General features: G+C 41.0%; 2 protein-coding genes across 7 annotated transcripts; one reads left to right on the forward strand and one right to left on the reverse strand.

The window, feature by feature from the left end:
* The first annotated feature begins 872 nt into the window (after window positions 1-872).
* Window positions 873-56,136, forward strand: PRIMA1 (proline rich membrane anchor 1). 2 transcript variants are annotated; one of them, XM_075753672.1, is made up of 4 exons: window positions 873-1,189; window positions 7,708-7,858; window positions 31,509-31,638; window positions 48,544-48,680. In XM_075753672.1, exons 1-4 carry the CDS (start codon window positions 1,097-1,099, stop codon window positions 48,557-48,559), a joined length of 390 nt encoding a protein of 129 aa, XP_075609787.1. In that variant the 5' UTR covers window positions 873-1,096; the 3' UTR covers window positions 48,560-48,680. The 2 variants fall into 2 exon arrangements, with proteins under 2 accessions (XP_075609787.1, XP_075609786.1); XM_075753671.1 differs by lacking the exon at window positions 48,544-48,680 and adding an exon at window positions 51,689-56,136 and having other exon boundaries at window positions 881-1,189.
* A 30,802-nt stretch (window positions 56,137-86,938) lies between these two features.
* On the reverse strand, window positions 86,939-199,593 carry UNC79 (unc-79 subunit of NALCN channel complex). Of its 5 annotated transcripts, none has more exons than XM_075753644.1 (52): window positions 199,444-199,593; window positions 194,454-194,574; window positions 188,431-188,576; window positions 184,904-185,074; window positions 181,852-181,944; window positions 180,500-180,555; window positions 179,727-179,856; window positions 178,114-178,178; window positions 176,189-176,277; window positions 174,941-174,981; window positions 173,647-173,675; window positions 172,362-172,591; window positions 171,862-172,033; window positions 169,488-169,718; window positions 167,391-167,581; window positions 166,372-166,495; window positions 165,001-165,141; window positions 163,681-163,899; window positions 162,873-163,100; window positions 161,327-161,468; window positions 160,836-160,915; window positions 160,607-160,755; window positions 159,840-159,997; window positions 159,319-159,500; window positions 157,832-158,033; window positions 156,020-156,199; window positions 154,898-154,963; window positions 150,372-150,658; window positions 145,741-145,923; window positions 144,756-144,918; window positions 141,702-141,854; window positions 139,002-140,222; window positions 136,283-136,390; window positions 132,130-132,246; window positions 130,084-130,167; window positions 127,616-127,718; window positions 125,969-126,109; window positions 121,975-122,013; window positions 120,884-120,996; window positions 120,712-120,797; window positions 119,612-119,785; window positions 117,999-118,067; window positions 117,281-117,391; window positions 112,005-112,109; window positions 107,259-107,336; window positions 104,625-104,714; window positions 99,637-99,812; window positions 97,804-97,990; window positions 96,195-96,392; window positions 93,902-93,979; window positions 89,071-89,112; window positions 86,939-88,359 (listed from the first exon to the last, which is right to left on the reverse strand). In XM_075753644.1, exons 1-52 carry the CDS (start codon window positions 199,463-199,465, stop codon window positions 88,159-88,161), a joined length of 7,965 nt encoding a protein of 2,654 aa, XP_075609759.1. In that variant the 5' UTR covers window positions 199,466-199,593; the 3' UTR covers window positions 86,939-88,158. The 5 variants fall into 5 exon arrangements, with proteins under 5 accessions (XP_075609759.1, XP_075609757.1, XP_075609758.1 ...); XM_075753642.1 differs by having other exon boundaries at window positions 188,431-188,735; XM_075753643.1 differs by lacking the exon at window positions 132,130-132,246 and having other exon boundaries at window positions 188,431-188,735.
* Between the last annotated feature and the right edge of the window lie 29,608 nt (window positions 199,594-229,201).

Below are 229,201 nucleotides of genomic sequence, written 5' to 3' on the forward strand. Positions count from 1 at the left end.
CCTTTTTATTAGAGGATCCTTTATCCACTTCCCCACAAGCGCTGTTAAACATTTCCGCATGCTTTGTTATTACACAGAAACACAAATGCCACGAAGTGTCTTCCTTATCACATCTCACAGCCGTCAGGCTGGGGACGCAGAGCCGGCAACTCCGGCCTGTCACAGCACAAGCCCTCGCGTCACCCTGGGGCAAATAAAAAGCAACCAAAACCACCAACTCAAAACCCAGCTGGCTGCGATTTGGGATGAGGCTCCTCCAGGACACGGGGGTGCCGGTTGATCCCTCGCTTGCCCCTTGGCTTGGCCCCGCTCCCGGCTGCCGGGACGGCTCGGGGGGGCGGGTGCGGCGCCTCCCGGACCCTCCGGAGCTCCCCGAGCCGCCCCGGGGGCCGCCCCCGCTCTGCGCCAGCCTCGCCGAGGCCGAGCGGAGGGAAGCGGCCGTCGGGAAGAGCCCGGGCGGGGAGGGAGAGCCGAGGGGAGCCGAGCGCGCAAGGGACTGCCTCGATGGGCTTGAAAAATCACTGCAGCAGCGGCGGGCAGGGGGGAGATGCAATCCCCGGGCTGCGCCGCCACGCCGCTCTCCCCGCCTCTCCCCGCCGGCTCCGGCAGCGCCCCCGGCAGCGCCCGTCCCTTCTACCCCCGCGCCCGGCTCCAAACTTTTTCCGCCACCCGCCCGCCCCCACCCCCCACCCCCCGGGGTGTGAGGGAGCCCCGGGCTCAGCGGTGAGCGCCGGCCGGGGAGCCCCCGGTGCGGGCAGGCGGCCGGCGGAGCATCCCGGGGAGGGGGAGCCGGCGGGGCGGGCAGGGAGGGAGGCGGGCAGGGCGGGGGTGGAGGCATGTCTCCCGGCTGAGGGAGCCGGGACTTGCAGAGTGCTGGGTTTTCCCGACCACCCTTTCCCCTCCCCACCCGCCCATCTCCCTGCCTCCCCCCCCCCCCCCCCCCTTCCCTCCCTTCTTCCCTCCCTCCCCTCCAGAATTAAAGTTGGGACAGTCGCGCTCCGGGGATGGGTGCGAGCCAACGCCTCTGCTGCCGGCTCGCTCTGCTCCCTCCCCAGGTCGCCCGGAGCCCGCGCCCCCGCCCGCCCGCCCAGGAGGGATGCTGCTCCGGGAGCTGCTGGGGCTGCTCCGCTGCTGCTGGCCCTCCCTGCTGCTGCACTGTGCCCTCCACCCGCTCTGGGGCTCCGTCCAGGTAGGGCCGCCCGAGCCTGCCCGGAGCTGCGCCGCGCCCGCACGCCCGCATGCAGGGAGCGGGGGGCGGCGGGGCCGGGGCGGGGGGCCCGGGGGCGGCAGGCAGAGCCCCCCGGCCGACACCCCCGGCAGTGCGGGGAGGGGGCTGGTGCAGGCGGGTGGTGGCGGGGCGGTGGTCGCGCAGGCGGCCCCCCCGGGGCAGGGAGAGCTGTTGCTCTTCTCGGCGCGGTCCCCCCCCCCTGTCGGCTGCTGCGGGACGGCGTGTGTAAGGGATGGGCGGCCGGCTCCGCTCCCCCGGGAGCGCTGAACTCGATGTGGTCTGTCTGAGCAAGATGTAGTTGACTTTCTTTGGCGCGCCGGCAGCCAGAGGGTTTGTAAGCGCATTTTGCTGTAGGTGGCAAGATGCACAGAAAGAAGCAATGCACGGAGCGATGCACAGGCTGTTTAATTTTGGTAATGTTTTGCTCTGGGGTTTCGATGCTGATTGCGAATTGGGGATTCTCAGGGTAAAGGGCTGAATCAGCTTTTGCCAACTCCGACGCTGTGATGTTGTGTGACCTTGATTGTAATGTGGGGTGACCAGCAAGATGGACTGAAAGAAATTGGTATACAGTGAGGGAGAGCGCTCATCCAGTTCGGAGAATCAGAACGGCAGCAAAGCTCGCCTCAAATGCATCACTTTGATATTTTAAAGTTTATTTATAATATATGTCTTCAGAGGAGTGATTGATGAGCCAGCCAAGTGCTGTTCAAGAACAGAACAATTGCAGTTTCTTTCTTAGAGAAAACACAGTGGAGACTCCAGATCTTTTACTCCCTGTTCTAAACTTAGTGACTCCCAAGAGATTAAACAGGGATGTTGTTTGTTTTAGCATGTTGGCTCTTGCCGTGAACGACAAAGAGGATTTGTGCTCCTTACAGGTTAAAATGAACAGAAATACAACAAAAACAACCTCCTTGAAACCAGTGCCCTCATCATAAAAATCTCTGCCACCACTACCTTCCCGCTGTCCTGCTCAAGTATTCAGGTAGCTAAGAATAAGTTAAAACTGTAACTGCATTTTTCAAGGGAAACACAGTTGTGTGAAAAGAGGAGCCTTCTGAAACCTCTCTCCTGTAATCAGTCAGTCAGTCAAGCACACACACAAAAAAACCAAACTTGCATAAACATTTTTCTGGCAAACTGCTCAGGTGATCTAAGCCAATCTTTCAAAAATAATTATGTCTATAAGAATTGAAACAGGCTCTGAGAAATGCAAAAGCCGAGGGGCCCAGCCTTTCCTTGCAATAATTTCTAAGTTTTATTATCCCATTCTTCATCTATACTTGTGCTATTACCTGCTGTTCGGTGTAAGGACAATCAATAAATCTGCTCATACTCAAGCTTTTTTCCAGCTCTCCCAAAACTAGGATGTATTTAAGGCTCCCATTGGCAGGCACCAATGGGAAGGACAAGTGTGGAGCGCTCACTGGCATGCCAGCCTTCCTGTGACCGAAACTCCCTCATCTTTGAATCTCTCCCATGACTCCTTTCCCCATGTTGAGTCATAATCCTTGCTCTTATCTTCAAAGTCTCACAAGCCATACTGCTCGACTAATCCACTAATGTCCCATCATGTCGCTCCCCTGCCCCTGCTCCATCTAAGGCAGCCATCATGTTTTCTCACATCTCTTCTCCCAGCCCTTCTTGACCCGATCATCCATGTGATGACTTATGGGTGGCATGGCCTTCCCTCCCATATCCTTGCATTCCCTCCTCAGGGCCTGCCTTGAGGCACTTAGGAGAATCAGTCAGATGCTAATCAGAGGAGAAGCATTTATTTTATTAAAAAAAAACCCAGACTAAAACCCGCTTATTAGCATCGTAGCCAGCACTGTGACAAGAAGGAAGGGATGATTCTGTCTGAGGCTTTTGACATAATTAAAGAAAAGAACAGTAAGTGTCATGAAAAATAGCAGGGTCACGTTTTCTCTGGTTTCGTAAACATGGATCTGGATTAACTCTGATGTGAATTATGCAGAGCCGTCCTGGGATTTACGCAGTGGCATTGAGATCTCATATCTGTAGACTGCTTCCAAGAGACAAAGCTCTTGCCACATCAGCAGGCTTTTAGAGGCCTCTGTGCCTTTTCAGTCAACTGTGCTTTTCTTTTCAAGCTTTCCTCCTTTTACCTGATTCAAAAAGTCACAAGAGGGCCACCCTCCGGGGACTGTATTAATCCTCTTTTCCCATCCCACTCTGTAGAGCATGCTCATGGACTGCTGCAACCCCATGGGACTCTACAGAAATACTAAACAGCTCTGACCACATGCAGATTTGTTCTTCCACTCTATGCAAAGCAGAACTAGGACCACTGTTTCTGAAGGAAATCTCGGATTGAAAAGAAATACGTCACAGGCACAAACTTCAACAGAGAGACTGTGAAAGAAAACCACCAGTTACCACTTTCTGTTTGCTTTTCCCTGGACATTTGTGGATCAGATTTTAATTTCCATTACTATTTAAAAGCATTTGTCCTTTTTTGCAAAGCATCTTCATATGAAATGCACATATCCATAAAGTCAACTCTTTATGTCTTTTCAGAGCAGGGCAAAAAATGCATCAGCTTGAAAGTCCAGGCAACGTATATGTCCAAACTGGCCAACTGCTGAGTGTGTTAAGAAAACATCATGCCAAACAAGCAACCAAGGTTTAGGCAGGCTGAGGAGATACACGTTCATGGCACCTTCAGTACCTGGAGGAATGGCTGGAAGGTGCAGAAGTAACAACTAGGGAGCAAGCCCTATGTGGTCCATCTCCGGTGATGACCCCTTGCCAAGGCAACCTCTGTGCTATGAACTGCCTGGCAGCCTGGCGGGTGTCTGGTTAGTCATTACCTGCAAAGTGCTTCCAAAGCCATTCTGGGGCCATGGTTGTGCCTGGCATAACAAACAAGCAGTAAAGTTTGAGGCTGGACTCAAATTAGCAGACCTGGCCAGAGAAGGATTAGGCTCTTTCAACATGCCTTTTTGTTCCTGACATCTCCTGTAAAGGCAGCTTACCTTGAATTGCAGACAGTAAGAAAGAAACATGGAGTAATTTATTTCATCATCCTTTGCCAGAGCAAGATTGTTCCCTAAAGCATATTTTCTAGTGATTTGTTCTGCTTACCTTTAGAAGACACAAGTAATAGCCTTCATTCCTTTCATAAGACGACTAATAGACATCAACAGCGGGATTTTTTTTTTTTTCTTGGAAAGGAGCCAAATGTCTTTTCTTTTTTTCTTAATTCTATCTTGTTACTGTTAGTTAATCTTCTTGCAGCAGTCCTTGACTATTTCTCTCCTCCTCGAGGCCCTCAACCTCAATTCATGTCTTTCCTTTTCCTGCCAGATTTCAGCCAACTTAAGATATCTTTGTTATTTTAAACTAACCCTCTAAGACAACCCCCTGGCAAGGTAACATCTGTGTTCCTACAGGTATCTTCTAACAACCAGACATTTTACTGAGTGACAAGAGACAGGAAAGGTGATAAAGCCCATGGTTTTGAATGTCAGTTATTTCCCGACCATTTAAAAATGATCATGGGGAATTTTGATAAAGGTTCAGACTAAGGTATTGAGAGACAAAGCAACTTTTTTTTTTTTTTCCCCCAGAAATAGTATTTTAAAAGTACCCAGGAGCAGGGAGTGGCTGGGCATGTATAGGGTTAATGTTGTCTGCAAAGTAGTTGAGAAAAATATCCACTGGTTTCTGAGGACACTCTATTACCAGCCTAAGGTAGGAGGACCTCCAGGGGTTTAAAGCAGTCAATAGTTCTAAAAAAAGACAGAGAAAGCCTTTGGTTCTGGTTGATATTAAGTTAGAGCAATAAGTCAATGTAGCTTTTCCATACCAGCACCGTCTTCAGACTTAGATACACAAAGCTGCTTCTGGTCTGCAAATGGAGCTGGCTCCAGGTCTGCTCAATGTTATTCTGCCCTGTCTCTATCCCTCTCTCATTGCACTGGCTCCCGCAAGGGAGCAGCGAGCCGTAGGATTCAGCAACCAGGGAACTAGGTAGGCAATGGTCATTGTAGCTAGGAGTTCATAGTTTCTTCCTAATCAGCTGCCAAGGCCAGAGGAGAGATGCTGCCCTACCTCCTCTGTTAGCACAGTACATGATGTCACACCAGTACAACTAGGAGGTGCCCCAGGTGTGCCACTGCCACCGCATGGAGTGGGTGCTCTTCCTACGGGGCTTCTCTTGGGAGATACCCTAACACCCATGTGAATAGCATTGGAAGAGCTGAAGCAGTATGGAGGATATGCTGCTGCCCATGATCACTTAATTTAAAAATAAATAAGCCTGCTTAGCAGACAGATTTATTACCAGCCATAAGGGATTACAAAGCCGAGTCACTTTGATTCATTAGAGCATTCAGAGAGTTTGTGTAAGTTCCTGGAAGCTGTCTGGGATGGTCTTTAACCATCCTCTTACTGTTACCTGATGGTGAAGGGGAAAGTTGGAAAGCACTTGTGCTGGATTTGTTTTTCCCTATGTTTGGTAATAGATTTTGACAAGCTGTTTAAAGAACTGAGCCTTCTGACTTGTGCTGTGCCGAGCCATCCTTCCAACTCAGCTACGCATAGTCTCTTCTATTCTTTCCTCCATCTCTATAATATTTAATCAACAAAGCCCTACCTCCATTTCCCTGAGGCCAGAGTAATGCATCTTTCTGCATTTAGAAACCTCCTACGCATGTGAACATGTCCTTTGTGCAGTGATGTTGTTTTAATTAGCCACATCTCTCTTTTTGGCCAGAAATACATGAAATGACTGTGTGCAGCTTTCCTGCAGCCAAGAGGCAGCACAGCACCCTTAGTGCCCAGCTGTGGGTGGTGGGAGAGGCTCTCTGGCGATGCCGTGGGCTGGGGGCAAGGGTTGAAAGGAGAGAGGAGACAGACTGTGTGCCTGTAGCTGGCAGGGGAAGGGAAGCAAAGCTTGGGCAGGAGAGAGGAGGGGGAAGGCGGCAACCCTGGGTGACCCTGGGGATAGGCAGGGAGGCAGAAGAGGCCTGCCTAAAACAGGTCGGAAAGCATGGCATGAGACATCCTCTTTGTAATGACCAACACGTCCTGGAAAAGAGCTAATTAAAGAAGATGATGTTAGGCCAAAACTATAAGGACAATAACGTGCCCAAGACCCCACTGGACAAGGCAACAGTTGAATGCTAGCATAACTATCCTTAGCTTCAGAAAGACACAAGCCTGTCCCAGGTGGTCTCCTAATCTTAATCATAGTATCACAAAATAGTTTGGGTTGGAAGGAGCCTTAAAGCCCATCTAGTTCCAGCCCCCCTGCTATGGGCAGGGACACCCTCCACTAGACCAGGTTGCCCAAAACCTCATCCAGCCTGGCCTTGAACACTTCCAGGGAGGGGCCCTCCATAACCTCTCTCAGGGCAACCTGTTCCAGTGCTTCAACAAGCACATTTAATCTTACATTCAAAGTGCTTGTTACATAACATGCTTATTCATCGTTTAGGCTTTGTATCCTTAAAATTGTATCCAGTATTTTCCATCTGAGTATCAGTCCATTCAGAAAGAGCTGGCTTAGAGACCTCTGAAGTTAACACCTCTCAGAAGCTCCTGCGATGTTCGGCAAATTTCCTTTTCATTAGAGACTTACTCCTCTTCATTTTATAGCATTAGATTAGGAATTTTACTGATTATTCCTTAAATCTCTAGTCATGTAACTATTCCTGATGGTAAGAAAAATATGCTGTTAATAAATGGTCCTTGTCATGACTAGATCAAGCTATTGAATATATTGTATATCAATACTGGCTAAATCATTCTTCATCACCAAGCGATGCCAACACTTGGGTTCTGCAATGGCTCATCTTCAGCTTTTTTACTAGCCCACATTGCAGATTACGGAGTCTACAAGTCACAGTTTGTGGCATTTCCATTTTGACCGTGTCGTGGCTGTAGTCCACAGATGAGTAAAATATGGGCTCCCACTCCTCTTGGTGGGAAGTGAAACACTCCATGAAATGCTCTCTGAACATCAAAGCAAGGCTGGCAAAGCAGAGGAGAGATCTCCTCCGGCTTTCAGTTCTGATATAAGGAAAATGAACATAATCCTGACCCTAACTGTCTTGTAATTTTTATTAGCTCTTTGGCTTGCAGCAATGACCCTGTGAATAATGCATGCTGCTAGATGGCTTTCCTAAGGAAAGAAGGCTTACGCAATCATGTTGTCTGCCACTACCCACCTTCTCCTTACCCCATAATAACTCAGAAACCAGCCAGCCAATTTCAACTGAATCTGACAGAGGGAAAGAGGTTTTGAAGATGTTAAGTAAAAAAAAAAAAAAAACAAAAATGGGAACCATGTAGAGAAGAGACCTCCTTGAAGTGGCCTTAAGTGAGGAACATGAGCTCAGTTCTCACTACAGGTCTGAGGTGCCAGTTGGGTACTCAAGTCCAAGAAACACATTCATGGAAAGTTTTCCCTGTTTCTGCTGCTCATGCAATGACTTGTTTCTTCACAGATCACTCAGGGTGAGCCCCAGAAGTCATGCTCCAAGCCTGTAGCAGACAAAGTCACAGAGAGCTGCCAGCAAATTTGCCAGTGCAGGCCACCTCCGCTGTTACCACCGCCTCCTCCACCTCCACCGCCCCCGAGGTTGCTAGTGGTGCCAAGTAAGTAGCCGTTGGTATGGTTGTGGTGTGCTGAGGGAGGGCAAAGCAATGGGGACACCTGGACAGATGGAAGGAGAAAGGATGTGGGAGAGGGCACAGCTAGCTCATTTGTCATTTTCCACTTAGCAATTGGAGGAAAAAATGTTCTCAGTAGAGATGGAGATCTGTTTTCTGATCAATGAATAATGCTTGGCTTTTGGAGGAAAGCCAGAGAAATTCCCTCCTTTCATTGTATTATATATGATTCCCTAGCTTTAAATGGTTCCCTAATACCCTAGCCATGGAAAATGCTTTACTACAGAGACATAGCACTGTGCTTCCCCTTGAGTTATGTGACCTCCGGTTTCACCAGGTGTGCACCTTGGAGGTCTAGGTGCTCCAAGACAAATTAATTTGTAAGCAGGCAAAAATTCAAACACTCTGCCTAGACCATCCTGCAGGTTTGATTGACTTCAAGACACCATAGCTCTACTGGTTTACCATAGCAGTGAGGTCAGGCTCACTGGTTTTAAATTGCTTACAACTGTAACAAAAGGCAGAGGCATGTCAGGAGTCAATGGCAAGCAAGCAGTTTTCCCACTAAAACACGTACAGGCTAAGGCTCATCTATTTCTCTTCATCCAAATCAGTGCTCCCAAACCTCATGCAGCCCATCCAAGCTCCTCGTAATTTCCAGCTGTGCACCCCCATGTCCAGCACACCTACTGCCCACAGTTCCTGCTGGCTAGCTCAGCCAGCTTCCTTCCACATCAGTGTTCCTGTGATCCCTGACGCACAGATCATTTCTGGAGGCTGAGAGCTGTGCCGGTGGTCCCCGGGGGAGAGGCAGTCCTGCTGCAGTGGGACGGACCTCGCCGGCGCTACTTGTGCTGGCTGTGGGTGCAGGGACGTGGGCTGGACCCTGCGCAGCCACTTTTAGGTCCCAGGTACTTGATATCCCAGCAAATCTCCTTAATGCTTCTATATTTTTGCAAATTTGTCTCTTCCTAAAAGGCTGCCTATTAATTCTTCTCCCTGCTTAGATAAACTCCCCTGGGAACAGTGTTGCAAAGTATATCTGTTATTCTTCTCAGTATTTCCCCCAAGGGAAAAGAAATCATTAGGTAGCATCATTTGGCTGTTTGTCTTTATCAGCGCCATCCCCAGATGTGCAGAAGACACAAAGAATGCTTCTGTACAGCTTTTAGCCGGACAGAGGACAGGCAGAATTTTGCAGTGTGTTTTCTGCCAGGAGCGTGCTTTGTATTTGTGCCACACTGCAGAAATTTAAGGCAAAGGCAGGAAAAAAACCTAGTGAAACACTTGGGAAAGGAAATACAAAGACAGCTTGGAAAACAGAGATGAAGTTTTTTCAATAGCAGGAAAAATCTCTTTCAATGTTCAGGAAAATGTCATGGACAGTAATATTGAAAATTCCCTTGATCTTTGTCTCACAGCCAGAAAATAAAGCACTTTTTGCCACTTTGCTTTCTTGTACCTGGGGTACCCTGTTGCCCTGAGGGAGCTGCTCTTACCCACAGGAGAAGTGGCAGAGCAGTGTCCGCACAGGGACCAGCCTGGCTGCTCAGCTGCACCGAGAGGAGAGCTCCGCTGCCAGGCTGCTTCCCCTCCCCGGGCTGCTGTCAGGCAGCTGGTCTGAGTGCGTGGATTTGTCTCCCATGAAGTGGGAAGGAAATCATATCAGGACAAAAAAAAAGAAGTCTGCCACACATTGCAAAAAGAGGAAAGAGAAATTAAAAGGGCCTGTGGCTGGGATAGCCTGATGCTTACTCAGGCTGGATTGCCAGGTGCTAACCCAGTTCTAAAAATGAGCTATATAAATCCAGATGACTAATATTTAAACAAGCTGTTTCATTTCAAATGCAATAAAAAAAATAGATTACACATTTCTTTCACCAATAAGCTTTAGAGTAGCAATCAAGTGCCTCATCTTGAAAGATGCTTTCATTATTATCAGCTGTCTAGGCACTGTGATTTAGCCCACGTGTACAGCAATCCCCATCCTTGTGAGAATGAGCAAGCCTCGTGGTTAAATATTGATGTTATAGACACCACTTTTAAACAGCATTCAGAAGAGAGGGCAGTAGAGGGCCAAGACAAGCTATTATTAAGTGGTTGATGCTAGACTTGCACTTTGCACTTTCTAAGTGATTAAAGTTAAGTACCGGAAAGACCTCTACAAAAAAACAGCAGCCCAGGAGCTGCAAGTTTTTTACCTTTACAAGGTACAGTGTCTGCACTGTGAGGCACTTCATAAAGATGCTGGCATTGCTCCCAGAGCTTTGTGAGCTACCAAAGGCTGCAGCCTGCTAGGCACTGTCCTTAAAAGCTCTTTTTGCAATCAAACTGAACGTTGTTGGAGGTTTAGATCATCTCTACATCCTCCTAAAGCAGCTATTGTGGTTTGAGCCTGATGATTAAAGCAAATAGGTACAAAATTCCTGTCCATCCAGTTACTACAGACACTGACAGCTCAGTTACCTGCTAAATGAAGTCATCTAGTGCTCTTTTGACATCTCCTGTCTGGTTTGCAGCTGCTGCTGTGGAAAAGCAGAAAACCCTCTTTGTGTCCTCTCCATCAATCCTACCTGAATGTTTTGCAAATCTTGGAATCATTTTGCTTGGAAAAGACTTTTAAGATCATTGAGTCCAACCATTAGCCTAACACTACCAAGTCCACCACTAAACCACGTCCCTAAGCACCATGTCTACATGTCTTTTAAATCCCTACTTGAAAGTATGGCACTGGGTAACTGTTTGTGAGCAGCTGAATCACTCCCTGCAAGGTTTTTATTGTGGTTGAGGACAACTGAGGACTTTCAGGAACAATTACAGGGCATTTAGTGTCTCTTAATACATTTCAATATTGACAGGGTACAGATAGATTTACATAAAATCTCTTAAATATTGGGACTTCAAGAATTCACATATAAACACTGGTAAATGTGTTGACTCTGAGCTAATTCCCTCCACAGAAAATGAGTAGAATCACACACAATTAGCAGTCAGTCTAAATACATGAGCGATGGAAGAAGCACCAACTTTCCAGGGTTTAGGAGGCACCTCACTATTATAGTCACATATTTACTACAGGAATGTGTGGCGTGTGTTTCAGTGCACCAGGAGGAAGTATATCATTCGTTCAACAATATGAATACGGGAAATAAAATTAGATCATGTAGCCCATGTATTTTCAAACATGGATAACAAAATTATGGACTGGTGAATTCAGGGAATAATTCTGTCACCTGAACTCCAGGCCCCAGGGAAGGAAACACAGGCTGCTTTTGCCCTCCTTCAGCCATCACTCCAGGCCTCCTCTCCCATGTTTCTAACTCCTACACAGACCACTGGTATTTCCCATGTCCCATCCAACCTCTGTTCTTGCCTTTACTCATCCCCTCTGCAGCTGTCACAGGACATTTCCCCACAGCAGCATATCCACGTGCCTCCCCCTCGCTACGGAGGACTCCTGGTCTGGCCCAGTGAATCCGTCTGCTTTACGGTATCTAAGCGAAGGCTAGGATCAGCCATGCTGGTCCCTGTGGATGCTGGTTCTCTCAGTATTGCTAGTTCAGCCTTGTCTCTTTCTGTAAAGTGGGACATGTGGATCTTCCTCAGGAGCATTTCAGTTTTGAGTTTCCTGAGCTTCATTCCAGGTGCAGTTTGTTGGCATCCTACTGAGATACTGCTGCCTTATTCAGTATAGACATGTACCTTACTGAGGGTCTTCAAGAAAAGGCGCTCCAGCCTGTGTTAGAAGTAACTGGGATGGTGGGGACTGTCAGGAGACATGGTCACTGAGCCAGTAGCAGCTCTTCCAGACGGTCTGGCATATTGATGTTTCCACAGTAAATCCCCTTATGCAAGCAGCAGCCTGCTCTTTAACCCATGCCTAGAAAACTGCTAGTTGATGAAGTGAAAGGGAGGCTCACGAGTCTCTGAAGGGCCTAAGGCCAACAAAGCTTAGATGCTGATGGCAAAGAACGAAGGAACTTTCAGTGAAATTGAGTGTGTTCCCTAGATATGGCTGCAATGACCTAAAGGAGATAGAGATGCTCAGACCTGGCCTTTAATTAAGTGTTTCTTTTTTTCCCCCATCTGCTTTCCTCCTTGTCTCTGGATTTCAGCCAGGACTAAGACAAGGTGGATAGAGTACTTGTTTAGGCAGCATTTCTAACCCAGCTTCACAGACCCATGAGATTAAGCTAGTTCAAATGATGTTGACCCTTCAAACTCTAAAATACTGCTGTTGTCAACCCTTAAATACTTTGTGAGCACGCAGGTTTCTCCAGGGGCATTGCAAAGAAGAAAGGACTTTGGAAGTAGAAGCTAGGTTTTCAAAAGAGGAAAAGGTTAAAGCTAGACATACACTGCAGTGAGTATCAGTTTTAACCTGTGTGAGGTTTGAGGATAAATCATTTCAGAAGTGACTTCTGCAAAATGATACAAGGAAGAGAAAGGTTGTTCAGCGTGAACTCCTCACTTGCTGGTTAGCAACATTTGCTATCTCTGCTCTACCCATCTCCCGTGTTGGACAAGGAGTCCATGGTACTGCCAGCCCCTCTCTGGATGATGGAAGTGTCCAGTCAAACATTGCTTCAGTAAAAATTTAGAAGAGGAAACTTATATAAAAGTTTTTATCTGAGATCATTACAAGCTGTACTAGTACAGCTGAGTCTGGATATGTGAACCAACCTCTCACTCGGTGGATGCTTGCACATAGGAACACAGGGAGGTCTTTACAGCTCCTGACCTCAGTGAAAGTTTGCCCTGAGCTATCAGTTGAGATAAAGCACAATCAAGGCAGTGCAACGCCGAAGTGAATGACATCACTGCAGAGGACTCTCATCTCCAGGCTGTAATTGTATGATTTTGTTTTTCAAGGTGAAATCATTTCCTTTATCTTTGGTGATAGTGCATCTAATTAACTAATTATTTGGGCTGGTGAAAATGCCAAAATAAAAATGACCAACTGCAGGAAAGGCACAACTTTTTGGCAACTATAGGAGCACAGATGTATAGCTTAATTTCAGAAAGTGTGCAGGGTCCCTTCAGTGCAAGTAGGAAAACTAAGGACATTCAGATCTTTCAGGACAGATGGTCACAATGTGTGTATATAGGCAGGAGTCTGAGGTACAGGAACAGTCTGGAACTTCTCAAACTTTCAGTAAGTTTTAAAGCAACTAAAATTTGCACATTTGGCTTGCTGGCTGTTAACAACGTAGCCTTTTGCAGCAGGAACTTGTTGTAGAAATAAAAAATGTATGGCTCTGGGACATAAAAGAATAAGAAAATGGTTTTTCCTAAGGTTTTTCTACAACCTAAATGCTGGCAGTAGAAAGGACAGGGCGACCCAGTGTGGATCCAGAGGATGAGTTTGAGCCTCATGCTGAGCAGTGTCTCCACATGACCATTCAAGCAGGAGATCTGAGCGTGGTGCTGATGCTCACCACATCGCTTCCTGTACTACATGGGTACAGATGTAGATGTGCTTGCCTACACAATGCCAAAAGGACCTTTGTCCTTGGCAGAGGTCTATGATTGTCCTCCAGGAATTGAGGGGAGGTTGTGATTGCAAAACTGAATTGAAATCCTCCTGGAGGCCACCACATGTTTTAAAACATGAGGTGCCAAAGAATTTGCTGCAAGCAGTCTGATGTTGCTCCTGCGATACGGGCTGAGCATCTCAGAGAGCTCTGGTGTTGTTTCTCTTTGGGTAGACCTTCTGTCTTGTGAGTGCTTTGCACCTTTCCGAAAAGGTGCCACCAATGCAATTTTGACCCGAAGGACTCAGCTGGCAGGACCAGCCCTTACCTACAGCCCTTCTGCCAGAAGGACTGGTTCTGAGTAGTTCTGAGGTATTTGGGCAGGAGTCTCAGATTAATTTATCCTCAGTGCTGATGCCCAAAGGATTTGTTAGCAAACATATGGGGGTGGTTTTGTTCTACAATACGGGGAAGGTGTTTTCATCCATACTTCATACAACACAGCGACTACAAAAAACTGAGTGGTGATGGAAGAGAACTACAGTAGCACCAAAAGAGGAGGGGGCACATCGACTCCTACATCAAGACATTTATGGTAATGACAGCTACTGTGAGGGAATATTGTTTTACCACAAGTCTGGTCTAGACAGTGATTTTTTTTAATGCATGCAGAATGCTGAAACAGGGAAGCCCTTTCAGTTTTGGTAACACAGCTGTCATACTGTGAATTACAGTCTTGTGTGAGAGCATTGTTTATAATTTACAAAGCAAACCCAAAATTCAGTTCTTGTCTTCTCCCAGCTACACTTTCATTTTGCTGGAGAATTGTGAATCTAAGAACTGGCAGTATGATTTTGCGGCTTTCCAATCTAAATTGAAATCGAGCCCCACAGCCTGGAGTCAGGGATGATGGCACATCAGAGTCTAGTCTAGGTCCCCATCGTGTTGTTTTCACATCACAGACACTGCCTTCTCTGTTAGCATAGTGAACCAAATCATTAAGCATCCAAGATGGGATTTAGGCAGAATTCACCCACCTAAATCAGAAATGCAATGATTAGATTTCCTGCCTCCAATTGCAGGCACTTGTGTTTTTATCACTAAAGACATAAAGACTTCAAAATCCTAATATTTTTTTGCATTTAGCACAGTTATTTCTGGCGTAGAAATAAAAGTTGCAAGTCCTCACCTCCCAGTTACAATGAGAAAATTATTTAGAGTGAGGAGCAATCAAATGCAAAGTTTGAAATAGTCTGGACATCCAGGATGTTATGTTAAGTCTGAAGAGCTGGATTAGTGACTAGAAAGCAGGTAAGACTGGAAAGGTTCATGCTAATACTTTCATGATAGGATTCTGCTATCATTCATGCACCTAACATCTCCTCATATTGTGTTCTTGTAAACTCTCTATTTTTGTAAAACACTGGTTAGATCAGGCTGTCAGTCACGGCTTCCATTGCTTTCCCAATTCGGAGTTTTTCACCACAGTAAGTTCTGAAATGTTTTGTCAAGTCTAATTTTTATTTAGGCAAGGGATGAATCTTTCCTCTGCTCTGGGACCTTGCAGATTTGTTTTGAATTTTTCATGCAGTAATAAATCCATATTATGGAAAAATCCGCTCTCTTGAAAATGCACTCGTTCATACATTTTGAAGTATTTAAAAGTAAGAGCCTCAGGCTAGCTTTGCAGTACAGAAATCAGTGGGAGTTCTGTTATCTATAGATTAGAAGTATTGTCTAATTTTGAAAAAGGAAGCATTAGATATTAAACTGATTCTGCAGTAGAACAGTCCTTTCTACTCTGAGATGCATATTCCAGTAGTCTGATTTATTTATTTTTTAAGCAAAAGGAGTTGGCTAAGCTGAAGACATTAATTCCCTGCATGGATGGCAGTCCATTTGTACATGCCAACCATTTCACTGATTAAGAAGATAACAAATCTTCAGTGAAGTTACTGATGAGTCAGAGGCTGCTGATTTACAAGTAATTGTAGGTTCCCCTGCCCCTGGTGGAAGGAGTTGTGCCTCATCTCGACGAGTCAGAAGTAAACTCTTAATTGGCACAAGCTGTTCTAGCAGGAAGGCTAAGCAGCCGACCTTGCTCAAGTAGTCCCATAGAAATGTATGTTCTTGTAATGGTTTTGTGTATTGTCTTTGTTGCAAACGTGACATAAAGGTGTTGCGCTGCCCATGTAATTGCAACGTATGAGTAGGTTTTTTAAGCTGACATAGCAGATCAAGGAAACAGCAGTCTGGACATTTGGGATGTTAACCCAAAGTGAGTACACAGTGTCCATTAATATAGTACAAACATAGGTTAATAACTGATGCCACTGCTAGAAACTGTCATTAATAATTATGTAAGTTAATTTAGCACTTCCACTGGTAAATCATGTCACATTATAACCACATATATACAGTAGCAAATTGTTAATTCCTAATTGTTATTAAAATGAATTGTTTTATCATTTTGAAGTATCTTTTAAATGGAGCTGGTATTTCATCAGTTCATTGGTTAGAAATATTTTACACAAAAATCTGTTCCTTGACAAATGCTGTTATTAAACTGGACTTTTACCAGGAGCACTGCTGCTATTAAACTGGACTTTTACCAATGGAGCAGATTCTAAATGATTCATCCCTGGACATTTTCCTTTCCTTTTGGAAGCAGTGCTTAATCTTATTTCATAGCCACTATCAAAGGAAATGACTATTAATGGAGCAAAGGGAGGGTTAGGTTTAACCCTGGGTTTGATTTGGCAGGCTGCAGGTGCTCTACCTCAGCCTCATGGAGCATCATTCTGCAGCGCTGGCTGTATAGTGCTGTAGGCTTCAGTAGGGAGTGATGGTGAGCAGGATCTCTGCTACATCTCCCCTACCTGTGCAGGTCCAAACCTCCGTGTAAAGCCTGAGGAAAGTGCAGACAGCAACCAGTAACCAATTTGCTTGCTTTTGTGACTGTAAGGTAGCCTGTGCCTTGTCTTTTAGCTTTCAGAGAGTTACCAATGTACTCTGAGTGGTGACAGAGGACTTTGTGTTGGGCGTTTGGCATGGTGAAGCTACTTGATCTGTTAACATGATGTAATTGCCATTTTAAGTATTCTGTGTTTTATGGACACTGCATGAAAATTTATCAGTTGATGCATGGTGGGTCATCAATTTTATTTCCCTTAAGTTGAACCTGAATACATTTTGGGAAAAGAACTTGGCTGCACTAGGTATGGAAATTATTAATTGGTCTCCTCAGGGACATTTTTAAGTGATAACCCTTACTTCCAGCAACAACTGAGCCATTGAAGTGATACAAGGAATAAATTCTGTAATATCAAACAGGAGGATTATGTTTATATAGATGCCATACACTAACAGAAGTATCTGCTACATAGCCAGCTGTTCCCTAAAACTCAGACATATGACTTGCAATATGGCTTTCTTTGTAAAGTGAACTCTCTAAAGCCATCTGTACTTACCATTCTAAAGTATATGCCTGTTATAGTCACTGTCTCCATGGAATATCTGCCCAACAGGCAAACCATTAATTTTTCAGAGATGGACACAAACTGGTGCCTTAGACACTGCCACCACTAACACATTAGGAAAATATTCCAAGTCTTTCCAAGTCTGCCACAATCTGTGTTAGGAAATTCAGTCTGCAGTTGGCTGAAGCTGGTTTTGTATCTATCTGCCTTCCCTGAAGAGGAACTAATTTTGAGAAAGTTTCAGCTACAAGCTGTGAGACTTGTCCAATCTTTGTTTTTATCTGGAGGTTCCTGAGCTCTTTTAAAAGCCACTAAAGGGTCTAAGAGATAATATCTTAATGATACCAGTAGCACAGAATTTTACTTATATTTCATAGCCTGTGACTTTTATGGGACCTCTCATGTGAATATTGTGCAGCCTGAAGAAGTTGTGCAGATCTGGACCTTAATTTGATCTATATATAGAACATTATACCAAGAAAATCTGTCATCTTTCTGTGGGATTAAATCTGCCAACCCTGAGATATCTTATTAATCATTCTCTGGCAAAAGACTGGTCATTAATGTAGGAGCTTAGACTTCCGAAATCATATTTCAGCTGTTTGAATTTCAGTCTGTATCATCCCTCCTTTGAAGGCCTGTTCACTGCAGGAGCTGAAAGATGGATAAGCTTTCAGCAGACTTGATGGTGACATACTGTGACTCCCACAAAGGAGGCATCTTGCCCACCCTGCAGGGAACGGCGAAAAGAGAGTCCAGGATGCTGCTTCTCCCTCTGCCACTGACCTGCTGGGAAATCCCAAGAGAGTCAACTGAAATGGAGATATTTTTTCGCCTCTTAAACTTTGGATTTGAGACTAGTGGATATCAAGCACTGAAGATTATTGTTATTTTTAGGCTCAAAAGTGAACAGCAATTACTACAGAATTGATGTTATGTCCTGTCATACGACTCATTGAAGAGGAGGCTGCACCACCACACAGCAAGGAGGACATGGTGTTCACCATGCCAGGAGCAAGAGGCAGAGCCTATGGCCACGCCGTCATTGCATGGTAGTGAAAGAAAGGAGGCAGCCTGAGGGGCTGGACAAGAACCCACAGTGCAAAACGTCACTACGTCATGTCTCTGTCAGTGATGATACAGCTTCAGCAAACCTCTGGCAAAGGACCATGTATCAGCTGATATGGCAGTTAACATCCTGAAAAGCATATCACTATAGTTAAAGTGTCCATGTGGGTGCCAATACCATAGTACCTTAACAGACGCAGCTGTACCTGCCTTCACAGTGCTTGCTTGGATTTCATCCAAGGGTTCCTGAGGCTCAGCAAAATCAAGGGCTAGCTTTTTAAGGGCTTTTATCACCTAAAAATGCAGATAGGGGTCGAATGATCTCTCCAAACCACTTAAGTCCCAGCAAGTGTCCTAAGCCATGGCCCACTCCACCTTATTATGGAGAGGATGGATGCTTTCTATGTGCCGTTTACTAAGCACTTCCTTGCTGCTGACCTGAGGCAGGTGGTGGCCAGCAGGTCACGAGGGAGGACACAGGGAGGATAAGGCCAATTTTCTACTCATGTCTTTGCTCTTTGGCAGTCACTTCTTCATGAGATGTCCTCTGCAACTGCACTGCCCCATGCAGGAGCCCGTCTCTCCCTGAAAGACATGGTAGCTGGTGATGAGCCCATTTTCTGCCCCAAAATAGCCTCTGAAACAGCCTGAAAGAAAGCCAGTTTGACCGGAGGAGGCGACTGTCCAGAAAACTAATTTCTTTTCATACCTATCTGACTGTGGTGGATCTGAGAGGTGATGTTGGCTATGTGATGGAGGAGGAAAGCTCTGTGGGAAAAATGCATCTCCTGTCGCCAGCGATTTCCAGTTTGGACGTGGTCCTTACTACTGTCATATACCCCAGGGCCCAGTGCTGTAAGCCTGCAAAGAAAGGTAGCCCTTTTCCCAAGAAGCTTGAAAAGGTCTCCACATTTGATGCATAGCAACAAACCTCCTCTTGCCCATGCTGAAGTTGCTCACTGAGCTCTGTGGGTTTCAGTGGACCGGGGTCCCACCATGGCAAACACCAAAAGAGAAGCTTCTGATTTTTTTCAACCTTGTTAGGAGACACAGCGAGGAAGCCAAAGGCTCACAACATGGGGTGGCCAACCAGCTTCTCACAGAAGTGGCTGCAGGGCAGGTGTACCTGGGACACACTGGCAGGGGATGGACTGCAGTACCCACTTGGTCTGCAAGGCTGATGGTTTGACACTTACTACAGGTGTTAAGTTCATCCTTAAAAGTCTTGAGAGTTCACTCATCCCTGTGTATTATACTCATTTTTAGGTCCTCTCTAGGAAATCTGCACCAGCCAAAGCAGAATGGAGGACAGACATATATAGATATCTGTATGTATGTGTATATGTGCATGTGCTTATTGAATACTGGTGGAAATACGCTACTATGCTTTCAGGTATCAGAGCGCTGAAATGGCGAAGGCAGACTTAGCATGGATGTTCAGTGTTTTCAGGCCTCTTTTCTGCTGGATGTTCTTTTCACTGCTGTAACGTGATGGGGTCCCACAGTTTGCTGGGCCAAGCAGATGATCCTTAGCACTGATTTTCCCTGCTGAAGAATAGCCCATGCTTTCTGCGTGCATCACTCGCCGCTGGAGAGCCAGACTGTGTGTTTGTGCAATGAAGTGGATGGTACTGTGCTGGCACATCTCTGTGCCTCTCAGTGGTGCCTCTGTTCAAAAGAACTGAGAATTACTGTCCCCAGGTCAGTGCCGTGCTGCTGCTGTTCTGCTCTAGACCTTGGCCTTGCTGCTGTGGTTGCTTGAATAGGTAGTTGATGGGAAGGTCAGGGAAATAAGCTGGTTCTTGTGGAAACATAGATGAAGTACTTACAAATTTCCCTACTTAGCCTATTAAAGAATTGGGAAAGAGTAACAACACTGCTGGCATCCAGCCTTATGTTGCACATTTTATCCCTACATCTTGCAACAGTATGGAAAGCTGGGACTACTGTCCCCATCCTGGAGAAGGAGAATCAGAGGCTGGGGATGAAGATCTTTCCAGTATCACCCAACAAACAAGGGGGAGGGCTGAGGCTGGAACCCACATCCTGAGAGGAATTTCCTGTCCTCTACCCACCATTGCACTCTACCTAAAGAGAGGTTAAAGCCTATATCATAAAACTGAGAAGATTAAACTTAAGGTTGTATATCTACATTCAAGCACCCTGGCTCTCTGAGTGCTCAGCACCTCTGGAAATCAGGTCACCTTCTAAAATAAATTCAACGGTACTAATTTATCAGCTAATTTTCAGGCAGTTGTGACCTGTTTCTTAGAGGCACCAAATACCCACTAACCTGATCAACGACTCCTGTGTTTCGGAAGGCAGACCACCCAAGTACAGCAGGGTTCACCTGAACGACAGCTCTCACGGGGAGGCAGCGCTTAGGACTATCTGGGGGTGTCACTAGGACTATCTCGGTGCTGCCCAGCCTGGTGCTGATCCACGTTGTGGAGAGCAGGGAAATGTGATGGTGCCCATGAGGGTCTCCAGGATGACTGCGTTGCTGCGAGGAGGAGGCTGCCTTGCAAGGCACAGGCTTCAATTCTCATTTGCTCAGGTCAGAAACTGATAGTGTGTGATTTAATTGGGGTAAAAACAATTCCGGCCTTTTTGCTGAGGAAGAATCAGATGGAGAGGGAGAAACGGCGTCTCATCAGGAGACTGCTGGTTAAAAAAACATGTGACAAAGTCAGATCAGAGGGCAGTGGCTGACGTGAGCGTCCATTGTAAAGATAAATGCCAGAGCCAAGCATTAACACAGAAGCTAGCTATGATGTAATCTCCTTAAAAGCCTTTTTCTCCAAGGCCTTTAAATGCTACTGCTTCTCCAGATCATGCTTTAGAGAACAGACTCTCCCTCTGTGCTCGCTAACCCCACTCTCCTCCAAAAGACCTTGGCGGCTGAAACCATATTTTACTCCTATTTGTGGTGCAGTACCTCAGTTCTGGCAGGTCCCATCAGCTTCACCGACAACCTAATAGGATTAAGGCTGGCAGATCTGGCCCTCAGCCTGCCAATTGTTTGGAGCACAGACTCTCCCTCCCTACTTTTTTGGATAGTGCTTTGACTGTTCTGCTGTCTGCACCATCATCATCCTTCCATAAGCATGTAGGACTCTCAACTGAAATACTATTCTTCCTCTGCAGCTGTGCCAAAACCAACAAGTTATCCTACAAGCTTAGCGTCAGCCCTTCCTGGGCACCCTACAGGATCCCACCTCGTGCCTGTCCATAGGTCTCAGCTGCACAGAGCTCCTGTGGACGGCATCAGCGTGCCAGTTTGGGGCAGAAATCTGGAGCCTGCCCAGGAAGTCAACAAGGCAGTTTGCTGCTGCCACCCTGTCATGTAGTTATGGCCAAATCCAGTGTTTGCGTCTGACTCCCAAGGAGGAGGCAACACGGTCCAGAGGGTAGGACTGGCCAGGAGTCAAAAGACATTTTGTTTCCTGGCTTTTTCACTGAGCTGCGGCAACTTTGCGCAAGCCGCTTCGTTTATGCCTGGGTGACCGGTACTTTAATCTGGGTTTTGGGGTTTTTTGGTCCTAATGATATGTTGCTTTTCCAAAGGACTCTCAAATCTGCCACGGAAAAGCAGCTGCACGAGACCTACCAAGACAGCACAGCAACATGGGGCGTTAGTGAAATCCACTGCAAAACCCAAACCTAAATGTGTGTGGGTTCAATAACCTTTCAAGCTTAGATCTTAAGCACCACACTCAAAACTCCCCCATCTAGTGCCTCTCTTTCCCACTGGCTGTATCCAGGCTGAGGTTTTTTCATCAGCAGTTCCAGTTCTGTTTCTTGCAATGAGCCATGCACTCCTCTATTGCCCGTGACCTTCAGAAAATTCCTGCAGAACTGCCCCTTTCCTCCACCTCCTGCAAACTCCAGCCTCCAAAATTAAGCACACAACTGAGCATGTTTCTTGTTTCAGAACAGAAGTATTTTTAGAAAGGGGGAGAAAACTAAGGAGATGGGGGAACCGAGAGTGTAGAATAACAGCGTCTACAGTGTAAAAGCTGCGGGGGAGGGAATTTCTCCAGCATCATCCCACACATGTTTTTATTATAGCAGAAGTTCCCGCTGTGTAGTGATTGCAGTACTCCCCTTAAAAGGGTAGTAGAAACATATGCACAGAGCAGCTGCATGGTACAAACTCGTCTGCAACATAATGTGATAAATAGAAGTATCATCTGCTACAGGAATAGCTGATTTCCACTAGTATTATTTAACCTACCTACTCCAGGGAGGCAGTAAATCAGGACAGGCTTTCTGCTGAGCACACCACTATTGCCTGGTAGTAGTTGTTTACCTAACTAGTTCATGGCACTCTGGAAATGGCTCTAAGTTTACAAGCAACAGGAAGGGCACAGATCTATAAGGAAGTAAAAAAATGAAAGAAAACCAACATAGACTTTTTTTCTGGATCAAAATTTGCTCCAAAATTAGGTGATTCTTATTTTCCTTAAGCCAGTCTATTGCACATCCTGTGCAGGTACAGCCATGCTCCAGAGATGAGGGTGATGGAATAGGATATTGCTGGTCAAAAGCAGTTCTTTGGTCTTTCCTCACTGGGTAGCATCTTCCTCCTGTGCCTGTTCTCTGCGGCAGGATCTCAGGGAACGGGTCCAGCAGAGCAGCTTTCTGGGTCACTGCCCTTTGGGGACTGTGATAATCCAAATCCTTTCCATCATGTTCGGATTTACTGGAGATGAACTTGCCCCAAGTGGACTTCATCTCTTACTGAAGCTGTCATCCATTCCTGCTTTACATTCCTGCTGCATTGGCCCAGTCCCTCGAGTTAATGATGGCTGTTAATACATCTGGCTTTCTGTGCTGCCCATCCTGCACCCTTTTTCCTCCCAACTCTCTAAACAAGTAACGATGTGTCCATCACATGGAGCAGAATAGCCCTGGGAAGGCCCGATGCTGTGGGAATCTCGTATTTTATTGTATTTAATGGATTTAATCTACTCGACATTGCTTTAGCATTTGGAGCTCTCCTTTGGAGCTTGCTTTGTTTCTGTTTCTCAGGGGGAAGCAAGGGTGAAGCGGCAGCAGGGCTGGGGCCGCATCCTGAGCTGCCAAAGCACCTCCATGCCGGATGTTTAAACATCACAGAATCCCAGAATGGTTTGGGTCAGAAGGGACCTGCTCCAGCCAGCAGCTAGATGGGTTTGGTTATCACCATGGCTCAATATGGGGCAGAGAAGTTTCCCCACTGCAGATGTTTTTCTTTCTTAAGGTTTAATTGTGCATACACACCACTGGGAGCAGCACCTGGTGCCGCCACCAGCTCATGTGGTTGAGGCAGGACTTCACCAGACTCCTGTCTTGGATCCACGGTAGCTGAAGTCTGGGAATGCCTCTACCTTCCCCTCCCTGAGCCTGCGTTTGCTGTGCAGTCTGGAGGAGTGCAGAGGAGGATTGTGGCCTCTTGCAGGCTGTCTCCAAGTCCGTGCTGGCCAGTTGGGGAGGGGGGCTGACCCAGCCCCTGGGGCTCCTGTTGGTACCAGCATTGCCTTTGGCATTTGATTTGATGTGCTCCTGCATCTCCCCTTCAGTAGTTCAGGCATGGCCGGGTGTTTTGTCTGCAGGCAACAACTGTGAAGGGAGGTTGATGAGGTGATTTTTGGACCTGCCAGGGAGACAGCGAAGTGCATCCATTCATATAGGTCCTTTATCTTCAAAATGAATAATTTCAGACACATGCAGAGGTGCCCCAAATGCGAATGTTTGCCGTTACATGTTCAGCCAATGTAAGGAATCTCAAGTGCAGGGAAGAGGGAGAAGAAAAAAGGAGTTGGTAGAGTTTCTCACATATTCAGTTACAAACACTTACTAATTAATCCCGAGGAGCCACTCAGAATGCAAAGACATTTAACAAAAGTATTGGCAGCAGTTTCATTTATATGGATGCATATATATACCCCTTTATATACATACATTAAATATATCTATCATATATATCCTTTCTATGTATATATGTGTGTTTATATACATATATACATGTAGGTGTATGCATATATGTACATATATAGATGCATATATGGGGGGGGTATATATGCATATATATATATACACACACAAACACCAGGGAGTTCCTCTCACAGCACACAGAAACTTGACACACTTAGAGAAGTCTCTTCATCTGTCAGTGGAAAATGGCAATCCTTCCCTCTGTGAGCCCATCTTTGTACACGATCACCAGCCTGTGCATTGCGTTCTGCAGGCAGCTGTGGTTGCAGCGTGAACATCAGCTCAGGTTTCCCTCTGGCCACGCACAAACCCCAGGGCTGTGCGCCAGGGAGGTGTGAGGCTGGGGCGAGCGGAGGAGCCGCTGCATGGCACACAGGCATGCATGGCTTTCTGCCTCAGGAGGAGGCACCAAGGCCCCTCATGTCCTGGTCAGCCTCCTCTCCCCCATCCTCCCAGGAAATTTTCCCCTCGAATTCAAAAGTGTCACTGGATATGGTTTGAAGGAAACGCATACTTTGCCTATTTCTGAAGTGCCTTTTAGAATAACAGTTGAAGCTCTATATTTGTATCAAGGTCTAGCAGTAACACAAACTTCATTAGAAGACTCTTTTGAAGGATTTGTTTTTCCCATGCCAGCTGCCTCTCGCTGTACATGCTGGGTATACACAGCGTGTTCCTACCATGCGGATTATCCAACTCATCTGTAGTGGTTCCTATGTGACGAAATACAGCAAACAAACAGGGCACACTTGAGCTGACACGGATTCAGGTCTCTCCACGTCTCCCTGGGGTTAGGTAACAAAACCTGCACCCGGAGAGCCCACAGCCTTCAAGGCTCTGGGGACTGAGCTCCTGACCTTCGGCAAAATTTGGAGCAGCACTTAAGAGCATCATCATGCAGATGCTGGGACAAGGTCCTCAGCTGGCACCAGTCTCACAACTGAATGGACTTTTACTAGTCTCATAGAATCACAGAATAGTTTGGGTTGGAAGGAACCTTTAAAGGTCATCTAGTCCAACCCCCCCCTGCAATGAGCAGGGACAGGTTCTAGTTTACATCACTTGAGCTCTTGGCCCTTTTTGTTAGCTGCCCAAGGCTTCATTCTGATGGACAATTAAGTTAATCAGCGTTAAGTTAATCAGCACTCACTTTGGGGTGAACTTACTTACACTGCTGGGGGGAATTAAGGGCCTTACATGAAAGTAGACAAGAGACCTCAGGCTCGGCAATGAAATCAGCTTCCTCAAAAAAGATGTGGGCATGTGATGGAGGCTCTCCTCACATTTCATCTTTACAGAACACAGTGCTTATAGAGTAAGTGTCCGAGCCTTGCTGTCTCTGTTCCTCTGTAGGGTTTCTCCCAGAAACCCAAGTTATTTCACATTAATCAGGGGATTCATTGAACTCCTCTATTCCACAGGGGGTTGGATGAGACACCTTGATGTGAAGAGGCACAAGCTGCAACAGATTCAAAATCTCTCTCCATACTTAACTGGGAATGGAGTGTCCTGGGAGTCTTTTCATATACTTTGACATCTGAAATCACATCTAAACCTCTCCATGTTTTCTGGGCTTGTTCCTGCATCCCAGTGTGATAACAGCTGTAGGAACTAGTGGCTTCTCTCTGTCTTGCAAGTGGAGATGCCAATGTGCAAATTATGTGAATATATCAAAATAAGGCAAATAAGAGTGAAGACGAGACTAGAACCCAAAGCCCTGCCTTAGCCAGCAGATCAACAGGTCTCTAAAATATGTGACGTACATAGAGGTTGCTAGAAACACATTTCTTGCATCTCCAATTGCTTTTAAGTTCCAACCAAGACTGATAAAATACTTGAGGCCCTTGGAATATGAGCCTGCCTTCAAAATAAAATCCAATCTTGCTTCCTAGCATGCTAATTAAAAGTGCATGGCTGATTCAGGCAGCCCTACAATAACAAGAGGAGTGCTGCAGGCATAGAAATGGCAGAGTTTAGCCTGTTGCGAGTATACAATATTAAAAACAGGCAGATGTCTCACAAAGATGGTTATGCCAGCACTCTTGACCTTTCTGCAAGAACAGGAATAAAAGCAGGAAGAAAAACAATAATCAGTTTTGATGTATCTTGAAAGTGCTCTTCCTTTTTTAGGCATGAAGTTACTGTTATTGTAAAGAGGTGAGGGGGGTCACTGTCACCCTTCACCTCACATTATTGCACACTCACCTGCTGCTTGGGACCAACTCTGTAAGCAGATCGACACACTCAGACCTCAGCCAGAAACACCTCCCCTAGGATCGCACATGGGAGCATGGGTCACTGCCTCCCTTAGCTATCTTCCAGCTCAGCCCTGTGTTTTGTTTTATTTTGTTTTGCTTTGCTTTGTTGAGCTGCCTGATGGGCGAGCGCCAGTGGAAAGGGATGCCTGGATGCAGGCTCCCTGCCTCGGCACCACTGCTGAGGGCTGCGCAGAGGCAACGACTCAACCCAGCGTAATCCCCATGATGGAGCACTTACTCTCTTCTGACAGACTTGGTGGTGGTCCTTTCCAATGTTCTGACATTCCCACACGAAGAGCAATTAGCCTACAACCCATACCGCAATGGAAAGTAATAACCCTAATCAAAATAAATAACAGAAGTACTAGATTTCCACAATCTTAGCTTTATAAAGTACAGCCATGTCCAGTAAAGATAGCCTGTGGGCGTATCCAAGGATTCCAAGTCCTGTTTCTATATTCTGTTGCAGGCAGTACAAGTATGTGTGACTTTTACAACATACACAAAACCATTTAATGCTTAATCCAGAAGATTAAAACAGCTTCATCAATGTTTTTTGGTTTTAGTAGCTCAGGGCAATTTTCAGAGGGACCTACTCTGAGATTTGCTAAAATGTAATCAGAGACTTCTTTGTGATTTTATGGAAACTTCCTTTCCAGTGACACAAATTCTATTTTTGTGCCTGGACATTGAGGGAAACCCTCTGTAGCTGGGCTAATCTTTCCTGGTATGCACATTTCTGGCTAGACCCATGTGTATACAGATACCTGCTAACATTAGAACTGGAGCTGTGTCTTTATGCTGAGCCTTCAAAATAAATTTAGTCAAAGAGAACAAGTGTGTGAGATTTGTGTGGTGCTTAAATAGTTTGCAGGATGCCGTTGCTCCAAAAGTACTATTTCATGAATTTGTTTTCAATAAGTTGGATCCAGCCACTCACTGTAGGGCTGAAGTTGGTCTTTTTATTCATTGTATTTATTTGGACCTGGTGATGTTAGGAATAGTTGAAGGTGTTGGCCCTCTAAATGTAAACCTAACCAACATTTGTACTTCATAAATTTTAAATCCAAGAAAAAAAAGGCATTGTGCTCATGTGGCCTTTCCAGAGACGGAGTATTTTCTTTACATAATTCTTATCCTGAGTCTGATCTCTTTAGCTGAATTTAGACTTCTTTCTTTCAGGAAAAGTGAAAAGACTACCTTAAGCTAAATTTTTCAATGAAATACTCCACCAGAGCTGATGATAAACTATCGTAACGGCTAATTGCCCTTAATGATAATAATTACTCTACTTCTAATCTAAATATGCTTAGTCTCCACTTGTAGTGGAGTACATTTCTGAGTCATTTACAAACTCTACCAGTATCCATCACCCTATTTTGCGGGGAAGGGGGGAGTCACTGTTAAAAAACACATTCTCTCAGCAGTGACTTTCCATTTATAGTGAGATTTTGAGACATACCAGTTCTCTGGCTTTTAACTCTATTTATGTGTGCCACGCTTACTGTGTAGCTTTAAAGTTTTGTAACCCCAACATCACGTGGAATTAAGTCGAATGTCATACCAAAGTCTAAAGCTATCACACCAGCACTAATACATCTGTTTACCAAACCAGTATCTCCTCAGAAAATATCTAGTTAGTTTGACAAGATGTGTTTTCCTAAACCTATGGCATTTAGCATCAATTATTTATTTTAATATTTTATTAATCAAATGAGATTTTCATTATTTTGGCAGGATTTCTGTCAGGATGGCAGGCTGCGATTGCTTAGTTCACTCTGCTTATCTTCTTTAAAATGTCATCACTTTCCTACCACTTTCCACCCAACAGTATGTTCATTGTGCAGACCACCACTTTGGGGCTTAGGAGAAAAAGCACATTTTCATCAAGTTGTTTTGCACTGTGAAAATCATATTCCCCTTTCAGCTGATTTTGAGACCAGTGAAGAGCACCCAGGAAAGAGTCAAACCAGGAGGCAGTCATGCTCTGAGCAACTGAAACCACTCACATGAGACCAGCAAAGGGTGCCAAGGGAGCAACCACCATGGCTGGGCTTGCCAGCCCTCAGCTCTCAGTAGCCCTGCGGTGATGATGAAGGGACTCCCTGCGCCCAGAGATGCCCTTCATTCCCCAAATACACTGCTGTGAATGACAGCAGTACATGGCTTGTTTCTTTATGTGACAAGGGAAAGGATGCTGAAAGAAAGATTCTGATTTTGGGGAGTTTATAGTGGATTTGAAAGAGGTGGTACAAAGGAGACAACCATGAGAATTCAAGTGTTTTCCTGCATTTCATCAAAGCTTTTGCAAGACAATGAAATGAACGGACATTGTCTTTGGTATAGGTAGTGTTGGACGACAGCTGCTCAGTGTTTACTAGAATAATTTCAGTATTAGAGCAGGGTTTGAGACTCGTGTCTTCCCTCTTCCACAGAGTGCCGAAGAAATGCATTGCTGTTCCATGCAAAGTGGCACAGTTGCAAGAAGGTGCTATGAGTGTCTTCAGCCCAGCATAATTTCTGATCATTAAGTGCATGACACATGCAGGCTCAGCCCCTTACAGGTGCAACCTGTTTCTTCTACACTGTGGGTGATGAGCTGGCAGGTAGGACCCAGGCACAGGAGCATGGAGAGCCTCCCCAGCCCCGGGCTGCCCCAGGGAGCAGATCCATGAGCCCCATCCCAGGGGGACGGAGACATCAACACTCCCCTAACATCAAAAGCTCAGTGCGGAACTCACCAAGAGGCACCTCTCTGAGGACATGGCACTTCCCAGGCACCTTGCTGGTTCTTTGGGAAGTTGCTCTCTCAGCTAACTTTCCCAGCCGCTGCTCATAGGCATGAAGCACGGCAGGCACAGGGAGGCATCCATGTGGGCCAGGGTTGGGCTTCCCAGCAGCACAAGGGGATTAAAAGCAGTTCTGCTCTTCCTCAGAGGATAATTGTGAGGAGAAATGCATTAAGGCCATATAAATGTCACGGTAATGAAAGCTATGTGAATGCCTACTGAGAAAGGCAGAAAATAGCACGCAACTAGAAGCTTATTGGAAAAAGAGTGGACATTTTTTAAGGAAAACAAGATTACCTAGCACTGCAATAATAAGGGGTAGAAATAGAAAATACTTTCTAAAGCTGTATAAACCCACCAGCCACTAAGAAACAGGTTTTGATAGCTTCCAGTGTGATTTCTTGTGCTTCTTTCTGGGTTCCTGGTCTGGACCAGTGGGGAAGAGAACTGAGCCAGGTGGATTAGGGGTCGCCTCCGCATCAGCAATTCTTATTTTCCTGTCATTAATAACTACATATAGGCTGTTAGGAATCATATTCACTATTCAGTCCCACATATATCTGTTTATTCTCCATGTAAAAATACTGTGATAAACCATCAAGGAGCATGTGGTGCACAGGCATGTGACAAGCCTTGCTTTATACCCTGTCTCTGCCATACGTCAGTCTCGTGTTGTGCCAAGGAGCGACCTCGTCTCACCATCTCGGTTTGCTTTACAAATAGTTTGGTTGATCCCGCCTTGCAAGGACAAAATAAGGATGGCCTCCTTGCCCCATTTTTTTATGATCGCATCTAATTTTACATGGCATCTGCTGATGCATATGTTTCTTCTGATTTCACTGCAACCTATTGTGTTTGTCAGGGCAACACCAGGAGGGTGGAGTTGGCCCTGAGACTGCCTGCTCCTTCATACAAATATTTTGTCATTCCCTCTGTTCTGGAATCTTAGAAAATAACAATACTGAAAACTTCCAGGGAATATTAAAAACATTAGCTTTATCACAACACAATAAATAGTTCCATCACCCACTGAAAACTGAATTCTGCATCTGACATAGTAATAAAGTAGAAAATCAGTTGCCGAGGTAGTCTGGGAGTGGACACATTGTCAAAAGAGGAGCCAGGAACAATTAGTTTTTCAAATCACTTAATTTTCCAGCTTTATTTTTCTCTCCCATAGGAAAACAGACACACACAAAACCCCACCACCACCCTTCAGTCAATATATGTACAATAAATTGAAGGCAATATTTGCTAGACAAGTATAATCAGAGTGATAGCATGCTCACTGCATGAGCTATCTGCTCCTGCAGATTTCTCTGGGTGAATGTTGCCAATTCTTCTACAGATCATGCAACTGGAAAAAAAAATCTTTTCTCAGTAATTACGTACTTCAGGATTTTACCTGAGAAGTGTTAAACCTAAGAGTATGTCTATGTCTTTTCCTAATCAAACACAGGAGGCACAGGAGATGTCAGCTCACAGTAAATGATGCAGATGACATATTTTAATTTGTGCACCTATTTGTGATGTGTATAACATGAAGTTCAGAATTTAGGATATATCAGATCAAATAATTAGACTCAAAATGCGCCTTTTGCTATATTTAGTTCTCTCCCATACTTAATTGAAAATATAGATTTAGATAGTCCCATTGACTTATTCTTTATTAAACTTAATTTAGGGTGACTTAAACTCTCATGGAGTTTATGTGGTTGCATACACTGAGTTAAGGGTCTCTTCCCCCTCTGCAATGCACTGGCAGTGGTCATGCCATTGTCTGTCGCTCACCATCCTTCAGGAAATGTGTCCCCTCAAAGCCTGGGGAAAGGAATATGGCCCTGAAGGAAAATATTGGAACTAAATGCCACCAGTATTACTCTTGATGCAAAATAGTGCCTGTTTTGAGTGATACTTACATAGGCAAGCCTAGCCCTAAATTGAATAAGAAAAATGTAACAATAATTGGTTATATTTTCACAGGTTAACATTTGTTAATGTTGACGTTTCTTACCTGTTGGACATACAATTCAAAGGCAGGGTAGGGAAAGAAGCTTGTCAACTATAGTCCTCTAAAAGCAGTTAATAAATGTAATAAAATTCCTCTTCTTTTAAAACAAATCCCCCTTCCTTGCTCCAAGGTTACAACGATAGCAGCTGCAATACTGATTGGTAGGCACTGCTGCAGCTCCCTGATAAACCTCCTCTAATGGGGTTTGAAAGCCTGTCCTTATCAGTGTAACATCTCTCTCTCAAACTAAATCTGATGCAGCAGGAGATGGCAAATGCAGAGGGAGGAGAGGTTTCCCACGGGTAGCAGAATGGAGCCTTTCTCCTTTGTGCTGAGCATGTGGACAGCACTGACAAAGAGAACCTGGTCATCTGGGAACCACGATAAGAAATACCTAGTACCAAACTAGTTGATTGCTTGGGGAAAAAAAAAAAAAAAAGGGTCCTAAATGGGAAATATCCTCTTTGCATGTATCTGTGGCCCTGGCATAGTGCTATTGCATGGGTGACTGAAGCATATCTGATTATACGCTGCTTATTTCAGAGAACTCATGTATTTTTCCACACTCCTTTTACAGCTCCCAAGTCCACCTTTTGTCCCACTGAAGAGACCTGGTGGCCAGGCCTGGTTATTATCATCGCAGTATGCTGCGCCACACTAGTGTTCCTCTTCGTAGTTGTCATCATTTGCTACAAAGCCATAAAAAGGTAAGATTCTAGATGCTTTTACTGTGCTTAGGGCAATGTAACCCCACAAAGGTTGGCCCAAGACTGGGTTGATACCTTGTTTTGTTTAAAGGCATCCTAAAGGCAAAATGCATCCTGTAGTCGATGTGTGTTTTCATTGGAAAGTCACTGTATGTACTGTATCCTGCCTGTGTAAAGGATGAAGTGTAATGCACAGTCATGGGCATGAGGAGGAGAAAAACTAGAAATGGGACAGGGCCACAGTGTTCAGACTAATATGAACTCCCCAAAGTCAGATTGCGGCGGGTTGCTGGGGAATGTCAATAGCTTTGGCTTGGCCAAGTGTAGCGGCAGGAAACACCATGCTATTCAGTTCTGGTAGTATTCAAAATTTACATGTGGGATGTGAGATTCTTGGCCCGGGCCCGTCACTACTTTCGGATTGATGCAAGCCCTTGTAACCCAAAATCTAGGGTAATTTGTGTAGTTTTTCATTTGGAGACTCTACTTCTAATTTATTCTTACTTCAAAATTATCACCTACAGAATCGATTTCAAAACATGTCTCTTTTAATTTAAAAACCTATGTGAAGCCTACGTACAGCACGATGTGTAGTGACCGTTTCAGCTCCCCTACCACTGTCTTTGCAATAGATGTGCTTGCATAGGCCTCCGGTAGTTAGAAATTATTGAGTTTACTTACATAGAAAAATGGGAGTGGGAATAATTTCTTCACCTAAATAATATTTCATATTTTGAGGGGAAAAGTAAAAATCTGTAACTCTCATGAGATACTGCAGTGACACCTGAATCACAGTTTGGATTAAATGATGTTTATTCAGCTTTGGGATTTTTTGAGGGGGAAAAATGTTATCTGCATGCAAAGGAACTGTAAGATTTTTGATGAGACTCAGCAGGGATATCACAATGGTGGAGCATTGCACATGCTTTGTGATTGTCTGAAAAATTTATGCCAGATTTGAAGGATAGTATATCTATCTGAGAGCATCAAAAAGGGAGTATTCAAACAAGAAGACAGAAGTCTGTATCTAATTTCTTATTAAATTTACATAAGTATCTTTGCTATTCCAGTTTAGCTAAAATGAATGCTTATTAGTTTTGAGGAGTTGGAAGGCTTTCACTCTTATCTACTGAACTTCTTAAAAATCATCTGTGGAGGACTGAAATTGGACTTGAATTGGACTGGTAATGCAGTGCAAAATTTCTTACTTATAGTTCCTAATCTAGCATTGGCTGTTCATAGGGGATTGGTGTAATTCCATGTGGAAAGTTGTATTTGTTTCAAAAACCACTATTGTATTTGTGTGCCTGGTGCCAAATTGTGAATTATTTCTGCCAAGGCTGCAAAATATACCTACAGGAGCAGTAACTCTCCAAGGCAACTTGTGCCTAGCAAGGAATTGCTCTTAAAATCTGCTCTGATGCTGGTAGATGGGAGGTGCAGAAAAGGAATTTAAACAGACAAATTTAGAACTCCCTTGAAAAGACTGTGGGAATTCACATAACAAAGTCTTAAGCTTCATGTCAGTGAAGAATAATACAGATACTTGATGAAGACATGCATTATTTGTCAACAGTGTGAATATCAACGTACAAGTCAGCTGCTTGAACAGGCATTAGGCTCAGAGAAAAGTGAAAATTCCTCTTAGATCTTCTTAGTGTTGACATTCACACTGCTGACAAATGCTAAGCTGAAAACTGCTCAGATGTGGGACAGACAGCTATAAAAGAAAATCTTATTAATTATATTTTTACAGAGTAACTAGAGCGTTTCTTTTCATCAATGAGTCCTTCCTAAAACAGCTCTGTTAAAAGGATGCCCTAAAGTACCTGGCAGCATTCCTCAGTAGTTCAGGTTCCTTGATACACTCTAAAAGATATCTATTGATAAACTCTAGGAAATAAGATAAGACACTTCACAAGAGAAGCATCTCTGCCTTTGACACAGACTATTATCCCATACTGTTTAGCTGAATTTATTTTAGCTAGTGTGATAAATCCTTCACTCTATTTTTTACTGAGAGGTAGAGGTGGCTAGAGAAGGAGTGAGGGGATTAATCTGGGTGATGCTGAAGCTGAGAGTCCCTCCAGTGTGCTCCCAGCCTCCAGCTCCATAACCGTGCTCTGCCCCGTCCTTTCTCACACCTCCATCCCACCAGCTCTCCTCTGTGGTCCTCCTGGGCCCTTATTCCTGTGCATCTCCTGGAATTGGGACCTCTGTCATTGCATCTCCAAGAAATCTGTCTCCCACCTCCAAGGCTGCTTATTTATAATATACCCATCTCCTTTAGATGCGAATGCCACCCACTCATCCTCCAGCTGGATCTAGGCTGGGTTGTAACCTCAATATGGCACAACCCTCTTCATCCAAGGAAAGGCACACGCTGATTGCCTTGATGTAGAAACCAGAACCCAGCCTGAAGGCCCAACCTGTGCCTGCCCCGACTCTTTCTTAGCCCCGGGTGAGGATAGCCATGTGTCTCACACTGAGCGGCATCCTTCCCTTCTTGCACCATGTCAGCATGTCTGCAGGTTTCAGATGTGTCCCAGCCTCGGTCCCCTGCTGTCATGTGGCTGGTCACTGCGGGGGGGACCAGGAAAGTGGCAAAGTTTGCTGAGGACGGGACTGTTCACAGTGCCCATCACAAACTGATCTTCAAAGCCCTCTTCTGCTCAGTTTCCTTTCCTTGAAACAGATATCAAAGCATTTGCCTACATTTCAGGGGGGGTCACTGAGGTTCATCACCTACTTTCTGATGAACAGTAAATGTGAAAGTGGTGAGAATCATTATTCAAACATACACTCCCTACAACCTTGCATGAGACTGTCACCATCCAGCATTTTTAGACAGAATTTTTTTACCACTTCCTGGGGGAGCAGAGGAAGGAGATCCACATCTTCACATTTGCAAACCTCATTCTGATGATAGCCTGGGGTGTTCAACAAAAACTGGAAGCACCAGTAAGCATGGAAACTGGCTTGGCAGCAGCAGATGGCTTATATCTTTTTTTGGTGCAACAGGAAACACATTTAAAAATTCTCACCAGCCCATTCAGCTAAAAAAGTTGTAAACCAAAATAAAAATACCAAGTACCTACTGAACATGAGTTCAGATTGGATGATAGTACCAGTTTTATCCATGGATAGATGTATCCTATGTATACATCTCTATATATCCTATGTATCCTATCTATAGTAGATCCTATGTATCTACTATAGTAGACATATATGGTTGGTATATATTTCCCAGTCCATAAGTATTACAGGAGAGTATTGCAAAAGCCTAACTGGAATAACTTGATTTCTCTGCTTATTAGTCTTCCAAATGAAGTGGGATTTACATCCTGACCATCAATGTTATCTATTTCCTATTTAGCCTAAAGCATACGGCTCAGCTTAATTAGCAGTGTAAGCACTGAAGAGATGCTGAAAAGTGAAATAACATCAATCATCTGGTTGTAGGTTGTAGCAAGAGTTAAATGTTTTAGTAGGAAAGTGCAGGAAGAGATTTATTTGCACAGAGCTTGGATCTGTTGTATTAATCCCTCACTTTCATAGGAATCAAATTTGAAGTAGAAAGAAAAAGAAAAATCCTATTGTGCTTAAGTTAAAATCTCATTTACTGGTTTCCAAGGGCCAGACCCAATCAAACTCTCTCATGTCTGCTTTTCTGTAGCAGGAAGAGAGGGAACGACTGTCCTCAAGGTATCGTAACTCAACTATATTTTTATTCAATCTGTATAAAACACGTTTCTCCTGGGGTGGTTTGCTTTCCCTAGTAAAAGCTAAAACTTTAGCATATCGCCAATTTTAGGCACTAAAGCTTTTTTTGATAAAATACAGCTTAGTGAATTGGTGCTTCTTCGTATGAAATAACTACTAGAACCAAGCCAGCATGCTGCTACCCCCATCCCTGCATCTCTCCTGGAAATACTCGGCTTCTCCCGATATGAAATGATCATAAGAAATACTGAAATCCATTCCAGTGGATGGATTTTACCTCTCTGATCCATGTTGGAACCAATACCAAAATATGTCAATCAATCAACTTCACTACTCAGAGAACTGCTAGACAGGTTAAACTCCTGGGAAGATACATATGGGGCAGTTCTTCGAAGGTTCTTAAAGCAGCCTCCGAATTTCCTATGTGTGATACTGGGCACTGCATGGCCAGGTACAGGTGTGCACTACTGCATAGATCAAGCACCAGAGGAGATCTCATGTGATAATTGTGAGGTGCTGCAGCATGGTTACACACACAGTGATAGCACCCTCAGTTTGGCAATGGGGGAACAGCTGTTTTCTCTGGTCTTGGTGACAGATGGGTATTTCCTCTTTTAAAAAATGTGAATTTTCTCTTAAGAAACTTTTCCATGGCACATCAGAAAAAAAATTAAGGATTGGCACTTAGCGCCAGCAGCACTCACAGTTTGTAAGATCTGTAGATTTCTAGGACAGGCTTAATCACTCCTTGGCCAGGGCTCAGGCCCACTGTAAGCAGTGAGACTTCACTGCTCATTTTGTGAGCTGTGACAACCAGCGATTTCTGTAACACGTAGCAAGAGCAGACGAATGACTGTTCAAAATCTGGAATACCTCCAGGTATTTCTCTGCCATGTCTCTGTCTGTCACCAAGAAGTAAAAGCAGGAGGTCCAAGGACAATTCATAAACCCGTACAGGCTGGAGGAAGCTGGATCGTTTCAGTATTACATGGTTTATGGACTGGACTGGGGCAAGTGCACTGTGAATGCCAGCAGTTCCAACAGCTCTCCATCTGGTGTAAATCGGTGCGGAGTCAAAAACAATCAGTGGAGCTCGATTCATTTTAATCAGCTCTGGAGGTGGCTGTCTTTTAAGCTTTTTTTACCATCGCCAAGCACCTGAATAATAGTAAGAAAGACAGTAAGACTGGAGGGAAGTGGGAAGTAAATACAGTGAAGAGGATTAACAAGAGTGGTTTGGTAAATAAGCAACTGAGATGGGGGAGAGAGGGACCTGCAGTATGTAATCCTATTTCTGCAGCTCACTGGTGTGTCAGTGTCTGTGAAGGGAGTAAGATATTTACATAAAAGGGAAAAATAAATCCCTGGCTCCCTGTATAAAATTAAGATACTGGAGCCATTTCTAAAACCTCGAAGGGGAAAGCAAAGCTGAGTGTCCAAGTCTCCATGCCAGCTGATGAAACCTGGCAGGAAGTGTTTCGATGGTTTGCCAACATGTGAAAAACCTGTACTTACTATCTCCAGAACATCCATATGGTCTGAGATGACCCATGAGCAGCCCATTGTGCCTACGGATGTGACTCCTTGGCTTTGCTGGATTTTAGGTAGGATAGATACCTCTGCTCTCAGATGTACCACAGGGTCTGCTGCCAAAGAGAGCCCTCTTGCTAAGTCAGCACAGAAAGCAGGCTGATGATAGCAAAGTTTTACATGATATAACTTTTAGTCCTCTAACTTTGTCAATCCACTGTTTTGTATGTATGTGTCCCATAGCCTGAGAGAAAGGTACCATAAATGCCTACATACGCACTTCCTTAAATAGGCACTGAGTTCACCTTCAAATAATTAAATGGAAGAAAACATTGTACTGAAATAAAATGACAGGTCATATTTAAACTGTCTTAAAATTCATTGCTCAGGTATTTTCTAGGGTATTCAGCATTAGTGTATGATTTATGGACCCTGTACACTGCAAGGTCTAGTTTCAGTAGTGGGAGCAAGGTTCGGAAAGTTGGGTTTGTTTGACAAAATGAGGCAGGTGCTTGCAAGGGAAAAACAGGGAGGCTTGTTTAAGGAGGGTAAAAAGTAGGATTTGGGGCTGTGGTGAGCTCCTGTGTGTGTGGAAGAGTGTGTCCCGTGCAGGGGTGTACATCCTGCTCAACAGGCCCCACACCTCTTGCCCAGCCTGTTTTTTACCACTCACTCCTCTAAAGAGCAAGCACTGTGTAGGTGGCCACACGGCCATCTCCCATGAGAAGTACTGAGGCTGAGCACAATCAAGTCCAAAATCATTACTAATTGCAACAAAACAATGCTTTTCCATGTGAGGAGAGAAGACAGAACAGTGTCCTAAACTTAATTGCTTTGAAATGGATATTCATGGCATGGCTGATGGCAGACAGATCAAGGTACATTGAGATTGTTAATCTCTTCTGTTCTCCCTGACACATTAGAAGGGTTTGTACTGAAATGGTGCCTTAATTCTCAGCAGATGACTGGAAAGATAGTAATTACTCAGAAGATAAAGTGAGATAGTTGGTGGAAAAGCTGAGTTAAAAAGTACCATTTGAGTGGGGGGACACTCAAAGGGAAGAAGAAAGTCTATGGGGGCATGGTCTCTATGTGTCCTTGATGCAATTCCCTGACATCAAACCAGTTCAGCACTGCAAAAGGGGTCAACCCCTAAGAAGTGCCACTCACAAGGGAATATGGTCTTCCTCTGGAAGAGCCGGGACTGTTACTGAGGGCAGTTGAAAGACAAACTTCAAAGTTTTGGAAGAGCACAGAAAAGACAGTCACACTGTAGCCTGATTATCTTTTCCACAGGCTGAATGTTGATGCTTATCAACAACAGGATTGGCATCTACTGCTGAGCACCACTGTCCAGGTCTTCTGCCACCTCTAACCAAAGCCCAGCATCCTCATCTGTTGCTTAGCCTCTCTGCCTAATCATCTCCCAGTGGTGAATTTACTCCCATCCTTGGAATGAGGTTATAGATGATCTACTGATGACAATTTAAATACCCTGAGCAACCAGTATTTCTGCAGGAGATCCCATTTTTTAACGATCAAGAAATGAGTTCATAGAATCACAGAATGGTTGAGGCTGGAAGGGACGACTTGACATCATCTACTCCAAACTCGTGCTGTAGCAGAGTCAGCTAGAGTAGGTTGCCCAGGACTGTGTCCAGCTGGGTTTTGAGTATCTCCGCAAATGGAGAGGCCACAACCTATCTGAGCACTTGTTGGTTTTCTTGTGTTCTTTCAAAGTTATCACTATTTATTAAACTAAATGTAGCTCTGCTTGATGAAAACTTGCTAGTACAAGGAAAATAAGTTGTTCTTCTAAACAGTATTGAAGTCTGGATGTTGGTTGTGCAACTATTTCCAGGGTGGTATATATGAGACAAACTGTTGAACAGCTTTACAGCTTGACCCAAGCCCACTGGAGACACCAGAGCTCTGCTGTATTCATTCTGCTGATTCAGTGGCATCATTGGGGATTTTGGATGGGGGACTAACAGCTGGTGCTGCCCAATGTTTTTTGGCTGCATCAAGACAAAAAAGGGTTGGCCTAATTTTTAAAGCAGAATAGCAAAAGTATTGCCACTACTTATTAGCAGGTTCATTTGACTGATCAAGCGCTGATGAGTAAAGTACCTAAAATTGTCCTTCATCAGAGAGATAGCATAACTATTATAGGACAGGATTTCTCTGTCTCTTTTAAGTTATACCAAAGTCACATATTGCTAGGGAGAAAGTTTGCTGTCATAAGTGGATAAAATGCCCCACTGTTTCTCATAGCCAGGAACACTATCAGCCTTCAGGAGGCTTTAGTCTTTAGCATAAAACAAGTGGTCCAAGTGTTTCACAGAATACCGTCCTTGTTCACTCCTGATTTGTGATGTACTGACAATGATACCAACAGAAATCTGTAGAGCATTATGGTCTATCCTGTGATCAATTAACCTTTCACTGTGACCAGAAACAAACTTGCCATGTTTCTGTTTTCTACTGCAGATGAGGGTAACACATCGAATGGGCCAAAGTCTTGCAATAGAATCAAGTATTGTACATTCACTGCCTCAGTGCAACTCTGTGAGAGCCATGGGTGGCTTTTACAGGCTCGTGCCAGAACACAATGCTCATCCTGGTCTAATTGTGTTGGTTGAAATATTCCTGATTTACCCCAGCACAATTAGAAGATACAAGTGGATACTAGAGCTTTGAAACATATACGAAAGTTGCCAGGTTTACCATCAGTTTTTATTACATTTTTTCCTGAAGCCATAACTTCTGAAGTAATCTGGATAAATATGAGATCAGGATTCTCTTCACCTACTTGTCTAAAAACTGACTTTCCAATTTAAGACCCTTAGATATTCAAAATCCTGCAAGGCAAACAAATAATGTTTTCTTAGAAATTCATTTAATTTTTAAGCAAATCATAGTCTTTACCAGCTGACACAAGAACACTTGTGGCTGACACTGCTGGTGAAAAGCCACAGCTGTGGCTGAGGTGTACCAGGCACAGTGTGTAGGGATACTTGAAGAAAGTTTTGGGCTTGATTATCTGGGATATCTGAGCTCAGGACTGTGTTTGTTACAGCCTGCAAGAACCCAGCAGCACCCTGGGGTGACTGCAACAACCTTTTTTATGACTCAGAGGAAATTGTACCCATGGTAATGGGGTGGGACTGTAGATCTATTACTCCAGCTCTGTCTCACCCAGAAATTCCCTCTACACACCGAGAATCCCACAGGAACCTCCTGGGTGCTTTTATTGCCCCCTTTTCCTTTCCACAAAGGATTTGCAGTGCATCTGGAGTAAAAGCAGTAGAGCCTGATTTCTCCAGTGGCCGAACAACTGCAGCTCCCGGTGGGTTCAGCAAACACAGTGGATTTGCAGGAGCTCTAAAACCCAAAAAGTTAGAACAAGAAAGCCAGAAATGTGTGGAAATTGCCCAACAGTTCCCACACGTGCCCCAGGCAGGCTCTGCCTGGACTCAACTCTGCTCTGCCTCAGGGTGACAAGAAGCCAGACCTTACCATGGAGCAGCTAAGCACCAGCCGGTCCCCTAACCATCACACGCATCAGACCATCTTCAAGATGCTCGGGCTGTTCAGCACACCTCTCAGTCCTGTGTGCATGCCCCGTTCCCCTCCAGTCTCTGCCCTTTCTTGTTTACTGCAGAGCCTTGCTTCCTGCATCACCCCCACGTTGCTCCAGATTTCACCACACAGAAGATGCCCCCTTCCTGCCTGACCTTTCAGCACGCTTCTGGCCAGCAGCCTTGGTTTGGGGCCACCCTTGGCTCCTCTAATTCATGACTTCTGCTGGCTTTGAGTTTGATGCCTGGCTCTAACCTGGAGTTCTTTGTGCAGAGACCCTGGGGAAAGGTAGAGCTCAGGGAACGGCAGAAGCTGCGCTCGGACGTGCTTCCTCCTGTGCAAGGAATCACAGGCAGAGGTAACGAGGCATCTGACCACAGCAGCATTATTTCACACTGTAATTTATGTGCATTAGTTTCACACCTTTGTCTAATTAGTCACAACTTGGTGTCCAAACAAGATCTCAACTTTTCCATGCTTTAGCTGAGAGCAGGTGTTGATGAAGGTAGGCTCAGGGGTGCTTGTCCCCACCAGCTGGTTTCAGGGGTCTCTGCTGCTCTGAAGGGAGGTCACATCACACAGACCTCTGCCTTGCTGTGCTGTTTGCTGCCATGCAGCCACGCTGCCCGAGGCACAAAGGGTGCACACGGGGTTCCCCTGTGCAGAGCTGCGACGCTCCTCGGGCACACATCGATCGCTCATAGCCACCCTCAAGCCCCTCACAGCTGTGCTGCCACCACTTGTGTCCATGTGATTTCTGCTACCTCTGTCCTTCCTTCTCTGCACCCCTCATACTTACTGCTAAATATTTATAATGCTCCTGGGTTGCTAAGCAGCGCACAGCTCCCCGCTCGGGAGAGCCTTGCCGTGAAGGCAAGACACGCAGTAGGTCAGCGTGGGCAGAGCTGCAGGTGGGAGAAGATGGCATCTGCTGTGGTGGTCCTGCTCTGACACACACTTAGCTCACTCTGACTTCAGTGTCCCCTCCATTGGCAGGCATGTGGCCACCCTCTCCAGTATGTCTGGGCTGGAGAACAATGCTTCTGGTTTGTCCATCTCAGAGACTTGGCTAAATAGCCATGTCAGAGGGCATTTGTGGAGATGAGGATCACAGCATCCATTCCCCAAGCTAATGCCAGGTGTTGGAGTGAAGCACTAACAGGGTGTCTGATGTAAAAGGTCTGATCCCAGATGTGTGCAAGGCACGAGTGGGAAAATAGGGTCATTCCTCACTCTGGCCTTTGAAACGAAGTCTCAAGTGGAGAAATAGTGCCTCTTTTGGTGTCTGCTTTTTGAGTCAGTAGCATGAAATCTTACAAAAGATGTTAATACTCCCAAGCAGCAGTAACTTCAGGCTAACCTGGCTCTTCCTTTCAGTTGCTCTGAGCCCTGAGAAGCCAGTGTGGAGACTGGCTGACCTCAAATCCTTTCTCAGAAATTGTCCCTGGTTACAATTGTCTAATGCCACTGAGCTCCCAAACTGCACAAAAGCAAGTTCTCTGTGTAGACATTAAGGTGTGCAGGACTTGCTGGTTGCTCCACCTCTGTATGAACTTACCCCATCGCACACCTAGAGTACAGGAAGGCTGGGACCACCCTGTGCAGTCCACTTACAGTGGGTTTGCAGTTATCCTGCAAAGAGCAGGGTCTGGCTCTGCAGACTGTTTGTTGTGAGTGGAGAAAGTCAGAAGCAGCTGCTTGGAGATCAGTGGTCTTACTCTAGTTGGTGGCAGAGACAGATTGCCTCAAATGCAAAGTGATCTAGATAGTTGCAAAGGTCAGTTCATTTTACAAGTTTTAATTTTCTTCTCAGCTCCTTGCATTTATTTGTGTTACAGACACTCTTCTATTAAAGACATTTCTATAACAGAAAATCTGCAGAGAATTTTGGTTCATCTGCACAGAAATTAATCATTAATATTTAAATAATTTTGTAAATTCTGTTTAAATGAGTCTGTGAAATAGCAGTAGCCTTGTTCTTCTGTATGGATCAAGTTCATCATTAAAGTTGTTGCTTATGTTTGCAAGGGATCAAATAGCAAGGCAGTTATCTACATTCAGCAAAAATCTGGGCACAAAGTAGCACAGAAGATCAACTTTGTTTTGGGGATGGAAAAGTCCAGCGCCTAAAATGGCAATATCTACAGTCACTTGTCTGGTGAGAGACATACTGTCCTTCAGATAGGGCGGGAGAGCAGTGAGGAGCAGCCCTTGCTCATCTCCTCTCTCTGCCACCATGTTTCCTAATTAATGTTCGTTAAGCACTTTGAAGCTAGAAAGCATTGGATCATGATAGGTGGTGTTTAATCTGTTCCAGAAAGAGTGGAGAATTTTAAAGTACTAAGAGAAAGATCTCAGTTTGGGCTTCCACTGGTGTTTTTGTATTACTGAGTGGCAGATAAGCAGAGGAGTGTTTGTTGCCTTCATGCCAGCACCTGTGAGAACGTGCATGTCTCAGTTTTGTGTGGGTCATGGAGGGCTGTCACAGATGTGTGCAGAAATGAAGGACCAAACCTGCATGTGCATTCAGCTTGTGGGCACAAAATCCCAGAGAGTGTGCACAGTCCAGTTTGGGGGCAGCCTTAAATTTTTGTCTATGATTACACAAGCTCCCTGACTTTGATTTTAGTGAGACAGCAGCATAGTGGCACTACTGCAGTAATGCATCCAGTCTGCACTAGTCTGGAGGACATTGACAGGAGGACTCCAGGAAATGTTACTCTCTTCCCCCTTCCAATCTGCATGAAATAGGAAAAACAAAAAAAAGCAAAGTAGGAGAGTGTGCTGCCTTCATTATCCAGCTGTTACCTATCCCCAGCCATTGCCCAGACCTGGTGCCGTAGTAGAGCAGTGCACCCCATGGCCAGCTCTGACTGTAGGTATTGACGTGATCACTGAGAATCAACCCCAGGGAAGCTGAGGCTGCACCTGAAGTTCGGTGAAATGGTTTCTCCTGTTACATTGGTTATTTCAGTTCCCTGAAGCAGTCCGTATTCCTTCTTTGATTCTTCAGGGTGGCAGCCTAGACATCTTAGTAACATGGGACTGGAACAAGACCCTTGGGTCACCCTGTCTGTCTCCAGTATTGTGGGCACTGTGGTATTTGATCCTTTTCATAAACATACCAGTCGTCTTTGAGCTGTTTAGTGTTCCCTCTCTCACTTCTACGTCCTCCAGCAATCCAAATTCAAACTGTTACTCTTCTGAGAGTAGAAGAACCTTGTTTGCATCTCCAGCCTAAATTTACCCATGTCTACTTCCCATTTCTTCCATTCAAGCGCCCTTTTCCTTTCCTGGTGCTCCCTGAGACCAATCCCATCCTCTCTTTCTTTTCATTAGACCAGATTGTTCAAGCTTGTTTATTGTCTTCCATAAGAAATTAGGACAGAAATTTGAGCTGGCTTCTCTCTAAATTATAGACTTGTTAGGGCAGATCCTGCCTAATGCAATAGACTTACATATATAATCCTGGTTATCTGGGAGCTACATATACATTGAGAATCCCACGCTGTTTCTGCACTGCTTGGCAGAGCGTCGTGCGCCATGAACTGGGCTCCATGAACATACCTTAGCTGCCTGCAGTGCTCTGTGGCAGGACAGGCCTTTGAGGAGCAGGAGCATGCCCAGCTCATATCCAAAGGGCACTGCCAGTGCATAGCACACTGTCAGGCATGACCGTGGCTATCCTCCAGACATGTTTTGGCTTCGTTGAAAGCAGTGTGCCTTCATTCCATGCATTTAATATCTTCTTTTTTGTCTTTTTTTTTTTTTTCCCATTTAGTGGCTTTTTGCCAGGCTGAAAGGCTGGCGACATGAGCTCATTTTTTTACATTAGGCCCATTCATTTTTTTCCTTTTGTCATGAAAACATATCAATGATGTATTCTGCACTGAGAACATCCAATGGATAACGTCAGCTGTAATATTCCTCCAGTCAATAAAACCTTTTAAAGATCATTACAGGGAATGCAAAGAATGGGTTGTAAGGTAAGAGGTCATTGAAAGTACTTTTATCAATTATGTCAGTGAATCATCCAGTATGCTAATAATAAAGCTGCTTCTCTTCCTTAAAATCAGTTTTGTGTAGGAGTGTAACTCTGAAGTTAGCTTAATTGAAGACCTAGTAGGAAATGTGATGGCATCACCTTAGTCTCCCAGGAACAGATCTTCCTCTCTAACATCAGAACAAATTCTCCTCAAGTCCACCAAAGTCTGTGGAATTGCTCTGACTTTGCAGTGCTGAAAATAAATGAAGACTAAACTCCACTTCTTAAATTTCACATGTGGCTCAGCAATCTATTGCAATTACTTGCAATCTGAACAGGCCAAATCCTGCCTTCAGATATACCCAGAGCGACTGGCTGGGATAGATGCACTTCTGCAGAAAGAGATCTGCCCACCACATTTTGCAGCCCAAGTGCACCAGCTCAGGGAACCTCTAAGTGCCGATGAATGGCTGCAGAGTGGCTCCATATGGATTTATTTTTTTCCCTGACAGAAGCACTCAGCAAAGGCTAAATCTTCAATCTGTGCACAGTGAGGGGGATTTGATTATCACAGGGGACTGTGAAACATCCCCAAACAGAAATCGCCCACATGCCTGCAGGGCTTGCTTAAATATACTCCAGAAACTGGTCAGCTAAAAATGGCTGTGAGGGAAAGCTGAATTAGCCGTAAATTGCAGGCTTGAAAATGCTCATGTGAACAGCCAGAAAGGAAGAAACTCTCCTTAGGAGATGGTATCTTGGGGCTAGATCAAAGTCTATTGGTGTGACATGACTTGCAGTGCTGTGAAAGAGCATTTTGCATAATGGTCCTAGCACTGTGCATTTGTACAGATCTTCTCCACTTCTTCATCTGTGAGAGACAGAAAAGGTCTGAAGATGTTCAAAATTGTATGCTTACTTTCTCCCGTAAATCTTATTTATCAGCTGACCACTAGTTTTGTTTGGCTAAGACTGAAGTACTCAAAGGTCTCTAGGGAAAGAATGGCCTTTTCTGATTAACCAAAGACACTTCTCTTCTTTTCATGAAGAGCAAAGGGGCAATGCACCTTGAGGAAGGAGACGTCCATCAAATGTCCAAAACTGAAAGTAACCCAATATACATAGTCCTTCCAAAGAGTGCAAGTAATATCATCCAGGTTACCTATAAGACTTGAAGAGTAAGTAAAAAAACATCACATATTGGGATAATAAGTAATAAACACTGGGACAAGACAGTTTGTTTGCCTTTTAAATGCTGGACTATCTAACTTACCAGTCCAAAGATGGAAATACAAGGAATATGTGTAAAAGCCTTGGGAGATTGAGAGTATTTAACATTGGTCCTTGACAAACATTGAGCAGTAATGAGTGCATTCCTGAAAGTTGTCCAGATGGAGCTGCTTTTTATTATAACTGCAAAACATTCACTTTGTATGTGGGAGGTAGTTGAGCCAGTAACCTCTTCCTATGAGGAACGAATAGTATGCTTGTTGTTTTCTGGATGGATAGATGGTCCACATACAGCTGTTAATTAATTTAATGGAGAAAAACTAAGGTTTCAGAGAATTTTCATCATTAGGGTTTCTTCTTTGATTTCTATCTTTACATTGTCAAATAAAAAATATCCAGATTTAATTTTTCTGGTCCCTCTGAGATGGTCAAAGGGAGAAGTCAGAATGCGACTCTCTTTCCATGACTTAGAAAACTAACTCCAGAGAAGTGTCCTTCTTTAACATGAGTCCCACATGGCAGGGCCATAGCACCAGGCTGGCCAGCCCAGGTTTGTCATTAGGCAAGGCTCATGGTGGGCAGCTGCACACAAATTCCATGACCATGCCCCAGAAAGCAACTGTTGTCAATGCACTGAGCCCCTGTAGCAGGGGTCCTGTTCACAAACCAGTCGTAGAAAGCAAGTTCTTTTCTCCCACCACTTGCTATCATGGGAACTGATTTACCTCTGATTGCTGATGGCCAGCATGAATCAAACAGCTGTTTGATGAATGTCCCCAGTACTGAGATGTAAACAGCCTCCATTCATGTTCTTTATCATCTTACAAACAGTCAAATTACTGGGAGAGATGGTTCAGTATTTGAATAACATTACAAAACTTTTTCTTCCATTCCTATCCTGTATCTGCTAAATAAGGATATTTCTGAAGAGTGACTGTAGCCCACACATCGTCTTGTCTAGGCTTCCAGCAGTGAAGTCTAGCCAAGAGCTTTAAACATAGCTGCTACAGGTACTGCTAGCATCCTAACCCAGGAAGATGGTGCTGCTGTTGGATCTCTACTGGTATACAGGTAGCTTTGATATTTCTGCTGTGCACTGGAGGCACATCAGGATAGACCAAGCCTATGAAGTAAATGGGTGTGTTGTATGAGACCCAGTTTTATTGAAAATCATTAATTTTTATGTGTTGATAGCTAATGAAATATTCATTGGTATGGAGAAGAGCTTTGAACTCATCGTATGTATAAGCGATACATCTTCAGCTCTCTGATTTGTCTCTTCCCTTCTGACGCTCTGCCCCGGGGATCGACAGACACACATGCGACCTGGCACATGTCACCGCCAACGCAGGAGGGGCAGGCGAGCCGCAGTGAAGCTCGTCGGTAGGGCAGCTTGCCGGCTGCTTATCTTTGCCCATAGTACATAGTGTTCTGGGACATGCAAAAGTGGGGCTGCCCACAGAGCTTGGTAGCAGCTTCACTCATGGTAGGAGCCACCTTGAGGTGAAACTGAGAGGAGGGACAAGCTCTTTATGCATTACTGAAAGCACCTTCATGAGAGGAACTGAAAACATGAAACAATTTTTGGCATAGGTACCTTGTACATTGGCACAGGTACAGCTGTGCAGAGGCAGTAGACTGTTGGTAAATTCTTTTATCAGTTGATACTGATACCCATACAATGAAATCTTTTTTTAGATATATTTTTGCAGGTGCCTTTTAACTACAATTTACAATTTTGTACCAATGTTGAGGAGAGAGTGGAGTTGCACCGTGGTCTTCTGAGCACTGGGCATCTCCTCCAACAACACGCAGCGGGGAGGGCAAAGTGGCCTTTCCTCCTCTGTCTGCATTTTAGGAGAAGAATGGCATGCTATTCCTGTTTTCTAAGAAAGAGGGTAGGTGTTTCCCTCAGAGGATAATCCAGGGCAGCAAATCCCATGTGGAGGCAGTCATCTCCTGGCAGTGCTGAGTCAGCTATGGGATCCCTAGGAGGAAGGGAATTTAAGATCCCTTCACTTCTCTGCTGCCTGCCCAAGGCCACCCCCTCCTAGCTTGGCTGGTTTTCCCCAGGGCCCAACCCTCCCAGATGCTGGCCGTGGTGCACTGGCACTCAACAGAAACATGGCTGTGGAGGTAACAGTAGGAAACAGGTTTGTAATGCTCAGGCTCGTCTTATGAAATCAGGTTTTATCCTTAACTCTCATCCTTTCCAAGCACAAAGCACCTTGAAAAGTATGAGCATGTGGATTGTGTTGTGTCTTTTAAACTCTGTTGCATTTTAGTCTTCTGGACAAAACTTCTCCCCATTTCTAGGTGGTCTTCTTCTCCTCAAAGGTTCAATAAGCCTATAAGTAACAAGGCATAATAACGTCCTGATAAAATGAACAGTCTGCTCAGCTTTTGCTTGATTTTGTCTGAAAAGTCATATATAGAGATTTTCTTAAGTGTGTACAAGTGAGACACGAGGTGAAGCACTCCCCTAGTACTCTACCGCACAACTGCCTTATAGACAGTAGGTCTATGCCAAATTTACACCAGTAGCCATAGCTGGCAGAGATGGTTTTGTCAAATATGCCAACTGAGTTTTGTGACTAGACATGATCAAGGGCCAAAAACTGTGTCTCCTCTAAGAAATTTTCAAGACAGAACATACAAATTATGTTTGACTGTGCATCGTTAACATTGACCTTTACACAGGACTCTGCAGAGAACTGGTACAAGCCAATATGACAAACCAATATGAATTTCTTTGATAAATAAGATTTAGAATGTGATCAGAACATCATCTGAAATTGAAGCTTGACATGTGAAATACACTATTAAATGGCTCTTTGATGCTTTCTTGATTTTAGGACTCATGCAAATTAATGCATGCGTGGCGGAGAGGTCATTACGGACCCTGATGCGTCATTTCAGGCGTGTACTAAGCTGTACAGAGTTGCATGTACCTTTCATTCACAGATGTTTGGCATGAAGAGTGCATCAATTTGTTTGCTAAACATCAAAGCACAATGTGTAGCAAATCATACTGTAAAGCAATGCAAACCATTTGTTAGCAAACAGCCCGTTTCGCCTGCCGCCAAGTGAGTATGTCACGGATACGAACAGTTCCCTCTTCATTCCCTCACTAATTTGAAACATCACTTTCACCAATGAAGAGCAATCCTGGAAAGGAAATGCCTAAATAAATACACACATATGTATTTATGTGGCATAAATACAGGGCCACAGCACTTCAGCTGAAAGGGGGCTTGGAGTATTACACATAGGAAGATCATGCATAACCTAGCTTATCAGGCAGAAAATAGGATAAAAGGAATCCCCTTGGTGCGTAAGAGGAAAACTTGCATGTTTGGATCTCAACAGCGTATGAAATTTGAAGTAAAAAAGAGCTAGTGACACGCAGAGCTAGTGGCACAAAAAGAACTAGTGCCCTAATGCAAAAGGGCAGTTGAAAAATCGCAACAGGGCAAAATGACTTTGCATATCGAAATACATAGGTCAATTTTAGTCTGTCAAGACAGTCATTTAAATGGTGTAACTGAGGCAAGTTTGACTCTGAATCCACGACCCCAAATCCATGCCTGACATGCATTTGGAAAGAAATCGAGTGAAGGAGTTAAACAGAGCATTCTCCAAGCCTGAACATTTATGTCTGCCATAAAAAATAAATAAATAAATAGATAAATAAAAAAATAAATAAATGCCTCAAATAGCCATTTCATGGAGATCCAAGGAAGTAGTTGCTCTGTTTTGCTAGCATTAACCCTACACAGTTGATAAGGCAGAAGCAGAACCCTGATAAAATCTCCATTCCACTATTTGTAGGCTCTGAAAAAATACACTTCCCATGCATGCTAGTGCCAGTGGTGTAACATCACCGACAACCTCTCCAGCAGTGTCTCCAGAGAGGTCTCGCCATCAGAGGAGAGTTTCCAAACCTCCCAGGTCTGTGCTGGGAGCCTGGCCTGGGGAGTGGAAAGAGCAAACCGCTGCTCTCGGGAAGAGAAACCAAAGCAAAGCAAAGGGAGACGAAAGAAAAAAGAGTTTCAGGAGGACTGAAGAAGTTGGTCTTGAAATCACTTCTAGAAAAAAGAAAAATGTAGATAAAAATGAAAGGAAGACATTTTTTAAAGAAGAGAAAGGCTAGACAGGGAAAGAAAATGGAACTGGAGAGGTGCAGAAACACATAAGAGACCTAAATAAAGAAAGAAGGGGTGATGAGGAGACAAACAGCAAGTAGAAGTGGCCAAAATGTCTTCATTTTTTGACTATTCATAGAGCTGACTGTCAGGGTTGGAACTGGGGAGGCAGCGGGTAGGGAGGAGGAAAAAAAAGGAATTTTTGAAAGCAGCAGAGAAGTTTAGACAACCACACCATTTTTCCTGCCCAGGAAAAAATTAGAGACGTATAGCCATCAGATTTTCCATTCCTCTTGTCAGAGATGTGGCAGGGTGGATGGGTGCTTTACAATGTCACGGAAGACAGAGCCGCAGAAGCTCGTGTCAGATACAGACAGGCACGGCATGCTAATGGCTGAAAAAGGGTTCAACAAAGCTCGTAGTCTCCCCTTCCCTTCCATTTCTGTTCTCTAACAGCTGGAATCGCGGCTCATATTAACAAGCCTTAACTCTTACCAGCTAAAGAGCAGCTCACAATCAGAAGTGAGATTTTCTTTGAGATTACAAGCAAAACAAATTTATCTTCCTGTAATAATGCTCCATAAATCTTTCACTAATACTTTGCTGAAATTCAATGTCATTAACTATTTTTTATTAATTGTTGTTTGTTCTGTTAAATGAGGTCAAGAACAGCGCAGACTGTTGTATTACATTTGTTTATCTGGTCCTCTTTTTGCTCTTAGAAGCACCTTAAACCCAAAGTATTAATGTGTGAAATATACCTGTGTGGAAAGCACAAAGCTTTTTCCTCCTGCTGTGTGCACAGCTTGAGCTTTAAATACATGTCACATCGCTTTTGAGGAGAGAAGTTGTGGGAGAAACACATGATGTAACATGGTCTGTTACAGGACTTACGCTCAGGTCTCCCTTCTGAGTCACTTTAAAATCCCAAATAAGATTTTGTTCTGTGATGTGCAGACGCTTGTTAGATTTCTGCACTTGCCAGGCATTTCCTGAATTGCCTCACAATTAGCACTAGTGGTCCTGGCCTGTGTTACCAAATGGTGCCAGTGGCCACCAAACAAAATAAAAAGGGGATGCTTCAGTGATTGCTGCTGGGGCACTGGTAGATCACAGCAGGCACTATGTTTCAGTCACTAACTCAGACACCTAGAACATGGACATCTGTGTCAGGGCTCGTAAACTAGCCTTCCTTCACAGACAATGCAGAGAAACACAAATGCCTTGGGCACAAAGCATCTGACTTATTTCAGGTATCCACTTTAAGCTGTTCTGAACTGTGTTTTAAAAGTACCTGTTTCTCTCCATTGACTGTGAATGTAGTCTGGGGTGGTCACCACAGATGTACATATCTAAACTGGTCAGACTCCTCTCCAAACATGATGACTGGTGAGCCAGTTGGGTCCTCAGTGGACACGACTGGCCATCATCGCAGTTTGAATGATGTTGCACTTCAGAAAGAAAGGCCCAGGACTACCCCAAGGCAGAGCCTGACCCAGCGCCCAAGCATCCATTCCAGGCACGAAGGTGGTGGTGGAGGCCTCTCCTTCCAGCAGCCTTTGGCTTATGCAAAATACACACCTTATGTAAAATACACAGGATAGCACAGGGGGACTGACAGCCCATCAACAGGGCTTAGGACTAGACCCTTCATCTTCCAGGTGGATCATGAGGCTTGACAAAACTCGTAGTTTGACCTGTGTTCACAAAGGGAAAATACAGGGGAAAAGTTCAGTGTTGTGATGCACCTTACATGTCCTTGCTTTCAAACTGTATTCACAAAGAAGATGTTTATCTCTGTCCTTTCTTCTCCCCCCACCCTGCCTGTACATTGCTGAACCTGGGATCACCCAAGGAAACCAATGAGAAAAGAAGAGAACGGAACCAGTCGGGCTGAATATGCAATGACCTCCTCCCAAAACAACAAAACAGTTGATAACAATGCGGTCGTATAATCCTCAAAACCCCGCCGAGGCGCAGGAGGTGGTAAACTTTCAAAGCACACACACAGAGTATGCAAGGTGGGTGAAATAAGGCAACGAAAGGAGCTCTGTGGCCAAGGACTTCATTTCAGAAATAATGCACGCATCAGTGATTCAGAAGAGAAAGCAGGCTGCTCTTCAGGCTTGCCACTTCTCCAAGGGAGGATAAACTCACCCACCCGGGCTGCCCGGAGAAAAGGCCTCACAAAGGCATAAGCATTGTATGCTGCATCTCATGAAAGCGATGTCGTGATGCCTCCTGCTTCTTCTTCTTCCTCTCTTCCCCCCTTACTTTTCAGTTTGAATTGAGTGTCCACAAACAGCTGCTTAAATAGGATCTTTTGAGGAGAAGGTGATCTGCCACAGTGGCAGCAGCTGATTATAAGTGGGTTTGAAGGTCACGGCTGGGAGCACCTACATGCTTCTCCAGCCCGTGCAGTTTTGTATGCTTATCCTTCATTCTTATCATTCATATTATTTCATTATTAAAAAGGGAAAAAAGGTTTCTGTTAAGCCATCAAGCAACCAAAAATTGCATGAATTTGTGACTTAACCCAGGAAATTCATCTGCAGTCTGGTGACTATGCAATTTCCATGGCTGAAGACTTTTCAGGCAAAAGAAATCAAAATGTCAGATTTTAGCAATTAGCATTGCTATTGAAAGAGAAATATTATTAAGAGGTGCTTTGAACATTATTACTTCATAATCGGCCTCCTTTTTTGCATCACACTTTACCTTTTAATCTTTAAAAAGTTCTTCCTTTGTGTAATTCTACATGTTTCTCTGCATTTGCATCACACTGGTTCTCCTGGGAAACCCCTACCGGAAAGACGTTGTTTACATCTTGGCGTGAGTATTTGGGCGGGATTGTGTTGAAAGGACTAGCAGCCCTTTGAAGTCCTCTTCTTTCACTGATTAGTGTTGTTTCCTGAAAATGTCGAGTCTCCTGAACTGACCCACCAAGGACATTGTAGGTCTGGCATGGAGGACCACTTTTGAGGGTCTGGTAAGCTGGTTATGACCACATTAATTCAGTCTCTGCCTCTCCTGGGCAAAGACTGCCAATCGTGCCAAATTCAGCATAATAGCTTGGTGTTGTACCTTCTGTGGCGTGGATTGCAGACTACTTAAAGCAAAGCCGAATCCACCCAAATTCATTTCACGTAGGATCTCAGGTTAGACTCAGTAAGTAACCCTTAGGATAAAGGTGATGAGATTAGCCGAGATGCTGGTCCTTCCCCACCACCTGAAAACTTTCCTTTGTGTCGCACCTCCACGTGTATGTCTCCATGTACCTCTGCGCTGAAAGTAGTGATGCAGTGAAAGATGCATTTCCACCCTGGCTTCTTGTCTGGACGTCAAGCTTCGATACCACTCGGTCTCCGTGTCTGTGAGTAACTCCCAGGTGCCGACCCAGTCTCACTCTGGGACGTGGCTGCGCCCCCGGCCGTCGCATCCCTCGGTACTCCAACACACCGATGCTTTCAGTTTTATATAAGGATGTGCCTGAACTGCAGAAATCAGACCTTGATTTTGAACGCATTCCTGTCTGCAGTTGGTCTATTGCCAGGATGTAGAATTTGGGCTGATGGTAGAGGAAGACGACGTTCTGCAGACCTTCCCCGAAAAAGCTCCGGGACGTTCAAATCAGCAGTTTCAGCTCAGGCCCATCTCTAGTTTTCTATTACCTATTGAACAATAGGGTGTATGTAAATATAAGTATCTTTTCAATGATAAAATGAAATGCTGCTATATACTGCTGTTGAGGAATTTATGGAGTTATTAATTTAGCTTTTTAGCCTGTCATTACTATGTAGAGGTTTAGCTACATAAAATTATTTTTTAAAGGCTAGACTTTCTTGAGAAGTGAATGCAATTACAAAAGTGAAAGGGAATAAGTAACCCTTTGCCCAAGAGTACGATCATTCCTTGCCATATTCATGTTGTGTGCTTGCACAAGACACAGTGATATGTTCTTAGATCCAAAGTGGGATTAAAACGGCAGAATTTACACTTTGAGTCTAGTATCCCAAATGTTGATTGCCTAAAGCACTTAGCCCCTAAATACTATAATAAAAATGTTGCAAGTATATTTCTAGAATATTTTTTAAGCTATAACATTTATTTTGATGTAGTTAACTATGTTTGCCTTTCTTTTTTTACTCCAATTGTTTCTGCCAAAGTGTGGCATAGTTTGAATCTGGTTGCATGTTTAGCTGAGAGTATAAAGTATGAATGCAGATGAGTTTAGCATGATACGGGCTCAGGATTAGCACTTTCTCCTAAAGGTTGTTGATTTTATTTATTTCCTAATACAGCTTTAAAGGCATGTTCTGTAAAGCCAAAATCACAAAAGGGATTTGTAGCTCATTATGTCCATCCAAATCTGTCTGGTTTTGCAAGAAAAAGTCTAAAGAGATGGTCACAGGACACTGTCTGCTTTTCAGTGATGTCAGTGGTAAAACTCTCTCTTCTCACTGAGAGAAAACCCTGGTTCGTGACATAACCCACAAGCAAACCCACCCCGGGCCCCCTGAGGTCTCCTCAGTGGAACATAAGCATTAAAAACTTCATGGAGAGCGGGGAGGCAGGACACTTCAAGGAGCAGCATGCAGGGACTGGGATCGACTCTGCCACTGATCTGCTGTTTACTAGCAAGTAATTTTGCTTCTGTGCCTCAATTTACCCACCTGTATAATCAAGTTAAAAATACTTACCAGCTCTGTGGCAGCATTTTCAGAGATATAGAGGTATTTGCCTAAGCAGATTTACACTATCATTATATCCAACATGCTGTTATTGAATAAACGCATTTGGGCACATCATCGCCATAATATTCATAAACAAACATTCCCCAGTGTGCTTTTTTAGTCCGTTGGCCACGGAAGAGCAGCAGCAGGCAGGCTGAGAGCTGCTCCTCTGCTTGTCCAGAGCCTTTGCTCTCAGCACTCGCACAGCTCCATGGCGGGGAGAGACGGGAAATCCTGCACCGGGTAATTTTGCCTTGAGATTCCTGCCTACGTACAGCTGACTATATTGCACCAAAATCTAAGGTGATCTTCAGAAAGGCGCTTGGAAAAGTATACTGGATGCAGATGTAAGTCTTCAGAAAAGAGGCTAGAAAGGCAGTATCACCAAGGAAAGATTTTTAAAGTTTGCTGATGTGGTTTAACACTCTACAGACTACTTGCAAAGCTTTTATAAAAGAGGCTTCTGTGTTTCCTTATTGTACTATAATTAAATACAAAGGGAAAGGAACAGGCTTGATGGATAAGGGCTTCACTAAGCAGTGACCCTGGATCTGGGGAACTGGTAATCCAAAATACAGCTTTACAAGCATTTTGAGTTTATTTTTAGCCAGCAAAAGATCAGGCTAGAAAGGTCCTGCATAGCTCCATTGACAAAATAGCCAGATCCCCAGCAGATGAAAAGGTGGCCAGTTTCTACGCAGAAATTAACTGCTCTGCTCTGACCCCTCCTGACCACCACCAGACTCAGAAAACTGCTGTGTTCAGTCTGAGGAGGGGCATCAACTCAAAATTTCTTCTCAAGGATCACCACTAGCAGGCACAAGCAGGGAATGCACTTTAAGGGCCTGAGCTGCAAAGTGTTGAGTTTCCTCAGTCCTCAGCAGCGCCAGGAAGGTGGAGCTGAAGCCCCAGCCTTGCCGCCCTTCCTGGCTCAGACCCGACACAGCGGTTGTGACCAGGAAAGCATCTCTACCTTGGATAGATGCTGCAAAAACAGACATGGAAGGAAAAAGGAGAGTTCTACTAAGTATAAGATATAAATATATTGATATATATCTATACAGAGACCTAATTGTCCAGTCTTGCATGCCATATGGTCACAGCATGTGAAGCGAGTGTGGGCCTCCTGCTCCAACCAGGTCATGACCATAGATGCTGCCAAGCAATGGAGAATCAGGCCTATGGTAGATATGTATTTATAATACTCCCTGCACTTGTACAAACAAAAATATATTATTTTAAACTGCAAAATAGTGTGTTTAAATCAATGCATGAATGTAAATATTCTAAGATCTGCCTTCTTGACTGTGTACCACATGTACAGATGAAAACAAATATTGTTTATAGGGAATCTGTATCAGTGGTTAAATGACTAAAGAGAAAAAATATCAGAATTAATGTTGTCATGTTTCTCAAACAAGCCATTAATGTATATTTAGTATTTAAGGATATTGCTCAATAAATATGTTCCGTACCAAAAACTGTGTTGCATATACAGATTGTGCAGTACCCTATTTTAAAAAGGCACCATAATTAATTTTTATTTTAAATAAAAATGTACTTGTAAAAATTTTCCTGTGTCCTGTTAGTTATGTAGCTGAGAACAGACTCTACATGTTGAACAGAAATGCTGAAGGGAGGAATGGCTGCAGTGCCTCTTCAGGCACTCCTCTTACTGCCCAAATTAACCCTGCTTGCTTGAACACTTTCTGTTCGGTTTTGGAGAAGCTCATGGCTGCTGCTCACACCTGTGTCTGGCTGGGTTCTGGGTCTGTCGCCTAACGCTGCAGTTTTAGTCCCAGATATGTGCACTGCTGGGGCTTCATAAACAAAGGAATTACACTTGTACATTCCTGCTGCCCCCCAACGCTCAAGAAACCCATTCTCTTTATGCCGAAGGTGCTGCATGTTTCCCTAACAACATACTCTATTTTTAGAGTGATTTATTTATCTTTCACATAATACTCTGTACCTTTGTTTATTTTGGTGCAAGAGATAATGTTCACCATTTTATATTCTAACCCACTGTGTGGACTTACCCTACCTTTTCTGTACAAGAACAAAAGCAAATTACAGACCTGTCCTTCAGCAGATCAGCACAGACCTACAGTTGCTAAACCTGGATCCTTTGGGCAGGATTCCCCCCTCACAGTTTTATGCCTTTACCAGACGGGGGTGAAGAGCACAGTCTGTGTGAGGTCCTCTGAAGCCAAGGGGCCATCACAGCCTGAACCCCCCTTCACACTGGGGCTTTTCCCTCCCCAGCCACAGAAGGAGCCTAAAGTAACTCCCCAGGGACTGCCAGGTGCCTAAGGGAGGTCTGCTGAATACTAGCCGGGGGTGGGAGGACTGTATTTTAAAATGGGGAGGCATCTTGGTTGCATTTAATTCCTAAGACAGTAGTCCCTAACAGTTTTCATTGGTTCCTTGGGAACGATTTCATATCCCAGTTTAAAGAAGCCCTTAAATAGGACAGACCAACACGAATGCAAAGTGGTCAGGTGGCAGATTAATGAATTACAGCAATAACCATTATGCCACATATTATGCTATCCAGCAGACTTAAATATCAGACATGCTTTGCAAAAGAAAATTTTTATGGTAAAATCGCCCTGTGACCACTGAGAAAGAAAATACCTCTGGAAGGCAACAGCCCCTGCTTCAGGCACCAAAGCTGCCGTGCCAACATCAGTACCTCCCGTCTGCAGCAGAGGAAGAAGGACGTCGCTTTGAAGAGGAGACTGCCATGACTGAGAAGAGCCCTCTGGGAAACCAGTCAGCAGAAAAAGGTAGGGCACAGCCCTGGTGAAATTCTGGTGAGGTCCCTTAAGTCCTACTAACAGTAAAAATACCCACCCGGAATTCACTGCCATTTGGATGAGCTCTCGTCATGCTTTAGTCATGGTGAGATGGTCACAGGAACCAGTGCATGAGCATGTTAAAAAATGACCCAAGTACCGGTGCTGTTCAGCAAACAGTGCAAGTATTGAGTGCAAATCTGATTAGAGCACAGCAGAAAGCTCCTAAAGCCGAGGTTATGTCTTAAGCATAGCTGAAAACATTGCTAAATAATATGAGATACAGCAACTTGCCATGCTGAAGAGCCTGGTGTTGCCTGATGCACTCTTCCTCCTCTGCCCCATCACTGGGAACCAGCGGTATGATACCAAGAGAGAAATTAGATTACTAGGGTTTAATATTATTTGGAGAGGGAGCAAGAGATTTGTAATGAGAGAGATGCAGTGTATTATGTGATTTTGGTAATATACAATCATTATAAAGTGCATTTCACTGGTTTCATCTGGACACAGGCATTGCCAAGGTCTACATCATTTTAATAGGTGTCCAGGACAATTAGTTTCAAATTACAGCTTCCTCCATTTCTGAAAGATGCTCTGATTTGGGCATGCTTGATTCATGCAGGTGTAATCTTTGCCCCCAAAACAATCAGATGTTTTAAAAAACCCACAACTGATGTTTTAGTACATATTAGTCTTCAGTTACTGAAGTCTTAACATTCTTAACATTAATAGATAGTTCTTTTCTATTCAAAAATAGCCCTTCAGAGCTGATCTTCCATTTAATAAAGATTTTATCTAAGCCATTTCCTTAAGGTTCTTTCGTAACTATTATGTCTTCAACCATTTTTATAGCACAGAAACAACTGTCTAATTGCAAGCTAACAGAGAAGTTGCCCTTGAAAGTGGCCTGAATCTAATTAATTTTTTTAGTGTTCAGGAAAAAATACTGGGAATATTAATACCAAGATTCCTGGCATGTTCTGAACTTGTTTTATTTTTGGTTCTAGTTGAAACAGAAGCACTCACTGTCACATTTAAACACTTGTCCTGCTGGTCCTGTCTTGCATCGTGGCATGGATAGGTATATCCATGGGGATTAGCAATTATCCTGATAAGACTGAGAATCTGAGCAGTGCCTGTGCCATGCTGGTGCCCTCCTGGCCCAGCCTGTCCCGGGGTGAGCATCCATGCAGTGCTGTGAGACCTGGCAAGGGCTCCTTACCTGAGCAGCTAACATGTAGCACATGGGATGCCCTGGCAGCCACGGAGGGAGGCACCAATGCCTGGATGAAGTGTGCAGCCCTTGAAGGGGCATTTTCTGGGGAGAGGGAGGGATGGGGCAGCTGCTGGGCACAGGATGCGGCACCAACACCCACTTTGTGCCCCTGGTACAAGAGTCACCGAACAAGTTAAGGTATAGCAGCAAAACACTGGAGGCTGGGGGTAGGTGGTTGAACCCTTATCATATATTATAAAATGCCATAAAAATATTGTACCTATGAAAGAAGCATTATTGCACTGACCAGAGTTTCTGATCAGCCTCCAGTGCTGCTGGGGAGGGGGCTGGACAGGGCGAATGCGATGCATGGAGACCCAGCTCTGCCTCCCTTAACAACTTATAAAAGAATCCTACAGGCTTTAATTTCCACCTCACTGTATAAATGGCAAGGCTTTAAGACGCTGATTTTATCATGAGCACTGGCTAGATACATCAAATCTTCTTTCTGGCTTGTTGGTTTCCTTAATCTGTGAGCTCTCATTTAAAAAAAATCAACCAAAAAACACCAGTTAAATGGTATTTATATATATCTGCCTGAAAGTATTTTATATCATATATCACTGTGGTTGAAAGAGAAAGGAAGTTTCTTTGTAAATAGCAGCTGGCTGTTGTGCTTTCCTATGCATTGGTATAAATTTCATGAACTCGTTTGCGTGCAGCACAAAAAGAACTTGGAGCCGGAACGTGAATAAATTTCCCTTTACGTTCAGCATCACTTCCCCCTGCACATGCAAACAGAAATGCCTTCTGTATTTAAGGTTTCATTTAACACAGTCATAGTCGGAAGCAGAAAAGAAAATATAAAGAAAAGCACCAGTATGGCAGACACATCCCAGTGAACGAGCCTGTAAGCCAGAGACAGCCTTTCCTATTTTGATTTGTAATTTGAGGATAATTCAATTAGACATTTCAAGCAATTTAAACATTCATGCATTGTCCAGCACCAAAGCATGAACTGTTCAGCAGCAAACTAGACCTGACAGCCTTAGCAGGCCGAGTAAAAATCCCAGTGTTTAAAATGAAAAGCCCTCACCTAATTGATGCCTACTGGAAAATTAAAAAAAAAAAGGGGGGGGATACAAAGGGGGACAAGGGGGATGAGAGAACTACAAACAGCAGAATGAGGCATATATCCTGGCGGGGGGCTTCACACCTCATTTGAAGCCGTTTGCTTCACAAAATATTTCAAGGGCTGTGTGTTCCTTTTAGAGAGAGATTAAAATACAAATGCACCTGATCACCCATCTGCAGGCAGTAGGCGTTTAGGAGCAAAACGGATGGGACCCACAGCTGCTCAGGAAAGCCAGATCCCTCAATAGTACTGAGGCTTCAGAAGGCACCTCCTGATGCCAAGGTCCCCGCACCATATCCATGCAGCAGGAGAAGGTCCTGCCCAGACCCACGACCCACTCGGAGACGGCAGGGAGAAGCGGGAGAGCAGGAGCCCCATCACCATGCCCATTTCAAGGGGTCAGGGGCCTGTGCCCGCTGCCCTGCTCTCCCTGGCTGGCCGCCAGCAGCCAAATTCCTGCAGGGGGGTAACCAAGGGTTGCATGGCTCTGTGCCCACAAAACGGAGATATTGCCTGCTTGGGCGATAGCTTAGTGATGTTACAACACTGTGTATAAAAATAATGCAAGAATTTCGGGGGGGGGGGGAATTTAAAACAAGGATGTTTCAGAGCCTTGTTTTCTTTAAATGCGTTGTCCCCTGTGACCTCTGAATCCACTGGAAGGAAGCTATGTGTCTTTTCCCCAACAAGCTTCCCTGGAAGCAGAAGGTCACGCTATCCTATCGACCAGCTGGCTGGCAGGCAAGACTGCTTTGGTCGACACAGATTTCGGCTGCTCATTCTTTTGGTAACAACTTTTAGAGGCAGGCGAAGAAAGCATCATGAATCATCACGTAAAACTTTTCTGGGAGGCTACATGTCTTTGGTGTCCCTTCAACGGTTCCTCAGAGAATCTCTGGAGCAGAAACTGACCTGCAAAACTTTTCAGGAATGTATCACACCTATCCACTCTTCATTTTAAGCATTATGTGGGACCGAGTTTGGATGATAAAACCCCAAAAAGTACATACAGTACAAGTGGATGCCAAATACAGTCGTAATTTTCCTTGAGCCCTTCTGTTTGAAGACCCAGTGTCCAGTGTGCTTATAACCTATTCAAGTGTGAACAGTTTGTGCTGAAATTTTCCACACTGACTGTCTGTTGCAGGCTCACCTTTGTCTAGGAGCTGCAGAAGAACAATTCCATTGCTTCCAAGAATGATAAATAAAAAATATTAAAGCAAAACCCAAAAGTAACTTCTGAATTTTATTGAGAAGCTCTAATTACTCAAGTCTTTGGAGAAGGGATTCAATTTGACAAGCAGACCGATGCTTTTATTGCCAGTTACAAGCTTCCGGAAACTAACGGTTTCCCTTCTTTACAGGCCACTTTGGACAGGTAAATCCTCTGAAAAGTCTGTGGTGAAGTTGCTCCACGTCTGACACTCCTACTAACATTAAGACACTGAATTTCAGTCAGTTCTTGTCCAAGACAGAATCAATTAAATATCTGTGAATAAAGTCAAGGGTGGAGCTGAATAAATGCAATTCAACTAATTTGTTTTAAAAATTATAGTTTTGGAACATCAAAACTATTTGTAAATTCAGCTCAAAATTAGCAGTGAATTTTAGTCATAAAATATTTGCAATAGTTAGAAATGGAATGGAGAAAGGGTACCCTGAAATGGCAAAACATTTATTTTCGACATTAAAATATGTCACAGACTCAGACAGAGCAGAAAGATTAAATGTTTGGGACTGGCCCAAAATACAGTCTTTCGATTTTGCAAAAAACAATCCCACATTTTATTTTGGTTCTACCTGAACACATTTCCTTCTATGTTTTTTTCCCCCTAATTCTACCAACAAGCTAAAAACTCAGTACCTGCCCAGCTCTACCAGGAAGCCCTGAACATTGCTTATTTATCTCATTACCAAAGCAGAGGTCGAATTGTTCTTCTCATCCTCTCCTCTGTGTCTGAAGCAATGAGTGAAAGCCCAACTTTTAGAGGAATATGCTCTCATCTTCAAATATTTTGGTAGAAACAGACCTGAGTAGAATAGAGAAATCACTTAGCAGAAATAAGCAGAGTCTCACCAAAGGAGAATCTTCCTACTCGCTGTGTCAGTGGGAATGAAGGGTATTTTCAGCGTCTCCCAGTTGAAAGAGGTGATGCTGATCATACATGCAGGTAGAAACAAAACTTCAGCATGAGAAATCCCTCAGACGAATGACCACATGAATCTGTTCCACCTTCCTCTTTCCTCATACCTTGGGTAGTGCTTAGTCAAAGCTACAATTCAACAGCTATTAAAACATGTCTCCTGGGTGTAGGCACACCAACATACACCCACAGATATACATATATACACGGTGCTCATCTAGAAGTGAGCACCAACTATTTGCAATTTTCCGTGAACTGTTTCAGGGCATCTTTTGAAACAAACCTTTCTCCCTGCCCCAGTCATTACAGCAAAATTGTTATAATCTGATTCTCCTTTGAAAAATGACAGGGGAGAAATAGAATGGGAGATATCTCTGGGTTTATCCTTTTCCCCAACTTTTTTAAAGTACTGATGATGCGCATCTGAAGTTCCTGAGGCTTTATGGAGAGGGAGGAATGTACTTGAATGAAGAAATTACAGACTCAGCGGCTATGTTGGTTTTTTTCCTCATGCCTCATCACCTGCAATATGAGTTCAGGTCTCCGGATTGGGTTTTCAGCTGCATTTGAGCAGCTCATCATTTTCAGAGTGTGATCTTTCTGACCCACAGCTGTATTCAGGGAGGTTGTCCAGGAAGAAAAAAAATGTAAATTTAGCAAGCAGTTCCCCAGCTGAGCCTGTGTGGTACCCACGAGGCTACCTGCCAGCTTCACTGGCCCTACTAAAAACAGTAGAACTACTCCATAACAACAGGCATGGGAAAGTTTATTTTAGTAATTGTAGTTTCATGTAGGAACTGTGTTGTTAAGATACCACAGAAGATGGAGCCAAGCACTTTGTAGAATTAAAAATTACCATTTCTGGGCAAAAAAAAAAAGTCCTCTCTGAAATGCTATTTGCTGTACAAACAGGAAACTGATCTATCGTAAGTTTGAGGGATGCTCTAAATTCAAGATCCCCTTTAAAAGAGTTTTAACTTATGAAAATGATGTGATGAAATTTATGCTGTGCTGGCTGCTGTATAAACTCAGCGAGAGACATTCTCTGCCCACCACTGTGTAATCTGAACAGGCTCAACTTTCGCTCTCAGGACTTTGAGGGATATCAATAATACTGCAGTTTCATTTGTCGTATGAGAGGTTTATTCTCCACACCTATGATTTATGAAGCCTGACTCACGAAGCCAGTGAATACCTGAGGCAGGATTCCTCTCACCTAATTTTAACCAAACTAAAAATTTGGTGTATAACATACCTAAATTATCTAGAATCTTGTCATCATTGGAGAAAGACAGCTCCTCCAGATGGTAACTCATCTTACCCTGAAATAAGTACCTACGCCTGGGGGGCTGAACAGCCCCAGCCTCTTTGGTTGTGCGGGGACAACTGCTGCAACCTGGGACATGGCTCCCAGGGTCTGAATTTATTGATGGTGAGAGAGCAGATGCTGCTGCATGTCAGCATTTCAGCAGGGGGGTATCATCCAGTCTGATGATGTCAGACATGCCCATCCTGGTAGGAAATAAGGCAAAATTAAGTAATAATCAATAATTAGAGTAGGAACAGCCCATCAAAAACTGGACATATTCATACAAACTTGTGTGGGAAATCCAACCTCATTCTGGAAAACACAGTGGATGAATTAATACAAAACAAGACCTTAGAAAATGTGAAGAAAACTACCATGTGTGTGTGTGTGTGCGCACATGTGTGCAATTTAGTTCAGCCTGAGTATAAAAATGTCATTCTGAAAATAATAATTATTGGGCAGACAATACTTCTGAGGTCACTTGAACCATCTGGCCAGGCATCGGCCGAAAGGGACAACTGAAAAGCCTGCGGTGCATCCTCCTCATTCCTGGTTAGCAACAGCACGCCCAGCACAGGCTGCCGCAGCGATGGTGGAGTGGTGGCTGCCGGGAGGCTCAGCTTCCCTCTCTGGAGACAGAAACCCAAACTGGGATCTCGCGGGGCTCTGGAGAGCAGATGGGAGAGGAGACCAGCATACCAGCCCACCTTTCTGGCAAAGCCATCTCTCCAGTGTGGAGGTGAATGTGGAAATGCAGGTTACAAACATATAAAAACATTTAGGACCCCTCCCCACAACCCTTTTTTTTTTTTCTAGGTTAAGAGAAAAACTGCAGTGGCCATAGGACACCTTCAAATCTGTTTTTCCTCCTACTTTTGAGCAGTTTCTTATATCAGGGAAAACTACTCAGACACGTAAGTGAGGAAGCGAACGCCCTTTGAACTGACTCTCCTCTAGGGCAAGGGGCTGCATCATCTGTCCAAGCTGGCTGGTCACACGCCGTCGACAAGAATGACCGGAGGTGCCCGAAAAGCCAACTCATCCCTTCTGATGGCTGCAGTCTGTCACCGTCGCCTGAATTCAGCATGTATTGCACAGACGTGCCCTTTCTCCGAGGGAACCGAGCAGCTGAAAGCAACATGACACTCCATCAGCTTACGCAAGGTTAAAAACAATCAGCACTGAGTTTGCTTCTGTGGGTTTTCAGGGATTTTCTGCCTTGACTTACATTTAATCAGCAGAAATAAGAAAACAAAAATCTAAAAAAACCCCAGAGAATCTAAAATATACCAGCTACCAATCCACTTTTAGCCAAACATTTCAAGCTCTCAAGCCCCATTTACCCCAGGAAAATACACCTTTATTCCAGGAATGTTCCTGCTGATGTTATCTGTAGTATGAACATAATTTTTAAAAATAGCTGTTTCACAATTGTTTTTCAAACCTGCTCACTGCTCTCCTGTTTACACAAACACCTTGTCTATACAAGGGGAGATCTGCTCCAGAACATTTCTCTCGGTCAGATTAAGCATCAGTACCTCTAGAGTATGCCTGGAAAAAGATCGTATTTTGATGTGTATTAATTTTCAACTGTAGCTGAATTAAGACAATGACCTGTAAGTAACATGTGTGAACAAGACAGATCATCAGCTGAGGCTGCAAACCCTGGGTGCTACACTGGGGAAGGGGATCCCTACTATCAAAGGTGTTGCAGAAAGTAATGGTGCCCAGCAGATGACCCTGGCTGTTAACAATTAAGGATCTGCTGATGCTGCCAGATCTAAAGAAGTGAGGAGGGAAAGCAGAGTTGTGTGGTTAAATGCTTTTTATGGGGTAGTGCACTACACGTACTGATTTCAGTGGCTGCACTCACGGACTTGCCTGGTGTAGGATCTGACTGCCGATGGGTTCGTGTTCCTGCTTTCAAAACCAAAGAGACCGCTGTTAGATTTTGTGCAGAGTTTGGGGGTTTGAAGTAGATAAGAGGATGTCTGTTGAAACTGAAGTATAAAAGATTTGTCTGAAATTTCCGTTGGTATAAAGGAGCACATTTTAAAATGACACTGGAGACAAAACCAGTTATTCCAAATTACGTTCTGCACAGTTTATTCTACACTTAATATGCCAGGAGACAGACTAAGGAGAGGCACAAGTGATGAGATTCTTATTTGCAGGAGAGGGGAAAAAAACTTCAGTAATGAAGACAGAATTCACTCACATATCATATGATACTGATAACCAAACTAATATAAATTAGACATGACATTTGGATGCTGAAGAATAACCTATATTCCACATTTGTTGTGATGATTCACAGCAATGAACTTGACCCAAACAATGCTACGTAAGTGCTCAGTGTTATTAATAATAATCATTATTCAGAGAACTCCCGGATGGATTAATTCAACTTCCTTTCTGCAACAGCTCCAGTCTCCTTTTATTCAGCATGTTCATTTTATTCCCTTCTAATTAAATGTAATTTTCTCAGCAGATGCCTTTGGTTTTTTATTCAAATATTTGACTCAGCAGAGATCAGCAATGGGCATCCCATCCCGCTCACCGAGTTAGTGCTCCGGCTCTGCCTCCCAGCCCCATGCACTGCGTGCAGCCATCCTCGGAGAACATCACAGCTCTGGAAAAGCACTGAAGGGAAAAGCTGTCCCGTTTTGATGAGACCCACGGTGCAGATTGTCTCCTCCTCTCTGGATTGATGTCAAATGATAATCACAAGGCTAGAGTTTGCATTCTTGATAAAACTTTTAGAGAACCAATCTTATTGGTATGATAAATGACACAGGTATTGGGTCCTTGAAAATACAATCTGAAAATATTCTGGAAAAGGAACATGTTTTTTCTGATTCTTCATCCTCTTGATTCAAAATAATTCAACAAAAAGACAGATTTTTAGCTAAAAGCCACATTTTCAGGCCAAGTTTAAAATTCCCCTGTCTAGTTTTATAAATGTAATTGTACCCCAATGGACCCCATCTGCATCCACAAACCAGCTGTGGAGACTGCCCAGCAGCTCAGGGAGCATCACCAGCTGTATGGAAAGTGAATTTACACAATTAAGGACCATGGCAGGAGCTCTTCCTCCTGGCAGGCTGGGGGGACCTGTGCGAGGCTGTAGAGATGTGCCCTCCCATACCTGCCTGGTGGCACAAGAGCCTGTGACAACGTCAGACTCTGATGAGATGCAGGTACCCAGATGCTCATCTACAGATACAGCACTGCAGCTCATAGAAGCATTTGCCTCTTCTTTGCTGGTTGCCTACCTGGATCTCACATCATAGATGGCTGCTTTTTTTTTTTTTTTTTTTAAAGATAAATGTTTTCTGGATTTGGCTTGTACTTTAAAGCTTTGGACAAAGGAAGAATCAAAGCCTTGATTTCTCCCTGGACCATGTGAGTGAAAGAGGCAACACACAAATGACCTCATGTTGAGTTTGCATTAGCCTTCACGGGTCACAGAGAGTACAACTGGTCTCTCTCTTAGGCAGCATCAGTGAATATAGTCTCAAAGTTGAGGTAACCTGATGCAACTAATTTGGAGACATTGATGCAGGGCCTCCAAAAAGCATTTGCTGGAGTCAGAATTTTCTTCCAGTGCCAGAGGTAATTATTTCCATATGCACCCATCACTTCCCTGAAGACAAATGTGACTAGGATAGTGATAGGTTAACGGTTGGACTTGATGATCTTTTCCAACCAAAACAATTCTATGATTCTATGACTCCTCAGACAGAGCCCCTTCAACTCCCCATTGGGGATATTCACCTTATGTTTACCAGCAGTGCGTGCTGTATAAAAAGATAAACTAGGCAAAAAGGTTATTTGTCTGATCCCATTTCCCAGTCACTAAGTTCAAATGATGGAGGTAACAGAACCGACATCATTCTTCAAAATTTTGTTCTCTGTTTTCACTTTTCTCTCTTTTGTTCAATATTTTAATTATTTACTGGTCGATTTGTTTTCATGAGCCGGGGGTTTTTCCCCATTAAATTTTTTTTCCCAACCTCCTGGATACTACTGTGATTTATAGCATTTTTTTTTCTTCACAAAAAACAAGGTGCTGAAAGAAAGAACTGTCTTATTGGTAACATCCATTTCTGATAAAGAAGAGTCACTCAAGAACAGAAATAATGCCCAGTCTTGCCCCACTAATGATTGCATGCTGCAATCTGTCCCTCCCCTAGAATTACACTACTCCACGCAAAATAATCTAGCTGCCATAAACCTGCTCCATTCATAGAAATGGGCTGAGATCTTCACCTGTTAAACAGTCATGTAGTCCCACTGCAGTCAAGGAACTTCAGTTTTATCAAAAGCAAAGATACGTCGCCTTTGCTCCCTTCACCAAAATGCCAGGAAAAAAGAAAAAAAAAAGCAGCCCTGTTGTGAGCCACTATCTGCCTTGCTCCCTCTCCCCATCTGTGTTGACTGTGGTTGCTCCTGCACAGCACTATGTCCTCTGCCTGAAGCTCACGGATGGCTTCCAGCCTCCCAGAGCTTTTCATTACCTTATCTCCATTATTTAGACAAATGCAGAACACTTCTCCAGACAGGTTGCAGGACGCCAGTTTATCTGCATTAATATAATATTGAGCCTTTATCCACAGTATTCAGCCTCTCCTTAAAAATCAATCATTGCCTGATTAATGTTCTGTAAATGGGGGGATCTCCATGTTGCAGTACTAGATGTACTGCCCTCTTCATTTGATCCTACTCAGCTGTGTTTCACTGCTTTGCTTCTCATTTTACTCTTCTGACGTCACCTGGCCACTTGCCTTCTTAATGTTTATTGTTAAATAACCAGTCTGAAGAACATTCATGATCTGTTTAATGGGACCTGTGTCACAAATTCAAAGGACTTTAGCTTTAATACATTTACCTTGCTTGTCAGGGGCAAACGGTAGCCAAGATGTCCTGATGCTGTGGTGTGTTAATGATAACTGTTATCTTTGTATCTGTGCTGCCCATGAAATATTGCCACGGTCAGGATGTCCCAGGGCTAAGCATGATACCATGCAATTACATGGAAAGAGGAAGCCTATTTATTTTATCCTGGGAATTATATGAAGCTATATAGTAGCAAACCAGTGAAGTGATACACAGCTGTTGGGATGACATACTTGTTTTACACGGTTTTTTTGAGGATCGCTTATTTCTTTTAAATGCCAGATTAATAAAAACTATCCGAGAAAGACAAAATTGTCTATTTTTCCTTATGCTCTGGCTTCCTATAATTTTGCAAATTATAGGAGGTCTTCTCAGAGACATAATCCTACAAATGTAGCCATTTGTGCAAACAGCATTTCAAATGCCTTCTTCTGGGGGCTCTAGCTGTGCTACTTAGGACAAGATATGCTTTTTGTGCTATCTAGAAACCTTGGCAAGAAGCAGAAAAGGACGTTGTCTTCAAAAAATGTGGCAGGTCACCATGTTTCACTTGAAACAGATAGGGACTCTAAGATATAAAAATCTAATATAGATAGTGAAATAAGAGGGAAAATGGCTTCTTTTTGAGCAAAAGACAAGAAAAAGGACCTATAAGAGTCAGTCCCAATTTTATGACTCATCTATTGGAAAAGAAGTTTCATTCATTGCAGAAGGATAATTATCTTCCACTCCATATATGAATTTCCATCTAACCATGGACTCTGCCTCATCGCAGATGGGCATATCATGAGAGAGGTCCCGTTATGTTGGGCACTGTGCGTACACATAACAAGAGATATTCTGCCTCCAAAGAACTGAAGAGGTAGCAGAAGCTAGGAGAAACTGAGAAATTTTACTCTCGTTTGAAAATGGGAAAATTGTGGGACATAGCGACCTGCACCAGAAGGAAAGGTCACAAGAACAGCCCAAAAGCCCACACTTCTTGAGATGCCCGTAGGATCCAGTGAACTGGGGAGGTCTCAGCAAGAGTCCGGGAAGCTGCCTCTGTGTTCAGAGTCTAACCACATCAGCGTGGCCCTAAACCCCCAGTAACCACCTTTGGGGACACCTACACTCTGAGCCACAACAACCCATATTCTGTCACTGTCTGTGGTGGAAGTTACCGCCTTTTGATGCTGCTTCTTCCTTGGCATTTTTCCTTTTGGAAGAAATGCATTTTTCTTTCAATGGAGAAAGCAGTTGAAAGGCAGGATATCTTTCCCTAACTTTCCTCAAGAGAAAAAGGAGGTCATATAAGCTGGCATTTTCCTGTAACTACACTAAACATCTACAGACACTCACAGTTTGCTTGTCCAAACCAGTTAGGACTGGAAGGTTTCTATTTTTCTTTCTAGCTGAGGAGAAAGTTCATAAAACAAAAGGAACATGCCTCAGAGCAGCATTTCAAACAGAAAATTATCTACCCTGAAGATGTGAAAACCCATTTTGCTATATTTATCAGTTGCATAGCAGAGAAAGGTCAAAATGTGAATTTATCCAGCAAAATCAGCAAAGCCTCTTAGGCTTCCACTGTCCCAACTGCATAAAACTAAAACTGTGTCTTATGGTTTAATGTTGGCGGGGCTTGGTTTTTTGTTGTATATGAAAATATTCTATAGGTGGTTTGGGGTATTGAGGCAACACAGGATTAGAAAAATCAGAAAGTAGCAGTCCACAAATGTAGAATTAAAAAAATAACAACAGTAAAGCATCAGGAAAAATTATGCAGAACTATTTCTACTCTAGAGAGAGCCAAATCCATTAAGCTAATGAGTTAAGCAGCGGATGTTCTCAGCTGACATTTTTTTCTTCATTTAGGATCTTTCATTCTTCATGCAAGAAGGTCTCTCATTATTTCTTATCTAAACAAACCCCAAAATATGGGCATTCTTCTGCAAACAGTTTGCTGAGAAAATTTTCCTCTAAACAGTCACAATCTGAAACTTGAACAGTGTGACCTACGTGACCTATTGCATAAATTCTATTTTCTCATCTCTTTTGAGCCAATGACCCAGACTTTATAAACAACTTCCTTTATCCCTCCCTCAACAATTAGTTTCACTCCAAAATAAGTTTTTAAAAAAACAACAGGGAGATAGATGACAGGACACTGTAATGTAAATCCCTGTTCTGTCACGTACTTCTCATAAGACATGGACATAACAAACAAAGCCAGATCCCCAGAAGACACCAGACAGAGCAATCCAAAAGGCAGGGCTTTGGAGCACCTCTGCAGCTGCTGCCTGGCTTGAGAGGGGCTTAAATTCACAGGCTGCTGGGAGCTCCCCAGTTAGCGTAGCTCTGTTCTGGGTACGCACATGACTCCATCTGTCCAAGCAGTGCTGAGCGCTAAAACTCACCAGGAATCACTCATTTTTACTTCTGCCCCAATCCGACTGGGATGCGCAGGGAGACTCTGGCTTTACAGCCTGGGGTTAGGGCACCGACGAGGGTGGGAGGGTGTCATTAGCAGTGCCCTGGTCCAGTCAGTATTGTGAAAAGTGCAGAGAGAGCAAAGAAGAGAAATAAATCCCTACCCAACAATGCTGAGAAAGGCCACAGACTGGAGGCAAGAATCAGATTCAAACCTTCGTATAAATCAAATCGATCAAGTGGCTGCTTTATCTGCCAGAGAAGCGGGAAACTTTGCACGTCCCCATGCCCCACCATGGTGGCTGTACTGCATGTGAGTAGAACTGAAATGAATTAGGTGTTTACATGAAATGAGCTAGGTGTTTAAATAGGTTTTCACAAACACTAACTCTGCACCGAGGCAGGCGGATACCCCCAGGAGTCATTCAGGCACTGACGCCCACGAGCCAGACCAGCGGTGGCCAGTCATTTCTGTTTTGTGGTCTCCTGTGGAAAGCCTCCTCTAGGAATGTCACACACAAAGATTACTGCAGGTATATACAAGCTTGCCTGTCTCCATCAGTTTTTGCAGCTTCCCAAGAGGTAGTCCGTAGGCTCCCAGGGGCCCGGTGTGTTGAAAAGCGTTAAGTTAGAGACTGAAGACATGTCTGTGCTCCGAGTGCAGCAGGTAAGAGGTACCTTAGCTAACACTGAGTGAATCATCGTTGAAAGTAAACACCTACATTTTCATGACAGAGTACGAGTGGGCACAGAGACGAGCTTACATGCCTTGACTCCATTCCCTTGCAATAACTCAATCATGCTTCCATATTTTGCATAAATATTCATATCTTGCAATAGCACATCCATTACCCCTCTTCCCTAACCCGTATAAAGAGCCACCACTGAAGCCAATGGATAGTGACCCACTTTATACGACACCAATTAAACAAATAGCTGTCCTTCAGGATGGCTCTCCCACACTGCACTCATAGCACAGCAAGCAGGCAAGTAAGGCAGGCCCACACCGAGGACCAGACTCACACACCTTCATCCCATAAAGAAGGAGAAGGCGACTGAGGAGTGGGTCAGGCCACCATGTCCACCCGAGACCATCACTGTGCCAGATCTTAAAAGGCTTTGCTGCCTCTTCGGCACATTTCTGCTCTTTCCCTCCCCCAGGGAAGTTGCTGAGATTAAAAGCTTAAAAAGTCTCCTAGTCATGGGAGGAAAGCGGGTGCATTTCACAGGGTCCCTTTAGCCTGTCTCTGTGAGGATCAGAGGAGAGGAGACTGCTTGCATCCAGCCCCGAGCTTCCCCTAGGTTAAGTGCATAGCATCCCCACCAAATTTTTCAGGATGGGTAATTAAATTGTTCCAGCACAGGCTCACATGCCTCCCGGTGCTGGTGCAGAGGGGATTTAGCAGGAAACCAGGATCAGGTCTTTCAAGTCCAGAGACTCTGTTTTCTCGGGCTTATCCTACTCCATCATGTTCCAGAAAATGAATGACCAAGCTTGACTTTTAACAATTTAATTTTCTGAGTGTGTTTTGGCATTGATCAAGAAGTTGCCTGTTTTGGACTTTAAGTGATTGTCTCTGAATTGTTACTCTATCTACATGCCGGAAAGTAAGGCACCCTGTGACATTTTTGCTAAGCTAATCGGTTCCTGCTGCTGAAGCTTAATAAATGTTACTCCTCTGCCATGCAAGGCCTGAGGTTGTTCTGCTAAGGAAAACAAGGGTAGAAATTGAATCTGTGGAGGAAAAGTTCCCCTCAGGATCAAAATTTGATAAGCCTTAACCCTTGATATTTCTTACGAAAATACTTCATTAAAACTAAGAAAATGAAAACATCTTCTATTTTTGTAAGCAGTAATATTTTTTTCCAAAAAAAAAAAAAAAAAAATCATTTACTTACCTATCTGGAGAAAAATGCAGACTGGATCACCATTATGAGCCACATTCTGCCATCTCTCCTACGCTGAAACCACTCTAGTGCCAACCCAATGTCGAGTTATCATTACTGATAATTGTAAAAGGACAGTGCTGAATTTTGGTCTGGTGTTTGGAAACTTCCCTCTTTTCAGCCCTTTGAGGTGTTTGATGACTACATTTCAAACCTCTGAAGGAGTGCAGAAGTTTGGACTTTTAGCAGAAGTTTCCCCTAACAGCAAATCTGGACACATTGCTCCTCTGGGAGAAGATGGGCTACAGCTCCCTTGTGCAGAAGCGACCATGTAACGTACCCCTCTTGTCTCACAGGTAGATGTCCTACACATACCAAGGAGATACTTCAGGGCTATAAATTCCCCTAAAGAGATCAGACATGCACTCTGTCACATATGCCCACTGGTAGCTTGGGGTCCAGAGCTTAAGTGATACAAAGCACTGAAGGGATTAGACATTCAGAAAATTAAGAGCCATCTCTCCAGAGAAAATACAAACTATTCCAACAGCCTGTCAGGTTATTGCTCATCTCTTCCTCCTTCTGACTTTTTATTGCTAAGACCTTTCCTTCCCAATTTTCCCCTTTGTTTAAATTTAAGAAAGTCTCTTTGCTTCTTAACAGGGAGAAGTATTTCATCCCAGAAGTGTTTATGGGTCACTGACAATGATGCACAATTTGTGTTTTACTCATTAAGGACTTCCCAGCCAAACTTCAGCTCTTTCCTGTCTATTGCTTCAATTAATCTTCCATTTGGCATTTGCCTGCCTATTAACACTAACAAAATATTGTTATGAAAACATATCAAATTGTCCTTCCTCGACTATAATCAGTCCTTCTGGCATGAGGTACAGTCAGGTTCAATCTGGACTTCAAGTTCACTTCTAAATTTCAAAACATGATGCAATCTGTTGAAGTTCAATAAATTAAACTCTCTTTCTGCTCCAACTGCTATGTGAGCTAATCTACTTTTTCATTTAATTTTGATATGTCCTCAAAGCCAGGTATCACATCCAGAAAAAGCTGCATCTGAAATGTTTGTTGAATGGGTAATTGCCCCTCCAGGAGTACTGGAATATACTAAGAATTCTCAAATAAACTGTTGGGTTGGCTTTATTTGTTTTGCTTATAGGTCCGTATGGAATTTCCTCCACTGGCCCGTTGAGACCCCACAGCCACCTCAGATCTCTGTCTCTTGGGCCCTTCAAATTCCTGCTCATCAGGTTGTGCACAGAAGATCTGTACACAGAGACACCAGGGGTGGGCAAGTTCCTTTTATACTTCTCAGAAGGCTTCACAAATGTAAACATAATTTTCATAAAACTCCTCTGGGGGAGGTCAGACTTACCTCCCTCGCAGTATGATGAAGGAACTGTGACACAGATGCTTTGTCTAAGACTGGTCGCACTCCAGGACCAAGAGAATGGAAGCCTAGCCTCTCTTCTCCACGTCCAGTCCCAGGGCATTCCTGTGCAGGCTCATTTGGTTGCTGGCAATTACTCAAGTCAATGTAATCACCATATCTTACTTAATGAATACCACAGATAAAACAAAGATTTTTTTCCTATATGTATATTACATAGCAGTTCTATACAAGTCCCAGATTTAGTTTGTCTCACAAAAGCATAAAACAGTTGTTTCAGTGCTTCAGGGACAATTTAAACCTGTGTATGCTGGAATTGAATGTAGTATCAAAGCATATACATTTGAAAATATGACTCTCCGTGATGGCAAATGAGATCAGATAATCTGAGGACAAAAAAATTCATTACGTAAATATTATTTCTTTTATTCCAAATGTTTTGTCCCTAAGCATTAATTTAGAGGGGATTTTAGCTTGGCTAATCCAATAAAGAGAAATGAGTTAGAATGAAACCAGCAACAATTACTCCAAGTCCTCTGCTTTCTCTTGTAGTAAAGCAGCCTATCCCACCATTAGCCTTTAAGCTTTCAGGCACATCCTTTCCATCTCACCCACATTTCCCAAATGAACCACCCCGTGGATAGCAGCATTTCAGCCATTCTTTCCTGCCACAGGATATCCTACAGCTGTCTTATCCAGTGAACCTAATCAGCCTGCTGGGGAGAGCTGAATTATTACCGATGTAAGAGTGATTGAAATTAGTGATTCCCTCCACTTAATCCCAGTGTGAGAAAAAAGACTTTGCATATATAAATACCAAGCTATCTCAAGCAAGTATGGAGCAATAACCACCTGAAATATCTGTGTGGTTCTGTCAGTACTGCATGAATTACTGGAATATTTGGTCAACCCGTTGAATGCTGATTCTAAGCTTGTTTGAGATGATTGTCATCTTGGGTATAGCTTTGTCTATTAATGAGTCATAACAGTTACAACTTACCAGATTTCTTAGGGAAGATCTCAAGGCTCTAGCCCCAGCCATCCACATCTCATAGGAAGAAGTCTTAAATAAGCCTTTGCAGGTCTGGCCAAGAGACCTTTGGTATATCTTTGTGACCACAGCTGATGCTGAAAGAAGAGCCTCCAGGGACAAAGGCATCACAGATTCCCAGCCTTGGACATGGCACCCTGGATCAGGAATGGAATGGAACAGAACGGAATGGAACAGAACAGAATGGTTTAGTTGTGTCCTGGTTTCAGCTGAGAGGGTTGATTTTCTTCATAGTAGCTAGTGTGGGGATACGTTTTGGATTTGTGCTGGAGACAGCATTGATAATATAGAGATGTTTTTGTTCTATGGACCTATTGTTGAGCAGTGTTTACACGGGGCCAAGGCCTTTTCTGCTTCTTGCACTGCCCTGCCAGCGGGATGGCTGGGGGTGCACAAGAATTTGGGAGGAGACACAGACAGGACAGGTGACCCAAACTGACCAAAGGGATATGCCATACCATATGACGTCATGCTCAGTTTATAAGGAGCTTGGGGGAAGGGGGGGAGGCGCTGTTCGGGGCGATGGCGTTTGTCTTCCCAAGTAACTGTTACGTGCAACGGAGCCCTGCTTTCCTGGAGATGGCTGAACACTTGCCTGCCCATGGGGAGTGGTGAATGAATTCCTTGCTTTGCTTTGCTTGTGTGTGCGGCTTTTGCTTTACCTATTAAACTGCTTCTATCTCAACCCACAAGTTTTCTCACTTTAACTTTTCCAATTCTCTCCCCCATCCCAATGGGGGGGGAGTGAACGAGCAGCTGCGTGGTGCTCAGCTGCCGGCTGGGGTAAAACCATGACAAGTTGGAAGGGACCTACAATGATCATCTAGTCCAACTGCCTGACCACCTCAGGGCTGATCACAAGTTAAAGCATGCATTTGCCATGAGGACAAGTACTGTGGAAGTCAAGGAAGACTGCTGGACTTCAGAACAAGTCCGACACCACCATATCAGTCAGAGGAGGAACCTGCCCAGCCTGTCCAAACAAACAACTCAGATGTGTGGGAAAGACAAAACTCCACCAAAAGTACCACTTAGCCTAAAATTGTTCTGCTGGAGCAGTACTACTGCTGGCCACAGGTGCCTTGATATATAGGTGCCCACTAACAATTACACTTACTTCCCTCCCCACATGGGATGACAACCCGCTGTAAAAGAGGCAACACCAGCACAGCTAGGACATGGCTAGCTGTTGCAGACAGACAAGCTTGCAGATGTCCATAGGATGGGAGATCATGGTCCCAGCCAGTGCCCTGCTAGCTACAGGGATGCTGCTGTGTACAAGAGCCAAGTCCTCTGAAAGTACTGTGCATGTTCAGCAGGTGCTTTTTTTTTTTTTTTTTAAATCATAAAGACCTTGCTTTTCCACCATGGGTTCATTCTCAGAGAATGGTTTCTGGCCCTCATAGGCCAGATGGTGAAACTCTGCTCCTGAGATGGTTTCCTGAACCATGAAACCAGTGGAGGACTCTACTTCAATCACCTTACTTGCTCCAAGCAGTGCCTTAGATCACAAGAGACTATAATGAAGTCATTAGGCCTACTGGAGGAGAAAAGAGCTATTTAAAGTACATCTAACACCAGAACTGGACTGAAGTGGAATTTTCCATTTTATACATATGAAAGATAGGGCTGTGACTGCACCACACTGCTGCAGAATTAGCCATGGATTCAATTATGACTCTTCTCCCTTCAGCCTTGTAAAGCTCCCTTTCTGAATTCACAGTCAGCAATAAAGCAGTTGATGTTTATCTAAAAATGCTTTATTGCTTCCCTCTCCCTTGTGCTCCTTGTCAGTTTGTCTTGAGATTGCAAGAAAATATATTGTTTATCCACCCTGGAAGCATTTCCCTGACGTCTAGGGAAGACCTTCACACACATAGCAGATGCTGCTTTTAATGAGTAAGGCTTTTAACTCTCGTAACTATGGTGTCACTACCAGCAGTGCTATTTGCTGTGTGCTGTGGTTTAATGGTAAAAAATAAAAAAAACTCCACAACAACAAAAACACTAACAAGTGTGTCAGCTCAGCATACAGCCTCTCCCTTTCCTGGGCTATCGCAGAGCATAAACCCTCTGAAGGTTACTTGTCTGCCAGTTTCAAATATTGACCTTGATGCCTTGTCCCTTACAATATTCTTTAAAATCCATCATCTGCAAACTAAGTTTAAGTCAGAAAACCTAATTAGTAACAGAGACAATGAATAACAAGCTTAAGGGGAGGGAGGAGAGAACCTCTTGCAGGTGGCCAGCTCTTAGCTGAATAATTCTCTGTGCAATGGTCATGCTTCAAAAATTTAATTCTCTGTAATTTCATTTAGGATGGGGAAAACAAAACAAAATGAGCAAAGTGATATAGGATTTCATTTATATTCTGACAGGTACATTCATCTAAAGTTTACTTATAATAGCTGCAGTTACTGTACCTTTCTTCCAAAGCATTTAATGGTGCGAAACAAGTGGCAATAAAAAAAAAATAAAATACAGGACCTACTTGGCAATGCTATTTGCTATTTTTATACCAAAAAAAAAAAAAAGAAGTCTCCCTACTGTCAGGCTGATTGTATTAATCTGAGATTCCTACAGTCCTTCAGACTTGATTGCTTTTTGATTCTTGCTTAGTAGAAGTGGCAAAAAAAAAGCTGAAATCATAATTTCTATTTAGATGGCAAAGGGGAGGCCACTTCAGTTCTGTGGTGAGTGGCACATTTTGTTGCTTTAATGAAAAAGTTGTTCTGAGAAGCTTAACTGTTTCTGCAGTATTCAAAGCACAAAAAGGATGGTATTTACAGGGACACTTTGGGGATCACCCTTGCAATTTTTCTGAGCTATGTTGATGTTGTTACTTAAGCACACTAAGGCAGAGCAGCAGCCACTGAATTTGAAATATTCTTTTCCTCTTGAAAAAAAAAATCAATCTTCTTATTGATGGAAACATATTTTCCTTTGTGTAGTTCTTAAAGTACTATCCATCTCTACTAAGGCTCCTAAAGGGAGATTTTCAGCAACAGAACACCCTCTAAAAACAAAAAAGACTTAAGTATCAAGCAGTAATTGAAGGACTTTAGCCCAGAATCACAATGATTTTCAACTGCCAGCACCCTTTGAGATGAATGCCCAGAAACCTCTCAGGGTCAAGGCTTTTATTCCCTGAGAGTGAGCATCACTGTACAACCATGAGCTACCATTCTCTTCTGGAGACAGCAATGGCTGACGGATTCATCAGCGTATTATGCAATCCTCTGAGCTAGCCAGACTCCCTTGAGACTCAATTTTCACTTCTAAAAATCAATACACTTCACTGGTACTTTCAGCTTTCCATATGACAACAGCATTGGGATTCAATATTTTACTGAGGTCAATAACAGTGGACTAAGGTGGGCATGTAAGATCTGGGTCCACTTTAGAATCACAGGAGAGCTCAGGCAAGATGCTGTTGGCTTAGAGATATTAAGTTAAATCACATCTAGGTTTTTTATTTGATAATGCCAGGAGCCTTCATTTTGTCTGTGACTATAAGATCAACTGTTCCTTTTGCACTGGAATCATGACAAAGCCCCTACTAGCTTTAGGTCTAAGCTCAACCCAGACTACACAGATGTATTTGAGGTGCCTGCTATGTTTCCCTCTGCTCTGGGTACCGGCAGAAATATCTCTCTCATGTCAAACAATAAAATTAGCTGCAAGGGTTAACAAGGGATGTTAATGTCCCATCATCCAAGATTTGGTTCCCAATCCCTGAAACTATCCAGTACTAGAAAAGTGAGTTGCAAGTTAAACTTGTTCTCACCGAATCTTTTGCTACAGGTCAGAGTTGTCCAAACCTACAGTTTTCACCTGCTGAGACAATGAACAGGGAAGAAAAAAGCTTAGTTCCACTCAGTTCTTCCAGCAGGATCCTCAAGTCCATCTCCTTAAACAAAAAGGTGGGGGAAAGCCAGAATCTGTCCTTCTGCAGAAGGCACCTGAGAAGAGAGTACAGCTGAAGTGAGTTCATTTACTCAAAGGCAATTACCTAATGAGAGAGGAAAGAAATTGCTTTGTAAAAGTTTTGCCCTTAGGGCTGGCAAAAATCAACATACAATATATGCAGGCCTTCCTTGAACAAAAGCAGCTGATGCCTTCCAGAGGAAGACTTTAAATTTGAAAGCTTGCTGTGTCGTTGTAACTGAAGAGAGGTCCAGTTCTCCAGCAATCCAGCCAGTATCTTCAAAAGCGACCCAGATCCCCCCGTTCTGTCAGGCACATTTGCTCCCCCATGCCCAGCAATGCCTCCAGATCTCTCCTCTACCTTTGCAGGGATATTGGTGGTAACTAACAATAGGTAAATGGGATGGCCTGGGGCCCTCCCGTGAGGGGTCTAAGGATCAGCTGCCACAGAGGGAGCAAGGACTTGGTTCAGGCTGCCTAGAAGTACAGTAGAGGCTGTGCCTAAGATGTACATTGGTCTCAGGCCCCATAGTCAGCTTGGGCACAACTCAGACATGTGCCACTGCTCCATCCTACTCATGCTACCTCTGAGGCCTTGCCCCTTGGCCACAGTGAGGATAGGAGCGAATGCCTGTGATGTGAGGCAATGCCCTTCTAGTTATGAACCAAGATCCAGTCTGAAGGGTTTCCCAGCATCTTCAGATTCCAGTTGACCTAAGAGAAGCTGACCCTGTGCTGGTTACATTATCTATGCTACTTATCTCTAGCTTTTGCTTTGGAACTGTTGTTAACACCTCAACTAACCCTAGTATGTATGTGCTTTTAAATACCCCCAGCTGCTATCACTTCCCTGAAAAATAACCTCTGGCTAAAATTTAAGATTCAGGTTCCTCAGTAAAACATCCGCTGGAGAAGTTGCTCAGGGAAGTCTCAGACTGACACAGATCTACCTGCACATCCCAAACCATGCAAGTATAGCCTCTCTCATCCACACTTGGAACAGGGCAGGAACAAACCTTCTTGGGTCTTCAGGTCTCTGCAGGCCATGCTCTGTGTGTTCAGGAGGAGGTAAGGGAGACCAAAGTCTCACCAAATGCCCTCTTGCTTTGCTGAGTGGTGAGGGAGTAACATCATATCACACTCGGGACTGGTCTATCAACGGAGGCCGTAAGGGGCACTGGTTATGTGCCGCCCTCTCCTTTACACATCCTAACTAGCACACACTCATTACGCAGCCCAGGAGAGATGCCACAGTACACAGGAAAACACTCTCAAGCTGGGACCAAGCAAAGCCTTGAAATGCTGCTGTGGATTTAACCTCCCAGCCATATCATCCTGCTCTGCTTTGTGACACTTGAGGCAATGTTATTAAATTCCCTACTTCTAATACCCTCATTTGAAGCTAAGCATCTTCAGCAGCCCTAATGTTTGATCTCAGCCTCACAGCTGGGGAAAACTAGCAGCTGTTTTGTGATTCAAAAGGAACAGAACAATAACCCACTGAGGCTACTTCTCCTGTATGTGGATGGGTGAGTCAGATGAATAATTGGACAATGCAGATCAGTTAAGCTTAATTCGGTTAATAGAATTAATTTGCAAATTAGTATACATTAGGTGAATCAGCTGCAATTCATTTTTGACAGAAATGTTAAAAAATATTAAAGTAGTTACAATGAAACATAGCCAAATATTGCTGCTGAAAAAGTTCCAAAGAAGGCAGACACACCGTGGAAGTTTTTGTCTGCAAAGACTGAGGATGCATAGATTTAAGTTTCATAAAATCCTTGCGGCGGGAAGCATTCTTCCTGGCTTGTGTGGCTTTCATCACCCTGACAACTCTCAATGGGTCTTAAATAATCACTAGAGACAGGCTGAGAAAGTTCTGATTGGGATCCAGGCGTAGATGTTGCTGGGACTGGTGCAAGGAGAATGAAAGAAATGGTTTTAAATTTGAAAGTTGCCTTAAGAATATAAATTGGTAAAATAATCTATCTGGCCCTCTCACACTCTTCCTAGGAAAGCTTGGAAACGTGTCTGGGCTATTGTTATTAAGCACCTGATATTTGAACCAGCTCAGTGTCTTCAGAGTGGCGATCACTGGGAAGGAAACACCAGTAGTATTTTAGATGTTATTGGAAGGCTGAAAAATACTTTGATCAGATACAATTAATAGGATGTCCTGAGCAAAAGTAGAGCTGCAGCTACTGGGATGCTAAGATGATTTAGGAAAATGCCGAGCTCTGAGGCACGTGTGATCAGAGCAAATTGAAGAGGCAAGATGAACACAGAACAAATGTGCCACGCACACCCTTCCCCCCTCATGACAAAGAAGAAAAGCTCCATTGTTGGCTTGATTGTGCCATGATGGCAAAACCTGGTATTGAATAAGCATATCTGTAGGAAGAAGATCACATCATGGCTGCATCAGTTTAGCAGTTTAATCTGACACCTCCCTGGAATCAACTAGCACCAGAAACACACATTGCTGCGGTGCTCGGTTGCTTCACAATCCTTGAACCGAACAATCAATCCTTGTTCCGTCTGAGCTATAAATATGGAGTTTGAACCTTAAGAGGTATAAATCGTGCCTCTCTCTAGATTTCAGTACATGTCTTGCAGTTTGTTCTTGCTTTGGATCTCACTAATCAACACAGGATTTCCTCAGTAGTACCAAATGGGTAACAGTTTTAATGAATTATTTGTTTCTTTTAATGATGGTCCTTTATATTCTGTTTTACTGATAGTTTCCTGCATGGCAAAGATTCACAGGTTTAGAAAAACTTTTGTAAAGGACTTCACTGCAATCAATTTGACTTCACATGAAAGCCATGGAGCTGCCAGAAAAGCTAACTGGCCTAAAGAAAGGATTACCTATAATTTTTTTTATTTTGTGTGTAGAACTTCACAGGCATGCTATTGTACCTTTCTGAAAGGATTTAAAATAGTAAAACAGCCGTAACAGTTATGTTGCCCAGCTGCTGAATTATACATTGAGAAAATTGACCTAGCATTACATTGTGTCTATCAAACTTAGAGCCTCCTGGGTCACAGTCATGGCTTGTCAGGTTTGACGGGGAGCTGGTTAAACACAATGTCAGAGTAGGTTACCGGGGGCAGCGCACGTAAGGCTGCTCACCAGTCAGCTGGCAGCCCTGCAGGATCTACCAAATCCAGCAAAATACTGGAAAGTAATTCATGATGTAGACTTTCAGTGATTGAGTCATGCGTTCTGCTTTTCCATGTGAAAGCTTTGGAACTATGAATGAGAAAACCAGCCTCCCTTCCCAAGCACTGCCAGCTCTTCACAACCTCCTCTGTTACGACACAGACCACACTCAGCGATAGCTGACAGCCCCCCCAAGTTCCCAGCCGCAGGATTTAGGCACCACAGCAGCTCCCCAGGCTGGCCAGGCCTCCTCTCCTCCTCACATGGCCTTCTGTTATCTGACCCAAGGCATTTCCAGTGGTGGCTCCCGACTGCCCATCAGCAAGCACTGTGGGGGCCGACGCCAAGGGCGCATTGAGGTTCTCTGCCTGATCCCTTTGCAGTTGGAGAGGCATCAGGGCACCTTCCCCTCCGATTGTTATTCTCACTGCCATCCCTTGCTGCTCAGCCTCCAGCTGAAATTGTGCTCAGCAGGGAGAGGCAGAAGTGGGTAGAATAATTCAGAGTTATAAATCAACAGACAAATGCAGAGCCCTTCCTTTCAAATTTGCATCAAGCCAACCAAATGGCATGTCAACTTTAAGCCGACTGTAATGCTGTTGCCTCTGCCTGATGTTAGGCAGACTGCTAAGACAAAAACCCACATTGTTGACTAAACAGCCCTCGTGCAATCAAGACTCAGCTCCCACTGAAAGAATATAGAGTTTGGCCTTGCTGAAGAGTCACATTAAGATGCAACAAGAAAAACAGTGGGTGAAACTCTCCCAGAGAGATGTGCAGCTGGGGGAACAGCACCGAACCTTTGCTGCAGAGCTCTTTTCCAGGACATGCTAGCAAAGACTAAACAGCCCTGGGCTCTGGTAATCTTCATCCAGCTTGAAAGCAGGCCGTGCAGGCCAGAGTTCAGAGAGATCTTCGGGCCCAGAACATTCATCAGTCCTAGAGCATGTCAAGTGCTGTCATACCAGGAAAAACAGAGCTAGAAAACAGACTGTGTGTTTTTAGGGCCTTTGACCCTGCTGTGGCTCTAATGAGCTGTCACAGAAATGTTACGTATAAGATACAGCGAGTAGGTAGATAGTAACTGATGTGGTGCAAAAGCCTTTTGTTTGTGTCTTCCTGTGCATAGCTCAGGCAGTGGCTGTCTCAATAGGCAGCAGGAAAGCGCTCAGAGGTGCCCAGCGTAGATGTTAACCTCACTCTCAGGACACCAAGTTACGTAATCCGGCGGTACGACGCGCTACGGCTGGCGTGGGGCTTGAACCCCCGCTTCATCCAAAGTGCTCCGTGTTGTTGAAAATTTCACAGTTCAGCACACAGTAAATTGATTCTTTTACTAGGTCAGGCCTGGTAACAGGCATTGATTTAAGCAGCTTATTGCAACAGATGACTAAATGCTGTTCCTAAACTGCAGCTCTGTATGATCAGACAGAGGATGGATTCTGCTCCTGGTGACACATCCCCAGAGACAGCCATGCTGAGAGCTTGGCAGAGCTGGAAGATTGGCCTCTGCTATTTAGTAGCATTTTCAGGGAACACCAAATGTTGTTTACTTCCTAATCTTCCTACAGAATATAAAGAATTGCTGCTCTGGGCTATTTCAGAGAGATAATGTGAGTGACTCACTTGAGTTGTGTATTGACCTCAGGCACTGTAAAGATATATTTTACAGTGCTTTTAAAAACAATTAATGCATATTTCTGTACTTCTGCAGATGCCTAGAGTGCACTTAGAGATTTTAATGAGGTGTTAAACCACGCACATCTGGACAAGCCCCATGTGGTGTTATTAGTCAACACATCCCTAAGAATCGGTCATACCATCTTCCAGGCTGTATTCTCTGTGCTAAAGCAGCTTCTCAATTCATATTTAGTGTCTTCATTTGCCTACATATAACAGCTCTGTAAGAAACATATTAATTATAACCAGTGAAAAACCCATACTAAACCCTATGTTCAGACATGGAAGTAGGTTCTGTGACCAGCTCTTATCTCTAAACCCTATGCGGAAACCAGATCTAAATTCCCGCAAAGTCTTAAAGTATTGAGTTATGGACCTGGATTCAGCAGGTCTGGCTTTGGCTTGCGTTTAATTTTAATAATTACCCACCACTATATTTGCATTCTTTTTGTGTTTTGCCAGCCTGAATACTAGATGCTTTGAGGCAGAGATTTTGCTAGGCAGGGAAAGCGTTTGCGCCATGTTGCCTACATTCATTATCCACTAAGGTGCCTGATCATGGCTTACACTTTCTAGAAGACACTTAAAGACAGACTTTCTCAGGCTCTGCTCTTCCCCACAAATCATCTATCTTCATCCTTTAAGTTTCCATAATTCCCATTATACCCGAGTTCACCCACCGCACACCCAAGGGCCTTGTACTCCCCGCCTCTCATTGCCTTTCAGCTGTCTTTCAGTTTCACCAGGTCACACCAGATCAAAATACAGGAATCTCTGTCTCCAACATGTCCCACTTTCAGGGGTCCAATAGCACTTCCATTTCACTAGGGTGACTCCAGACCCCACAAGAAGTGAACCTGGGCCCTATTTATGTGGTTACCCAGCAAAGTTACCATCTGTATTGCAAAAACAAGCATGGAGAAGACACAGCCCAGGAACGGAAGGAGTCAGTCCCACTGAAAACACAGTCTACAGCTCTTTTTTGCCTGAAGGCCAAAGTTGCAACTGCCTACCACGTAGTCAGTTTTGAACTGCAGCCCTGTGAGGGAGTGATGGAGAGGTTTGATGAACAAAGGGACTGTGGGGATGTGACAGGAAGGGATCATAAAATCAACAAAATGGGGCTCAACTGAGATCACCACCACCATTTTGCATGTGAGAAAGGAAGTGCTTACAGGGCACCGTTATGGAGAAATCCCCAAAACGCCTTCTGGGAAGCCAGCATGCTGGGGGGCCTCTCTGAAGTGCCTGTACATTAACGGACATGGCATGGGGAATAAGCATGATGAGTTAGAGATGTGTGTGCAGCTGCAAGGCTACAGTCTTGATGGGATCACAGAGACATGGTGGGACGGTTCCCATGACTGGAGTGTCGCAACAGAGGAATACAGGCTCTTTAGCAAGGACAGGCTGGGAAGACAAGGAGAGGGGTTTCCTTTGAGAGAGCAGCTGGAGTGCGTGGAGCTCTGTCTGGGGATAGATGAGGAGCCAAGTGAGAGCTTACAGGTAAGGATTAAAGAAAAGACAGTAGGGGTGACATTGTGGATGTCTGCTATAGGCCACTTGACGAGGAAGAACAAGTGGATGATGCTCTCTACAGACAGATAGGAGCATCCTCACATTCACAAGCTCTGGTCCTCATGGAGGACTTCAATCACCCCGGTATACTGGAGGGACAACACAGCAGGGCATAAGCAATTCAGGATGTCCAGAGTGTATCAATGACAACTTCCTCACCCAAGTGATAGAGGAGCCAATGAGGACTGGTGCTCTGCTGGACCTTATGCTGACCAACAACAAGGGGCTTGTTGGGGATATGAAGGTCAAAGGCAGCCTTGGTTGCAGTGACCATGAGATGGCTGGAGCTCAGAATCCTGAGGGGAGGGAGTAGGGTAAAAGGCAGGCTCACAACCCCAGACTTTGGGAGAGCAGACTTTGGCATCTTCAAAGATCTGCTCAGAAAAGTCCCATGGGATAAGGACCTGGAGAAAAGAAGGACCCAGGGGAAAGAAGGACCCAAGAAAGCTGGTTAATATTCAAGGATAACCTCCTCTAAGCTCAAGAGCAGTCCATCCCAGTAAGTTGGAAGTCAGGCAAAAAAGCCAGGAGACCTGGCATTCAGTACTTCAGCTTGACAAATCCAAAACATAACCCCATACTAGCTACTGTGAAGAAGATTAACTCTGTCCCAGCCAAAACCAGCAAACAAGGGATGTCAAAGACAAGAAGGGCTTCTATAAGTACATAGGTGACAAAAGGAAGAATGGGGAAAATGTGGGCCCACTGCTGAGTAAGATGGGGGACCTGGTTATACAGGACATGGAAAAGGCTGAGGTATGGAATGCCTTCTCTGCCTCAGTCTTTACTAGCAAGACCAGCCTTCAGGAATCCATCTGAACATTGGGAAACTCTTTTCCACTTTGAGGGTGACCGAGCACTAGCACAGGTTGGCCAGAGAGGTTGTGGAGTTTTTGTCCTTGGAGATACTCAAAAGCCATCTGGACATATTCCTGGGCAACTGGCTCTAAGTCACCCTGCTTGAGCAGGGGGCTGGACCAGGTGACCTCCAGAGGTCCCTTCCACCCTCAACCATTCTATGATTATGGAATGACTATTAGCTGATTAGTAAGTGATAAGGGAGCAGAAAAATGAAGGGATGCAAACATGTAGAATCATTTCTTTGTTCCTTCTTCCCCATAGTCAGTCAAAAGCTTCAGAAAGAATAGTTGCCCTTTCTTGCCAATATGAAAATTTGGGAAGAAGCCCTCCCTTATCAATGGATGCAGGTCTGTGCAATCTCAATTCAGCATGAAAAAAACCACTAAGACTGAAACACTAAGAAACTATCACCTGGTGGATCTCTTAATAATCTTCACATCAAGACAGAAATATTTTCCAGAAACTCAAGAATTCTGCTTAGTCAGGTGCAAGTCACTCACCTCAAGCAAATACAAGGAAAACTAGTTACAATTAAATAGCTTATGAAGAATCTTTTCTTTTGAATAGACTGGTCCAGTTCAAGCCTAGACTATGTTAATGTAAGAATCTGGGAAGGAAGGAAAGCCAAATCACTTTCCCTTCACTTAAAACAAGAGGAAGCTAGCACATGCTTTATTGTCTTTTGGTTGGTTCAGGGGTTTTTTGTTTGTTTGTTGTTTTTTTCTTTTTAAAGCATTATGGTACTTTAATGGCCTATCTGCAAACATTTCCACTTTTTCTTTGGTAAGTGCACTGAGGAAAGATTGACCCTCCACAACAACTGAAATACACTTAGGCAGTTTTTACAGGTATGCCTTTCCACTTCCATGCAATCAAGGAGGAAAAATGTTGATTCTGAGAGTGGTAATAAAGACTAGGAATTTAATAGCATTATAATACACAACTTAAATGTGTGTTTCTTATTCTTCTGATCAGTGTGTTACAGGAATAAAACCAAAATACAACTGTGATTGCACAAATTTAAGTATTAATTACAAGAGGTGGTAAATCATGGTGCTCTCAAGATATTATGTAAAATCCACTGAATTGAGTCTCCTTAGATTCCAGTGGGCTTTTGCTGAGTCCCTTAATGATATTAAAATCCATCTATTATTAAACATCATGTTTAATAAAATAGTATGCAAATCCTGTGATTTTTAAATTTCATTACGCAAAAGTTCAGGTCCAATCATGCTCCTCTTGAAGTCTGCAACATAATTTCTGTAGACATCAGTAAGAGTAGGTCTGAGATATCCATTTTTAATTGCACCGTATACAAGTATTGACAGAAGAATACAATACAGTAGTCACAAAATTAAAGAGGCTTCTATGAAAGCTACAAAGAGCAGCACAGAATCAATGAAGTAAAAGCAGTATTTCAAAAAAATAATAAGCCTTGGCAGTTTTGGAAAACAGTACTCAAGAAAGACAAATGAATTGGCACAGTTTAACAACCTAATTTCTAAGTGCACTTTATAATAACTCTCCTTACAAGCTGCTGTTTTCTCTGATGATGACAAAAAGCCTCGTTAGAACATCACTGTTTTATAGTGACAGGTTTTATTGCATTGCCAGCTGTGAATCTAAAAAAAAAAAAAGACACCCCCAAAAAAACTCTTATAAACATTCCTAAAAACTCTGTTTTCTTTTGTTATCATCAAAAAATAGCAACATAGCACTTCCATATGTTTGTGAATACTCACAATTCTATTTTTTAAAAAAAATAGAAGTTAAAGAAAAGTGATTTTTGTCTTAGCTTCAAAAATACTGTAAAGAAACATTTAAGAACAAGATATTTCAATGATCAGAGAGATATGTACAATATGATAGATTTGAATCCAATCCTGCAAATACATGTTCATGAATGCAGACTTGAGAACCTGTTGATCCTGAGTAAATGTAATTAAAGACTGGCAGGATCAGGTTCTTAGCTTCACCCATTATAAGCTTTTCCACAATCTGTCCTAGGCTAAAAAGTATAGCTACAGTATATACTCTGTATACTGATTTATACAAAAGGTCTTTTACAGCTCTAACTCTGTTATTGCTAGGCTAAAAATGAACATTTGGAACAAATTACATGAATCATAAAGGATAAAATTGAGATGCAGCTTCTGACGACTGAATTTCCACTTGAGCCATTTTAAATTGAGTACACTGTAGCCATTTGCGGAGCACAGATGAGCTATTGTTCATTTGTCCTGACCCCTGTAACATCCTTAGGCTGTGATGGTTGACATTGCTCTGGATGGCTTGAAGGCGTAGCTGGAGTCCAGCAGATAAATGCTGTTGAAATAATGCAAAACATTCTGTTTCTTTCCTTTAATATATACATTAATACAGCACTGTGAAAGGTACTGTTTGTTGGCCAGGGAAAGTTCCTCCCCTGCCCCAATGTCACATTTCTTTCTTCTACATCCTGTACTGTAGTGTTGCCATGAAAGGCAAATACGCTTTCAGAAACAACTCCATACGGAGACCAACTCCAATGCTTTTACTCTCATCACCAAAATTCTCTTGACTAGCAAACCACGCTGATCCACGTGCTCTCCCTTGCAAACAGGGCCAGCTGGCAGTTTTACCCAAGCAAGCAGGCCCACAATATCTGCTGTATAACCAAAATCCTTCTCCTGGGTCAAGAGTCCCAATCCTGATTTGTCAGGGGACTCTCAAGCCTAAGACATCAAGAAAACCACAGCTCAGGGAACAGCCAATCTCAGTAAACAGGGAGGAAAGGCCCTGCCACAGAACTCAGGAGAAAGTGTTTCAGAAGGGAAAGAGAGAGCAGTACTGATGACAGGACAAGTATCTTAGCTGATGATGCCCTGTGTATGCTCACACGTGAGACCTTCAGCGCTGAACCATCCAGCACGTCTGGATACACTACAATGGTTTATTTTCAGAGAGTTGGAGACCACACCTAGTGATCTTATTTCCAGAATTTACAGAAATGTAGAACACTAAGAATAAAAGGATAAGGTACTAGTAACAACTTACCTTTAGATTTGACTGTATCATTGGCAACCACATTGGTATGAGCTGTAAGAAAAGAGGTATATTTTGTTGTTATACAAGTGACTGTAAACATGCTCCAGTTACTGTGAGACAGAGGGTGTATCTAATGCATTTAGCTGTCTGAACGGACACAGCCTGAACCACAAATCTGAAAAGTGGTTATTTTTAAATGATGCATATGTTTTGGGGCAGGTAACTCTCAGAGGTAAAGAAGCCAGCTTCCCTTCTTTGTAGCTTGATGAATCACCAGTAGCAATTGCTGATATCCTGTTTAAGGCAACAATGAGAGTACAGAATAAAAAAATTGTTAAAGGAAGTAATTTCTTATTTTCCTGGTGAGGGTGCTTCTGTACGCGCAGGTGAGTAATACTGGAATAAATACAGTAAACATTCTGCATGGCAAGATATACATCAAGAACTGAAAAAACATGCAGCAGAAGTTCCTAATAATAGGCCAGATATTTAAATGGTAACCACCATTTTACAAGCCACTAGTCACATCAGTGCTTCACTGCAGAATGTGACCTGTAGGCCTGGGAGCACAGGTAAAAACTCTAACTATGCAGAACAACAAGGTGAGGTCAGTGAATCTGTCACCCATGATTGGATTGATATGTATTTCAGTCTCTTGCTCTTCAGAGAACTTTTATTTCTGAGTAAGTATAACATGACAAGCTTATGGAAGACAGAGAGGCATTTCTAGCAAAAATATTCATGTTCTCCAATATTAATTTAACCACTGAGGTTATTGTTCTAAAATGTTCCTCCAAATGGCATTAAACTTTGCAATTTGCCAATTATACTACCGGGAGCTGCAAGTTAAACCTAATCACTATTGACAACATTAGATAAAGTGCTGTTTCCCTTGTGCAAGGAACGATAATTGTTTCAATTTCAGTGCTGTTTTGCTGGAGAATCATATGCAGCTCTGTCAGGACTGATTACGCTCTGTCAGGACTGATTACTTAGTCTACCACATGAAGAACGTATTCAAACCTCAGCATTTACAAATAGACGAATGCCAAAACAGCTGGAATACAGCCAGATGTGGCAGACGTGGAAGTTCTGTACATCCTTCCATGGGCTCCCACACTAATAAGGTGCTTAATAAGATCCAGTGACCACAAGTCCTGATGTGTTTTTCGGAGAACAGAGAACAGGTAAGCATACTGAGAAGCCATGCTCCATGCCCCACTGCCATCAACAAAATGTCACTGAAAATTTAATCCAGCATTAATGAAGCTCCCCTATGGAGCTAGCCAGTGGTGATAGGACCGGTGTCAGAAGTATGGCAAACAAGAAGGAAAACTAGGCAGAAAACTCAGGGTACTCCTCTGCATCTGAACCAATTCACCAGACATCTTTTACAGTCAGCTGAGAGAATCAAGCACTTCTCACATCCACTTCATCTTGTCCGAAAGCAGGTATCTAAAACAGATCAAGATGAATCATGTCCAAAAATACCTGTTTATCTCCACTGTCTTTAAAGGGCACTCACGGAAACTGGCTAATATTGATATCTACGCTGTAGAGGTCTAAGGTTAGATACAGATCTTTGTCCTCCAGCACCACTTCTGTCTTCCAAGGTCTGGACACATTTAGGGAAATGAAACATTCTGCTGCAGACACGAGCAAGCAAACCCTCCACTCCTACAGCTGCCAGTTAGATAAATGAGACAAGATGACATTTTTATTGAAGCACTTGAGTTTTATTACCTAATCCTCAGCCAGGCTTTTCTTCGCAAAGAAAGAATACATACAGCTAGTTAGAAAGAACAGCTGGAAGAACAAACTGCTGTCAGGCACTGTCAATTTTTTGGAGTTTATATTTTCAACAGAATTATGTTGATTCCAGTGTAAGTTTTGATGGAAACCAGGCTGGAGAACAGGTTGTTCACTGTGCTTTTCTGGCTCCTCAACTCTGCTGCCTGCCCAGTTCTCTAGAAGTCTACCAGCAGTTGCTGGAGCTGCCTAAACCCCTGGGGCTCTGGAAAAGATGTTGTGGTTTGCTGAGCTGCTCCCTTCGCTACTGCAGGCTCCCAGATTTCTCAGACATACATCTGATGGTCAGACAGAGAGCTGTGATCAGCAAGGAGCTGGTCTCCATCATCAATGGCTGTCTCGGGATGGCTAGTTTCCTCATTCATTTGACATAGAAAAACAGGAGGAAAGCTGAACACTTTCATTTCAGCCCTCCTAAAGCAGAATGCTTCCCCTCAGAGGAAAATATAATTAATTTAATATATAGGTATGTGTGCATCTGCATGAATGTGTTTGCATGCATTTCAACCTAACGGTTGAAATGTTTTCACAGGAAAGAAACTTTGTTTTCCTCAGCTGATTGGTACAGATAGTCTAACATTAGATCCAAAAAATATCCTGAGAATACAGGGAATGGCTCAAAGACTATAGGAAGCAATCAAGACATGTCTCAATGCTATCAGTGAGAGCTGAATTTAATAGCAAAGGCCAACACAGTACCAGGAGGAGGAAACCTCACAACACCAACAAAAGGAGGGGATGAAGGATTGCTTATCTCAGGCATGAAGAAAACTCCTCTTTCAGTGAAGGGGATCTGAGTTGTTTACATCTTCTCTTTCTCTCTTGTTTTAGGACATATTTTCCCCTCACTTGTCACAAAGAAAATGGCCACCTAAGATATCCCATAAACTGCCTGGCATCATGTGACATGCACCACATTCTAATTGGTGAATTAAAAATATGCGTGTCTAGAATCATGCTATGGCTTCATTAATAAATGAAGTTTTTGCAGCACCTGATTCCTGAGGTGGAATAAAAGACACTGCAGTAAATATAATTATATGAATGATAAATGGTCCAGATTTATAAGTGCTACTGTGCTCAGTTCCAAGAGGAAGTCATTGGGAATTATTAATTTGCTGAATGAACCTCCAAAAGTGTGTTAAGAATGTTCTATTTAAAAAAATATCTCTCACTACAGTATGTCCTTTCCTTCAGTGAAAACTAAACCTTGTTTGAAAGGCTTATATCTAAAAGAAAAGAAAAAAAGCTTTAAAGCACAAGATAAAATTGTTTCATTATCAAAGGCAGGGCAATAAAAGATTGTCTAGAATAAAACAAGCTACCAAAAACCTGCCCATTCAACTAATACTCTAAGAATTGTCATCATTGCAGACTTCTGAAGTAGGAGTACAAAGTTCAGATCTTCTTCACTGCCACTGAAGAAGAGACAGTCTCAAAGTTGATCTTTTTTGTTAATTATAGAGATGCCACTCACTTACTGGTTCCTGTGTGAATAAGCTTTACACTTCTGCCTCTTTGAAGGACTTCAAACATACAATAAGTCTTTCCCCAAATCACAACACTTAGTTTGCAGATCTACAATAAATATTTTTACAATTAGTTAGTTTTGAAAAAAATTAGTAACCTGGGACTATGAATGCTATAAAACTATTATGTATGTATATTGCTCCTGCAGGATTTCACTTTAGAGCTAAGTAAAGGGGATTTGGTCACCCAGATTCTTCCATCTCCCATCCACTGAACATGAAAGAAAGTTTAGCGCCTTAACTCTGAATTTCACAGGTTTGTGAGCTTGATTTTGTAGTAACAACAATATCCTTTTAACCTGATTTAGCATTTTATTGATATATACTCTCAACTGTAACCCCCTGAAAGCATTCATTTGAATTGTGACAGGAATTTGGCCCTAAAGGCCACTCTTTTCACAGCTTTAAAGCCATTCTTCATCCTTGTCAAATTCTGGACATCCTGGACTGCCTGAAAAAGAAGCCCATATGTCTTGCAGGGACAGCCACGATCACTTTAACATCCCATAGTGACTGTGTTTCTGTAGTGAATCAAGTCATTACTGACTATAAATCTGTATTTTCACGATGGATGTGAATACTTTCATGCCAGTTGACATCAAGACCTGCAATTTTAGCTACTTTATTTTCAATTCCTTCTTGACCATGAAAGACTGGAGTAAAACAACAGTCAGAAGTTTCCTTTATGGCAACAGAAGAACTATATAAACCAACATATTTTAGTTAGATTCAGAGTGCATTTACTTAATTTGTTGATATTTTATGTGAAAACTCCCTTCAGAATAATGCAATGGGAAAACATATAAAAAAGACTAGTAAAATCGATTCATGCTTGTGAGGCTACCCCAGTCCTTTGGGAATCTGTTCTGAAAATGCTGGGACGACCCACATGAGACTGACCACTGATTCCCAAAAAAAGAATTTTACATGAATGGAGCATGCAGGATTTGATTCTCTAACCAAAGAATACCCTGTTACACATCCCAGGGGAAGAAGATTCACTATCAAATAATATTGACTAAGTCAAACGCATAGGCATATAATAATGAGGAAACCACTACGGCACGAAGTTTTTGTTACCGACCTAAAAGAATGTGAGGGTCAGAACAGTGACGTGATCTGCAAAGGATCTATGATGATTAAAACTTAGAGAATGGCTGAAAATTCAGACAGTACCTAGACAGTACCTAGTACCTTCTCAAAGTCAGTGACACCAGTTGAGTCTCTAAGAGGAGTAAGACCATTGCAACAATGGAAGGAGGAAGTAGATCAGAAGTTCATTTTTAAAAAAAATCAGGATTTAAGATTGTGGTCTGGTCTTACTTCTTACCAGATATTTTTTGTTACGCTCTACTAGGTTTTATTTCTGCATTAGCATTCAACCTCAGCTTCTTCCACTTTTTGTTTTTTTGAGTGGGAGGGGAAGCAGAGGACAGTATGTCTAGAAATCACAACAGACAGGCAACATCGTTAACTAAATATTCATGGTGTGGTAGGCCTACCTTTACAAAGATAGTAGAGTTGCATTCCTGTAAAGCCTCCATTAAACTAATCACATGCAGGCACACCATTTCGACCATCTTGAAAAAAAAACCAAAAACAAACATAAAAAAATTAGTGTCCAGCATGACAGTGTTGCAAGCTAAGCCAACAGTCTCTAAAAAGCATCTTCCTGTATTTGCTTGGCAGTTATTCTGAATCACTAGATGTGCATTTATTAACCACCGACATACAAGATTAAATATTACGTGAGCACATAAGGGACATTTGTCTTTCTTTCATTTTCCCCTGATGCAGCAACACCTATCTGTTAAATATTTCAAAGTGCTTGATGTGTTTTAATTCGTATCACACATCAAAACAAGTTGCCTTCAGCTTTGTTCTTTTCAGACATCATAAATCCTTTTACATGCCTTTTCTGCGTAGTTCTCATCAATCAGTGTGTCAGAAATTGATATTTTTATTTACTGAATCTTTGAAAATTAACATACCCACAAAACCCATCTTTTTTTTTTTCCCCATCAAAAGACAATTTATTGTTCTGAACTGGCAGCTATTCCATAATTCTTCCATTTTTTACTGTGAATTATGACAGATGCAAATATGAGTTATTTGGTAGTAGACAGCTTTTTATGTTTTATATTGTGTAAATTCATAGGTACAAGACAAATACCCTGAGCCAGCAGTGAGTATTTACAGTGCCTGTCTGAACTATGTGTAAATTCCCCTTGATAATAATAAATTTAGCTTTTATGTAGTGCTTTTCATCTTCAAAGCGCTTTACAAACACTAACTAATTAACCTCACAACACCCCTGTGAGACGGGCAAGTATTATTATCTACATTTCAGAGAGCAATAGCTGAGGCAGAGAGTTTAATAACTTGCACTAAAGCCACATAATGAGACACTTTCAGAATAAGGATTGGAACTTGGGACTTCCCAGGGCATATTCTTGTCCTAAGGCTTGACAAGAAGCCTTTGTGTCTGACCAAACAACTAGCTAGTTAGAAGCGTTATGCACATTTCCCATTCATTCAAATGGAGCTTCATGAACTACTGTTCCCAGTAGCATCTTGTCAACCACAGAGACCTCACTAGATGTCAGAGGCTAAAATGTCATTTAAAGCCAGCATTAGGCAGTCCTTGCCTGATATTGACAAGACACAAGGGAATAGTAACTAGTTCAAAGGCACTGAAGTGCAGCACATGCAATTACAATTGAAAAGGCAAAGGTCCATACCTGCCTGGGATGGAAGATGTTTCACATGGGGAAAGAAGAATTACATAAAATAATTTCCATATAGATAGCAGGTCTCCATTTAAAAAAGGAAAAAACTAAACAAAACTCAAACAAACAAAGAATGAAAATCCCAAACCTTAAGAGCACCTGACTTAGAGGCCTGGGTCACGTATAAAGAATCTTTCCCACTCAAAGCTAGTATCATGTTCTCCAGAGCCAGAGATACTAGTTACCATCTCAGTTAAAGTTAAAAAGTTTTGACAAGTCATGACAGACTTGTCATGACCTTCTGGGAAGTGGGAAACACGATACATCTTGCCCATCAGAAACAAGCTCTCAATCCCAAGAGAATCATTAGTCAATGGAAGCAAACGTAGCAGCTATGAGGAGGCTGCTGGAACCGCTCTGGGTTCTTATTGTACAAAGCTGCTCCAACAAGCAGTAAGGAGTTGAGATAAGCAAATGCTTAAAAGTAATTTCCAAAAAATGGTCTGGATGATTTCTGGTCAGAGCGAACATTTCCCTTTCAAACTTTATCTCTAGAGATACCTCCTTCAAGTCATTCATCACTCAAAAATGTTTCCAGAGATATTTATGTAGCTTATTTTTGATGAGTAACCAATGGGTTATGAGTAGTCAAGTGTCAGCATTTGTTAATTTTTTCACCAATAAAAAGTATTCACATGAATATTCACAGGATTATCCTAAAACATAGTTGCTCCTGTAAGGCAGAGTCAGATGAAACACAGATGAAAGAGGACCACTGTGAAGAGCAGGAAGATATATGAATTGAGACCTGATGCAGGGAGTCCTTAATCCAACAAGCAGCAACTCTAGCTCTTGATTCTGTTTCAGGCAGATCCTGGCTAGATCCTGTTTCAGGCTCATTGCAAGGTTAAACCACTACTAATTAGCTTTCCTTTTAATTTCTCAAAAGCATCAAAGTTGCTTTATGACGTTATTCATAATCCGATGTATTTCACTGAAATACTGAAACAAAGCCAAGCCTTTTCAGTTTAAGCTGTACTAAATGTGCACGCACCACCTGACTCACCACTTTGTTATGTGCCATTAGCTGTAGTATGCTAGGTGTAACTCGGCTCCAGAATTCCAGGGCTGTAAGGATTGCTGTAAAGCTAAATTCATTCTGATTCTGGACTGTTGGAGCTACTGCTGTTTGTTCACAATACACTGTCCAGAGCTGAGCAAATATAAATGCATGGAAGAGGGAGCACATGTGCAGAACAGATGTCTGTGGAAACAGAAAAGAGAGGAAAATGATTATTTAAATAAGTGTATTGGGATACAGTGCAGGGGCTTTCATCAAAGCACTCCTCTGTTCTGCATCCCACTGTGCAGTCTTGCCTCTCACTTTCCCACATTTCCCCTCCCATTAGGAACTATTAAGTCAAGTACACTTGATAACATCTTCTCCATGCTTAAAAACTCATTTTATCTTTACAGACTAAAAACTGCATTTGCAAATACACACTCTCATGCAATCTTAGTGTATGGCATTAAGGTCAGTTCCTTTAAAGAGGTCAGTTTTGCAGAACAGCTACCGAGGACTAGTTCTGAGACTTTCTTTATGGAAAACTCCACCACAATCTGTGGAAGGCCTGGAGTCTCTGGCACGTATGACTCCATTTCAGAAATGCTGCTGGAGTAAGTCATTCAGATTCTGATCACCTGAAAGGAAGACTATTGTAGAAAATACATCATCTTACATCTGTTAAGGTCATCCATTTCTACCTTGCTGGGACAGAAGTGCTCACAGTCAATGAAAGTAAGTTTTGAAAAGCTAACGAATTAATTTTGCATACTGAAGCATGGCTCTTTGCTAATATGTGTTATATACATCACAGTGTCTGAGCCTCCAGGAGTGCTAGACATTAACTACTTCATTACAAGAAAGATGCTTCTGGTCAGAGATGTTTTCTCAGTTTGCAAGTGCAATAGTGATTCATGCTCTGTAGCAGTATGACTGCACCAAACATTGCAATGGTTGCTTGGTAACTGGAAAGAGGTATTTGAAAGAGCAAAAAAAGGCCAAAGAAATTAATGGGAAGCAACAGCATCTTGGCTGGGTGAGTGGAAAGAAAGGGGGATTTTATGTACAAGATAAGTGTGTGATCATTCTGCTTCTGTTGCTAATAAAAACCTGGTTGGTGTCAAAGAGTGCTGCTGTATCTGTGTTAAACTACTGTCACAAATAGCTTATGATTTGCAATAACCCTTCTTGTCCAGAGCACCTTGAGAAAACCAGTTGTGCTTGAACCATCACTGTTTGTAATTAACTTTTGATCATAACATTATTTATAGGTTATCCAATTCTACTATATATCTAGAATAAATAACTTTCTAGAGATTTGCCTCAGAGGTGGTCATTGCTAAAACTTCAGTATGGAATTCAGTTTTTCTTTCCTCATTCCTGTGCTGAGATATTTTGAAATAACTGAATCTCAAACTTAATTGTAGTAATTTCATCACCAGTTTTCTATGCACGAAGAGGCAATATGCAAGAAAAACTACAGAGATTTCTTTCCCTAGATCCCAGGTTTTAATAAGGTTTTACCCCTCCTTTTTTCTTATGAAGAAAAAAGTGTTTGCAATAGTAAGGCAAATATATAACACATTTCCACTTAAAACACAGAATCCCTTACCTTTGATTGCTCTGGAAACCCAATCAGAATAACAATAAGGTGGTCAGCAATTTGTGAACCCGCATCCAGTGGAATAGGCATGCAAGATGATGGAGAATTTGGACAGACAACATTGTGTGTCAGAGACCCCAGAAGTAGCCAGGACAGCAAACGAATGTGTGAGACACATTCTATGAACTCTTTGGGCCTGTCAAGAAAGAGCAGATTTTACAATGATGATAAGTTTTCTGGTTTGCCCCAAAATATGGAGTCTCCTTATGCACACTAGGCAGATGCAGTCTCGGTGTCTGGAGGCACAGATCGGTACAGGTTATGGGAAGACTAGAGCCACACAGAACTCAGTGGACCTGACATACCATTAACAAGTCCAACAGAACATACTTGGTGGGTCTAAGAAACAGTCTCTATAACAGGCTAAAACATTCACAGATTGACTGTTTCCATACACAGTGATTTGGTTACACAGAAATCATCAGATGGGAAGAGTTGCCCAAGTGGAAGTGCTCTTCCCAGGTCCTCTGGACAGCACACAGCTGACAGGGTGATGGCAGGAAATTCTGCATTCTACAGCGAGCTCCCAGGCACCATGCCTTACTTACCCTGTGTTCTCCATTGGTGAAATAAAGTTAATTTCTCTTATTCGTAGCCTCTCCTTGGACATTTGGGCTGCATACTTTTGAGGGCATGGACTGTGCTTTTTTGTGACATTTAAGTATTCATCCACCATCTAGTGCAATGTCTAATTGTAAAGCAATGTGCTTATATAATCTAAAAAGGAGTAACACTTTTCTGATACCGTCTTGTCTGTCCTCTTACTGCTGCCAAGTTCAGATTACACGCTCATTTGAATTCATAGGCACAGGAAAAAAAAATTTTTTTTTCAATCAATAAATCACTACTTACTAGGCCGCTCTCTCAACTCTTTTTCATTTCTAATTTGATGTCATTATCAAGGACTTATAGCACCAAAGAGGCATTCCATTTTTATTTTTTTTTATATACTCTCATATTACGCTCTTCCTCAAGTACCTGTAGGGTCTTAAAGGAATTCACTACCTTCAACTCAGAACACATAATCCTTTTTTTACATGTAAGAAACTAAAGTGCAAGGAGATAACAACTCCGTATTTCCAAATGAAATATTTCCACGGTCTACATGAAAGTACATGCAGACATATGTACAGGACTGGAGACTAAGCAGCTTAGTCTCCAGAGTCCTGGGACACGTAGTATGGGACAAAGGTGGGACAAGAATACAGGTTTGTTGAAATAGTCCAATGGTTTACACTCAAAACATCTTGTTTGTTGTCATTCTAAGACAAGGGACAGAATTTCCATTCTTTTTGAAGATAAAACACTGCAGATTAGGAAAGGGATAAAAAACATGTCTTGAAGAGCAGGATTTCTCTCATCTAACTTTAACCAGATGAAGTTAGTGTTTTTATCATCACATAAATAGGTTTACACTTACAGTTCTCACTCATTTGTACTCCATAATTTCAAAGGACATTTCTCATTGTATTCTCTATAATTCCCAACATATTTTTTATAATTCTAGGACAGATCAAATACTTGGGTGCTTTTCACTGTATCTAGACCGATAATCAAGTTAATTTCCAGGGTTACCTCCACTGTCCCTTTGGCATGTACTTTAAACATTGCATTGATGAACTCCTCTGTTAAGAATCAGGGAGCTGTTGACCAGCTGTTTCAGTGTCCCACAGCTGCCATTCCGTACTGTGAATCTTATCTATGGAATTTGGCAATAAACACAGATTTTTGTGAAGATTTCTAACTCATTTAGTATTCCTTTTTGTGGAAAAGCATTCTCACCCTTGTTGCATTGCAGAAGGAGGATGGTAAAGCCAAGGCAAATATCGGATGACAGCTTTGTTGTCTCTGTGGTTTCCCCGTGTGATTTCCATAGCAGCAATCTGAGCTAAACCAACTTTCAGATGTCCACCAAACGTGTCTTCATGCAGTGGCTGAGAACAAGTCTTCATGTGACTCTGCAAGGCAAAGATCTGATTTTCTACCCGAAAAGATTATTTCACTTGAACTGAGTTCTCCTAAGCAACAGCATATTCTATTTCATTTCCCTTCAATTCCTTTCTCAGGGTCTCTTAACTGTGTCTGCAAAACTACAGTACAAAAAAACTCAGACATAGATTTAAAAAAATTCCCCAATCCCTATGTTAGTAACAGCTTTATAATGCAGATCTTTCCACAGAGGGCCACATTTTCAAGAACCCACACAAAACATGAATTGTGCAAAATGTATAGGCACCTTTTTTATCAGCAAACTCAACAGCTGATGAATACAAACTAATGATTGCACATCCAGACAGCTTAAGTGAAGATGAAAAAATCTAACCATTTCACAAGATAGCATCTGGGCAGGAAATGCCTTCCCTGTGCAATATTCCATTTACATGTACAAAAATAAGCTGCCACTCATTCACCAGCAATATGACTATGTTGCACTATTCAGCTGCCACGAATACCTTTAAGCCCTGTAAATAAAAGGGCTAAACGTTTTACCAAGAAACATGCAAATATTTATGCCTGGAAAGATAATTTCTTATCCTGCTTTGTTGGCTCTAAGGATTTTTTCATTGGTGCTTCTTGAGATACTTCTGTATTTCTAATTAAGCTAACTTTGCATTACCTTCTTTTACTAGACTAACAGAACACATGCTGAGTGCATTTGCTTGCTTAAAGGAGAGCCATATGCTTTGCACAAGAAAATCGAGGTCATCAGTTATTAAATTATAACAGGATAAAAATCAGTGGACCAATAATATTTTATAACAGATAAGTATCTGACCCCAGCAACTTAGACTCTCAAAAATCACTTGAAGTCTCTTTCAAGAGAAAAAAAACCAAAAAACAATGTACCAGCATGAATATCTAATTGCTTTGTTATAGAGCCAGGTAAAAAGGATAGATAGATATGCCGACAGATACATTATACTTCTTCAAAAATGGGCGAATTTTCTAAATAAAACCTTGCTGAGCTCTACCAATTAAAATTTTATCCCAAAAGGGAAAAAGATAATAAACTGAACTGAAACAATAAACTGGAATGTGATTATCTTGAGAATTAACATTTATACCTTTTTTTATAATGCAGTAGTTGCTAATACACAGGATTGAAGATAATTTACCTCTTTCAAAGAAACCATTCTCAGACACACAAAATAAGGCATTGGAAATTAATAAAGAACTTGAACTATTTCTGTTCACTGAATTTCTACAGGGAGTAGAAATTTCAAAATTTGAAAACCAAGATTAAACTTTTGCTGTTGGGATTGTTACTGGTCACGTAAATCATATCATATTCTTTGTGTTAGTTTGGTAGTCCAGATGCTGTTGATAATACATACTCATAGTAAGAAATTATACAACTGGATAATCCTAGGACTCACTTCCTAGGAACACCTCTGTTAATAAAACCCAAGCAACATAAGTAAATATATTAAATGAGCTTACAAGAATTTGAATCTAGATGTTTTGAATTTCTTTAAAGTTCTGACTATGGGTAAACTTAGAAATGCTTGGGAAATTTTTCCCAACTATGTTGGAACCACAGAATAATTTTATCTGGTCTGGTTAAATAAGAAGTGCTTTTTCATTTTCCAAAGAGCCATTTTCTGTATTCTTTACAATTCATAAAATTATGGTCATATTTGACTCTCCTATTAATCTTGTTCTCAAGATTCCTGTATTACATGGCTAAATGAAAACAACAGGAAATTTTAGATGATTTGGTTCTGATTTAGCTTTAAATGGCCAGACTACATATTTGAGAAGCTTCTTGTCTAATTTCAAAACATAAAAGTGAAGAACTGGGTAAAGTTTTAGTTCATGTCCTACCTATATCTGTGTATAAAAATTTAATAAATAAGTAGTCCTACTGAGCATAAGAAATTATCATCTTAGGCTGAAGCATTGCAAGAGCATTTCTAAAAATCAGACTACAGTTCAAGGGAGAAGGGGCAGAAGGAAAAAGTACAAATAGCAGAGAGCTTTCTACAGGAACATTTTCAACAGGGGAGAGGACACCTGGAAGTATTTATAAATAAATTTTCCCCATTCCTGGTTTCAGATAAGTTCGTGTTTTTCTGTGGAACTGGCAAACCAGATGTATCTCTCCCTCATTTATGGTTCATTTGCCCACCTATTCTGAAAGCAGTTCTGAACTGCAAGAGAAATGGGTGAATAACTTTAAAGGATAGAGTGGGAAGGCATTCCAATTCAGCTGAAAATGATTAATTAATTTGTACTTTGAAGTAAATTTCTACTCCAGCACAAAAGGCTCCTTCCCTTACTGGAGTATTTTTTTAAAACTCTATGGGATTCAATGCATATGGCCAACAGGGTAAGAACTTAACAAAAGGGATATTTTGTCCAGTAAAACAAGGTTACTGCGAGTTTCAAGAGACATGAGTTTCAGTTTAGTTGGGATTCTTCTTCCTTTGTGGTATTATTAACTTGCAAAAAGGTGTCTCCTCTGGGGCATGAGGTGGGGTGGAGGGGGCAGACAAATAGCGAGCAAGTGAGTGTGTGAGAAACTAGTAGGGTAAAAGTTCTCATCTCATTGCTTCAAAAATAAACTCCAGTATCGAAATCCACTACAGGTTATCATTTACTCTGTCTTGCTTGCTACAGAATGCTTGCATGAACTTGTGGTATGAAACACTCCAGTGGATTTCCAGTAACATTCAGCAGAGCAATAGCAATATGATTCATAGCCAGAACAGGACGGCACTGTATCTGTATCCATCAGCTGAGCTTTAGATCACATAAAAGCGGCTTGGCAGCTACTTGACTGTGCCCAGTGATGAAATGACCTCTTTCAGTTGACGAACTTCCCCTTGGATCACTGAGTTGCTGGTGTACGAGGACTAAAAATCTACTGCCAGATTTCAGAATTGGCTGCATCTTTGACAGCACAGACTCTCCTCCATATCTGTAATGGTCCCTCTGCTGCACCCCCACACCGTTCATTTGTCTTGTCAGCTTTGCCGAAGTTAGAAGCATCAAGGCCTAGTCACACCTCTGCCTCCTTTTTATGTGCTGAAGGAAATCCACCCTTGTGCAGGGTACCAGTATGTAGCTGTGTTGTGGTTTCAGCTGAGACAGAGTTAATTTTCTTCCTGACAGCTGGCTTAGTGCTGTGTTTTGGATTTAGGATGAGAATGATGTTGATAACACACTGATGTTTTTAGTTGTTGCCAAGCAGACAAGGACTTTTCAGCTTCTCATACTGGTTGGCCAACAAGAAGGTGGGGGTGCCCAAGAAGCTGGGAGGGGACACAGCCAGGACAGCTGACCCAAACTGGCAAGGGGATATTCCATACCATATGATGTCATGCTCAGTATATAAGTGGGGGGTGGGCTGGGAGGCAGTTCAGCTTAAGAACTAGCTGGGCATTGGTTTCAGGTGGTGAGCAACTGTATATTGTTTTTGTTTTGTATATTCTTCTTATTCCTTATTCTTATCTTCCTTTTCTGTTCTATTAAACTGTTTTTATCTCAACCCATGAGTTTTACCTTTTTTTTTTTTTCTTTTTTTCTTTTCAATTCTCTCCCCTATCCCCCTGGGGGGTTGATGAGCAAACAGCTGTGTGGTTTTTTTAGCTGCCTGCCAGGTTAAACCACGAGAAGCCCAAAAGATTATGCTGTAACTTTGCCTGGCATTGAGAAGTGACAGATGGTTCCACTGTAAGACAGGTGCTTTCCCTCTACAAAAAGGAGGATTTTAACCACCAAAGTTTCACCTCCAGCTCAGTGCTCACTTAGTACTCAGCTTCAGATGGTACAATAAAACTACCTAATGGGATAGTGTTATGCTAAATAGAATAAATATTGCCCTCTCCACAGCATTATGACTATTAGTGATATATTAGCAGAAATGTTACATTAATTATTTAAGCTATTAACAATAGATGCTACTTTGCTAGCAATTGAAAAAGCTACACTTCTATTATTTCCTATTATACAGCACCAATGTTACTTAGCCTAGTTCTTTTGTAAACATCTTAAAGAATTTCCATTTTGTAGGAAATTTAATAGACACTGGCTTCTCCCATGAAACACAAATTCCAGGTTTCGATCAGGTAATTATTACTAGGATGTTTTCAAGAAGTTCTTTCCTAAATAAAGTATTTTACGTTGACAGAAGTATTTTCCTATCACTCCCTTACAATTTGGCAGCAAACTAATATACAGGAACTGAAAAGCAGTTTGGACTACAGACGTAAGAACTACCCCCAACAGAATATAACCTGATACTGGAAATAACAGCATCCATAAGAAAAAGGACCCCCCTTCCTTTTTTTTTTTTTTTTTTTAAGGTTTATTACGGTATTTTAATAACCTCTGAACTTCCAATTAATTTAAGTGTCTGTTTGTGTATATAAGAGACACAAGATTCCTCCAGAAGAGTGTAATTAGTTGTACAGGCAAGGAGGTTTATGTTTCCATGGGTTATATTACACAGGACTAGTTCTCAACAGTGATTTTGGTATGACATTAGCTTATCATCAACATTTCAGAAAAAATCAAGCCTGCTTTTTTTATTGTGTGCTCACTATATTTGAATCAACCTCAATTTCAACACTGCATAAGCTACTTTTTACTGATACCCCAGAAGAGTCTCATCTATAACAGTACTAACTTTTTTTAAAAAGGAAAAAAAACCCGTCAGTCATCCTCAAAGACTTCCAACCATTTCTCCCAAGCAGATTCATTACAGAAAACATATATTTGTTAAAAAAAGCACATACACTTTAGATCAATGTATGCCCAGAACCAACCTTTAATTTGGTTAAGGTATGCATATCTGCAATGAAATCCAGCACTTCCCCAACATATTGCCTCATGCATTCCATTGCTGCTGTTCCGCACTAGAACATAAAAGAAATAAGTTTAAGTACCAAGTTTTGAATATGTTCATGTTTTTGTCCTTGTTCCTTGTTCACTAGAAAAAAATTTGTCTGTCTCAAATTCTTTATTTTACTTTTTAGTTAAATTACTTTAATTAGGAATAGGTATTCTTTGATGTTTTTCTTCTCATTGTAATATGCCCTCTTATCTGATGATCGTATAAAAAGATAGCCCAGTCACTGCAGCTTCTTCATGCATCATAAAATACTCTTATCTATGACAGCAATAAAAGATTAACTGATGAAACTTTCAAGAATATTCTTGTCATGTCATCCTGAAATTTACAGTGATCCAGAATCTAAGTATGAAAAAAATCGATGAGAGTTTAACAACTCAGTTCTTCAAGCAGCTGAACGTTTCTGCAAGTGGAACCAATCAGCTATAATCCCAGAAAACAAAATTCAGTCACAGGCACAGATGCCCTTACGTTCACATTAATCATGACAGAAAAACAGTTTAAATGACTGGCTTCAGCTATTTTATGTGTAAACATTACTAAAATCATCATCACTGAAATTTAAGTGTCACTTTTTTCTTTTTTTTTTTTAAACTAAAAAATGTTTCTGAGATATTCCTGAAGCCTGAAGCAAAATCTTCAAAATACAGCATTCTAATGGCACTTAAGCTAGTTGCAATTCTCAAAAGGGGAGGCAAGGACAGTAAGGAATAAATGAAATAGTTCATGAACTGCCCCAGTTTGAATCATAAAGCTGTGAGCATTGAGAAGTGACCTGTGCCAGAGCAAGCACCTCAAAGGGAAAACAAAAGGACTCAATGTGGTGTTTGTTGTATTCCCACAGTACAAATTTTCATAATCCTTTTCCTAAAATACAGTGAGAAATGTGAATCTGGCCTTTGGCTAGTACAAGATGTGCCCAAGGTATGCAAAGCAGTAAGCTGTCAGATTAAATAAAGGCTTTGAACAGACCAGAGAACCCTGGAGAGAAGCTTTCAGCAGGTGATACGACTGACCCATTAGGTATCATATAAACTTCTGTTTACGTTTTAATAGTCTAAGGTGAAGATAATGCTAGCTGAATTCAAGGGGAACTATGAATGCTTCATTCTTAGGGGTCAAATAAAAGCAATGCTTAACTTTTGAGGCTAAATGATGAAATTATCAAATTAAGTAACTTTTTGAAGTCGCCCAAAACAACTGTATCCAAAGTCATAGGCTCAGAGTAAAACACTGCAGTAAAATTTACAGGGGAAAACGACTCTTCTTTGACCTCTATTTAATTACCTACACTTTGAAGCACAGAAGCTGATTACCCTGAATATACAAATGAACCGGATTTAGTTTTGATCACAAGGTTATTAAGCCATAATTGAGTTTTAGCGGCTGAAATTTGAAAAACTGTTAGCATTCTATTTTTAAGCAACTGACCTGGGCATTTCTCGTTTTTGTACATTAATATCAATCTACATGGTGTTGAACTATACCGCCTTCTGGCTTTTCAAATGCTATGCCTGTCAGTTCCCTTGACAGAATAACGAACAGTGAAACAAGGTCACTAGCAGCCCTGTCAGCATATCCTCCATCCAGTTTATGTGGACTAAGGATTCCACATGGGTTTAAAATATTGAATAATAGAATTACAAAAGATACTATACTCAGACCTCTGAAAATAATGCTCCGTTGCAAAAGACTTCTCTGCAACCATCTATTCTGTTTCATTCAAGCAGCAGGCAGCCTGATTCTCTATGATTTCTTCTGAAATGATCACTTTCCTATCACACCTTGTAACACCAATGGTAGTCTATCTATTTAAAGCAAGTATAAATTAAAATATTCTGTTGGAAGGAAAGGTGTTATTAAAGATTTGCATTTTAAAAAAAAATCGCACATTTCAGATGAGAGATGGGAAAGATCCTATTAGGTCACCCCTAAAACTAACAGAGACACACATAGGGAAAAGAGTTTTCCTCAGCTTGTGAAGCAGATCTGGGCTGACCCTCATCCACCTCTTTGAATATTCAGTCACATGTGTCATGGAACAAGACCTCCAAATGTGCTATTGCCTCGCATATTCACCAGGTGCATATTCAGCATCTAGGCAATTATGAGTACTGGTAATTTAGCTACACTCATGAACAGGATATAGATGAATGTCTTATACATTACCAGAAAAATATCATTAACTCCTTTCTTTAACCAGATAATCTTTTGTGAGAATGGAGGCAATAGCTTGTAGCTTTCCTCCCTGCTACCATTTTCTGAGGCATTCAGCTGGTCTATTCCCCACATGCTGTCTTCTTGAGCGTAGGCTCCAGCTAAAGTCAGTTACATGCCTAAAGATTATCAGTGAAAGTAAGGGAAGCAGCATCAAGTTCAGAACTTTTCCAACATTAATAAAAAGAAAGAAGCATCTTAACCTCTGCCTGCCATACACCTTGCCAACCAGAAGAGAAATGAAAAGGAAAGAGCATTAAAATGAAGCAAAACAAGCTGAACAAGATAATTTTTTTAAAAAACAAGAGATGGAGTTTGATTCAGTACTTACTCCAGGCATAGAGGCAATCATCTGTTTATGCAAGATTGTTGACTCAGCTAGTTTTGTTCCAGCATCTGCACAAACAAACTAAGAAGAAATTAAAAACAAGTTATTTTTTAATTATTTTTTGAAGAACCTGAAGACACTAATAAGTTATTCATGACTTTATTAAAATCAGTTCAGATCTCTTCTTGCTCCTATTCATGGTAATTTGCCTTTAGAGCTCTCTCTCTTTATAAACAACCTAGTTAACTCCCCATTATAAATGAGCTAATTTTAATGAAAAAAAAATTTTACTTTAATGTGCTTAATTAACACATATATGCCATGCAGAAGCAATGTGAAGAATATTATATAATAAATCAAATTTTCTCTATAAGCAAAAATATATCTCTTTGCAGTACCTTGCATATATTAAGTGTTCCTCTTTCATTATAGAGTAAATCATGATAGAGGATGATAAGACAGCATGCCATGTTCTTCACTGTGATATTATGACACTTTCATTTAAGTTCTAAAATGATTAATTATATGAATGATTTTGAAGTTGAGAACATACTGATCTGGTGTGGTATAACTTCTGCATAATGCAGACCACAATACTAAAAAATACAAGCTGTTTCTGAGAGAAGGTCACTATCGTTCTGTTATAGTAGAATATCTCTAATTGCTTTTCTTATGCTTTTATTTTCCTTGCTTTTTTTTTTTGCTTCTTTTTATTTCCAAATCCCTTGACCCAAAATCTCTGATGTCCACATCATTCATACATTAGACCTGCTAATACCATTATTTAATCATTATAAGCTTCAATAATGCATTGGACACTCTGCAGATGATTTGCTTGTTCCTAAAACTTGTTGTCCTAATACTGTATTTGCACTTGAGCAATTTTCATCCATAGTGATGCAATGTAACTTTTGAAGAAAAAGCAGACAGAAAAGAGCTGTCAAACTAAGGTCTAAGGCTTAATTTTCTTTCTTGAAAATTAATACCATGGTACCTTCAGAAACTGAGATAGATATTGACTACAAAATATATTTTATAAATGTCTGGTGCATGTGTGTTAGCAGTACTCTCAATTACTGACTGCTCTTCATGAAAATATTTCCAAATATCCTTTATAGACCTGGAATTTACTTTTAACCTTCCACTTTACCTTTCAATGACAGATTTCATCTGAACTTGGACTGCCTACCAAGACTTGGAAACTACTCAACCTATGTCTTGACCAAGAGCCTGTTCTTCAGGATAAATACCAGAAAGACATACCTGAGTTTAGATTAATAATCTAGTTAGGTATCCTCAGACATAGGCCTGGCTCCAGTTGACTCTTCTTCTGGTTAAAATTTATTTTACACCAGAATAAGCCAAATGGAAATAAAACAAGAATCTAACCTTTATTTGAGTTAAGCGATAGCCTGGTGCTCTTCTGTACCACGACTCTAATAATTACATGGGAAGCAAAAGAAAGCCTTAGGGTTATGGGATGTATCAATCCAGTAAAGACAGCTGAATCTTAGTTCAAACAGGAACCATAACTCTCCACTTCTCTTTGAAAAGAAGAACCATTAATGGACTTAGGCAAATAGATGACAGATTTTCTCCTAAGGCACCCTATTTCAGAAAGAGCAATGCTGACACTAGGTCCACTAGACAACAGATATGTTGTTTTCCTGTGTGAAGGATTTCTCAGTCAACCATTCGTGTGTAGATTAGGGTTGTCCTGTACTACATCAGCAGCAGAAAGGGACCATAAGGGCTGAGTATATTTAGCATCCAACAGTGAGTTCAGTGCACTGCTACAGACATTGTACAGCACTCACCATATAAGTCAACAAAAAACCCTTGCCAAAGACAAACATCATTTATTTCAGACAACATTTTCTTTTAAGAATAATAAGCAGCAGCAGCCAAAGCAACCTTATTCTTATAAATGTATTATATGTAACTTTAAATCCTTCCATTCAGTAATTAGTAGATCAAATCTTCACAGAAACATGAACAGGAACCACTAGATATACACTGATTTACAGTAGCTGAAGGTCAGGCCCAAAATAGGAATCACCTAAACAAAACAGATGAGATGATACACTGAACCTTAGAGCCTGACTGAACAAGCAAATCCTAGTAAGAAACTAATATAATTTGTAGTCAATGGAAATCCTGAAGATGCGTGCTAGTGAAATGTGAGCAGGAAAAAAGTACTGGGAAACAAAATGCTGGGTGAAGAAGCAGTTCCTATGGAAACCCATGGAACAGCAGCATGTACATGATGGCTTTCATTTGCTAGGACAAATGAAGGAGACAGACTTTCTGTACCCTTTATCATCCAGGACACCTATGCAATGATTGGGGTGATCTGCTTAAAATTCTCATTCTTTGTAAAGTGGGATAAAGTTAGCTCTCATCTTAGCACTGATGTCACCAGTGACACTGATGGCACCATGTAATCTGGATGAATGTGGGTGTCAAATGTACATTCCTAGGAATCCCTTTGTTAGTCAGCCCACGGCTGATCTATCATTAAAGTGCTCCTAGCTCTTTTGATATCTCGAACATTTTGACTGAATCTCTGTATTCTGTGTGCACCGTCTATATAGAATCTTGTATACAGGCTGTCATGTCCATTGGGACACAACTGTCTTGGAAATTAAAAACATTTCCGTTTGGTCCTGTGTTAACCCTGCCATAGCTTGATGGATTCAAAACCATACAATTTGAATTAATATTATAGTGGCTTTGTGTGGTAAAGAGGTGAACCAATCTCTTCATTCTATTAATGACACCAAAGAAAATTAAATAATCAGATACCTATGTGGTTTTACAAGTTGGTTTCTTAAATTACAACAATGGTTAAAATGGGCTTAGTGGTTACTATGGTATTTAAATTCAAGAGGCTTTTGAGTGATTCAGACCACATACTACTGAGGGCTGCCAATTTGCACAGTCAATGGAAGAAGTAGTCATCATGCCTCCAGTAGGCATCTATGGCAGATGGTCTGAATACAACCCCTATTCTTTATCACTGACTGCATAAAAACAGAAGCTGGCTGCTTTGGATAGCAGGAAATATGAATCACTTCATCAGCCTCTGAAAGAGAGACATCATAAAAGACATTTATATCCACATTAGGTGCTGTTGTGTAAGGTATGAATACATCCAAAGTGAATACAACATAGGCAACAGTGCTAGGAGGAAAACCCAGGCAATTATCATTTTATCTTTATGAGATAAAGATAATGTAATGGAGAGTTTTGCTTACTGCATCTATTGGGGATTGACTCAATGTGAAGGACAAGTGTTTACTAGTTAAATCCCGCTGCCAAAACTGCTGTGGCGTGTTTGCATTTTCAAATGAGGAATTCAGGATTGACTACACTGTGGAACTGTCACCCTTTGGGGTACGGTAGGCATAGGACTGAGCTATACAATGCAGCAATGCAGAAAAATTGCTTTATTCTGTAATACAGCAAAAGTCAGTTCAAGTCAACAATACACATTGTATCAAGCTGCACCACTGCACCCGTAAGACAGAAAGAGGGTGGTGGCTGTTAAGTTATTTGATAGGACTGAAAAAAAGGAGTCTGGCCTTAAAAGAAAAAAGAAAAAAAAGAAAAAGGCAAATTTCTGCTTTTTCAATTAAAATTGATTAAAAAAAAATAACCCTGTACCATTGAAAGAAAAAAACCACAAGTGTTATTCTTCCCAACTTCTTCCCCTAACACTGATGGCATAATAATTGTTTTCAGAGTTATCCTAACTGCTATGTAATTTCACTTGTCCGTATTATTCCTCTGTCAACTGGCAACCACTTATTTACTATGAGTAAAGTACAAGTACTCAAAAGAAAATGAGCCCATAGTAAGCTATATAAAGTTTTGACCCCTTAATGAGAGAGGAAAGAGTGAATGGAGCTCTGATGCTGGGAGCATTGTGAATGATCTACATAACAAACATCTTTCCTGAACCTTATGGAGTGCTGTTATGCGGGTCCCCTATCAGTTAAAGTTACTGAACGCATATAATGGTTAGCTTATTGTAAACAATGAAGGCCCACTACCTGTGATTAAAATTGATGGACTTCAGTAAATTGTTTTTGCAGGACAGGCTTGTGGTACCAAACAGTGCCACACGTGGCATTTTGGAGGCAGAAAAATTTTTCACAAGTTTGTATCTTACTTCCTCAGATTTTCCTATGAAAAAGCTAGCTTAACTCCTACCTCAACAATCCACAGAATGAAAGGAACAGAAATATTGTCTATGTATTCTTTGCTGGAAAATTCCATGTTAAAAGAGAACGGCCTTCAGGGACTGCCTGAATAGACAGAAACTGAGTTCTGGCCCATGATCAACTAGCACCCCTTCCCAAATTGCTCACTGGCTTTGGGGCTATTATGTAAAGACAAGGCAGCAGTTGGGGCAGCTGCCCCACTGGGACATGGTATGAAGCTCAGTGGACTCAATCCTTATGGATCCCTTCCATCTTGAGATATGTTCTATGATCCTCAATACATCAGCAATGATGCACAGGTCATTATCATCCTGGGAAATGTGGATTCCCAATTTAGTTTCTTAAATTTTAGTGTGGGAGTCTAAATGTATGCAAATTACACAATGTAACTGGATTTTGATTCAAAAAATTCTTGCTTCCCCTAAATTGCTTGTACTTTCTGCAGCCATGTTGGACCTGCTTCCCTCCCCGAATCTGGGCCGAGACAGGATCGGTATAAGAATTACATGAGAGTCTCCTGTACCTGCACCAACAGCAGCAGATTCATGTCTGGTAAGGGTGACTTTAACTTGAGTGCCTGCAGTAACTCCAATATGACACTGCGCGTCAAGTAGAATTTGTCCCTTTCCTACAAAAGAAAAACACAGAATTATGAATGTCCTGAAATTCACTGACACCCACTAGTAAACCATAGAGATACTTTTAATCTAAGTTTGAGAATAAAAAAACTTACAAAAGTGTACTGGTTTCTCCTCTCTTGCAAAAAAACAGACATCATTCATCATTTATGCAATTCTACAGACTTGATTGAACAGACATCAATGAGGGTGATTCTCCTTTGACATTGTTATCAGGCATTATATCAAAGATTTTAATATTTCACACATGAAATACAGATAGGTTTTATAAAACAGTTATAAAGCCCAGGCATGCAGCACAGCTTTCACTTTCCATATAAAAGGAAAAAGGGAAAGCAGTAAAGATTGACACAGGAGGGCAAAACTGGTGATAGTATTTAGCATTATTTTTTCATTAAACCTGCCAGAAATGGTCTACATTTTACCATACTTTTTTTCAGTTGTCATTCCCTTTAAAATGAGGGTGCCTGCACTAAGGCAGCTTGGACATCTATTTTCATTCTTTAGACTAGCAGTACTTTTCCACTTCCACAATAAAAACCATCTTGGCTACAGCTGCTACAACAGAAACATTTTAAAACACAGGGGGAAATCAGCCAATGGAGATTAGAACACAGAAGCCTAAGAATAGAGTCGTAGAGCTGAGACAGCAAGGAGGGACAAGAGATAAATGAACCTGTTATACATCGTATTTGACATTCTCTGCCTTTAGACGATAAGGTAAAAATGTGGATCAAATCTATAACCTGCTACTGACCACAGCAGCTCAAGAATTTTGATCAGCAGGAAAACTTACACTGAGCTCTCTTTCAAATGAACATTAGAAATTAAATAATGTTATGTAATAAAAAGAACATATCTAAAGTGTGCTTAAGATTTAAAGTCTAGTATCTTCCATCTTGTAAATCTCATGCTCACTTAAGTTAATGTGTGGAATTTTTTATTCAGTCACAGCCTCAGTTCCTCTGTGACATCTGTGAAATGGGATAATAATGTTTGCATATTCCTCAGAGAAGTCTTGTGAGGTTTAGTTAGTGAGGGTCAGTTTGAAGGCCATCTCCAGCTGCACACAATAGCAAATGCAGCTAAAAGGGAAGGAGTTGGAGGAGATGAATAGCCGGAAGTGAGAGTGTATTATGAAACTATTACTTAAGGGGACAAGTACTCAAAAGTCACACATCCCACATGCATGAGTGGTGCTCTGATGAGAATAATACAATCTAAGAATATGCAGGAGAGGTCAGACCAGGACAACCGTCCTCAATAACTTCTCTGCAACAAGGCCATAAGCAGATGCAAAAGGAAGAATAAAACCAAGGCAACCATGTATAATTCCCACTACTACTCTCCTAGCTGCCAACTATTTTCAGCTCAGGGAGCTTCTGAGCTCAGTGGTTTCTGTATAATTCGTAACTCTCAGTGGATTTCTCTTCCATGTATGTGTCCATTGACCTCTTGGACCCATATCAACTTTTAGCAACCACAGTACTTGGCAAGGAGTCACACACTGTTGAAGAACTACTTGCCTTTACTTGCTTTGACACTGGTTCCTACAAACTTAGTATATTCTGTTCTGGTACTGGAAAGGCATGAAATTACCCATCCCTGTCTGGGTCACTTGGGACCTTACAGACCTCTCTCACATTCCCATCAATTGTTGCTTTTTCAGACTGAAAAGCCCTAATTTAGTTGCTCTGTATGTGGAACTCAACCCACTGTTTGATCATTCTTGTTACCATTACCTGAACTTTCTCTGATTCTACAATATTCTGATTGGGAATGGGGAACCAGAACAGTGCACAATACTCAAGGTACGAATAGACCCTGATTACTTCCTAGAGTTCACCAGCAAGAGTGACCCTTCCCACCATCATATGCCTTCACATTCTTGAGACACATACATAATGCAGTGCCATGCTTAGACAGTTGACAATTACATCCCCCAAAACACTCATCAGAAGTTCCTATCAGTAACCCAGCACAGCAGCCTGCACATACTGGAAAAGAAGAGAGGTAAAATTCTTTCAAAAACATTCAGCTATTTTACACACTAACACCTATGCTACACAGGATATAATTGGGCCATAATAAATTGCTTTGTCAGAATACTGGGAAGGAAGTACAGGCTTGAATCCCAGCTATCCTTGGCTCTAAGGATAATACAACAGTGAGCTACCTCTTTCTCAAAGTTGTTTCTTATGTCACAATCTAAATTCTTAATGTTTTTTAAGCACATGCAGTGCAGATGAAGCAAAATCAAGCAAAATGTTTTTCTGACATCTGACCTCTTGCTTCCTGCACTTCGTAGCTTTATGTAAATCAGGAGTGATGACACTGAAGCCAACAGCCCAGAGTATCCTTCCTACTGAAGTCTACCTCCTCTCATTCTGCTGGTGACAAATATGTATAAACATAGTTTATACATAATTTAAGAACTTTATATTCTGCTACAGACCTGTAAATGAGTATTAGTTCCATGAGAATAATGCCCAGGGGAGTCACATGTGTAAACCTGGTACGAAAGAGTCAAGAACACAATCCCTTTAGCCTCTGTTCAGCCAAATTAACCCCCGTGAATGTCTATGCATCCCTATAAAAAAAAATGCCTTGCAGCCTTCAAACTGTGACTTGCCAGAAGTGTATGTGTAGAATGTGAAACTACTGAAGTTTGTTTCTAGCAGTATCTCAGGGCCCAAATTTAGTAATAAGAATAGTAAAGTTGTTTCTTTAATGGAGTCGTATGCTATCCTCCAAGTAAGTATCCTCCAGTATAAAGTAAAATTATTTTATCACTGTTGCTACTACAGTAATTACAAAGACTGAAAACTGTCCACTTCGATATTCTTTAAAAAAATTCAATAGCAAAATCATGTCATGTCCAATTCAGTGGCATTCTGCATTTACTTAATAAGGATCAACAGAATGCTAGCAAAAGACTTAAGTTTAGGTTCAAGCTTCTGCAGCTATAAGAGATAAGAAAGCCAAAAAGCGTCCATTTACGACCTTAAGATATTTGAAAGGAAAACTAAAGATAAGATGCTACTCTCAACTGAGAGTTCCAAAGGCACGGAAAAAAAATCAAATTGCTGACCTGGAACAGAAACTCAGACAAGGAAATACCAGATTGACGTGAGTCTTCAGGCTCCAAGACAAGAGAAACTGAGATATTCCTGCCACAGGGTATTAGGAAAATGTTGGAGATGATAAAAAAAAATTTGGAGTGGTTGTACAGCACTGACAAAGTGCAGGTCAGAGTGGCTTTATCTTTGAAAAGACAAGAATCCTCTCTGTCTTAGCTGAAAGTTGGTGTTCTGTTCCAGCCAGCACATTCAAAGTTGCAAAACAAGTAATTAAATATGAATAGTTTCAATGTTCACAAATTATATTCCTTCTGGAACTCACTTCTATGTGGTATTCTATCACAAACAACACTCTTACTTGGCTACAGTGTTTTCCACTATAGAGAAACACAGACATTACAACTGATTTGTTTCTTTCTAACAGCAATCATTAATTTGATATTTCTAATGCAAAACCATGGTAAACTTTCAGAAATAACAAAGATAATGTAGTGTGGAGTTCCACTAAATTAAGCATTTTGTGGCTATAAATTGCAGGCAATCATTCACTAATGATTCCATTTCTGGGTCACCAGGTTGCATTAAACTAAATCAAAAAGGAAATTTTACCAAGCACTATATTCCAAGCTTCCCGTGTGCAATTAAGTACTCAATAGAACACTGAACCAGGAAACACCAAGAAAACCATGGGGTTTTTTAATACCGTAGGTTTAATAAAATTTTCTTGAAATAACCAAAACTGTGGAGCATAAGGAGAGTGAAACATTTCCTGTATTTCACAATTTGCTGTAGCAGGCATACATGAAATAGTCTTATCAGACCACAAATGCAAGACGAATGTAGTCAGTTTTAAATGTTTTTTGTTTGTTTGTTTCAATGAAAAAAACCCTCTGTTGGACTTTAAGTAACATTTTTCTCACTTTGCCTTGCCCAAAGCCTTAACTATAGATCTAACTCAAGTAACTTCCAAAAGCTGGACAGTATCTTCTGTATTCAGGATTTTTTTCTTTCATAAACTCTTCTCTTTCAAATGAAACAGAAAAGGTAGTATGTGTTTGCTGTAATTAAACATACCGTTAGTTTCTATTTAATGCTTCAAACCATTACATCTGGTAAAAGTTTTTCATATTTTCTTGTGGTGCAGTTTTTCTGTGAGAGTATCAGTGCTTTTTAATTGATATTTTAAGTCTTATCAAGAGTGCAGCAACACATGTTCCAGTTGTACATTATCAATATAGAAAATCACGTAACTATTTATGAGAGAACATTTCCTGACGATTAATTACTGTTTTGACAAATGTATCAAGGATGGAAAACTGTGCACTTAGTCTCTGATTTTTGCTCAACACATTAAAAATCTACATAATGGAGCGTATAGGGCCTTAGGTTTGATTGGTTTTTGTGGATTTTGTTGTTATTCAACTTCTCACAAAAATGAACTTGAGTAATAACTGAGTGTTATTTGTACGCCATAGCTTTCATCCAGGAATCTTAAAAACTTTTTAAAGGTTCACACATACTGTTCTCTTTTCTACACAGTTTATAGCCATGCACACCAAAGTAAGATACCTAATACAGAACAAGACAGGCTCTAAGCTGGGAAGCTCTTAACTTGGAATCTTCCACTTTACTTAGCTATCTGTTGCCCCTCCTCACAGCTGTGCTCTCAAAAGGCACTACCAGGAATATTTAAGTTTTTACTGCACAAAGTATGTGGCTAAACTTGTGCACTAGGAAAGATACAACTGTACAGATATTTAAAGTCATGCATGAATACTAGATATCATCTCTACAAGAGAAAAAAATTTCCAAATCATGAAATCACACCAAAATACTTTTCTAAGCAATGTTTTTGGTAGGTTCCCTTTGTCTGTGTCTATACTGGAAATGTGAAACAAAGTATCATTAAAAGGCACTGAATAAAGATCACTACTTGATTAGCCAAACTACATTAAAACTGTTGACATCTGACATTTGACACTGATTTCATCTTCACTTACAAACCTCCTACTTGAGGGAAGTAGGACTTTGTCTGTCCTATTTTCACTTGGCCCTAAAGGAAGATATAGTCTCATTGTTACCTTAGTGAAGGCTCGGTAGCACAAACCGCACAGTTCCACCAGGTAGGCCAGAGTGAAGACAGCATTCTGAATTACAAAGCTTAGTAACTTTGAAAAAGGCTCCAGAAGACTCTGCAATTACATGATTTAGAGAAATCAATTGCTCAGCAAAACAAAAAGCATTCCAACTCTGAAACACCTGAATGGAAGAGCATTATTTTTAGCTCAGAGGCTATCTTGCTGGGATTTACACTGTTTCAGTTAGTTAAATGGCTACTCTATCTAGCATTTGCCTTATGCTTGTATGAGAAATTAGAAGCAAAAAATGAGAAAATACTTTCACCTCTGACACAGTGCTTATGAAATATAAGAGATTCTGTAGTATTTATGCAGGAAAACCTCATTGACTCCAGTTGAATTGTATGGCAGAACTTCTAAGGAAGTTCATTACTATCTTTTGTTTCTTTTTTAATTTTTAAAGAAAAAAAAAGACGGGAAAAAAAAGAGAACATCAAATCTTTAAGAAGACATACGTTCACACCCACGCAGGAATGTAATCCCACCCATACTTTACTGTAACCTAGATTCCAAAGCTCTTATCATTCTCCCAAGAATATTGGACTGCACAATTTTATGCTTATATATAATACTTGCCTAGCTGGGGGATAAGAACACATTCTTAGAATAGCACAGGCTGGCTAAATCTGAGGCAACAGAATTTTGTCTTTTTGGAACTTACCCTAGTGGCACTAGTGGTAGGTATCTTCAACAAGCAAATCATGATTCTTAAACTAGAATCTAAAGAACACTGTGAACATATTTAAAGGCAGGAAAGAAAAAAAAAAAAGAAAAAACAGAGTTAGTAGCTTTCTGTGCACGTCTTGCTTTTACTGGTAGCAGCTATGAATATGTTATAGATGAAATAAAAAAAAAAAAGAGTGGGTTAGCAGGAGGTACACACCATCTACCTCATGCTATATTTCTGTGATTGCCCTGGTCTATGACAGACACCAAGACAGGGCTGCAACTCACACCCCATAACATCAGAACGTGCCCTGGCAATAGCTGCTCCAGAGGCTCCTCTAAAGTTGTTCCTTATGGTGTAACTGATTTTTCTTCTGCATAAATCACATAGGTTGCAGCAGCCAATGGGACTTTTCAGGGTCTGTCCATTATCTTGCCTCATCCCTGCTACAAACATCTAGAACAGCAAAGAGTCATTTATGACCCTAGAGAAAGGAACAGGACATGGAAAGTTCAGGAGCAAGCAATTGTTTTATTTCTATCATTAATGATACCTCCCGTGAATAAAAGGGTAATCAGAGTAAACACGCCATCTAAATGTTCTGTGAATGGCAGATATGCAGTTGGAACTATTAAGATCTAATAATTTCTTTTTATTTGTTTCAATTAGACAAGACGCAACAGATTGGGGTGGCTAATATACAAAGGGAATGGTTATTGCCTGTTTGGTTTAGTGAGTGCTGCGGGACAGTGCCTCAATTTACCAAAACCTAAAGATCTGACTATTGCATAATAGTGCTAAGGAATTTAATATCATTCATGTAATTTGGTGGTGACACTCAATCTAAACGACAATGTGGTAAGTCACAAAGTTAGATTTTGGATCCCTCAGCTCATACTAAGCAACACTGTTTTGCTCAGATGACATTACCATTGGGCTCATTCATGTCATAGGAAATAAAGTCAGAATAAGGGCATCAGAATGCCATGTTTACTGGAAAGACTCAGAAAAATTTTTACTTTGTTTAATAAAAAGACATCTGGAAATGTACACCCCAGGAGATAAGATCCCTTTGCATGTCCTCTGAGCACTGAGAAGTCAGAGCCCAAAGCTTCTAGATTCAGTTTCTGTAACTATATGCTGATTACAGCCAGAACTACAATCTGGTCAGCCAAACAGGCGAGGCTCAATTCCCAGTAGTCTCAGTTCTCTCTGCCTGTCTGACTATTGTGTACTTTTAGCAAATGAGTTTGGTGGTGCTGCTCTTCTTGAGAGTTTTGTTAAAACTGGATGGATTTATAATGCCAAATGCTGATTCTCTCAAATGCAGTATTCTAATCTGACAAAGACAGGGCATGGAAAGTGTAGAGGAAAAAAGCCAACAAAGAGGTGAAGAGTAGTCTGGTCAGAGTTGTTACTATTACCCACAGAAAACATAATTAAAGGGATGGATCAGACATACAATAAATTCAGTCATCTGGGAATGTTAGTTGAATCATTAGAAAATATTCACAACCCGCTCTGGTTTCTCATCCACAGCTTTCCCACTATTTTGGTACATCCTGACCAATGCAGTATATCTTGTTTCAGATGTCCATACATCATACCTTAAGTGGCAAAACACAAGGGAGTTTAGTAAGGAAGGTCTGAAACTGATTACTAATTGTGGTCCATAGGTTGCTGGGTGAATCCATCGGCAAGGCTTCCATAAAAGTAGCAATATTTTCCAAACAGCGTAGCATTGCACCCCCTGCTGGTAAATTTTTTTTGTTGTTTAAACCCTGGGAAACAAAACCAGAACTGTAAACAAATGTACACATGCAGAAATGGTCCATTAAACAGTAGTTGGAAATGCTGAGGTTAATTTGTTCAGGCCAAATACTACTTACCTCTTCTAAAATGCTAATGATAAAATGTTGTGCAGGGAATTTGAACTGTGTATATGACAGTAAAATCTAGTTCAGTTCTTAAAGTATTGACCAAAAGATTTTGAGCCAAAGCGTTATAAGCAGGGTCCAAACTTGTAACCTGCTTAGACTGGCATGGCAGTAAAAAAAGCAGAACTTGTAAAGTATTCACCACTGGATTGCCCATGTTTTCCTTTGGATAGTTTTAAATAAGATTTTTGATTAATGTTCAGCAGACCACGTATGCTTTTTGACCTTAGCGTCAGGCCTGGAAAGACGTAAGCAGTTTTAAAGTGATGTCAAAATCTTTGTATGAAGCAACTGCCATGTTCATGCAGGACACATGCAAGTGACTAGTGCTATGGAAGGATAAAAGTTACAGTAGAAACAAGCCAAGTGCACAGAAGGCAGTCAGTGAAAGGCAGGCAATAAATGTTTGGACTACTTAGAGAAACTGCCATCAGATACAATGGAGAGGGAGAACTGAGATATATGAGCAGAAATGTTCCTGAAAGCTAGAAATAGTGCTTGGGGAAGGGATGGCCCACACTACCAATGTGTAGGACAGCTCCAGGAGCTGGTCTGAGGGGAAAAAAAAGCAAGCTATCAGTGAGAGCAAAACCCAGAAGGAAAATGGTGAGGCCAGCCTAATCTGGCTTCCAGGGAGGACAAAACAAAAATTCACACTGCTTTTGGTGACATAAGTTTGAACTCTTAATGAATGAGGAGAAGTGATCCAATATGCCTGATAATACTAATAAAAGTAGCACCATTAATAGAGCTGATGATTACCAACGTACCTCTAACAGCTGGCTCAGAGCAGCAATGGAACTCAGCTCGCTGAAGTCCATAAGAGACGTGGCCAAGGTCCGTAAAAAACTTCCATCTGAAATTCGAATTACATTTTTACACTGACTTTCCATACAGAGGTGACTGAAAGGGTCATAAATGCATTCAGGTACCAGACATGACCTTTAATATTGCTCTGGAAGAGCTGGGGAAAGATGCCGTTGGGAGCCAGCTGATGGAACACACAACGGAGGAACTGCTTGGCCACACCTGCAGCATTTCCAGGGATCATCATGCTGAAATGAAGGGAAGGAAGAGGAAGAGGAAAGAAATTGCATTGCAGGTGAAACAGTTCTCAAAGCTGACTGCATGGAGAAAATAAAGATGATCCTATCCTTTTTATTTATGGAAGTGTTCAGTTATGAGTGAGACAGTCAAAAGCAGAACTGTCTTGATCCCAATGAACAGTTCAACATGTTGATTTCATGACTTCAGCTCGACTATGCAGAGCTGAAAAAGTTATGTACACATACCTAAAGTATTTAAGTCTCAGTAAATAATTGCATTTTTCCTGATTCTCTACATAGTTTTATTAGTGAGTCATCCGAGTTTGAAATATAATCCTGTTGTCACCTTGTGTATTTCAGTGATACAGGATGAGGTTCTTGGCTTTGCCGTAAAACACATGAACACGAGCTAAACACACACGTTATAATATTAATTTGCCTCTAGCAGTTTCCTTCAAGAAATGAAGTACTTCCTAATCACTCATAAAATGAATGGTTTAATTTAAAAAGCTAAAGTATTATCTATTTACTCATAAACTGCACATCTTAACATTTTTTACAGCTTCTCAAACTGAATTTATCTTATTCAGCATCTGATTTAGGTAATAATAAATCACTACCAGGGGTTCTCCATGGCCAAGAATTATTCACTTGATTGAATGTATAGAGATAGTTTAGGAGGACGAATACAGAACACAGAACAAGCTAGAAAAAGCTGCACTGAAAGTGTGGAAACCAGAAGGCATCTTTAAATTACATCTGAATCTGAGTTTATTCATGTTCAATACATATGAAAATAGGTTCCTGTTCATCTCCAGAACACATGAGATATTTGAAACAAGAGGGAAGGGACAGGTTTTTTTCCTCTTACTCCCAAACCTTAAATAAATTTTTAAAATGTTAAATTTAGTTGATTTCAGGGCCAGGGAGGATGATGCTTTAGGATTAATTGTTTCATTTTGGCCCAGGTATCCTTTGCTACCATACCTTTCTGCTTGATTAGAAAAGCTGGTACTTGATGCCAACCTGGAATAAAAATATAAAATATAAGTAAAGCTCATATGCTTTTTTTTTTGTGTTTCATTTCTAAGAAAGCAAATAAAGCATCATTTTTTTAAGTAATAAACAATAATTTTAGACATTTAAAATGTCACCAGAAGGGTCTTCTGAATATCACATAAATTCAGTCAAATCATGTTTGCATGACATATAAACTCTATTCAGTCTTGCAGTCTCACAAATACTGAACAGCTCTAAAGACAATTCTACTTGCCTCCCTGTGCTAGTATGAAGATAATGAAGTAAACCCATTGCCATACATGCACATCATGGATAATTACTAACCTAGAGGGATTTGGAGAAAAAAAGTTTGCCAGAAGCTGCCTACTGAGTGAATTGTTTCTGATTAACACAGCAACAAAGACTAAGCCAAAATTCCTTACTTGGCAGTCTGAAGCGAGGCTTCTAGTTCCAGATTTCGGCACCTAAATAACTGGCCTAATTTCAGAAACACTAAGTACCTATGAGTTCTTACAAAGTCAGATGAGAAATACTGAGTTCTCAAAAATCAGGTCATTTATTTTAGTACCTAAATATAGACTTTGAAGACAAATATGGGCATTCAGTGATGAAAATACCGAACACAATCTTAAAGCAAAATCATGCACTTCAATATCCAGAAGATGTAAATGAATAGAATCAGGGCTTACAATATCAACGCAACACAGCTTTAATACTAAAAGCCACTAAAAAGCAATTATAAAGATGTACATCGGAAGCATCTCTTACATACAAAATACCATGCAATTTTTACTTTCATCTGCTGCACATCAGTATTTCAGCTGGTATAAGCTGATGTCTAAACGGAAATTTCATAGAGCTACACTAACTTACATCTGCTGATGATCTGGCCTTCAATGTTTATCTTTGATTCACAATCCTTTTAGGCCGGATCTAGCTGTTGCTCAATCCTCTTTCAGCCTCTGTTCTGAAGACAGTTTCCTCTCTAGTCACCACGGCAAAAATCCAAAAAAGGACCCTAAGGCATCTCAGTTGAATGCATCAGTGTAAACCAAAATGGATGATGATTTTCAGTAATGATGCATGACAAGCTGGGGACACAGCATACTTTCAACAGTGCGATAATCTCGGGCTGGATGGTGCAAGGGATTGAAGATTATATTCTCTTCAGTTGTCCCAGCATAAATCAGAAAAACTTATTAGAGTCCCTGACTCCACTGTTGTTAAGAGGAGTCCATGCTAAAATACAACATATTAATGCTGCTATGAAAAGCTAATTCTGCGTGAAAATATGTCTGAAGCTACCTTCAAGCAATACAGACCTCGATTCTGGAATAACTGTAGCATTGGAGGATTTCTACAGAATGCAATGAGACTAATCACATGTTCAATGGACATTACAGTTATTTTCAAAAATCTACTAAAGCATACAAATACAACAGTATAAAATATTTCTTCTAAAAGAAATCAAAGTCCTCTGCCATGTTTTTTCTGTCCTTTTGAATGCAATAATGCAAGTGTGGGTTTTATGATAAACAAAACATTTGGTTTTTAACTTTGGAAAAACTTCATGAGACATGAACTACACTAAACATTTGGGAACATCTGAAACTTTTTGAAATTTACAGTTTGTATGTATTTATCATTGCTACTCTAAGTATTTTGTTGCACAAAGGCCATGAACCCCCATCATTACCTCCACTTTGCAGACCGCAAAGCAGAACAGTAAATGGACAGTAGACAGTAAATGGATGTGTTCAAATTTGCACATGTTAAGAAGAGAAGTTAAGGTTTTCAAAGCTCCTCACTAACTGAAGAGCCTAAATGCCATTTTCAAACAGGGCTTTGATGCTTGGAAACCTAAATCTCACTGGAAATCAATGAAATGTGAATCAGGAACTAGAGCATAAAGTTAAGTGCGTGCCAGAGTCTTATAAACATGTCAATCTCTAATTGTCAGTAACTTGAACTCAGAACTTTTTCTCTTCTGAAAATCCCAATAGATGCCTATCTGTACCTGTGGGTACCCAAATAACCTTTGAAAATCTTTCTGTGTACTGTTTAGGGATTCTGAAAGACCCTGGATTTCCTAACTCCTTGTTTCCTCTTCTAAACATGAACGTAGTAGTTATTTTTCTAAGAATAAAAATGCAAGAAGTCTAATTAATTCTGACCTCTCCTGTCAGATGGGTATTTAGAAGTAATGACATGACACTGCTTGATGAAAGACAGCAACTTAGGTTATATACATGAGGCACCTGAATGCCTCTCTACTTGTATATGCTACTTCTTTTGCATATATTCAAAATAATTCCTTTGTGGGGAGCCTCTTACTGGACTTAGAATTTGTCAGAAATGACAGCCAGTAGGAACAACACAGGACATTTACCAGGAATACCCCATGCTGCATGCCATCTGCTACTTTAAAACAATCAGCTGTCTCATTCCAAAGACACAGCATTTCTTCCTCAAAGCACAGAAAAAGGTAACCCACTCGGCTCTCATCCCTTGATAATTTATTTTCCAAGTGATTAACTCTCTGTGGCTGTACTACTGCTGTATTTACAAGAATCACACAGAATGGATAGAATCTGTATAGATTAGAAACTTTGCCTCCATCAGAGTTCATTAGCAGTGACAGCAGGGAATTGCAGCCTTGCAATTAATGGAAATGGAGGAGTTGAATAGCTACTGTGTTTAAATGGAATTGGAACGTAGTGGAGAGGGAGGGCTATGAAGAGCCATACACCTGCAGAAGTCAGTCAGGCAATTTTAACTTCAGTCACTGAAAAGAACATGGAAAAGGAGAGGTGCACATCATTTCTGCACTTTTAGTGCTGCTCCAAAGTGCATCCCTCCCACCTCTTAGGCAGGAAGTTGTGGAAGTGGCCGAGGTGGCAAGGACAAGTAGTACCATAGTAATGGTGCACTTCAATTATCCCATGCACACTGGGTAAAAGTCACAAAAGAATAGACACCAAATGTTTAAGACCTTATCAGAGACAATCTCATGCAGCAGCTGGTTAGGAAGCCCTCATAAAGAGATTACTCTTTACTTAGTCTTAATTAGCATACCAAATACGTTTGAAAAGCCTCAAGAACTTCAGGTACGCTAATAAATGATCATACCTAAGAGTCAATGGTCCTCCAGGAGCAACAAAATTCAGAAAAGCTGACCACATCTGTGCATAACTTCTAAAGCAGGAACTACATAAAAGTGAAAAATTCTGACAAAGCAGCAACAAGGGGTAGCCAAGAGAATTCAGTCTTTTCAAGAAGCACAGAAGCTCTTTGAGAACATTAAATTGGAAGCACAGGGCCAAGGTACCCCACTTGTTAAGAAAGACTTCAAGAGAGCAGAAGAAAGGAAAGGTGAGGGAGGTTATTAGAAAAAAGAAGACTTCTTTTTGAGACATTCCTCATGTCTCAAATGAAAGCAGAAGAGAGCATAAATTCTGACAAATCCAATGGAAAAACCACAAGAAGGCAGGCAAAAAAAAATGGTTCAAGGAGCAACTAGCAGAAGGAATAAAAACTAACCATAAATTTTTCTTCAAATAAAATGGGATCAAGAAGCACACCAGAGAGTACGCTGCCATCAACTGCTGTTCAAGTAATAAACAGGACACCCCAGGAAGATAAGGCTACTGCAGAAAAACTGAATTAATTCTTTACATCACTGTGTATATTGGGACAAGCTGGGGAGATTCCCAAGCTGGAACCTCCCTTTGGAGGGTGAAAGGGGAGGACATCAAAGGAACTGCCCAAAATTGAAGTGACAGTAGAAGAAGTTACATAAGAAATTGATAAAATGATGAGTAACAAAGAAGCAGACAGAACCAGATGTTACTCATTTAAGAGTTCTAAAATATTTAACTTCCTGTTTTGAAGTTTATGTAAACCAAATTCCAGGCACAAAATTCTTTCAATCCTATGGGAGAGAGTAAAGTTCTGAATTTACCTTCCTACAGACTGCATGATGTCCAACAGCAGAGGAGCAGCCAAGTCTGGACTAAGGTGAATGAAGGTTGAGAGCACAACTATTGCCAGGCCTAGTGTTTCTTCATCATATTCTTCAAGAATAGCCCCACAGTCATGGCACCTGCAAAGAACAGTTTTACAAACTGACATTAACAAATTTAAAACAAAGTATTACTATATATACATATGCATATAATTATGTCTTTTAAAAGTACTATTATTTAGTACATTTACAATCTATTTAGAAAGATAATGTAATTGTGATCTTTCAACTTAGCAGCTTAGACACAAACAATGACATTCACAGATGATCTTAAAGAGATGGAACAATTTCACATTGTCCTTCCTGTCAGTCATGAATTATGAATTCATAACAAATTACACAATTAAGAAACAATGATCTGATTGGTTCCCACAGCAGTTAGAGCTATTAAGAAAGAAACAAAAGGACCTCTCAGGGGCACAGAACCTTAGATTTGAGAGAAGTCTCCTTTCCCAGGGCTGATTTGCTGCTGAGTCACTTATCCTTCCTGAAATGCTCAAAGACAACTGACGAAGTTCTGAAAGGGCTCCGTAATATCTAATTATAAAGGGGATGTCAGATTTAGGAGAGATGAGACAGGCTTTCACAACTTACAAAAAAGGCAAACCAATGTGGGAAACTGGCTTATCTCAGCCCAGCAGGAAGGCTTGCTTAATTTGATCAATCGGTTGCTAATGACTCCAACAGATATTTTGTGATTATTGTGATATTTTAACTTAATGGAATTGTACAGGCAATTTTCTTGCCTTTGTTACTGAACAGAAGGAAAATAAGCCAATAAAGTCATGAAAGTCAAGTTCAGCTGGTCTGTATGTTAATAGGTGGTGCTAGAGTTTTGGTGAAATGGCCAAAGGAAGTGCCAAAGATAAGCCTAACTTTTGGGATGCTCCACTTTGTCACATACTTCCAGTCACAGCCTGCACAATGGCCCTGCCTCTCTCCAGCGATCAGCCTGGCATGTCTGTCTACTGGGCTGAGCGCAGGAGCACAAGCAGAAACTTATGGTTTCTCTTCCCAGTTTTTGACCAATTGATGCATGGCTCCCTGCTGACTGCTTTACTTCTCCATTAAATGAGTACACTGATGTTTAACGCTTCCTCTAGAGGTATTTTAGTCAACCAATTAAGGTTTGCAAAGCTTTCACGATCAGTGAGTATCAGCACTAAAAATGCTATGTCGGTAATTGTTAATGTGTAATCATATGCAATCTATTTCAACAGAAACCCAAAGGAATTTAAAAAGGGAGCTTTTTTTTTTCCTAAGGCAAAAGTGGTTTCTGATGGATCACAAGGAATCCTTGATTTAAAATAGGATGGAAAGTGCTTCCTCTGACCTCCATGCACACACAATAGCCTGAGTTAACATTTCACCTGTGCAAACTCACACAGGTCCTACTGAATTAAAAGCACATCTTGCTGGCATTGTTTAGAAAATGTTTACCTTGGGGTAAAAAAAGTAATTTAAAAACTTAGCATAGAGATAAATGATATAATGGACATTATATTTCCATAAAGTATATCTGTACCTTACTTGTCCTATTTGAAGTTCAACTAGTTCTTTGAAAGGAAGAGAAAAATAACTTACTTGTCAGTCATCACAGTGGGCTGGTCATCAGCAAATTCTTCTGGTGCAGGTACAAACATACTGACTATACTGGGTGCTGACAGCAAGCTAGATTTTGTGGCACCTTAAGGCAATTAGAGGGAAAAAAATAAAAAAAGGAAAGAAAAATCACTAAACACAAATCCAAACTGCTTGAAGAGCAGATTTTTAAAGAAGAACCATAATGGTTTTACTGTGCATAGAAATAAGAAATGAAGTGTGTCTACAAAACTATATATAGCATGTTCCTTGCTTCTGCCAGATTATTCCAACTACCTAGAACTATCAATTTAAAAAAAAACTTAAAAAAAAAAAAATCCTTGGAAAAAAGATAACAAAACCCAAAAATTCCAGGAAGGCAGATGTAATTGCATCTATTCATTTTTTAGGGAGAGAGGATGATTCTACAGTTGCTATGAGACTGGACACCAGAAGATTTGCAGTGTTCCCTTGTACTTCTGGGGAATTGCCTTCCCGTGGCTCTTGGTGACATGAAGAAGGAAATAAGTTCTTGTCTAAATCTGTTCATACCATCCTTAACAGAGGCATAGGAGAGGAATCAGGAAAAGACAGCTAGAAGAAATAATTCATAAGAAGTTGGGAAACATGGAGAATATTGGAGGGCTGATGATTAGAAATGCTTTCCATTGAAAGTCTTCACAAGCATCTTTATTCTCTGAAGCTGAGTTGTTCAGCTGGGGGCATAGCCACTGTGATCATGCCAACATACAGAGTTCCCTTTGCCTTTGGCACGTTTTGCGCACCTAATTTCTGATGGACGCTTGTTTTAATAGGAAAAGCTATGTATAATGGAAGATTCAAACTCTCGGCTTCTCTGAGTTCTGCTTTCCAGAATTACAGCAATATAGGGTAGTCTGACAGTCTGATATCTCTCCAGTATGGTGGTTTCCCCACCTTGGCCCCTTTGTTTTCATTAAGCAGAAAACAGCAATTGCAGGAAAAAGAAATACAGAAGATGCAACTTTCCAGCTAGTCTGGTTGCAAAAACCTCAAGAAGAATAATCAGACTTATTCATGAGCCATCAGAAACCTGGATCAAAGCTACTGTGATGTACGAGCTATGTCATTCATCTGAGATGCCTTATGATGATTGATAATTTAAATATTGCTAGCAGTTTTGTTCTCCAGGTCACTAAGACAGAAAGAGATATTCAATTCTTAAAGGAAAATATCTCTTTTGGTTGCCACATGTAGCTGACATGATAGAGACAGCATTAATCCTGTTCCCATACAGTTCAGCTCCAACAGTGAATCCAGGGAGCTCAGTTGGTAGACACCATCATTATGTATATAAGCTGTCCCCAAGGACATCTCATTCTAAAGACCAATCTATGAAAAGCTCATTTTGTGAACCAATATTTAGAAAAGTACCAATGCCCTTTTGATGCCAATTCAATGACAGATCAAGTAATCCATTATCGACTTTTTTGCTGGTTGTTTCAATCAGATTTAATGTTAAAATTAGCCTGTTCTGATAATATTTAACTATGGAAACAGGAGAAAGCTTCTCTACCTAATTGGGGCTCAGATGGAATTTCTGATCAGATAATCCCAGTTACCACAATAAAAGCAAATTTAATATCAGCTCTTGGGCAAAATAATCTAAGAAGCTCCCACAATTTCTGAACTCAAAATATATGAAGTGATGAGTCTTGTTTCATAAGACAGGTTTTAAACAATCATTTTACTAAGTATGGAAGGAAATATTTGTTTTACATATAGAGTTCAGTACTTCATAATTATCCCCTGAGATTTTGTTGGATATGAGCAGATACTCCAGGAGGTCCAGAATATTCTTCAGTAATGTAGGACACCATCCAGAATGCAAGGAATAGGACTAGATTTTTACATATTTCTAGCCATTTTTTCCCCCTCCTCACAAATGAATAAAGATCCCTTTACCATGACTTTGGAAGTTTCACTGTCATATTCTCTAGATGCCCCATCGCAGCACACAAATGCTAAAAGCTGTCATCATGCAGGTTACAATGTTGGAATAAGACTTAACTTCTCAAAATAAAAATGTCCTCTATTGTGCACTGACAGTAGGAAAAAAACATGATTTAGGCAGAGAAGATAGGTCACCGCCCCACTGCAAGGCTGTAAGAAAGTCTGGATGTATTTCGGCTGTGAGGGAGGAGAGTTCATAAAGAAATGAGATTCAACCACACCCTGCGTACAAAGTCTTTTATTTCTAGGTTGACAGCTACAACAAGTACTAGTAGAAAGCCAGTACATCTTATCGGTTGTCCCTGTCTTGAATGAAATGTCTTGTCTGATGATTTTTCAGTAACCTACATTCTGCAGGATAGTCAAGGGCTTTAATACAGCTGAATGGAACACAAAATTCAGCACCATTTGGTGCTAACCAAAAAAACCTTCCTGGCAGTCTTAGCAGAGAGATCAGGTCAAATGGACACTGAACTAACCTCTGATTCTTAGTGGTGGTCCCTCCAAGTCAGGGTTTAGGCAAACAGGGACATTGCACAGCCGCTTTCCATGCTGTATCTGCTCTGTGAATAAATACAGAACTTCAGTCTCCAGAACTATGAATCCAGCATCTGTCACCAGCTCCACAAGTCTTAAACACTTAAACAAGAGAAAGACAAATACAACTATTGAAAAAACAAAGAAAAGAGTTACTTTTTTAAGCTGGGGGGGGGGGGGGGGGGGGGGGGGGGGCAAGGGAGAGAAAGATGACAGAAGTCCACAAAGGAAAAAGAACACAGATAACCTAATACCAAAGAAGGCATTTTAGAAAAGTGTCATTAAACAAGAAAGGAAGTGCTAGCTGTAAAGATTCAACAAGACATGGAATATATGAGTCACAAAAAGAAAAAGACAGTGTTTAGAAATATGAAGAGACTAGAAGTCAGGTATAGTTTGTGCTGACAGAAGCTAGACACAATATGATTTTATTTCACAGATAGCAAGCTTGGCAAAAGAGTGGTTTGAAATAAAAAATGAAAGAAACACATGCTACAAAAAAAAAAAAGGCACGCATGAACCAAGCACGCATCATATACTTATGTGGGATAAGACTATTCCCTAGTTGTTATACCTGAGTATACTGAGTCTTAAAATTGTGGTGTGACATTGAAATGACAAATAGTCACATGGAGCATCTGTCCTGAAAAAATCCCCTGTTTCATCTGTCAAAATGATAATTTTACTTTGAAACTAGTGGTTGAAAAAGAGCCTGAGAGATGCAAAGCTTTCCAGAAAAGAACATTTTATTTTGTATCTCCATGTTTGGCGGCCTTTAGCTAGAATGGGTGTTGGAGGGAAAAGTCATAGATGTTGTGAAGAAAGCTAGTGGACTTGGAACAAGATTAACAAGACAGAGTTCCTAAGTGGTTTTGAGTACTGACTTGTTCCTCTTGAATACAGGCTAACTACTTCTTGCAGAATGAGAGCAGTAACTTTTTCATCTCTAAACCCCTGCCTGAGAAACTAGGTGATACCAGCTAAGTCTCTTCAATAAACTTACCTGCTGATAGGACAAACCCCCCATTGTTATCATTGCCAAATTCAGGACTTTATGATTTAAGGATCTCCTGCTGAGCATGCTACTCAGCAGACTGGAGTAGAAAGGATATTCCTGAACTATATACCGTACCTTTAGGCATTCTTCAGCTACAAGAATTAGTTTGATGGAAGTTGATGCTGAAGACTGAATTAAGCAAAAATTTTAACTCAGCTGCCCAGAACTGGTAGTGAGACATTCATTCAGCATGCTAAGCTCCATATAACATTTTAAGCATTCCTGGATGCATCTGGATCTGCTGACAAATTCCTAAGAAGTACAATTCCATTCACTAACATCAAGACGGGCAATAAAATATCTAGCATTTATGACAAACCAGAATGAATTCATCCTTTAGTGACACCTGCTGTGAATTTGGTCGTAACAGAAATTATGGAAGAAAAACAACAAATAAAACACTTGAATAATGAGGAAATTATGTGCTTAATTCAGTTTTCATTGCTTTGCATTCATCTTAAAGGGAGAAAAAACAGGTCAGTGAGCGAACAGAAACTTCAGGTGTTCAGCACAAGCTGGCAGAAACTTCCCTAAAGACAAATAAAACCGACTGGTGTAAGGCACAACTCCTTGGTGTACCAACACCATTGTAAACATATACACAAATAAATGATTCCATGCACCAGGGATGAAATCCTATACCTAATGAAATCAACAGTGATACTTCCATTTAATTCAATGAGGACAGGAAATAATCCAAGTATATGCAAAATCATGGGGACACCACTGTACCAGAGGGACTACCTCCCAAATACGTAACTATTCCAATTCATACCAGGTGACAGTCTGGTACTCACTATAAACTCACTTTATACTTGAGATTGATTACTTATCTGCAATGGTAGAATAGAAATACTCACTTTTAAAATTGATTGATACAGAAAGTAATTGGTTTAGAAAATAGAAGTAAAGAATAATAAATGCAGCTCACCAGTATCCCAAGTGCTGATATTGTGAGGAGCACTAGACTGGTGTTCCAGCTGCCTCTTCATTAGCTGGTTCATTGTCAGAGCTCCCAAAGAGCCTCTTTTCATTTGTCTGAACTGAGCTGCAAGTCAGAAATGCAAAAGGATTTCAGGGGCTCAGACAACATGTAAAACTACTCTTATTTCCTGATCTTACAAGCCAGCATGAGATAACTACTGAAAGGACAATGACTGCTTGCTCTAAGGATCTTGCTCAAGTCAATGTGCACTTTTCACACCACTACACAGGGTACAATTCTGGCCCCAATGACATCAGTCATAAGTGACTTGGATCCAGGATCTCATCCACTGTGTCAACTGTCAGCTGCTTTTTGTCTCCAAATATCACAAAAGCTCTTCAAAACACTTGGTGTCTCTGAAGTGTAAGATACCACCCCAAAACTCCCATGCTGGCAGGTGATAAATGTGTACTTGAATCTCACACACAATGTACTGAGGAAGAAAACTCGGTCTCCTCTCAGCAGAGTATGGAGGACTGCTCTGTCCATGCTCACAGATTCACTGACTGTGTACCACCAGCACCCTTCATGGATGAGACAGCCTGAAGAGGCCTCCTAAATACCTGTCAATCAGGCATAACACCTGCACATTCTTCTGAACTATGAAGCCAGCATGACTTTGAAGATGTAATTTCACTGCCGTTCTTCTTATATGGAGCTATCAAGGAACAAGCATTCACTCTTTCCTTATCCAACTACTTACAATACTTCTTTAAATGGATATTTTTGTATAAGAGATGTGTCTCACTGTGGATAATGCTCCCACACAAAAGAAAAAACTTAAAATTTAAGACTTTTTTGGTCATGTATTTTCTCAGTACTTAAATGGAGGAAGAAACAGAACACATAAAACTCCTGTCTTTCTTATCTTTTTTCTCCATTCCTAAGAAAATTCAAATTGAGCAAGCAAAACACAGTCACCTTGCCAGTTGAGTCTGAGCAACATATTTCCATCACTACAACCAAAATCATTGTCCGAAGTATGAAGACAGAGTTTTAAGCCCTGCTTGGACAAGGCACGTGAGCGATTACATGAAACTCCATGCAGGAAAGCTGTTAAAGCATTGCCTTAAGTGTATGTTTAAGTGCTTTCCTGAACAGGGCCTTAAAGCAAGGGCAACAAAGCGAAATCTTCTCCTAATCATTATTTTCATCTGCAACTATATTCAACATCATTTAAAAGAGTATTAACATAATATCAGGTAGTTCCGCTCTAAAATTCCAAACAGTACCCAGCTAAGCTTTGAAAATAAACCCAGCCTTTTGCATTATTAACTGTGATGAAGAAGTAGAGACAAGGGATAAACTACAACTTTCAGAAAGCTCTAAGGGGTTGAGTGCCTTCTCCTAAACTGGCTCTACTTAGATTCAATCTGAGAGTTTCAAATTCTGAGAAAGCAGAGTATTCCCTAACAAAACAAATACAGGCCCTGAGTAATAATGAACACAATAACTTCAGTGGGAATCTGCACACTGAAACTATTTTATTAGGGTAAGTATTTTAAGTTTTCCCTCATTATATCATTTCAATGTATCAGAGTGCATTTAAATTCTGGTTTTGGTCCAAGTACAAACTTCTCCAGCATTGCTACAAAACAGTCCTTCTATAATTGAACTTCTGGAACTGAACCAGACCAAGAGACCATTCCATGTTTCACTTTTAAAAGTTATATTGCAGCTGCCTTTCACATCAAATTAGGGGAAAAATAGAATTTCCATCATTTTCAGGGCAAGGATTTTAAATAGATGCTTTATCACTTTATCAAGCATAGAATTTCCTGATGAAAGAACAGCAATTAACGTTAGAACTGACAAGACTGCTTGGAGTGCAGATGACTGTCAAAATTTAGAAAATTATCTCTTTGAATTTTCTTAACAGCTTTTGCGATTGTAATTAAAAAAATTTCATGCCTCTCTCACATAATCAGGCTATTGTTGAGCAGGTTTGGATTTCCAGGGTTATTTACCTGATTTCTCAAGGACAGCTATTATTTCAAATATTGGTAAGTTAAGAAAATAAAAATCTAAAAACCAAAAACCCCAGAGCTGCTAGCCTTTGAACAGCAGTGGAGCCAGGCTGGTGGAGCCAGGCTCCAGCATGTGACTTTTCATGCCTGTGACTGACTAGTAGCATAAGGAAGGAAGTTTTTCTTGATCAGGTTTTCTACAAGAAACCTAACAATCATGGGAAGATCAGTAACCTCCATACAGTAGCTGGTGAGCCTTTCATGCTGTTGTGGTTTAGCCCCAGCCGGCAGCTGAGCAACCAGGCGGCTGCTCGCTCACTCCTCCCTGGCGAGATGGGGAGGAGAATGGGAAAGACAAAGGCAAAGTCTCGTGGGTTGGGGTAAGGACAGTTCACTGGGATGGCAAGGGAGAGAGAAACAACAGCGCTGGTAATGGAATGTTCACAATGGGTGACAATAGAAAGCAATTTATAGAAAGCAATTTACCGATCCAACGACCGACCGACCAGATGCTCAGCTCACACTCAGCCCACCCTGGAGCTGCACCGAACCCACCACTCCCTGACTAGCCCCCTTTTATAGTAAGCATGACATCCCATGGTATGGAATACCCCCTGGCCAGCTTGGCTCACCTGTCCTGGCTCCTTGTGAAAATTAACTCTACCCTAGCCAGAACCAGGAGACATATATTAGCTAGTGATCTTGTCAGTCATCCCTCCATTGCTGTGGAATTCTCTACTCAAGGCAAAATCTTCCTATCACAGTTAATGATACATGTTTTCTGCAGCCAGGCACCAGCTGTACAAGTAATCTCATCTATTTGTGTTACAGAAGTGCCTTCTGCTCACAGTCCCGATCAGGACTTAGGCAAAGCACTGTAAAGGCACATAGTAGAAGGCCAAAAATATTTCAGTCTAAATGGACAAGAGACACAATGGAAGCATTCATGTCCCTTTTTGCAGTTGGAAACTGAGGCACACAGAAAGAAGAAAGGAATATTTACAAAGGAATGTAGGCTTAATATCATATAGATACTATTCCCAATTTCATATATTGGAAATTACAGGAACTCAGTGATACCAGACAGATTAGCACTCAGTGATACCAGACAGAGATAGGTCTTAATTGGCACCTCTTTAGCTGCTTTAGTAAGTGGCATCTGTATCTTTAGGTGACCAACAAATGTACTCTGACTATGAGATGCACATGACAGGAGACACTACTAGCAAAACTGGACAGGAAACCTCTAATTTGGAGTACTTATCTAGCATGTCTAAAATAACATCTTCTTTTAATAGGCCAGACAATCCTTCCAATCAAATCAGCAGATGCTGAATTTCAGAAATTAAAATTTAATTTTTCTACAGCAATCTGAAACTGCACTTCAGCAAGACAGCTGAGCTGATCTAGCAGCTCACTAGTATCAATGCAGTTCATCATTTCCCCTCCTTTTTCCGCTAGTCAGACACCTGCCCCAACCTTTGGATGTGTTACTTAACATTACCTAGATGGACACACCATTCTGGATTTTGTTAGTGTTCTAAGATGCTTCCACCTTCCATTATTATCTACGCCTGCTCTGTTAAGCCATGTGTCAATGTCTACTTCAACCCACCCAGTTCACTCCCCACTGAAATGGATATGGAAGTCTCAGATGAATAGATACCGCATTTCAGCTAAGGAAGTGGCATTTCAAAGCATTTTACAAAAATTGCAAGAGGTTTTTTTAGTAAGGTACAGCAACAAATGTGCTGAAGACCATAGTAACAGCCCTGTGGAGCTCTTATCCTCTGCTTCCATACACTGACAGTTGACAAAGCTTTCTCTCACTGGAAAATAAACATTCAGCTTTAGTGAACTGCTTTTTAGTGAAGTGCTTTTAGCTGCTACCTACTCTAATTCAAGAAAACCACATTTTGTCAAATTTGCTGTGTCACAACAGAAAATCTTGCAGCCATTAACTGCTAAAATCTTGCTGACCATGAGAAATTTAACAGAGGTAGTGACATCCAACACAGCTATACCTCCAACAATCAATAAAACTCAAGGAAAGGCATTTGCCATAGATGGTATGCATCCGACACACAAATACACCAACTTAGATTTAATCTTCACACTAGAGGTAACCTTACTTGATATGGAAGAGTGACTACTTGTCTCCGGGACACCTGCTTCAAGGGTTGGTGCAGATGATGACTCTCTTGGCATTTCCAACGTTGAAAGTCCTTTGGCAGCAGGATCTACATATGAAAATTGTGCTTAAACTCTCAGTATTTAAAATCAATAAATATTTTCCATCCGCTTTCTCCCTGGATGGCTTTTTTCACATCCTTACAATCACCCATTCACCATCTGGCACTCCCAGCAGTTTTAAAAGGATTCAGTGTCTGTGTCATAAGAATTAGAGGCACATGGATCTACTGCTTAAAATCACTTTTTAAAGGAGATTTCTACTTATGCTCTTTAGAGCTCAGAACTAATAAATGCACACAGAGTTTGATTTTGATCCCACTCACAGAGTGATTATCAGGACCACCAACATGGAAATAAGAGAGGTACCACTGATGTAAAGCTAGTTTAAGTGACAGTAACTTTTTAGTAACTTTTAAAAGCCTTATCTCCAACATGTTAGCAGCCTTCCAGTACCTGAAGGGGCCTACAAGAAAGCTGGAAAGGGACTGTTTACAAGGGCATGAAGTGATAGGACAAGGGGGAATGGCTTTAAGCTGAAGGAGGGTCGATTTAGATTAGATATTAGGAAGAAATTCTTCACTATGAGAGTGGTGAGGCACTAGAACAAGTTGCCCAGAGAAGTTGTGGATGCCCCATCCCTGGAAGTGTTCCCAGGTTGGACGGGGCTTTGACCAACCTGGTTTAGTGTAGTGTGTCCCTGGCCATGGCAGGGGGGTTGGAACTAGATGATCTTTAAGGTCCCTTCCAACCCAAACCATTCTATGATTCTATGATTCAAAGAGTTTAAGATTCTATATTTAAAAAGAAAAATAAGCCATTAAAATGAAGTGTTTTTATTTTATGATAACCAATATTGTCAATACAGGAGGAATAAAGCAAAGAAATTTTCCGGTGATAATGGCTGATTTCAGCATATCCTGGACAAATGAATATATATCTGTGCTGTAAAAAGTCTCAGGCAGGAAACTCTGTAGGCCAGCATTGTGCATTTGAAGAGACAACCCATTTGGATATTCAATTCAGAGATCAGTTATACCAGAAGCCCTGCTAAAACATATGGAAGTATAATAGGCTAACAAAGCTTGAGTAAGACTTTGAAATTATAATCAGTCCATCATGATGGCGATATTAAGCCTACTTAAATTAATTACAACACATATGTTCTCAAATAAACTAATCAATAAGGCTAAACAAAGCAAAACAGAATGTAAGGGACACATTAAACTACTCAAGTCACTAAATTACTTAGTTATCTGAATTGCCTGTATCAACCTCTAAGTGAGCACTTAATAAGACATTGTGAATGTTTTATACTCCCCTTGGATGACATACTTAGATGCACGCAGCCAAATGACCATCATATATGCTATAATCCTAGGTTCCACGTGGTGTTTCAGAAGTGGGACAAGCAGTTTCACGGATGACAGTGTTAGTTAATTCATGAAAACTGGCCCTTACTAATGGTCAAAAAAGCACTTCAGTCTAAATGCACAGTTCTTTTATGACCATTCTTCTCTAAGAACCTATGTGAAAGGTTCAGAAGCACCCAGGTGTCTCTTGTTTTTACAAGGCTCCAGTGGTTCTTCAGGTTACTGGAACCACAAATGGGACGATAGGCCTGAAACATAAAGGGAACAGTAAACTATGATCACACTGAATGATTTCTCCTTGTAAAAGTGGGATATCATAATAGGAAATTATACTATGGTTCCCTCTGAAGTAATTAAGAAAGAAGAAGTGAGGTCTGGAATGCATAAATATTCCCCTTCACTTCAGTGGCAGCAAAGAACTGAGGCCTGAAGGATTCTTTTCTTTAATTAATATGTTACAAAAAGACTGATAAAATTCTAATAACTGAAAAATCCTGAAAAAAACAGCCACAGAAGTAAGGGGGCAGCAGTGCATAGTTTTTGAAACTGTTTTTGACACATCTAATCAGAAACTGAGGAAACAGTTAGAACACATTTTTCCCTCCACCTGAAAAACTTAGTAACAAAACCCAGTATTCAAATTACCTGAAAAAACTTACAGGGATACACAGGAATACTGTATGGCCTTCCTCATGCTTAAGCATTAAATCTTTAACACACACAAGCCATGAAAACTTTGTGAATACCCAATACAAAGAAGGCTAGAAAATGGTTTTAGTGTATAAAAAAAAAAGCTTGTATATGTCTGATCCTAAATGCAAAATGTGGTTAACGCTAAGTGCTCTTAGGTCTGAAGTCTACAGATCCCTCAGCTTTATACTTCATGATCCAGTCTGCTTTCCACTGCCTTATGCTTGCAGATGAAATAAAAGCCAAAAATCATTATGCACAAAAGAGAATTAGTGTAACATGGACTAGATTAGCAGGATAAAAGGCACAGAAGTATGATGATTTTTCTGACTTCTGGCATAATGTGGCCATGGGGTTTCACTCTCTAACTTGGATGCCAAAGCCAAGTCACTGAGCTCCACTTGCTTTTCAAACAGGCCATCACATATGCACAATACTTATATGGTTAATACATTCCTTGTGAGAAACAAACACCCGAAAGCATTCAGTTAGCTCAAACTAAATCAGATGCTATATATACACATGTCCCTATACTGGTCTGTTACCAAAAGCTTCAAGCAGTAACAAGCCTTTTAATTGGGTCAGTGATTGAGCTCACCTGCCTCCTTCTGCTCTCCCAGCTTGTCAAGGATGTTAAAGGAAATGTCCAGATATTCTCTCTGAATAGCACTCACAGCAATCTTCCTCTGCTTCCTCTGGCGGGGAACAATCTGAATCTTAAATTCTGACTCCTCAGTCTCCTCTTCTTGTTTCTGCTCTGTGTTTTGTTCAGTGTCAGACTCTGTGTTGGTATCAAGTTTATCACTTTCTGTTCGGTTTTCAGAATCTTCAGGGACTTTAATAAAGACTGTCTTTACATTTGGGCTTGGAATTGCTCCACTAGGCCTAATTTCCTCCACACTGAGCTCAGAGTTATCATCAAGGGACATTTCTGGAAGGGCAAATGACTTCTGCAGCAGGTCCCTTTTCTGTTTCAGTGTTAGTGGGTTCCCACAGGACATGTCTTGAACTTCCTCTGGCTTAACTAACTCTGAAGAATCCTTCTGATCTTTGGGAGAAGTGGAAAGGATGTCCTCTATTCCTGCTGAAGGAGTGTTGCTTGTATCCTTAGAACTAAAGTCTTTGGAGCAATCTTCAATGCTGAACTGGACCAATGGAGTTGTGCTGAGGCTGAGGGCAGAGACATTGATAGGAGTTGAGGGAGATGACACAGCAGTTTTGCCAGAGACTTCATCGTTCAGCTGGTTCATTGTTTCTTCTTCATCGCTTTCCACTATTCTAAGGGGAGGAAGTGGTTCAAAGACTAAAGAGTCACTGTCTGAAGTAGAGAGTACTGAATGCTTTTCAGGACCCGATGTTGAGTCAGAGGACAAATCTATCAGATCTAAATCTTCTTTGGGACCAGAAGGTTTAACGGGAGAGTCCACTTTCACTTCATAGGTTTCCATGCAGTTTAGCCTAACTTCTGGTATGACAGGTCGTCTTGTTTCCTGGAAACTCTCTGCAGGAGGAAGATTTTCTTGTGTTTCTATATTTTCAGCTTTAGTAGAAGAATTCTGCCGAGATCGTCCATAATCACTCTGTCTGTGTATGGCGTAAGCAGCAGGGACAGGTGGTTTTTCTAAGTCACACCGGTCTATGCAGGACTTCCTGCGATGTTCATCTAATGAAAACAACAGGGAGTCTGCATTGCCTATATCAAGAGATTTTTGTTTTAGAGAGCGCAGTTTTTTTTTCTGAATGCTTTCTTCTCTCACACAGCGTAGAATACTGTCTTGTAAGGCCCCCGTCTCTCTATATTCAGCCAGCTCTATTTCACCTGATCAAAACAGAAAGAACTAATACTACCTCAGTTGGAGACTTCTGGCAGATATCTTCATCTTTATCTCACAATTCAACACAGGACTGGCATTTCAAATACAAACCCAGTATTAGTCAAAATTGTCTAAAATTTGTTTTAACCTCAGAGCCACATTACATAGATTTTTACAATGAACCACAACAAAAAACCCTAGTACTTGGATAATAGTGTTTATCTAAATTCTATCCAAATTCTACTCATCCTGGACAGTTGTACCCTGAAGATAGACTGTTTAACCTTATGCATTGAATAGAAGACAGCCCAGGCAAGTAATTTCTAGAGACACTGGGGATGGCTGCATTTGGCGTGAGTGATGAAAGATGGAACGAGCTACACAGACAATTCCGAAGAGGTTTCGAAATAATTTTGGACTACCGCATTGTGGACATCATTTGGACATCAGCGTATATTAGAGCACACCTACATGTTTTTTACTGCAGCAAAGTGGGCTTAAAATGGATGCTTCTAATTTAAGAAGCAAGGGTAGCAATAGCAGTGAGGATGTGGCAGCACAAGCCTAAGATCAGACAGGTGTTCAGAGAATTTTTCCCCCAGAGATCCTAGACCCCAGCAGAGCCTAGCAACTATCACACCACATAGTCATACCCTCCTCGTCCTAGTGGGGGAGTGAAGTGAGCACAGCTATAGTTGCTGTGGTACTACCACTGCATTGGTGTTTTGCTATGTGAACATATTTGTTGAGAACATTTTAAAAGGTTATCACTGTTGTTATTATGAATGATGTATTTTCACATAAACCAGAATATTGCTGGTCATTATTACCCTCATATTTCAAAATGCTCCAGATGTGAATCACCATGCAAAAAAAGTAGTGAGAAAAGTCCAAGTAGATGTTTGCTCTAGTCTGAATCATTTCCAACTCTGTGCAAATAGCTGGAAGAACAAAAAGCAGGTGGGTGGTGGTGGAAATCTCTGCAAATTTTTTTTAGGGTATTCACTTCAGAAACCTAAATTTGAAAACAAAATCCTTCCTATTTTTTTAAACCACTAAATGACCCTTTTTACCAATGGAAAACCGTAATATTTGCAGCAGCAGCAGCAACAAATTTGCTTACCCTAGAGTCTCATCTCTTCAAAAATTAAAATTTTGTGAAAAAATAAATTTGAGTTAAAATCTTCAGCCTGATGGTAGAAGAAAATTGCAACAAATCCTCTTAAACATCTTTTACATCTGAAAGAGCTTAAAGTTTCAGAAAACAATTGCTGATTTTAGATCCTTTCATTTTGAAATGCCTACTTTGAAGCTCCTGTAAGAGAATTCATTCAGGGAAATGAGGAGTATCTGCTCTCTAAAGTCAGAGTACGTGTATTCAAATTAGGCAGTGCAACAAACTCTATAAAGAAAGGTGGTAGCTTGAAACTAAGAGTAGGAAATTGTATTTCTGCATGAGTTTATACCGACAAAACAATTCATACTTCTCTGTGCATTCATCTCAACTGGTTGATATTTCACCATTTTGCTGCCACCAATTCTTTTCAGTCTTGCAAAGAAAGTTTGAGATTCTTTATTGCAAGGTCCAGTTGGTGTATCATGAATATCAGATTCATCAAAAACACTGTCTTCCTCTGCTGAAGAAAGAAAAAACTTTATTACTCTTAAGAGAGTGCAATTCCTTGAATGAAAAGCTGTCTATGTAACAAAACCTCAGCTAGTTTCAATTAAACTTGAATTGAAAATGAAGAATCATCTGAAGTTTGAAAGAAAATTTATATCCTAGGTATAACTTTGCCATTCTTGTTACATCTTGAATTAAGGTCAGAAAGGACAGAGATAAATGAAAAATGGTTTACAATGCAACAAAAGCATACCAAAGCTTTTACCATTCTAAGCTGACCTTTTCTACTACTAATACTACAGATTCTTTAGATGGAAGAAATACAATAGGTCTGAACACTGACTCGAGTAAACAACTTCTATAGTGCTCAGTGAGAAATGGTAAATTGAAGATCAAAATTAGTACAAGCACTGCAAGGTTAGTAATAAACCAGCAAAACAGGAAAGTGAAAAAGGAAGAAATGGATAATCTTGGCAAGCTGGTAATAGTAATAGAGTCAGACCTAAGAGTAGGATTATGAAATTATTGACCTAAGTAGTAATAGTAAACCATTATGCTCTAATTTGAGACCAGCTGGTTGAAAACGGCAGCAAGTAAGATCCAAATCTATTTCCCCATCAAAAAATTACCACATTACTTGTATGAAATGGCTATAAAAAAAGAAGTAAAAAAAGGAAAAATCCATATCTATTATGTCTAGTGATTCATCTCCAAGGAAATAAGAAACACTACTGGGACAATAAAGAAAACAGAGCACTCAAGAAACAAAATGGTTTGCCTTTTTTATTCTAGTAAGCAAACGTGGAGAGGAAATGCATTTGGTTTCTAGGAGTGAAGAGGCAAGTAAACCAGCATTAGAATGGCCAAAAACTGAAGACTTAAACTGGACATTAATATCTTTAGCTTTGAAATTGGTGGAAAGTTTCTGCTACATCAGAAGCTATGGAACTGCCACCCAAACACTTCAGTGATAAGATACCTAATTGATATGATGAATCCAGAAAAATTAATCAAAGTTGATAGTAAGAATTTCTACAGGGACTGGGTTTAATAAGTTAGGGCATGACGTTAAAAGTGATCTCCTATGTGTCTAATTTTTTCTTGCCCTTGGCAACAAATGCTTCTCACAAGATTTATCATCAGCTCTACAACAGTATGTACACTTGCCATGATCCCCACAGAAAAATTAGGAAGAAGGTCCAATAGTGGGAACATCCATCTTTAGCACAGGGATTCTTTCTGCCTGACAATGAAATCCTCATCTGTCGATCATTTAAACATCACCTTTGATGATGACAGCAGGACACATACTACCTGACCAGAGGCTAAACAAGTCTCCTTAGAAAAGGTGGGAAAGGCTTTGACTCTCCAAGCCCTTATGGAATTATATTGGCTGCTTCTTGCAGGCGGAAGAAAACTTTTCTACTTTTTTTTTTTTTTGTGGCATTTCAGCAAAGGAGGAGAATCAGCCCTATGATTAAATCAGCATTTACAGAGTAAAATTTGCCCATTTATGGTCCTTTACCTCTGAGTAGCCCAAAGCCCTTCACAACAGCTTTGGAAAGCAAGTAAATATTATTGTCCATACTCTAAACATAGGAAAACAATGATGAAGTGAGACACAAGGCCACCCAGGGAATCAATGTTGGGCATGGGATTGGAACACCGAGTTTTCTAAACCTAACTTGGCACTTACTGTGAACAGCAAGCTGGATACTTAGGCACCTCGCTTTGTCTTAGAAACCTCTCAGAATCAATCCAGAAACTGAATGCATTTTATAAATGTATTAGTACTACCCTCAACATTCTTAAGTCATTATGAATTAAGTCATTCACTCAGCTTAAAACTAAGGCAAATTCATCGTAAGTCCACAGTTATCTGAACCATTTCAGCCCTCCTCTAGCAATACAAAATATCCAAGTGAGTGAGAATATGCGATACATCATTTATAACCATTTTAAGGTTGCTTTAATTTGCTAGAGCTGAGTAATAGGGTCTTCAGGTAAACAAATTTTGTGTCTTTGTTCTGCTTGATATCTTTTTGTGAGCAACAAGCAGCAAAACAGGAAAAGGTACTGACATGGATAAAAAGAGTGCTTCTTGAATTCTTCTTTGGAAGAGTTTGCTGCACACTAGGAAGACTGTTTGAGAAGGAAGATGTAAATAGCAAATAAGCAGCTAAAAGATAAAATAGTCGAAAGGCAGCTACAGATTAACATCCAAAGAACCTGTTAAACTTTAATCGTAAACACTTGTCACGTAATAAATTTCACAACTGTAAGGAACTACACTCAGCAACACCATGTTATTTCAAGCCCCAACCTTAGACCACACCATCACAGCACCTCTGTTAAAGCTAGAGAGCACATACAGAGTTAACAATCAGATGTAGACTGTAAGGGTTGAACCATTCTCTTCTGCCTTTAGACAACTACATCATATACATCTGCATGTAAGCTCATCAACTTCAGCTCCTTTCACAGAGAAAAGCAAACTATAGACCAAATTAATAATTTTCTCTTTCCAACATACAATATTTGCTACTATGCCATGTTATTATAAAGTACAATGAGAATGCAGTGTCAGGCTGATTGCACATCTTCTGTGTGGGCATGATCAGTTAATGTTGTCATAGAAAGGCCAAGGATTACCCAGGCATGGTGACTGAACTACTAACTCTAAGGTACACTCCCTCCAAGAGAAGTTAGACTGCTGTGCTGTGCTTAGGCTGCAGAGAAATTGTGAATTTCTTTTACTATAGATGGCTATAGCTGGTCAGATAAGTCACACCTTGGACTTAATTCTGAGTATTATATTATAAAATTCAGACCATATTTACCCATTTCTACAACATCTGTAAGACTTAATGAATTAAATCAATGACTAACATATAAATGAGAGTGCTAAAAGTACCTTTTTCCTTTTCACTGTATCGGCTTATGTTACTGTTGTCACTATACAAAGGACCAGCAGTTGCATGGGGCTTGCAGCTGTGATATTGAGCGTTGAGGGTATTGACTGTGATGTGGATTAGGTGAAGTACAATCTTGCTGATTTCACAGTCTCTGTAGGGGTACTGTTCAGTGAAAGAGAAAAACTTCAGCTTAAAAACAAACTTTTCTCCTTGGATAAACATTTAGGCAGTAAAATAGAAAAATGACAAGAATATTGTCAGCTGGATGCCCTTTGCCTTCCTTTGATAATACATTTCCAAATACATCATGAGAAGCAGGACTGTTTTAAAAAATATTTTTAAATCCCTATTAGTAACATTTAATGTGCTGTTTTCTTGACTTTTTAATGACAAAACCAACTATTAATAATAATGCAAAAGCTCTCATCAGAACTGTTCTCCAAATACTCTATTTCAATCAGCATGTTATGATTCCTTTCTGGTGTCTCCATTTCTTTGAATGCGCTATAGACCTGCTAGAAATTTAAGCGTATCAAAAGTATTCAGAGCTCCATTTTAGTGTATAAACACACTACATTTTAACAACACTTCCTAAAAAGCATCACTTAACTAAAGAATACAAGCCGTTGAGCTGCCCCTCCCCTTCCATTTAAAGTTACTAAATTTTTTTTAAACTAATTTTAAGTTACTCAAACTACTATTCATTGGAACTTTATACAGCATTTTGCTATTTTCAAATTCATTTTTTTCTTTCTCAGGTAACCATATGAAAGACAATATAGACAGCAGAAGTAATAGGCTTTCATCTGTGCTACTGACCTAACTACTTTCAGACACTGAAATTAAATATAGTGAGTGAGCAAATCAAAGAAAAGTGTTTTTTACAGTTCCTTTCACTTGCAGTGCAGTTAGGTGTTCCCTGTAATAAATTTCAAATTAAGTGTAAATTTTAAGGTAGACAAGTGTCTCTTGAAGACTACTTACCTTATAGAGAATGACAAGCAAAGCCTTTAACCACATCTGCCGAATGTGAGGTTTGAGGGACCAGAGGGAGCAGCGAGGAGGCTGCTGAAAGTAATGCCTTAGCTGAGGACAAGTGCAATATTTCAACACCTGCACCACCAAGGGAAGAAGGTGTTTTCCCAGGTTGATGTTATAGTCCATCACCTGAAAAAAATATTAACACAGGAGTTAGCTCACCAAAATCAAAGCCAGTGATGCTGAAAAGCAAAATAACTAATACAGTTGAGGTATTAGTGAAAAGAAACAGACATTTTTAAGGAAGTCTCACTATCAGTTAGAAATTTACTGCCAGCTTGCCAAGTTCTCATTTTAGCTAGATAAGTAAGATGAAACAAGAGAAGATGTGTTTTGAAAGCCTTTCATCCTGCATTGTCTGTATTTTAACATACATTGGCAAGTTCATAAAATGTACTATGCTAGGATACTCTTGTATTATAGCTCACGTTGATCATGCTTCAAACAGACAAAAACATATTAGGTATATCCCCCGTTTAACAAATAGGATGCCTTTATGGGGTTGGGGGGGGGGAGGTGTATCTTGGTTATTTGGGATTTCATATTAATGCTGCATTACCACTTTCTATGATCTTCTCATCAGGCTTGCAACATTAGCTGTCGGGGTTTTTTAAGCCGCATGTTCTGCAATCAGGTAATGAGACAAGAATCCCACTCTTCACTATAGCAAAGGTAATGCTGTGTCTGTAATGTTATGCAGAAAGTCTAAGCATACAAATCCTAAAGGATTCAAAAATAAAGCTAAGGAAAAATATCTTGCTCTAAATAAAATACTCATCAACTTTAAGTGGTGGTGTTGCTGTAGACAGGTTGCTATTATTACCGCTAGTCATAAGCCTTGTCTCCATCATGACTTTTGAAGAGCATCATGCTATTTGGTGCCTATCCTAGAGCTTTGAATCCTGCTGGTTAGGTGCAGTGTGGCCATATATTCCCACTGCCCTGACACAACTGTGTTTTCCATTGAAACTGCATTGCTAATTTTCATTATCTTTTCATCAGTCTTGCAACATTAGCTATTTTTATTTAAAGCCACATGTCCTGAAATCAGCAGCTAAACTAGATCATAACAAGGATCCACAAAGCCCTTGTCTCTGATGCTGACCTATTACTGGCTGACACCCAGGAAGGTGTAACAGCAGGCCAAGCCAACTCCAGCACATCCACCAAGATCTAACACGTCCCTGCAGTTTCAGTAGACTTAGTGGTTTTATCAGGAGCCCTGCACATCTAAACTGACACAAACATCAGTTTCATCCACATCACCCATTTCCTTCAGGTCTGTGAGGGTTTTTTAGGTTTTGTTTTTATTAGAACAATTTATTTTATTTTATTCTATTTTATGAGCACAGAACTCATCTCTCAAGGTCCCTCCTGAACATGCTGACTAGAGGTTTTTCCCTGTAAAATTCTCTAGTTCAATATGCAGCTGTCTCAAATTTTGTGCTGCATGCATAGAGCTAAACAGATGAATCTCATGTCTATATACGCAGGGTTAGTCTGTTGAATAGATGATATATAATCACCAAATATGGTCCTACCCTGCAATGCTTTGTCCCCTCAGGATGAGATAGTTATACAGCACGGTTAGGAAAAACTCATCCATACAAGGAAGGCAGAGCCCTGTCTTAACACAGCACATACTGTAATGCAGACATACAGCTGAGCAGACCCTTTTTTGTTTTAGTTATCACAGGAAGATCTGGAATAAATGATGTTGCAAAGGCTGAGCAGAGAGCCCAGCCTGCGATGCTGAGCTGAGCCCGGCGCTGCTGGCTTCGCCCCTCCACCAGGCTTGTACAACATTGCCACCATGCGGGGCAATACCGCACTGCCTGCAGACACCAAACCTTGCTCCATTCTGCTGCTAGGGAGAGAAAAAGGCATTTTTTTGCTTTCAAGAATTCCAAATACTCAGATTTTATGATGCAAAATACTAAGAGACATTTGATTTTATTATTTTTTCTTGAACTAACCATTCTAACCAAGCTTTGAATCAAAACCAACAAACCAGCAAGTCAGCCCAATCCCAACCTTTTTGGAACTCACTGGGGAAAGCAAATACTTATGACTAGGGGAGGGAGTGTAACTGAAATAGATCTCTGAAGAGCTCCATACTGAGTTTTCACTCCGTAAACACATCTTTGAATTTCAAATGGCATTTCTCTTGCAGCAAAGGAGATTCCCAACACAAAGCAGCCCTACAGCTAAGAAAAAAATCCCCAAAAAACATGTATTAAAGTTTTGATGTCTGCTACATGGAGGAAAATTCTGGCCTACTGAAATCCTCAGACAAGTTCTATTTGACATCAGTGGAACCAAAATTCAACTAAGAAGCTTTTCAAACAGAAATGGTGAATTCAGCTATGCATTTTAAAGGTGGGAAAGACATTTGTGCAAGGTCTTGCACGTGAGTCAGTGCAATCCCAAACACAGCTATAGGCTGGGCGGAGAATGGATTGAAAGCAGCCCTGAGGAGAAGGACTTTGGGGTATTGATTGATGAGAAGCTCAACATGAGCCGTGAGTGTGCACTTGCAGCCCAGAAAGCCAACCGTGTCCTGGGCTGCATCAAAAGAAGTGTGACCAGCAGGTTGAGGGAGATGATCTTGCCCCTCTACTCCACTGTTGTGAGACCCCACCTGGAGTACTGTGTCCAGCTCTGGGGGCCTCAGTACAGGAGAGGCAGTGAGCTGTTGGAGAGGGTCCAGAGGAGGCCACGAAGCTGATCAGAGGGCTGGAGCACCTCTCCTATGAGGACAGGCTGAGAGAGTTGGGGTTGTTCAGCCTGGAGAAGAGAAGGCTCCAGGGAGATCTAATTGTGGCCTTCCAGTACCTGAAGGGGCCTACAGGAAAGATGGTGAGGGACTGTTTATCCGAGAGTGTAGTGATAGGACAAGGGGTAATGGGTTTAAGCTAAAAGAGGGTAGATTCAGATTAGATATTAGGAAGAAATTCTTCACTGTGAGGATGGTGAGGCACTGGAACAGGTTGCCCAGAGAAGCTGTGGATGCCCCCTCCCTGGAAGTGTTCAAGGCCAGGCTGGATGGGGCTTTGGGCAACCTGGTCTAGTGGAGGGTGTCCCTGCCCATGGCAGGGAGGTTGGAACTAGATGATCTTTGAGGTCCCTTCCAACCCAAACCATTCTATGATTCTGTGATTTTAAAGGAGGGATAGACATTTTAAAGACAGAAGAAGGGGCTGGTATTTACAGCTGCAGTGCTTCTGAAAATCAGGTCAGTTATGATCATTGAAGTTGGGGAATCCAAACTTGGAAAACATGTACAAAAATGTGAAACATACTGCCCTGTAACCTCAGCTGCCACTTCCAGACTCTCAATGCAATAGTAGCAGGCCTGAATCTCCTTTTATAGGCTTCAGCTTAAAACTGTACAAGTGAAAGATGATTAACACCACCTAGCAATGGTGCTCTGAGACAAGGGATCAGGATGCATTTGCAGCTACCCAGTTTGCATTAACACCTTCTATTTTGCCTGCTGAAACATGAATACTTGACTTCTCCATGACTGTGAAAGTTTATCCAAGTATCTACATTACAACTGACTTCAAAAAATTACTGCTTCCAATGTATGAACCAGAAAATCCTGATAAGAATTGCAGATACAAAGAGGCCAGGATAGCTTTGAGCAATGTTTGAAGGTTACAGTGGGCATTTTAAGAGCTGGGGCAGGTGGATATCTGAAATCACAGCCCTAAGGTAATCATTTATATGATACTCTGATAAGAAAAAGTGTGGAAGTGATGATGATGCTTCATGGCAAATACTAAGAGTGCTCTGCAAGTGTGAAGTGTTTTTCAGCCTAGCATCATAAACTGCTCCATCAGTAAGAATTAATTGAAGAGCCTTGTGAGGTAAGAAATTACAGTCCTCTTTACAAGATGGAGAAAGAAGGCACATGGCAAGGGTGTGCTCAGTGATTTATCATAGCAGTATAGGCAGAAGTTCACCATGGTGGCACCACTCCCTCAGAAAGACAGAACAGAAAGTCCTGGTGCGCTCTAAGGAAGAAGGAGAATGAGTCTTCTGCAAAGTGAGGAATGACAAAGAGCTTATAGACCATTCACAGAGGGAAACAAGCAAGAGCACATGGCTCCCAAGTCTTCCTGAATAGGAAAGGAGGAAATGACACATGAGGAAAGTAAAGAATTCAAAGTCTAGAGAAAGAGGGCAAAGAGGTTTGGAGCAGTCTCTTATTTTTCATACACTGGTAGTATTTACGTGCCTGCACACACACAAAACCATTATCTCTATGCCAATGATGCAGCAAGTTCAGACTAGTAGTAGGAAGTTATAAATTAGCATACTTCTATTTAACTATTTACTTTTTAACTGCAAAGCAAAAACCTACAGAAAGCACTTAATTATGCTACAGGAGCCTTCTGAGAGTAAAGAACAAGCAGCATTCCTTGTTCCCAAACTCTTTTACCAACTGAAGAGGTGTTAAGAAGGTTTAAGGCACTCAGCCATTATTTTGGAACAAAGAAGGCTGTGCTACCACCATTTCAACAACAGGCAATGAGAAATAGCTGCAAAAAGTAGTAAGTGTCTTCACCTACTTGTGCTATTCCAGCAATAAAGGCATTAAAGCAGGTTGAAACACGCATTTTTTGTGGCGCAATCATGAAGCATCCTTCCTGCTGATCATAACCAAGCAGGACATACAGGTGGCGCTTGACTGTGTTGAAAGCTTTAGCGCTGCTGATGTCCGACTCAGCGCTGCTCTCATCCTTTGCCATGAACTTCATTAGCACAGTAATGAGCTGGTGGACAGTCTGGTGATCAATCCCAGCATCCTCTGGCAGCAGGTCTTTTATTGTATTATCATTCTCTGGGGAGGGTTGTCCTATTGGCACAAGAGAGACATTGGTATCAGACACTGGGTAAGACTGTAAACGGTACGGAATACACCAGAAATTTCTTCCAGAGTTCATTGCTCCATTTCTGCCCAAGTACCCATGGTGAAGTCACAGGAGATAGGCATGAATTTCTGCAGGCATTGTTCCTCTGTTGGCTCAGGCTCAACAGCACATTAACATCCACTGTGTACACTGAACTCCACTTCTCAGCCTTCATCTTCCCATCTCAGTGCATTTCTGCCAAACTGAGTATTATTATTCCTTCACATCTATACATTACAGGAGAATCAAATCCTACTTCTACTAAATTCTCATCTAGTATAATTTTCAGTCTTTCCTCAGCAAAAGTTAGTGGATATTAGTCCTTGCCAGTGGAGGATATACAAAACAGCAGAGATAGCAGATGGAGAAAATTCTACCAAATAATGATTAAACAAAGAAAGAAGACTTCCCCTTTTAGCATTGAGTCCATATTTCCCTCAAATAACTTGGGCCAAAGCATAGGCACTATAATTTATTAGGTTTTGGGACACTGTGTATTATGTCAAAATTTTGGTGACTTTTGCCCAGACAAGAAGGTTAAGACTTGGGTTTATAAAAAATGAATGGAAATAATACTTTGTGTGGGAATATGATCATGTGAAAGACAAGAGGCTACTTACAAAGCACAAGGAAGCCTGGGTGCTGGCTATTACTATCCAAGCAAAACAGACACACTGCAAATAATGTTGCCAACTGGGCAAGTATTTTCATTCTTCAATAATTTTTAGAAATACAGTATTTCCAGTTACTTTTAAGACCATTTATCATTACTAGAATTCTCTAGTAATTGCCCTTTGGAGTTACCCTCTTCCATTTCATCATATTTGTAAGGCTTTTTTTTAGTGCTTAGCAGTTCCTAAAGATCTATGCTATACTAACACTGGGAATTGAATTCATGAAAAGCAGCAGCTATTTCACACATCAGTGTATCAGATGATTATTTTTATGAAATAATTCTGAATAAATGCATGGCTAAAGCACAGTAAAGTATATTATGCAACATGTTCTATTTTAAAACAGTAATTTAAATTAAACACTTCTGTATAAATAAAATGCATTGTGCATGTATTACATGCAAAATAAATTACAAGGGCATGGAGTGATAGGATGAGGGGTAATGGTTTTAAGGAGAAGGAGGGTAGATTTAGATATAAGGAAGAAATTCTTTATTGTGAGGGTGGTGAGGCACTGGAACAGGTTGCCCAGAGAAGCTGTGGATGCCCCATCCCTGGAAGTGTTCAAGGCCAGGCTGGATGGGGCTTTGGGCAACCTGGTCTAGTGGAGGGTGTCCCTGCCCATGGCAGGGAGGTTGGAACTAGATGATCTTTAAGGTCCCTTCCAACCCAAACCATTCTGTGATTCTGTGAAAAATTATTTATTTTAATTCTATAAAAAATATTCTGAAATAATTAGAATGAGAAATACAGCAACTTCCATTTTCAGAAGCACATTAAAAGTCTATATAGAAAATAAATTTAGTTTTGTGGACATCAACTGAGAAATAATCTTTCCACATATTATACCCAGGTTAAAAATTTCCATGAAATTGTATCAAAAAGACACCATTTTAATGAAGCTGATATTAGACTGTTTTCTTCAGATCTACTTATTTGTATCTCTATTACATGTTGTGAGATTTTCCATAAAACAAAGGAGGTAAGATGGAATGAGTCAAAGGATCCTGGTTCTCCAAATAGAACTCAATGAGTAATTAATCTGAAAAGATTAACCTATTTTACTTTCACTTGCTGAACAACATAATTTAGAAGCCTAGTGATAAAATGGTCAATTTTGCCATGAGTTCGTAACACTAACACCAGTTACCAGACACTTCCCAGGACTTTTCCTGACATTTTACTTTCCAGAAATATTATTACACTTTCTGAAGCATTAAAATCTCATTTCTCATACTTTACCCTCACTGAAAACTATACAGCAGGACACAGTGAACATAGCTTCACCCAGAGTGGTCTGTCATAGCTCTACTAAAGATCACGTCTGGGGAATGTCCATCACCACCTGGTTTTACTTCTAATGCAGAAACCTGCAATGAACCAACAACAGAGAACTGCTTGTTTAAAACTACAAAAACCCTACAATCCCATTTAGGCAGCAGACTTTCAGAGCCCAGAAAACCTTCCTCTGCTGTCTGAAATGGGTCTTAAGTTATATCAAGCTTGAACTAAACTTTCATTTCATTAACACATGATATAGGGTATCCTGTATCAAATCAAGCTGGTTAGATTGAAGCTAAGAATGCAAAACCAAGGCAGCCTTCTTTACAGTGGCTATGGTGGCTTTTCCCCCTCAAAATGTGTGCATATACATATATACTTTGTGTGCACGTGTGCCTACATACAAGGTATATACATATACATCTACCCCCCAGGAAAACCTTCTCACATCAGCAAACACACAGCCTGCTAGATGATATACAGCCACCATTCCTAAATTCAATCTAGTCTTATGCCCACAGATTCATCTCTTTATTCATGTGGCACTTATACCACTTTACCTTCAAATTACTTTAAGGTATATCACAGTATAACATAAAACAGCAGATCAGAATGATACCATGCTTCATCCCAATTGTGATCCCTGTGCCTATCAGTGAAACTCTCTAAGTGACTGTCCAGAGTATGGTAGAGGATAGATGAACAAATACATGATACTGGTGTTTAATCCATACCAAAGGCACATTGCATACAGCTTACATTTGAACAGTCCAGGGATTACAGTTTTAGATCTAGAAAGAAGGGATGAGCATGAGGACGGGTTCATTCAAATGGTATGTATAAAATAAATGTTTTTCTACAGCAGATGTACAGCCTATGTTTAGGAGTCCGTTCCTTAGATGAATCAGATATGCTCAGTACTGCCAATGCAAAGTATTAAAAACTATGAGTCAAACCTTAAAAAACCTGTTTTTACAAAAAAATATGATTTTAGAAAGAAATAAGTGCTAGGCAAGAGGACAGGAACAGTCATTTGTCTCCTAGTTTCCAAAGCATCTGTGATAATTCTGAATCGCATTAATCAGGCTTTTCTTCACATCAGTGGTTACTAGCTGCATGCAACTTTTTATATATATTTTTTTAGTGGAACCTGAATTTGCAGGTTAGGTGATTAATTACCTGAGCCTGGAAACTGAAGCTTTGAAATACCAAAATACATCTAATAAAATCACAATGGCTAACAATGCCTACTGTGAGACTGACATTTCTTACATGACAAGTTTCTCTAAGCCCAGTATATAGCAGGTGAATGGTGCCATTAAATGAAAAACAATCATTCACTGGCACATCTGTTCATCACACCATTATTTCACTTGCTCCTCCTAGGACCCTGGAACAACCTGCACACATTCTGTAAGGAACTGGTTGATTTCCAGCTCTCACTGGGCTAGTATGATAAGGGTATGTACTGCTAATTCAGAAGCTCTCCTAGTCCATTTCACAGCTTAGTCAGACCCCATGCTAGCAAGGTGATCCTTTCAGCTGATCACCCAGTAAGCTGATCTGTTCTAATTCTAAATATGTGCCATTGGAAATACTGCAAATCTTGAAAGATCTGAATCAGACTTTTCACTTCCAAATGGTCAGTCTACACATGACTCAGAGCAAGAACTGTCAGTAGTCACAATTATTTAGAGATCACTTGGACCCTGCTGAGCTAGCTGTTCTACAAATGCCTGACAGAAGGGTAACATCTTCACAAAATGCCAGTAAATATAAAATAAGGGACTTAAAATGTCTATAAGCATACAGAGGAGACAAGTGTAATTTAGAGTACCAACAATCAAAAGCATTCTGTCTGCCGTCTCTAAAACCTGAAGGTAAAGGATTAGGCTGAACAGAGGTGACCCATGGGGCCAGCCTACTGAAGATTTACATGTTCCTGTGGACAATGAAACACAGGAGGGTAAGGCACTGCCAGCATAGCTGACTGCCTCTGAATAACCTCCTCCCAGCCCCGAAGTAGTATTTACAACTGGAGACAGTTTTCAGTACAGATTGAGAGCAAAACTTCAATTTACACCTTGTGGAACCATGCTGAGATGTAATTCACTGTGCCTTTTAGACAACTTCCATCTTATGTAAGTTTATCTCTTAAGTCTGCAAGAAAGCTAGCACTTGTGCCTTCCTTTTCCTATTCCATCAAAACACTCCCCTTGTCAAACCCACCTGGTGTTTGCTCTGGTGTTCCTCCAAGTGCTGGAGCCGACTGCTCATGTCTGGTCAAGCTCACAGCTTAAAAACAAAAAACAAAGACAAAAAACCAAAAAACAAGAGCAACTATGTTTAAAAAGGCAGTACTGACATCTTATACTTTAGCATATATTCAGTGCTAGCATATTTATGTTCATTTACTCATGCACTGTTGTCAGGCAGCAAGTACAACCGCTTGAAACGTCACTTCTGTGCCCTACAGATTTTGTGCACCATGTTCTATAACTCCAGTTTTCTCCATCATTTGGTTTTGCTGGTACAAGAGTCACCACACAGGAGCCCCTATGCAGGATCAGAAATTGGTGAAGAAGGATTACCTAAGAGTCCCAAAATATGGTGGTGTTTGTTTTAGAGAAAAGAAATTACCTTTTAACTTAACAGTTAACCAGCACCCAGGTTTGAACATTTTATCAGTTCCTATTGTATGGGTAGGAGCAATGTAAGAGGTCCAATTTGAATATAAAGACTAATCTGTGTTTGTAAAATTCTCTAAATGAGAGTGGGTAAGCTTTATTTCTGCTTGGAAGGATGTCTGTACAGCACTCCATACAGGCCTATGGATTTCCAGCACTAGGTCGTCCTATACAAGCTGGCAGGAACTATGTGTTTTCTTAATATTGTTTTCTTAACAATGGAGTTCTGAAGATATCCAAAAGCTCATCTGAGACATTAACAGTTGCTTTTAAGATGTCTAGCATATGCTGCAAACATTGATCAATAACTACAACTAATAAATAAATCAGTAACAGAGGAATTTTTCTCTAAACACTGTATCTATTTTAGACAAAACTAGTGTGTATTAGCCACAAATAAAAATTAAGATCTATCCACAAACTAGTCTTAGAGCATTTTGTTCTGGCATTTTAAACAAACACAGCATAGACACAATGTTTGTCTATGTTCTTTGTCAAACTCACTAACTTGTCATTATCTGAATAATGCCCAAATCAGTCAGAAACCTAAATTTGCTATCCCAATTGGATAAATATTGACAATTCTGATGTGTACCCAGCAATAGGATACAATCCTAAGGGAGAAGATACAGGCGTGTCACAAAAATATAAATAGATACTCAACGAATTTTGGTGGTTAAGGTTTCTGGAAGGGAGAGCGCTCTCTTTGACTCCACTGGTCCCTTCACACTGTCCCTCAGGGAACGCACACTCTTCTGACGATTACGTGCGAAACGAGCCCTCTTGATCTTCCACATTGCTGCATCACTGAGGTTGGCGACATTTGTCCGGACAGCAGTGATAGCTTTGCAAATGCAATTGACCAAGTTAGGATTCATTCCACAGCATGGTGAGGCCCTAATGCTGCCAAGTGCCAAACGCAACTGGGCTCCAGGTCCCACTCAAGTCAAGAAAGCTCATGTGGGCTCAAGGGGTCCATCTGCAAGGTACTTATTTGCATGCTCTCGTTCTGAAATCCATAAAACCCCAAATGGCATAACTGTGTTTTTAAAATTATGCTGTTACTTCTTTAGAGATTGGACAAAAACAGGTTCTTGAAACCAAAACCTGAATTTCAGGCTAAGGGAATATGAAGTGCCCTCTACTTAAAATGGCTGAAATCTCATGAGTATGGATCATGTTTAGTGCACTCATACCCAAATGTGGCCTCTAGTTCTGCCTCTCTGACCTCCTGTGCTGCCTACACCTATCATCCTGGATTTGAACAGCGCCTCCAAAAGTCTGTGAGTGTGATTACAGATTTACAGTGGTGTTACTAGCAGTATCACTGCATATCTTAATGGGGTCACCGATACTTTTCTATACACGTCTATAGTGCATTCAAACCCTTTCAGTTTAATTATCCGAGCAACTGAAGCCGGTGAGCCCATCCTTTGCACCACTTATGTCTTGAAAAGGCAAAGAGAAATGTTAAAAAGAAACTTGAAAAGTATCTTTTGCATATTTTAAATTTTAAATCACTCCCAAATATTCATATTTAAAGATACGACCCTACATGTGCAGCCAGAGGTGCTAGAAACTAGTGCTGAGATTCCCTCCTCAGGCCACAGCAGCAGTTTCCAGCTTTGGGTCAAGCTACTCACACATGGAGAAGAAAATACATTTGCAGTTCCATCCATCTCCTGTATGGATGCAGCAGCAGCACTTGGGCCTTTTTTAGGCACTGGGCTCCATGCAAGTGTAGGAGGAGGCTTTAGGCTGCTGAGGGAGCACACGCTGTCCAAACAGCTGCCCCCAGCTCCTCCAAGCAAATCAGATGGAAATAGATCTGCCTCATGGGCCACCATTTGGGTAAGGAAGTTTTCAATTACTCAGCACGTTAAACAATGATGCCCAAATTATTTTTTAATACCCCCCAGTGAATGGAAGGACACATGGTGTTTCATCAAGAAAGCAAGTATGAACACGACAAACATTTACAAACATTTGTCACTGCAGGAATAGTTAACTGAGCACTGGCACTAAGAGTTCGTGTACCTCTTGTGCTGTGCCCCACACATTTGGTTTTTAAGGGTCATACAGCTCCAAGGGCTGTCTTTGTACAGACCACTACAGAACAGGGTCAGGCATGACCTTGGGAATAGCAATGTTGATAGCATAAGAACATCTACAAAAGAACAAGGGTGTTAGTGCAGGTTGCAGCTGATCACAGAACCAGACTGCATTTCAACCAAGGCTGCAAACCTCACCCTCGTGAGAGTAAAACACAGCGCCCAAAGGTGTGACAGATTATAGCCTAATCTGTATTAGGGCAGTCAAAAAATGATCACTTTGAATTATTCTCTTTTGTCCTGAAAAATTACTTAATTTCAGAGAATTTATACAGGTGAAACCTACATCTCTCTCAGACCCTTGCAGGCAGCTGAAATTCCAGAAGCTGATAAAAGGTGATCAGATTGATTTGGACTCTGCTTACTTGTTGGAAAAGGGAATTCTTTGTTGCAGTCCAGGTGAAGCTGTGCTTCCAGAGACAGGGTCTCAAAGCGATTCACAAAGAACTCCCAGCTCAAAGCCGGAATATCCGCTTTTAGAAAATGAAGTAGCAAAAGCTTACTAAGAATTGTGGGCCTGTCTTTGACAACTGTGTCAAACTGGAAATCAAGGCAGAGGCAGAGACCCTATAGAGGGGAAAAAAAAACACAAAATACAGAACCGAGATGTGAAAACTTCAGGCATTTTTTAAAACAACGTGAGGTCAAAGCTCACAACTTCTCCTGTACAGGATAAAGGTTTAGCTCCTTTTTCCTACCAAGGCCTTTACATCAGAACTAACGCTACTGATATCAATGGAAAAGTAAGGTAAGTCAGGAGATAAATGAACATCACATTTAGAATGTAAATTTCCTAAGATTTTGAGGAATATAAAGGTATAGGCAAAGTTCTGTCCTACTGCACATTTGGTACACAGTATCAAAGTGTTCTCTTCACATACCCCTGCCTGAGAAAAAACTTAGATTTAGGCAGCTGAATCAAGCCCTTAGTTACAAAAAGGATGAATCACCAAGCCCAAACAGAAGAAGAAAGATTACATAGTAAAAGGTATCAGAAGCACTTTGCCTCAAAATGCTTCTGTATTTTATTTGCACTAGAATTTTGGGTGTATTGTCAAGACTTATGTTTGAGAAGAAAACCCACACATTAAATATGAAAGTGCAGTATACTGGTAACAGTCTCAGTGAACTCAGTGAATTCAGGTTCTCTGGAAACTATTTTGAAAAGGCACTATATGGAATAAAACTAGCAGGTATTAACAGCCTTTTATAGGTAGTAACACTTTTCAAAAATACGTATTCATTCTGTTCTCCAGAGAACTAGAACTGAATTGTGTACTATGAAGTTTGGGGTTTTTTTAATCTTGCTTGTATATGTAGGCTTCAATCCACTTTAATATCTGCTTAGTTTTAATCATGAGAATTCTGATTGGCCAGGTCTCTCACATGCTTAAAATTACATGCCTAAGTAAATCTTGAAAAGATCAAGACTATGTTTGGTTCTGCTTGAATATATTTTCTCACTGTCAGCTCAGCAGGGTGTCGTAAGACTTACTTACAAATTATTTTTTTTTAATTGAAAGATGTTAAATTTAAAATAATAAAAAACATTTACAGCTTTCTACAATAGCAGTTCAAATGCAATAGTAATCCTTTGCAGTCATCAAAGTTTTTATGGTTGGACTCGATGATCTTAAAGGTCTTTTCCAACCTAAATGATTCTATGATTCTAAGTTGGGGCTAGGGCAGTATCATTTCCATTGGCTATTTTGTGCATATGTCAATTACCAAGACCTGTAAGGCTTGCCTAAAGAGGTTATTAGCAGTGACCACGATGCCTGAACTGCTTTGAACTTTGGGTGAAAACCCAGATTCCTGTCTGAATGTATTTTTTCCCATATAATGAACCTACCTGTAAAGCTGGCCTCTTTATGGTGTCAAGTAATAGCCCAGCTCTTGTAGCTACTGCTGGGTTGACATCTTCCACAGCAGTCAGGAAACAGCAGAATGCATGAGCCAAAGAGTACTTCAGTAGGTGGTTTTTTGTCACAGAGTGAATATCCAAAAATCTGCACAACACAGCCACCTTCTCCACTGTAGCAGCCATGCCCCAGAGAAAGAAAATATGCATATTAATTTAGGCAATGGCTTCTTTATGTCCTGATTAATATACCTCTCCTAGAAATATGCACATCTGAGAAAGTAACAGCAAAAAATAGCTGGCAAGTGTTGCAATTTTGATTTTGAGCATCCAAAATGTCTCATGTTCTCCTCTATTTTACTGCATTGTTGTGCCATAGTTTTGCACCAGACTATCTCCAAAACTCCTCAAAGCAGCAAAAAGACAATAATCTATTATAGGTCTCCTCAGTTACAGCTCTACCTCTTCAGTGAGGCAATAAAGAGCATACAGTGTATGTTTCTCAGGCCTACCTGCTTCAAATCTCATCTTCCAGTCTTTGCTGTTGAAATTGCTGTTTATGATTGTCCAGAAAATGTCAGCTCCGTGGGGAAGCGAAAGTGCATGAAGAAGAAGTGGGACTGCCAGGGAAGAAAGCTGAGAGAACTCAGACTTCACAACTCCCCATAAGCTGGAAAGACCAAAAAGAGCAAGCCTGCTTATAAAAACACTCCCTTGACATCATTTCTTCTAAATGTCTGCACTGTGTTGTTGGTGGGAATGCACTTTTCATTAAAATCTCTATGAGCCATGCTGGGCATTTACATGAATACAACAGAGAGATTTCAATCCAATTCACTCTGATTCTAAATGAAAAAAAATTTCCTTTACTTCTTAAAAATAAGGTGCAATACTGTCGTTCTCTCAGCTTTAATGCTACAGCCCTATAAACTGTGTGCCTGCCTCTACATCATCCTTTATTTTATTTTGTAGAGTCAAAGAAGATACCTCAGTCTCAGACATTGCTATTATTCAGTATGAGAAACTCTGAGTCACTGCAAAAGAAGTGGTGCATGACAGAGTAGCCATGATGGACAATGCAGGGTACCTTGGTTTCATTTGCAACTTCTTAATTAGCCGTGCAATGTGCCCTTATACAGTTATTTAACCTTTACACACTTCCCTACCACTCATTGTTAATTTTCCATACAAAACCTGCAAATTCTTTGAAGCCAACAATAAATACATGTAGTTGGAGAGCCAACAAAGTAGGAAGACAAAACATGTGATAAAAACCTACCTTGCAATCAGCATGTGATCTTGAATATAGGCAAGAAATTGTGGATGGTCCTTTCTTGCTATATACAGGCATTCTCCATGAAGACACAGGATCTTCAGACAGTTCAGCATGTTAAAAAGAATGTCTGGTTCTTCAAACCTTGACATTTCCTGTATAAGCAGATGTACTACTCTCAACACAGTGACACCACTTAACCAAAATTCAAACTAAACAAACAAGTCAATGTTACCTGTAATATAGTGTATATGAGCTTCAAGGTAACTGGAAGTTGCTGGTAACAAAATTTTCTTTCTGTGTCATTCTTTATTGCTGTTAAAAATGTAAGTTACATAAAAAGTTGTTAAAGTTCTCTCATCTGTGGATTCAAAATGAAACTAAAAAAATGTCAAAGCGATGAGAGATAAATTAATTCTAGCCACAATAACCATGCAGTCAGTCAAGTTACAACAGCATGGAAATTGGCATGTAATGGTTTTGCTACTTTATATGTTCAAAAAGCCAAGACTTCTTCTAGCACTTTTTTGAGAGACAGTCACACTTGCTATCAACATAAATACAACCGTCCTCTTTAATCGATATGTTGAAAGAATTAAATGCATGGGAAAAAAGTGACTGTGCATTGGACTTGAAAGACTGCTTCAGAACCTTGTATTCTACCTGAGTAGAAGCATTTAATTTAAAGCCTTACTGAAATACTCAACCTTCTCACCCTCCACCTACCAGCATTTTCTGTGGTCTCTGTGTGATTTCCTGGGTTTTCTCCATGTTTTGGTGCCACTTTGTCTTCCTCTTCTCCTTCAGTTCCTATAATAAACTCAGGTCTAGTATACAGAAGACTATCCTCGAGGTTATCTGTGGGCTCCTTTAAGAATATAATAAGTTAAATTCGTTTCTTGCTGTTATCTAAATACATGAGGCGATATCCTGCTGTTTAAGTTACATTCAGTGTGATAAGCTGAACTCAAATCAGGCAGACACTGTCTAGTTCCATGGACACTGGTGCATTCAAATCACCTGCATATCTAAAATGCTGCATCAGCAAATGCATACCGACAAGAAGACTATGTTTCAAACATGGATTTAAGTGACACCACTTAACAGAAACCGTATATCTGAGCTGAGGTGGATCTAATCACAGGGCCGTGGTTTTGCCAAACTTGTCATCCTTGCCTCAGAGGGGTAACAGAGAAGAGCAGGGTGTGTTTCCTACATTACTGTAGAGTTACAGGCTTAGAGGCAGGATCTACGTCAATCACTTTTACATTGAAAAAGGGATCACTTCTGCCTGTGGCCAGGATCTCAGGATTACAGGTTGCCACTGTGGTCCTTATATTAAAAATTGCAAGGTGGATCCTAGAAACGGTACTGAGCCCCAGCATTCAAAAGACTTTACCACTTGCTACTTTTCAGTTGAGGTGAGAATCTGAACTGAAAGGGTATGAGATGATTTTTCTAGCACAAGTTACTGAATACCACATGCAGAATACCTACTATTAGCATACACATCCAAAAGGAATTCTGAAACTTTTACACATCAAAAGGCATCACTATGCCCACCACTGAAAAAAAAATTACTAATAAACATCCTGTCACTACCATGCCACAGCAAGTAAGCATGCAGAATAAGGTGAACGATGCTGTCTTCTCAACTATCAGATGGAACAGTTACATATAATAGACAAACAGCGTAAAATAAATTCATCACACTACAGGTGGTGCTTCAATTCTTCTGCAAAACTACAGAGGACTTTAATCATGACTAGTGATCAGAGAGTACATATCTGTGTCTGATAAAGTTGGATACTCAACCTGAAGTATATTCTGCTTTTTAACACTGCTCAGCATTTTCAAAAATCAAGCACCAACTAAGGCTTGTTCACTTGACAACTGATTTCACTCAAAATCATCAAATCATTTCAAAATATCCACTCTTAGCTTTTAAAAGAAGATGAAAAGCACTGAGTATTAACATTTCACATTTTATTAAGACACAGTATCATAGGAGTGTCCTTCCAAAGTGAAACAGTACTTCTGTGTTGATGGGGGAACAGTTCATGCTTGATGAATATTGTCATCTTCCCCAGGTTCTTTGAGTCAATTCAAAGTTAGGAAATTTTACAATTCAATGGCATTTTGCTTTAACCTTGCAAATCGTTCCATGCCAAAGCTCAGCGTAGCTTTGCTCCCTTGTGCACAATTAACGAGAACAATGAAGAAAAGGAGTTTCAGCACACCAATAATATAGGCCCTTTACTGCTCTACTTACCACAAGCCTGATTTCTTCTTTTGGAGCAAGCTGTTCCAGCAGCTCAAAACCCAGCTGGTAACACAGAATGCTGGACTGACACAGACCACATTCAACTGCTTTTTCGTCTTTCTGACAGGTGTGAGAACCACCCCAGGGTGCCTGGAACACATTGTTTATGATGGATATGATATCTTTTGAAATGCTGTTCTCTAAGCCCAAAGTGACACCATCATCCTGGAGTTCCATCTGAAAGAGAGTGAAAAGAGTAGGGATTTATTATTTATTTAAAAACCAGAGCACCATTTCTGCTAGTGTTATATTCCAGTACTGGGAAGAGTTTGAGATAAACTGGCATTCACAATTTTGAATTGCCACTGGTGTTGAGGTCCAAGCTCAAACAGCTAGAGTAAAAAATTTCAAGCACAGGACCCATGAATTTTACCTGGAGACACTTATCCAAAACACCTGGCCTCGGATTCACAATGTACAAATTTAGCTATCCAAAAATTATGCATGTAACCTAAGCCTATCAACAAGCCTCTGCTTCCAGTCTGCAGAAATAAACATATCTCCAAGGAGAAGTTCCTTTCACTTACATGAGCTACCTAACATGAATGTGGAGGTATCTAACTTCTCTTCATTGAGTATGAACCTATAAATCCTATATGAATAAAGGCAGATGACGGCTGTAGAGGGATTTAAATTTCTTATACTTCATGCCAGTCACTTAGCAGAAAGGGACTCAATACAGGATTAAAGGAGAGCCAAAAGTAACTACAGAACTTCTGTGTCCTCTCAATGTGGGTGTTTGCTCTTCTGCAAGTACCTGCTTCAAGATGAGATCAAACATCAGAATGAAGCAATTAAGATTCATTTCATCATCTTCACAGTCAAAATCAATTGTCTTTCCACTGGGGTGTCCAAAGTTCTTGAAAGGGCTATGAAAAGGACTACGTATTGGACTCCGAAATGGACTCTGGAAGGGGCTTGGGAAAGGACTCAGCATGTGCTGAACTCTGCGCCCAGGGTCAGAAGCAACGCTTACCTGAAGACATAAAGAATCAACATGTCCAAATGACTGTTACACATTTAAGCAATCTTATTCTATACAAAAGCAATCTTATTCTATACAAAACTGCAGAAAATAGCAAGAACTTTGACAGCCTTACTATTGCCTTCTGTAGCTTTTTTGCAAAATCTACACATGTCTCTGAATGCCATTAAATGATAAAATATGATAGAAGTACAGGAATCATATTCTGGACATATGTATACATTCTCTCAGGTTAAGTGGCTGACATCCATTACCTTATTCCTACCAAGGAGGAATTTTAACATCATAAACCAAACAGAGAATTGGTGCAGGCAGTAAAGTGGCCATCAGGTTACGATGATCTGCTCCATGATCCAGGGACACAAACCTCAATAGTAGGAGGCTATCTCAAGACAGCAGTGTAACTAAGGCTATACCAAGGATACAGGTAGCTGCAAATGAACTAGATACAACAGTAACAAGATGTGCATGTCTAAATTATGTCCACACCACAGTAGCCCACCTAAAACACCCTGATAACCTGTAAGCATTGCAGGGAGATACACAGTTAGGTGGCACATGAGGTCTATTTTTAGGCCAGCTATGGTCTGAAAGACCAGACAGTAAGTTTGTCCATTTTTTCTGCTTAGAAGTGGTCAAGGGCTAGGTATTGGAATAGTCTCTGCGGAGCTGCATCAGAAGACAGGCAGACCACAGGTAAGAATTAATCAACTGCCTAGATGCTGTAGTTCCTTAAATCTAAAGAGCTGACCTTTCAAGTACTCTTCTTCCTGCTGTCCTTGAAGCACTTCATCCAAGACTACTGGGATGTTAGTCACATCAGTTCAAGTATGTGTAGTGCCTACAGATTTGTATGTTTCCTTCCAGACCATAAGCCTTTGACAGACAACTTTACACTGACTGTGTGATAGAGTGGTATTAACTGAGGAAGTCATGCCAATTTTCTTCCATTTTCAAAATTTATAGTGTTTCCAATCAAATGCTACCATACTGAAAGATGGCATTTTAATTCTTCACATGCATTCTATTAGGGAAACTGTTCCAAGCCCAAAAAAAAAAAAAAAAAAAAAAAGCAGGATAAAAACCAGTTACCCTTCGAGCTGCAAGATTTCCCGCCAGTTCACTGACTCTCGATTTTCTTTGATTTGCTAACTCTTTTACAGAATTAACTCCATCAGAAAACATGCTGATTAGTAACTGAAGAGGCACAACAATGTCTAGTTCAGATAACACCTGAGGAAAGACAATAAATAAAGAAGCTTGAGTTTCAAGTTTGATAAAGAACACCAGCCACTTTATAAGCACCTTTATCATACGATGCTTAGTTCAGCATGTTCCATGCATTTAATTTTGGGTTTCAATGAGGTGAGCTGTGAGCTTAGATTTCTGTTAGAACCAGGTAAAAGAAAACTGGTCAAAGAAAAAAAAAAGGGTATTTATTTGTTGGTATCTGCTCAGCATGCCCTGAGATCAGTTTTATGCACAAACACACAGGGATGTGAGGTTGTTCCACAAAAGTATTTCTGTAAACCAAAAGTATTACCAATACATGGATGAATTAGTATTTACTACATTTTTTATTACTTAAAATTGAATTCTTGTATTTATTCTAAAAATCCAGTCAGAATGGTTGCCTACAGGTGTCAACATAGTGACAGGATGGTTTTCTGCAAATCACCAAGGGAATATTTATCATCTATTTTATCAGCAACAGTCAGATAAGTATAAGCTCATTTGTACTTGCCATTAACTGTTATTTGTTCAAGAAAAATCTTAAAAAAAAAAATCATACTGTACTTGAAAACTCTGCATACATGAAAATTGCTACAGTCATCAGGTAAATTGGTCTGTGCAGAGGCTTAACCAAAATAACACACAGCAGAAAAGAAGCGATAATGAAGAATACAGGTATTATTCTGAGGTGCCCTGGAAAATTTTATACCCTTTTGAATTCACTGCCCCCAGCTGACATGATTGTCCCTGTAGCTTTTGAATATGAACATTGGGTGAATGCCAGCTTTGTGGGCAAATATAGCACAAAAGGGCCAGAGCAGCAGAAAGTTTGATGGGTACAGAGCTAGTCTAATCCAGATCTTCATATACAGGAACAACTACAGCTGCTTCTGGAGTCTGGAATTAATTTTGGAAGCTACAGACCAAATTCTGCAGAGACTAAAAACTACTGCTGGCAAAAAGTCAGACAGCTGAATGGCCCTAAAGACACAACTGACATTCAAAGGTAAAAGGAATTTCCAGACTTCCATTATATTGCCCATGATGGGCTAGTAACATAAAGCTTCCCGGGATCTCTCTACCAACCAAACTTACATTGGGGCTAAGTAAAAGGCAGAAAGGTTCTACGATCCATGGAAAAGTGGTTTCTTTCCCCCCCCACTTTTTTTTGTTTTTCTTTTCCAAAATCATAAGTTGCTTCAGCATGACTTGTCAAGAGAGGACACTTACATGCAGCCAAAGCAATGCTTGCTCTTGCACAGAGGATGGATACCCTGTGAATCGACAGCTAATGAAGCCAAACATCTCCTCCATGGAGAAAGGGAGAGGGCAAAGTTCAATGTCAAACATTTTGCTGAAAAGTAGAAAAAAAAAATAGCATCACTGACTTACCATGGCATACACTGTGTGAGATATAACAGAAAACTGGTAGGAAGGCAATCTCACGACCAGCACTGACAATGCTTCTTGCATCTTACTTGCACCCCCACCCTGCACAGGAGTTGAGCTAGGTTGCTGATACCACCTGTCCTGACTGCACAAGGTCATCTCTGAATTTGGTGATGCACTTTAAGAAATTACATCACATCTCATATCATGCCCAGTTTCATTTGATAGCAATATCTTTTTCAACACCCAATGTAAAAATTGGAAAATTTCCCATCTCACCACTCCTCCTCTATTCCATGTTTACACTAAAAGTTTACATCAATACCTACAAATACAAGCTCACAGTCAGTTTCAGAGCCTCTTCATCAGTTAAAAGGCAATGTGAAGTTTTATTGCCAAAGGCATACACCAGACATGAAATTATGACTAGACAGCCTTATTCTGCTGTTTTCTTTGCTCAGTAGAGGAAAATATTAGCTAAGTCAATACAAATCATCAGTCTTTCAGTGCCAGCTCTACTAATCCCCACCATTTCTCATCAAAAGCTGGCCAGGAACAGAAAGATGCTTCTTCCACCAAGCTGCAGGAAGCCACTGAAAATGTGCCTTGCTCACAGCAAAGAAACATCCATGTAGTTGGCTCTTGACACAGATTCAAGGATACCAGGAGTGATAAAATGAAACTTTCCCAAAGCTTAGGTGTTTTAGTCTAAATATAAGTCATAAAAAATTCAGAAGCAGTCACTCACTACTGTGTATTGCACAGAGGCATTTTTATTTGTTGCCACCACCTTATTGTGCTAAAACCCTCAACAATCAACACAGGCAATCATAGAATGGTTCCTACATATGTCTACATACCTCAACACCTCCCGGAACTCTTTCAGTTGATTATCAGGCACTTCCGTCCTTATAGCTTCCAACCACTCTGGCATGATACATTCCCACACTGGCTGGTTTATCACATTGTATGGAATCAAGCAAAGGATTCGATTCAGCCCTTCTTTTAATTGGGTCACAGCACTACACGATTTGTCCCAGTATCCACCAACCTGTGGGTATTTCCAGGAATCATACTGATGAACAATACTTCTAGTCCCTGTAACTTGCTCAGCACCATAAATTCACTCAGTGTGCTGCAGCCAAGAAATTGTGAGGGGTTATCATCAGCACCTTGCATCCTGAATTTAGAATTCAGCCATGGGGATTGCATTGGTTTTTTCCTCTCTCATTTGACCCACCAAAGCACTGTCCAAGATTCAGATGAAGTTTGCTCACTTCCAGGCCATGACGCAGAGTAACCTCTCATTGTTTACAGTTCTCAACAAGGAACAGATTTGTTTGGTCAAACTTGCATCTTCAATTATTTCCTCTGGGCAACTTGTTAGACTGCTGCCTTTATTTTGAAAAACTTGGTCTGTTCCAGGTGTTCTTTTGTGATTGTTTGTTTTGGGGTTTTTTTGAGGGAAGGTTCTAAGTGATAGAAGCCAAAAAATATACTTCTAAGTAAATAAGTAACTGGCTTACAGAGATTAATTATTCTAACTGACCTCAGCTCACATCTGCTGTTCCTGACTAATGGCTCTAGAGATGCCTGCTGTTTTGGCAGCAACTACTGGTAATCTCAGCCAACAAACTATTTTTTCTCCATTCATAACAGCTAATTTCATGGCTGTTTGTCTTCATGTTCCAGTGAACCCTTGCAAATCTGGCAAATCATCAGTCTAGTCTTACGTATTGCAGTGGGGGGTAATAAAACTCAAAAAAAGGGGCTGGATCCAAGACAAGAAAAAGATCCATAACAGATTACAGCATGAGTTTCAGTCCTTCCTTTCCCTTTCAGCATCAAAGCCCGGATCTCTTTTCTTCAGTTCTAACATTTAATTCATCCATCCACCTCTCAAACTTCCTCAGCTGTCCTCCAATCCTTGCACAGCCAGGTGTATCTTCAGAGTGATGGGTCAGAGTAAGACACACATGTGCTGGTCCGCACACATATAGCAAATCCCACATATTAGGTCATGAACAATCCAGGGATGCACACTTCATCCCTGATGATGTGATACATGACATCAAGTCTTTATGGCCCTTCCTAGTCTAGCCACTTAATTTTAGGAAACAAAACCAACATGGCCCCTGGTCAATTTAAATAAGAGAGTCACAAAATGAAAATCTTCTTACAAAAGCACATGTGATAAATGAGGGAAAAAGTCTTAAACCCCTCACAAATATAAAGTTCCTATTTTCATGCTGATGTTTCCTTTTCTATAGAGGAATATTCACATCCCTTGTTGCCTATCATCTTCACTATCCAGGTTAAAAGTGGTAAGTTCTGCTTCATAATTATCAGACAGAAAGGCTCTTTCTGGAAGCGATTCCAGCAAGTCTTACTTAGGCACCCTGAAAAACCTTCCCGGTAAGTCTCTTTCTCTCCATCCACAATAAGGCGAACCATGGCAGACTAGTGTCTTAAACGAGTCACTTTAATTTGTTATCTGGAGCTACAGGGCATCAGTATGCCCGGAGTTCCTTTTTGAGTTACAAGTCTGATTTCATGAACTTTAATTCACAGCTGCAGAGATGAAGTATGCAAAGAAGAGAGAAACATTAGTAAAGCAAACTAGTAAAGGATAGGCTTCTATCTAGGAGCAGACAAATGATACCTTTTGCAAAAGGCAAGCTTGCGTGCTTCGGCAGCATAATGGAAATGTGCAGCTATCAACAATGTACAGTATCTTTCAATACCTGTAATATTCTTCCAACCTATCTTCATATTACTGTAAATAATCGCTGCTCTCTAACACAGTAAAACTAGAAGTGCTATGAACAGGAAAAATTCCTGAACTCCAACCACTGAGATTTCTTTGGCCTTGATAGAACTGGGGGGAAAATGGTCTTTATACTGAAGACTTTAATCTCTGTGGCAAATAAAGAAACCTTCAGATAAATTATTCTTACCCTGGCAAACTCCATTGGTTTAGGAAGGAGGCACATGACCATGACATCAAATCGGACATCACAAACAGTCTTCAACCACTTAGTAACAAACTGGGGTTTAAGCTTTTCAACCAGGCTACCAACTTCATCATCCATCATGTAAGCTGTAGAGTGAAACCACTGGAATACCATGCTAACCAGCCTTGCTAAACTCTCTGTGGGTGTATTCTCACTGGGAGTGCAAAGGCTCACCTGGAAGACAGAAACACAAATCAAGTTTCATTTCTAGAATTTAAGGTGGCAAATTGTTTGTCTACTATATTTTACATATTCTCAGAGATCTGAGGATGCAAACTACATAAAACTGATCAGCTCATTTGTCTTCTAAGTAGAGTTTGGCACAGGACAATTAACAAAACATTTCCAAATGAGAAAATAACAGTAAGAGGGGGAAAAACCCAAGCACTGAATTTTTTTTCTTAGTTTCAACACTGAAAATATCAGTACAGAATGCTTTGATAAACTGAAACCTTTTGGTTTGAACTTTAAAATGACTTTTCGTTTCAAAAGGTAATGTAATGCCTGGTAAAATATATGATACACATACACACATATATATAAAATGTACAAAAAAAAAAAAGACAAACCAAATGAAGAGTTTCAAGAAGTCTGAAAGATATTTACTTAACATAATAAGTGATCTTTGCTTTGCAAAAAGATTCCAATTTTGGGATGGGAATATGAATTTTCAGTCCTCAAAAATTCTCACATAATAATTAATATTCTTCTCCCCCTCTCCAAATTCTCTCTAAAACGATGTCTGCACTGTAAAACTGTCCCAAATCTGAGACCAAGTCTGTATCCCAGTTCACAGACCAGGCACACTGCTAAGCCCTTAATTACCTGCTATTTGAGCTCTTGGTATCTTTTGGGGACAGGAGACAAAGTTTCAAGTCGGGTTGCTGCACTGAATCCAAAGAATGGAAATTAACAGGTGACAGGAGATTTAGGAAGCTCCTTTAACCATCTACCAGCTGTTTGTTGCCACTTCCTAGTGAAAGCTGTACTCCCAGCACTTGGCAACCTGAAGTCAGTGACTGCTCCCTTGCAGCAAGAGAACAAAGGAGAAACATCCAGGTCATTTCTGGGGAAACAGCTGACAGCAATGCTTCCCAGAGAAGATCAGAACCCATCTTACAAGTGCTTTGCCTCCATGTTTTCTCTTGGGACAAGGCAGCAAACAACATCCTTGCCAATTCAAAGTACAGTCTTTGTTGTTCTACTTCATTGCAAGTTGAAGTTAAAAGGTGTTTGCTTCGTGGTGCTTGTCTCAGTTGAGTGTTAACTCAAGGCAGTATCAGCCTGCAGCCTTTTTAATAGGAACTCTTGAGCTCTGTCCAGTTTCTGGATGAAAGGTACCATTTTATGAAAGAAAACCGCAACCCACTATTTCTCACAATCTGTGCTGTCACCTCTGCCAATACTACAGAGAGATCAAGAGATTTTATAAGAATAGAATGAAGTCAGTGAGCTCCCGCTCCCTACCACAGAAAGATAGACTCTGAATGTCAAGGATGAGGCATATGCAGTGTAACAAAACCTGTTCTGTTCTCGCTTCAATTCTGGAAACATAGGCCTTCAGTCTTTACAAAACATCATTTGAAACAGAACAGATGAATATGGCACAATAAAAAAATATTAAAAAATAATAAAAAGCTTTAAGTCTAAAACAACGTTAAACAACAAAACTCACAAGATATCAGCAGAATATGAAGTTTACTCATTTAGTCGCTTGACACAGCAGAGCAGCTTTGTTGGCATCCTGGGATTCTACACCTGCCACCCCACTGTCCCTCTCTCTTTTTAAATGACGGATGAGAGGTCCTGCTATTCCCCACTTGTCACTGGAGTACAATGACTGGGACTGACCCAACTAGACCAATCTGAGGGCAGAAAGGAGAAGCAGCCCACTAAGACTCCTCCAGCCTATTCAGAGGCAAAAGAGAAAGCTGAACTTCCAGAGAGCAATGCTGAAAGATGGAAGGTGACAGACAGATCTTTAGAGGATTGCCTTTTAAGGTTAAAATAATGGCACTCAGCAGGGGGAACTTGTGAGCAGAAGATGACGGCACATAGAAAGTCAATAAAAAACCTGAGAGGGTGAATAATTCTGCTGTATATTCTATAGAGGACTCAGGAGGCAGCAAGCAGCTCCACCCAAACTAGTTCTGAAATCTCCAAGTCTGACAGCTTCACGGAAATCCTTCTTTTTGCTTTACAAATCAGAAAAGTATCCAACTAAAGCCAAGAAGTGGAGAAAAAGAGATAAAACTGAGGCTTCAGAAAGAAAAGGAGAGGAAAATGAGAGGAGTGAGAGAAGAAAGCAAGAATTTACCAAGAACCAGATTCCAAACTGACTCAGGAGGCGTTGGTCATGCTTGTCATCATCTTTATTATCAAAGTCTGTGTTGTCCAGGGAGTGGTGGGAAGAGGAAAGGCCCATCTGTCTTCTGCGGTTGAGTTCATACTCCCTCTGCTCAGCATGAAACTCTGCTTCCTTCAGCAAGCTATAAAACAAGCTTGTGGTCAGTGAATGCAACTTTCCTGCACTGGATACAGGTATCCGATCAAAAAACCTAGTTGTTAAGGCACCTGATTCATCATTTTCCTGAGAACAGTAATAAAATAACATCAAATTCTAGGATTCATGCTGACTTCTTCCATGAGGACAACACTCTCGGCTGATCGGTATTCCACTAACGCAGCAGGAGTTCAGCGCCCCTGCTCTGAACTTATCCTGGTGAAACTAAAATGAACTTGCACAAGACTTGCAGGCAATACTTACATGAAAGCCTGCTCCTACTTGACATGATGCTTCATAAGCTGCCATATTACCTGATCACAGCTTCCACAGTACACACAAGTTCCTCTGCCCCACACTCCCGGGTATTGATAGGGGGTGGTGAGGTCTGATAAAGATGGGTTTCTGCGGCTGCCCCAACTTCACTGCTGTGATGATTTGAATGGCATCTTTTGCAATAGCGCACTGGCCTGTTGCCATGGCGGCCACAGCAGCCCGCTGAGAAGCATGTGACGACAGCTCTTCTGACATGCGAACTACAATTCTGGAAAATAAACAAGATTTTATCAGGCCACAAGTATCATGAAGTGGAATTGAGAACAGGGATGAGAGTCAGCACTGGCGAACTGGCTTAAAAGTATTGTTCATTTCCAAAATGACTATATATAAGCACAACTGTGCACAAACTCCTGATGCCAAGTGTCACTGAACTTCCAGAAAGATGATCTCAGACCTAAATGCTGGGCCTGGACTTAAATGTCACGGTTGCCCTTCTTTTGGAGCAAACCAAACCAACATTTAAGTCATCAACCTCAACTTTCTGGCTTGGAGCAATCTCTAAAATTTACAGTAGTTCTCTTAACCCGTTTATACTTCAGAATGTCTTTTTTAAGTTACGTGTAGCAACAGGCAGATTCTTAGGAGTGTAATCAATGGTGCCACATCAGTTTATGCTATGTAAGGATATGCCTTATTATAGGTAACCATCCAAGCCTCTGAAATATGCACTACCTTTACTTTTGCCACCTGGTAATCCAGCCCAACATAAAAGCTTTCTTTACCACATAAGATCTAGAATACGTTACACAATATATTCCTCATTACTAAAATGTTATTAAAACACACTAGCTGCTATGTATTGCAAGCAGATTCTTTTTGTCAGCAATCTTTTTAGAGCTAAGCGCTGAAGACTTTCAGTCCATATATTTTTAAAAATATACGGTTTACAGTAGGATTTTTGTCCAATTTAGGATTTACCCAAGACTTCAAGGAGATGAGAAGATATAAGCAGATTTAAGATTCATCTTTTACTCTATCCTCTTCATAAGCAGAGTTATAGAATAAAAATTGAGCTCAACTGTATAATTGAATTGCTTTACTAATTGCCACTTCAACAAAAACCTGTAACTCACAACAAACATCAGCAGTTTTAACAAAAAGAAACCTTGCTGCTGAATCATTCCCATCCACCAACAAATGCATTCATGGATAAATTGTGAAAATCTGGAATGGTACAAAAAAGAACACACCACATAGTAATGGAATGCCACTACACACAACATCAAATCATGCCCCATCACACAAATGACTGAATCTTACCTTCTTCTGACATATAGCAGAAATTTCAGCTGTAAGGGGAAGGTATACAAAACATCAACACAGATTGACGATCCTTCTGTTTTACTGTGGCAGCCATGGGAAAATGGACCTGCTGCAAGGAAGACTCTGAGGCTAAACTTGTGTTTCCAGATATTATTGAAACCTCTAAGCCTGTTGGACTGTGTGAGGTAGGACACTGTATACTTAGGCCTCCTGGCTATTTCTACACTGAAATGAAAGAACAGCCTTGGTGCATTAAATGTGCTGTGCTCTGCATCCCATCCACCTTCTGCCTATGCTTCAGACTTGTAAAAGTACACCTGTAGGCACACTACTGTAGCATGCTGCAGCAGACATGGCTCAGATGTGCCTACACTGCCTGTGAAAGCTTGCAGGATGAGAGATTAGTGAATATGGATGAACAATGTAGAAGCAGCCACTATGACTGTGACCCATAACTCCATAGCGAAATGTTTGCAGATTCAACCTGTAATCAGTATCTTTTCAGTCTGTTGCCCTGGCAACATCTGATTCAGTAAGCATAGGTGGCTGAGTAAAAAGAAGTACTTAAGTAAATACAACATTCTTAATCTGGATTAGATTTCAATTAAAAGGAGACGGGGAAAAAAAACTCCTAACACTGCCTAAGAATTGTCAGTTTGCAGAACAAAGAGGGAGGGAGTGTCTTTGTTCTGTCCTTGAAAGGGTTACTTTAGAGAATATGTGACTGTCCTTGTAAACCCAGGAAATTCTGGTTAGTCTGTCAACAAGCTTTGTCTGTATTCTGTTAGATAAAAGAGTATCAGGCTCTCTCATTGGCCAAAGGGCAATGATTGGATCAATGACTGGATCACTGAAAAATATTTTATGTCCTTTTCTGATACCCTTTATAGCCTTCTGTTGACAGAATAGATTTTCAGAAGCTTTAAGAGCTTTTGAATCACACTCAGGTTACCAGAAGAACTAGCTCCTTTTTTTTGCACATTGGTGTGGGACACAAATACTTTTAAAAAACTTGGCCTCAACTGTGGATGCTTCAAGATTTGAAAATCTGTTCAATTGTCTCTGTTTCCTCACAGATAAAAATGGTTGCATACTATTTCAGATAGAGGATTAGTCAATTTTCATAGTACTTTAAGGACATTAAGCAGTATTATGTAAGCTACTTTAAAATTCTGAAATATTCCTTTAGAATAGAATGCAGCATTTCAAGTAATACAGCAGCAGAAATATCAGTAAGCATAGGGTTGTACTATTATGATTAGTTTGTACCTACCCTTAAAATACCTCTTACCTTGTGGTAGAAGAACATCAATCAACCATTCACTGTGATCCCTATAAAAATTGTATATCTAATTAGCTTTCCATTTTTTATTTATATATGCATTTATTTTTGCACAGAGGAAATTTATCTAAATTAATGTGGTAGGACTGACATTATTTTGAAGCTGTTTTTTTACAAATGTAGTTTTATACATTGCAGGCTGCTTTACATTACCTCTCTTCGTTGTGCCTGTCTTACTGCAAATTACTACTTTGCTGATGTTGGTCCACCATGTTCAAGGCTTTCAAAAAATTACTTTTAAGACATAAATTTATCAAATTAAAGCAGTGTGTGCTCTGAAAGTCTGATAGCTAAGAAGTGATAGTGAAGAATAACAAACACAGAAAAAAAAAATGTACTAGTGCTGTTTTCTCTGAGTCTCTTTAAAAGCTATGCTTCTACCAAATTGAATTACTTTTTCCTGCAGCTTTAAATCAATGATGACTTAAAAATCTAAGGTGAGAAGTAATTATTTTTCCTACAGTTGGTGTGATATAAAGGTGTCTTAAGCTGGGGACAAAAAAACCCCATGTAGGTTCTAAACTACCTATAACCTTGTCCATTTGAACTAGTGATTGGAACTCCCCATAAGTATTAGTAGATCTTGTAAAGTAATGCAAACAAAATTAGCAATTTTAAAAAAATAAAAATAAACTTTTTAAAAAAAAAAGAAGAAAAAAAAGAAAGGAAAAAAAAAAGAAAAGAAAAGAGTAAGTGAGGTTAATTCATCTCAGGCTTTATTCCTTCCAGGTACTGGACAAGCTTGGACCAACTGCAATTCTTTACTCTGCTGCTTCACAATATACCCTAGAGAATAATCTGAAATACACATTACAGAAAAGTAATGAAGTCTCTGTGACAGAGATTTCATTGTAATGTCCTGCTTTTAATGACTACTAACAGATGAGGAGAAAAAACGTTTCATAAGCAAAAGCTTGTACATTAATAAGGTTCCCCCACCGTAGTCACTGCATCCCACAATATCTATTCATTCAGAGATCTTAACTTTAAAACTTACTATTTGCTAGATGCAAATGCCTACTGTGGGGTAAATTTCTGTAATCCTTATTCATACTGAGTGGCCGTGTGCTCCAATATTTCAGTAGGGTTATCTATATACATTATATGCTAAACATACTGAAATAAAGCATAACTCCAGATTTCTGAACTCTGGAGTATGACTATATCTGATCATTTTCCAGCTCTTAGTTTACCTACCCTGCAATTCTCTGACTGCATTCTTCACAAAGATATAGGGGAGGTGGCTTATCGCCCAAAGCCACAGACAAGGATGGGTCAATGCACATCTGAAACACAGAGAAGGAAAAGAATTAAAACATCTGTTCACTGAAGTTCACTGAGAATGTTCAACACATTATTGCTAGGACATACAATATAACACAGCTTTAATATCTGTTGAGAGCATTTAGTATTCTGAAAGATGGTACTCAGCATCTGGCAGTACAAGATCTCAAATTATTTCTAACAAAGAGGGAGGTAACTGAAAGTAAGAGCCTATGGAAAGAGAATAGGATGTATTTCAATATCAGTATTATCACTCTCTGAAAGACAAATATATTTTATATTACACATTTACATTGCATAGTCATGACAGACTTACTTTTTTTTTTCCCCCAAAGAGATAGTCACTTAGAGAAGCCATTGCTTAGGACAAGGTAATGTAAAAGTCTAGATTTTTCTCTCTCAGTAACACCTCTTCCAGCCAAATCTAATTTTCAGTCATCACAGCTGTTAATTATACAGCACAATTCCAGTGACAGAACAAAGACCATGGACCCACAGTTCCCGTGGCAGCATAGGTCCAAACTTTGTCTTGCATTAGCTTTTATCCTTCCATGTTAGCCAGTTACAGAAAAGGGTTACAGTTAACAGCCCGTTACATACACATTTGTTTAAGTGTTTTGTGCTATTTAAGGAAAAGCTGAACAGTAATATGCATACACAATATCTTAACCATCTAAATCAAAATGTTTCTTACTCCAGTCAAATGCAAGATGTTATTTATAAAGACAAATGCCTCTTTGAATGTTTCTCATCTTTGTTAACCAAATATACATTCACCTATCCAAGAGACAACAGGCTGCATTTTCTGAGTGATGGCTGATCAAGACTGGTTCTGTCTAAGTTAAGCTAACAGATCACTCAAAAATATTCAGGTATTTCATCTGCAAAGCTTGGAACTGTAAATTTCATTAATATTTTGCTCTGCTCAGTGATTAGTCTGAATCTAGTGATGACTACAACATGAAGCTGTAGTTCCAGCTTTTTTTCATGTGACAAGGGACCATGGAGAATGATTGGAGTGGGCAGGAGAGTGGTCCCTTGCAGGACTTGTGAGATAGGTGTCACAATTATGCCCTATCAGTATCATAGCCTGTGGAAAAAGCTCATTAAAGAACTGTTTGACTAATGTAATTGTTAGTATATGAATTGATGCCAAGAAAATTTGCTGTATCTACATATTTAACTAGATACAAATCTAACTAATTAGTACACCTAACTCTAGCTCTGGACTTGGGATGCTGTTCTTGCCTCTGCCATCAAACTGCGCTATGATCCCAGTCAAGCCATTTTACTTTGTTATCCTGCACGTAAACAGGAAAGATATTATTTACTTCCTTCAAAGAGGGCTGTAGAAGAGGTAAGTAAAGCTTTGTTGCTATTTTCTTTAGGACATATTCCAAGCAAAGGATCACAATCAGAGTAGGGGCATTGTATGACTTCAATCAAGATACCAAAGTGAATATGTAGCTATGTAATTGACATAACATTTCCTGTATATAGTAATATTTGTGCAGGTATTTACACAAATATACGTGTTCAGGAAAATATTGACATAGATTAATCAGGAACCAGCTTAGAATTTTATAAAGTGCTCTGGAACTCTCCTCATGTTTAATATCAAGACTTGGCCCATAGTAGTTTGAGGAAATACCCCATCTTGCTTTAGGCAGGCAAAGAACATATTCACAAAGTTCTGCCCCCCTTGGTCTCAACAGGCTTTGCTGTTCCTAGTTCCTGCTCTTGGTCACCTGCACACAATCAGAGCTTACAGCTGGGGTTAAAGTGCAACCTCTCATCCCCCAGATAGTTGGGTGTGACCCCTGAAGAAACAGCAGTACCTTCACAGCTGGTTTGTTAATTGCATTATGGCATTCAATGTGCTGGCAATGAATAGGATTCCAGGCTGCAAAACCAAACAGAGATGATTACTAAATGGAGAAAATATATTTATATTTTTGTGTCTAGTGGTATCGAGAACAAGATCTTCTTGTACTAAGTACTGCACAAATATGAGAAAAGACCTAGCCATTCCTCAAGAAGCCTAATAATTACAATACACAACCAATAATATATGCCTATTGACTTGTTTGGGATATGATTATGAAATGAACCATGAACTCAATGAAGAAATGGAAAACGTAAGATGCAGACATCCCCATTGTAGACCCTTCCAGTTCTCACCAACATTTTGAATTAATTAATTACCCTTCCACTCCAGCAGCACAATGACAGGAGTAGCGGAGTAAATTCAGTAACATTCCCAGGCAAAGTGAAAACACAGCTATGATAAAGGGAAAATAGTCCAGCCGCAGAAGGAACCTTAGCTCTGTAATGCCAACAAGTAAACAGCAAAGGTATGTTCAAGTGGCATCACCTGGATGCCATACGGGATGCCCCCAGGTCAAATGCCATGCAACGGCAGGTAAGACTCATCCCATTCTGGGATACATTAACAGAAAATTTGTATTTAGAAAACTGATTCCAGTCTACCCAGTGCTAGTAACGATTCAGATGGAATATCATGCTTAGTTCACAGATCTGTAAAGAAGACTGATTTTTAAAAAGTCAGGAAATCTATCAACCCTTCAAGAGAAGGTTTTAGAACAGATCAGACAAATGTGTATCAGGAACATTCAGAATGTACCTGAGTTGGTCCAGGGCATCTTCTAAGGTCTCTTCCAATCCTTCATTTTTATTATTTAAAATGTCACATTCTGGTCCAGAAATTTTTAAAGTGAACAAAACATATCCCATATGACAGAGATTATTTGAAACAGGTTGAGACAGGCAAGCAGGAAAAGCAAGCCATGAATTGCTGCTGGACAGTCCCCACCATAGAAGCACAATCCCATCAGTATCACTGGGGAGTCTGGTGGACAGAGAACTTTGTACCATCTGCCAACTCAGCTCCAGCTGCACTGCTGACTTTGTCTCTCATTTTCACCCTATAGTCAATCTTGAGAACTTATCCATTAGTCTGACTGCACCTGACATCACCTGACTTTTTTTGACAATAACAGGCAGATAAGGAGTCTTAGCAACAGCAGCAGTGATAGCAGCTGGCACAACAAAAGCAACCAGAGCAATAATTGAAAGGAACATAAGCCAGAACCCTTATGAGGCCAAGAAGGCAGTTTCACAGACCATTTGGAACTCTGTATTTATTTCTTCTCCTGTTCTAGTTTAGTTAGTATTGGGAGTAACACAATATATTTGTTAGTCATGATGGCAGTTTTTATTTTTCATAACTATTTTTGAAAATACAGAGAAATGGATATTGTATATACTTAATACTTATTATACACTTACTGTGTATACTTATGAAAGTATCAACCTATCAAACAAAAGATATCAAAATCATCATAGAACTGTAAACATGTGACATCATTAACACACTTCTGATCATTTCCTTTATATTTATTTTGTCCTATACAAAAAGAGTTGCACTGACCTGTGTACTGCAGTCCTCTGTACTCACTGATTGCCCCAGGGGGCTTTAAATTGGGCCAATAGTGAAATAACATTTGTACCGCTGGAGGTTTAACTTGAGATGGTCCATAGGCTATCACATATAGCAAATCCTAAGGAAAGACACATACAAAATGTTTATTTTGCAAGGTAACAAAACACAATTCAATATCCATTATTTGTGTTCAAAGATACCTGAACACACAAAATATATACACTTCATGCCCCACCAAACATCCTTGGTACACTCTTACAAGTACATTAGATGACTAACTTCAACAACATGTTCACAACTGGCTTCTGAGCTTGATCGGAGCATCCAACAGCTACCACCCACCCTGCATAGTATACTAATTTATAGCAAATGAAGCTTCTGTCTAGCCATGGAGCAAAGAGGTGCGATATAGATTAAAAACTGGATCCAGATCAGATTCAGGCTGAGACAATACTCACAAACAGTTCTCATAAAAGTTCAGTCCCACGTGAATTGAGAAGATTGGTCATTTTTAAAATTTCTGCTAATTGGAGCCACAACCAGAGTATTTAGGAAACGAAGGTCTGCTCTACAAAACATGGAGCTGCCTCTGTAAACTAAGAATCATATGGACTTTTCTTTCCATAATCCAGAAGGAGGATTGGATATAAAGATCATTTATAACTTCTTGGCACACAATCAGTTCAATTTTCAAGCCATCTGGTTTTCATTACTATCCAAATACAGTCATTTCCACAAAGTACATACGATCTTAAACTTACTTTCCATACTTCTTGCTTATATTTCATGAGGCATTCCAATAATTGGCAGTGATACACTGAGAGAGAAAAGACAGTATAGACATAATACTGAAATGGAAACTCAAGTTACAGGAGTGACATAATTAGCTGATTGGCTTTGCTTTGTCTGTCCAAAACTCCATACCTCGTTTAACTACTTTTTTAATTTAAAGGGGTTGCTGAAGAATCATTGCCCTGACAGTTATCACAAAAGATTAGAAATTAAGTATTAGTAACTTGTTTCTGTCAAGGAATGCAGTAAGACAATGAATAGCTTTTTGCACAGCAAGGGAGATGTTTTTCAAACACATCTAGTTTAAGAATACCTGCTAATTCACTTAAACTTTGTCCTTCAGGCACAATGCAAAGCTGTAAAAGTCATTCATCTTGAGGCAGTAATGGATGTCGCATGTAACAATACATTGTTCAGGTGTATACCAAAGGCTATAGGATCCACACTCCATCAAACACACATGAGCGCCAAATGAACTACTTTACACGTTTGACTTCCCAAAAACCACAGAGTAACATTTTCCTCAGATGGCTGGAACATGGAATTCTCAAACAAAAACAGAGCATTTCATGAAAAAAACTAACTTCAGCAAGTAGCTTTTAAAAATGTTGTCTGCTTTTATTTATCACTGTGAACTACATTAGCATGATGTGACACTTCTCACACACATACTGCAGTGTGGGGTTCCTCCACACACACACCATCTACATAAAATGGGAGACAGCTGACTGTGGTGCAATGTAACAGCTCCCTCCGGTCAATTTTTGTTTCCCACTGATCACATCCCACAGGGACTGCGCCACAGTGAGAGAGAATGGCCTTGTGCTTAGATACTTATAATTACATTTAAATTCATTATAGTTCTGTTGAGCCTGCAGTTAGCATTACCGCTCTTCTTTAAAAAACAGTATCAGTTGTGAACTTGGTGGGATATGAATCATAGTGCAAGACAAACTGTTATTATGAATTTCTATATTCAAAGTTAGTGGTGATTTCTCCCCAACACTCATGTCATGTCATGTCACTGACGTCACTGATATCACCACTATTTTCTAATGTCAAGCGAGAGTAGATCAGAGTCTCCAATCCTGGGCCAAATTCTATTTCTTCATCACAATAAGATCTCTTAACTACATAATAATTACTTCAAGCATGATGCTCAGAAATTCCAGTTTTGACTAAAAAGACTTATTTTTCATCCTGTGTTGGATGGTGAGACAGATTTTTCCCATCATCTGAATTTTTCTGATTGCATTTGACACAGCACTTCACGACCCATAGTTTCAGAGAGAATGACACTATGTTGCATGTTTACACATACCCGGGTTTGATGTGTACTGCATTGCAATCATTAGCATTGATGATGCAGATAGATTGACATGTGCTGGAACACCTTCTCTTTTTGAGGATCCCACTTGAAAGAAAGGGGGGAAAAAATTAATACATTTTCTGTTGTATAACAAGGAAAATTAGTCTAGAATAGCATATAACTGATTCCAACTGATGCAAATAAAATTCCTGAAGTACCTCCATGTCATTAAAAAAAAAAAAAGCCAAAAAAAATCCTAAAAAACACCTAGAAACATTCTGTATTGGAGGGGGTAAACCCCCTGTTCTGCTGGAAGATAACTAAGAATATGGTATTGCTTTGCAGAGTGCACACTTGGTTTTCCAGATCAGTAAGATTTCATTCTCAGAGCTGTATTAACCAAAGACACTGATCTTCTCAGGTACTCTCCTTCAGAACCCACAGACTGGTCAAAATACTGTCACTTGTATAGTCAAGTGCACCTAGGGTTTGGATTGTAGGAAAGGTAAGGAGGAAGTGGAGGGTAAAGAAACAGGAAAAATGGAAAGCCTGCTGTTGAAGTATACTGATGAAGGGTTAGGGCTGGTGGTAGCTGCTGGCTGTTGGCATATGGCACAGATTACTTCTCAGTGAGCACATGGTATGAGTTCAAGTTATAGCTACCTATCAGAAAAATTAGTCCCCCTTGTTATGTGAACTGTGCTAAGATAATGATAAACAGTAGCACTGAAGTGTAGCTAAGCTGTTGTAACTGACTTTGCACAGAAAGTGGCTAGAGTTCTTTCTGGTCTCCTACAAAGTGCTTTTTATTAAATGGTATACTTGGAAAAGCCCTGCAGAGTGTAGGTGTTTATTTGCTGAACTATAACGTGGCAATATGGCTTTGAAGGCAACCTCCTAGACAGATATATGGCATGTGTCTTCCCATCCTCACTCACACCACTTTCCCAAGCCTGGCTGCCAGGACCCAAATGCCATTTGGGACAGAAGCACAGAACTGTAGCTACCAGCTCAGTGAGATGCTTTCATCTCTCCCATCTGGCTCTCGAGCTGCTTACACAACCTCTTGCATCCTCCCTTTCAGTTTGATTCAAAGCTGAACACTGGGGAAGGAAAGGTTCTGCACCCACCTTGTAAAGGGGCAGATCATTCCTGGTGGGGAAAGACTAGGAAACTAATTAAAAGAGTGCTTGACTAGAAAAGGAGGGAAGGGAAAATGGGGAATTTCTCTCTTCTATCTGGTACTTCTCCACATGACCCAACATCACTACGGCTCTCTTCATTGCACTTCATTCATTCTTTTTTTGAATCTCATCTACACACATCAGAGCCCGCAAATTATTACAGCAAGGTCTATTTGTATGGATTTAAATCGCAAAATACTCAGCAGCTCTAACCTGGCAATTAAAATGTGACCATCAGCAGAAAAGTAGGACATAGTACTGGAAGCCAAATTTAAAGAGTAGCAGACTAGTTTCATACTGAGATCTAACCAAAACTGTTTGAGAAAAAAGGCAGCATGACAGATATTGCTCCCATGCTCTACATGGACGCAATCTCTGTCAAGGGGAGTTGGGGAACAGTATCTATTTAAGTAAACCAAAGATTTGTCTCAATCAGTTGTTTTGTAGAATAGTTTTACAGATCTGAAGATAGACAGGAAAGGGTAAGTCACCTACATCAGCTGTTCTTTAACAGGTAACAGTAACAGAAGAAAAAGTCTAATGCAACATTCTGTTCTTAAGCCAAAGAGGACCTATTGCACATATGTATGAAATATATCTTAGCAATTTTCATTTGCATACTGTTATTAGAGCTGTCAAAGGTAACAGAGAAAACATCATTGCAATGTCTTACAAGGGACTATTTTACATGGGGAAACTGAGGCACAGAAGAGTTAAAGGATTTCTCCAAGATCACTGACTGGTAGAGCCAGAAAATGTAGGTGATAAATTTCCATAAGATCTTAATCTCATAACATTGGACTGTACTTCTTTCCATGTTCTAACAGCATCTTCTACATGCTTAAATGACATCAGTGTTGATCCCTGTACAAAGTTGTTCATGTTTTCCCACAGAGGTCTGGAATACAGTTAAGGAGGAGAAATTCTTGCAGAATCATGGGATAGCTGATGTTACAAGGGCCCTCTGGAGATCATCTAGTCCATTCCCTCTGCTCAAAGAAAGGTCAACTAGAGCAGGTACTCAGGACCAGTTGTGTTTTGAGCATCTGCTAGGATGAAGAATCTGCAACCTCTCTGGCAAACTGTTCCAGTGTTTGATCACCCACACAGTAATTAAAATGGACTTTTAATATTGATCCTAATGCTTCCATCTGCAGAACATGGTTACATTTATCACTACTACTGAAATCCCATCAAGCTTTTATCAGGTACATAGACAAGCATTCAGCACACACCTCAGGATTCACATTGTGCAGGGATTATGAAATTATGTAATCATGAGACACCCTTGGGGAGGGGAAGAAAAAAAGAAAAAGAGATATAAAAAAGCAGGCACTGTCAGATTCAGTCTTAACACTTATGGATAGGAGACATTACAAGCACAGTTATTTAGTACAGAACTTTAAGAGAAAAGGCCGAGAAGAGAGGGAGAAAAATCGGAAATTCATCACAACAGCTTTACATTGATAAGTCATTCTTGTACATCCATATATAGACCAGATGAAAAAATTATGCATGTTGCTATTGTATCTATTGCTTCAGGAGTAGTTTGCCCATGGATTCTGTATTCAAAACTCCCACTACTAGCACCAAAAGTTCTGAGTCTGAAAATAGTGTATTTCTTAAATAAGCTAAACTTCACCCTTCAAATGAAGGACAACTTCACACAATAACCCAGCATAATGAATAAATAAAAATTATAGAATTATTTCCCTTTGTAAAATAGTTACACAGAACTATTTTACATATATACATACAGTAGACTGATGTCCCATTACAATTCTATGACAGATCAAACTTTGACTCCTACAGTCTAATACTATTACAGTAGTGCACCACGTTTTCTGAGACATAACAATACTACAATGAGTTCTACTTACATATAGCCATAGGCAGAAAAGATGTGCTGAGATACTCTATAATATCCTTGTGCAGAAATGGAGGAAAGGTAGCTAGTGTTGAAATCATTGTATAGGGTAAAGTACTCAAAATATCATCATTGAGAAAAGGAAGTAAGCATGTAGTAGTGTAAAAAATTGATTGCCCAAGATCTGTTGAATAAAATGAAATAAATACAGAATCATTACAATGGAAAAATAATTATGACTATGTACTTTTTAGTTTACAAAACTATATAAAAAAATTATATTTAAATTCAGGTTTTCCCTTCAAAGTAATTTAGGAAGTTAATCACTGTAGACAAGAGCCTTCACCCATCATTTTTAAACCCCTCCTAAAATAGAGGGAAACAGCTGTTCAACAATACTGAGAAGAGTTTGGAGGGAAGATGAATACTACAGCCAGTAAAATCATCAGTTAAAATCAATGTTGTTTTAATTATGCAGTGATTAACATATAGTGGCCTGCATTTAGGCAGAGATGTTATTAGAATCAGAATTTAATGTGCACTTTGGTGTTGAAAGGCCTGCTTTTTAAAAAAGCATTCTAGTCTTTATCAGCCATAGTAAAATAAGATTTTTATCTTAATTACCCTCAAGAAAGCTGAGAAGTACCCCCCACATAGAGACTACAGAAAGCATCACTGTATTTTGCAAACAGCATGTGATTAAACTATGGATCTTGTTTTCCTGGGAAGCCATTCAGGCCAAAAATGGCCAAGGTTTAAAAGGAAAGGAATATTTATCAAAAGATCCATACTTATTCTAATTAATTATACTATAGCTCTTTGGAAGGGAAACTTATTGTGGCATCTTTATACTCTCTTCCAAATGAGGAACTGAGCTGGGGCCAATAATCCTCTGAGAAAGGTTACAGCACTCAATGAACCCCAAGTTTGAACCTGTATGATGATCCCAATACATCATAAGGCCCTTCCTCTGCATGAGAGGGACTCCTTTAGTCACTCACTCTGTAACCTTAAGTATGTTACACAGGCCTTCAGTTTCATCTGTACAACTAGGATGATTAAAAAAGCCTCTGTGAAGTACTCAGAGGTCTGTAGCTGTAAACCTCATTAGTCATAGTAAGACTTAAAATTAGTACTCCATTTCAGTGGTTCTGGCAAGTCTTCTATGCAAGGGTCTAACTAGACCCATAACGCTAGACAGTATTTTTCTCTTGCAATACATATTTACCAGCTAAGCATTGAGAGTTTTTTATAATCTGATTGGACCAAAGCTCAGGACCGCCTAGCGCACCAGTTGTACTTACCCAAACAACATTGTTCGTTCTGATAAAAAAATACATTTATTTTAGTCAAATGCTAAGCTGAAGGAGAAATAAATAACAAGTTGTATTGCAAAATTTAATTCTCTGTACACAGAACCATACAAAATAGCAAGTGACCTCCCCTCGCCCCAAGCATGAGCCAACCAAATTATTCCTGGCAGATATTTATCTTAAAAATCTGCAAGACAGTTCACTCCTCCTGGCAACTCATCCCAGTGCTTAATCATCTTTATCATAAAAAGGGCTTTTCCTTTTTTTTTTTTTTCTTTAATTTCCATTGCTGCAGTTTAAGCCTATAACTTCTTATCCTGATCAACTATAACCACAAATAGTTTGGTTTAGTTTATTTCTCCTCACAGCAACCTTTACATATTTGTATATAATAATCATGCCTCCCTTCCATTTTTCTCTAAGCTAGACAAATGAAGTTCTTTCCATTTTTCCTCACTGTTCACATTTTCTAGACCTCAGATCATTCTTGTTTCTTTTTCCTGGACTCCTCCCAAATGGTCCATGTCTTTCCTGAAGCCAGATGGACAAATCTGAAAATTTCACTCCAGCTGAGGCCTTGCTAGGGCTATTAGAATGATAAACAAAATGCTTTGTGTGTCTCATACACAAAACACCTGTTTACATAATTCTAGAATAATATTAATGTATTAGTTACTTGTGGTCCGCCTCTGATCTACTGTAACATCCAGATCTCTCTGCAGTACAGCTTTCAAGCTAGTATTTCCCCCATTTCATTTCTGACTGATTTCTCCTGCTTAAACATAGTATTTTACATTTCTCCTTTGAAGATATTTCAAAATAGGATTCAATTTGCCAAGATTGTTTTGAATTGGATATCTTTCACACAAAGGACATGCTATTCACTATCTTGATAACCCCCACAAATCGAAGTGCTCTCTCATTTCTATCAGCCAAGTACAAGAATTAAAATATTTAATTACAGTAGACCCAGCACAGACTCCTGTAAGATTCCCACTTGGTATACCCTTCCAGCTGACAAGAGCCACTGGTAATTACTCCTGGAGTGTTTTCCTCACTCAAGTGGGGACCATATGTCCCAGACTGCCTATTAGGATGTCAAGTGACAAAGCAACAAAAACCTGACTATGGACAGGAAAACCCCGCCAGGAGAGCCATTGTGCTGCCATAAGAGGAAATTATTTTTGCTCAGTTATTTGTTCTTTACAGGTCTCCATTGGTTGTTAATTATCACCATGCTATCTATTTAGAAAAAGATTGTTTTGATAATTAACTCCCCCACTTCTACAAATTGAAGTTAAAGTTGACAATTTGCCAGGACTCCCACTTTTGCAAGATCATACCATGTCCTAGTGCAGTAGTCTTTGATTCAAAACATGCTGCTGCCAGCTTAAAAGGAATTCTGCATTTATTTATTCAACCATGTATCTGATTGACCACAATCTTCCTATACTGAACTATGTAATACACCCTGATACCATGGTGAAAATTAATATTTGGCTTATGTGACATAGGGAGAAAACTGGGCTCCTGAATCCCAGTATGGAAAGCCACAGACTAACAAGCCAGACATATACAGAAGTTGAGGGAAAATAATATAAATGCAACAGAGTCACAAAAAAATCTTGCGATTAACTAATTCAAAACATAAGAAAATATAGCTTTTCTGTAAGTCAGACAGAGATATTGCTATCTGTTTACCCAGGAATATTTTAAAGCCATCTCAAATCACCATTACCATGGTTTTTCTTCAATTAAATGTATGCTATGTTCTATTTAGAGATGGACCTTCACCAAAACACTCAATCTGCATATTCGTTATAGGCCGGATATACATTTGCAAGCAATTTGTGCCTTTTTAAGAGAGCCACCCCAAAAAGATCTGAAGATATCCCAGCAGATTCAAATTCAAAATCCAGATTTTTTTTAGACCCATCTGTATTATTTTTGTTACATACCATTGTATTTGAGTTACATACCACCACCACCACCAGTATATCACTAAAAATCAGACCACCTCAGAATTCAAACCCAAATCCACACTTAGCAAAAAACATCTTTTATTTAAGAAAGTCAAACCAAACACTTGGATATAAATGCATCCCAGGAGATTTGAATTCCAGATCCAGGTCAGTTTAGGCCCATCTCTTCTACTGCATTTATGCATCATTCATGGATTCACAGCACTGAAGTTAAGCGTACTGGAAGGGTTCAAGGGCCTGCTTACCATGTTGACCATGTTGTAGCAAGGGAACTAGATCCAGCAGTGTCACCAGTGTCACGTAAAGTCCTTGATAGTCCAAAGATGGGTAGTCTGATAACTGAGCATCACGACTTTGCTGGCCACGTTCAGATGGAGCATCTCGCAGGACGCTGTAAAGGAGGGAGCGAGTAACAGTAGGGTTGATGGAACTGACCTGTGGTCTTAGAGATGGGGTGAGTGGGAATGGCACAGGAAAAAGACACATGGTCATGGGCACTGTCAAATTGGAGGCATCTTGATTCTCCTTCTTCCCTGTGCGGGACAAAATGCTGTTGGGGGGACAAAGAAAAAAAAGAGACAACAAAGACACAAAGAACAGCACATTACATTGAAATGACACTATAAAACAAATAATAAAACACCAGATACATCCCACATAAGATGCAATCGCTACCAAAACCAGTGTGTCTACAAATCTAGCAACCATTCACTTTCATGCTTCAAGATAAGAGAATTAAAAATTGACATCTAGGAAAATTCATTGCATCTCATGTGTTATCTGGTTCATAAGGAGCAAAAATATAAAAATGCATGTTTCAGTGCCCTACCCATGTTTCACAGTTAAGAAAAATTCTGAGAATTAAAAGTGTTTGCTATGTCAAAATAGGCTGGTATTTTGCTCTGAGATTTTGAGAGATTTATTCCCCCTCCTCCCCCTCCCCCATAATCTTTTGAACCAACTGACTGAAAACATGCAAAATATAGGTGTGGCACTTGCAGAAACATGTTTTAGCAAAGAATAAACATGTGTGTTTGTTAAGATAGTCTTAAAAATCACATGTTTATTGCATTAAAATAATGTCTGTATGTATTTTATGATACTGTTTCATGACCACTCACTCAGTATCATTTGAGATAATGAAGTTTAAACAGGCACATGGATTTAGAAATAATATAATATTTCTAAAATGTTAACTAAACTACATTTGGAAAAGTTATAAAATAATATATAGTAGATGGTCTTTAGCATATGTTTGTGAGCTAATGATAATGGTTGTTTATGTGTGTTTTTAATTTTGCCCATGTTTAGGGAGGAAACATTTTACTTTATGAATACAAACACTCCTTGGGTAAATAGTTACCTTCAAAAATCTAAGGGCTAAGCAAGCAAGACCAATTATGTAACTGCAGATCAGACAGTATGTTACCATACATTCCTGCTGTTACTTACGTTATTATTCAACAAAACTCACTATAAACTAAAGGAGAGATAATTTCAAAAAATAAAAAGGATTTAGTGGGAATCAAAATAGAGGCTATACGTCAACCAGCTTGTTATGTTGTTTTAAGAATGTTGTAAACATGGTTGTGAACATGTTAATCTAATTTATGTTAAAAAAATAAACCCCACTATTTTAAATAGAAATAAATTGTCACTTAAGCAGTGTTATATTTTAGTTATCAGGCAATTATAGGGTTAGTTCATGTGTGCCTATAAGATATAAAACACCTTTTAAATATATTAAACCACACACAATGCTTTTTTTTTTTTTTTTAAAGCAGGTTTTGCACCTTTCAGCGTTGGGATTTCCAAAAGCAGTTGCTGTTGGTTTAACTCTATTCCCAAAGTCAGTGTTAAAACTTATAAAAGACAACTCAGTGGCATTAAAATTTCCACTGACTAATGAAAAGCAGAGTTATGTCAAAAGGGAGCACTTCTGGAAACCTCTGTCCTCTTTAACAGTACAGAAATCCCTATCATATAATCACCTTAGCACAGATATATCTTACCTCCCAAGTCAATTCAACAATTTACACTAGTAAGCTAAACTCTCGCTAAGGTGCTTATAAGACAAGGTGTCATTCATTTGCCTCATACATAAAACACTTCTACAAATACATTTCTATACCAAGTGGCTACTATCACATCACACTTGCAGTAAGAGATGACAGACATAGTCTGTTTTGAGAACCTAATTTTTTTTTCTCCTTTTTTGTGCCTTACATATTTGGCAGATTGTTTTGGTTTCTGTTACCCAATGTCCAGTACAAGAAACATGGTGACTGTTATAACAGTATTTATGAAACCATATCAGAAATTCACCTAAGATCTAGCATGATGTTAAAAACAAATAATCAGAGCACTGATTCCTTTCAATTTGCTTGATGTTCATTTGCTATACTTTGCAGCTCATATTTAGAGATAAGAAGGTACTAAATTATATTCCTTCCCTGTCTAACAACAGATGATACCAACTACCCATCCCTTTGCTTGCCAATAGGTCACTTCAAGCACACTTTTTTCCAGGAAGGATATCACTGTATTAATTAATCCTTGCTTTGATAAGTGTAAGGTAGTGATGGAGAGCTTCCCTTCCTTTTTAACATGGAGCTATGGCCCATCTATGGATTAGAGGCCAAAGCACACTGTCTTGTATCTTGATCAGGGCATCCTTCTGTTCACTACAGGAACAGCAATGAGACTTTATCTATATTCCAGCTGCAACCATGCAAAATTTAGAAAAAAAAACCACACAAATTTCAGACCCAGGCTTTTCCCTGACCTACGTTTTAAAAGCAGTAAGCAGAAGAGTCAAAACTGAAAATCTAGAAAGTTGCCTAAGACCAAGATACAATGATTGCAGTTTGCTCCTATTTCTGTTTAAACCAAGTACTGAGAACTTGAGTGTCTGCAGATTATCACTCCATAGTGAACTTGCTCCGTGACAAGTCACAAAGCTACCAGGGCTTGTTTCAAAACTTGTATATCTTTGCTGCAAATCTATGCCAAAATTACTGCCTTCCAGGAAAGGTTTCCTAAAACGCCTACAAGAGAATTGCATCTTGCCAAGGCAGTAAAACAAGCCTGACCATTAATTAGCCACTGGGCATTTATAACTCTTCTTTAGGTAAAACATTTTGCTTAGAAATACATATGGAGAATTTTCTCCAAGAAAATGTGAATGAGCTGTTCTGCAAGATGTTTATTAAGTCTTAGGTCATTCCTCAAATGAGGGAGAAAACACTGAAAATGAGCAGGGCATGAAACAAATTCATGCTGTAATGTAAAGAAATGCTTTTGCCCAAAGAGAAAATTAAGGAAGAACTAAATGAACCAATGTGCTATGCATTGTGTATGGTGATTTTATGTGATGTTCGTTCACAGAAATAAGGAATTTAATTTTTTCAGCCATTCCACATCTGTGCCCCCCACCCCTGAGCTTGTGATTTATTGAGGCTATGTACAGAGCAAAGGAGTAAATTAATCCCTTGTGCAATCCAACTATAGCTAGCAGAATGACACCAGATATGAATGTAATCCAGAACAGTGGGCATGCCCCACTGAAAAGAACACAGTCAACGTGTCCATAACATGGAAAGTTAAAAAGTATAACAAACTGTAAAAGCTACACCTGTAAAACTCAATCATCATATGGAGTTTCTCTGACTAATCACTATTCCTCCATTAGTCCTTTGACTATATGTGTTCATCAAGAAATGTTTATCCTAAAAAATTCAGCTGCAAACAGAGTACGCATCAAACTGTGAAATATTTTTTAAAGCTATTCTAAAATAGCAGATGATCACAAGCAAACTATTCCAAAGATTAGATCCAAAATCTCCAGAAATCATTAAGCATTTTTGCTACTGTTTGATCAGTATTCTCTTAGCAGCCCAAATTCATTGCATATGCTCTGTCTCAAGCTAGAAAGATTATTCTCCACGATGTACGTCTATCATTGATGTTAAACCTTGCACAATGCAGTCTCAGTGTAGGAGGCAGAAAGAAGATTCAGCATGCAACATATTCAAAGAAATTTCTGAACACACTCTTCAGAAAGGTTCTTAACCAGTTTGTTTAGTTTTAGGGTAAATCTTGCAGAGATGTGCACACAGTGGGTGGGAGTTTCCTTCTTTCCATCTGCCACACTAAATACAGGGTGTGTTTTGTTTTGCTTTTTTATCCAGCTTCTTTCTTAGTATCAGCAAGTGTATAAACTTGTACTGGTTCAACCATAGCACTCAGGCTTTGACCCACAGTTCAAATTCCTCAGTTGCGGGGATTTAGAATGTGGATTTGACCTTGAGAGTATCAGAATCCAGTCCACTTAAATTTAGATCCAAGTTCTGGCTTCAATTTCTGATGCCCTTTTAGCTCTGAGGCTGATCAGATCCCAGATCATAAAGCCATTTGTGTAGACCTGCATATCAGATATGAGTATCACTTCTGCCCCATGAGGTTCAGCGTTATCAACAAGAGGATTTTGGTTCAGTCCCATTCTGACTGAAATATGAAATAAAGAAATGGAGTTGCTCAACTGTGTGATTGCTGCCCTGATTTCTGATCTGCTCTCACATTTGGTAAGTATAAAGCTTTTTCAGTAAGCCCAGAAACATCACTGCTCACGGAGTGTGAAGAATTTGTCACGTAGGACGTCAGCTGTACTGCTTAGAAAGATGAAGACAACAGGGCAATATAAAGACACTTTCTTTAAGCACCAGACTCTAAATCCATCCTGTCCGAAAGGACTTCTGCCCAAAAAGAAATGGATCTCATTATAGCACTTGGTAGTTACAGCTAAGAGAGAAAATGTTCAGAATCAAGTCCAACTTTGTTGCTTTAACAGCTTAAAGGCACACAGCATTTAAGCAGAGGCTGTTTTGTCATACAGAATCTTACTTAAATGTGATTTAACTGTGTGTGTTGTGCAAATAATTCATCAAAACAGCCTGATGTGGGAACAGAGTCACATTTCAGAGGTATCTTCAATGACTCTTTGAACATTTTTTTTACCACTGTTGCAATATAATGAGACAAAATTTAGTTTATTAATCTTAAAAAAGAGCCCTACTGGTTGCCATAAGTTTCTTCAATGCTGTAAATGATGAAGGGAACAAATTTCACAGTGGTTAAACAATTCTACTCTTGAAATTTTCAAAACAGGAGGTTTTTAAGTTTGCAGTGAACAGGTGGTCCACTGACAATAGGTATTTCTGTCTATGTATCATTCCTTTTTATAAACAAGGTCAAGAATTTTGATACATCCTAAGCACTTTAAATGAATGTTAGAATGAACTACTGTCATTCTTTCAAGTTTAAATTCTTGCTTCTCAACTTGTATACATCATAGGGATATGTGCACAAATATATGGGTTAATTGTATTTTGTTAATGTTTCCTCATCAAATAAGGCAAACAGCTGTATTTCCAAACTAGCTTCTGACAGCAGGGACAATCCTTCCAGGTAAAAATCTATGCATAGAAATGCAACTTTAACTGCATTTTCCTGGATGTGAAAACTAGTGCCAGCCAAAACAATTTCTGAAACAATTTGAAAATATGAATCCACTAGGTAGCACTGTGGAATGTATGCCGTTCCTAATTAAGTCTTATAATTTTTCGTATCTTTTTATCAAGACATGAGGTAGTATTTTCTATTCAAAATGTATTCTGTAATCATATGGTAATTAGTACTATATGTTATTACTAAATATTGGCCTGAATCAAAACCCCGGGTCAGAAAAATCCTGACCTGTTGTTGCCATCCAAATCCACATCTGTATACAAACTTTGTGTCTACTTGTATTGTTATAAGGGACTGAACCAGAACCCAAACCTGACAGCCAGCTGAACTACAGCACAGGAAGAACCTAGTTCTGCTCATCGGGCTCGTTGCTCTAGGATCCTGAGGCACCAGGACTTTCAAGGAGGTGATGAGTATACACATCTCACAGTCTATAGGTCACAAACTCCTTTCTTCACAAGTTCAGCATGTTTGTGCATTCAGCTAAGGTCTTAGGAGGGCCAAGCAAATGTGTAATCAACCAAGTTTATTTTAGAATCAGCCACACAATAAGCAGCTCAACTGGGCAAATTGGGCAACAGCCACTGAAGTGATTCATTCATACTATTCCTTTCTTAAATTATGCTCTGACTCTTTTTGGCTGAGCATTGACCCATTAAATCTTGCAACCAATTCAAAGTCAATTAATACCTTCTACAATTCTTTAGCTCTTTTTTCTTCAAGAGCATTCGTTAAAACTTACCTCAATAATGTCTGAGAAAAGTATTTCAGAGTATTTGCAATGTCAGTTCCAGAGGGCACAGGGTAAATGTTGTGGAGAACCCGGTTGTGGTATTCCTGAAGGTAACGGATTTTGGAAGCAACTACATAAAAGAAAAAAAAACAAAACACAAAAATTTTTATTTAGTTTTTTTTCAGACTTCAACAGAATCATGTCTGTTCCTACCATTTCTGATTTTTTTTTTTATTTAACTGTAAAAAACAGCAAAGTCTCTACATTCCTTCTGTTTTGACTGAATAAATTGAATATTCCAGTGCAAGAGTGCCAAGCAGAAGGCACAGAAGTGCCAACACAGCCTCAGTGGAAGCAGAGCTGGCTGGGAACTCTTAATCATGTTAAAAGTGCACTAAGACTGTATAATAGTTAAAAAGGAAAGATGCTTCTGAATTACTTCAGCCCTTGAGCATATGGATTATGACAGTCTTCCACTACACCAAGATATACTTTGTTCCACTACAGGGCTCCTTCAGCATGGAAGATAAATTGTGCTTCCTAAATGAGCAATTAGTCAATAGTTTGTTTAATTGTCATTGTCAAATGGCATTTATTAAAGAATGAATATTATCAAGTCCTCTGCTGAACAGAAGAGCACTAACTTCCTGAGAGACGTCCCTATGCCTCTTGCTGCTGCTGTATCTGAACATTTTATGAGCATTCTGATTTTTTTTCTGTATCATTGACAAGTTGAATGAGAAGGGGTGACGTTGTATGCATATTACAGAAAAAGACTGAAGAACAGACACCAAGAGCAAAGTGTCTGCAACTCCTGTTGGAGGGTCAGCTTGAGATACCGAGAGCCATTTTGCCAGAATAGATAGCAGTATGTACTGGACTTTCACGTCCAATAAATAAAAGCATCTGTGAGTGCTCAGTCACACAACAAATGAGTTTGACAATTTCAAGTCAGTTATCCATACAATGAGGAACACTCAAATAATCGTCAAGCAAAGAATACTTTTTGCTTGAATTGCATGACAAGAAACCCAGTCTTCCAGCACGCAACTGCCCTCATCATGATCATCCTTCTCCTGTTTCCTGCTGTACTGACTGTACCCTCCCAATTTCTGCACCAAGTGAAGCTTCTACAGTCAAAAAGTCTCCCTCATGGTATTACCCTGCTTCATCACAGGGAGAAAGCCCATCATATGACTGAATAGGGCTGGGATCTAGGGGAAAACAGCAAATCAAAATACAATTAGGGAGACTGTCATAATACATATGCAAAAAGTAATAAACTAAGCAATTTTCATTATATTTCCTCACTTTTAAGTGTTTTACTTCACAAATCTATTTTAAGGTGACATTAATGGATAATTAAAATCAATCACCGCTTTTCTTCCCCCCAAACAACTGAAAACAGACGTTTGTCACATGGACTCAGATTGCCTCAGCATAGCTAGGGCAAGATCAGAGCCTTTTGGGCCACCACATAGGCCTGTGGCACATGAACTGTCCTCTGCAGTAGGTTATCCCTGTCTCTGTGAGACCAGCCATAACTAGATTCCTACGCACCCCCAAAACCACTAGGGTAGTAACACTTGGTCATGATGTGTTTCACTCCAGCTTACAGAAGTTTATTTCAGCAGTCCAAGACCTATTTTCCCCTCCTGGTCCCACACCTCATTCTTTCTGCCCACTATCTCAGTTTCAGTCTCAAATTTGCAGATCAGTTTACCAGATTATTTAAAGATAGACACTTTTTTGGGTTTATTTTAATGTCATGAAGACCCCTATAAAAACTAATCTAAATTAGGTTAGAGTAAGGAAGGAATTACTTCATAAACTTATTTTGTGATGCTACTTTCTCTTGCCAGGGAAAATGAAGAGTATGAAGCCAGGCATATTTGCAAAGAAAATAGACCACATTTCACAGTACTCAGCAAAGAACACTTCACAGCAAGATGCACAGTTTACTGTGGCTGCCATGGTTTGCTGTCAGGTATCTGTAAGTGAATTGGATTAACAAAATGCCAAAGATGATGTCAGAATTCAGGTCTAGATGTATTTCAGAGAACTGTCTGCTTCTCTACAGCTACTTACTTTCAATAAAGAGTATAGGATGTCTAGAATGGCTTTTTTTAATAAAGAAGGAAATCTATTTATTTCTATTAATCAGAATTGTCATGCAATTGTATCAGAAAATTTATTTATAAAGCCTAAGTATTAACATTAGCCTTAGGATAAAGGTTTCAACCTCATCTCTCATTCTGTTTCCCAGAACACTAACAATTTCAGCACAGCTCCCCAGAATACAGACAACCTTCTGAAGGAAAGCTCCAGAGCAAAACTTTGCCAGCTTTCAAGACACAGAAGTATGTGAATGATCCAATTTTCTGAGTTTCTGAGCACCCAGAGATACACTTAAAAAGTGATGTCACTCTGTGGAAGTACTTAACCATTGCCATAAGGTTGTCAAATAAAACAAATTTAAAAAAGAAAAAAGAAAAAGAAAAAAGTTATTCTACACTGCTTTGCTGGGTATTTCTCTAGGATCTACACAGACCTAGCTAAACTCCCTCGCCCCCTTGTAAGCATTGATTGAATCAAGAGTGAAACCATTAGGAGTCTTTAAAGATGGTCTTGGTTGCTCCACTGTCCTGGAGAACAGAGTGGGCATCAGGCATTCCCAGGACATTATTTACCATAACTAAACACCAGTTACTGCTATTTAAGGTGAAAAATAACTAATTTTCTTTGAATACAATAGAACACCTCAGGCATGCCATGATGAATCCAATGATGAAAGTCACTGTCAATACCACTGGTATGAGATACAAGATGCATGGGATCACAAAAAACAGAGGCTTCTTGAGATGACTTCCCAGATTGCCACCATTTTACCTGTTGTTTATACAACCTGCCAAAGAGCTGTGGGGTGGCCACAGATTCATGTTTAGAGCAGCACCTCTTCTGTTCTGATCAGTCTGTTTCCTCATTCATTGTGTTTTGCTGCTGTGTGGTAGACTGAGAGTCATTACGACTTGTGACGTGACTCCATCCCGAGACATTCTGATTCTTCCTGTCAGTCAGTGAGGACAGAAGCAGTAACAGCAACAGTTGGGGTTTGAAGGTTTGCCTGATAGTGATGTATGCAAATCAATAGAATCCTTGTTGGAGTCCATCACCGTTAGTCAAAAATTGCAGGTGAGGGAATCTTGAAGTTATATAGAGACAAAGACATTTGGTAATGCCATAAGAACTAGTCAGGGGAGCAGCCTTGTTAAACAAAATACATTCAGTAGGTTAGAATGCACAGGGTTCATCCATTAACTGAATACTCTACCTGGAGCATCATGAAAAAGAACGTTATAAGGCAGAAAGATCTGAAACCTGGACCCCAAGTAAATCTTAAAATAGAGAACAACAGGACATGGCAGGGCAAGATGCGGTATCTTGAACAGTACAAAGAGATGAAAAGAAAAAACAGCCAAGGAAAAAACATGAAAAAGAAGCTCAAACAGAGCAGACCAAAAGCATTAGGAATAGAGGAACGGAGAAGGCAGAATAGAAAAGGAAGAAAATGCCAAAGCCAGTGCTGAGACAAAAGGCAGCAGAAATTCTTCCACATGCCGGTGTGAAAGCAGCATAATTAATGTATAAGTATCACAAGAAAGAAGAAACAATTACAGAACTCAGGTTGGGGGTGGGGAAGGCAGAAAGAACAGAATGGTACAGATCTGAACATTGCACGCTTCAGGGCTGTTGCACAGTTGCCTATTTATGAAGACAGAAGTACAACCCTACAGCAATAAATTAGCATCCACATAATATTTTAATAGCAACATCATCCATCACTGTAAATAAGCAGTAAACCCTAAAGGAAAAAAATACAAGTATTCTTTTCCTTAGATCAGTTCAGCACAGGCATATATAAATACAAGGATCCTTCCTAGTGACCTGGAGGAAGGAGACAGACAGCAAGTCTCAGTACGTGAAGTGTCAGATCACACCATGTCATGACAAACATCAATCCAACCTACTGGACACAGACTACCTGGCTCACAACCATGACACTGTATCAGGAGAGAAAGTAGCTTTGATATGGGCAACAAGCTCCAATACCCTGCTATTTTTCTTTAAGCCTCCCACCAGGGCTCCTGCAGACACACCAGTAACAACAGTGGGGGAACACAAGCATGGCCCAGCTGCTGACGTCCCAACAATCATGTCATCTGATCTTGCTCCGATCAGATCTAGACAACATGGTGGTTAACATGTCCGTGGCTGCGAGGAGGCACGCTAGGCCCTGGGCAGGGGGATGTCAGCACCCGGGGGGTCCTGCTGGGACACTCTGGGGGCTGCGGCAGGTGGCGTGTAGGCAAGACAGTAACAGTCTGCGTTCACCTAAAAGGTGAGCACAGGCAAGAATGACAGCACACGTCCCTTCTCTAGCTCACAGCAAGACCACCTTCAAGATGGCAATGCATGGGTCACCTCTGGTCTGCACAGTCGGATCTCCAGTCTCTCAGGTGAGTACATCCTTTGGGACAGGGCACAGCACCGGCAGACTCTTCCCGCCATGGGGCCAAGGGCCGAGCAGGCGGTCTCAATCTTAACTCTCATCCCCGGATCCCTCGTCTCCTCCGCTCAGGTCCCCGGCGCTGCCCTTGCACAAGCATGCCGCCTCCCCAGAAGGGCCACCCCGCCAGCGAGGCGCTGGGCGGGAGGCGAGACGCTCCGAGGGCCGCCGCTACCAAGCAAGCGGGCTGAGACAGAAAGAGCCAGAATGCAGGCAGCTCCCCCCTCCCCTTGCACTAGCTGCTACGCGGACGCCACATAACGCGGGAGGAGGTCGGGCGGCGCTATCCCGCCGGGGCGACTGACAGCCGGCACCGGGGCAACTGACAGCCGGCAGCAAGGCAACGCCATCGACAGGAAGGCACACTCGGCCGGCTGCCACCCGCTCCCCTCGGACAGGCCCCGGCCCGCGCCGCCTGACCCCGGCACTCACACTGCTCCGCCTTGGTGGACATGCTGCCGCCCCGCTCTGTCCCTCAGCCGCCGAGGAGCGCCTGCCCCCGGCCGTAGTGAAGGCGGCGATGTCCGCTTCGCCTTAGCGCCGGTTGCCGCTGCCGCAGGGCTGCGGGCTGGGGAGCGGCGGGCAGCGGGCGGGGCTGGGCGGGAACGGACTCTTAAAGGGAAAGAGCGTCTGGCGAACGGAGTCGGGAGCGGCTGCGGAATGGGGGTGGCCTTGGAAGAGATGAGGGAGGTCCACTTGCTCGTCCGCCCGCCCGCCCGCCCGCCCCGGGGCAGCCCTGAAGCACCCGCAGCGGGCGGGGACGTTCTCTCACCGAAGCACCGAGCTTGCCGCAGCGCTGGGCCGGGAGCTGCCGGGCCGGAAGATGTTGGCGAGCCCCTCCGGTGCCCCCCGGGGCTTCGAGGGTGTTTGGGGCTGCTGAGGGGCTGGTGGTGCGCACACCCCGGCCCGCCGCCCTGCTGCTGCTTGGGGGTTGCAAAAGGAGGCGCGCTGTGCTGGGCCAGGGATGGCGACATTATTGTCAGGGGTTGTTCCTGGGGCTGTGTCTGTGCACTCCTTTTTAGTCTTTGCTTGAAACAAGAATGTTGTTTCTTTCACTACTTCTCCCGCCCTCAACCCCCTGGGCTCCCACTGTGTACTTCAGGTGCCTCTGGCTGAGTATCCCCACTTGTTTCCATGGTGTGCCAAGCATCTCTGAGATGGTCCGGCCATTATCTGCCCTTACCAAAGAGATGAAGGCTGAGCTCAGCCCTGATGTCCCCTCTATGTCACCAGTTCTCAGCTATGTTTACTGCCCCAGGCACTGTCAGTGCAGGATGAAGGTAGGATGGAAAGACGGGTCGTGGTAGTACAGTAATAACTATGGCTATGAGTCTCTTTTCTGAAACTTTCCGTAACAGTTTTTCAGATCCTCATGCTTCTGAGAGAGGTATGTGGAAGCAGTAGTACTTCATCAGCCAGAGCATGGAAGCCTTGATGTTCATAAATAAAAAGCCAGTTGCAACACACTGTCCCCAAAAGGCTGGGCTGCATTGAGTAGGCCTGTGGCAGCCAAAGAGAACGGTGCTGTGGAGGTGGAGGAAAATAGGTACATTTTATTATTCATCATGCAAGGCACAGCATCTAAATTACTGCTGCCCTGATTTGGGGATGATGCACATTTTATGCTGGGAACTGCCGTGAAGGGGCAGATGCTGTTCACTGGCATTTAACAGGTTGGCTTTTCTTCTCAAAGCAATCTTCTAAAAATAATGAATGTCCAATATTTTTCCAACACCACTTAATTAGGTCCAAAATAGAGCTCTTGGTGCATTTCCTTGAGGCCATAGTTCTTCGCACGCTCCCTGCTGCTTGCAAGCCCCAAAGGGAAAGAGGATCCAACTTAAACCGCTACTACTGGCTAGTACGAACAAGCTGCAATGACTTTAGTGAGACTGATCAGCAACTGAAAGGTATGAGTTATCTCCATTTCCTTGAGCACTACTTCACAAAAACAAAGAGCACTGGCCCATTCCCATATGTGGTTTGCTCCTTCTTCCTCTTGGGCTTGCTGCAAGATCCCATAGGTTGCTACCTGAACATTTAAGTTCACTCTTTTACATTCAAACATTTAAGAGTAAACATTTAAGTCTATTCTTTTATTAGAAAGTCAGTGAAAGTTTTTTCTATTTAATTAATTTAATGAAGTGCCCAGGGAGGTGGGTGCTACAAGCCCCACTTCCCCCAACCCTAGGTCTCACAACATAGAACATAAGTTATAAAAATACAGACAAATGGCTTTCAGATCTCACTGAAATAAGCTGTTGAAGGCAGGTCTCATCTTTATCTTGAATTTCTGTCTATTGATGCAACAAATCAATCATCTGAACTGCTTTATTGCTCATTACAGAACAATAGGGAACTGTGCACTGAGAGGAACAGAACTCCCATAGGTATCCTTAAATATATACCAAGTGTTCACATACTGCAGTGGTGAGCCTACTAAAAACACTCCAGTTGATAAAGCAGGAATACACTGAGAAAATATGAATTCCATTTCTCATGTAAAATTTCTTCTTTGGTTTAAGTGGTTGAAAATTGCAGCTATGCCTGCATTTACCGAACAAGGTCCTATACAGTTCAGCATGTCTTTCAGGTATCTGGAAAGCAATTTATTGCCTATGAGTCCTTCTGCATACCTATACAATGCCTATGCCCCAAATAAATCCTGATACAAGTCATCTGTTATTTGGTCAAACAATTTGATAGGTTTGCCTGGTTTGTTAATAGAAGTATAGAGACTCGTGCTTTAAATTGTAAGCAAATGTCATAAAGGAGCAAATACAGGAACATGGCACTCTGGGAATTAATTTCTCAAGTCTCTGTGCTGAATAGAAATCAACACTTCTCAGCAAGATCCTCATGAATTTGCCTAGTAAAATGGGTACAGTGCTCCACTGGAAACATTTTTAAGCAGCTAAGGTTTATGTCCATATGCTTTTTACCTCTGCATGCACTCAGTTAAGAGAACACATAAAAGCTGGAGGCATCCTGCAGTCCACAAGTCATTTATGCAAGAACATACTTTTAACAATGAATGCATGGGGAATGGAAAACTTACATACCAACTGATGAAAACCAAAAAGAACAAATGGTACTTTTCTGAGTTCATGAGTGGAAATTTCACAGAATCGTAGAATCACGGAGGTTGGAAGGAACCTCTGGAACTTGTCTACTCCAACTTCCCTGTTTAGAGCAAGGTCAACTAAAGCAGATTGCTCAGGGCCATGTCCAGTCAGGTTTTGAATATCTGTAAGGATGGAGACCCCACAATCTCTCTAAGCAACCTGTTCCAAGGTTTGACCATCCTCACAGTAGAAAAGTTTTTTTCTCATGTTTAAGTGGAATTTCCTGTATTTCAGTTTGTGCCCATTGCCGCCAGTCCTGTCACTGAGTGCCACTGAGAAAAATCTGGCTCCATCTTCTTACTCTCTCCCCTCAGGTATTTATACACATTGACAAGATCCCCCCCAAGCCTTTTCTTGTTGAGGTTAACAATCCCAGCTCCCTCAGCCTCTCCTCATATGACAGATGCTCCAGTCTCTTCATCATCTAGCCCTTCCCTTGACTCACTCCAGTATGTCCATGTCTGTCTTGTACAGGTGAACCCAGGAGACACAACACTCCAGACAGGGTCTCACCAGTGCTGGGGAGAGGGGAATAATCACCTCCCTTGACCAGCTGGCCATGCTGTTCCTAATGCAGCCCAGAATCCTGTTGGCCTTCTTGCTACAAAGGCTCATTGCTGACTCTTGGTTAACTTGGTGTTTACGAGGACCTCCAGGTCCTTCTCTGCAGAGCTGCTTTCCAGCTGGTCAGCCCCAGTCTGTACTGGTGCATGGGGTTATTCCTCCTGAGGTGCAGGACTTGAATTTTCATCTGTTGAACTTCATGAGACTCCTGTTGGCCCATTTCTCCAACCTCTTAAGATCCATCTGAATGGCAGCACAACCATCTGGTGTATCCACCACTCCTCCCAGTTTGTACCATCTGCATATTTGCAAAGGGCGTTCCATCACCCAGGTCACTGACAAAGACATGAAACAGTACTGGCCCCAGTACTGACCCATGCAGTACAGCATTACTGACTGTTTTCCAGCTGGACTGTGTGCCACTGATCACAACCCTCTGAGACTGGCATTTTGGCCACTTTTCAGTTCACATCATTGTCAACTTACCTAGTCCATACTTCATCAGTTTGTTAATGCCAATATTATGGGAGACAGTGGTGAAAGTCTTGCTAAAGAAAAATATCTGCTGCTCTCCCCTCATCTACCAAGCTAGTCATTTTGTTGTAGAAGGCTATCAGGTTGGTCAGGCATGATTTTCCCTTTGTAAATTCACACTGACTACTCCAAATCACCTTCTTGTCTTTAATGTGTTTGGAATTGGTTTCCAGGATTATGTGCTCCATCGTCTTCACAGGTGTTGTGGTTTAACCCCAGCCAGTAATGAAGCACCATGCAGCTGCTTGCTCACACCTCCCTTCCCCAAGGGCATGGGGAGGAGGATGGAAAAAAACTCATGGGTTGAGATAAAGAGAGTTTAATAGGAAGATAATAATACTAATAACAACAACAATAATAATAATAATATATATAAAACATGTGGTGCACAAATGCAATTGCTTACCACATGTGGAAAAGGAAAATAAACCCTGATGTCCAGTCTGTTTCTGAGCAGCAATCCCACCTCCCAGCTACCTTTCTCAGTTCTATGTGGAGCATGATGTTATATGGCAGGGAATATCCCTTTGGCCAGTCTAGGTCAGCTGTCCTGGCTGTGCTCTCCCAGCTTCTTGTGCACCTGGCAGGGTGTGGGAAGCTAGAAAGTCCTTGACTTAGACACTACAACTACCTAGCAACAACTAAAAACATCAGTGTCTTCTCAACATTATTCTGAGAGTAAATCCAAAACAGCACTATACCAGCTGCTAGAAAGAAAATTAACTCCATCTCAGCTGAAACCTGGACACCGGAGATCCAAGTGAGACTGACTGGCCTATAGTTTCCTAGATCCTCCTGCTTGTACTTCTTGAAAAGAAAAGTGACATTTGCTTTCTTCTATTTCTCAGTTGTCTTGGCCTTTTAAAGATAATCAGAAGTAGCCTTACAATGACATTGGTCAACTGCCTCAGCACTTGTGTGTGTATCCTATCATGTCCCATGGACTTATGTATGGCTGGTTTGTTTAAATGTTCCCTTACCTGATCGTCCTCTACTGGCAGGTAAGTCTTCCTTGTTCCAGAATCTCCCACTGGCCTCAGGGGCCTGGGATTCCTGAAGGCAGGTCCTACCAGAAAAGACCAAAGTAAAGAAGACATTGAGTGCTTTGGCCTTTTTCATGTCCTTCATCAGCAGGTCCCCTGCCCCATTCAGCAATGGACCCACATTTTCCCTACCCTTTCTTTGGCTGCTGATGTCCCTGTAGAAGTCCTTCTCATTGCTCTTCTTGTTCCCTCAACAGATTCAATTCCTGATGGGCCTTCCTTTTCCTAACCCCATCCCTGCACACTCAGCCAGTGTTTCTATGTTCCTCATAGGTCACCTGCTCCTGCTTTCACCTCTTGTAAACTTCCTTTTTATGTTTGACTTTCATCAGGAACACTTTGTTCATCCATGCAAGCCTCCTGTGACCTGTGCTTAACTTCCTCCATGTTGGGAGGGACCATTCTGGCGCTTGAAGGTGATCCTTGAAAATCAGTCAGCTGGATGCCTGGATATTAAGGTGAAAAAGTATATTCAAGAGAGCTAGAAAATATATCTACCTCTTACAGAGGAGTTAGTTGTAAACCACATTCTCTGTTTCACTGACTGAAATTGTGGGTTTTGCAGCATAAGGTAGATAAGGTTTGGAAGGGATGGGGAGTATACTGTGTGCTTTGTGCTGGTTTTAACTAAACTTTGCCATAACACTGTGAATTGCAATTACAAGATAATTCAAGAATAAATTAATGAAGTACACTGTAAGAAAAGAAGTCATCAAGAGCTGAACTCACTATTTGTGTGACTGTTGTCACTTTGAATTGCATTTTCAAGTATTCGGCTCTGAACAGAGACACAAAATCTAGTATTGTTCATTTGTTTTTAATCTCCAAGCATTAAAAAATCTACTTTTAGAAAGGTAATCCTTTCTGAAAAATACAAAATCCTAAGCTCACCTACCTTGAAGCGTGTACAGAAAATTTTTAAATTGTTCATAAATTAAAGTGAGTGTACATATATATAAAAAATAAACCTGTCTATGTATCTGTTTACAGGTATATATGTACATGTTTGTATACAGAGATGTTCACTGTTACCAACTCTTGATACATTCTCACTGTATTTTCCTCAAAGGCTCAGCTTCCAGAGTCAGGTAATCACATGAATCCGTATTTGAATTTTAAATAACAGTTAGTTCTTGCCTGATACATTCAGATACTCAAATGCAATATAAACAATGTTTAAAACAAATTAGGATTTCAATGCCTGAATGAGAGGCAAGGACCAAAATGTTTTGTAAGTCTTATTTAAAAACAAACAAAAAAAACACAAAAAAACCCACAAAACAAACAAAACCAGCCAACTTCAATTTATTTTAATTCAATGTCTCAGGTTTTTTAAACTTGCTTACAATTTCTGGCAGGATCTTATCAATAACTGCAGTGTGATAGGGATATTAAACCCTGCAGTAGAGGTGGGAAAATGCTTGGAATGTCTCAAATTCTTGCTTTACTCACTACAGCCCTATCTGAATTGAAGGCTCTGCCATGGTATAAAGGAGGCAAGGGAGAGTAAAGTCTGCCTGATGAGCCAGTTGTAATCCCAGTAAGAAAAAACAAACATAACAAGTCAACTGGAACAGCAGCAGAAGAGGGTGAGCTTCTCTGGCACTCAGGACTTTTCAGCCCACATGGTGCTCTCTGGGTATCTACCACTACCCCAGGCTAACCTAACCCAGATGCAAGGAGCTTCGTATAGACAGGACTGGAGCCCCTGAACAGGACCTATGTAGGGACTGATCTCCTCCCTGTCAGATTCAAACAGCAGATAGAGACCCTCAGGCTCAGACATGTGCATTTGACAGCAATAGTTAGACCCCATTAATTTGGCTGTAAATCTTTGCTCTCTATAAGATTAATCCTCATGAATGATGGTCAAATAGATAATCGCTTGAGGAAAATGTCTATCTGTGATTAAACTGAACCATTAGGCTCTACTCAGATATGCTACAGCATGTATCCTGGCTGACACAGGATGCTTTCTGGAGCTGTTCCTCAGGGCTCAGACACCTGGGTTAACTGGCGTCAGCTAAGAGACAGTGAACAGGAAAGGCACCTCTTCTCACTCACAGAAAATCATGTCTATGCACAAAAGTAGCACAATATTACTGACAGCTTTTATAGTCTTGTGCTGATTGTCTGCAGGAAAAGAATTTCTTCCCAGGAGAAGTATATCCAGTCTGTGCTGAGACTTAAAAATGCAAGGAAAACCTGTCTTGCCTTCAGGGTTACTATCACACAGCAGTATGTACAGAAAAAAAAACAACCAGACCTCCTGCTGTGGGAGGACAGGAATGTCGCTATTCTAAGGAGGAAGGTGTAGAGTACAGTAGGATAGAAATTAGAATAGAATAGAATAGAACAGAATAGAATAGAATAGAATAATAGATGTTGGCAGTCGTGGCAGAAGTGATCATGATGTGATCAGAAGCTCGGCTGAAGTCACCAACCCATATCAGTTATGCCATCTGGCATGTGACAAATGTATTTCTGTCATCACTGGCTTGGGCTGATTTAAAGTGAGAGACAGAGCAGTAAAGAGCTCTGGGTGTCGTTGCCAGTACTGTGATCCCAACAGAGTAGCCAGCTTGTGATATTAATATTTGTTTTTTCCCTCCCGAATTTAGAATAATTAGGACTTCAGGAAAAAAAATCATTAGGAAATACAGTGGTTATTTGGTTGTATTTACAAATCTGTAATTTTCTTCTTGTTCTGACAATTACTTCAATTAACTTTGTGGATGTTAGCTTTATTATTACATTTGTCACTGTCACTGTAAAAAAAAAAGTCTGATTAATGCCCTCAATTTCTCTTCTAGAGTAATCTCATTAGCCTCTAAGTGAACAAAATACTTAATTTGTTGCCATAGCAGTGGAGTTTTGAGAAATAAATGGTGACCTACATAGACAACTAGCACAAACCTGATGAGCATGTACTAGGACTTATTATAAGATCAGAGATTGGCTTTACTAGCTCTAAGAAGCACAGTATTTGTGACAGCTACCATGCTGTGTTTGTGAAAATTAGCATCACCCTGGCTGAATTAGATCTTCCCCCCAATAACTTGAATGGTTTTGTTACCTTTAATCTCAGACGTGTGCAAAATTGACTATACCAACTACCTACATGGCTAAAGTAAAAGCACGTTGTAGTGTTAGTAGTGCTTTAGGGATTAGAATGACAAGTGTCAAAAAAATGCCTTCTTAAACCTATCATGGCCCAAAGTCTAAGACGTGAACCTGGAAGACAAGAAACCCAGAGCATAGTTTTTATTTTGCTTTAGTATTTTTAAACTGAAGTAAAAATGTTTGGGAAAGGCCTCCGCCAGGCAAAAATACTAACAGAGAGCAAAAGAAGTCATGAGATTTTCCATGAAGGAGGTGAGGAGAAAGCACGCAACATGCAACGCTGCTCAGGTCCTCACCGTTTTACTGCGTGTGTACCACGTTTGTGACCCGTGCCAGGGTACAGACCCTGGCTCAGTAACAACTGAAGTTTGACCTTGCTCATGTGCTTGAAGGCTACCTTCCTAGCAGCCAGTAAGCCAGCTTGTCCCTCCTCCAAATTGGTTTGCTCCACATAGACATCCAGGAGCTATGTAAGATGAACTGAAGGGTGGACTAGCAGAGACTAGAGCCTTAGTGTGAAACACAAAGTGAACTAAATTGACAGAACCGGAGCACCCTTAGAGCAGCCTGTAGTAAAGCTGCTGCACTTTACACAGGAACGTCAATATTTTTCTCATCTGCAGACCCTTGCAAATTGTCAAGTGGATGTGTTGCCCTATCTATAGCAAATTTAAGTCTACTGACAATTGGTTAGTATTCCCCAGCTACTTTTTGCAGACCCAGTGTGAGCGTATGGACCATAAGCTGAATACTACTGGGTCTCTTAAACTATGAGCTCATCTAGAATATCCATTCTTGAGAAGAGGCAATATAGTGGCTGAGAGGCACCATGGTCACTTCTCCTTCTACTTACTTAGAGCTATAATGAGTATTTTAGCATAAAAATGTACTGCAGCACGTAACTATAATCACAAACCATGTAAATATTCCAAAGTGTAATTCAATACAAGACCTTTTGTGTTAGCTGGAATGGTTGTTACTTATATTCCTATGGAAGGACAGGCTTCAGCCACTTACCTTCCAGCATATATGTGTTACCTGTGCTACTACCTGTAGCCAGCTTAAAGCCAGCTTTGGCACATCTGCAAGAAATGCAGAGCATTGATGTGGATACACAATGAGAAACACAGCAGGGAACCTTCCTCCAGCAGTCTGTTTCCACCTCCTTCTAATCTGCTGCCTCATCTCGGGCAGGCGCTTTGTGTTTGGTACTCCCCATCTGTAGAATTACAGCAGGGTGACTCTTGTCTGTCTTTGCAAAGGGCTTCGCTGATGTCCGCACTCAAAGCTCAGCACCGCTCAGAGATCCCTGAACTAGCAGGGAGCGCTGGTGCTGTGGTACCCATTGGGCTGCAAGTAGGGTCGCTGCTGCTGAAATAACCATTTTGACCAAATGGCTCTGAGAGCTGCAGGAAGCCTGAGGAAAATCCATCTGGTGGAGCTGGAGCCCTGGGCACCACCAGCTGCATTTATCAGCCCAGCCCTGGCTGAACTCTGGCTGTTTTAGGCCAGAAAATAAACACTCTTGCACTTGGTAGACCTTATTAGCTCACTCATACCACACTAACAGGAATAAAAGTGCCTGCAATGACCTAGCTTCCCTCCTTTTCATCTCAGTTTTCTGTGCACCATGTTCCCCAAAGCTTCCAGTCTCAGGGTTACAGATCTATTTGCAATCCATCAGTAAAGAGGGCTACATGAAAACAGCAGTATTTTAAAACGCTTGTAAAATGTGATCCATATCACTTTTAGGAGGAAATGCTTCAAGTGGACTGGAAATCTGAAAAATATATATTTATGAAAAATACTTACATTTTAAATAGTCCTTTATGTAAGTAGTTTCTAAAAATTATCCCTGCTTCAATATAAACATGTATCTATATTGCCAGATATTAAACACCAGATGACTTTTTTACCACATTTCATCTAGTGCAATTCTCAGTGCTTCACTCACATACCCCAAGTACACAATATAACTAGACAATCTTATTACTCATTGCCATAATTTAAAAGGACAAGTACAACAACTGAAATGTCATATCTTACTGATTTATTTAGTTATTACTAGGTGAGAGATGGATGACAAAATCAGAGGCAGGACAAGCAGGCATGCTGAAATGTTCAAAACCATTTGTCACAAAAGATTCTGCAAAATAGTTTTATTGATTTCAGTGGATGCGCTTGCAGTGTGCAGGAGCAGAGTTTCACACAGTATTTGCACAGCTATATTTCAGTTACTGGCATGGGCTTTTCTCTGGATACCAGGAATGTAGGTGCCTATCCAAAACTCATCCAAATCTGTGGGAAACTTTCCACATATGTAACTGGGCTTCAGATCAGGCAGTTCAATTCAGTGATAAAGCTAAATTTTAAAAAAAAAATAAACCAATACCACTATCTTGAAACAATCAAGGTGCCTCTGTTCTCACTCTGAAAACTTCAGTTGTGGTTAAAAGACTGAAGGGAACTCAATTTATTTGAAAACCATATTTTAGAAGTACAGCAAGAATGCACACTTTGACACATTCACAGCCCTACTTTCAGAATCTGTTTTGATATTAGACATTACAAATGACTTGATGGAATACTAATCCTAAAGCATCACAAAAGGTTAATATTCTGTATTTTTTTGCAAGACAGACATGAAATCATTAGAAGTCATTCCTTTATAACATAAAACAAATCTTATTTATTGTATGTATTTCAAATATAGTCCTAAACTATATAGTCAAAGTATTTATCATAGCATTCATTACAAATAGCAGCCATGGGAAAATCTCTCAAATGTCACAAATTTTAATCTAAAAATTGAAAATAAATTGAAGTATCTGACAATCATGACCTGCAGAAAAACACTTATTCTGGTGGAAAAGTAGATTAGGTGGGGGAACACATCAAAAGAACACATGTAAAGGTTAAAGATAAACTTTCAAGAAAATCATCTTAAACTCTCAGAGTTTTTGTCTGAGATGAGTATAAATGAAAGTACTAGATTTTTTTTTAATATATTTTCTCCCATTTATTTAAAGTTTTGATGGTACCTAATGACAGATTCAGACTGGCCCATGCAGACTAGTCCAACTTCAGCAGAAGATGGAAGAGTAGACCTACCACTATGTTGCATCGCTACACCATTTCTGACCTGGGACCTGTCCCACAGGACTGATGACAGTGTGTGAACTGAGATTTTAGTTAGCCATACTGTCTACCTGGACTTTTTTTCCCCCCATATGGAAGCAATGTGGCACACATAAAACCTGAACTCATGGTTCAATCATTTTGTTTTAAACTGGCCGTCAGGTCCCTGTGTTTTCCCTTTCAAGAGAGTCCAAGTTAGGAGTATTACAGCTTCCTGCAGCCTCCAGATCCTAATTTTGAAGGGATGTTTTCTGTTTCTTTTTATAGCTTGAAAGGTGGCACAGGAACCATCCAGCCGGTCCAAGAACTGCCAGTGAAAATGCTGAGAATCCAATGATTGTCTCCTAAATTAAAGGAAATAAGGTTAAATAAAGCTAAACAAACTGGAACATTCCCAGGGTAAGCAGTCTATTGCCAACCAAATTATGTGAACTTCTGCAGCTATAATCCCAAAAACATGACAGATTCTGAAGGAAAAATAATCCACAGAGGATTATTTTATGTTTGGACTAGAAGCACTAGTAATCCACAGCAGTTGGGACAAAAATTATCTTGCTCCATGCCATGCACAGACACATTTAAAAGCATAAAAGACATCTTAAAATAAAGAGATGGCTAAGTTCTTATTTTCCTACACAATCAGTACCTTTTGTGCCTATTTCTTGAGCTTTTTATGAATAAAATCTTTATAAAACCAGTATTATTTGCTTATTGTTACAGTGGTGCAGCTCACCACTAATCATATACAAGAACTTTGGGTATCTAACTAACACTGGGAGTTGATATAATAGGGGAGAGAGTTGTTGCTAAAAATTTAGTTGTGTGTTTTCTATAATCACATATTAGAGTTGTTGTGCTGGGAAGTCTAATCAAAGCTCATTAAAAGGGCACTCCACAGAAATGGTAATTTGTGACACATGTCTCTATAGGATGCTGTGAGAGCATCTCCTTCCTCTTGGGAACAAATTTGCCATCTAGGAGTTGGGAAGAGAAGAAATTCTGCAAGGAGTGGAGGGGAGTTCCTGGGGAGAGGTGGCATCTAGCTGGAGTGAAGAAAACCTATATTGTCTATACAGGAAAGAATACTGAGAGGAAGCTCTTCCTGAGAAGACTGGGACTCACACCCAAGCTGTGGGTGAGGAGAGGAAAAGTGAGGATGCAAAGACAGAACTCACCACCAGTCCCACTTTTTCCTCGGGTGGGGAGCTGTGGATGCAGCGGCTGCTCCAACCGGCAGACCTGAAGTGGAAGAGTCGGGATGCGTGGCGTGTTATAGGACCCATCATTTTATCCCAGTGAAGGGAGAACACGGCTGGGGTATCCCGACCAGCCAGTAACTACTGCTGTGAGGAGTTTCCCAATCCTTTCCTATTTTCTATTGCTCAAAGGCTGTAGGATGCCAAATTCTTTTCAATGAAGGCAAGGAATCCTTCTGCTTGACAGTCAAGTCCCTTCATTTTCAAGTTGGGTGCAAGAAGCATCAACACAAACCAAAATATACTGGGTAGCTGCTGTCCTTGGATCAGCACCAGCAGGCGTGTGTGGACATGTGGATGTGTGGCTGTGCATATGTGCCTGGTCTCTGGGAAAGAAGCACCTTGGGATGATGCAGCCACCTCCCACCAGCTCAGGGAGTGATGCTGCTGAGCCCAGCAGATGGGAGGAGTCTGTCTCTGCTGATGATGCTGTGAGGCAAAATGGAGAAAACTGTCTGTCCTCCCATCTACTAGAGCCTTAACTGTCTTTTTTTCCCTATATTCATATGCATGTGCCTCTCCACAGAAATTATTTGCACCCTCAGTTACGCACTCTCTGAAATTCCCATTTGCCCACACTTGCAGTTCTCTTACCACCTTTGTCCACAAAATGATCTGACCAGTATCTCAAAATACTTCCCTGCCCCCCACTGCAGAGAATATCTCCTTCCTTCACATCCTACCCAAAACGTTGCTAATCCAGCAGTAGGAAGAGGCTGTGAAGCAGCCTGCTGGGAAAGCAGCCATCCACAGCAGGGACAGGGGATCAGGTAAGGTCAAGCCACCTGCCTGGGTCCAGCATCAGAGCAGAATGTGTGACAGGGTAACAGACAAAGGAAGAAAAATGTTATCAGCATTACTGGTAGGAGATATTTAAGAACAGAAGTAGCTGGGCAGGTGCAGAGAGGGATGTGTCCACTCCCCTGCATGCAGAGCTGGATGGAAGCTGGAGAGTTACAGTGCCGTAGTGCTAAGCCCAAGCTTAGGAGCTATTAGCCCAGGACCAGCACCATGCTAATTTAGCAACTCAACTTGCAGACTGGGGCTGGTTTTTAGCTAGTCAGCTTTCACAAGTGGCAATCAGACATTCAGCAGTCATTTTATTCATTTCTTCTGTGTTTTCTCCTGCCTTTAATGACCAAAAGCCTGAAGCAGACAACTATGGCATCCTTCTCTGGACTTCTTGTCAGAGGACGTCCTCCAAGCTCACTTCCAAGACAGCCTGCAATGTGGTGGTGGTGGCGGCGAGGGCCTCAGCTTGAGGGTTTTTCACAACGTGCAGAATATGTTAGCAAGGTGTGAAGAGCAAAGACTTAGCAGTCTACACAAACAAACAAGAGTGGGTCAGTGATTAAACAGACACATCTGGCATGTGTTTTACCAGTTCTGTGGGTTTGTTATCTCAGTGAATTTACTTGCTCAATTATATGGAGGAAGGGACAACAAGTTTTTTTCTGTAAATCCTCCTCTTTCACCAAGTATCCTACCTGGCTGTAACAAGAACAGAATTTGTCCAGAAATAAATATGTTTGAGAGGCGTTTAAAGTAACTAGAGAGCACAGGACTGATCTGCATTCATCAGCTGTGGCAGTAGCAGCAAAACATGCAGTAGATATCCCTAAGCAACCAAACTTCCTGAGACAAAGCCTCTAACACCAAGAGATTGTCCTAGATATATGACATATGATATTTTAAAGTAATGGTTTTCAGGTTTTTCTATTTGTTTGAAGGTATTTAGGTTTTTAATTTCATGCTTTCTACATGAACTTTATTTTTTCTCTACAGCTGTGAGGAATTAGAAACTTCATAAAGTTATACTGAGATTCTCCTTTCATCTTCTGACTATCTCCTGCACAGGCCTCACTAGCATTAATTCCTGTATTAAAATGAAATCAAACACTGTCCTACAATAGCAACAGTGGCTCTCATTAATGTTACCATGCTTGGCAGTTATTTTCCAGTTTTAATCTTATTTTTCTAGCAAACCTTCCAACTGTAAAGTCCAAACCAATCTTCCCCATTGTCACAGCCCTCTGCTGCCAGTAGTGCTGCACCCTGGCATTGACAGACAGTCTATGCATTTTTACATAGCAATGAACAGTATTTGTCAAACTCACCCAAAAAGGCTCAGCTGTTCTTGAGTCAGCACTGGCTTTTGTGCTCCTCGCTCTATGTCTCTTAGTACCAATATACCAAGATGGGGATGATCACCCTGCTCAACCCTCACCTATACTTGTATTTCCAGGCCTCCAGACACTACTTATACGCCACTTCTAAACACTAGGAGTTTTCTCACATTAAATTTAGATTTGAAAAGCCTTTTGCTGTTCCTAGGTTTGTTATTGGTCCCTTTGGGGTGGCAGGAGGACTTCAAAACTCTCCTGGCACAGCTTATCCAGCAGTTTGCTTCTCTCTGCTACCTTAACACATTCTATATTTTTCCCAAAGTTTCTGATCCCACAGGATGGTTCCCTACTCTTGCTCTCTTTCAGAGCTCTGCTTTTAAGAGTGTTTGCTCTTCAGACTGCTACCACTGGAATAATTTAATTGTCAGTTACTGAGGTCCCTTCTTATGTGTTCCTTAGCTAGTACCATTTCCTCACATCTTAGCTGAGGGCAGATTTGCTAGGCCCTGCTACAGTGATACAGGTTATAACATCCTCCTCAGTGCCAGAGCAAAGCGCTTTCAGTTAACGTACCCAGTGACAGCACCAACCCTCTGATGTTGTAGTTCATTGCCTCCCTCAGCTGTTCCTGGGGAAAACTGTAGATAACAGTGTAAGGCTGGCTGAGCAGTTTTATTTCAGCATGAGACCGCTTCTTTATTTTATTTAAAAAGTTGAAGTGGGTGTGCAGGAGGTTAATGCTGGTCCATATTTTCTGTGCTACCTGGTTTCAGAGGAAACCAACCCTGTGACACAGAGAATTTTTAACTCTCCTTGCACATTGAAATTGAAATCTGTATTTTAAAGAGAATGGAAGAGTCACTATTGCTTACAGTCAGAAAATTATGACACAGAAAGATCAACAAGATTCTCCACGCTTTTATGAGAACCCCATGCAAGAGCCAGAAAAGGCAGTGCCCCTAGCTGAAGGGAAGATGAACACCTTCCAGACCATCTCTCCTCCCTTGGCCTGCAGGTTACACGTGGCAAGCAATCATAACATGCTACAGGCACCTTGCCTATTCTGCGATAGGTGAAATGCTTCATTAGATACATACCAAACCATGACACATGTTGTGACTTCTCTGAAAATTAGTCTTCAGGACTCCTCATTGCTAATCTACAAATCTACAGTTTTTTCAGTCCTGATAACACGTAATGAGCAATGACATCATTGGGAAGAGAATTTTTAACCACTTTTTCCCCTGGTCTATCTATAGTAATAGTCTCACAAATCAAACCCTTGATATTATCTTTGAAACACTATTTCTGATTGTCTTTGTTTTTTCACAGATGAAAACATTTCCGTCAGAGTGAACTAGTTTCTGAACTATCACTGTCATCATTAAAAATGCATCAAGATACAGATGAATTAAAAACAGAAATCTTAGAGCAATGGAAATTTAGGACTGTTGTACTGATGGTGGTATTCAACCAGTAGAACTATGGTGAAACTTAAGTACTGAATTTGAAAAAGAAGTAACCACAATTACTCTGGGTTTTTGGAAGGTTTTTTTTTTATTTATTTTAATGAGAAAAATTAGAGCAAGGCCAGTTTCTAATGTTGTAACTTTTTTATCGTAGGTTTTATATTTGGAAGAAAACCAATTCTATTTCTACTGCTTGGACACATCAAAAAATCTGCCTTCAATAAAATGAAATACACTTCATATTTATAAATCTTCATGACAAGAGGAATATTCTATTTTTCCATAAATTGCACATCAATAAGTATCGTAGAATACAGAAGATTTGGTGGCGATTGTCCTCTTAGCCTTCTTCAGATACAGAACAACACACTTTCCAGTTTGCAGATAGAAACTATTCTAATGTTTGTTTCTAGGGTAGACACAATCTAGATGTATTTTAACATAAATTCATGATCTTTTTGTTCTGAACCTTATTGGAATGCTTGTTGAAACTGCACAGGCTCTTAGAAGCACTTTTGGGAAATAAAAAAAGGCTGGAAGTGGTTTTTCTGAATGCAGCAATGGGACTTGGCCAAATGGACTCCCAGCATAACCCTAAACATGAGCACAGTACCCCTCCGCACAGGGTAACCTGGCTCTTCCAGCCACCACCTGGACTTTCTGGGTCTTTGCAGTGCCAACACTGCCACCTGGGGACTGCAGAGCTGAGCCTCACGCCGACTGTAAAGTGAAAAAGAAAAGCTCATTAACTTCAGTGAAGTTGCTCCTGAATCGAGAGAAAGGAACCAAACGCTGGAATCAGATGCAGCGTGTTTATAATCCAGAATACATGTTGCTCAAGAGCATTGCCAAAGCAGGCTTAATAACACTCAAGTCATCCTTACAGTTTGAAATAAACAAACCATTTACAATTTAACTGTAGACATCCTTTTGCCTTGAGCATTTACCCAGTATTTGATATTCTACAGGTTGCTTCTGTGCCGAAGAAAAATCAAAAAGACAGGTACTTCTTTAACATAATCCTCCTTTTAAGAAAAGCAGCTGAATAATTCTTGTGTCCTTGGACACAGACATAACAAATTTCTTGTTCATAATTCTATGACTGGTTTTATTCTGAATAATAATAATAATAATAATTTTAAAAAATAGTGTCCTTCCTCTCAACTCCAGTCTCCAGTGAATTCAACCCCCAGACTTTATTGAGGTATCTAAGTTAGGAGTGTGGACACCATAGATTCATTCTATCATTGCTTTTAATTTCTTCAACATTTGATAAGCCTGCCCTACATAGTGTGTATACACAAGGAGAAAATACATTCTTGATTTTGTCAGTATATTACTCGAAGAACAATAAATATAATATCACTGACATAAGAAAACAATGGATCTAATTGCAAAGACTTATAAATACTGAGGAGGAATACAAGTGGAAGAAAGGAGAGAGAGGAGAGCAGTGAGGAAGGTTGTGAGGGATCCTGCTGCTTCAGTTCCTATGCTCAAATCCATTTAATTTCAGAAATATCATTAATGGCAAACAGAGAAGTCATTCTCTATCAGTGTCTCTCAAAGATAACTGTTAGAGGTTCCACTTGGGCACTCAGGTACTGCAGAAATTGGGAAGCTGTCATTGCAATGACTTAGAGCCCGACTGCCAATTTGTGTAAGACTTTAGCATGAGTCCACATTCAATTGTCAGAAACTCATTCTCCGTCCCAAATTGTATTTATGACATAAAAAGGCTGAAGAGCAACTATGCTCAGCCTTCTCATGGTGAGACTGTACAAGGGAGAAAGAAGTGAATGATTCATTTTATCATCATGTGGGGAAAAAAAAAAAAACCCAAACAACTTTTGATTTACTGCCTGAACACAGCACATAACAGAAGAGATAATGGAGAGAACTTCCTAGGTGGACAAGTTCAGGGCAATAAAATGTTCACATACTTTGGTCAAGAGCACAGCAGTGGAAAAAGGGCGACATGCTCCTAGGTTTTGAATGACTGCACTAGCAAGGAAAACTCCACAAAATGGAATTTACTTAACAGACGCCTGATTCTCTTCTGAAGTCTAGGTAAGTCATACCGGTAACACCAGAGGACCCAGAGAAGGTTTAGTATGCTGTTGTGTAAACCTTATTAAGAAAGGCACTGAGTGACTTTAATTTGTCATTTTCTTTGAGCTCAGTTTGATCAACAATAACAAAAATAAATTGAGAAAAAAAATAATCCCATAATATATGAATACATCACTCTATTTTAGAGTTAAGCATCTTCAAAAGCACAAATCTTATTAAACAACATTAAATCTTCTGTTGCTATTTTAATACATACCAAGCTTTTAATTTAATTTCTTCTGGCTTTTCATCATGTCTTTATTTGGTTTAAAATCATAAGGTAATTTTTTGTGCATGCTGTTTTGCTTTGCATGTAATTTAAACCTCTGACAGCTTTTGGTCTTCAAGAGCCATTTCACACTGTAGATGGCACTAAATCATTGCGCAACACAAAGCAGACTCATTTACCTACATCTGGTTGGGTACACAGTGACTGCTCTGGTTTTGTTCTCCTGAAGGATAAGATGTTTATCCATCTAAGTAAGTAGCATGAAAAACAACTTAAAACTTGTTTGCAACTTGGGACAAAAGATATTCTCTGCTATGCTTTTGGCTGATGTGTACAGTATACAATATTTTTGTTCTGTAAACTCAAACCATATAGTCAACTGGTGGAAGAGCTGGAATACAGGCATTACTTGATGTGGCTCTAGGCCAGGATTCCTCCAGCTGTCCTGGCACAACTAAATGCCAGCAAAGTCCCAGCTCAAAGTCTGAGCCTCTGAACAGTACAGTGCTGTAAGACTGCTCCTGGGTGTGTGGGGGACCTGGCAGGCAGTCTAACCGACCAGAGACTGAAAGTGGCTTCCTGGGCAGTGCAGGGGCAATAGCAGAGGACACTGCTTTCTGTTTCTGGCCACAGCTGTTCCAGTACAGAGCAACTGCTTTTGAGAAAGGCTGAGCATTTTGCAACTTCTTTCAACAGATGTTTCTGTATATGGTAAGGACCCAAACTGGCTGCTGCCTTTACTTGCAATCACAAAAATAATCAATATATTGCTAATGCTGGTAGAAGCAATGAAATGATGAATTCCTCTGAAAACTATTCTACTTTCATAAAGGGCCTTTATCTCAACTTGGGCATTCATCCTACATCTGCCAGTCAGTGATAATGTTCCTATCAATTTTAGTGGGACAACATCAGCTTTTTGCCCTTTTACTTGAGACACCAAAATTTCAAGACTTTAACAGTATTTGACTTTTCCCTTCAGTTTAAATGAGGATGAGAGTCCTTAGTTTTTCTGTAGGGAGCAGCAAGAGAGCTAAGTACTATTTATATTTTTCCCTTGGAATCTGATGAATAAGCAAATGATAGTCTAGAGGCCCAGCTGGTATGAGCTGGCACTGTACAACTGAAGACAGTGGCGCTGGGCCAACCCAGAGAGAGGGAGGAGACGGCCCATGGTGTGATTGTTCAACACATTGTATTTTGGACATGACACAAAACTGATCCCAATGGCTGGTAGTCATTAGCTGGAGGCATTCTTGCAAAAGCAAGCAACTCTCAGTACCCTGATTCATCCAATTTGGATAAATGCACTGTGCCTACTTTTAAAATCACCGCACTTATTGTTTCTTTTTTCCATCAGATCCCAAGAACACATAACCTTTTGGCTTTTTCTTCTGTTGTGGGTAGGTATCACAAAGTAATTGCCATGTTCAATTCTGGAGGATGATGTAATCCCGGGGCCTAGTCTACAGCCAGGTCATTCATTTCAGTGGGTGGTCTTTGACATCTTTGTCTTCTGCCTGCAACACTGGTTTTTATGCCCAAAGTTTGTTCACAGAGAATTACAGACTGAAGGTGAATTCTGCCCATAGGAATCTAAGCGCACATAGGAATCTAAGGGCACGCCTCTGGTGCGCAGCAAAGAAATGCAGACATTCCTGAGCTGGTAGAGGTGATGTTAGCTCTGGAATCACCCAACACCTTGCTAAACATCTGCACTACTCTTGGAGTTAGTCATGTCCCCAGGCAGTCATGCGTGGGGGTAACAGCTCAGCTGTACTACCTCCACTGCTGTGAGGAAAGACTGTTGCGCACAGTGCTTCATCCTGGATTGGTCTCTCCAGAGCACAGGTTTAATTTGGCAGGGCATGGACTGCCAATAGATGTTATGCCACAAGACTATCTGTACATCTACATACAAACTACTGCATGAGCTACACTATAGCCTAAATGGGCCAAATAACTCTTTAGAAAGTGAAGTACAGAGAGAATCAGACACCAAAGGGGGAAATTATCAGGATCTGACATCAATTCACTTTTGTTCTCCAGTATCATAAAAGGAATTGGTGGAATCACTGTCCCAACAACACCTCAGAGGCCTATCTTTACCCTGAAACATCACTTTCATAAGCAGCTTCTGCTTGCGCATCCACAGGCAGCTGCAGACGTCTACAGAAGCAAAGCTGGTCCTACCAGGGTAACACCTTCTGGCACATCAGGCTCCTTTAAAGGGCAGAGCTTGAGCAAAAAATAAATGTACATGTGGTGGGAAAAGCGAGGAGCAACAAGGCAAATGCCATATGCAGCACAGCAAGTGGTAGCAGCATGCCATTGCTCATAAGATTCATAGCAGAAGTTAATTTTAAGGAGGGATTTTAGAAAAGCCTTTTGCACAGATCTCCTCCCATGTACATGGGATGGCCTGGGGCAGAGGATGAAAGTACTTGAGAGAAAACAAAGATCAGTGTACAATGAATGTTAACTTCAAAGGCAAAAGGGGAGGTGGAGTCAAAAGCTTGAAACATAAGCAAAACCAGACTTTCAACAAATTATTAATTTAAACCACTGTGATGTTCTATCCATTTCAGTTTACTGCATTCAGAATTGACTTTATCTGTTAAGATCTGTTCCTATTCTCTGCATCCAAACCCCATGAGTCATCAGTCAACACAGAACTACATCTGACACAGCTTAAACCTACTTCTATTTAAAAGGGCCTTCCAGGGCAACCATCTCACTCAGGTAATTGCTGTAACTGCTTCTGTTAGCTTGAATGCTTTGCATAGGATATATGCATACTACTCATTCTATATATATGGTGGGCTGGTGCAGCAAATTCTAATCCTTGGTTGTGATGACTTGGGGATACAGTCCTTCATCCCCAGCAGTTATTGCATGAAAATAATAGGACCCCACTACAGTGTATAAAAGTTCATACATGACCTTCACAGATCTTAACTTCATATTTAAAAGACTCATCAGAATCTGAGTGTCAATATTTGTGTGATTTTCTATCCCCTTTTCCTCCTTTTTCTCTCCCGTGTGGAAACTTTGCTGTTAATAACATTTCATTTATCCCTGAAATGCCTCGTGGCTTGGTGTGCGCACCTCCCTGGCACAATCAGCACCACTATTGTCAGGAAGCAAACCATCAGTCAGTCCCAGCTGCGGTACGGCCAACTCTGGCCTCTCATGCATCTCTCAGTCCAAGGCCTTCTAAGGCAAAAAATCCTCAGTCAATGCTTCATAGCTTCCTCCCTTCCAGGATTTGGGTCTTTATGCATAGTCTGAGAGTACCTCAAGACAGGAGCTTCTAATTAGCTAACTTTGCTTCTCAAAGTCTTTATTAAGGTCAGCATGCAGAGAAGGAAAGCTAGCCAGCTGGAGCAGTCTTGAGAAGCAACAGCAGCGAGGTGTGAATAAGCTGCTCTTCCGAGAAGTCAGCTGCTTTTGAAGTCAAAGAGCCAGGGTCCAGGCAGGAAGTAAGGATTTAGCACTGCGAGTGAAGGAAAGCCACATTCCCCAAAAGACCTAAGACACACAACCTCCATGGAGGAAACAAAAAGTGGCATCAACCTCTCCTGAACTGGCCAGACCCAGCCCCATTGTTGCAAGAGAAGTGCAAACTCCTGGAAAGACATGAGGAAGCCCTGCCAGTTCACTGATTATTTCCTCATGCTCTTCATCCATGTGAGTGCCAAGGATACTGCTAGGAGATAGCCTGAAGGGATCAGAAGCAACTGCAAGGTGCGAAGACCGAGGGTGAGGCAGCAAGGAATCCAGCTTGTACTCTTTTTTCTTCCAGTTATGAATTAAGGGCAAGGAAGTGAGAGACACATTTTGGAAATAAGCATTTGTCTGCATAAATAGTAGCAGCAGAAGGATTTGGGTTCTCTGAGCACAGAAACACTGTTCTACAAATGATCGGGCAGATGTTCAGTCCACCTTGTAAAGGGGGATGGTATCTTTGCTTTGTGTTCATAAGGGTCATAAGGAGGATGTGAAGGACAGTCAGTCAATTCCCTGAACATATCAGATATCTATGTATTAATGCAAGAAACACAGGACCAAGAAATGCTGGGAATCTTACATACAATAACCCAGTTACAACTGAATTTGCACAACTGAGGATGGGATAATCCATGTTACCATAATATTAACATATAGATAAGGATAAAGAAGGAAATGCACAAGGGTGGTGTCACAGGGACACTAAACAGAGCAGATCATGCAGACAAGGCTGTTTGAGACCAGCTAGCAGAATCAGCCAGAGCTCCAGATTTGGAAATAATGGAGACTTTGCCATCCACACATATATTAGGCAAAAAAAAAAAGATACAGAACAGATTGTCCAGCAAACTCTTGGATGCCGTTGGTGATGTGTTTATTCAGAATATAGCTAGAAGGGAGATCACCTTCCATTTGATTGCAAGCAGTAGGGAGGAACTGGTTAAGAATGTAGAGAGGAAGGGTAGCTGAGACTATGAAATAACGGTGTTCCTTGTTTTCATGAAGAGAGTGAGGAAGAACAGTAAAATAAAGATCATGAACTCTGCTTTCTATGAAATTCAATAAACTCACAGATCCTAAGGAAAATATGCCCAAGGGGAAAAGGAGTGTGAGAATATTGTTACTTCCTTAGAAAAACATGAATAGCTCAGTAGCAGGGAACCCAAAGTGAAGAAAGAACAGGAGATGCGTGTAACAAGAAGCCAACATCTCAGTCACAGGCAGTTCAGCGTAAAGGATGAGAAATTTAGACAAGTAACAAAGGACAGAATATTCTGCACCCAGGATAACTGATAGCACAAAACACAACATAAAAAATTGGCTTAATCATTTGCAGAAGACCATGTCAGAGATGCACTAAATGACATATTGAACCTGGGTCAGCATTACACTGCTGGAGAAAAATGTGCTTGTATTGGGAGATGATACAGACAAAAGCATCCTCTGTAAAGTATTTGATGGGAGTCCCCTACACCACTTGCTACTGGTAAAACCTGTGCTGCAATTTGGCTTCCAGTTTGGGACCTGTACTTCAAGAAAAATGTGAACTAATCATGAAGACAACAAAGAAGTGTGAGGAGAATGATCAAGAACTACAAAATGCTGAAGGGAAACAGTGAAGAAATTGGAATTGTTTATTCTAAAAAGAGAAGTGGAGGAGGTGACTGGCTTGCAGACTTGTCCTATAAAAGTAGTTGCAAAAGCTAAGAGTTCCCTGTGTCAGCTGTTGACAGGACAAAAAGTAATGAACTTAAATTGCAGTAAGGAAGATTTAGATTTGACATGAGGAAAATTTTGCTGATTGAGAGGAATCCTTCACAGTGTTCAGCTCTCTTTAGGGAGGTTAGGAGATCTCCATCATGTTGAGTGCCTCTCCCTCTGACCGCTGGCTACTCTGCCTGTTGCTCTCACTTGGCACTCCAAAAACTTTCAGCATCCAAAGGTGTTGTTAGCATTGCCCTTTCACTGACAATGATTGATTGCTTCAATTTGTTTCTAACAGTACATCTTTCAGAAAACAGACTCACTCAGTCTTGTCTAGACGCTATTCAGCTTGACAACAGGTTCATCATCCAGGTTTCTTTTTTAAGGCAGTAGAGCAAGTAGCAGTCATAACTTTGCAAGATTCATCCACTGTTGACCAAGCAACAACTCAAGAGGATTACCAGTTCAGCAACTTGAATACAAAGAATAGGCTTTATACGCATGTCATCAGTTCTTCTATCATTCATTCTCCCACTGATCGTCTACTATCATATTTCTAGCATGAACTTCCCAATCAGTTAGTTTATCCATACATTAAGCACACAGACAAATTCCTGTCAGTGCTTTGAATTCAGATGATGGTATGTCACTTCAAAAGCTGCATGTAGGTTCCAATGGATAACTATTTTTGATAGCAGTAACTGCACTTTATGACATCCAGATCCAACTGGGTCATAGTAGGGTCTAACCAGATAGATGACTTATAGGATGGATCTGTTCTGGGCATAATCAGGCATGTATGTTTAAAAAAAAATAAAATGTTGTCCATATGTTAACCTTTGCTCAGCATGCTGCAGAACTTGGAAGGTGCAGATAGCACGAGGCGAGCAATTCCAGGACGAAAAAAGACTCTCTCATAGTTTAAGTGCTCTCCTGGGAATCCAACCTTGCCTCTGCCAAAGAGTTACAATGTAATAATCAGCTGATCACTTAAATTTTTCATAAGTTGTGGTTAGCTGTTTGCACATCATGTTCTGACTGGTTGACTTGAAATCTGGGTGCCAAATTTCCAAAAGGGCAGACTCACAGCTGCAAGTGAACTGAATGGGAAACATGCACTGAACACAGCAAGTGCTACAGTACTGGCGAGTACCCCCAAGAGCCCGTGTACCTTGACTGAGCCCCCACAATGAGTAGATTCTCCACCTGAGTAATTCTGTGCCTCATATTGTAATCTTCAGGGTGGATATAACAACTGATTTTTGAAAATTCATTAGTGTTTGTGAAGCATTCAGATGCCACAGAAAGGGCATTAGAAAGTTAATGACTCTGCATTTGAAACAGTGGTTGAAGAGTGCCTCAAAGTAGGCATAGTGGCATACTGAACTGTGAGTCAAGATCAATATATTGAGTAACTGCTCATTCAGCAACCATCTCACATTGTGCACATTGCACACAGAAATGGGTCCAGTGGAAAAAAAGTAAGGATCATTTGATAAAGTTCTAAGTGGTAGGAAAAGACCAGCAGTACAGGTATCCATAGCCAAAGCAAGCAATTGCCATCATCAGCACTGGTTTGGGTTTGGCAGCTTTCTCTACACTGACAAATTACAAAGAGCATTTACCAAGGAATGCAGCCACAGGGCGGGTGATTATACCCTCACCAAAAACATCAGTGGCACAGTACCATCAGTAACAACAAACAAACTGTACACATAACAAAACCCTTCTAAGGACACAAATAAAGGTTAATCCAAATGACATTTGATTTACAAGGAGGTAATATTCCTTTTAGGATATGCCTTGGTGATCGCAGTGAGAGATCTTCCCTCCTCTACATGGGCACAAGTTAGCTACATAAAGGTCACACAGGCGAAACGATTAATTTTGTGTGCTTAAATTTGAGATCTTAATTGTGTCTCCGAATGTAAGTTTGTGTAAATGTAATGGCCATGGGCTGCCCGGCATTGTCAGCCCACGGACTTCACAAGCAGTTAGTTTCCTAAGGTTTAACCTCCTTGCATAGATCACCACCAACCTTGTCTTTATTTCTTGAGGTTGTCCCACAAACAGACGTCTGTCCGCAGGCCTGCTCACCTTAACATGGGAGTCTCACGTCACTTCTTTTCCTCATGCTTCTTCAAAGGCCCCTGATGTCTGTGTATTTTCTGTGACCTGTCCACAGCAGGGTCTGCTTAGCACCTTCAAGGTCAGAGTTTGCATAGTTTGTTCCTGCTGGATGCAACTATTTCACCTCATCAAATCTGCCAGGCCTCCCAGAAACACAGGGTGGCTGTGCGCCCCTTAGCTTTCCCTGACGTATGCAGATGGGGAATTTGCTTCATCGCAGAACAGGCAGAGATCCCACAGCAGCTAGTTATGTGGCAGTCTCCATCACAGCTGCCCCACGGCAGTGTCCTTCTCTCCTGCTAGCAGCAAAAAAAATCCTCTACCCTCACCTCCCTTCCTCTGCTCTCTTGCCAGAGCACAAGGCTTTCTTCATCTCTGCGTGAAGATCTATGTGGTCACTCAAGGAACGAGCAAAATCAGAGCAGAAAGAACACACTGCGTCCCTGCTTCCACGCCACATATTTCACACAAGGAAGCACATCTCTTGCTCTGCCATCATTGATTATAGAAATCCAATTATTATGGCTTGCCTATCAACTTTATATCAACAATTCTTTGAGGGGCTGTTGGATGGTGTATAAAGAGCAATGTGTATATGAGTATGGCAAATACCTTTCTTCTACAAAATGTTAAAGTAGGTTTAGGCAGCAAGAAAAGCTCAGATAGTAAGAAAGACAACAAGCAAAGAATAACATTAAAGAGCTATTAATAGTCCAGATCTATATATTTGCAGAATCTCATCATTATCACTGATAAAAATGAAGCCTGTTTAGCATAATAAGCATTAGTCTTCAATCTATTTTTCAACCTTTGAGGATTCGGTTATTGTGAATTAGTTATCAATAAATAGGTAATACTTTATTCTAAGCTTTTCTTTAGCCATGATATACTGCCCTGAAAATTGCCACAAAATTGAACTGAAATACACATGCTAAAAAAAGTCAGGATAAATTGAACTTTAAGGATTTGTTCTGTAATGCTCGAAAGTCACACTTCACATGGTCATGAATAAAAAGATGTTGCTACTAGCAAAACAGAATTGCATTCTCTAAGTAAGGCAGCTGACATTATTTCTGTAATAGGCACCCAGAGGTACCTTCTGCAATGGCGAAAATTACACACACCTAGTTTTCTCAGTGGTTTGCGGGAGGCTTTCTGTACTTTGCATGATCACACCTTCCAGTTAATTTGTAAATTCTCTAGAGCATGTACTGTAATCTGAGTTTGGCATACCATCCAGCACAGCGGGACCCCAGGTTTGATTAGGGCCTCCGCGCAACACAGCAATACAAATACATCATTAATAATAATAAACAGTACACGTTTGGAATTAAAAGTGAATGTAACATCCAAAAGTCTAAGAAATGAATCACGGACAAAAAATGATTCAATGGAAGTGAATTGGGTTTCTTTCCCAAGTATATTTTCTCTTCAATAAACTCTGATAAATATCCAGAGGGCATTTCGAAGCTTGAGCTTCCTAGTGCAAATGAAAGGTAAATGAACTACAATAGACATTTCAGTTGATTTTATTTTTAATAAGTGGTGGCACATAATCAATTTTTCCTACTAACACTCTTGAATTTGGAGATAAAATGCAATGTGTATGTATAGTGATTATCACCAGTAAGTATTTCACAGAAGTCCCTGCAAAAACATGATTAAAGCATGACATCATTCTGTATGAGCAGAGGTACTGAGAACTGTTGTGTGGCTCAGACAGTATCCCATTCTGCACTTTGTTCAAAAGAGGAGATGACATTTTGCAATATTTAAGGCATATGTAAGATTTTGCTCATTAGGACATCAAGAGATTATTTTAAATCGATGAAACCAAACATATCTCAATCCTGCTAAAAATGGAAGATCAATTTATTTCTGAGAGCGCGGTGTAAGGATTATAATTAGGTGATCAGGGAAGTGATGTATGTGCACATGCTTTGGGGGTGTTTGTCAGATGGTGTGAATCTCCTGTCCTCTCATCTCAGAAACATATTCACCTGCATGTAAATGCAATTAGCTTCCATTTCCCACTCCTCTGCAGCAAAGTTTGTAACTCAGTGTTTTATAACCTGTCTCCTGCACCGAGGTCCTGTGCGGCAGAAGGAGCTGGTCAGCTTCTCGTGCGCTTCCCAGCTGTCTCGCCCATGAGACCACACAGTCCTCGAAGAGAATGGCACTGCACTGCAGTCAAGGGCTGACCTCTATGCTTTAAAAAGTCTGAAGCAAAAGCATGTGGTGGCCTTCCTCACTTCCAACCTGCCAGATGTCTCCCCGAGTTGTTACCCAACACACCATTTGTCTCTGAATCATAAGGGAGAAGGTTTATTTTAGCTACTAAAAGGATGATTATTGATGAGCAGGATCTTGGTGCTTCGTTCTAACCATCCATTTTGACTACACTTGGGTTTATAGTATCAGAATATAAAAAACACTAGCAAAGCAAACATTTAGCCTGCTCCTTTTCCTTCCCTTCTCATTTTCACTACCTGTAAGATTATGAGCCAGGCTCGCTGGAGGGAAGAATGGATTTTTTCACCTACCCACAGAACTTTGGCAACAAATTCGTAACTAGTTCCTATCATCTGAAAACCAAGCTGGCATACTATTTCCCCTCGGTCTAAAAGCTGTGACCTGAATCTTACTTATTTAACTTCAACTGGTTCTTATTTCTATGCTGGTCTCAGCAAGCCACTGCTAAAATTGTAACAATGATATTATAAATCATGAACGACATACAGAGGCAGGGGTTGTCTCACACTGTTGGTCTTTAGGCACATTGGCTCCAACCATTTCTCCTAACAGATATATTTGAATTAACAATTCCTTGCGCATTAAAAACCACTACAGTTTAGTTTTCTATCGGTTTATGTCAGTTGGTTACTTGACTTTGATGGTTAAGACAAATTAAGCCTGTTCTGTAGTTACAGCATCTATAAGCACCCAAATGAGAAATGGATCAATGAGTTAAAAAAATTTTAGCACAGAGGTAATAGACCTAAAACCATATATGCACAGGCAGTCAATATGATCATATATACCACATTTCTACAGAAAACCAGGGTAAAATCAAACTAAGCTGAATACTGTGTATGTGGTATTCCATGATCATCATTCCTAACAGCAGGGAATGGAAAGTGGGTTAGAGCAGGCACAAGAAAAGAGACAGAAATAGAAGATGGGAAGGCTCTAGCAGGCAATAGCTCAAAGAGGCTAAGCTCTGCCTGCCAGTCAGTTTTATTAGCGCTCCTGACAACAGCAACAACAGCTTGCAAAGACATAATATTTACAGACCACAGTCCCCATTGAACAGATACAAGCATAACCCTGACAGTGAGAACTTACTCTATTAAACTGCAATTATAAAAATTCCCTCATCTCACTCTGGTACTCCGCAGATATGGAAGTCAAAGGTTGTGGTTCTCTCGGATACTACAATATTGGAGACCATATAAATAACTTAGATGGTTAAACCCCCAAGGAGTACAAGATACTGTCCATCAGCCCAACTGACCGTGTTTCTCCATTTTTAGCCTGAACCCAGTTAGAAAACAGTCTACGGCATGGACAAATATACGAGACATTGGTTTTTTCCTAGCTTCTTGGTAAGCTGCTCGGCATTACGGGATGTTTTGCCAAGTGGTAGTTAGTGAGGTCTGCTGCATTCAGGCAAGTTAATTACAGAGATGGTTGGAGCACAGTGCCATGCAAAGTGGGAGGAAGGCTTTCCTCCAGAAATGGACTGTCAGCAAAGCCAGGAGGGAATATAGTCAGTCATAGCTCGCCTTTACCAACAAAGAACGATCACAGATGTGGCTTTCAGCTCTCTGAATATTTTCTGCCGTCTGAATTCATCAGATTTTTGGCCTGAAATTCTTTTCTCAGACCTTCTCATATATAAACACATGGTGCTTAGTTCTTACAGAGAACACAAGTAGTTTGGTTTACTTAAAGTGGTTTTATTGTTCTAATAAAACTTTGAGGTGTATTTTTAGTCACTTCCTCTGATTTAGAAAACTGTGATCTTACACACGTGGTGGGTGATATGTTCTGATCCTGACTGCATCTACACACACCTTTCTTTGAAGAAAACATAGTAGGAGTGGTACCAGCAGTGGTGGGGAAAG

The sequence above is a fragment of the Balearica regulorum genome, chromosome 5 (assembly GCF_011004875.1).
Source record: "Balearica regulorum gibbericeps isolate bBalReg1 chromosome 5, bBalReg1.pri, whole genome shotgun sequence".
Lineage (NCBI taxonomy): Eukaryota > Metazoa > Chordata > Aves > Gruiformes > Gruidae > Balearica > Balearica regulorum.

Excerpts from the sequence above, each read along its gene's own strand:
- PRIMA1 (XM_075753671.1), top strand. The coding sequence starts at position 1,097 with ATGCTGCTCCGGGAGCTGCTGGGGCTGCTCCGCTGCTGCTGGCCCTCC. Across the intron at positions 7,859-31,508 it reads GAGGTTGCTAGTGGTGCCAA|CTCCCAAGTCCACCTTTTGT; the intron begins GTAAGTAGCCGT and ends CTCCTTTTACAG. Across the intron at positions 31,639-51,688 it reads TGCTACAAAGCCATAAAAAG|GAAACCAATGAGAAAAGAAG; the intron begins GTAAGATTCTAG and ends GGATCACCCAAG.
- UNC79 (XM_075753642.1), bottom strand. The coding sequence starts at position 199,465 with ATGTCCACCAAGGCGGAGCAGT. Across the intron at positions 163,101-163,680 it reads TTGATCTCATCTTGAAGCAG|ATGGAACTCCAGGATGATGG; the intron begins GTACTTGCAGAA and ends ACTCTCTTTCAG. Across the intron at positions 159,998-160,606 it reads GATCACATGCTGATTGCAAG|CTTATGGGGAGTTGTGAAGT; the intron begins GTAGGTTTTTAT and ends TGGTCTTTCCAG.